This window comes from Talpa europaea (assembly GCF_964194135.1).
Source record: "Talpa europaea genome assembly, chromosome: 9".
Taxonomy (NCBI): domain Eukaryota; kingdom Metazoa; phylum Chordata; class Mammalia; order Eulipotyphla; family Talpidae; genus Talpa; species Talpa europaea.
In genome coordinates, this window is record NC_140076.1 from 78,314,067 (window position 1) to 78,576,675 (window position 262,609).

At 44.1% G+C, this 262,609-nt stretch overlaps 12 protein-coding genes and 1 pseudogene across 50 annotated transcripts; 9 read left to right on the forward strand and 4 right to left on the reverse strand.

Moving 5' to 3' along the window:
* Positions 1 to 20,696: 20,696 nt before the first annotated feature.
* On the reverse strand, positions 20,697 to 23,063 carry HAX1 (HCLS1 associated protein X-1; the record flags this gene model as incomplete). 3 transcript variants are annotated; one of them, XM_084244340.1, is made up of 7 exons in its annotated part: positions 20,697 to 20,782; positions 20,931 to 21,021; positions 21,151 to 21,257; positions 21,385 to 21,436; positions 21,873 to 22,084; positions 22,202 to 22,320; positions 23,011 to 23,063. In XM_084244340.1, the coding sequence occupies 7 exons, from the start codon at positions 23,061 to 23,063 to the stop codon at positions 20,697 to 20,699; spliced, it is 720 nt and encodes a 239-aa protein (XP_084100466.1). The 3 variants fall into 3 exon arrangements, with proteins under 3 accessions (XP_084100466.1, XP_084100465.1, XP_084100464.1); XM_084244339.1 differs by having other exon boundaries at positions 20,697 to 20,776; positions 22,202 to 22,461; XM_084244338.1 differs by having other exon boundaries at positions 22,202 to 22,461.
* A 1,256-nt stretch (positions 23,064 to 24,319) lies between these two features.
* Positions 24,320 to 64,989, reverse strand: UBAP2L (ubiquitin associated protein 2 like; the record flags this gene model as incomplete). Of its 19 annotated transcripts, XM_084243223.1 has the most annotated exons (28): positions 24,320 to 24,358; positions 25,870 to 25,920; positions 26,330 to 26,527; positions 27,454 to 27,521; positions 32,210 to 32,315; positions 32,752 to 32,969; positions 33,694 to 33,775; positions 35,617 to 35,670; positions 36,246 to 36,334; positions 36,425 to 36,620; positions 38,826 to 38,898; positions 39,228 to 39,402; positions 39,842 to 39,896; positions 40,579 to 40,768; positions 42,096 to 42,268; positions 42,431 to 42,708; positions 43,342 to 43,540; positions 46,755 to 46,926; positions 50,709 to 50,800; positions 52,339 to 52,391; positions 54,756 to 54,815; positions 56,579 to 56,691; positions 57,190 to 57,235; positions 57,639 to 57,734; positions 58,172 to 58,340; positions 62,917 to 63,027; positions 63,580 to 63,657; positions 64,900 to 64,989. In XM_084243223.1, 28 exons carry the CDS (start codon positions 64,987 to 64,989, stop codon positions 24,320 to 24,322), a joined length of 3,324 nt encoding a protein of 1,107 aa, XP_084099349.1. The 19 variants fall into 19 exon arrangements, with proteins under 19 accessions (XP_084099349.1, XP_084099339.1, XP_084099338.1 ...); XM_084243213.1 differs by lacking the exon at positions 54,756 to 54,815 and having other exon boundaries at positions 26,330 to 26,524; XM_084243212.1 differs by lacking the exon at positions 54,756 to 54,815.
* On the forward strand, positions 59,902 to 60,721 carry LOC311177072 (small ribosomal subunit protein eS25-like; annotated as a pseudogene). The gene has a single exon. The product of its transcript is annotated as a small ribosomal subunit protein eS25-like (transcript).
* Positions 64,990 to 69,550: 4,561 nt separating the features above from the next.
* LOC311176976 (protein C1orf43 homolog) lies at positions 69,551 to 78,539 on the forward strand (the record flags this gene model as incomplete). 5 transcript variants are annotated; one of them, XM_084242654.1, is made up of 7 exons in its annotated part: positions 69,551 to 69,616; positions 69,998 to 70,099; positions 74,860 to 74,977; positions 75,191 to 75,244; positions 75,855 to 76,021; positions 76,105 to 76,163; positions 78,344 to 78,539. In XM_084242654.1, the coding sequence occupies 7 exons, from the start codon at positions 69,551 to 69,553 to the stop codon at positions 78,537 to 78,539; spliced, it is 762 nt and encodes a 253-aa protein (XP_084098780.1). The 5 variants fall into 5 exon arrangements, with proteins under 5 accessions (XP_084098780.1, XP_084098781.1, XP_084098782.1 ...); XM_084242658.1 differs by having other exon boundaries at positions 69,572 to 69,616; positions 75,176 to 75,244; XM_084242655.1 differs by lacking the exon at positions 75,191 to 75,244.
* A 443-nt stretch (positions 78,540 to 78,982) lies between these two features.
* CFAP141 (cilia and flagella associated protein 141) lies at positions 78,983 to 83,562 on the forward strand (the record flags this gene model as incomplete). The annotated part of the gene is made up of 3 exons (XM_084242411.1): positions 78,983 to 78,990; positions 82,481 to 82,610; positions 83,461 to 83,562. 3 exons carry the CDS (start codon positions 78,983 to 78,985, stop codon positions 83,560 to 83,562), a joined length of 240 nt encoding a protein of 79 aa, XP_084098537.1.
* Positions 83,563 to 90,165: 6,603 nt separating this feature from the next.
* TPM3 (tropomyosin 3) lies at positions 90,166 to 117,085 on the forward strand (the record flags this gene model as incomplete). Of its 12 annotated transcripts, none has more annotated exons than XM_084243234.1 (9): positions 90,166 to 90,282; positions 90,860 to 90,985; positions 101,951 to 102,084; positions 104,161 to 104,278; positions 104,383 to 104,453; positions 105,106 to 105,181; positions 106,494 to 106,556; positions 106,738 to 106,807; positions 117,003 to 117,085. In XM_084243234.1, the coding sequence occupies 9 exons, from the start codon at positions 90,166 to 90,168 to the stop codon at positions 117,083 to 117,085; spliced, it is 858 nt and encodes a 285-aa protein (XP_084099360.1). The 12 variants fall into 12 exon arrangements, with proteins under 12 accessions (XP_084099360.1, XP_084099362.1, XP_084099363.1 ...); XM_084243236.1 differs by lacking the exon at positions 105,106 to 105,181 and adding an exon at positions 105,736 to 105,811; XM_084243237.1 differs by lacking the exons at positions 105,106 to 105,181; positions 117,003 to 117,085 and adding exons at positions 105,736 to 105,811; positions 115,798 to 115,877.
* A 2,431-nt stretch (positions 117,086 to 119,516) lies between these two features.
* On the forward strand, positions 119,517 to 215,389 carry NUP210L (nucleoporin 210 like; the record flags this gene model as incomplete). The annotated part of the gene is made up of 40 exons (XM_084241995.1): positions 119,517 to 119,653; positions 122,225 to 122,361; positions 128,130 to 128,261; positions 129,359 to 129,452; positions 129,968 to 130,118; positions 131,396 to 131,528; positions 132,811 to 132,969; positions 138,660 to 138,728; positions 139,653 to 139,759; positions 140,444 to 140,584; positions 147,451 to 147,588; positions 148,055 to 148,210; positions 153,577 to 153,775; positions 157,105 to 157,250; positions 162,597 to 162,818; positions 164,433 to 164,606; positions 166,994 to 167,186; positions 175,419 to 175,507; positions 175,703 to 175,807; positions 176,399 to 176,500; positions 177,765 to 177,893; positions 178,841 to 178,968; positions 179,897 to 180,029; positions 181,548 to 181,610; positions 181,976 to 182,155; positions 182,489 to 182,569; positions 182,657 to 182,788; positions 188,135 to 188,293; positions 189,072 to 189,163; positions 191,090 to 191,264; positions 191,693 to 191,868; positions 192,134 to 192,351; positions 194,364 to 194,500; positions 199,054 to 199,180; positions 202,029 to 202,178; positions 205,402 to 205,652; positions 207,024 to 207,228; positions 214,508 to 214,612; positions 215,133 to 215,207; positions 215,289 to 215,389. Exons 3-40 carry the CDS (start codon positions 128,237 to 128,239, stop codon positions 215,387 to 215,389), a joined length of 5,220 nt encoding a protein of 1,739 aa, XP_084098121.1. The 5' UTR covers positions 119,517 to 119,653; positions 122,225 to 122,361; positions 128,130 to 128,236.
* Positions 215,390 to 215,804: 415 nt separating this feature from the next.
* Positions 215,805 to 217,287, reverse strand: RPS27 (ribosomal protein S27). Of its 2 annotated transcripts, none has more exons than XM_084244341.1 (4): positions 217,256 to 217,287; positions 216,832 to 216,940; positions 216,186 to 216,296; positions 215,805 to 215,889 (listed from the first exon to the last, which is right to left on the reverse strand). In XM_084244341.1, the coding sequence occupies exons 1-4, from the start codon at positions 217,259 to 217,261 to the stop codon at positions 215,861 to 215,863; spliced, it is 255 nt and encodes an 84-aa protein (XP_084100467.1). In that variant the 5' UTR covers positions 217,262 to 217,287; the 3' UTR covers positions 215,805 to 215,860. The 2 variants fall into 2 exon arrangements, with proteins under 2 accessions (XP_084100467.1, XP_084100468.1); XM_084244342.1 differs by lacking the exon at positions 217,256 to 217,287 and adding an exon at positions 217,020 to 217,114.
* Positions 217,288 to 222,610: 5,323 nt separating this feature from the next.
* RAB13 (RAB13, member RAS oncogene family) lies at positions 222,611 to 226,975 on the forward strand (the record flags this gene model as incomplete). The annotated part of the gene is made up of 8 exons (XM_084243070.1): positions 222,611 to 222,734; positions 224,263 to 224,323; positions 225,772 to 225,832; positions 226,054 to 226,131; positions 226,241 to 226,330; positions 226,453 to 226,518; positions 226,623 to 226,676; positions 226,898 to 226,975. 8 exons carry the CDS (start codon positions 222,611 to 222,613, stop codon positions 226,973 to 226,975), a joined length of 612 nt encoding a protein of 203 aa, XP_084099196.1.
* A 4,865-nt stretch (positions 226,976 to 231,840) lies between these two features.
* Positions 231,841 to 233,647, forward strand: JTB (jumping translocation breakpoint; the record flags this gene model as incomplete). The annotated part of the gene is made up of 5 exons (XM_084243946.1): positions 231,841 to 231,923; positions 232,098 to 232,135; positions 232,337 to 232,419; positions 232,837 to 232,916; positions 233,308 to 233,647. The coding sequence occupies 5 exons, from the start codon at positions 231,841 to 231,843 to the stop codon at positions 233,462 to 233,464; spliced, it is 441 nt and encodes a 146-aa protein (XP_084100072.1). The 3' UTR covers positions 233,465 to 233,647.
* Positions 233,648 to 233,984: 337 nt separating this feature from the next.
* On the reverse strand, positions 233,985 to 238,885 carry CREB3L4 (cAMP responsive element binding protein 3 like 4; the record flags this gene model as incomplete). The annotated part of the gene is made up of 9 exons (XM_084244343.1): positions 238,599 to 238,885; positions 238,114 to 238,360; positions 237,857 to 237,978; positions 235,200 to 235,292; positions 234,964 to 235,070; positions 234,785 to 234,853; positions 234,600 to 234,684; positions 234,329 to 234,425; positions 233,985 to 234,178 (listed from the first exon to the last, which is right to left on the reverse strand). Exons 1-9 carry the CDS (start codon positions 238,848 to 238,850, stop codon positions 233,985 to 233,987), a joined length of 1,266 nt encoding a protein of 421 aa, XP_084100469.1. The 5' UTR covers positions 238,851 to 238,885.
* A 7,274-nt stretch (positions 238,886 to 246,159) lies between these two features.
* SLC39A1 (solute carrier family 39 member 1) lies at positions 246,160 to 249,291 on the forward strand (the record flags this gene model as incomplete). 2 transcript variants are annotated; one of them, XM_084242944.1, is made up of 4 exons in its annotated part: positions 246,160 to 246,281; positions 247,029 to 247,247; positions 247,420 to 247,550; positions 248,635 to 249,291. In XM_084242944.1, 3 exons carry the CDS (start codon positions 247,061 to 247,063, stop codon positions 249,289 to 249,291), a joined length of 975 nt encoding a protein of 324 aa, XP_084099070.1. The 2 variants fall into 2 exon arrangements, with proteins under 2 accessions (XP_084099070.1, XP_084099071.1); XM_084242945.1 differs by lacking the exons at positions 246,160 to 246,281; positions 247,420 to 247,550 and having other exon boundaries at positions 247,061 to 247,247; positions 248,635 to 248,798.
* A 1,585-nt stretch (positions 249,292 to 250,876) lies between these two features.
* Positions 250,877 to 259,788, forward strand: CRTC2 (CREB regulated transcription coactivator 2; the record flags this gene model as incomplete). Its single annotated transcript, XM_084243071.1, has 14 exons — positions 250,877 to 251,029; positions 253,663 to 253,764; positions 253,841 to 253,989; positions 254,501 to 254,554; positions 255,095 to 255,163; positions 255,283 to 255,386; positions 255,487 to 255,516; positions 255,686 to 255,750; positions 255,840 to 255,889; positions 256,019 to 256,263; positions 256,619 to 257,019; positions 258,516 to 258,785; positions 259,259 to 259,445; positions 259,574 to 259,788. 14 exons carry the CDS (start codon positions 250,877 to 250,879, stop codon positions 259,786 to 259,788), a joined length of 2,094 nt encoding a protein of 697 aa, XP_084099197.1.
* Positions 259,789 to 262,609: the final 2,821 nt, after the last annotated feature.

Consider the following 262,609-nt stretch of genomic DNA (forward strand, 5'->3'; position numbering starts at 1 on the left):
ACCCCCCCACACACACACCTCTGGCCTGCACTCCAGCTCTTGTATGCATAAATAAATCTTAAAAAAAAAAAAATACCTGTGAGATCTCACCCCTTTCCTGTCCTCTTCCTTCTGCTCCACCACTCCCTGTCTTTTGTGCTGTTGTGTAAAGGAAAACCATAGAGATGGATCAGGTTTTCCTTTAGCTGCTCCTTGTGTCCTGAGAACTTGGCCTCCAAAATAAGATAGAGCGGGGCCTCCCTGGTGGCTCAAGGGGTTAATGCTATCTGCAGCCACTGCAGCAAGAGTTCAATCCCTGGCCAGGGAGCTACCCACATGCCGCAGCGGTCCTCTCCTGGCTCACCCACTGCTCCACTCAGCAGTGTATTTCTGTCAGTCTGCCTGTTCTGTTCCCCACTCTGTCTCTGGTGAATCCTCTCACCTCCATACCTCTGGCCTTATCCCAGTTCTTATATGCATAAAAATAAATAAATATTTAAAAAAAATAAGAAGATAGAGCAGAAATGTGGGTAAAATTTTGTCGCTTTAGGAACAATTTCACAATCTTTGTAGAGGGTGGGGGGAGGAAGAATGACTTTAACGGACTGAACCACTCCAATAAAATGCAAACTTCAGGCTTCCCTGGTGGCGCAGGGGTTAAAGTCTCAGTGCTATCAAGCTATTGCCAGCCACTGAGGCGTGAGTTCCATCCCAGACCAGGGAGCTAACCCACATATGTCACGGCAGGGAGAGGGGCACCCCAGACCCTGCAAACCTGCCTGCTCTAAATAGGTTCTGCCATCTGCAGCATCAACACAAAACATGAGACTTTAATGAAAAGGAACTTTAATGCAATTAGGAAACAACACAGGAAAGGCAAAAAATAGTTTCTAAATCAAGCACCCAAAGTTACCCGTCCCCTCGTGGGTAAAAGTCCACCCAAACGGGATTGGCCCAGAACAAGGCCCGAAAGCCTGCCGCAAGTCTAAAGCACCTTTCCAGTGGGGACCCACAGAAAAGAGTCAGAAACAACCAGACAAGTTTGGGAGGAAAAGAGTAAAATCAAAACCAATGTAAAAGCTGCCACTGTCACCTCCCCACGGGTCTCTCACCCACATCTGTGTCACCCAGTCGACGACCAAAAGGCAAGCTCAGTTTCTTCACGTCACTCTGCTCCATGTGCCTCTTGCGGTCTCCTTCTGGCTCTCCATCCTACTTCCTTTGTCAGTCCCTTCTCCAGATTCTTTTCTTCTCTTTAGCTCCACCCTCCATTGGGTGGGGCAGGGAACCTGGAACTTCTTTTTTCCTGGGGACCACCCTGTTATAAATCTAGCCTTCCCATATTAAGAGCTAAGTTTGGCTCAGGACTACTTAAAATTGTAAATGCCTTAGAAATCTTTGTCACTTTGGTTAAATGGTTAATTATTTTCTCATAATGATCTGGAATCCTATTTAGTCAAGTGTTTTAAAACTTTTCATACTTATTTTTTTTTAAATATTTATTTATTTATTTATACAAGCACTGGGTACAGTCAGAAGTGCGGGAGGGTGAGAGAATTCACCAGAGCCAGAGCGGGGAGCAGAGCAGGCAGAAGGACTGAAGCACACTGCTGAGGGGAGCAGCGGGTGGCAGGAGAGGTCTGTGCGCCATGCGGGACCCTCCTCCGGTGGCCGGGGAGCAGCCGGGGATTGAACCGGCGCCGCAGAGGCTGAGGGCAGCCTTGCAACCCAGCGCTCAACCGCTGCGCCACCGGGGAGGCCTCATACTTCTTTAAAAAAAAAACTTTTGATACTTCTGATAAAGTTGCCAAAATCAAATTCCAAATGAAGTCATTTTTGATCAAGTTACTCTAATATTTTTATTTTCCAGAGAGCCCTTGGAGTAACATCTCATAAGATTTGTTCTGTTTTTATAAAAGAGGAAATTATAGGGCCTCCCCGGTGGCGCAGCGGTTGAGCGCTGGGTTGCGAAGCTGCCCGCGGCCTCTGCAGCGCCGGTTCGATCCCTGGCTGCTCCCCGGCCACGGGAGGAGGGTCCCACATGGCGCGCAGACCTCTCCTGCGGCCCGCTGCTCCCCTCAGCAGTGTACTTCGGTCCTTCTGCCTGCTCTGCTCCCCGCTCTGGCTCTGGTGAATTCTCTCACCCTCCCGCGCTTCTGACTGTACCCAGTGCATGTATAAACCAAACAAACAAATAATAAATAAATAAATAAATAAGACATGCCTCTAGAAAATTAAAAAAAAAAAAAAGAGGAAATTATAAACTCAAAGTTTATTTGGTTTGTTGAAGTGCATGGGAAATATTGCCAAATAAGATGTAATAGTAAACTCTTCTTTATATTTTTGTGAATATGTATATTACATTCCAAAACTATGTGAAATTCCTAAAAGTCTGATATATTCTTTTTTTTTTAATTTTATAGAGGCATGTTTATTTATATTTATTTATTTGTTTGTTTGTTTTGTCTATACATGCACTGGGCACAGTCAGAAGCACGGGAGGGCGAGAGAATTCACCAGAGCCAGAGCGGGGAGCAGAGCAGGCAGAAGGACCGAAGTACACTGCTGAGGGGAGCAGCGGGCCGCAGGAGAGGTCTGCGCGCCATGTGGGACCCTGCTCCGGTGGCTGGGGAGCAGCCGGGGATCAAACCGGCGCCGCAGAGGCCGCGGGCAGCTTCGCAACCCAGCGCTCAACCGCTGCGCCACTGGGGAGGCCCAAAGTCTGATATATTCTATATAATGTTGTTATTGTAATACTGGTTATGTTTTAAAATATTGCATTATATAAAATCAAGCAAATTTCCTTGTAAGAAATGTTCATCAGAACTCATCAATTAAAGATCTATAACTGAAAAGAAAAACTAAAAAGAAGACACAAGGTCAAGAACCTAACACACACAAGGAGGTAGGGATAGAAGGGATTAGCATAATCCATTAACCCAGTTATCAGAAACCAAGACCCTTAGGCATCAGTGCCCAGATCAGGACGTGCAACACCCAGAAACTATCAGACTGCTATAGGGAGTGTCAATGGCACAAACCATCCACCCACAAAGATAAGCCTCTCCCTGAAGATGATAAAACCAAACACAGCCCTCACAATGGGGCAGCACTCTGCCCACCTGTGACTATGCAAGTGCTTCCTTTCACCAACTCTCTCCCCCTGCAGGGCAGCAGCCTTCCTGCCTGCCCGCGAGCTGTACCATGTAGGGACTTCTCACTGACCTCCCTCAGCGGAGGCAGCTCTCCTCAAGGCCGCCCGCCTGCAACCATGCAGGCCTCTCTCAGCAAACCTGTCCCTTTCCCTAATAAACCTGCTCTTTAAATATAACTAACGTCTCTGCTTAAAGAGAAACCCACCTGGGAAACTCGCCGCGTGCCGCTGAAATGGGAGTTCTGGTGAAACCTTTCCCAGAGTGAACCCAAGGACCCTGGCACTCTACAAAACTACATCATAACCATTTAAAAGTCTTTTCTAATTTATAGAAGTTGCTGTTTACTTTTGCAAAAATGTTTCATCTTCAAAGAGATTCATGGGAGAGTTGCCAACAAGTGTTCTAGAATACAGGTTTTTGATAATTTTAGAATTATAGAACTGAACTGGGTAAGAATTTCCAGAGCTTGTTGCAGGGCAGCCCTGATATAAAACGGGTTGCCTGGCTGTGGGTCCTCACCTGCACGCTTAAAAGGGACTTATTAATACTCTACTGCAGGCACACACAAAAAGTTAATAAAAGGTTTATTCACAAGGGAAGGGGAAATGAGGAAATGTACAACTCAGGGAGAAAAGTGGGAGATAAAGTCTTAAATGTGTCCTACCTGTTCCGCCGACCTGGAACCCCAAATGGTACTCTGAGATCTGGCCGCGAACCACGAGTGGTGAAGCCAAGAGGTGAGCAAGCAAGAGAGCGACCCCAAGGCCCACGTGTCTGGTTTTTATACCAAACCTGGCTGCTTAACTCCACCCTCAGTTCCCAGCAATCTTCCCTTGGTGGTGATGGGATTTGTCTTTCCCAATGTCTTGATGGCTTTGGACTGGAGTGGGGGTGGAGTCCACAAAGCCTGTATGGAATTAGCTCAGGACATCTTTTTCCCCTAACAAGCTCATGGAATAATTGAGTAAATAGAGCAAACTTAATTACATGGAGTGAATGAACTGATAAAGGTCATAATTTTTATTTTATTTTTTAAGATTTCTTTTTATGTATTTATGCATGCAAGAACTGGAGTGTAGGCCAGAGGTGGGGGGAGGGTGGGAGGTAAAGGGGTATTTGTGAGGTGGAATGTCTGGGGAGCAGAACAGGCAGACTGACTGAAATATACTGCTGAGGGGAGCAGCAGGCCAGACAGGAGAGGTCTGCTGCACCATGTGGGTTAGCTCCCTGACTGCCACAGTGGCTCTGAGACATTACTCCCTGTGCCACCTAGAATTTTTATTTTAAACATTGTTGAAATTGAATTGTTTTCTTTCTTTGGGTTACAAATTACCTTCTAACTTTAATTCATGATTCTTAAAACATCAAGTATGCAAAAATGTAGCAAAAGGGAGAACACAATGATGTTAAATACAATTTTGAAGTAGAAAATGACCTTTGGAACTGACAAAGAACATTCTAATCTTTTTCAGGAAATTATTTCTGTATGTGTATATATAAGTGTATATACATAAATATGCTCTTCTAATGTACAAACATATGTGTGTTGCATACATTTTAAATATATTGACAAAATAAATCAAACTGGGATTTGGAAAAAATGAGATCTATTGACAAAAAATTAATCAAATTGAGATTTGGAAAAAATGAAGTTGGATTTTAAAAGATAAGCAAATATGGGTACATTTCATTCTGTACAAAGTGTTGATTTCAACAGATCCATTAAAACAGAGCGTATTTGAGAAAAATCATTGCAAAAGTAATAGTCATTCAATCCAAATTAACATTAGACACACAATTTACAGCATTTTATTATTTTGGTTTTTTAAAAAAGATTTATTTTTAAATCTGGGGTTCAGGCCAGATGTGTGTGAGGGGTGGGTGAGAGGTCTCACTAGATACAGTGGGAAACAGAATAGACAAATTTACTGAAATACACTGCTAGAAGAGCAGCAGGCGAGACAGGAGAGGTCTGTCATATGGGTAGCTCCCTGACCAGGGATCAAACACTGTGCTGAAGTGGCTGCCTCAGCCTCATAGTGCTGAGACTTAACTCTTTACACAAATCACCAGGGAGGCCCCTTTGTAAGCATTCTTACGGTCATGGCAACAAGGCTGTTTTTTCTATAAGGCAACTGTAATATTGGTTATATTACCAAGACTAAATTAGAATGTCATATCTGAGGCCCTCCCTGGTGGCAAAAGGGGTTAAGCACCGCACTATGAAGCAATCCACAGCCTCTGCAGTACGAGTTCAATCCCAGGCCAGCCAGGGAGCAACCCACAAGGCGCAGCAGACCTCTCCTGTCTCACCTGCTGCTCCCCTCAGCAGTGTCTTTCAGTCAGCCTGTTCTGTTCCCCACTCTGTCTCTGGTGAATCCTCTCACCCCACCCCCACATCTCTGGCCTGTGCCCCAGCTCTTGAATGCATAAATAAAAATGCTTTTAAAAAAATAGAATGTCGGGCCTCCCCGGTGGCGCAGTGGTTGAGCGCTGGGTTGTGAAGCTGCCCGCGGCCTCCGCGGCGCCGGTTCGATCCCTGGCTGCTCCCCGGCCACTGGAGGAGGGTCCCACATGGCGCGGAGACCTCTACTGCCACCCGCTGCTCCCCTCAGCAGTGTACTTCGGTCCTTCTGTCTGCTCTGCTCCCCACTCTAGCTCTGGTGAATTCTCTCACCCTCCCACGCTTCTGACTGTACCCAGTGCATGTATAAACAAAAAACAAACAAACAAATAAATAAATAAAGCATGCCTCTATAAAAAAATTAAAAAATAAATAAAAATAGAATGTCATATCTGAGAAGGGCACTTACCCAAACTATAGGTATTAAAGGTAAAAACTGATAAGTAGCGGAATAGGTTTGAAAAGAGCCTAGGGCCTCCCTGGTGGCACCAGGGGTTTAGACGCAACCTGTGAAGCTTTCTGCAACCACTGCAGCACAAGTTCCATCCCCCGGCTGGCCAGGGAGCAACCCACATGGTGCAGCAGACCTCTCCTGTCTCGCCCGCTGCTCCCCTCAGCAGTGTCTTTCAGTCAGTCTGCCTGTTCTGTTCCCCACTCTATCTCTGGAGAATCCTCTCACCAACCCCCCCCCCCCACACACACACACCTCTGGCCTGTACCCCAGCTCTTGTATGCATAAATAAATCTTTAAAAATAAATAAATAAATAAAAGAGCCTATAATGTTAATCACTATCCTTGCTGTACTTAATGCAAATAACAGGTCAAATTTATTGACACTAAACTTATTTTGCCAGGAAAAAAAAAAAAACTGTCTGCACCTTTTGTTGATATTAGATTGTAGTGTTGTTAATTGTATTATTTTCTATCTGTAAACTAAATTGGATATTAAATTTTTCTAGCTTTCTTAGTGCAATTGGATCATTGATTATACCTATTTTAATATATGATCTGAAATTCAGCATTGGGCTACATCGTTAAATCTACACCACAGAGGGCCTCCCCGGTGGCGCAGCGGTTGAGCGCTGGGCTGCGAAGCTGACTGCGGCCTCTGCGGCGCCAGTTCGATCCCCTGCTGCTCCCCGGCCACCGGAGCAGGGTCCCACATGGCACGCAGACCTCTCCTGCCGCCCGCTGCTCCCCTCAGCAGTGTACTTCGGTCCCTCTGCCTGCTCTTCTCCCCGCTCTGGCTCTTGTGAATTCTCTCACCCTCCCACGCTTCTGACTGTACCCAGTGCATGTATAAACAAAAACAAATAAACAAAACAAACAAATAAATAAATAAAAACATGCCGCTATAAAAAAAAAAAATCTACACCACAGAATAAAATGTAAAAGTGATTGCAAGCTTAGCAAAGGGTGTCCATTACTTGTGGGTGTCAATCCCAATGAAACTACAGTTTTGAAAGAATAATTTTTTCTTGAGTAGGCACTACATTAAATGAATACATGGATCAGAAAAATATCTAAATGCTTAGGAGATATTGCTATGTTGCTAAAGCAATAACCTCCCAAGAAAAATCTTTGGATTCCCTTGTATGAGTTGAACTAGATAATAGAATTGTGCTTGATTATATCCTATGTGGGTCTGCTACTCCTAGGCAGCCTATTTGGCCGCCATTTTGTCACCTAATCAAGGTCAAAATGGCCCAGCCAGTTGGGGGGGGTGGCCAGAGGACCAATGCATAACATGTGCATCAGGAGGTATGTCCAGACCACCCAGGGGGCTGAGGAACGATGCATAACACATAATCCCAATTTATACATCACAAGGTATGACCGGGAATGCCCGGGGGGCGAGGACCAATTTCTGACAAGGGACTCCAGAAGCTAATCAGTGGAGCGCCTTGTTGATAAGATTAGAACCATGGCTGGGGATTAGGGTGTATCATCAAGTAGATTAGAAGTGCCTGGAGGGCAGACTCACAATCCCTAATCTTCTACACCCTTCTCCTTTCTTTAATCTCCTTACAACCAATTAAGTGTGTGAATAAAAGGGCCAGGATCTTGCTCTTCAGCAGCATCCTGCATTGTGCAGCCTACTCCATGACTCCCATGTCAGTGTGGTGTTGTCCAACGCAAAAATCCTAGCTGAACAAGGTGGGATAAATAGCTGTTATAAATAGCTCTATACTTGGGTAGATACCACTGGAGAATTAGAGAAAGAATCAGACAAAATCCAGGCACAGACCAAATGATTACCTGCAATGCCCACTGATAGACCATGATTATCTTTTTAGCTGGATGCCCTTGGGTTTTGCCTCCTAATTCAGGTCTATCCTCTAATTTGGATTTCACATTTAAATATTACAAGAATTTTTGTTATGGGTCTCCCTGGTGGCGCAGCAGGTTGAGCGCAGTGCTGTGAAGCTGTCCACAGCCTCTGCAGAGCTGGTTTGATTCCCAGCCAGCCAGGGAGATGCCCACATGGTGGGGCAGACCTCTCCTGTCTCACCCGCTGCTCCCCTCAGCAGTGTGTTTTGGTCTGCCTGCCTGTTCTGTTCCCTGTTCTGTCTCTGGGGAATCCTCTCACCCTCCCGCACATCTGGCCTGTACCCCAGTTCTTGTATAAATAAATAAATCTTTTTTTTAAAAAAAAAAGAATTTTTGTTATTGTAAAACCTTGTCAACTTTCATTGGTGAATGTTATAAGAGCACTACTTGGGTGGCGCAGGGATTAAAGTCTCAGACTATCAGGCTATGGCCACCCACTGCAGCACGAGTTCGATCCCCAGCCAGGGAGCTAACCCACATGTCACAGCAGACCTCTCCTGTTTCGCCCACTGCTCCCCTCAGCAGTGTATTTCAGTAGATCCACCTGTTCTGCTCCCCACTCTGTCTCTGGTGAATCCTCTCACCACCGCAGCCCCTGCACCTCTGGTCTACACCCCAGTTCTTGTATGCATAAAGACTTCCAAATAAGTTGTTTCCCCTTCTACTTAGCACATTGCTTTCCAGGAATAAGCCTTCCTGAAAATGAAGGAACAAAAATTGAACATGTGAAGAAACAATCCAAAGACTGATCTGTTGTAATTTTTAATGGTTGATCAACAAAGATTTCCAATAAATACTCTGATCAAAAGGGGTAAATGTGAAAGGCAGGGAGGGTAAAGATGAGCTGTTATTACTGGAGTCATTTTAAAATAAGGCCAGAAAAACCACTTAATGTCATCTTTAAGCTGTGCCAGATCCTTGGAACAGACCAAAGTGCCAACATTCCAAAAAGTTAGCAAGAACAAGAAAATGCTGTTTGAAAGGACTTTTCCCTGCTTTTACTTTGTGACCGCCTCCACCTGAACATTTTACTTTGTGATTCCTTCACCTGAGCATTACCTCATCATCCATTTTCTCATCCTTCCTTACCTTGTAAAGAATCCCTCAACCTCTGTCATTCCTTGGAACTTATTTTGGATTTCTTTTTTTTTTTTTAAGGTTTATTTATTTATGCATACAAGAACTGGGCTACAGGCCAGAGGAGTGGGATGTTAGAGGATTCACCAGAGACAGAATGGGGAACAGAACAGACTGATTGACTGAAATACACTGCTGAGGGGAGCAGCGGGTGAGACAAGAGAGGTCTGCTGCGCCATGTGGGTTAGCTCCCTGGCTGGGGATCGAACTCTTGCTGCTGCAGTGGCTGCAGATAGCTTCATAGTGCTATGCTTAACCCCTTGCGCCACCTGGGAGGACCGTTATTTTGGATTTCTAACACAAACCTGTGCTCCCTGAATTGCCATCTTTGATCCTAAATAAACAAAATTTGCCTTTTAATGACCTCTGAATTTTTATTTTATTTTTTAAAGATTTATTTATTTATGCATACAAGAGCTGGGGTACAGGCCAGAGATGTGGGGGAGTGAGAGGATTCACCAGAGACAGAGTGGGGAACAGAACAGGCAGGCTGACTGAAATACACTGTTGAGGGAAGCAGCGGGCGAGACAGGAGAGGTCTGCTGCGCCATGTGGGTTTCTCCCCGGCCGGGATTGAACTCATGCTGCAGAGGCTGTGGATTGCTTCATATTGCAGTGCTTAACCCCTTGCGCCACCAGGGAGGCCCCCTCCTGAATTTTTAAATTATTTTAATAAATATGGAAGGTGAAGTCTATCCCCAAACTGTTTGAATCCTTGGAAAACTCAATGGGTACCCAGAGACACTGGAGTGAAGGCCAGCAACTGTGGGAATAAACCCCACATACTGAATCTTTGTACTTCACTGGGTCTCACACTGACTAGAGAATGTTCTATCTTTGCGTCTGCTGACATGGCTCCAGATGAGGACTTCAAATTCTTTCTAAGCCCCAACCCTCCATTCTGGGTGGTTGTCATTCCTATTCTGCATAACAGGTAGTCACATCTTTCTTCTTCATATCTCAACCTCCAAATAGATTCATTCAACTATAAATATAGTTCTAAACACTAGAAAAACAGCTTTAGTGGGCCTCCCCGGTGGCGTAGCGGTTGAGCGCTGGGTTGCGAAGCTGCCCGCGGCCTCGGCGGCGCCGGCCTCGGCTTCGATCCCCGGCTGCTCCCCGGCCACCGGAGGAGGGTCCCACATGGTGCGCAGACCTCTCCTACCGCCCGCTGCTCCCCTCAGCAGTGTACTTCGGTCCTTCTGCCTGTTCTGCTCCCCGCTCTGGCTCTGGTGAATTCTCTCACCCTCCCGCGCTTCTGACTGTACCCAGTGCATGTATAAACAAAACAAGCAAGCAAATAAATAAATAAATAAATAAATAAAAACATGCCTCTATAAAAAAAAAAAAAAAAACGATTAAAAAAAAAAAAAAAAGAAAAACAGCTTTAGGCAAAGTATAGTCCCAGGCTTCCTAGAGCTTATGTTCTAATAGGTGAAAAAAGATTTTACAAATATTTAAATACTGTTCTTAGCGTGAGACAGAAAAGGGGAAATGATCCCTTCCTCCTATTTTGTTTTTTTTTTTTAAGCTGGCAAGTAACCAAATTAACAACAGACAGATTGACAAGAGAAATATATTTTAAAGTTTAATGGTAATAATAATAGAATAGCAATAACTATAATAATATAAACTTCCTGTACCCATGAGAACCAGTAAAAGACTAACTCACCAAAATGACTGCCACCTCCTTAAATAATGTCTGCTGTTAAAAAACAAAATTCACAAATTTAGAGATCTAATTGACTATTAAAAATGCTTGAACCGGGCCTCCCCGGTGGCGCAGCGGTTGAGCGCTGGGTTGCGAAGCTGCCCGCGGCTTCTGCAGCGCCGGTTCCATCCACGGCTGCTCCCTGGCCACCAGAGGAGGGTCCCACATGGCGTGCAGACCTCTCCTGCCGCCCGCTGCTCCCCTCAGCAGTGTACTTCGGTCCTTCTGCCTGCTCTGCTTCCCGCTCTGACTCTGGTGAATTCTCTCACCCTCCCAAGCTTCTGACTGTACCCAGTGCTTGTATAAACAAAACAAACAAACAAAACAAACAAATAAATAAATAAAACATGCCTCTATAAAAAAAAAAAAAATGCATGAACCTGGCAGCATCTCAGCTAGATACTGTAAGGGTTACACAAAATGCAGGGTATAGGGCCTCCCTGGTGGCACAAGGGGTTAGGGCGCAACCTATGAAGCTGTCCACAGCCTCTGCAGCACAAGTTTGATCCCTGGCCGGCCAGGGAGCAACCCACATGGTGCAGCAGACCTCTCCTGTCTCGCCCGCTGCTCCCCTCAGCAGTGTACTTCAGTCAGTCTGCCTGTTCTGCTCCCCACTCTGGCTCTGGTGAATCCTCTCACCACCCCCCCAGCTCTGGCCTGTACCCCAGCTCTTGTATGCATAAAATAAATAAATCTTGCATGCATAAAATAAACCTTTTTTAAAAATGCAGAAAGAGAATGGCACAAGGTTAGTAGCAAAGGAAAATTATTTTGGTAAAACTATTTTCCCTCAGATGGAGCTGGAGGGGGGGTGTCTTATCATGCAGATGACCTCTCCAGTGCTGATTAGGAAGATCCTGATTGGTATAGAATCACACTTATGGGAGAGATTGAAACTGCAATGAGTTTGCAGTTAAACAGGATGGGGGTCAGCATGAAGGTTTCCATTTTAGACCTATTCTTTCAATTTGTTAACAAGCTAAAGCCAAAGGATATTGGGGGTGGGAGAGAGATCATCTATGGGAGCTTACCAGGAGAGGCACAGTAAACAAGGGTATAACTTTTTTTTTTAAAGATTTTATTTTATTTATTTATTTATACAAGCACTGGGTACAGTCAGAAGCGCAGGAAGGTGAGAGAATTCACCAGAGCCAGAGCGGGGAGCAGAACAGGCAGACTGACAAAGTACACTGCTGAGGGGAGCAGCGGCAGCAGCAGGAGAGGTCTGCGCACCATGTGGGACCCTCCCCGGCGGCGGCCGGGGATCGAACCGGCGCTGAGGAGGCTGTGGGCAGCTTCACAGCCCAGCGCTCAACCGCTGCACCACTGGGGAGGCCCACAAAGGTGTAACTGTTATGCAGAATAAGTTGTTATATTTATACCATCTATACGAGTTAAACTGGTTTCAGAGAAACAGCCTTACAAATAGCTATTTTCCTTTACACTATGTCTCTTATAAAAGGGCAACCTCCCCTCAGTTTTCAAAGTTTTTCCTATCTCTGCTTATTGTAAAAATAACCAGTTCAAAAGAATCGTTATATTTTGGGGTGGTAAATTTTGTCCTCCTATAATAGTTTATGAGAATCTTGAGAGTTGGGCCAAGTCATCTCATGGACCCTAGCAAAGTCTTAGGCATATCTGTGAGCATTAATACTTCTTTACTGTTTTTATTATTTTTATTTATTTTTTAAAGATTTATTTATTTATGCATACAAGAACTGGGGTACAGGCCAGAGGTGTGGGGGTAAGAGGGTTCATCAGAGACAGAGTGGGGAGCAGAACGGGCAGATCCACTGAAATACACTGCTGAGGGGAGCAGCGGGCAAGACAGGAGAGGTATGTTGGGCCATGTGGATTAGCTCCCTGGCTGGGGATCAAACTCATGCCACAGTGGCTGGCCATAGCTTGATAGCGCTGAGATTTTGACACCTGCACCCACCAGAGAGGCCTTACTGGGTTTTTTTTAGTGGATACTACTGGTGATTCACCCAGATCCCCTCCTCTGGGCCACTGCACTCAGTTCCAAGCTACTGGGAATATCAGCTGCTGATAGTACATGTCTGCCTTTGCCATAGCAATGCCATTGGAGCAGACACTCCCTCACACCAGGTAATGTGCCCTTCTATGGAGCCTCATGTCAATGATTGGTTGATGTGGGATACAAAGACCTGGCATCTTTGCCTAAATTTGGACCCCCTGCAATTCCAGCTACTGAGGTCCCCCATAAGATCAGGTGAAGCCTTTATTTGATGTCAGTTTCTCCCTCTGTCTAATCTTGTTTTTCTCACTTCCTCATGATGGAAGCTTAGAGTAGAAAAATTCAAATGGCAGGTCTCACAAGGGCAAAACCAGAGGTGGAGGTAGGGATGAGTAACCAGTTGTGAAACTGGGTATGGATGTTTCCAAGAATCTGAGGTAGGGGCAGAAAGGATTATAGAAAAGCAACCCAACCAGACCCCAAAGCAATGAAATTCCACAGGGTAATAAATCCCCCCCTCAAAAAACAATATGTTAGGGGGAAAGGATGTCCTGAGCAAACTCCATGCAGGCTTTGTGGACTCCACCCCTCAGGTCCTCCATCAAGACACTGGGAACTACAAATCCCATGATCACCAAAAGGAAGGTTGTGAGGACCTGAGGGTGAAGTTAAGCAACTAGGCTCTCGGTTTGGGTATTTAACTGGCCATGTGGCGGTGGCGGCGGATTCCAGGTCAGCGAAACAGGTAGGATGCATTTACGAACTTACCTCCCTCTTTTTCTCCCTGAGTTATTCACTTCCCCTTCCCTTGTAAATAAACCTTTTGTGTGTGTCTGCAGTTTAGCATTAATAAATCCCTTTAAGTGCAGGTGAGGACCCACAGTCAGGCAACCCCATTTTATATCGGGGTTTGCCCTGTAACACCTACAGCCCCTTTCCTATGGTTCCCTGCCAGAAGGTGTTTTAGTCTTGTGGCAAGCTTTCAGTCTTCAGCAACACCATTTTGGGCCAACCCTGTTTGGCTGGGCACTTACCCATGAAGGGATGGGTAACTTTAAGTGTTTTATTAAGAGACTAATTCTTTCTTCTCTCTTTGTGCACACTCTTCTATTTAAAGTTCTTTCACACTAAGAGTATGCTTTGTCTTTATGTGGTGGGTGGCAGGAACCATTTAGAGTGAGCCAAGTTTGAGAGTATGGGCATGCCCCTGGGTCTGCACACAGGCAAAAAAAAAAACAAAAAACAAAAATCAATATGCACTAGTGCAATATCTCTGGCATTTGAGAAGTGTGAGGGAAATGGAAACTACAAGTTCTGCAGGATTGATCACCAAACCAAGACACACTGTGAAGCAATCAGGCCTCCTCAACATTTGAGGAAACCCTCATCTCTTGCACCAAGCAGATGTCAAAGTGGAAGTATAGTTCAGCTCTTAATTGTATGAGTGTGGAGGCAGGATGGCCACAGAGCAGGTTTTCTATGATCTGGCAGATTTGGAGCCCTCAGTGGGTTTCTCAGGCTTTTATTGAGCTTTACTTGTATTAGGGCAACCAGGTACATGGCAGGCAGGGGTGCCTGGGGGCCAGGAGGCCAGCAGGTCCCCAGGTCCCAGGCAAGTCTTCAGCTGGGCTTCTCTCACTTGTGGGTTTCTTTCTCCCCTTCTCTCTCCTGCCTCTTCTGCTTCTCTTGGTGACTACCTCAATACTCCTCCCATGACCCCCAGAGGTAAACAAGATAGTTTGCAACAATGTAACAACTATAGGTATCCCATCAGGCAGGCCCATCCTAATGAAGGGAGGCAGAAAAGCCTGAAAACCATTTACCCTACAGTGAGTAACAGAGCTTTAGAGAAGCCTGAGTTCTCAGTCCCAGTAGGTCTCCTATACAAAGGTGAAAGTTCAAAGGGAAAATAGGGTGGGATCCTCACATTTGGGATAGGGGTATCTGGATAGATCCCACTGAGAATCTTGAAACCCCAGATTTCTCTAGACCCTCTCAGCCTGCAGAATTGGCCCAGGCCTGGCTTGCATAAAGACTCTGCAAAGATTTCAAAGGAGGCAGGTACCTTACAAGACTGAACTTACCCCTGTAAGGTAAATGGTGTTCAAGCTTTTCTGCCCTCCCACCAATAGGATGGCCCTGCCTGATGGGGCACCTGTAGTTGTTACATTGTTGCAAGCTGACTTGTTTACTTCTGTGGGCCATGGAAGGAGTATTGAGATAGTCACCAAGAGAAGCAGTGGCAGGAGAGAGAAGGGAAGAGAAATCCCCAGAGAAGCCAGAAGTGAAGACCTGCAGGGGGCCTGGATGGCCTCCTGGTGCCCCCCCCCCCCTCCAACCTGCCTGCCATGTACCTGGTTGCTGCACTACATGTAAAGCTCAATAAAAGCCTGAGAAAGCCACCAAGGGCTCCAGGACTCCTCCTTTACCCAGGTCCCAGATCGGCTAGAATCATAGAAACCTGCTCTGTGACCATCCTACTACTAAACCCCTAAAGGATCTATTCTCTTATTACTTTCCTGGAAATAGGACTGATAACAAGAAACAAATTCTAGCAGTCCCAAAGAGAATATCTGGCCTGCTAAGAAAAGACAGAGATACACACTGAAGGAGCTCTGGGCTCTGGCTAATGCACATGCAGAATGTGGTGGCATTATACATGGAACTAGATTCTGAGAGTGCCAGATAAAGGGAAATGGAACATGAAGTTAGATATGGATGCATTTATTGATATAGGAGCACTCTCCTGTGATACAAGATTTAACATTCGGGCAAGCTTCCTGGGATATGGGTTGCATACACTTCTAGACTGGCTCTAGGTCATTTGGAGTGAATGATGGCCTATGCTAAGAAAACTGAAATTGTCAAAAGTGGTCATTCACATTATGACTGTTAATGAAAAACATCTTTTGAGGGCTTTTTGGACAAAGAATCTGAATTAACATTGATAGCTGACAAACCAATGGCTTCTGCTTAGAGTAGGAAGAGATGAGATCAAGTTAATAATTGGAATACTGGCCTAGGTCTGGTTCATAATGTATTCACTGAGACTGGATTCTCCCATTGGTGACTACAGCAATACCCCAACATATAATTTATTCATCTTTTTTTAAACATTTATTTATTTATACAAGCACTGGGCACAGTCAGAATCGCGGGAGGGTGAGAGAATTCACCAGAGTCAGAGCAGAGAGCAGAGCAGGCAGAAGAACCAAAGTACACTGCTGAGGGGAGTAGCGGGGGGCAGGAGAGGTCTGCACACCATGTGGGACCCTCCTCCTATGGCCAAGGAGCTGCTGGGGATCAAACTGGTGCTGCAGAGGCTGCGGGCAGCTTCGCAACCCAGTGCTCAACTGCTGCGCCACTGGGGAGGCCCCCCAACATATAATTTAAATGGGCATCTTTGAAGTTGTAGAATATTCACATTGGTGTCGTGATCCATGGAGTAAGTCATGAAAGCCAACCAGAAGCCTGAAACTGGCCCACACCAATACAGTAAATAAAAAACAGTACCATATCCGGGCCTCCCCGGTGGCACAGCGGTTGAGCGCTGCCTTGCAAAGCTGCCCACAGCCTCCACAGCGCCGGTTCGATCCCCGGCTGCCGAGCGAGGGTCCCACATGGTGCGCAGACCTCTCCTGCCACCCACTGCTCCCCTCAGCAGTGTACTTTGGTCCTTCTGCCCGTTCTGCTCCCTGATCTGGCTCTGGTGAATTCTCTCATCCTCCCGTGCTTCTGACTGTACCCAGTGCTTGTATAAATAAATAAATAAATAAATGTTTAAAACGAAAAACAAAAAAACAGTACCATATCCAAGGGAAAATGGAAGCAGTTAGCACCATCCTCAAAGATTTAAAGAAAAACTGGAGAGGTGACCCCTGCCATACCACCAGTTTGGCTCCTACAAAAACTAGAGACATTATGGCAACTGACAGTTGTCTATCATGCTCTTAACCAAATAATAATCCCAATTGCAGTTTCTGTGTTTTCTATGATAAATTTGTAGAGCAATTTAATATAACCTCTGGATGGAGGTATGTAACCACTCATTTGGTAATTATGTTATTTTCCATCCCAGTCAGACCAGAAAGGAGGATCAGAAGCAGTAAGCATCCACCTGGGAAGAATAACAATATAGGGGCCTCCCTGGTGGTGCAATGGGTTGAGTCTAGCACTGTGAAGCTGTCCACAGCCTCTGCAGCGCAGGGTCGATTCCTAGCAGGCCAGGGAGACACCCACATGATGCAGCAGACCTCTCCTGCCTTGCCTGTATTATTTTCAGTCTATCTGACTGTTCTGGTCCCCACTGTGTCTCTGGTGAACCTTCTCATTCTCCCACGCCTCTGGCCTGTACCCCAGTTCTTGTATAAATTAAAAATAAATAAACAAATAAAAAGAATAACAATAAACTCTGGTGGCCTTGCTCCAGGACTGTGTTACCTTTCTGGCCCTATTTCATAATATAATCTGAAGGGACCTTGATTATCTGGACATTCTGAAGAACACTATATTGGTCACATCATGATCAGAGAAGCAAGAAGAGGCAAGTGGCCCTGGAAAGCTGCAAGTGGCCCCTGGAAAGCTACAAGCTTTCAGAGCAGAGAAAAAGTGCTTCAGAGAGTTAAGAAACTGCCACATTGGTGAAGCTTTTAGCAATCAAGTGGCCTGGGACACATCTGGGACACGCTAGGAAAACTTCTCTAAGTAAAGGATCAATTATCAATTGCATCTTACTTCTTCCACTACTAACAAAGGAGTGTAATACCACTCTTCTTAGATTTCACACTTCAGACTACAACTCTGATCAGCTGACATAAACGCTGTCAACTCTGAGTGAGACCAAAAGCAAAAAAAGCCTTTGCAGCCATATAACCTAGCAGACTCTATGAGCCTAGAGTATCACTGATAGGAAAAGATGCTGATCTGGCAAATTCTAATAGGAGGATAATAAGGTAGACTCCTAGGGCTCTGGAGTAAAGCCATGCCATCTGTAGTAGAGGAATACATACCATTTGAAAAGCACCTTTTGGGTTCTTATGGGCTCCATAGAGACCATGCATCTGACTATAGGACATCAAGTGACCAAGTGCCCAGAACTGCCATTAGGAAGGGTGTGTCCAAGAACAGGGAGCTGCATTGTAAAATGGAAGTGGCATCTTTAGGATCAGGTAAGAGAAGGGTCAGAGTTATAAGTAAGCTGAAAGCAAATGACCCAGACTTCTGTAATATTTAGCATGCACTGGCATCTCTCCTTCAGTTGACATCTATGACCCTCATGGGGATTCTCTTAGTCCATTCAAGCTGCTATGACAAAATACCATAGACTGGGTGGTTTATAAACAACTAGAATTTGGTTCTCACAGCTTTGTAAGCTGGGAAGTCCAAGTTCAAGGTGCTGGCAGATTCAGTGTCTAGTAAGGGCCTACTTCATGGTTCAAAGACAGTTGCCTCACTGTGTCTTCATATGACAGAAGAGGCAAGGGAGCTTTCTGGGACCACTTTTATAAGGGAATTCATCTGAATGGGACTCAAAAGTCCCACTCCAAATACCATGATACTGGGGACTAGGTTTCAATTTATGAATTTTGAGGGGCACACAAACATTCATTCTATGGCAGAGAATACTTTGGTGGTGAATCAGCGATGGAAAAAGCCTAAACTTTGTTCATAGATTAATTGGAATGGTGTATAGCTGAAAGCCAAAAATTGCTATTGCAGCAAAGTGAAGGGAAGTCTTCTCAGTGGACAGAGATTTGGACAGTAAATTTGGTCATATACTTTGTGTGGAGAGAAGGTGTGTCAGGGGTGGCTTGGTTGATTAGTCAGAGATTTGAAAGTAGGAGTGGAAAAAGATAGGATCAAGAAGGTCTGAGGATGTGATGTGGATGGACCTATGGGTGTAATCTCCCAATAGTAGTAGTTAGTATAAATATGATGCTAAAACCCACCACAAAGCATCCATCACAGAGGAGGCAGTGACCAACCAAGTAGACAGAATGATTCAGCCAGTCTGTCATCAGCCAACCTTGTTCTGAACAATGGATACGCTGAATGGAGTAAATGACAATAGTGATAGAGGCTATGCATGGGTCAACAGCATGTGCTTCTCCACACCACAGCTGAACAATCTTCTGCTGCTGCTAATGCCCAACAAACACTAAGCCCCTGCTATGATGCTATCACTTGAGGAGAATGAGCACCATTTAGGTGTGATTGGGGACACTAGATTTTATCACCTTTGACTGAGATTGACACCTATCCTGAGTATAGGATTGCCTTTCCTGCCCTTAGGGTCTCAGCTAGTCTTACTCTCCAGTGATTTATAGAGTACTAGATCCATGGAGATGGAATCTATATTACATTACTCTAGACTAAGAAGACTACATTACAGTAAAGGGGGTGTGGCAATGGGCACATGACCAAGGGATCAGCTGGTCTTATCTGCCCCACTCAGAGGCAACAAGTGTGAAACACCAGTTCAATGGCCTCTTTAAGGACATAAATGAAGTGCTGGCTTCAAGTTGAAACTCTGGAAGACTAATGCATCGTCCTCCAGAACATGATGTATGTATTCTAAATCAATGGCCACTGCAATGTTGTTGTGTCTCCAACAGGCAGATTACATGGATTTGGGAATTAATTACATGAATCAATTTTTCGGATTGCTTCACAGTGCAGTGCTTAACCCTTTGCGTCACCAGGGAGGCCCCCCCAAAATAAATAAATCTTTAAAAAAAAAAATTAAAGTTACCTGTTCTGAATTTCATATCAAAAAAAAAAAAATGGGCCTCCCCGGTGGCGCAGCGGTTGAGTGCTGGGTTGCGAAGCTGCGCGCGGCCTCTGCGGCGCCGGTTCGATCCCCGGCTGCTCCCCGGCCACCAGAGGAGGGTCCCACATGGCGCGCAGACCTCTCCTGCCGCCCGCTGCTCCCCTCAGCGGTGTACTTCGGTCCTTCTGCCTGCTCTGCTCCCCGCTCTGGCTCTGGTGAATTCTCTCACCCTCCCTTCCGCACTTCTGACTGTACCCAGTGCATGTATAAACAAAAAAAACAAACAAACAAACCAGCAAACAAATAAAATAAAGCATGCCTCTATAAAAAAAAAAAAAAAATAAATAAAAAAAAAATAAAAAAAAAAAATAAAAAAATGATAGATCTAGTAATGTTTGTGTTAGTTAGGGCTCCATGGTGGCACAAGGGTTAAGATGCAACCTGTGAAGCAATCCACAGCCATTGCAGCATGAGTTCGATCCCCACCCAGGGAGCTACCTACATGGCGCAGCAGACCTCTCCTGACTCGCCCACTGCTCCCCTCAGCAGTGTACTTCGGTCAATCTGCCTGTTCTGTTACCCACTCGGTCTCTGGTGAATCCTCTCACCGCCCCCTCACCTCTGGCCTGTATCCCAGTTCTTGTATGCATAAATAAATAAATCTTTAAAAAAAAGTTTGTGTTATATTTTCTCTACCATATACAAAAACATAGTAAAGGAAAAAATATTTGCTCATGTATTTCAAATTATTTCATGAACTATCCAACACCGTGCTTCTACTCCTAGAGAAGCAGCAATCCTCTACACTTACATTTATACTTTTCTTGGGGGGCAAGGGGGAAGAATCTGATGCATCCTCTTCTAAAGTTTTCCCTGGAATTATCTCTAGTTATTGCCAATAGAAAATCATTTTCTACTAGCACATGACGCCTACTTATCAAATCAGGCTTTCAAAGTGGAGCATAAACTAAGAAATGAGAAGACTGTGAGCACAGACTAGGAAGTCCTGGATGGTTTCAGAAAATAGGACAGTCTTGATAAAACCAAGACCGAGGAACTATCATAAATAGAGGTTTTATTGGTCAGTTCAGGCGAGTGACATACTGACATACTCCCCCATTCGCTCTTCCACACACCCAAGGTCTTGAGGTGGTAGGAGAGGGTAAGATTACTGATAGAGAGCAAAGGATGGGGGTGGAAAAAACCTGAAGGCCTCTGAGGGTTAACAAGGCTACCGGGACCGGAACCAACGCCCTAGGAATAAGTCCAGGATGGAAAAGGCATCGTCCATGGTTGGAGGTGTTGGTAATTCTGGATCTAAGAAAAATGATATACATAGTCAAGTTAAATAAAAATGACTGGGCAAAGAGAAAAAAGAGGTATTATATTAAAGGCTAAAAAGTAAGGGTTTCTCTTCCCCAAAGAGTTAAGAGATGGACCCCTTTGATTTATACTCTTTACTTACCATTTCTAGGATTGCCATCCGCATCTTGACGGGTCACTGTGGTCTGTGTCCTGCCTGCACTGTCCACTACAGTCCGGCGCTCCTCCACTGTCTACAAAGACAGTGGACACCATTATATGCCTAGCATCACTAAAGGCAAATTCACTGGTTTCTTTCCTAGATCCCTTTTTCCAGAGCATCCTCTGGCCACAGTTCCCTTTACCCCTTTCTCCCAACTCACCCCATCTGGCTTAGTGATCTTGGTCACAGAGACACTCTTGAAATACGATTTGGGTTGGGGCTGCAGAACTGGGCCAAGGCCCTCCTGGGAAACCTGGGTATCAAGATCTGGAAAGGCAGAGAGAGGAAAAAAGAAAAGGGACAAGGTGCGACAAGAAGAAACTCCACCAGGGAGGGAAGAACAGAGGGAACTTGAGGAAAACAGCTGTTAAATGTTCTCTCCCTTCAGACTCACCATTGTCCTCTCTGGGTCTAGAATGGGGGTTCATGGGCCATATATCATCCAACTGCAGAAGAAGCCACAGTAGGTGAAGTGATACCTTTCAATCTGAAACTTAAGGGGTCACAGAACCCAAACTATTGCTACATTCTATAACTTCCTTTTCCCAAGAGAGAAATCCCATTCAAAATAGCGTCCTCCCCCTCCTTCCTGGTTTCTACCAAAAGCCTTCCTGAACTGGTAATTTTTTATTGTCCCAAATAATTCCTCTTTATCTAAGAAGCATATCGATCAATCAATCAATGATCTTTTTCCTTTTTTTAAATAACAGAACTTCCGTTTCACCCTACAGAACATACAAGTTAATACAGAAAACATAAACAAATGGAGATCCTAGGCTTCTAACACAAGTCTGTTCCAGTCTAACAAGGATTCCAGTCAGTGCACTGTATAGTTGCCTCCCACAGGCTCACACTTTGGGCCCAAATGAGGCAAGCACTCACCCTTTGAAAAGGTCTCTGGGAGCCCCAGTTTGGTGCTGGTTTTGGGGATTCAGTTCTTGAATCACTCTCCAAGACCCCCCTAAAGATCCTGGGCTGGTGACTATCTGGATATTTAAGCATTGAGTCGCGAAGTGTCTGTCCCTCCTGCTGTCTCTCATAAGCTGTCTCTGTTTCAGAATCTGGAAGTTGTGCAGAAAAGTGGCAAGTGAATTCTGCAGGCGGATCAATTTCTCACATTCCCCACTTCCCCAACAACTCTCTGCAGGTTCCTTATTTCATCCACCAACCCACTAGAAATTATAAATTCTCTGTCAAGGGTAGTCACACACCAGAAGGGCGGGAAGGCAAAGTCCAGGCCCCCATCTCGCTGAAGATGTTACTGAAATCCCGGACTAGGTCATCAAAGCCGAAGTTATCATGGAAACGCATCCCTCCTCCTGGGCCGAAGCTGAAGCTGAAGTCAAATTCCTCGGGGGGCTGAGAACCCTCAAACCTTGGGCTTCCAGGGCCCCAGGTAGCTCCTTCTTCCTCTTCCTCATCATCCTCATCTTCATCCCGAGTCATCCCTCCAAAAAAGGGATCTCTGTGTCTAGAGGTGGAGGCAGATTGGCCACCAAAATTTCAGCACATTTAAACCATAAAATCAACTCAGGGAGACTAAAATGAGACAAGAGTAGGGGGTCTGGGAAGCTGACGTGAGGATTACGAGACTGGTCATCAAATCAAAACAACTCACAGTTCTTTGGGGGTTTTCGCTGTTTTCAGACTTTATCAGTCTCACCTCAAGGCTCCCCTCAACCCGACCACCACCCGCGGCTTTTCTTGTGCCTCTGGGTCCCTCCCCTCTCTCCCAAGATCTTGCTAGCTCGCACATTGTCCTCTTCTCCCGAGCCCCATTGTCTTCCCCACCCAGGCCCCTGTTGCATCACCCAAGATTGGAGAAAGGCTTAAGCTGCTGTTTCTCCTCTTAACGACCACCCTGGTTACTGTGGCGGGGTGAATGTTCAATATAGTGACTTCTGTCCTCTCCACGGGAGTTGGAGCGGGGAATAGGGTGTTTTTCCAGAATATATAGGATGTTAGGGGTTAAGGTCTCCTCAGAAGATCCCACGCTGGCCCAACCCGGACCCATTCTCACCTCCGAGGTCCAGAAAAGCCGAAAAAGCCCCGGAAAAGGTCAAAGAGGCTCATACCCGTATGGGACTGGAACCTCTGACCCCCAACCGAGGCTCATTCACAGCTGGGGGCAGCCTGCGCTACGCTGTCGGGCTGAGCCTGCGTCAGACCTCGCTGCCGGAAAGCAAGCCTGCGGTCTCGACACTGTCGCAAAACGGCCGTAAACAGGACGTCGAGGGGGCGGGCCAGACGGTCCTCCCAATTTTGAAAAGCTCTTTACACCTGTTTGCTGTGAGGGGTTTGGGCGTACCGAATTACCATTTTCCAGCGACCATCTTCTTCCTTCCCGCCAACCAGCCCGGTCCAAAAACATTTCGAGGGCTTGACTGGATAGTAGCGGACAAGGCCGCCAGAGGGCAGCCCACCCACATTTACGAAGTGTCCCGGCGCTCCCTCATCGCCTGCCCACGGCACTCTCGTACGGGTCTTGCTTGCAGTTGAAACCCCCTCGTTAGCTTCAATTGACCCAAGTTGGCTTCTGTGAGCGGGATGGACCCTCTAGGATTAGTATCAAATACTCAAACATCAAGCCACATCTAATAGTGAACACCCCAGAACTGAGTAAAGACACAGGACGCACGGACTTTTTAACTCCCTCTCTCCAGCTACCAAGGAGTTGGTCAAATTCCTTTAATTCTTCTTACGTAACCGGGAGGCTTTATAAGACAGCAAGGGATATCTAATGACGTCTTAGGGAGGAAGAAAAACTTTGGGGCTACAAAGTACTGCGGCTTTCTCATCATTGACTCTTAAAGCTTCTATTTCCAGTATCCCCTCCGACTTCCCACACCCCGCCTTGATTTAGATACCTATTCAAGAGATTGGATCTAGCTATGTGGATTGAAAGCATTCACTATGCAAATACTATAGCCTACTCCTGGGAGAAACGGGCCCTAAGCTTAGATTTTACCAATCCACAATGCACATTGTAGTCACTTTTCCCAGTTCATTTACATCTAAACTACATCTGGAGTCTACAAAGCCATTTCTTTCAGTTCCTTAAGTTTTCTCCCTTTCCACTATCAATACCCATCCACTATCCCACTCCCTTCACTGCCGGATATCGGCTGCAGATGTGGCAGTTTCTGGAGGAAATGACGATCTGTGATGGTTCTTTCCAGACACCAGGCTGTGAAATTCTTAGGGAAGGGAATCCGCTCAAGGGCAAGCTACTACCACATTAAGGTCAGGAGTTCTTATAGGGCGAAGATTTCATTTTATTCCACTGCCTTCGGGGCCTGCTAGGGGAGGCCCAGTTGGTACAGTAATACTTATTCACCAAGCTGGTCACCGACGAGATTGAGGATATCCTAGACGGAGCAAGAATGGGCAGAGGCTGAATGTAGAGGTTTTCTTTTTATATATACAAGACACATTAATCCATTAAATTTGAGGACACAGTACAAAAAAAAAAAAAAAAAAAACTTCAACTAATTCATCTGACAATGCTGTTCATATTCATGACGCCATTTTTTGTTGTTGTTTTGTTTCCTAATAATAAAGGAGGAGACTTAGGGCTGTTGGGCTGATATATATTTAGGGGTCCCCCCTCCCACCTCCCCATACACCACCAGGGTGAACAGGAGAAGAAAGGGCAGGGCCCACAGCAAAGTTTCATAATCTTGTATGCAAGGAGGGAGGAGGAGAGGAAAGGAAGAAAAAAAAAAAAGAGAAAATACAAATCCTATAATACATACAACAGAGTGGGGATGGTATGGGAATGGGACAGACATGAAGCTGAGGCATAGGGTGGGCCGCTGGGGGTGGGGGGCAGCGGAACCCCCCCACATTCCTTTCTCTCTTTGATGCTGTTTCCATAGTTGCCAGGCTGAGAAGCCCTCTCAGAAGATGGGACCAGGAGAAGAGGGCCAGGGTCTCAGTTGGCCCCCCAACTGTAGCTGTTGTACGCAGACTTGTTGGTCTGGGGCTTCTGCGGGATGGAGCTGGTCTGGCTACGTTGCCCGCTGCCCGTCTGCAGGGGAATGGGAGGATGATGGGGAGGAAAAAGGTGTCTAGTTAGTGGGACAAATTTGTGACATCTTCAGGTGGAGATGTGGAAATTGTCCTGCTCTCCAAATTCCCCTTGCTTGGAAACTACTCTGAAGCTTACTACTCAACCACTGAAAATTTGGCTTATATAGGGCTAGATAGAGCCCCTCTGACAATTAAGCAAGCACTTTCAACTTTTAAATAGGGGAAGGAGGAAGAGGGTAACATACCTTTAAAGACAAGATAGTGAATCAGCTCTACTCATTTTCAATTCCACCCTCTTCCCCCCACTCCCACCCCCACCCCCGTCCCTGCTCTGAGAAAAGGCCATGCTGAAGAATCACGGCTTCTGGGAGAGGACTGATCACAAGGTGACTTCACCTTCATTGCCCCCTGTGAATGCCACAACTGGAAAGCTGCCTTAGAGACCAAGTCTTTACTCTAGGTTCCCTGGCCACCTATGATTTGGAGAGGTCACTTGGTTCCCCACCTCTATCTACCACACATCGCATCTGGGAGCCTTCAGAAACTTGTCTATTTTCAGGCAAAGTAGGAGAGACAGTCTGAGGCCCCAGACACTGCTGCAAAAATCCTTTCCATTCCAGTAACCAAATGTTTTCCAGAGTTGGAGAAAGGTAGAAAGAAAAAGAGGGTATTGAGGAGGGGAGGATAAGAGAGGAATGGGAGGCCAGAGAGCTCAGTAAGGCATTTGTGTTTGTGTATCCCGATTGTGACTGTGCAGTATTTTCTCTTCAATTTCCCTGAGGCTGTGATGGAGAAATGGGAACTGAAAGGGAGTGGGTTCAAGCATAACATTATTCAGTTTCATTACCTGCTCCTCCTGCTGGCGCTGGCAACAGAGAATCATCTGCAAATATGGTAGCTGAGGCAGAACCAGGATATATGGAAAATAAAGGGACAAACTTTGACAATAGAATTCCACCATTAGAAGGGAACGCTATAATGTCAGGGAAGGGGGGGAGGCTGGGAGAGGCAAGAGGGGTGGTGTGACCCAGGTCTGGTGGGATTAAGGACAACTGTGCTATAGGAGGTGGAGGAGAAAGGCATCAAAGGAATTGGGTGAAAAAGGTTTCAATCTGGCCCCTTTTCTGACATCTCCTTTGCCATCCACTTGTGTTATGTGCGCTGGTGTATGTGCTGTGTGCCCATGACTGGCGCTGGGGAAGACTGGGTGAAGGTGGTAGTGAGGAAGGATAAGAAAATGAAAGGGGGGCAGTTTTAAGGTATAGAAAGCAAAAGGAAGGGAAAGAAGAGAAGGGGAAGGCTATTACCTGGCCATCCTGCTGCAGGTGATGGTGAAGGATCTGGGAGTGCGGCTGCTGATGAGGGGTCAGAATGTGCATAAAGGGGGCAGGTGGGTAGGCAGCAGCTGTGGCCGGATTGATGGGCCCCCCACTTCCTAGGGCTGAAGGCAAGTTGAAGGAGGCAGCAGGAGTACCGGAATGAAAACCTTGTTTCTCAAAGGACTGCTAAGCAGTAGGATGGAGGAGAAAGAGTAAAAGACATCAGCAAACTAATCACTGGAATTTCTGAGCCCAAGCTCCCCACCCACGAAAAGGCACAGTGTTGCAGAACACTGCAACTGAAGTCAGATGTTCAGGTCTTAGTCTCAGCTCTGTCTTTTAACTGCTGTGTGATCATGGAAAAACTGTTCAATCTCTCAGCCTGTTTTCTCATACACAAGAGGAATGCTACTGACCTCTCAGTTGTAAGCACCAAGTGAGAGGATGCATGAGAAGGCACTTTGTAAAATCTACTTATCATACATGTACAAAGTGAAATCTGCTGACTACTCGACTCTCCCACCCCTGTTGCTGGGTAGAAATTAGAACTCTTCAGATATTTCAAAAGAAATGCACACACACTGAGGTATTTTGAGTGTTGAAGCCTTGAGTGTTGAAGCCTCCACCAGAACTACTAATACCTTACATCATAACTTTTAATATCTAATGGTGGTGAGAGAGAGAAGCAACACAACACAAAATCTGTAGATAATGCAAATGCCTCACTTCAGTTACTGGTTTCCTTTCCTAGTCTTTGTTGTAGGTATAGTTAAAAAAGAATGGAATGAACTAGTTTCTCCTGGTTCTATATTCACTTTCTTGGAAAGTTATGAAAACGCTGAGAATGGGGAAGGGCCAGGACAGCTGCATAGTAAGTTATGACACAAGGCAACAATTTGCCATACCTCACCTTTCTAAAACATTTCTTATTTTTTCCTCAGAGGGTTAAATTTAAATTGCTCAAGCAATGAAGCCTGGAGACCATTCATTTTCTAGTAGGATGGATTCCTGACCTCTCAGGATTATTCTTGTTCACTGAATTCCTGTCATTACAACTACACCTCCTCTATGTCCATCTCTTTTTCCACTTCTATCCAGAACCAGGAACCTACCTGGGTTTTGGAGTACACAGAACCCGAGATATCTGGCACGCCCGTGTTACTGGAGGTGACTGATACACCTGGGGGAGGAGGAAACAGACAGGAGGATTAGCTCAGCTAGCTGCCTGGCCCGTATCCCTAGGTGGGGATGTGTGCAGCCTTTCTAGCTCTAGCACTGCAAGGGAATTTTGGCTCGTTTTTCCAGCTTTAGGTCAGTCCTGAGGGATAAGAGCTCATGACGCAAAGGCCCCCTAGGGTTCTCTTGTCCTTTCAAGAGTTATGTGTGAGTTATGTGTGAGAAAATGAAATTTTTTTTTTTTGGGGGGGGAGGAAGCTGCAGGGGATAAGGGATGGAGCCAAACATCACTAACATAGTTTTCAAAACACTTCTACACCAAAACCCAACAAGAATGTATTAATTTTTTAATGTTCATTTCAAATTAATTCACCCAAACTCCACTCAGTCTTGTGTCTCAAGATGGGTAGTCTGGTTCTTTCTGTTCACGAAGAGAAACATTTGGACGCAAAATCCATGCCTCCACAGCACAAGGTTAAGTACGAGAATGGAAGCACACTTCCATTCTCACTCTCAGCCCACTCAGTCCAGCTTCTCCAGAGTCTTGGAGCGTCTTGGTTATTTATTTTATGTATTATACATAATTATGAAGAGCTATGTATAATATACATTACATATCTAATATATACTCTATCCATCTATCTCTATCTATCTATCTAATCAGTAGAACACAAAAATAGGTAAAGGTAGAATGCCGTCATTCAACCAGATGTCAACTTCAGCTTCTCCATCAAAATATCTAATCCCCACGCCAAAAACTTGCGTGTTCCTATTGAAAAACTCCCTACTACAACTTTAAAGAAACAAGAGGAATACAATCTCTCGTTTTATTTGTACTCCTTGAGCTGAAACACTCTACCTTCTGGAATAAGTGGTAGTGGGTCAAGGAGAAAGGAAAAAGCCATTAGGTAAACTGATCCAGCATCATACTAGAGAAATTTTGTGCAAGGATTTGAGAAGTGACTAAAATTTAGTTAGGAATTTCAAGTATGCTTTTAAAAGATGTATTAGCTTTCATGAAGATAAAATCAAACTTCAAAGAACTTTGCATTTCAGCCTATATGGGCGGATTCTTCTTCTCTCCTGTTAGGAACACACTGATGGAAGTTTTTTAGAAACACTAAAATGAACAAATCACAAATGAAGAATTTTCCATGTACCCACAATTCAACAGTAATCCCCTTTCAAACTCCAGAACCCAAATATTCCCAAAGCCGAGGACAAAGGCAGCCTTCAAAAGTTAAGCTCAACTTGGAGAGCTACTTTAGAATCTTCCCAACAGAAGTGGCATCTTAACCTAGAAATCCTTCCCATATCACAAGTCTAGATAGTCCAGGGAGGAGCAAACACCAACAAGGAAAAAGTACAGAACTACAGAAACTGAGGATGAGAAAACATTTTCCCAACTCAAAAGTATCACTGCTCTCCATGTTACAGGTACTGAAGCAAAAGAAGGGAAATTACAGGAATTAACCAGGTATTTCAAACCCTTCTCTTTTCAAACCCCAGGTGTCCACCTGGCAAATGGATGCTACTAGGCTTAACGTAAAAAAAAAAAAACAAAAAAAAACCCCAAAAAACAGGGAGTTCACTTATGAAAAAGGCTAGGCTGAGGTTTGTCTGGAAGGTTTAAGAGTAAAGTGAAATGGAACAGACATGATAATGTAAATTTTTGGAGGGTGATCAAGAAACAATGATTGATATTGACTGCAAAGGCTCAAACAGCTTCCTGATAACTCCTTAGTCACCATCCCTCACAGGATGGGAGAAATTGCTAACTGGATTCTCAAGCTGGGTGGTAGGGGGGAATTTAGTTCCAATGCGCCCCCTACTTGGTCTCATTCTTTCCAGAGGCTGGGCTAACTAAAAGCCAGCTTGGAATCCAGAGGCATTAACTTGCATATTGGCTGCATATTGACTGAAATGCAGGATTGAAAGAGAATACATGTAGTAGCTGTAATAGCCTCAGTGTAAACACTACCAACCTTAGAAAATAATGTGTATAGGTTTCCCTACCTACCCTACACCAGTTACTATAAAGCTCCTCTTTTTGCTTCCCTTCCAACTGTCAAACCCCTACCTATACCCAGCTTTCAAGGAGTGATGATCACACACTGATTCAACATGGAGCATAGGGTGGAAAAACAAGAACCAATCTCTCTCAGCATGGCATCCCCCTGGGAAGGCTCATCATACTAACAGGACAAAATTACTCCAGAGGGCTGTGATCAAATACAAGGAAAGTGGAATACCTGGAGTTTCCAACTGACCAAAGTCCAGGTTCTCACTGTGCAAGTAAACTTTGTAGAAAAATGGCTGCCAGTGTACTAGTTGTACTGAGTGGGGATTAAGAATTTCCAGTCAAGGAACCATCTAACCAAACCTATCCCACACATCCTTAGCTACACCCACAAGTCCAAAACGGCTAATAATGCACAATTCCTGAAAAGTCACGGAAGGATTAAGGACAATGTTCCAGGATAGCAGTTTCCTCAGGCTGGCTCATCAACTAGCTATTCACTAAAGACTTTATCAGATCCCAATTAGCCACTTAGCTATGGGGAACCAGATGTGGGGACTAAACCTGTGAAGATACTTCCCTAACAAAAGCTCTGAATACCGTCTCTTTGGCCTTTCAACATGACATGACACGCTATACACTTTTTTGGTCTTTTATCCTCTGCTTTATGTCAGAGGCAAGGGAAGAGCTAAATGGAAGAGTAAAGAGCTATAATAAGCATGGCCAATCACGGATTTTCTGAAATAGCTTTCTTTACCAACTAATCAACAGGCTGGAAACTGAGGCTGTTTTCCCTCCCCACTTTAATAAAATTACCATACCAAGAAGTTAAAAAAAGTTCTTTGGCTATGCTGGGGGTTTGATTGAAAAGACCACCCTCCACCCTTAGCACAAGATTGGCTCCTAGTATCCAGAAAGACATGCACGGAAAGAACGCCAGAGTTAGCTAAAGAAATACCACAGTTTATTGAAGACTACAAATATTTTTGTTACAAGTTGAAACTACATGCCTTCCAGAAATCAAAAGCAACAGCAGGTGTGTGCATTGATGCTTCGGAGGTGCTGCACCGCTTGAACTCGAAATGGGTAAGACAGGGTCAGACACATGGGGGAGAGGGAACTGGGAAGAGGGCAAGTTCAAAAGCCCAGAAGGTATCCACCAACTCATTTCCCCAGGCCACGCAGGGCATGGCCTCAGCTCAGCAGGCTCTCCTCAGTGGTCTGGTTTCTGAAACAAGACTTCAGTGCAAATTTATACACACACACAAAACACAGCCCCCAGCCTTGGGCCAAATTAGCTCTCTGCCGTCCAGAAATGCTTGTAAGGGGGTGGATATTTTCTTCCTAAAAGGAATCAAATACATAAAAATAAATGAATTTAGAGGTTGATGAGGAATGAGGTGATAAGAGCCCTCTGTGGGGTTGGGAACTGGGGGTTCTCAAAGGGTTGCTACAGCAAGTTTCTGAAATCTTAAGGGAGATAAGCAGCTAGGATTTCCAGAATCAGGTATGCCATTCTCTTACATTATCAGTCACCTACCTCTTGAAGTTCTCGAACCTAGTCAGCTAAGATTAAGTCTAATTTTCTCAAAATGGGTTGACTTCATTTCAGAAAGTGTATAATCCTCCCCACAGCAGCAGGGTGAACCTTGCTCAGAGAGGGGTAGCCACAGGAGTCTAGTTATTAAATCTCAATGGGGCATCTTAGGATTTCTTTAACTTAAGTCTTATCCCACTGAAGTCATACAACACAGTGCTAAGCTCCACCTGACTGTTAGTTTCCAAACCTACTGCCCTCTGTGCTAAGCTCAGTTCCCCAATTATTGAAAACCCTGAGCAATTTACCCACCTGGAGCCCACATAAGGGTGAAGAACACAGATGCAGCTCCATCCAAAATCACCATGAAACTATAACTGAGCTGAGTTGAAGGACAACCCTTAACCCCAACCCCAGTAATCCCAATAATCTCTCTTCTTCATCTACAAGTCACTGAAAAAAAGCAGATGGAATTGCTTCCTTCAAATACTCCTTCATACGTCCTATCTTCCAAAAGTGGAGGGTAGGTGGCAGGCATGAGGGTAGAGAATTCTTACATTTCCCTCCCTGCCATCAGATGTGCAAACGGATATTGCTAAAAGATCAGTCATACAAATAAAGGTCCCACTCTCTCAGCCCAACTTTCATTCTGTTGTCTACCCCTTTTTCTCCTTAAGTCTTCTAGTTAGGGATTAAAAAGGGCCATATGAGAAAAGTACTACTACAAAGAGTTTAAGTCAAACCTACTATAGTATGCTAAGAACCTACTTAACCTTTCTAGTGTATAAACAGATGCCCTCTGTACTATTAGTGCCACACATTATTAACATTTGCCTCTGCAGATAGCTTAGCAAAATCTCAAGGGACTTTCTTTCCACCCAAAGTTAAGCCAGTAAACATATTCTAACAGCCAACCTGTGTCAGTGGGTACTCCCATCAGTGGTAAGTATTCTGATATAAAGTTTTTGTTGGTGCTGCTCAGACATATATCCAAGTCAGTCAATTAACAATCATACATGAAGCAGCAACACACCCTCACCAACTCCATTTTCTCAAGTACCAAGTCTTCCTCCCTGAAATTCATTTAATAACATCCCACAGAAACCACTGATAACCAGTGTCAAGGCAAGCTTACCAGTGTTGTATCCATGAGACCCATATCCACTCGGCTGTTGGAAAGGGGTAGCCGATGCATTCACACTGACATTCACACCATGCTGCTTGGAAGAGGTAGGAGCCACCTGAAGAGCAAAAAAGTCAGAACTGCAGCAAAATGGCAGGAAAGTACCTTTTGCCTCATCCTTCCTACTCTGGGGACCAGGCATTCAGATGGCTATGTCCTCTGACCACTGTGTGCTTAGTGAAATGGGTTCCCTACATAAGTTCCTAAAATTTACCAGTGAGGTCAAGAAATGGTAGTTTGGAGGAAGGGTAAAGGGCAGTGGTAGTGGGAATGACAGTGTGAGAGAAATAAAGCTCTATGGTATCACATTTTCCCTTTAGTTCATTCTCAAAACATGTAATTTCTATCTAATACTACCAATTTCAGGCCCACACCCTCTAAACTGTAAGTGGAAGCTGTTCTTCCTCATCCACTATTAAAGACAGAGCCTCGGAAGCAATTAACAAGAGTTCAGGGCTAGGATTTTCATCCTAAGGAAAGACCAAGGTACTCACAGGGAACACAGCAGGCCCATACTGGAAGGTGCTAGGGAGGCCCGGAACCCCTGTGTAGTATGGCAGGCTGGTGTAACTGTAGCCAGGAGGCAGCGCCGGGTTCAGGAATGTCTGCTGCGTGGTGTGGTGAGTCTGCGTCTGGTTCTGTTGGGGCTGGGCCAAGGTTGTGGCCGGGGCTGGGGAGGAGGCATCCCCACGGCCAAACTTTGTGAGGTCACCTGTGACAGGAGAAGCTAAATGTACCTGTCTCTTTCACGTTCCACACCGAAGTAGAATTACCTCTTCTGGTTTCACATGATTACAGAAGATTCCATTCAAAAACTGTTAAATTTTTGTGTTTCATATCTCTGTGGCTCCATCTATCACTGCTCGGCACACTCTTTAGCACAGTGTCAGTCCAGGACTGATGCTGAATGACCGTGCAAAGAAGTGGCACAGAACAAAGTTACCGTGTGATTTCTCTGCCCACTCATGTTCTTTCATCTTCCCTCTCCCCTCCCCACAATGCAGAACACTCCATGCTGGATTTGAAAAACAGTGTTAGGTCAACAACAGTAAGGCAACCAAAAACATGGGGCCTGTGGCCTCATGTGGCAATGAGACTTCCACTATGAATAGGATAGAGGAGTGGAGATGAGCAGAGAAAAAGGCCAGTTCAACCACCGTACTTCTTGGAAAAAGTTGGAGGATGGCTGAGAAAACCAAGATATCACCTATAATCATGGGGAGACAGCAGAAAGAGAACAGGAAAAGACCACCTCATTAGCAGATTCCCAATCTACCAACCCTGCTTCATCACAACCATTCCATACTTCTGCCAAAGATCTGACTGAAAACAGTCCAACAATGCCACTAATCATGTTTCTACCACCAATCCCAAAACAATTCAGGTCAGTCCTTTATTCAGACTGACCCTTTATTTAGCCCCATTCTCAGTCCTACCAGAATAGGGGTTGCTGGCCAGGCTACCATCCCTCCCAGTCAGCGGAGTGGTAGGTGTGGGAAATGGGATGCTGTAGTAATCCTAGAAGAGAAATGAAAGAACAGAGACTTGATGCCACTCATTCCCCATCAAGAATAACTCCAAAGGGTAAGAAGAAGAGTGTTGGAGTACTGCAATATATCCAGCCACTAATTAAGCAGGGTAGAGCATGCATGAACTCCAAATTACTCTTGCATACACTGTCCCCCCTGTCTGGCCATGAGTACAGTCAGACAAGGTCTACGGGTATGCCCACTGGGAAACACATCAAGCCCATCAGAGGCAACAGTATCCTCAACCCACTGTATCTTATTCCTAAAAGACTATTATTACTATAGGTCTTTCTTTCTGGAATTCAAAGTGTTTTAGACATATAGCAAAGCATTGCATGAGCTTCAGAGTAATCTACTGAGCTACAGATTAGGTTAAAATTGGTTTTTGAGCCTCCTGGTGGCGCAGCAGTTGAGCACTGGGCAGCGAGGCTGCCCGCAGCCTCTGCAGCGCCGGTTCAATCCTGGGCCGCCAGTGAGGGTCCCAAATAGCGCACAGATCTCTCCTGCCATGCCCACTGCTCCCCTCAGCAGTGTACTTCATCAGTCTGCCTGTTCTGCTCCCCACTCTGGCTCTGGTGAATTCTCTCACCCTCCTGACTGAATTCTCCACCTTCCGACTCTACCCAGTGCTTGTATAAATAAATAAATAAATCTTAAAAAAAAAAATTGGTTTTGATGTTTTTTGTTTGGTTTTTGCATAGAAGAACGGAGGCGTAGGCCAGAGGTGCTGGGGTAAGAGGGTGGGGGGGGGGGGGGAAGAATATTCACCAGAGTCAGAGAGGGGAGAACAGGCAGATTTACTATTGAAATACACTGCTAAGGGGAGTAGCAGGTGAGAAAGGAGAGGTCTGCTGCGCCATACGTGGGTTACCTTCCTGGCCAGGGATTGAACTCAGGCCGTAGAGATAACAGTACTGAGACTTAACCCCCAATGTTCAAATGCTGATTTTAAAAAATAAAGTGACTTTCTTTCAGGACTATTCCCTCATCATCTTTTTTTTTTAAGATTTATTTATTTAGGGCCTCCCTGGTGGTGCAGCGGTTGAGCGCTGGGTTGCGAAGCTGCCTGCGGCCTATTCAGCGCCGGTTCGATCCCCGGCTGCTCCCCGGCCACCGGAGGAGGGTCCCATATGGCGTGCAGACCTCTCCTGCCGCCCGCTGCTCCCCTCAGCAGTGTACTTCCGTCTTTCTGCCTGCTCTGCTCCCCGCTCTGGCTCTGGTGAATTCTCTCACCCTCCCGCGCTTCTGACTGTACCCAGTGCTTGCATAAATAAATAAATAAATAAATAAATCTTAAAAAAAAAAAAACAAAAACAAAAACAAAACCTTCAGGAATATGCTGTCTATGAGTCGAGGAAAGCAATCTCTTTTTAAAAAAAAAAAAAGATTTATTTATTTATGCATACACGAACTGGGGATACAGGCCCGAGGTGCCGGGGGTAGGCGGTGGTGGTGGTGAGAGGATTCATCAGAGATAGAGTGGGGAGCAAAACAGGCAGATCTCCTGAAATACATTGCTGAGGGTAGCAGCGGTTGAGTCAGGAGAGGTCTGCTGCACCATGTGGGTAGCTCCCTGGCTGGCTGGCTGGGGGATCGAACTCATGCTGCAGAGGCTGTGGACAGCTTCATAGTGTTGCATTTAACCCCTTGCGCCACCAGGGAGGTCCAGCCATGCCCCATATTCTAATATATCTAAAAGCAAAGTATGTATATGGAGGTATGGGTTGGTGAAGAGCTAAGCCTGTTACTTGTCAACTGAACATTTGAAATAATTCCCCCAACACTAATTTTAAGATTGTGCTTTTCCAAAGCTCTACATCACATACTCACCAATGGAAATCTTGTCTGAAGCATCTGTAAGTCATCATAACCATATACTTGCGGCTGAAAGAGACAAACATGTGACAGTATTAATGGGGTCTACTCATGATGATAGTAACAAACCAAGAAGCTAACACACAAGATAAAGCAACAGAACATTCATCCATCCTTGCTCTTAAAAAAAAAAAAAAAAACACAGAATGTAGATTATTTCCTTCAGTTTTTTCTAAAGAGAAAGAAGTGAAGTACAAAGGGATTAAATGATTCATGAAAGGTCTTGAAGCTTACCTTCAAGCCTTCAAGTAGTACTGATTGAACTCAACCAGCCTGCCCTTCTGGGGAGCAGTAGGGTAGACAAAGGTCATATACGAGAACAGCCTGCTTTCCTGTCTAGTCCATCTGTCTTTGTCTCTTACAGGCTTCAAACAAGCTTGAAATTTGTCTCCTTCACAAAGTCACATTGTACTCTTACTTTCTCTAATGTCTGGGTACTAAAGTAGCGTTGCTTAAAAAAAAAAAAGTGTAAAGTGCTAGTGGGTATTTTCTGTCCACTTACTCTGTATTTTAACTACAGTCTTCCACCTGAAGAAAGGAGTATAAAGAGTAGCCACACCACTTTCACTTTATGTATCACTTACCGGGTAGGCATGTAACAGCCCTGGAGCCATAATATATGGATTAGGCAACAATGGCGGGACCCCAGGAGGGAGGTTGGGAGGAGCTTTTCCTAAAAGAAAAATTACATTTTTGTCCAGTCACACAATTATTTCTTTCCTTCATCCCAAAAGAATGCCATCAACTTTCTAGGCAAGGTTACCTGAAGTCGTAGCAACTGAGCTTCGAGTAGAGGCTGTGACAGTGGAGTTACTGCCTAGGCTGAGGCCCAGGTTACTGCCACTATTCAGACTGGAGGAGACACTGACCACTGGGGGAGGTGCAGAGACTGTGCTGGATGTGGTTGAGAAAGTGCTGGAGGAAGAATGGAGATTCGCCTCACTCTCCACGCTTGTGTGCTTCAATTAGGGGGAGCAGTAGAAAACATGAGGAAATAGTGATTAGCTTACCAGAGCAGAAAAGATACACAATCCCATTGGTTGTTCATATCATCAAGTCAACCTCCTAATTACAAAGGCAAGTCAGGGTACCAAGGGGCCTCCCTGGTAGTGCAAGCGGTTGAGTGCAGCGCTATGAAGCTGTCTGCAGCCTCTGCAGTGCTGATTCGATCCCTGCCAGCAGCGGAGCAACCCACATAGAGCATCAGACCTCTCCTGTCTCACCCACTGCTCCCCTCAGCAGTGTATTTCAGTCAGTCTGCCTGTTCTGTGCCTCGCTCTGTCTCTGGTGAATCTTCTCACCCTCCCACACATCTGGCCTGTACCATGGTTCTTGTATAAATAAATCAATCTTAAAAAAAAAAAAAAGAAAGAAAAAAGACAGGGTACCAAGGTGCCATCTGCTAAATTACTAAGTGTTCTCCAACTACACATTTCCAACAGTATGTAATCTGGCAAGGATGGTAATAAGACCCACATACATCATTACTCTGTTCATAAAGAGAACACATGGGGACAAATTCCCTCAAAACCAACACTTATTGGCCAGTAAAGAAAGAGCTCATTTAGATTTGAAAAATAGGTCTTTCTACCTACATTCTTCTTTACCAGCTCAGCACCCCCACCCCCCAAAAAAAATCAAAACCACAATTCAGGGCCCTCCCAGTGGTGCAGAAGTAGGGGTCTTGGGCCTCCCCGGTGGCGCAGCGGTTGAGTGCTGGATTGCAAAGCTGCCTGCAGCCTCTGCAGCGCCAGTAAGATCCCGGGCTGCTCCCTGGCCACCGGAGGAGTGTCCCACATGGCGCGCAGACCTCTCCTGCCGCCCGCTGCTCCCCTCAGCAGTGTACTTCTGTCCCTCTGCCTGCTCTGCTCCCTGCTCTGGCTCTGGTGAATTCTCTCACCCTCCCGGGATTCTGACTGTACCCAGTGCTTGTATGTATGTATGTATATATAAATAAATAAATAATCTTTTTAAAAAAAAGTTGGGGTCTCAGTACAATCGAGCTCTCATCAGCCGCTACATGAGTTTGATCCCCCACCAGGGAGTTGGCCCACATGGCACAGCAGACCAATCCTGTCTCGCCCATTGCCTCCCTCAACAGTGTATTTCAACAGATCTGTCTGTTCTGCTCCCCACTCACTCTGTCTCTGGTGAATCCTCTCATCACTCCCGCCCGCACTTCTGGCCTACACCCCAGTTCTTGTATGCATAATAAATAAATTTTTCAAAAAATTTTTTTTAATTCATGGGGTATATTTAAGGAAAGATAGACTCCAAATAAAAACTTAGTCCGCATTATTTTCTCCTAGGCTTCTGGCAAACTAAATGCATTTATCCAGAATGGATCCTGTTTAAGTTGTCTTTCTCACAAACCCAGCTAATTCCACAAATAAGTTGTTATAATTTCACAACAATAAAATTCATTGACCAAAAGTTCTCATCTTATCTCTACTTTCATAAGGATACTGGCACTTGCACTGAATATTTTAAAGATTCATATTCAGCATACCCCAGACCAAGGAATAAGAATGTTTATACCAGCTAGAAAGATTTTGTTCTTATGGAATTTACCATAGCATACAATTAAAACAATCTTCAGCAGGAGACAAAAATAAAAGGACCACATAAAGATTCAGGAAAGTTACTAGCAAGAATTTGAGAAATGGCCCACAAATCTACATTTCTGGATTCTTACACCTTTCTCGGCTTTCCAATACCCTTTTACTCATTTCTTGCAACCTCACACCAATTTTTCATTTCTTTTAAAGATGTATTTTATTTATGGCATATAAGTACTGCAGTGTAAGCCAGAGGTGCGGGGGTCGGGGGGGGGGGGCGCTAGTTTGTGTGTGAAAGGATTCACCAGAAACAGTGTGGGGAGTAGAACAGGTGCATCTACTGAAATACACTGCTGAAGCGAGCAGCAGGTAAGACAGGAGAGGTCTGTTGCACCATGTGGGTTAGCTCCCTGGCTGGAGATCAAACTCAGGCCATCTGAGTGGGCCACTGGTGACAGTGCTGAGACTTAACCCCTAGTACACCAGAGAGGCCCCAATTATCATTTCTTAAATAATTTTCAAGAAACCCCTCATGGGAGAACCTTATGGCTGTGTAGCTGTAAGAGAAATAAAACTGTACTTCCTCTTTCACAGCATCAAACTTACCAGAAGAGTGGATGTCGACGTGCGCCCAGAAGATGTTGATGATGAAAGGGTATTCTGCTGAGTAGATAACGTGCTGTCAGGAAAAAAAGAGGTTGCCCTCAGTCACTCAATGCTATAGTTACCAGACCTAAAGCTTCAGGAAAGAACACAAGCAAGGAGATAAGGCAATGGAATCAAGGCGATCATACGGAAAGCACAACAACATGGGTGGGAAGGGGGAAACAGGGAGTAGCTAAACCAAGAATGAATGTTGAAAAAGGCATATAAACCTACTCTGTCTCCCCCCTCTTTGAGGTCATTCACTTAGTTAATGCGGTCTCTTCAGGCAAAGAGAGTAAGACAGAACCAGAAAGCTGCTATTGCTACTTAATGACCCCAAGCTCCACCCCCACCACAAATCACCTGCTATGTTGTGTGGTGGTAGTATTTGGAATCTCCTCATTGTGGCTCAAGCCACCCAAAGAGGATGAGTGCTGATTGGTTGTTGTCAGTAAGGAAGCTGCAGATACCGTTTCACTGAGAGGGGGGATGCTAGAAGTGGAAGGTGAGTCAGATTTCACTGCAGAGCCTGTAGCACCTGGAAATAAAGAAAGGAATTCATCCCATTAGAGGAAAGGCAGTGTTTACAAAAAGCAGAAGAGGAGACAAGTCTTAGGCTGCCCCCAAAACTAGGATGTGTGTAATTTAATAATGGAGCATTTGTGTTTGGGTAGAATCATTTTTTTCACATTCCAAACATTCACAGCACTGATCTTATTTGTCCAGTTAAGGGAACTAAGGGGATTGTCATAGCTTTAAAATGGAGAATCTGAAATTCATGATAGTTCTACTTAGCTGTTTAATCTAAAACTATCATGAATTTCAGATTCTCCATTTTAAAGCTAAGTAGAACCAAGTCAAGACTATAACCAGAAGTTTTGATCATTGAACCAGGGCTCTTTTCACTACAATCTAAAGAAATGCAAAAATGCTCAAAGGTGAGAGAACAAATGAGAGGAAAAAGCCTGAATACTCACCTTCAACAGATTGCGTGGTCTGTAACTGCGTGGCCTGCACAGAACTGAAGCCATTCTGGTACACAAGGAGTAAGAAAACTCAAGTGAACATGCCATGTTAGTACTATCTGAGCTTAATTTCAGTCAGCAAACTTTCTGAGAGACTGCAGTTAACCAAAGGGTTAACATAATACAGATTATTCAAATAACCAAAAAACAAAAATTAAAAATAAAAACTAGCTATATGCCACTTGCACAACCAAAGGCAACACCCAAACTGAAGAAGCCCCAAACCCAAAACAGATATAGAAAAGGCCCAAGTCCAAATCCAGTGATATTTGAGGTAGTATGTGGCAGTAAGACAGTTCAGCCAAAACATTGTGTTGGCTCCATCTGACAGTCACTCCACATCACCTTTGGCATATGCTGTTCCCCTCACCAAGTCAAGGCATAGCAAGGTGAGGTCTACTGATATACAGGCAGAAGTCTAAGCAATCAGATTTTCCAAGAAGAGATGACGGGTACTTGAGACTGATTCTACTAGAGACAATCTTTAAATGCAAAGACAATGGCTTTCCGGCTGAGCTTCCAGACAGATGAAAACAACTCTCAAAATTTCATCAATCACAAAAATGTATTTTTCCAATTTTTCATTAGCACTTCTGAGGCTTCCTAGCACCATTTGTCAAGACCTAAAACACTAATTTAAGGGGTTCGTCGGCAATGAATGAATGCCCAGGACCTCATGAAGCTACTACCTTTGCCTGAGTCAGGTCCTTTTGGGGTGATGAAGAGATGGAGCTGGGGTACCGCCGAGTCTGTGTGGATCTCTGTTCATATAGAGGGCCCTGAGCATTATTTTGGGAGGTATAGGTTGTCGACTGAATTGGGCCGCTCTGATAACCGGATTCCTGACTCTGGTTAGATGAAATTGTGGATGAAGATTCACTGTAGGGAATGGAGAAGGAAAATCTCAGAGAAACAAAACAGAGCAGAGCCACTGATACTAATGCAATCATGGATAGCTACAACTAGAGTAAGCTGATTACAACCAGAAAGAAGTTTTCCAGTAACAAGTTAAAAAAAACTGCCAAGTTTTTCCAGACAACAGAAAGAATTTCCATATCCCCTAGAACCAGGGTCATGAATTTAAAATGGAGCTTAAAAACTTTTAAAGTAAGAAAAAAAAAAGTTCCCCTACATTCTGCTGTGTAAGAAAAAAAGAGGCTAAAGGTCAATACAACGGATGTACTACTTTGGCTCCTTTAATACATCATAATATAAACCCTAAGCAAGGGAGGAGTCACTTTTTGCTTACAATTCTTTTAAGAAATGTTCCAAGAACTCTCAAAACCCTACTAGATTTAAAGTTACTTACTGGCAGAACTCTTCTGAGAGGGACTTTTAAATACTCACATGCATTAGTGGTAATTATAATTCAATAAAGCTAGGCAAAGATCAGCCATCTGTATTTTTAAATTCTAAGGATTAAGAAAAAGTCTAATCCCTGAAATTCCTCCAGGATTTTATACTATTTAAAACGGCCTTCCTGGGCCTCCCTGGTGGCGCAAAGGGTTAAGCACCACACTATGAAGCAATCCACAGCTTCTGCAGCACAAGTTCGATCCCCGGCCAGCCAGGGAGAAACCCATATGGCGCAGCAGACCTCTCCTGTCTCACCCACTGCTACCCTCAGCAGTGTATTTCAGTCAATCTGCCTGTTCTGTTCCCTGCTCTGTCTCTGGTGGATCCTCTCACCCCCTGCATCTCTGGCCTGTGCCCCAGCTCTTGTATGCATAAATAAATAAATCTTAAAAAAAAAAAAAAAAAGGCCTTCCTGATAAATCTAGAGGAGGAGGAAAAGCTTCTACTGGAAAGGATCCTGTTAATTTGTGTAATTTATTAATGCTACTTCCTTTCCTATGGGTTCAAACTTATAATCTTCATAGGCATAAGCTCTACACTAAAGGGCTAAAAAGAGTGTCAAAATCAACTTTTAGCTGCAGCAGACTCCAAGGTACATCAGGGGTGTGGAATACATCACCAAAAACTGTGCTTGGATATCCTAGAAGTACTCAAGGGGTATTATTTCTATTTGGTTCATATTTATACATAATCCTAGTAACAATGTTTTAAAGGACTCAACAAAATGCTGTAAATGGTTACTTTTCCCTTACTTAGAGGTTTGGCTCTCCAGAGTTCCAAGAATCAGCAAGAGACAGAAAAAGTGGTTAAGGCCTAATTAAAGAAGTCTTATGACAGATGTTTCCTCTACCTGGCCGTGCTGGTATAGAGGCTACTTGGAGCCTGGCTTGAAGAGGCGCTCGTGGTGGGGGTGGACTCATAATCAGAAAGGACAGGCTCTGACCCAAACTGCAATGCCCCAAACTGCAGGTTTAGCCCTGAGATATCTGCTGAGCCAGGCATCTCCACAGCCAGAGCAGGAATCTATTGTAAAGAAAACAGTGGTTTATTGTAATCTTAAAGACTTAAAAAATGCTTGCTTCAAACATTTCAACTGTCCAAACCATATCCCTATAACCTCAATCATCAAATCCTATACCCCATCCTCCTTGCCCTAAAGGTAATAATATCTTGCAGTTCAAGTACCTTAGAAGTCAAGGAGGCTTTCTTCTTCTGCTGTTTCAGTTTTTGCTGAGCCGGCTGAGGGCTGGAGGATTGGTTGTCTGAAGACCCAGGAGACATTTGTGGAGCCGAGGTGGATTTGCTTGGCAGAGGAGAAGATGGGGGTGGAGGTGCAGCTGTGGAAGTAGCCACTGAAGATGGCTTCTCCTGAAGGAACACTTCCATCATGGTTGAAGATGGGGTGAAAGCCTGGCGTTTTGTAAAAGGACTGTGCACTGCTGAATCATTTGAGTTCTTCAAATCTGCAAGAGGAAACCATATGCATGAGGCCAGAAGTGCTAGTGAACCTAAAGAAAATGCTATTATCCTGCTCTAGAGTTATGAAGTAGGCCCTCAGGAATCAAAACCTCATATAGATTATAGACATTAGATGATAATTTCATTTCTGTGACAATCTTCAGGATCATATTTGTTCTCATGTAGAGTCTAATCAAATCAATGCTATTATTACGCTGCCTGTTCTAAGAAAGGAATCTAAAAACTTTCCATTTTTAGAGTATGTGGTCCTAAAAGGCCAAGTAGACATGGATCCTTCCGGGGCAATGTGTTCTTCTGAAACACCAAAGCTAAACCTAGGAAGACTCCAAAATATCCCATCAACAGAAAAATGCAACTATATATGAGTGTGTGTGTGTGTATATATATATACACATATATACACACACATATATAAATTTGATGGAAAAAAATTTATAGCTTCAACTTTTTATTATTTGCCAGCTTTCTGAACTCTGCCTATCGAAGGGCAGTCAATTTATCAATTAGTTGCCCTTCTCAAAAAAGGACACATCCTCCACCCGCTACTACTTCTGCTAGCCTCTTGACTGTAATGCTCTGATGCTTAAAGAATGCAAGTAACTTTCCATCTTTCTCACCATACTGCACCAACGACGGGGACTGCGTGTTGGAGCCCATGTCCCAAGAGGAGGTGGTGGCGGTTCCAGACTGAGAATGCTGAGCTGCCAACTGAGCCAGGGCCTGAGCAGTCTTGAATTGCTCCAAGAACTGGGAGCCAGTGGTGCTGCTGCCTTTAGCTTCACCAACATCACCAAATCCTTTCCCTAACATGCTCACCTGTAGATCAATACAGAGATTAGAGTAATCTACAGCCACAACCCTGTTCAGAAACATACTACACAGAATGAAAGCCCGTACAGTTCAGACAAATAAAGAATGTCACTAAGCTAAGTATACGGCAGGTCCATTATAGTACACACTATGAAGTCAGACTGTCTAGATTCAAATCCTATGCATTTGTAGAAAAATTAATTGTAATTTCTCTGTAATTCATTTACCTCATTGAAAAGGAAAGTAATACTTCACGAAGTTTAGAAAAATTAAACATAATGTATACAAAGAATTTCAATATATGCATGATACAGTAAGCACACAAAATTTCAGTCATTTAAATTTATACCATCACTACCTTCCCTTCCTTCCCTGGGATATAGCGCTAATGACTAGGTAATTCCCTGTATAGAAGTTTTAAATCAACAAATACGCAACTACTAAATTAACATGAAGATAACATGAAATTTCACTTTCACTTTAGCCATTTAATGTCACTTTCTCTAAACAGCTCAAAAGAAATGAAAATAACTAACTGGAGCCTCTACTCAATGCTGCTAGTAACTAGCAGAGAAAAAGAAGTTAAACACACAACTTTTAGACCAAACAATGAGTCAATATGATTTCACAGTTTTCTCAGTGTAAAACTTAGTTTTTAGAGGATCTCCCCCAGTACCCAATACCAAGTAAAAACTGCCTGCCCAATGCAGATGAACCATGTAGCCCTAACTATTCCAAAAATTTCCAACAAGATTTAACCTGGTTTTCCAGAGGTTTATTTGACAATATCATCCTCACATCCATCTAGAGTGTTTTCTTATTAAAAATCAGTTTGTTCAAATTAACATAAATTGATCAGCATACTGATCAATATAAGCAATGAGAATGCACAGAATTTACTAAACTGTAACAGGTGACAAACATTAAATAAAATGTTAAAATTAAGTGCAAGTATGCTGAAAACAAATTTCATATCAGAATTTGAATCTGGTTGTAAATATTCAGAATTTCAGACATTAAGAGAGACACAGGAGAGCCTCCCTGGTGGTATAGGGGTTAAAGTCTCAGCGCTATCAAGCTACTACCAGCCACTGCAGCCTGAGTTCGATCCCCAATCCCTAGCCAGGGAGCTGGCGCAGACCTCTCTTGTCTTGTCCGCTGCTCCCCTCTGCAGTGTATTTAGTAGATCTGCCTGTTCTGCTCCCCAACTCTGTCTTTGGTGAATCCTCTTACCTCCCCCAGTCCCCCATACCTCTGGCCTACACCTCAGTTCTTGTATACATAAACAAATAAAATCTTAAAAAAAAAAAAAAAAAAAAGACACAGGGCATCTAATAAGTACATTATCCAATATTAGGGGTTGGTAGTTATTTCCTGGTATTTGTTACACCTTCTTACAATCTTTGTCCCACTTTATTTCTTCTTTTTTATGTCAACATTCCACTCCATTTCCCTTCCCCCCCACCTTTTCTTACCTGTCACCTTTCATATATGGCAGAATATCAACCACCAAATTATAATTAACACAAAAAACCACTTTAACGGTTAAAAACTGACAAGAGTTCTGGATTAGAGATTAGCTCAGTAGTTTTCTAGTTAAAATAATTACAAGGAAAGGTCCTCCCTGGTGGCGCAGGAGGTTAAGCACAGCACTGTAAAACTGTCTGCAACCTCTGCAGCACGAGTTCAATTCCCGGCCAGCCAGGGAGCTACCCACATGGTGCAGCAGACCTCTCCTGTCTCGCCCGCTGCACCCCTCAGCAGTGTACTTCGTCATTCTGCCTGTTCTGCTCTCCTCTCTGGCTCTGGTGAATTCTCTCACCCTCCCTTGCTTCTGACTGTACCCCGTGCTTGTATAAATAAATAAATAATCTTAAAAAAAATAAAATAAAATAAAATTACTAGGAAAAATAAAATTGAATGCACACACAGCCTTAAAATTATAACATACCCTCCATCAAAAATTGACAAAACAGGGCCTCCCCGGTGGCGCAGCGGTTGAACGCTGGGTTGCGAAGCTGCCCGTGGCCTCTGCGGCGCCGGTTCAATCCCCGGCTGCTCCCCGGCCACGGGAGGAGGGTCCCACATGGCGCGCAGACCTCTCCTGCCGCCCGCTGCTCCCCTCAGCAGTGTACTTCGGTCCTTCTGCCTGCTCTGCTCCCTGCTCTGGCTCTGGTGAATTCTCTCGCCCTCCCACGCTTCTGACTGTACCCAGTGCATGTATAAACAAACCATCAAACAAACAAACAAATAAATAAATAAAACATGCCTCTATAAAAAATAAACAAATTTTTAAAAAATTGACAAAAAAAGTTTTTTTAAAAAAGCAATTCTTAGGATGTACTGACTATAAGAAAATGGGTCCTTGCATCATCTTCACTTAGTCTAAATAATTTCTTTTGAATAATTAATGGGCCTCCCTGGTGGTACAAGGGATTACGTCTCAGCACTGTGAAGCTATCCACAGCCACTGAAGCAGGAGTTCAACCCCCGGCCAGGGAGCTGACCCACATGTTGCAACAGACCTCTCCTGTCTTGCCTGCTGCTCCCCATAGAAGTGTATTTCAGTAGATTGGCCTTTTCTGCTCCCCACTCTGTCTCTGGTGAATCCTCTCACCCCCCACACCTCTGGCCTATACCCCAGCTCTAATTTTTTTAATGTTCTGAACCAAGTCACATGACTTATATGCCCTAAGTTATTAATAAATTATATCACTACTTACACCTCAGTTATATAGTCCTTATCTGATTTCTTATTTGTCTTCCTAAAGTCTTATAAGATAGGCACAGTGAACAAACTTACCCCTATTCTTAACGCTTAAAGAGAAAAAAAGAAAGAGGTAGGAAGCGTGCTGATTCAGGAAGTCCCCAAGTGTTTGGAAGCCTAGTCAAGAAATGGCTGGTTTCAATAAACATATATGGCAATTTTGCTTCAAAATTTGTTGATGGTATTGATTTTTCCTCTTCAAGCGTGATAGCAAACAACTGTTTGAACAATGGATATTCAATAAATGGTTAACTCATTTTTATAAGCTAGTTCTAAGTCCTCTCTTAGAACTATCCCCTATCTAACTCAATTTCTCTACACTGAAGTTGCATAATAGGACAGTTGTTTTATCCTGCTACAAACTTTTCACTGTCACTAGAAGGAATTACTTTATGTATGTGTGCTAGAGTCACCAGGCAAGTTTGAGTAGGATACACCATGTTTCCCACTTACCATATTATGATGAGAAAATGTGTTCCCTGAAGCAGGCTGTGACATAGTACTCTGCTTCGAGTTACTGAACACCAGAGGCTGGGCAAGAGAAGGAGCCTGAGATGGATCCATATTAGAGGAATCATTCTCAATTGAAGATGGTGTCTTCCCCAACAGAACAGCAAGGTCAATTCTAGTGAAGAAATGCAAGATCTTAATGAATAATGCTAGTATTCTGAACCAACATCTGACTCAGACTATGGTTAGATCAAAAAGAAGTTACTCCCCCAGAAACGCAAAGCCCTAAAATACTTGATTTACCAAAGTGATAAATAAGAGTCACCATATTATCTATAGTCATATTCCAACAATGTTGTCAATCTTAACGAAGGTAAAAATTTTGGTGAAATGAGGGCCTCCCTGGTGGCAAAAGGGGTTAAGTCTCAGCACTATGCAGCTATCTGCAGGCAGAGGCTGACCCACATGGGGAAGAAGACCTCTACTGTCTCGCCTGCTGCTCCCCTCAGCAGTGTACCAGTCCGTCTGCCTGTTCTGTTCCCCTCTGTGGCTCTGATGAATCCTCTCACCCCCTGCACCTTTGGCCTTATATCCCACTTCTTGTATACATAAATAAATCTTGAAAGAAAACAGAACAGATATCTAAGCTGTATACTTGAAAACTGGCATCTCAAATGGCTTTGGAACAAAGGATCTGGGAAAGTTTTCCCAAAGCTTTATAAACTCCAAGTTACCTGTGGCACCTAAATAAATAAATAAATAAATGTTCACAAAAAATATGTAGACACAAAAATAGGCACATGGATCAATGGAATAGAATAGAAAGCCCAAAAATAAGTCCACACACATATCAGTACCTAATTGTGAAAGCAGCCACCACCAAACTATGGGGAAAAAGAGAGCCTCTTTTAATAAATGGTGCTTGGAAACCTGGAAGGCCACACATGAAAAAATAAAGTTGGATCACTCTCTAACTCCTTACACGAAAATAAATTCCAAATGGATTAAAGATTTAGATATAGGGGCCGCCCCTGGTGGCGCAGGCGGTTGAACGCAGGGTTGTGAAGCTGTCTGCAGCTTCTGCAGCACTGGGTTTGATCCTGGCTGGCTGGCGAGAGTCCCACATGGCACGGCAGACCTCTCCTTTCTCACTCGACCTCTCCTGTCTCGCCTGCTGCTCCCCTCAGCAGTGTATTTCGTCAGTCTGCCTGTTCTGTACCCTACTCTGTCTCTGGTGAATCCTCTCACCCTCCCATGCATCTGACCTGTACCCCAGTTCTTGCATAAATAAATAAATAAATCTTTTTAAAAAGGCAGATAAAACAATAACAAAAAATATACAAAACAATGGCAGGATATCCTATGACATCAACAATTAAGATGTTTTTGGAGGGGCCTCCCCGGTGGCGCAGCGGTTGAGCGCTGGGTTGCGAGGCTGCCCGCAGCCTCTGCGGCACCAGTTCGATCCCTGGCTGCTCCCCGGCCACCGGAGGAGGGTCCCACATGGTGTGCAGACCTCTCCTGCCACCCGCTGCTCCCCTCAGCAGTGTACTTCGGTCCTTCTGCCTGCTCTGCTCCCCGCTCTGGCTCTGGTGAATTCTCTCGCCCTCCCGCGCTTCTGACTGTACCCAGTGCATGTATTAAAAAAAAAAAAAAAAAAAAAAAAAAAGAAAGCAAGCAAACAAACAAATAAATAGGTAAATAAAACATGCCTCTATTTAAAAAAAAAAAAAAAGATTTTTTGGAGACTTAAGGAAAATAAAAGCAAAAATAAACAACTGGCCTTACCTCAAGATAAAAAGCTTTTACATAGAAAAAACACAAGATAAAATAGTCACACACTATATAGCCATCAAGGGGTTACTATCCAAGATAAAAACCCATTTAGTAAGTGGTCAGTATATATGAACAGACAATTCACCAAAAAGGCTACCTCGTATGCCAACAGACACATGAAAAATGTTCATCACCACTCTTTCACTTCCACTGAAAGCTGTTAAAGAAACAATGATACTATCTGACACCTGTGAGAATACCAAATATTAAGAAGACCCCCTACAAGAAGATGAGGAGAAAGAGGAACCCCATCAAACTGTTGACAAGAATGTAACCTGGTCCAACCATTATGAAAAGTAAACCAGATTTACCTTAAAAAACTAAAAATGGAAATACCGTATGACCCAGCAATCCCACTCTTGGGCATCCAGCCAAAGAACATGAAACCATTAATCAAAAAACTATATGCCCTACAATGTTTACTGCAACACAATTTACAACAACTAGGACATGGAAACAATGTACATGCTCAATGACAGAGGACTGGATCAAAAAGATGTGATATATCCGTGCTATGTGATATCACTTGAAAAAGACAAAATGCTGCCATTTACAGCAAAATAGAAGGAAAGAGTTCGAAGGAATTATGTGTAGTAAAGCAAGTGAAAATTAGAAAGACTAATACTGGACTCTTGCATAGTGGATAATTTAAAGAAGTAAAATACAAAAACTGGCAGACATTAATAAATAACATGAGGGCTCTGAGATTAAGGAGGAGACAGGAGGGAAGAAAGGATTAAGGTGATTTAAGGGATGGTGTTGGGGGGCAGGTAGAAATAAATATACAAGGAGCCCTCTTTAACCATGGTTTATGCTAATGAGGTTATTCAGGATGGGGTCAGTAACCCAAAACACACTGTGTTGAGAAACACTAAGAGCTAGAACTTTCAGCCCCACCAATCTATCTACTTCTAGGGAAAGAGGGGAGCTGGAGACTAAGCTCAACAATAAATGATTTAATCAGCCATGCCTACATTATGGAGCTTTGACAAAAACTTTTCAACAATGAGATTCAGTTTCCAAGTTGATGAAACATCCATGTGTTAGACAGGTAACATGTCCAGAGAGAATATAGAAGCTCTATCACTCACCCCACTAACTTTTATAAAAAGATTCAGATAATCCTGTCCGAATTTTTTATACATCCATCACTTACATATGGCTGTTTCTGAGTGCCAATCACAATAAACCAGTAATATCAATTTTTTGAGTTCTGTGAATAGTTCTAGCAAACTACTGAACCTGGAGAGAGGAGAGTTATGAGAACTCCCGAATTTGTAGTCACCTGGTCAGAAGTGTGTCAGGCCAGGGCACCTATTTAGAGGTGACTGATAAAGTAGGGTCAGTCTTGTGGAACGAAGCTATCAACATAAGTGTGCACTAACTCTGGCTACTCAGTGTCAGAACTGCATTGAATTGTTCGACACCTAGTTGGGCGTCAGAGAACTGCCAAATTGGTGTGGAAAAAAATGACACATATGCCATGTCAGGGGGGAAAAAAAAAACACAATACGTCTGGTAATGACATCTCTAATATCCCATTCCTATCACACTTCTCTTTTGGACCTTCTGAGTTGTTAACAGTTGTATATCCAAGTCTAGAAACTTTCAGGGAACAAAAATATTCCCTTATGAGTGTATCTGCCTCCATTAACCCCAATACCAAGGTTCAAATTCTAATAAGTTCATCCCAATGATCCAAAGAATAAAAAGGATCACTGATTGGTTCTGCAGATAAAGCAAGCCAATAAACTGTTAAACAGTTCTGCAAACTCAAAAATAATTGAAGACACTTCCACTTGTGAATTTTCTTTGCCTGACTTAACATAACTTCTGTTGTGTTACATTTCAGTTAATGCCAGTGATGCCAACAGGCTAACCTATGTAATTAAAGGGTTACTTAGGGGAGAATCAGCTTTTAAATGGTAATATCTGAACTTCCATTCAGTAGATTAACTCTTACCAACTCATAAATTTATCAATTAACTAAAAAAGAAAGCAAATGTGATTTGGTTACCAATTATTACCAACATTATAGAAGTCTGTAAAGCCCTAGTGCTACTCATCCTAATAACTATCTCAGTAGAACTCTTTGGAAAAATATACTGAATTTTACCACACACTTGCCTCTGACCAGCAGTGATTGTCACATTCTCTGCAGGCAGAGGCACTGAAGACACATTAGAGGCAGTGAAGATCTTGGTCTCAGAAAGCTGGAAAACAGAAGAATTAGTCACTCCTGGTGTTAGGTAAGTTACAGTCAGAAAGCTGGCACAGGTAAGGGTAATTCAACATCAAGAAAAAGGGAAAATTCTTAGAAGAGAGATCTACCCTGAGAACCCATGAATGAGTGAGACCTTCAAACCCTATTATATGCTTATGGTTTTCTCAAGAGATAGAATCAAGGAACCAGTAATATACAGTGGAGTCACATCATATGCACACTGAACTTGGGAAAGCTAATGTATAAGCTGGACAGAAAAATAGAGAAAACCCCTTTATATTTTCCCATTTTAGTTTCTAACTCCAACTCCCTCCCTCCCAAGTCATACTTTATCTTCAATAAGTTAATTCTTGGCTTTTGAGCAGAAAAAGGCCAAGGCACTGGTGAGTTAAGATCTTTTCATGGATAATTTAAACTATTTGCAACTTCTGCTTCATAGTGACCGTATTACACGAGTCTCTCTAAGACACCAAAATGAAATAAAGCAATTATAGGGAATAACTCTTCCTACTATTCGAAAATTTGATTTTGTTTTGTTTTTTGTGTGTGTGTCTTAGGGAATCCACTCCTCTCACCCCCCCCCCCAATATATCATTCTCTGAAAGTTGCTTAAGCAGAATGCTAAATCTTTGAAAATATTCATAAGGCAGTCCAGCACAACTACAATAGAAAATAATCCCCCTCGGATGCTGATACATGTGTAATTTAAAATATTCAGGCCTGGCAACCACATCAATTTGAAGTATCACCGCCTCCTACCATAAAAGCGATCTTGTCTGAATATATACAAGTATAGAAAAGTAGATTTTAAAAATGTTAAAATGGGAGTTCCTTCATGAACCATAATTCACAGCATAAGCTTGGGGAGACCAGAAATCAACATATTTCTTTTACTCAGGTACTACTCCACTGAATTCACAGAGCTTGTTTAAGTGCCACCTATCTACAATGTTCCCAAGTTGAGTCAAGCTGGAAGACAGCCAATTCTACAATAATTTCCATTACAATTACAAAAGTTGGGCTGTGAATAAATATAAGGGTTCTAGAGCCAACCAGATTTTAAACTTGCGGATTTGGTACTCTAACTTCTACTTTATACCCACCTCCAAGCCAATTACAGGACCACACACCAATACTCAATGTGAATCAAATAACAGAATTGCTCTGAGTAAATAAAGTCATGTTCCATCAGCAGCTGTTACTCAATGCACTACCTGTCTAGTTCCATTTCTGGTGCCCTACCCAACCACCAGCTCTTTCCTGGAATAAATCCGACAATCAGATATTGAACTTACACAAGTGCACTTGCCCTTTCCATAGTCTGGTTCCACAGAGTCCTGTTCATGCCCAGTCTCCTTCATATAACATATGTGAAATGTTCTGGCTCAGAACACTATTTTGGATGTAAAAGTTTTGGGTCAGAATCTTAAGGGTGAATTTTGAAGGGTAGAAACATATCCATTTTCTATCCCTAAACACCACTTAGGGATAGAAAGCACTAATGAGGAATGACCTAGGAATACCTACATCTTCATTCCAATCTTCAGTTCCCCACTCCTCTGTTGCAGTCCTCCATGCACCTGGGAATAAAGGAAAACTAGTAAAGCAATTATAAGTTCCAGCAATAGCATGTGCAGAAAACACTTACGTATTAACACTTTGGCAGCCAAAAGTATGACCAGAATTTAGAAATCAGAAGAGATTCTTGGTATTCAGAGCAAGGAAAAAATTACTTAGAAAGGGCTACCTCAGAGCACCAGGGTTTTAATAAGATTATAATTTCACAGAAATTTTGTTTTTGTTACACAGCTCTAATAGCAATGAGCAAGAGTAAGAAAACTCAAGAGTAAGACCCCAACAGACCAAATATGCCAGGCAGTTTCTTTAATGCCCTCAGCCCTCAGATTTAGTAGCCAATTAAGTAAGATAGCAACAGTCAATTCAAACATGCAAACTACACCTACTTATCTGGTATAAGACAACATGGCAGGTAGTCTGAAGAAAGATGGCAGTGATAATATGAACACAAAAGATTGCTACACGATAGTGAAAAGGCAATGAAGGAAGAAAAGGCTTGAAATGCAAACTGAGGGCACTGACGACTGCTACTGAAACTAAATTTAAAAACGCACACTCACGGGCTTCCCTGGTGGTGCAAGGGGTTAAGCACCACACTATGAAGCAATCCACAGCCTCTGCAGCACAAGTTCGATCCCCAGCTGGCCAGGGAGCAACCCACATGACACAGCAGACCTTTCCTGACTTGCCCGCTGCTCCCTTCAGCAGTGTACTTCGGTCAATCTGCCTGTTCTGTTCCCCAATGTGTCTCTGGTGAATCCTCTCACCCCCCATACCTCTGGCCTGTACCCCAGCTCTTGTATGCATAAATAAATAAATCTTTAAAAAAAAAAAAGCATACTCAACAGAAGCCAAATTTATAATCTTACTGATTTAACTATAAAGGAAACCCTATGGATTTGCTCTTTTCAGAAGATACTGAATGAGACTTAAGAATCAAAAACAGGGCCTCCCTGGTGGCCTAGGGGTTAAGTCTCAGCACCACCACCACAAAAGCCCACTGAAATGGCCTGAGTTCAACCCCCGGCCAGGGAGCTAACCTACATGGCACAGCAGACCTCTCCTGTCTCGCCCACTGCTCCCCTCAGCAGTGTATTTCAGTAGATCCGCCTATTCTGGTCCCCATTCTGTCTGTGGTGAATCCTCTCACCCCCTGCACCTCTTGCCCACACCCCAGTTCTTCTACACAAAAATAAAAAAACTCCTGGGGGGGAGGGGGGGCAAGTGGAAAAAAAGAAAAGAATCAAATACACACATTATTGTCCTAATCCTAGTCATACAGAATCTTAAGTCTGACTGCCAAGGTCACGGCAGACAGTGGAGGTGTGCACTCTCCTCATGCTGTTAATAATGAAATTAAGATAGTTTGTACAGGACAGATCCACAGGCAATAAAACCACCTTCAACATTCCCCTTATTTTGTTTCATGTACACAGATATCCTCAGAAAGGAAAACTGTTTTGTAAAGGAATTTGGGTAAGTTTCTATGAGACCAAATAAAAATTAAGAACCTATCTGTGGAATGGGTAAGAACACCCTTTTTCTTCTTCTCCAGAACAACAGTACATGCTGAATAATTCAAAGCATTCTCTCCAAATGGAGACAGCTTCTCACTTCTCACAAGAATGAAAATCTAGCATTCACAGATTTTGTTACTAAAGAGAAATATTCATACTCCCTACAAAACCTATCCGTAACTCTTTTAAATACTAAAAGCTTGTTTTCTAGAGAAAAATGTATTCATTGTAATGACTTTCCCAGGACTATGTTTAACTGCACCAGGAAAATTTCAAACCACTTAATAAATTTTCTCCAAATCACACTAAAGTCCAATCTCAATCTAGACATGTTATAAATTACATTCCTTCCTCCCTCTCTGGGTTAAATTACCACTCTTCCTCCCCTTTGACATCCATTCCACTCTGGCTAAATGAAACCCAAAATCTGGGTTAACACATACACACAATCCCAGAGTAGGAAGGACCTAAGAAGTTATCTAGTCTAACCCCTCATGATGCAGGACTTTTTTTTCTGCATTCTTGGCAAATGCATCTGGGATGAAAGAAGATACCTACTTGAAACTTCCCTATAGAAGCTGTATGATCGTGACTGAAAAGACTATACTGAGGAAGCATTAAGGAACATAAAGAGTAGAAATGATCTAACAAGCAGGTTAGAATTTCTATTCCAGCAGCATTGTAAATGTTAAATATTGAGTGAACAAATTTTTGAAGGAAAATGGGCATAGAATATGAGAGAAAAGGCAGAAAGAGAAAAAGACAGAAAAATGACATATCCACAGATATTTCAGTCCATAAAAATCTATAAAAATATCCGGGGCAGTTAGGCGCCTGGATGTATCATACCAGGAGCAGTCTCAAATTTTCGGGGATAATTTGACCCCTCAACCCCAATGAAATCAAGTCCTGAAACAAAAAAGAAAAGAAAAGAAAAAACAACCAGTGAAATTTTGCTTGTAAATGAGAATGCTTGCCCCCAATACATAAGTCCCACTGTACCTGTGGATATTTTAAGGGTAGGTTTAAATTTATTTTTAAATCAAAACAGGGAATTTGAAGCTTTCTATCATGAAAACACAAAAAGAGATCATGCACGAAGTTAAGTTCATATTGTGAAATTAACAGTGATGGGAATGTATGAAGCTACACCCAGTGCTAACAAGATGACAGCAGCAACACATAATTTCACTCAGCCACAAATCAGATCTCTGATTCTAGCCACCTAAATCTGCTTTTCTCTTTTCAGCAGAAATAAATACAAACTTTACCCCTTTCATTCCATTTTCCAACCAGATCCCTGTTGAAAATAGCAAGCAAGACTTGCAATCTAGGGCTGGAAATCCATGCCTGCCTGATTTCCTATCGGTATCTAAAACAAATCCCTGAACTTTTTTTCTTTTTGGCCAGTGGTTAAAATAAAAAAATCAAATACCCAAAAACAAACTAAAAATGAAAAACACTGTTTTGTTACTCAAACTGCTCCCACTGCTTCTACAAAGTCACCAAGAGATGAAGGACAGTTCTAATGTCTCCAAAATAAAATAAATTAAAATATAAAAGGAGATTTCATAGCCAAATGGTCAGGGAATTTAAAAAGACATCTAGCCAATGTCTCAACAGTAGCCTCAACCAAAGGAAAAAATCTATATTCAAATGAGTTTAGAAGATAGCTTGGGGAACAAAAAGCAAGCAACATTCAAGACTGGAGGTGTGACATCTTGAGGGCAGTAGAGGAGAAGCCATGTCAAAGATCCTCCTAAAGACAGACCTAAAGATCACTTATCTTTGAAAGGGGGCAAGGCAAATTTAAATGAATCAGAAGTCAAAGAGCCTATTTTACCTTCTATTATTAAATCATTCCCTCCTCCCACTGTCCCCATCTTTATAAGAAGTCTCAGGCTCTCCATGTACTTGGCTCAGCCAGAAGGAAATAACTGATCTCATAACGAAAAAGTATTCTGAAGTCCAGGGGGTGCTCAATATTTAAAGCAATAGAAGTATCTTTACTCCAGAACACATTTTGATGTATCCCATAAGCTAACGATCCTTACACCCCCTACACAAGCACAAAGTCAATTAACAAAGCAATCTTATTCAAATCTCGTTATATTCTACCACATCCAGAAGATGCCAACAAAGAGAAAGGAAAGTCTTGAGATCTCTCAAAAATGAAGACAAGATACACCTTGGTACCAGAAAACAAACTGACAGTGGACTTTAATTCTGGGTCCTATTCATCTCTACAAATAGTGATCTGACTAATTCTATGTATCTTTGCAAAAGGCAAAGCTAGCTACCCTAAAAGGAACATTAGGAAATTGGAGCTTATGGTAGTCAAACAGCACAACGGAAAAAGTTTTTAAAATCAAACAATTCTCAGTTCAAATACAAGCAAATTTCATCATCTCTCTTTCAGCCTTAATTTGTCATATGGAAAATGATGATAAAAATCTGTTTCACAAAACAGCAAGAATACCAGGTGCAATAGCATGTATAATGTACCCAAAGGCATACAGTAAATAAATTCAGAGTAATTCAATTGACATCCCTTTCTCACCCTATTTCTATACCCCAAAACTACTCCACTTTTTTGAGATGACTATATAATCTACAAAAAAATTCTCCTTAGGTTCCCAGAGACAAGAAACAAAATAATAAAAGTCACTCACTCGTCCCATCATCTGGTTCGAAGTGGCCAGTGTTGTTCCACGTATTGCCACTACTATTGCCATAGTTATCATCAGTATTGGCTGGCTCTGCATAATCAGCTGGGTTAAAAGTTCTGGGGGAGTGGAAAAAAAGCTGAAAGAGTCTCTGACTTCTAAGCAGCACCAACAAAAATTAACTCAAAGAGGAGGGCAATCAGAATCCTGACTATCTCTTTCCTTAGACAGATCAAACTTGGCTCTACATCCTATAATCCTACACGGTGTATACACCTTTACTAAATTTCATGGTGTAATCTCAATTTATAGCTACTATCCCTTGAGTTAGGACACCAATAACCATAATAAATTCCACATGGAAGACTGTGGGAAAATAGCACGTACATGCCCTGAAATGAAGCTGTGAGAGTAATTTAAGGGGCGAAACTTATCTCTGTAAAAATAAGCCCTAAGTCTACACATTTTTCTAATTAAATAGTCTAAAAATCTTTGTGATCAAATTTTTGCTTATGGCGTCATATTATCCTCAGGGTATTAACCACTTAAAAATCTTATGGTGACCCTTTGGAGGAGAAAAAGTCTTGTGTCTCACGAAGATTCACCATGAAACTTACCCCATTCCTTGAGCTGAAAACCTTCCTCCCCGCCTACCAGAGCCACCTAAAGGAAGAAAAAAAAGAGGTAAGTGTTTTCACAGTTGATATACTACCACCTTACCAACTGCAGTAACTTTGAAATAGTAAGTGATCAATATTATCAGATACTTTTTCACTATGCGAAGCATCAGTTAACATAACAGCATAGGACAATCATTACTATCAATAGATCATCCCATTGATGATCAAACAGCTGGATTCTCAAGCAAACACAGTAATATAAATAATGACTAGAGGAAATAACATCTGCCTTCTTTCCCACCCCCTATTCAGCAGTCTCCCAAGTATTCACATGTCATGACACTTCAACAATTAACGTACCAGACTCCATGTGGAAATGTTTATTAAGTAGACCCCTACAGAGCTAATAAGGGTACCAATATCCAATCCCCCAATAAGCCAATCACCTCTGCCTCGGCCTCGACCTCTTCTCCCTCTTTCTGTGCCTCTTCCAGAAGGCCCTCCACTCTTGGTGCCATCTAATCCATTTTCCTGACCCCGAACTGAAATTAAAAACACAGAAACATAGATGGCCAGAGCAGTCAGCAGAACAATAAACTATATACATATAGACATATACACATATAATTATATATATATACATATATATGTATATATATGATGAGGAGGAGGCAAAAACAAAGAGAAAATAAGCTGGAGGGACGGGACATGATGGTTATTTGGAGAAGGGGATGAACCACAACAGAGAACGCAAGTCAAATAACTTTGTAAGTGACTACAATTTCATGCCAAATTAATGACTATTACTAGAAAAGGTTACATGCAAGAGATGCCAAGGTCTCAGAACAGATAATGGCAAGAAAAATCAAAAGGATGATATAACAGTAACTAGGTCCATCCTAGTAGTGCCCTGATACATCCCCCCCAAAGTCTAGACATTACTGACCCACAGTTGGTTTTGTTAAAGCCCCATGCATACACTCTCGTCCACGGCTGGCACCTCTCCCCCGTCTTGGTGGACCACCACGTCGCCGGCTATAGTCTCTGTCCCGGTCTCGATTTTCTTTGCCTTCCTCGTTGGATTCCGTCTGGCCACCATCCTTCTGTCCTGAGACTCCCTTCTTCTTCCCAACCATTTCCCAGGAATGCTAAAGAAAAGAAAAACAGTCATGTCTACTCGATATGGATTACATTAGGAAATCAGAGGTAAAAACTCAAACAACCATTAACCTTTCTGCCCTCAGCATCCACATCTAGGACACTCACTGGTTTACTTCTGTTGAAATATAAACCAACTCTAAATCACTGCAAAACTGAGGTCTTTTGTATAGGGTAGGTGCTTATGCTAATGGATTGCAGAGATCAACTCTAAAAGGATCACCAAGATCTCTATTCAATCTGGCCACTCTGCATATTAGTCCAGTTAGCTTCTGGTTCCTATCTTGCAACTATGTTTCTTGGACTGAAAACTACTTCCTTTGCACCCAGGGACTCCTAACCTTTTAGATCCTTACTTATATCAAATAAAGCAAGAAAGAAAACTTAAAAGTTTCTAAGAGTTAACTATGAAATCCAAATTAATTTGCAGCATTCAATTCTTGAGCATAATTTCCAATAAAGCAATCCAGAATTTAGGAGGAAAACAATCATACTTAACTTCCCTCCCCACACACCAAATTCCTTTATTTATAAGACAAAGCAACAGTCAGGAAGGCACAGCCCTGGTCCTAAGACATACTGATTACAGGAAGCCTTCGAATCTAGGTTTTATCCACTGTGTTCTCTTTTTCCATAATTGATATAATCCAATACAACTGCACCCAAAGCAGACAATCTATGATAATTTCTAAATTGCGGTAAGGAAAATAAACACTTTTGGAAAACAGCCTCACTCCTTGGGAAAATGAATTTTGTAAATTAAAAATTTTAAATACACACTTGATTACATTTTTTACAGATACGTACAAATAAAAATTCCAGCGCAAAAAGCAAGAGTACCCTATCCTAGCTACTATCTAACACAAAGAACAATGGCTGCTCAGCAGCAGTTATTTGATATTTAATAACTTTCAAAGAATACAGATGAAGTGTAATATAAAATTACCACTGATTTTCTCATGATGGATAATATTATGGTCACATAAAAGAGTATCCTTCTTTTAGGGAAGCATGGTGGAGAATTTAGAGAATAAACTACTGGGGCCTCCCCGGTGGTGCAGCGGTAGAGCGCTGGGTTGCGAAGCTGCCCGCGGCCTCTGCAGCGCCGGTTCAATCCCCAGCTGCTCCCCGGCCACCGGAGGAGGGTCCCACATGGCGCAGACCTCTCCTGCCGCCCGCTGCTCCCCTCAGCAGTGTACTTCGGTCCTTCTGCCTGCTCTGCTCCCTGATCTGGCTCTGGTGAATTCTCTCACCCTCCTGCGCTTCTGACTGTACCCAGTGCATGTATAAACAAAACAAACAAACAAACAAATAAATAAATAAATAAAACATGCCTCTATTTAAAAATAAAAATAGAGAATAAACTACTATAATGCTTACAAGTTTCTTCCAAATAATTCCAAATGTCCACCATGGATGAATAAATAAATGTGGTATAGACATGTTAAGGAATATTTATTATTCTCCCATAAAAAGGAATGAGATTCTGACACATCTTCCTTTTTGACATTGTAGTGAGAGTGTTATGATTGCTGTTCTCCAGGCTTTGCGATGGCACCCAAAGATGATAAGAAGAAAGACACCCGAAAGTCAGCCAAGAAAGACAAAGATCCAATGAATAAATCTGGAAGCAAGGTCAGTAAGGACTAGTCCAAAGGTGAAGTTCTAGACAAGCTCAATAATCTAGCTTGTTTGACAAAGTCACATGTGACAAACTCTCTAAGAAGTTCCCAACTGTAAGCCCATAACCCCAGCTGTTATGTCTAAGAGGCCAAAGATTCATGGTTCCTTAACCAAGGTGACCCTTCAGTAGCTCCTTAGTAAAGACTTATCAACACAGAGAACAAGTAATTTACACCAGAAACACCAAGGGTGGAAATGCCCCAGCTGCTGGTGAAGATGCATGAACAGGACCCATTAACTGCACATTTTGAAAAAAAAAGAAAAAAGAAAAAACTTTATTAAAAAAAAAGAAAAAAACCTGGGCCTCCCTGGTGGCACAAGGTGTTAAGCTGCAGCACTATGAAGCTATCCACAGCCACTGCATCATGGCACGAGTTCGATACCCGGCCAGTCAGGGAGCTACCCACATGGCGCAGCAGACCTCTCCTGTCTTGCCTGCTGCTCCCCTCAGCAGTATATTTCAGTCAATCTGCCTATTCTGTTCCCCACTATGTCTCTTGGTGAATCCGCTCACCACCCCTCATTCCCCACACCTCTGGCCTGTATGCACCCCAGTTCCTGAATGCATAAATAAATCTTTTTTAAAAAAATAAATCCATCAACTCGAAAAAACATCATTTAAAAATAAAAAATAAATCTGACACTTGCCACAAAATGGACAAACCTGAAAACATGCTGAGTCAAGTCAAATCAGACACAAAAGATGGACGAATACTGTATAACTCTACTCATTAGCTCATAAGAAAGGCAAATGCACAGAAACAGAAAATAAAGTAGCTTGACAGGCTGGGAAGAAGAGATGGAGAGTTACTGTTTAAAGGGCAATTTGTGTTTGGGAAATGAAAAAGTTCTGAAGATAGAGTGGTAATGACTATAACAATGTTGATGTATATAATGCTACTGGACTGTAATTTTAAAAGTGGTAAACTTTGTTAAATATACTTTACCAATTTTAAAAAGGTTTTAAGTTCAAGAAAGGGTAAATTTTATATTAAAAAGTTCTCTAAATATTCTAAACAGCGTACAACAAATAGTTTGATAATTTTTTTTAAAGATTATATTTTCACCTAGAACTCAGCAACCCTCATTGCCTATTCTTAGAACCTCACTGTATCCAGTACGCTACTCTACGCTCAGAGTTTAATTCGTAAGTTATAGTATAACCTTACAACCCAATCTGAATCAGGAACCCTAAAAACCAGACTCAAAAGAACTTTATTTAAACTTTTTGATAATCTGTCTCAAAACCTGGCAAGTTTCAGAAACCTGACATAGTCATCCTCCTCTATGGTATATACCAGATGGGTTCTACTAAGATCTTGGGCCTCCCCTGGTGGCGCAGCGGTTGAGCATTGGGCTGCAAAGCTGCCCGCAACCTCTGCAGCGCCGGTTCGTTCCCCAGCTGCTGGTGAGGGTCCCACCAAAAAAAAAAAAAAAAGAATTACTAAGATCTTGCCAAAGGCACTATCAGTTTTTTTTATATGGACTTCACCCACCTAAATACATCCAACATCTCTGGCAAGTGACTTTGCTTCCCACTGGTTTCACTAGTGGCTGATCTATCTGTGCATAAGTCTACATCCATCCTCCCATTTATCTATCTTCCTTTTTGATACTGTAGGTCACACTGGTAGCACTAGATGACAGAAGGTGAAACAAATGTGATTGTACAAAAAAAAAAATTGTACATATAAATAAAGCATGGTAGTCCCACTTCACCCCACCCCAAAACATCTTGAGACAATCACTCTATATAGTAAAGTGAAAATGAACCAAAGATCCTGCATCTGATTGTACAGCCACAGAATTTTCAAATAAGGTCAATGATATAAATTTTAATCTTTAACCACACTTTTGAAGAAAAAAATTGTACAAATTCAAATGCAACTTTAAAAAGTTTTCCATTAATACTTCCCATGCTCTCAAGGAAACTGACAAACCTCCAACATCTAGCTAAAGTGACAACATGACACCAGTAAACCAATCTAAGGATGAATGCTAGTATCAATCCCAACCAAAGATCCTCAGCATAAGGCCAAGTAAAAGAAAATATTTCTAAGTGACACACTGCTCATGAAGAAATGCTCTAGTAAGGGCTGCAAGAACATTCCAAAGATTATAAGGCAGAATTCCCATTCTTAAGGGACTTAAAATTTGGTAAGATAGCACAAATGCAGAAATAAGTGGAAATGAGAAGGGTAAAAGCAACTACTCCACATTCCAGGGCAAGTGGTCCTCAAAAATATGTCCTATCATCTCTCAGGATGGTCAACAGACAGTAAATAAAGTTTAACTGCTGGGACCTCCTTGGTGGCGCAAGGGGTTAAGCACTGCACTAGGAAGCAATCCACAGCCTCTGCAGCACGAATTCAATCCCCGGCTGGCCAGGGAGCAACCCACATGGCAAAGCAGACCTCTCCTGTCTCGCCCGCTACTCCCCTCAGCAGTGTATTTCAGTAGTCTGCCTGTTCTGCTCCCCACTGTCTCTGGTGAATCCTCTCACCCCCCCACACCTCTGGCCTGTACCCCAGCTCTTATATGCATAAAAATTAATAAATCTTAAAAAATAAAAATACACTTGAAACAAAATGATTAAACTAAAAGTAAATAGCATCTCTAATCGAGACTAACCCAGTAAGTTACTAATGCAATATGAATAATTTATTCCAGACCAACTAGAGGAGACTGATTTTATCTGTTTTCTCCTATTTATTGTATGTACAGTTTAAGTATTTACAACCAACAGCAAACAATCTTCAAGCTTGCTCTATTTAGAAAGCTAAGTATTCAGCTTTAAGTTGCATTATTGCTAAAAGTAATTGCTACTTTTAGAATATTACTAATTTCTCAACCAGGGACCCACTTTCTAGAATACTTTATTACCGTATCTGGGTTTCCTTCCAGCAGTACATTGATGGCTCTGTTGACATCTCCATTGCAGTCATGCAAAGCAATGACACATTCATCCTGGTTCTTTCCTGTAATATCAATCAACTGAAAGAGAAAAATCAGCAAACATCAAGACAAACTTGCACTCCCCTAAAAGGAAAAACTAAGTAAAGAATTTAAAAAGAGAGGAGACATTAGCTGAGTCTCAAAGCACCAGGCTTAAAAAGCAAAATATGTAGAATTGTGGTATTCTAATTCCAAAAGCAAAATATTAGGGATGGGAGTCCAAAGTATTTACAAAGCTATCAAACAATTAACCAACTAATAGAGACTCAAACCCAGAACACACAGAAACTTCAGCATACCAAGAATTTCCATTATTTTCTACATGCCATAACTCAAAGTGGCTATAAAGTGGAATCAACAAAAGCATTTCAGAGGTTAAAAAACCAAACGAGGTTAAAATTAAGATAAAACCTCATTGAACAAGATATCGATCAAACAGTATAATAAATGAAATAGTAAAAGCACTTATTTATTGCCTTAAACTACCATTATTAATTCTTCACCTATAGTAGAAAATATTCTGTTATTTAAATAGGCTTTACCCCTGGCATCTTTTACCATAGCTTATAGCAAATTAAGTGATACACTCACTTGTTTCACCTTTTCCTCAAAGTCAGCATCATTATGGTCCGAAATCATCTGTGCAAGTCGAATTTGTTCTGCAGTGGCCTAGAAATTGAAAGAAGATCAAGAAGGCATGATCAAGAGGCAACAGTTTAAGAGAAATAAGAAGCACTATGTAGTCAATATCCACTCCACCACCCACCCCAATTTCCTTCTCCTTTTTACAAATGACCAACTAATAAAGAACTAACACCATTCAAGATGCTTCAATCAGCAAAATGATCAAAACAACAACAACCAAAAAAAAAAAAAAACCACAGTGAAAGCGGAGATTTTTCACCAATGTTCAGTTAAAGAGGTTTTCATCTTGGGATCACAGCACCACTTTGAAACATCTGCGCCTTAATTCACATTAACGTTCTTTACAAAGTCATGTGTTGTTCCTGCTTCTGCAATAGCCAATATCATCCTCTCATTCCAGGGCTGAGAACACCATAAGGTTTAGTCTGAGAATAGACTGAGCATATATGCATATACAGTGCATGTTCAGAAGATTATCAGGAATTTTACTATCCCAACTGAAATTAAGTAGTAAAATATTATGAGAAATACATTTGGGAATACAAGTAAAAGAAAAATGGGTAAGACGAAAACTCTAGCCTTACAAATTCAATTTATGTGACCATAATCACACGTAAGTTAATTCTCTCACAGTAGTTACCAAACACCACCAACCAGTTATAGAAAACAGATCACATCTAAATCAAACTTTCAAAACAAACATCAACAACAAAAAATATAAATCTCAGTACTCAGGAAATTAATAAGTACTCCTTTAAACTGAGCAACACTCTAGGGTGTCTCATTTGTTAATTTTAAAGTAATACAATGAAGATGCTCGCGCATCACAGAGGAAGGGAAAAATCTTATTAGGTGGGCCTCGCTGAGACCAGAAAGGAAGAAAAAGTTAAGGGAAAAGAAGAGCAAAGAAAAGGGGAAAGGTAGCAAGACAAAGGTTGGCTAATGAGACGTCAAGGTGGAAAGATCTAGGAAAGAAATGCATTGCTGAAAGAGGCCCAGATGAAAGGGAAGTGCCCTCTGATAAATACAAACCAGAGGACCCATTTTTTTCCTAAACCTCAAAGTGCAGTATTAAACAACAGAAAGTAAGCATACTGCAATAAAGCATGTCATTGTTATAAAGCTCCAACTAAGTACAAGAACTAGAAAAACCAGAATGAAGAACCCAAATTGATAATCCAAAGCATAGAATGATGCTGCATTGGATGGAAACTAGTTATCAACCAGCAAAGCTACCCATGGATCCACATCCCTTGGGTTCTTTACCTGTGGCCGCTGCTTGTGCTGTGTCTGATTTTGGTTTTGAGGTTGTTCCCAGTTTCCCCGGGCTCGGTTAGTGCCCACCGATGTCATCATTTACAGTATATACAAATAACAGTATTTACAAGGTAGAATACTGAAAGTTAAAAAAAAAAGTTTAGATTGTTAACTGTGGGCAAAATGTTTCCAACCTCTTTCATCAGCACCTTCACTTTCATTTCTTCAAAAGAACAAACCATGAAGATTAGCCTATTCTTGAGACTTAGTTTGATAAATTCCTGAGAGATATCTGGCTGTTAATCCACTTTCAATTAACAAAAAAATGTATAAATGTGTTGTTTTTAAGTTACAAGCAGACTTTCATTACTATTTCTCTGTAAATATAAGCTTTATGAATTTCTGCAACCTTGATAGTAAGTAAAACAATGTTAATAACCAAAACATTTTTGTAAGTGAAAATATCTTAAAATTCCTTTAACAGAAGGAAAAATAGGTAAAGCCTAGATGCAATAAGCCTTCCAGATGCTTATTAGTCTGAGTCAAATAAAAACAACTTAAAATACTGTTCTACTTATGAAAACACCCTTACCTGCCTTAAAAACATTTTATATAACTTGCATGTGACCTCCACCTTTTGGAAAGGGACAAGCTCAAGTCTAGCCTCTTTCTCCCTAGTTTGTATTTCCAGCATGCTGTGGGGGCAGCATGTTCCTGTGGCCTTCAGCAAGACATGTATTAGCCCCAGTGAGTTTGCCCAGAATTTCAGTTCCCTGAATAATAATTCCAACACACTGCTTTTTGGCTGCTTCTGTCAGCCTCCTAGTCCACAGTTTCAAGAAACCAGAATTGCAATTACCCTCAACCACTCACCTTAATATACAGAGTCCCAAACCAAAAGCATTTAGCACAAAGTTTTATTTGGAAGGGCTTCTGGGAAATCATTTTAAACTTGAGATATTATTACTGGCAAGATGACTTTGTTGAGTCTTTAAAGAGACAAAGACGACACAGGGCCTTCCCAAAACCAGAACAGTTTTTGTTATAACTCTTCTAACAAGCAAGAATTCTACAGAATTTAATTTCCCTTCATTCATATTTTCTTTTATGATGCAATCTCAGCTGCTGCATTTAGTAAACAAAGAAAACATTCATATGATGGAGTGCTCAAAATAAGAGATTAGTTTGCATTGCTTCATTCCCTTCCAAAGAAGATAAGTTTATACCTTTCTGCTCTATATTTAATTTTTTTTTTTTTCCCATCAGTGACACTTTATGCAAGGTAAGTCTAGATTACCCAGAAACATTGCTGGATTTGAAGGAGAGATAGGATGGGCTTCTAAACAAATATGCAAGGATTGACTATTAGATAAGTTATTTTCACCTGTTTCTTGGGTCACAAAGAAAGCTGACTTCCCTGGGGATAAATCCTTTATCAAGTTGGGCAATAGGTTACAAAGGCCTTTATTTTTTAATGTCATCGTTAAAAATTAAGATTTCTACATCCTCTATCACCAAGAACGGTTTTAAGGCAACTTCAGTGCTAATTTTTAACCATTACCTCTTCCCCCTACACACACAGGTTGTAAATATTTCAAGCTAGTAGAGGGCTGTTAGCTACACAGTAGTTTATTTTCCCAGGCTAGCTTTACAGTCAAATTTCAACACTTAATTTACAAAAACAAAAGTGTTGTTTAACCAAATACCCTGGGGTTCAAATCAACAAGAAAATAACTACAGGAAAATTATGCTCAATAATTGGTTCTAGGATGAAGTTTCTAATATGGGAGTGATCATTCTAACTTACAAATATTGGCTCTCTAGTCTATATGCGATTTCAATTCATGTGCATGATACACTGCAGATGTAAATTGCATGACTAGTTATATGTGTGACCACATATACTGTACCAGTCAACATAAATATATTTTAAAAAGCATCTGAAAACCACATTGTTCAGAAGAGAAAAAAAATCTTCACGATCATTCTTGCTTAACTTCCATTTGTCTCCTGCAAGTGCTTTGAAATATGTGACTAAGAACATTTTACCACCTAGAGAGTAACACTACCAAGCAACAGGTCTAAAGTAAGTGAACTGGGATGGATCACTAGGGGACACAAAATTAGCAGCCTTTTAGTAACAAGTAGAAACACATATCCAGAGTTATCACAGTGGAGATGAGAAATCTTAAGTACTCTTACTTAGAAAATAAAAACATTCAAAAGAAAATAGGTGAGAAGTATTGGAGACCAAGGAATGGTGTGGGAATAGATACAGGTTTCAACACAAGACTGCCCTTAACGGTATCTTGAACACCAGCTACTTAAAAAAATAGCCAGAGAAATTTTACAGAAAAAAATAAATAACAAGTATTTATTGAATATCTACTGTGTGTCCAGTACTTTAGGAAATACAAAAACAATGACTTAGTGCTGCCCTCAGGGAGCTTACAATCTAATTAATTGGCGAAACAATTCAGAAACTGAGGTTGGACTTGGGTGAGTAAAGCTTGCTACCTCTAACAGGGCAAGGAATTTCCCTAGACACTGTGTGAAAATAACCCCTTCATCCTCCCCATTCCCACATCAACTTGAATCTAATTTGTAAAAGAGTACTTCCCAGTTAGGACACATTTTGCAAGGAGGGCTATAAAAATCAAAAAACAGTACATCGTTAGGCCTTTCATCATTAGTTTACACGCCTGCAACACTTCCCATTCATGACTGAAATAATCACTGTGATAGTCTAATCTTTAAGGACAATGGTGCAGTTTTACAACCCATACACAGCCAAAATGTTTTAGTTCTCCAGTAAAGCTGATAGTCATTGACCCTCACCACCTCCCAGCAAGTCACATCAGATATCCCCAAAGCAGAATATGGGTGGTGGAAGGTGAGGGAGGAGACAAAAAAGGATACTCCCTCTAATATTCAGGGAGGGTCAAAAGCCAAAAGGAAAATAGAATAACAACAAAACGCCTGTTACTGTGGAGGTTTTCTTTTCACAACATCCTACACCAGAGGTGGCTACATTTCAAGAACGGTGGAAAAGAAGCAGTCTGTTTGTGACATCAGTTTGCAAAACAATTTAGGGACTGTCTCGACAAGGTGCAGGGTCTAGAGCATTTTGGGATTCCTGCCCCATTATGAGAGGAGTGAACAAACACCCCAGTGCTCTCGTGACGACCCTCAGGCGGAATACACCCTATAGGGGTCTCCATGTCCAGCTTCCCAAATAACATAATTGAGATTCCCAAAACTACTATCTGGACAAGAAGGTAAAGTCAGATACAAAAAACATATTTTAAGAGCCGGGGCGGTAAGAAAGGAGGAAGGGTAATAAGAGGAGCTGACAAAGAGGCTGGAAACGGAGAGGGGACGCAAGCCCACGCGTGGAGGATGGGAGGCTCGCCCCACTCAGCGCCACATCGGAGCTCACCGGGCCAATCGCCTCCTTACCTCCCACCCGGAACAAATTAATCCTCCGCACTCCAAACTGAGGGCCACATGGGGGAGTTCGGGGCAGCTCCACCCCATCGCCCTCCTTCTCCCCTCCACCTCCACCCCCAAGCCAGGCCGGATCCGGATCAGAGGAGGCCCGCAGAGGATCGTAAAGGGAGGAGGCCCCTCGTCTTCTCCACAGGCACCCGCCAGGGGAGAGAGTGGGCCCTACCTCAGGCGGGGCCCAGGCCTCACCCGCTCGCGCTCTTTCTCGCTCTCCCCCCCTTCAGGCTCCAGCCGCATGGCCCCCCCCTCCGACTGGCCCAAGCCCCGCCCCGGCCACGCTCCCAAATCGAGGCCCCGGCTCTGGCGCGGCCCACTAGGCCGCGAACCCAACCATAAACAAAACCTCCAGCGGCCGACTCGGTGGAGGGGGAGGGGGGGAGCCAGGGCTCGCACGAACAGGACGGGGGTGTACAGTAGGGGAACACACGGTGCGGGGGGGCCCACCGAGGGAGGGGGATACGGCGGAGGTAGGGGAGAAAGGAGGGAGGGTAAAAGGGGGATCGCGGATTTAAAGGGGCCGCGGACAATACCCGGCCCCGCCGCGTTGCCGCTGCCGCCACCGCCGCCGCCAACGCCGCTGCGCTCCCAACTTTACCTCAGTCTCCTCCACACTGACACCCCGGGCCGCGCCGCCCCTATCACGTGATATAAGGTTCCCTCCTCCCCACCCCCTCCCTCCTTTTCCCTCTCGCGCTCGCTCTCGCGCCTTCCCCCTCCCACTTGCCTTCCTGCGTTCCCCAGCACGTGACGCGAAAAGGAACGCGCACGCAAACGTGCGCGCGCCGCCGCGCCACGAGACACCTCATTCCAGCTCCGCGGGTCCGCCCGCCTCCTCCTCAGCGGCCCCGCCTCCACCACGTGACACACGATGGCCTCCGCTTCCTCTTACTGGCGTAAGTTCCGCGTCTCCGCGCTCTACGTTATAGCTGCCCAGGGTCACGTGCTGGGGGTAGCGGGACGGCGTCGTTCTTCTTTCTAGGACCCACCCCCCCCGTCCGCCATGTTTTCAGGCCGGGTCTACCTTGGTCTTTCCCCGTAAGGAAATGGCCGAGGAGCTTCAGGGAACCCAGGCGCCGTTGCGTCGGCGGAGCCCGGGCTGACGGGATAGGGCAGCGGGGCAAACCGGAGCAGTTCTGCGCGGGGTGGGGAGGCCATGGCGTCCAGCAGTAACTGGCTGTCCGGGGTGAATGTCGTGCTGGTGATGGCCTACGGGAGCCTGGTGAGGAGATCCCCTTCCCCTTTCCTGCTGTCGCCTCTGACCCAGTAGAGACCCTCTTGGGCCGTTCCCTGTCTTTTCTCTCCACCCACTCACCTGCGCTTTTTCTGGGCTTTGACTCCTACCCAGGAGTACTTGGGAGCCTAAGTCACAGACTTGGACCGCCCCGCCCCTGGCCGAGAACCCTCCCTCTAAACGCCGGAGCACCGACCACCCCTACGCCTTCCCGCAACAGGCATTTTTATATCCACCGCATCTGTTAGACTCCTGCTTTGCCTCAAGCGATACCCCAAAGCATCAAGAAAGCCCGAATCTGGGAATTTGAAAGCATGCTTAAAAAAAAAAAAAAGGTCATTAAAGATTCTTTTCATATCTCTTGGACAGGTGTTTGTACTGCTATTTATTTTTGTGAAGAGGCAAATCATGCGCTTTGCAATGAAATCTCGAAGGGGACCTCATGTCCCTGTGGGACACAATGCCCCCAAGGTAGGTCCTTAAGGTTTTCCAGATCTTCAGGACCCAGAATGAGCTGCTCTGTACCTTTAGAGATGACATTAATTACCGTGTTTCCTTGTTGAGTTACCCACGTGCTTAGTAGATTGAGCAACCTTTGTCAGTTTGGGTCTTGGCTTACCTGCAATCGCATACGAGTAAACATAACAGAGGAACTTGGTGTTTTGCATCGGTAGAATGAAGGATTTGGGTTAAAATGCCTCAATCTTTGGTGTGGTGTTTCCCGCCTCAGTTTTAAATTACCCAGTGTTTTTTCTTTGTAACATTTGTTTTAGGATGGGATGAGGGTGGTTAAAATTAGCCCCAAATAAATGAGAAGGGTTGTTTTTGTAGACTTTCAATTTTATGAGACCCTATAAATCATCTAGTCCCATAATTCATGCTGCAAATTGAAACCTAAGAAAAAGATGTACAGAAAGTGAATCAGTCAATAGTCCCTATTTTATTTCTCTATGCATACAAGAGAGCATACATAGACCAGAGGTGCGGGGAGTTGGTGGGGTGAGAGTATTCACTAGAGACAGAGTGAGGAGCAAAACAGACAGATCCACTGAAATACACTGCTGAGGGGAGCAGCAGGTAAGACAGGAGAGGGCTGCTGTGCCATGTGGGTCAAGTTCCTGGCCAGGGTTGGAACTCAGAGTGACTGGCAGTAGCGCTGAGACTTTAACCCTTGGGTCACCAGGGGGGCCTTATCTATATATTCTCTTTCAATAATTTGTTGTCTTCCTTTATATGACTTTAAATATCTATTGATGAAATTTTATTTCTACCCCAAGCCTCTTTCTTGAGCTTTTTATGTCCAACTCCCTACCTAATATTCCCACTTAGATTTCTATAGGCATCTTAAATCAGATGTCCAAATCTGAGCTCTTAATACCCTTCTGCTACCATCCTGCTTCTCTTTTTACTTCGCTGTAAACTGCCCTACCCAGCCTCCTTTTGTATGACTCTTCCCACAAATCACTAACATCCTTCTACAGTGGTTGAATTTTCTACCTATACATGTGCTATTACGGTACCTAGAATGATCATCCTCTGGCCTACTGGCTAGATCATTTGTTTTTTTAGATCTTAACGTCAATATCATTACCCCCAAAGAGGAGTGCTTACTACCATTTTTAAAGTAGGTACTTTGTTTTTTTCACGGTACCCTGAGTTTTTGTAGATGGCGTTTTACTGTGAATTTCCCTTACTGTTTACTTGTCTGTTTACTAGCTCTCTCTACCACTTGACTGTAATAAGCTTGCAGATGCATGACACCATGCAGGCACCATCAGTTTTGTTCACCACTATGAAGCCAGGACCTATATATATATAAAAAAATAGGGACCCAATGATTCCTTGTTGCATGAAAAACAGGTTAGTTGGAGAGCTGGTAATACTCTCAATTCCTAAACCAATTTTTTTCATTAACCAATGCTATTAACTCTCCAGTATTTGCTGATGTATTGGAAAACCTCAAGGAGGAGATAATAGCCTAAAACCTTAACAGTGCTCCTTCCACATACCCTCACTTCTCCAGATGCCTGCTGCTTCCCTTAAAGGAGGGATATAGGGTTAGCTCCTTTTTTTTTTTAAATAAATTTTATTTTTCTATTCCCCATACAATTACAACCCCCTTATTTTGACCCCAATCCCTTCCCATCCCCCACCCCCCATAGAGTGTCTCTGGTTCATAGTTGTTTGTTGATTTTGATTTTCACTTTGTTATAGTTATTCATTTTCCTGGTCCCTTATTTAAGTTTTCTAGATTCCTGCTATGAGGGAGACCATCCAGTATTTTACTTTTTCTTTCTGGCTTATTTCGCTGAGCATGATCCCTTCCAGCGCTATCCATGTTGCTGCAAATTGCATGTGTTTATCTTTTTTGAATGCTGAGTAATATTCCATGGTGAATATGTATAGGGTTAGCTTCTTGTACATCATGAACCAGTCAAAATTTGGACTTTTTGGAAACTTACCCACCCTCAACCCCCATGAGATCAGGATTTCTTTGGCTTTAAAAAAAAATCATCTAGGGCCTCCCTGGTGGTGCAAGGGGTTCAGACACAACCTATGAAGTAGTCCAAAGCCTCTGCAGCATGAGTTCGATCCCTGGCCGGCCAGGGAGCAACCCACATGACGCAGCAGAACTCTCCTGGCTGGCCCACTGCTGCCCTCAGCAATGTACTTCGGTCAATCTGCTTGTTCTGTTCCCCATTCTGTCTCTGGTGAATCCTCTTGCCTCCCACACCTCTGGCCTGTACCCCAGCTCTTGTATGCATAAATAAATAAATTTAAAAAAAAAAATTTTTAAGAATCATCTAAATTCTCATTTATTGCTGGTAGAAGTATAATTTAGTAAAGTCACTGTGGAAAATAGCTGGGTGTTATCTAGTAAGGTTGCACATGTATCTAACCCACAGCCCAGCAATCCCTCTCCTATCATAGGAAATTAATTTTTAGTCATGTGTACTAGGAGACATGTACAAGAATATACATAGCATTGCTTGTAATAGTTTAAAAAAGAAACAATCCAAATGTTCAAATGTCTCAAATGTTCTCATAAGAGTGGATATATGTATTTGATATGAAAAGTGAAAATGAACAAGATAAATATATATGAACACAAATGACTTCAAAATATTTCTGAATGAAAAAAGTAAGCCACCAAATTGAATGACTCCAGAAAGCTATTGAATGAAAAAAAAAAGCCAGAAAGCCATTTGCAAAAGACTGTCTACCATATGAGTCCATTAAATGAAATTCTAAAATAAGCAGAACTATATTGATAGAAAGCACATCATTGTCGCTGGGGCAAGGATGGGGGGAGATTGCCTACAATGGCATATGAAGAGCTTTTCAGAATAATGGAAATGCTCCGTGTCTTGATTGGATTGGTGGCTGAGTGGGCATATTCATTTGTCAAAACTAGTTGATCTACTCACTTAAAAATGGATGAATTTTGGGCCTCCCCTGGTGGCGCAGTGGTTGAGCGCTGGGCTGCGAAGCTGCCTGCAGCCTCTGCAGGGCCGGTTCTATCCCCGGCTGCTCCCCGGCCACCGGAGGAGGGTCCCACATGGCACGCAGACCTCTCCTGCGGCCCGCTGCTCCCCTCAGCAGTGTACTTCATCAGTCTGCCTGTTCTGTTCCCCGCTCTGGCTCTGGTGAATTCTCTCACCCTCCCGCGCTTCTGACTATACCCAGTGCATGTATAAATAAATAAATAAATCTTTAAAAAAAAAAAAATGGATGAATTTTATTGTATTTAAATTCAGCCTCAATTTACTTAAAATTTTAGAAGACAGGTTGCAGAGGAATTCAAACACTATTTTTCTGTTTGTTTAAACTTCAAAATCAGGCAAAGCCAAATATCTTCCTTAGAGTGACACATGATAAAACAGAAAAAGTAAGAAGATTATTGACAAATTAAGATAGGGCTGCATTCATTCAGAGTTGGGCACACAAGACTTCAAAGTCATAGTGATATTCCAGTGTATAAGCTGTACAGCTAACAGGTGTACATTGTAATGATTTTTATAAATACTTAAAGTATACATGTGTTATGTGTATTTTGTCTATGATATATTTCACAATGGAAGTTTCTTAAAAAGTTACAAGAAAAAAATTGCTAGAAATCTGGCAACCCTGTTAAGAGAGGGGAATTTGAAACTTAGTAACGGTTACCTCTGGATAAGTGAGAGGTGATGTCTTTAGTACTTTTCTGAATTGTATGTCATGAATGTGAATAACCTCCTTCAAAAATTAAATATGCCTGGGCCCCCCTGGTGGTGCAGGGGTTAAAGTCTCAGTGCTATCAAGTTATCACCAGCCACTGCAGCATGAGTTTGATCCCCTGCTAGGGACCTAACCCACATGGCACAGCAGACCTTTCCTGTGTCGCCTACTGCTCCCCTTAGCAGTGTATTTCAGTAGATCTGCCTGTTCTGCTCCCCACTCTGTCTCTGGTGAACCCTCTCACCCCCCCCCCGACCTCTGGCCTACATCCTAATTCTTGTATGCATAGATAAATATATTTTTTTTTTAAGATTTATTTATCTATGTATACAAGAGCTGGGGCACAAGCTAGAGATGCTGGGGGTGAGAGGATTCACCAGAGACAGAGTGGGGAACAGAACAGGCAGACTGACTGAAACACACTGCTGAGGGGAGCAGCGGGTGCAAAAGAAGTCTGCTGCACCATGTGGGTTGCAACCTGGCCGGCCAGGAATTGAACTTTTACTGCAGAGACTGCAGATTGCTTCATAGTGCAGTGCTTAACCCCTTGCACCACCAGAAAGGCCCAGATAAATAAATCTTTTTTTTTTAAAAATTGTAAACATGCCCTAGAAGAAAGCTTTTGGAAGTTCCACATTCCTTTAGGTTACAATAGTCCCCAAACTATTGTAACCACATACAGACCTTACAGATTTTTAGCATCGATAATGACTTCAGTTGCTATAATTTTTTCCTAGCCCAGGAAGTTCTTTTTAATAAAACAAGATTTTCTAAAGCCAATTGATAGAAATAATGTAGATGCTGTAGGAATTCTGGCAGGTTAAAAGGTTTTAGCTGAGAGAGGTTCTTAGAAATCCCAACACTGTAAGTTATTGAGTCTTATCTGGAAATTTTATTAGTCAAATAAATATTTTATTCTGTTCATTGTAGTTGTTCGCTTGCTGTGCCCCATTTACAGATTGAAGGGGAACGGGTATAGGGTAAATTATTGTTTATTTTCTTTATATGAACAGGACTTGAAAGAGGAGATTGATATCCGACTATCCAGAGTTCAAGATATCAAGTATGAACCTCAGCTTCTTGCAGATGATGATACAAGACTACTACAACTGGAAACCCAAGGAAATCAGAGTATGTGGCAGGCTCTTAGAGGATACTTCAGTGAGGAATCCCACAAGTTAAAAATTCCTTTTGCTCTCAGACTTGTCAACATAGCTGCTAGCAAAACCAACAGCATTGTGTTTCCTGTGTAGCTGGCTAGTATGTCACATATGGGGAGGCAGTTTATTAACTTGCTGGACAATCTTTGAGTGTTATGCCTAAGAACAGTCTCTTTCTCAACAGATTGCTACAACTATCTCTACAGGATGAAAGCTCTAGATGCCATCCGTGCTTCTGGTAAGGGCTACTAAGCAGGATCCATGCAGGGTTCTGAATGCTCACTTGGGGAAGAGAAGGAAGAACCCACTTTATATGTGTTAGTCTTTGTCCTTTCTGAACATCCCTGACTAGTAAGAATTTTCTAGTTTTAAGAGTTGTGGGTTACTCTTACTGAAGTCAGTGATGTAGACAACTTATTCTCCAGAGAGTCTGGATTTGTATATTGTTCTCTTTAAGCTTATAGTTTCATGAACTAAACGGTGGTAATGTGCTTGTTAATCCAAAAAAAACAGGCAGCATCTGCTTTTTCATGACGCTAAAGAGAATTGGTTCTTAAATTTTTTCCCATTCTATAACCATTTACATATATGTTCTGTTTCTACCAAAATAATGGTTTATATCTGAAAGCCATAATAGTTAAGCAGAAGGGTAAATGGGATGATGGCACTATTATGTATGGTTGGTGTAGCTTACAGTTGTGTTGCCACCACCAAATGACCATTCAGACACAGCTCTGTACCTCTGGTCTCTTCCATGCTATTAGAGTTTCCCTCCATTTCACTCATTGGAAATTAACTGGAAAGCTTAAAGACTGGGAGAAGGGTATCTTTTGCTATTATCTCCTCAGAGATCCCATTTCATGCTGAAGGCCGGCATCCCCGTTCCTTAATGGGCAAGAATTTCCGCTCCTATTTGCTAGATCTTCGAAACACTAGTACTCCTTTCAAGGGTGTGCGCAAGGCCCTCATTGATACCCTGCTGGATGGCTATGAGACAGCTCGCTATGGGACTGGGGTAAGCTGAATGACAGGTTTTTCCTTCAAGGATCTAATGGAACACTTTACACTGAGTTAGCTTCACTCTTCCTTTTTCCTCAGGTTTTCGGCCAGAATGAGTACCTGCGCTATCAGGAGGCCCTGAGTGAACTGGCCACAGTGTGAGTTTGGAGGGGACCATGTCAAAGGGGTTGGTTGGAAAATACAGTAGTGCTGTTCCTTTCCCATAGTAAGATGACCTTCATAAAACAATAACAAAATCCATAAGAATTGTCAGGTCCTGGGCCTCCCTGGTGTGCAGGGGTTAAAGTCTCAGCGCTTTCAAGCTATCACCTGCCACTGCAGTATGAGTTCCATCCCTGGCCAGGGAGCTAACCCACATGGTGCAGCAGACCTCTCCTGTTTCGCCTGCTGCTCCCCTCAGCTGTATATTTCACTAGCTCTGCCTGTTCTGCTCCCCACTTTGTCTCTGGTGAATTCTCTTACCCCCTCACACCTCTGGCCTATACCCCAGTTCTTGTTTGCATAAATTAAAAAAAAAAGAAGACTTGTCAGGTCCCAGGCTATTAGAACTGCCTCTTGCTCACATTAGAAAGAAGTTGCTATTCTACAAGCTAATAAGAGAACCTTCTATTTTTGTGCACTTTTTCTTGTTATCTATTTTTTGTTCCAGCTCAGTAGAATGTCAGAATTAGTGTAACCTATTACACCAATAAAAGGCATGTTTTTTCAGCTCACTGAGATCTCATCACTTCAGAGTTCTAGTGTCCTCCTTTTGTGTTTGATTTGATAAAAGTAAGAATTACTAGCCACCCATTTGTATTACCACTTTAAAGCATTGATAACTAACTCTGAAGCAAAATTGTCACTGAAGAATCAGCTGTCTGTTATAGAAGATAATTGTTTTGTCTGAAAATGTTTTAAATAAGTACTAATATAATAGTTAAGTTGTTTATGCTTATGTTAAAATGAAAGGGTGGCAAAGGAAAACCAATCTAGACTAAAAAGTTAGCAGCCATTGAAAGAATACATCTGTTTTCTGTTGCTAATCATTGTTTCTCAATACATAAGGGCCATGCCTGGTCTGTCTTCTCTCTGTCCCTAAAAATAAAGTACTTTTTACTTACTACTACAGATAAAAGGTGCTAGTAAAAAAAACTTAGCGTGGTAATGAAAATAAAAATAGGATGGAAAAGGTTATTTGGAAGTCAGGCAGGAAGCCTGCTCAAAATTCAGTTTCTTTGAAAGACAAAATACTATATAATTCCACTTCTATGAGGTACCTATAATTGTCGATTCATAGAGAATTCAAGTGGAACTTTGGCTGCCAGGGACTGGAGAGAATGGAAACTAGGGAATTGTCTGATAAGGTGTTTTGCAAGATGAAAAGAAATCTGGAGATTGGTTGCACAACAATATGAATGTAACACTAAATTGTATACATATAGAAATAGTTATGATGGGCCACATAATGTATATATTACCACAAATTTTTTAAGATTTATTTATTTATGCATACAAGAACTGGGTACAGGCCAGAGGTCCGGGGAATGAAGGGTGAGAGGATTCACCAGAGACAGAGTGGGGAGCAGAACAGGTGGATTGGCTGAAATACACTGCTGAGGGGAGCAGCGGGTGAGACAGAGAGAGGTCTGTTGCACCATGTGGGTCGCCTTCCCGGTGAGGGCTGCAGTAGTTATGGGTAGTTTCATAGTGCTGACACTTAACTCCATGCGCCACCAGGGAAGCCCCATATTACCACAATTTTTTAAAAATTCAGCTTCTTTAGTTTCTAAAAAGTGTCAGTGTATATAATAAAAAGAAAATAGACTCTGATATCTGACAAACTTAGGTTTGACTCTCAGCTCTTTGTCACTAGCTAGCTTTGAGACCTAGGCAAGTTACTTATTGGACCCTCCATTTCCTAACTTGCAAACAGGGATGATAACACCATGTAGGGATGTTGGTATAGCACCAACTTTAATGTCCTAACATGGTAAGTGTTCACTAGCACTTTATTATTTTCTGGTATCCCATTTTGAAGTCACTTTCTTTGGACTGGGAGTACATTAGCAGCACACGCACATTAGGTGAATCAGCAGGGTTTAAAATTTTCTTTAAGCATAGTGAGATGAAGAACCCGTTAAGCCAAAGACAGAGACTCGTGGGAAAATTGGTTTCTCTGCTATTTCTAAACTACCAGATAGGATTTTAGTAACTAGTTTATAAGATAAGATGGAGACTGTGGTTACAGCTGCATTTATGGGATGGATAAGCCCTGAATTGAACTCTTCCATTACTCCTCATTCTGTCCACGACCTGCCTTCTCTTTGTTCCTCAGGGTCAAAGCACGAAGTGGGAGCTCTCAGCGACAACACCAGTCAGCAGCCAAAGACCTAACCCAGTCTCCTGAAGTCTCTCCAACAACCATTCAGGTGACATACCTCCCCTCCAGTCAGAAGAGTAAACGTGCCAAGCACTTCCTTGAATTGAAGAGCTTTAAGGACAACTATAACACATTGGAGAGTACTCTGTGATGAAGCTGAAGGACTCTTGCTGTTGATAGAGCCAGACAGATAACAGTGTGCTTGCTGGGCAATCCCAGGTCATCTGGCCCAGACACCCAGACTGGATCAGCTGAAGCTCTGTGTCCAGAGCTCTTAGAGAATAGTTCTCCAACCCTTTCTTATGGCCAGTCTCAAAACCTCGGTTATGACTTTATTTTCCCCTGGTAGCAGTTTTTTCTGGAATTAAATTCAGGTGTTTTTCTTACTGTTCTGTCAATTATATTGTCATAATTGTTCTTTTATTTAATGATTTCACTTGATTTTGATCATAATTCAACTGCCCTTTTCTGATCTGTCAATATAAGTAATCCCAAAGGTGAGAGTTGGGATAAGGGGGCTTGGTGTCTTCTGTACATACTGCTTTGTATCCAGTTGAATGGGAATTTAGGTTTGGGACAGAAACTGGTAGGACGATGAGGAGGTATGTGAGGCCCTGGTTGGAATGTGGAACAACTGACCCCAGTAAACCAGGTTGTTTTGAAACAGTAACACAATTTCTCTGATCTACAAGTTTCTGCCCTTCCACTTTTAATCCCCTACTGTTATGAATACATTGAAGAGGGAATATTTTGTATACCTGGCATAATCCCATCCCCCTTGTTTGTTGAGGATGCTGTGGGCCAGTGTGAAGGAACGGTCAAATCAATGTACTGGTCTGACTTTATAAATTATTTAATAAAATGAACAATGAAGAAATAAAGCTTATGACTCATCCTTTCACATTTGCCTTTTAATAAAAAAACAAAACATGATAAATGGTGTTTGCACTTGCCTAACATGGTAGATCATGAGAATTTTCCTCCAGAGAATTAGTAGAATTGTGGATACTCTGAACCTAGGACCGTACAGATACTTTTTGAGACTCTTAACAGAAGACAGTCTGAAATTGGGAGTGTGGTCCTTGCTCATAGACTTGCCTATGTCCTGAATAGAAGACTGGAGAGCCAGGATTCCCTTCCGGTCTCCAGGGCAACAGGCCAAGTGACCAATCAACTCCTAGACCTATGGTCATTGTTGGAAGCGTAAATGTTGCTATGACTACTAAAGCCTCAGTGACTGAACTAAACAGAAAGGAGAGCCTGCTCAATCTCTGAGAGTCATATCAAGCAAGTCTGTAGACATGTCTGTGGAAAAGATGTCAAAAGATGAAGAGGTATGCAGATTTGGAAGGAGGCAGCTGGGTTGGAGGAATTTCCCATGATGAGGTTTCCAGATCAATTTACCAGAGTAAACTGTTCCCTGAGAGAGGCCCTCGATGTAACAGGATATTAACAGAAATGAGAGACTGTCTGGCACATAGGTATTCAAATACTTGTTCCATACCAACCCTTGCGTGTTTCTGATTAATCTTAAAAGGAGTAGAGCTTTCTCCCCACAGCCTCTAGGAAATTACTTACTCAAAAGAGAAAGACCTCTGTATCTTGCACTAGCACTGGCTACTGGGATAAGGAATTGAAGATCAAGGGAGATCAACAGAGCTCCCTTTTCTTGCAGGGATTACAAAGGACCCTGGGACTTAAGAAGATGATTGACAGGTAATCTCTGCTCCTATCTGCATCCCTGACCCTTCACCATGGCCTTTTCACCCTCTGTCCTGGAGCCACTTCTCAACTCTGCTGTGTCTTGTTAGGAGCTCATTAGGAAAGAAAATGTGAAGAAGGGGCAAGAAACAGAGACCAGCCCAGTGCGTGCTAGGTCAGGCTACGTATACAGTGGTTTTCATTGGCTCTTGCTTCCTATTCTCTGAGAGGAAATTGGAGCTAGTTTTTTGTCGCTTTCCTTTTTAGAATTCAAGCATTTGTTGCCTAGCATTGTACTAATCATGTGGTAAGTGTACAATAAACATTTATTGAATGAATGAGAAGACTCAAGCAATTTTACTTTGTATCTCCTTCACCTGGGAAGCTTGTTAAAACATACTCAGATTTTAAGCCAGAAGATTCTGACTAGAGTGTTCTGGGACTGGGTAAGTAATGTCTTTATTTTAAAGTTTCACAGGTTGTCCAGAGCTAACAAGGATATGAGATAACAAGAATGCATAGAATTTTGGTAGGAGTCAAGCAATATTGGGATACAGCATTTTTACAAAGGCAACTTGATGAAGTCTATAAATATTTAAAATTTATATATCCTTTGAACAGGCTACTCTACCTCTAGGCATTTACCTTACATAATATACCTTCAAAAGCACTAGAATATACGAGAATGTTCATGATAGTATTGTTTACAAAATTTCAAAAGCTAGAAACAACTCAGCTGGTTAAATGATGGATGATACAGAAATACTAGGTAACCTTTAAACAGAACAAAGCAAATCTCTCTGTGCTTATATGAACCATCCAAGTTGGTGATACTGCTGATGTAAATGAATGGTTTCATATTAAAAGTATATATACATGTAGGGGCCTCCCCGGTGGCGCAGCAGTTGAGCGCGGGGTTGCGAAGCTGCCCGCAGCTTCTGCAGCGCTGTTTCGATCCCCGGCTGCTCCCTGGCCACCGGAGGAGGGTCCCACATGGCGCGCAGACCTCTCCTGCCGCCCACTGCTCCCCTCAGCAGTGTACTTCAGTCCTTCTGCCTGCTCTGCTCCCCGCTCTGGCTCGGTGAATTCTCTCACCCTCCCACGCTTCTGACTGTACCCAGTGCTTGTATAAATAAATAAATAAATCTAAAAAAAAAAGTATATATACATGTATATGTATATACTTACTGATATATGATAGGAAAAATTTCCTGGAAAGACACAAAAATTATAACTGTGGTGACAGAGGGAGAAAGAAGAATGAAGCTTTCATTTTTTTTTCTTATTTATCTTTTTAAAGATTTGTTTATGCATATAAGAGCTGGGGTACAGGTCAGAGGTGCAGGGGGTGAGAGGATTCACCAGAGACAGAATGGGGAACAGAACAGGCAGACTGACTGAAACACACTGCTGAGGGGAGCAGCGGGCGCAACAGGAGAGGTCTGCTGCCCCATGTGGGCTGCTTCCCAGCCGGCCAGGAATCGAACCCATGCTGCAGAGGCTGTGGATCGCCTCATAGTGCTGTGCTTAAACCTGTGTGCCACCTGGGAGGCCCAGCTTTCACTTTTTTTAAGATTTATTTTTATTTATTTATGTAAACATGAACTGGGGTGGAGGCCAGAGGTGCAGGGATTGAAAGGATTCCCCAAGACAGAGTGGGGAGCAGAGCAGGTGGATTTACTGAAACACGCTGCTGAGAGCAGAAGTGGGCGGAAACAGGAGAGGTCAGCTGTGCCATATGTGGGTTAACTCCCTGGGCGGGGATTGAACTCATGCTGCAGTGGCTGGTGATAGCTTGATGGCACTGAGACTTTAACCCCTGCGCCACCAGGGAGGCCCCTGAAGCTTTCACTTTTAGCTCAATACATTTCTATATGGATATAATTTTCTAGTCATGTAAAAAATTTGTTTTTCATGAAAGGTCAACACAGGTTATCTGAGCACAGGATACTGATGTAATCATATGCATGTATAGATATATACACACACATATCATTTCATGTATCAAAATGTAGTGAATGATTCTGGAATGTGTTTAGCCAGGATTAAGAATCACTGATACTATGGAAGGGATTCATCCTTAGACTAGGTTTGATACCTAAGTCTGCCACCAAGAGTGACCTGGGACAACTCACCTAAACTTTCCATTTCTTTGTATGATGTAAAAATTAGCATTTATGACACATGGTTTTATGATGATTAAATGACATATTTAATAGATACTAGGTTCTAAATTAATTTGTTACCCTTCAAAGACTTTGTAGTCTGACACTGTCATAAAGGTTTTAGTGATGAAACAGCATCACTGATGGGGTGATGCTTGGTAAACTTTGTCTCTTTGTCTCTTCTCCTAACCAACCCATTCAACCCTTATCTCTATACCTGGGGCAGGTGGCAAATTTTACATACTCGGTGTCTGTGGCAGATGATGTTAAACCAGAGGAGAAACCTATATGCCATCCTAAGGATGCAGCATACCATGAAACAAGAGGTGGCACTGGCCAACAAACAACTCCTGCTGGTGAGTTCTAGCAAGGGCAATCTGATGTCTCCACCATGCCTGTGCCCGAGCCCCTGGCATTCCCAGGCTCTTAGTCTCTGCCATTACTCACCTATCTCACATGCCTCTGAGGTTTTTACCATCACACCAAAGCAACAGCTCCTTTTTTTTTTTTTAAGATTTATTTATGCATAGAAGAACTGGGGTGTAGGCCAGAGGTGTGAGAGGTTTCACCAGAGACAGAGTGGGGAGCAGAACAGGCAGATCTACTGAAACACACTGCTGAAGGGAACAGTGGGCAAGACAGGAGAGGTCTTCTGTGCCATGTGGGTTAGCTTCCTGGTCCCAGGATGGAACTCCAGCCATACAGCATGGTAGCACTAGCAAGAGTTCTTTAACTCCAAATGCTGATGCTGTTTTTCATTAAGTGATTCTTTGCATCCAGAAGCACATGGCATATTTCAACATTGTAAAATGTGTTCTAGTTCTTGCACCTCTTGGTAAAACTCAAAACTGCCTCTTAGTGCACCTCTTGGTAAAACTCAAAACTGCCTCTTAGTGCACTGCCTCTCAGAACTTCTCTCCCTGGCATCCCCAATTGCTGTCACATCACCACCATTGTATCCCAAGTGCCTAGCAGAGTTCCTAGTCTATATGTTTTCAGCAAATTTTCATTTACTGACCATCATGGGGAAAAGCCATGTAGGCGTCCTATCCAATAGTTCAGCTTCTAAACTATTAGCCATGGTTCAGCTAAATCCAGGTCCAAGAGAAAGAGTGATGGGAAAGCATCCAGGGAGAGATAGGGGGTGTGGGTGGTAAGGACCAAACAGTGGGCAAACATCATACTGTATACTGCCCTCCCCACCAGGTTCGTCAGGCTGCCCTGCACCAGCTGTTTGAAAAGGAGAATCGGCAGTACCAGAAAGAATTGCATCAGATGGGCAAAGCTTTTTATGTGGAGAGACTCTGATGGCCTCTGGAATACTGTCCTTCCATTCTCACCATGCCTGCTAAACTAGTCTTCTTGAACCTCTACCACCTCGAACTTCCTTCCCCAAAGACACCTAAACCTAGGTTTCTGCCCAGCACTAAAGAACATGCTCCCACTTGCCGCTTTTTTATATCTGTTCTTGGTGCTTTTGGGAAACAATCTATGCAACAATAGTAAAAGCAAGAGTGACGCCTTGTGGTCAGAATGAGATACGCCGTGGATGTATTGGGAGAGCAGGGGGTGTGGTGGAGAGGTGATTAATGTGAGAGTAGAGAACCCTGGTTTGGTTTAACAAATGAATAAAGCTAGCTCATAAAAGTTCAAACTTACACCACGGGCTCATCCTTTCAGCCCCAAATCTTGATTTGTTTGGAAAGTTCTTTTTCGCAGCTGCCATAATCTTAACGTAGTTTAAGATATCATAATCTTAACATAACTGGATGTTGCTCACCACCTCTCAGAACTCACTTCCACTGATCTTTTCCGTATACTTGCACAAGTAGCTCTGAATGTGACTATTAATGCAGAGGCACTGTGGTGTTTGAGTATCAGGAGGCGTGGATTTTACATTTTGAAAGTGCCAGTTACTGTGAAACCATGGACAAGTCTCTTTCCTCTAGAGGCTAAATTCCCTCCTCTGCAAAATGAATGTTCCAAACTCAAACATCAAGTTGATTTTAGAGCAGGTGGAATTTATGGGGGATTGAAAAAATTCCAACTTTTGTTCAACCTAAAGGCATTCAAAAATCTGAAAAATACTGATAGGCATTTCTGATATGCAGAAAATCTTGTAAGATCCACTTTACCTGCACATGACTTCCCAAGCAAGAGAGACATCCATTTTGCAGCCAGTAACAGTTGCAAGAACACAACATCACCCTCTGGTGTAATCACCATTATACATTCTTTTTCCTGTTCTCTCACCTTACCATCTGCAACCTCACTGATCTTTTCCTGCCCTCAGTTCCATGTGGCTGTATCTCCACTGCAAAATTCATACCCTTTCTTCCCCCATCCCAAGTCTGTCGCCATCCAGCCTTCAATATACATTTTTCATCTCAGGAGTCACACCTGCTTCTTCCTGCTCTCCCTACATATATACCCCTGGTGAGGACTATGGAGAGGCAAAGAATATAAAAAGAAGAGCACAGGTTCTGGACTCCGGCATGGGTTCAAAGCCGATCTTCACTTCTTCTTTTTTTTTTTAAGATTTCTTTATTTATGCATATAAGAGCTGGTATACAGGCCAGAGGTGCTGAGGGGTGAGAGGATTCACGAGAGACAGAGTGGGGAACAGAACAGACAAACTGACTGAAATACACTGCTAAGGGGAGTAGCAGGCAAGACAGGAGAGGTCTGCACCATGCAGGAACCTCCCTGGCTGGGGATTGAACTCCTGCTGCAGAGGTTGCGGATAGCTTCACAGTGCTGTGCTTAACCCCTTGCGCCACCAGCGAGGCCCTTCACTTCTTAATTAGTGTGTAAGTCACTTTTCTAGGCCTCAATTTCCTCTTCTAGGGGAAAATAGTATCCATCTCATAGGATCATGAAGGATAAAATAGGATAACGTATGTAGAGAACAAGCTTAGTATTTCACACACAGTTGGGTATCCCCCCCTTTTCTTTCTCAGGACGGTTCCCTGTGACCCAGAACTTTCACAGGTCCCTTATTTGTCCCCTTCATCAGTCCCCTTATGCAGCTCAAATGTCATTCTCTCTCCTATATCCGTTCATCTGCACCCTATATCCAGCCATCTAGTTCCCATCATTCCTGCTCCCCAAGCCCGCTAATCTCCAGTCAATAAGCGTTTATGAGTTTTTACACCAAATAAGACATGAAGTTTATAAGCTGGTGGGGAGGCCAATACTGAACAAATGATGACAGGGAAGATGGAGAATTTTATAGGAGACAGAGTCCCACATACACCGCCTGATTTGATCCACAAATCTGAGGCTGACCCTCACCATCCTCTTGCCTATCCCCTGCCCTCTGTTTCCCATCTCACTTTCACTTCATCATCTTCCCTCCTATTGGTTGCCCAGGCCCCTGTAGAGTAAGTGCTTTTCAGGCTTTTCTGCCCTCAGCCGTTAGGATTGCCCTGCCTGATGCTGCACCTGCATTGTTACATTGTTATAATTACATTATTTACTTCTGTGGGCCATGGCTGGGTATAGAGATACTCGCCAGGAGAAACAGGGGAAAGAGAGGCAGGAGGGAGAAAGGGAGAAAGAATACCAGAGAAGCCCAGAGTGAAGACTTGCCTGGGGCTTGGAGACCTAAAGGCCTCCTGGCCCCCGGGCACCCCTGCCTGCCATGTACCTGGTTGCTGCACTACATGTAAAAGCTCAATAAAAGCCTGAGAAAGCCACCGAGGGCTCTAGAAACTTTACCTGGCCTGCTTGGAATCATGGAAAACCTGCACTATGTCCGTCCTGGCACTACATCCCCTCTGCTGCTTATGTAGGGGCAGGAGAGTCTGGTGTTAAAATAGGCTTTTTTTTTTTACATGGCAGATCTGGGTTTGAATACTGGCTCTGTCACTTACTGATTGTGTGGCCTTGCGCAAGTTACTTTAAATTTCTAGTCCCTTAGACATAAACTGGAGATAAAACCTACCTCATTGGATTGCTGTGGGGTTAAATACAGCACTGAGGATTGAGGTGGCATATAATAGCATATAAATGGTAACCCGTAATGATGAAGGCCTGTCTTATGATACAGATTTTTTTTATTTACTCTTTATTATTTGACTGTCCCCCACCCCCAACCATACTTCCTCACCAACCTCTTTTTTTCTACTCTCCTCTGTTCGTTTGGTCCCACAGAGCACCCCAACCCCTCTGCCTTGATCCCTGACCTTGGCCTTTCTCCTCAGGGCTTATCATTGCCAGGCTGGCTTGAGTATTGGCAGGCTGGTCCCCTACAGAGCTCTCTCCTCTGAATCTCTCTGCCTACTCTGTCAGCTCTCATTACATCAACTGAGTAGTTCACGCCATCCTATCCATCTAGCCCTTTTCTGTCTGTGGCTGGTGTCTCCCAGCTCCTCTGGTTCGGAAAGGCTCAGTCTTGTTTGAAATGAGTGCATACAAGGTGATTCCAAGAAGGTTAAAAACTTTAGAGGCCATTGGATGCTTCTTTCTATTTAGTTATGCCATCTAGTCAAAGCCTCCTCTTAACATAGCTGCTCCTCCCCTACATCAATATTCCCCTCTGGGGCCTCCCTGGTGGCACAGGCGGTTGAGAGCAGCGCTGTGAATCTGTCTGCAGTCTCTTCAGTGCGGGTTCAATCCCGACCGGCCTCAGAGCAACCCACATGGCAAGCAGACCTCTCCTGTCTCACCCGCTGCTCCCCTCAGCAGTGTATTTCAGTACATCTGCCTGTTCTGTTCCCCACTCTGTCTCTGGTGAATCCTCTCACCCTCCCACGCATCTGACCTGTACCCCTGCTCTTGTATAAATAAAATAAATCTTTAAAAAAGTATATATTCCCCTCTGCCTAAAGCCCCAAGCACCAAAGTTCTTTCAATTCCAGCCTCTGGTTGTGCAGTGTAGTAAAGGTTCCCAAAGAAGGGAACTAGAACTTGGGCGTAAGGGTAAGATGGAAGGTCATGAAAGTGAAAATCACACACAAACCCCCACTGAGAATCACAAAGGAACGAGGACATGAGACACAGCACGGATGACTACCTTGGGGCTCCTGTGCCCATTTGTTAATCTTCCCCTGGAAGGCAAGAGCCACACATAGGAATTGATTGGAACTTGGGACAAGCTATCGATCGAAATCAAGGGCACCCATGGTATATGTTTTGGGGGAGGGGAAGAGAAGTCCAGACTAATGGGAACAAAGACAAATGGAACAGGCCTAGGGGCTGAAACTAAGCTTTCTCCTCCTTCCTCCACACTTCCCCCCAAGCCCCCCACCCTCCAGTGCAGCTATAACCTGGGATCCTCTCTGTCACAGTAGTGAAGCATCTGCCTGCCTCATGACATTCAACAGACCTGATTCCCTTCAGAACAAAACTCCCCCAGAAAAGAACCAAGCTGGATCCCTGTGAGGGAAGAACCTGAGAGAAGCTAGCCTAGAAGAGGAGAGTCCTAAGGACTGCAGGCTGCTTCCTGGCAGAGGGCATTTCTTCCTTCACCCTTGATCTCTCTCCTAAGGTCTCCAGTCAAGGGAGATCATAAGACTTCTCTAGAGGCCAGGCTGGAGCCTGCCAGTGAGACATGTTGCTCTTCTCTTCTGGAGCTCCAAGGGTGACTTTAAGAAGAATGCCTGGAGGACACAGGTTCGTGAGAAGATAGTGGGTGGTGGGAAGAAGGGGCCAAGATTTTGGAAATTTCTCATGGCTACTTATCTGTAGTACTACAAGCAGCACGGGTCCAGAATGGTGTCCACTGAAAGGCCCTCACCAGTCCTGTAGGGTGATCTGGAAATGTCAGGAGTTCTGCTGGAAAGGTAAAGCAGCACGTACAAGCCCCCCAGCCCCACACCCAGAAACCCTTGGGGCCCTGTGGAAGGGCATTGGAAAACAGGTGGCAGAGCTACAGAGGAGCCGCTGACACTGCTGATCCCCTAGACGCTGTGGCCGTGACATCAGGGGCACAAGCTTGGGGTGGGAGCTTTGTGAAGGTGCCCGGATATGGAATCCTACCAGATATTCTTCCTGATTTAGGTCAACGTGATCCGGCAAAGGCCAGGCACTGGTAGGAAAGTTGCCCTCTAAGGAGACGGCACGAAGGGCAGATGAGCGAGAGCCAGCTGCCTAGAGAAGGTGAAGAACAGGGATCAGTGCCCTTCTCCAGGGAGGCGACCCTCCATCTAGCCATGCTCTATGCTTGGTGTCTCTATCCTGTCCTTTCTTTGCAGTGAGGAGGAAGGCTCCACCACCAAGCTCTCCTGCTTGCTTCTGTGTGATATGTTTGATATTGGGTTGTTTAATTAGGAACCAACTAAATGTCAAACATATTCTCATGGCAGCAAGCAATTTGGCATCACAATCTCCTTCCTCGACCTCTGCGGTTCCTGTCTTTTTCAATGAACCTCTTCTCATCAGGACCCCAGGGGAAGACCAGTGACAGCAACCTCATGGAATTCCGTCTTAAATTGGAGGGCTAGCCAGAGAGCTGAAATTTGAATATCAAATCTTCCTATATCTTCTCCTCATACTAGAAGGGGTCTATCTCTGGCCTCTGTCCTTTTATTTTCTCCTCTTTATTCAATTCACCCCCACTCACCTCCCCCCTCCTCCCCCTTCCCCCCACCCCATTATCAACTGTTTCCTATTCCTGGGATTCTCTTGTTCCCTAGTCCCACAGTAGGGAATCTTTGTTTTCTCTACTTTCCTTCAGGAATCAGCTGATGGTCTGTCTGCTCTGACTGATTGGACAGTCTCAAGAGTAGACTCCACTTTTGCCCTCCACCCTGGCTGGTGTCTTGGCATTCCATTAACACTACCCATCTATCCTTGACATAATGCCTAACTAGAACCATTTATATTATTCTTTGATATCTCTGGTCACCTTGAACAGTGCCTCTCTCTCCTCTGGCATATTTTCAGATCATGTGGTGCCAGTGTACTGGGATCAGTTGCCACCTGTCAGTAACAAAGTTCCAAATAGAAGAATGAACACAGCCTGGAACGAAGTCAGGGAGAATAGAGCCGGTGATGATGATGATGATGAGTGTGTGAAGAGAACATGGGGTGCAGGTCAGGGGTAAGAAGGGAACAGAGGGTGAGGAGAAGAGCAAAGAGCAGCACAGACCTTAGTCTGTGTGGGTATAAAAATTTTATTTAAAGATCATGCTGGGGAAAGAGAGGGCACGATCCCATGTGGATTATTTCAACATTCCCCTGCTTTAATCCCCCATCCTACTTGAAACTATGGGATGGCTTTCCAAACCCCAACCTTAATCTCTGAGTGCATCCTTGTGGGCTCTTGAGGGGTGAGGGAATGATATCTCCCTGCCAATTAAAGACTCTCAAAATAGCACAGTAATTTGATCTGGGGATCGGGGGAATTGTCGGGGATCATGAGTGACCTCCCCTCTTCACTGTTGCTCAGGTTAGGAATCTAAAAGTAAAACTCAACCAGTGGAGTTGATCAGAATCCAACACAGTCTGGGTGGGAGTAAGGAAGAAGTTTAAGGGCAACTAGGATCCTCTGGGTGAAAGCGACTATTCTAGAAATGCCAAAGTAGCCTTCTCTGTTACAGTTTGCCCCCCTCCCCTCTTTTAAAACACCCATAGAGAGCTGCCCAGAGCAAGTGGAAAGTTTCAGGGTCAGAGAGAGCAAGTCCCATCCTCCACTTTCCATTGTCTAAAATCAGCCTCAGCTGTTCCCAAACTTTTCTTTGCTAGTGATGTCAGTCCATCAAAGTGTCTCATCCTGTGATCCCCAGGAGAACAATGATGGGGTGGAAGGAGCTGGAAAGACCATATTAGGAACAAGAGGTGGAGCCACGATCAGCGATAAAGGGTCAAGTCTGGAGAACCCCTGGCCACCCAGTCAGCCCCTCTTTTTTGTGCCCTAGTCTCCAATTCTCCATTGCTCACAGGTGAGTTCACCAACAGCCACTGCTGATGATGGAGGCCATTAAGAAAAAGATGCAGATGCTGAAGTTGGACAAGGAGAATGCTCTGGATCGGGCAGAGCAAGCAGAAGCTGAGCAGAAGCAGGCAGAAGAAAGAAGTAAACAGGTAAGGACTGGCATTGATCTCCCTCACTTGCTGGTGAACAAGAGATGGCAGAGAGTTTTCATGGGAAAGGCAGTAACCCCTGGTGCCAGCCTGTTCTTTTGAGTAGGAGGGACTCCTCTTCTTCCCCAGCTTCACTGGATTGTCTAGGATATCTGGTCAAACTTGGGAAAGTCAGTGGCTCCCTCTGAACCACAGTGTGTCTGTTGGATTTAAGTAGGAGTAGATGATATTTTGGAAGAATCCCCTAATTCCCAAAGGAAAAGGTGGGAGGTTAGTGTGGAACATCTCTTTTCCCATAAGTGGAGTCACAGGCATCTAAATCTTAAAATATTTACCATCACAGCATCTTGGAAGAAAACCTAAAATGACTTGGTCATGATCTGGTCAGAGATCACAGGATTACAAGCCAAAGCCATAGCATAACTCCTGGGGCAGTTGCTGAAGTGTGTCTCAGTGAGAGTTGGTAACACAGAGGCTGGGCTCAGGGGTTTGTCAGAGCTCAAGAGCCCAGGGCCAGGGTCTGAGTCTGCACTGTTGTGTATGTATGCCATGTATATGACTCTTGCGGCTCCTGTAGCTGGAGGATGAGCTGGCAGCCATGCAGAAGAAACTGAAAGGGACGGAGGATGAACTGGACAAGTATTCTGAAGCTTTGAAGGATGCCCAGGAGAAGCTGGAACTGGCAGAGAAGAAGGCAGCTGATGTGAGTACTAGAAATGGGGTATGGAGTGGGCTTAATTGAAACATATAAATCTTCATGTTAATATAATTAAATTCTAAATGCATTTGGACTTATGTATGCTTGTGGGTTCACAGACCAACGTACATAGATAATTGCATACATATTCTTTCCTAAAGTATGTAGAAGTCTCATTTTTGTCCCACTCGCAGCATAGGAACTTAATTATCTTTCCCAGGAGCTAGACAAAGGGAAGGGACTCCTAGTCCAGTCTGCTATCACTTATCCCACCTCCTCCCCCATGCCACATTCCTAGTTTGACATGCAAATATGTGTATTAGTAGGGAATCTCTCATCTCTCATCTGCTCTGCAAAGCCAACTCAGATTTCACAATGGAACAAAACACGTCACATTGATCCTGTCCTGTGTGGGATTATCTATTTCGGCCAATGTGGGTACAGCCTTTATGCCAGGGAGATGCCACAGGAAGCACTGCTCACAGGGTAGCAAAGAGGACCTTAGAGTGATGTAATGTAACAGAAATAAGAAGGACTCTTAGGAGGTAAAGTTATTACCACTGGACCTTACTCTGTGACCTTGATTAAATTACTCAGAAAATTCAGGGCCTGAATTTTCTCATACAAGAATTAAATAAATTCTCTTTTCCATTTCATGTTATTCTGTAAACAACTACTTGCCTTCATCTTCAACCTTGAAGTTTACTGCAAAGATTAATGAAAGACAAAGGAAAGGCTTCTGGAGGAAAAAGTACCATAGAACTCCTACAGTAATAAAAGAATGTCCCAGTATTGATGAAAATGCAGTCAATTCTCAGTACTGAGTTAGCAGGAAAATATGAACATGTGTTTTTTTAAATCACATTTCGTTTTGCAAAATAGCTAGAGAGCAGGGTGGACCATTCACAAATGTTTTTGGATCCTCACGTTTGGTCTTTCCTCTCTCCTCTTTGGCTTCCTGTCACTTTCAGTGGCCCCAGGAAGAGATGAGAACTGTTGAATACATCATCAAGCTAGAGGTTCAAGGCTCTTTAACATTATGTATATTCATAGTTTCCAAAAGTTTAGGCCACTGTAAATTATTCATTCTCTCTTCCTGGAAAACTGCAAAAACAAATCAAAACCCACAGATGACCTCCCTCTGTCCCCCACGGGGCTTTGGAAAAGTGCTTGATGATCTGTTGGAGTTGCCTAACCTAGTCTCCCAGTATAGATAGATAAATCTCTATGGTTCCTACAAACATGCAAGGGGGTAGAAGTTTTCACAAACTGGTACAAGGTCAGCTTAATAACTCTCTGGGAAAACGTCCCTAGACTGAAACAGCTAGTGTGTGGGCTTGAGGAAGCGTTTCCAGGAGCAACAAAAGAACAAACAAGTCTAACCTGAGATCTCAGGAGGCAGAGGGTGACATTGAAGCTCTAAGGCAATATACCAATATCATCAGAAAGACAAAGGAATTTCCTGGGGATGAATTCTGTGTGCTATAATCACACACACACACACACACACACACACACACACACACACACACACACACCCCATCCCCAACCTAGACATAGTCATTTATATATGAATCCAGCAAAACCGATTTAAATATGTAAAGTGTAGGTAAGATAAACTAACTCAACTTATCATCGCCTTGTAAGTTTCTGATCAAGGCAGTAAATAAGTACCCACAGAAACATGTAGGAAAACAAGCTATGGGCAGGAAGCCTGCTAGCACGGGTTAATATGGAAGCAGGAAGACAGGTTTCTTTTCTCAAATCAGCAAACTACCACCTATGGGGTAAATCCTGCCACAGCCTGGTTTTGTACAAAGCTTTACTGGAACATTGCCATGCCCATTCATTTACATATTGTCTACTTGCTCTCTCTACCACCCTAATGGCCGGAAAAGCCAGAAATACTTATTATGTGGCACTTTACAGAAAATGATTGCTGGCTCCCTATCTCAAATGGTCAAACAAGGAAAGTGAGGCATTTATTGGAATTGGGGGGAATGCCCAGAATAGGGAAGGAGGCAGCAACAAGGTTTAAAGCAGAGAGCAAGGGTCAGGGTCATCAGCCATATTACATCTTTGAGGGGGAGGGTGCTCTGTTCCAATACAAAGGAAGCTCATGACTGTGCTTCTGCCCTTGGGATTCATAAGCAAGTAAAAGGGAGCATATTGCTTTTATGTAGATTTGAGGGGAAGAGAGGAAGGAGGTAGTCAGTAACTGTGTGTTTACACAGGGAGTTCAGGTTATCTGAGATGGCTTTCTGGAAAGCATAGGATTTGCTAGGAAGGCTTAAACAAAGAAAGGACAGGGTGTGGCAAGATCAGTCCAAACTTTTTTTTTCCTGCCTTGTGTTTCTCTAAGCTTCCCCCTCCCCTTTTTTCAATTGTGGCAAAATATACATAACATAAATTTTGCCTTTTTAATCACTTTTAAGTATATAGTTCAGTGACAGCAAGGGCATTCATACTGATATAAAACCATGTTGAAGGTCCTTTCAATTAGAGATGAAATCAGAAGCTGTTTAGGGAAAAACAAGGGTAAGAGGACTGCAGTGGTTAGGACATCATCATAACACCCCTCCCTTTTTTTTTTAAAGATTTATTTATGCATACAAGAGCTGGGCTACAGGTCAGAGGTGTTGGGGGTGGTGAGAGGATTCACCAGAGACAGAGTGGGGAACAGAACAGGCAGACTGACTGCAGTACACTGCTGAGGGAAGCAGCAGGCAAAACAGGAGAGGTCTGCTGCGCCATGTGGGTTGCTCCCTGGCTGGCTGGGGATGGAAATCGTGCTACAGAGGCTGCAGCCAGCTTCATAGGTTGCGTCTTAACCACTTGCGCCACCAGGGAGGCCCATAACACCCCTTTTTTTAAATGATAGGAGGTGGGAGGGATGGGAAAGGAGGCAGGAATGGACATATACATACACCTGTTGATATGTTGTATTTTTTGGTCACCAGGAAAATAGCACCCCTTGGTGCCCATCCACCATGCTTTTAGAGACTACCAGGAGTCAATCCACCTATTTCTCTGGATCAAGGGAAGATTATCTGTTCAACTCTACTAGCCTCAGGAATGCAGTGGTGCTCTCAACACCCCTTTGGTTTGTCTAAGATGAGATCTTCTGGCCTTTGCTAGGCAAAAGGCAGATGCCATAGTGCCCCCTACTGATCAGCACCTGAAGAAAAAAGCCTCATTTCTGCTTCCACATTCTCTGATCAGACTTCTCTAAAGAGCTGGGAAAATTCTTAGGCCATCTTGATAGAGTTTACTGATAGATTTTTTTTTTAAGATTTATTTTTACTTATTTATGCATACACGAACTGGAGTGTAGGCCAGAGGTGTGGGAAGTGAGAGGATTACCGGGGGGTGGGGGTGGGGGCAGAACAGGTGGATCTACTGAAATACACTGCTGAGGGGAGCAGTGGGTGAGACCGGAGAGGTCTGCTGCACCATGTGGGTTAGCTCCCTGGCCAGGGATCAACCTTGTGCTGTAGTGATAGCTTGATAGTGCTGCTACTTTAACCCCTGCACCACCAGGGAGGCCTCTACTGATAAGATTTTACTGAGGTTCAGAACCTGGGGTGGAGAGGAGGAGGGAAATCAAAGTGTATAGGTAACTCTACCAAGAAAATTACTTAGTCTGCCTGAGCTGTTTGTTTGTTTGTTTGTTTTGTCTATATAGTCTTATTGTTCAGTATTTCCAAAAGGAGATAGGAAGGCAGAGCCTCTGAAGGAGTGTCCTCAAAACCAGGAAATGAAAGTGGGCCTCCCTGGTGGTGCAGTATGAAACTTCCAGCAGCCACTGCAGCATGAGTTTGATCCCCAGCCAGGAAGATGACCCACATCTCCTGTCTGTCCAGCTGCCCGCTTCAGCAGTGTATTTCAGTAGATCTGCCTGTTCTGCTCCCCACTCTGCCTCTGTTGAATCCTCTCAACCCCCCCGCCCCCACACTTCTGGCCTACACCTAAAGTCTTGTATGCATAAGTAAGTAAATTTAAAAAAAAAGAAAAAGAAAAAAACAGAAAATGAGAGCTGCACCTAGCTTATCCACCAATACTTTCAGGGACTAGGAGTATCAATTCTAAGCTCTGTTTTACAAACTGCACGGGAGGAGAGGTTTATTACTATTACTTATGGGAAGGTGGGAGGAATACAAAAAAATAAGAGGGGAAATAATAAAATTCTCATCTCTTTACGGTTCGTGCTTCTAAAATTTCCATATGGCAATGCTTGCCTGTGTAGTTTCTAACTTATAAATAGTTTTATGGGGTTATCTGGAAGTAGAAGAGGCAGTGAAATTTGTGAATGTTGTAACACAGAATGGAAGCTCAATTCTTTGGTACAGCTTTCCAGGCAGTGGTATCTTGCCGTTGGATAAAGGACTTGGTAACGGTGGTCTATAAGAGGATTTCTTCCTGATAAAATAGGGGCATAAGACACGCTCCTCACCTATCAAAGGAATTGTAAGTGGTGATCAATCCAGAATCATTCAAAGCTTGGTGGGACTACAGGTTGGTAAGTAGTCTACTTACTCAAAAGCTAACAGGGGAAAAGACCAGTATTCTAAATAGAACACTTAAGTTCACAACTGATTCCAAACAGAATGAGAACTTTGCCAACCGGTCTCTTACACTCCCATAATCCCTTTTATTTGCTTTCAAGAGACCTGAGAGAGCCTACCTGAGCCATCTTTGAAAGGAGACTGCAGGGGGTGGCGGAGTCTTGAAAATATGAGACCCAGAAAGTCTAGAATTTTCTTAGCACCTAGTTTTAGAGCCTATGTGGGGTGGGTGGCGATAAAGGCGGGAGAGGTTTGTAGGATGTTTTATATTGTGGAGAGGCTACAGACTGCCTAGCCGCCAAGTTGCGGTTCAGTATTGGGGTGGGGGGCGGTGGGGAGGCAACTCTGGGGGTGTAAGAGCAGCACAGCGCTGCCCTTGGTTGTAGGCCAACCATTGTGGGCAGCGCGCTTGGTAGGAGTGGCTAGACTACCACGTGCCTTCCGGTTGCCATGGTAGCTCTCCTTCCCAACCCCGCCCCCCTTTGCTGGCCCCAGGGAAAGGCCGGGAGCGGTGGCCCTGGGTGACCGGCAGGTGCGCCCCTCGCTCCCGCCGCGGGTTTCCCTCCGGTACGCTGCCTTCCCGCCTGCCAGACTGGGAGCGCACTGGGGTAGCGTCACATCCGGGCGAGTGGGAGGCTAAGTTCCGGTATTTCAGGGCGTAGTAGGCGGAAGTAGGGGCGAGAAGCGGCTGCTCCGCCGAGCGAAGGAGGCAGGCACCGAAGTGCAAGCAGGAGCTGGGTGGGAACCATGGCCGGGATCACCACCATCGAGGCGGTGAAACGCAAGATCCAGGTTCTGCAGCAGCAGGCTGACGATGCAGAGGAGAGGGCCGAGCGCCTCCAGCGGGAAGTGGAGGGAGAAAGGCGGGCTCGGGAACAGGTACTGAGGCGTGTGAGGGAGGGGCAGGCGCTGAAGCAGCTGGCATTGCGGTCTGAGTCCACCCCCCCTTTTTTATTTTTTTTTTGCGGTAGAGCACAGCCCTCCAGGACCCGCGTCTCGGAGATTAAGTTGAAAACCAGAGCATGCGTGGGATTTAGCTTCAGTCGGACTTTCAGCCGGCGAGGGGGAGACTGAGTGCTAGGGCGATCGGAGCAACTGGGTGGGCGGGCGAGCAGGTTTGACCTTTGAAGGAATTGAGCCTCACGGGCCCTGGGTGTGGTTTTCCTGCTCTTTTTTTTTTTTCCCAGCTCATTCATTCAGTCCCTCCGAGCCGGGCGCGGCCAGAGGAGGGGCTCAGCGGCCTCCCTCCCCCACTTCCCCCTGAAAGGGGGAGGGGGGCTTTGCCCCAGTTTGAGGTTTCCGGTCCTAGTGTGAGAGTAGGTGGGTGCTTCTCTGGTCTGAGAAGTGCCTTGCCGAACTTAACTGTGAAAGGGTGGGGTTGGGGGGGTGGGAACCGCCGGAAAGCCCCCGGCTGGCCTGCTGGCAGCTTTTCCGTTCACTCCTCCTGCTCAGGAAATGAGGCAGCAGTCTGCTGAGAGGAAGCGTGGTGCCCTCCCTGGAGGAGGTTGAGGCCACAGCAGCCCCTCCCATCCTCCGGCCTGGGGCCCTTTCCTCTTACCCGGAGACCGTGCAACTGCTAAACCTGCTCACTCCATCTAGGAGCAGCGGGAAGGGAGGAGATTGTACCTCACTTCCTTTGTTAGTGCAAATGTTGGAGCCAACACAACTTGCCTGACCCTACGTGTGATGATCTCGAACTTCTGCCAGAATCACGCCATATTACTGAAGAATGATCAATGCAAATCGAACCAGTCATCAATTCTTACTCCAGGTGGAACCGATAAGCGAGTGCATGTGGTTGACCTAGGCAACTTGGTGGTTGATGGACATAATAATGCGTTCCCAGTAGAGCACTAGTGATGTTTGTTACTGTGCTACTTTCTCAGTTATCCACCAGTGTCTTTTTTTTTAAAGTTAAATAAATATTCGTTCAGCTGAAAGCTGGAACATAAATGTTGAAGAGATGAATGGTGACTCTGGAACCCACGTACTGTTCAGAAGTGGGGGACTAGTTTTAGTAAGCCCTAATATTTTCCAAGCCTAGGGTGCAGCCTAGTGGGTGGAGCTGATCTACTGAGTTGAGGCTTTGGTTTTGGAGGATCTTGAGGCTGGAGAGGAAAGTAACTTACTAAAATTTGAAGAGCTAATGAAAGAACTCTTGTGGTTCATTGGTATTCCTTCTTTCCCTTAGTAATTTCTTCCCTTCATATTGGCTGCTTCTCAGGGGGGTGACTATGAATGAATATTGGGGAGAGACGACAAGGAAGGGGTAGCAGGGTAGACCTCCAGGTTAATACTTAAGATTGCTAGGATACTGTTTTTATAACTGGGCATGGAAATACTGGAGTTGTCTTCCTCAGTCACCTTTCTCTGTTTTTCCCTCTGTTCATTATGCCACTAACTGCTAATTATCAATTATAGTGAGGTTGATCTGCTGGGTGATTGCTTATGACTGGTGACACTTTCTCATTTCCTTTGTTCTGAAGACAAGATCCCCTTAAAGGGGAAGACAGAGTGGATGAAGAAACTAACCTTGTATTAAACTGCAGTCTTAGGCTTAACATTTAAATAATGGCACCGTAGGAGTAGTTCTAGGGTAAATGATGGCCCATTCTCCACCTCCACCCCCTGCCCAAATTCCTCAGGATTTGGTCATTTTCCTGGTGGGAAAATTTGGCTCCTTTCCTCCCACCCCACCCTTAATGATTCTTCAGTGGTAAGTAGCATTGTGAACAAACTTAAGATGTTTAAGCTGCTCGCTCTCTCAGAGCCTACCAATTTGCTTACTGAACTGAGGTCTAGTGAGGAAGTGCTCTGGGGGAAGTAGAGTGATAGTTAAATATTGATGAAACCACTATCTTTCTACTCCTAAGCTTGAGGAAGCCTGATCTTTTGACTTTCTGCTCTGCTCTAATGAACTTTGAACCGGTCCAGAGAAGATACCGTGGGAAAGGGGGAGGGGGTGATTAGGCCACCTGCTATCCTCTTTGGGCTTTCAGGAATGTGAGTTTTGCCGGCGCCTCCCTCTGGAGCCGGAAGCTCAGCACTCCCTGACGGTATCTCACTTCGTGGGGTTGTCACTTCTTTATTTTTCTGTTTGCTTAGTGTGAACATCCATCCCTTGTGAACCTGGATGAGTCCAAAGTTTTAAACATCGGGTTCTGGGGCCCCTTTATTTTTCTCTCTTCAGCCGTTGGCAGTGTAGCACCTTGTTGAAACCACTTTCGATTTTGAGTTCCCTTTGCATTTCTTGCTAGACTTAAGGAGACTGACATTTAAATGCAGTCTTTCTCAGTTGTTGATGGTGGCGGTAAAAATACATTAAGTCTGTCATTTTGACCATTTTTAAGTGTACAGTTCACCCAACCTATTTAGGGAGTGGGCTTTGAGCAGCACTTTCGATTCTGGCACTTTCCCAAAATCCTACTCTCTGGAGGGGATTAAAAATGTTTGAATAGTGTGTGTGGCTCTCTCCTATTTTGGGGGGTCTGGTGGGCCCATTTTTCTCTTATTTTTTCAAGAAAAATCTCACTGTGTGATCTTCCATGTAACCCTTTCTTTGGTTTAGAATTGCTTTCTGGTTGATTACCTTTTTCTTCCCCTCATACTAGAGCTTGCACCCGCAGGGGAGAGGCACTTAGCACTTTGCTCTGAGTGCCTCCTTTGGGCTCCACCTTTGTTTACTCTGGGGCTGATATTTCTACTCCCTTTCTTCCCCTTGTGAAAATTTAAAGTCCCCAAGGACACCAGTATCTCTTTGAGTAGATACATTTGTGAACACAGTGACTGGGGAAGTCCTTTACTAGCAGGGCTCAAGATGAACTTTTCTACTACTCTTTTCCTTTGAGTTTCATCTGTGGCTTTTGTCTAAAAAGAGAAACCCAGAGTGGCAGAATGCCAGGTTTAGGCTAATACCTTTCTGCCTTTGTCCCTGAATTGCCTGTGTCTGAGCACCCGGTCCCTGTCAGTTTCTTGCCTTAAGGGGTCTAGTAGGCTTGTGGGGAACATCCTCCTATGTGGAGGATGGTAGCTTTTAAACCACACATTTCCTAGCTGAAGCAGTTGTCGGCCATCTTCTAATGTGATGGAATTGCTGCTGCATTCCTTCCCTCCTGTCTTGGGAATCTTTGCTTCCTGGTCAGTGAAGGAAGGACCTTAGAGAGTGTCCTCCAAGCTGCTCAGAGGTAGGTAGACTGGAAGATCAGAACCACATGCTAAACCTCAGATGATTAGAAAAACATAAAGCATAATGTTTCCCATTATTTCCCATATTTCTTTCTTTTTCTGCTTTGCAGAAGTTAGTCGCACTCTAAGGCTTGATATGATTTAATTGACTCAAAGGCCAGGCATTGTGGTTCTGGCATAGGTTCTGGCTAGAGGCAAAAGTCAGGTGTCTTCCCTTATTCCTTTAAACCAGTACTAACATCTTGATTCTGCAGACTTTTGTTTAATTGTAAAGAGAACTAACCCTCTGTGGGAGTAGAAAAAAGAGAACAGCAACTGACCTCCTCCCCACCCCCACCTTCACCCCAGTCCCCCAAGCTCTTGCTGGGACTCCCATCATTGGGTTCTGCTTTTGATACAGACCTGCTGGCTGTGCGCATGCCCTTGTGAGGGCACGAAGATGTGTGTTCTCCTCCCTTTTCAGTCTTGCTAGGAATTCTATTGTAAATGCCGACTTAACTGCCCGAGCCAGCTGGTTGTCATGGAAACTGCACACCCCCGCCCCCATAGCTTGTTATCTTCTACTTCATTTGGGTAACTACTGGTGAGCTGGATGGGGACTTAGATTTCATGAGCTTCCTCCAGTCTGGTTCCATTCTTTTTTTTTTTTTTTTTTTTAGTTCTAGGCATCTGGGGTGAGGGATGTAAATCTTTGTACTGGCAGTGTGTCACAGTTCTTGTCTGACAGCCTAACTTGTTCTCATAATCTTGACCCATCAGCCTTTTTGAGCTGGAGGCAAAATGTGTGTTGTCCTGTGAACGCCTGCTTTTCCAGAAAAGACAATCAGAAAATACTTGCCTTTATAGTGTTTGAGTAGTGTAGTTAGAAACACAAATGGCTTCTTAGCTTAAGGTAGACTTCTCGATTTTCTTTTGCTGTGGTTTAGTGGTTACATAGTTCTAGTCCCTTGAACCTCCCTTGTTTGTATTTGGGAGTTTTGTGCTGATAACCTGATTCTTAAAAGGAGCTTTTTGGACTGTAGCCCTCCCTGTAGGGACTGGTGGCCCAGATTATTTCTATAGCTGCCCCCACCCTTGACTGCCAGGAGGAAATCAGGGTAATAGAATTCAAGTACGATCTGAATCTGGGCTGGAGAAGAAAGATCATGTTTACCAAGCGCTTGGATAAGCATCTGAACTGGGTGGTGTGCAGGGCAGATTAAATTCTTGTATGCTGTGGCAGTCAGTGGACCTGCCACCAGTAAAGGTGTGGGGGAAGGTAGGCTTTGCTGCCATTAGAATTCACCCATTTGTGGGCTGCCTCTGTCTTTCATTTTTTCCTATTCCATGCCTAGGAGGAGGCATGGGTTTGCTTGGACTGTAGCCTGTGCTCATTGTGCAGAGGAGGCCAGGGAGAGGATTGTCATAAGCTGTCCTGCAGGGTGAAGTTAAGGGGATGACTAGAGGAATAGAAAGGACTCACAATTCAGAAAGTTGGAGGGATGGTGGAAGGCATGAAAGAAACATTCCCTTCTGATCCTTGCTTTTCTGTAATGTCATCAAAGCAGATAATTTTAGCTAGAAGCTCCTTGTTGTCAACTTTTAAAAGGTAGGGGTGGGGGAGAAGTTGAAGGAATGGGATCGGGCAGGCATCCCAGTGTTCTGTTCTTTTTTTTTCTGGTCTGGAAAATATTATTCCCTTGGCTAGTCTTCATGGTGGATTAGGAGAAGGTGAACAGAGGGTTATCCGTTTAAGTCCAACACCAAAGTAATAACTAGTTCAGTATTCTCTCTTTGAGAAACCTTGCTTATTTTTCCATTTTATGAGACACGTATAAGAAGGTTGCTGAAGATTTGAGACACCTTTAAGTTAGAGCTCAAGCAGAAGAAACCCTTCACTGGCTGCCTTTTTTGATCCCAGTGTGTTCAGGAATTTGAACTGAATCCAGAATGTGGGTGGTACTAACTGACACTGGACTGGGCAAGGAACGGAGTTTTAAAACACTCTTCCTGTGGAACATATGGGAGTTTGTTGATGGGAAAGGGAGGAGATATATATAGACACAAATTTAAATATAACTTGTCTGTTAGATCTTATGTGCATCTTTGCTAAGACAGGTTCTTCCCTGCTAGAAATTTTTTTCCTTTATAGTCATAAACCCTTCATGGTAGTCAACCCCAGTGTTGGAATTCTCTTCACTATGCCTCTACTTCTTTTTTCCATTCTTTCATTCAAATGCAGGCTGAAGCTGAGGTGGCCTCTTTGAACCGTAGGATCCAGCTGGTTGAAGAGGAGCTGGACCGTGCTCAGGAGCGCCTGGCCACTGCCCTGCAAAAGTTGGAGGAAGCTGAAAAAGCTGCTGATGAGAGTGAGAGGTGTGTAGAGGGGCCTGATAGTGTGAATTTCGAAAGTTCATACTGGTTCTAATCTAGATTTCCTTTTATAGATCTGTTTTTGTTGTTTTTTTTTTTTTTAAATAGTAACCTATATTCTAGAATACCTATTTTCTCTCCTGCTCTGTGTAGTTTCTCCCCTTGAAGATAGTGTAAGGGTAACTTGGACCCTGTGACTCTTTCGTAATTGGTGTTTTTCTATAAAGAGATCTGTTGATCTTTAAATGGGATCATAGTATAACCTCCACTTTGTGGATCATAAGCTCATAGGCTGTTTTTTATTCCTTTTTTTTTTTTTTTAAAGATTTATTTATTTATGTATACAGGAACTGGGGTATAGGCCAGAGGTGCGGGGGGTGAGAAGATTCATCAGGGACAGAGTGGGGAAAAGAACAGGCAGACTGACTGAAGCACACTGCTGAGGGGAGCAGCGGGCGAGACAGGAAAGGTCTGCTGCGCCATGTGGGCAGCTCCCTGGCCGGCCAGGGATCAAACTTGTGCTGCAAAGGCTGTGGGTTGCTTCATAGTGCTGTGCTTGACCCCTTGTGCCACCAAGGAGACCCAAAATCATAAGCTATTTTGTGAGATTAGTTCTTCTAAAGTAATGATTCTCAAAATCATGTCTCAGTCCATCAGGACCAGGGAACTTGATAGAAATTCAAATTCTCAGTTCTTTTTTTTTTAAAGATTTATTTATTTATTTATACAAGCACTGGGTACAGTCAGAAGCAAGGGAGGGTGAGAGAATTCACCAGAGTCAGAGCGGAGAGCAGAACAGGCAGACTGATGAAGTACACTGCTGAGGGGAGCAGCGGGTGGCAGGAGAGGTCTGCACACCATGTGGGACCCTCGCCTGGCGGCTGAGAATCGAACCGGTGCTGCAGAGGCCGCGGGCAGCTTTGCAACCCAGTGCTCAACCGCTGCGCCACCGGGGAGGCCCTCAAATTCTCAGTTCTTACCCTGATCTGTGAGTCAGAAGCTCTGGAGGTGGAGCTCAGCTGTCAGTATTTTTAATAAGCTCTTTCAACCCTGGCTGCTCTATCAGAATCATAGGAGCGATATATGTAGGGTCATAGGGGAGTTTCAAAATATCAGAATGCTTAGCTCCCTCCCCATTTCAATCAGAATCCATCGTAGAGGGACCTGGTTTCTCTGATAATTTTAATGTATGGCCAGGGTTTAGAGCTGCGGTCCTTGAGCCAAATTACAACTCATCTTTGAAAAGAGCTGATTGGTTTCCTGTCACATGTGAGTTAAGCTAGAGCAGAGGCATGGGATGACATGCATGGGATCAAATGAAGGCTTTTCAGAATTGAAAAATGCCCTGCCAAAAGTACTTGAACATAGTGCAGCTATAGAGATGACTAAGACAGCTAGTATACACTAAAGTGAGGAGAACTAGTTGCAGAATGGTATAATGGTCCTTTGGGGCAGGGATGAGTATATTTGCATTTTATCTTTATAAAACATTTCTGGAAGGATTATGAAGTCAGAAAATCTCTGAACAGGACTAGAAGTAGGAAGACTTTAAATTTAGGCCCATAGACTGTACATGTAAATACTTCATTTTTTAATAAATGCATATTAATTTTTTAAAATGATTTATTTATGCATACAAGAACTGGGGTGTAAGCCAGAAGTGCGAGGAGGTTAAGAGGATTCACCAGAAAGTATGGGGAGCAGAACAGGTAGATTTACTGAAACACACTGCTGAGAGGAACAGTGGATGAGACAGGAGAAGTCTGCTGCACCATGTGGGTCAGCTCCCTGGCCGGCCAGGGATCGAACTCATGCTGTAGTGGCTAGCGATAGCCTATAGTGCTATCTTTAACCCCTGTGCCACCAGAGAGGCCCCAATGTGAGCGTTAATTTTTATGAGAAAAACTTATTTTTGAGAAAGAAATTTAAAATAAACTAAAGGAGATGGTGTTGGGGAAATTGTTTTTGAGCAGCAAGTTGAGAGGAATGGATTTTAAAACCTTCAATTTTGGGTCCCTTTGAATGTAGCTGATGACAAACCCAGGGTGTCGGGGCTACATTTGTCCTTGTTTCTAACAGAGGTATGAAGGTTATTGAAAACCGAGCCTTAAAAGATGAAGAAAAGATGGAACTCCAGGAAATCCAACTCAAAGAAGCTAAACACATTGCAGAAGAGGCAGATAGGAAGTACGAAGAGGTAAGGCACTTTTTATCCATCCCTCTTCAGTGACTTCTGAAGACACTCATGAGTGGGAATGGCTTCTCCTCTGCCTCACCGAGCTATAACTGGGTCTTCTGTAGGTGGCTCGTAAGTTGGTGATTATTGAGGGAGACTTGGAACGCACAGAGGAACGAGCTGAGCTGGCAGAGTCGTGAGTATCTTGCTCCCCAACTCTTATCATACCATTTTGTCCCTTCCCCTTTGGCTTGGGCACGAATGTGAGTAAACTAGCAAATTGCTTCAACCTTGTTACACAAGGCCTAAAGAGTAGGAGTCACCTGTTGCACTTTTCTAGGACTTAAGAATGGTTTTGGGCTTTTTTTTTACTGTCTGGACTGATGATGGGGATACATAAGACTTATTTCTTGTTTGGGAAGGTTTACAAATTGAGGGGAAGCAGAGATTAACTGAAGGTGGGCAGTCAGCTCGACAGCCCTGTGGCATGCTTCTACGTGGGTTTGTGGCTCCTTGAGGCACTCAAGTGGCTGTCCTGACTTAAGATCTGTCTCTTTTTCTTACTTTGCTAATTTACTGGGATATTAGGGTGAGGCTAGACACGAACTGCTCCCCTGTTGGCACCTTCTGGGCCTTGTATAACAAAGTCAGTGCTGATGCATAGTTATTTGTACTCCCCTGGTGTTCCCTTTTCCCAGACATGACATACCATGATCATGGTGGTGTTTTCTTCCCATTTTTTGAATTTTTTTTTCCATTTTGCTGCTTGTTTTCTTGCTGTGTTCCTTTTTGACCTTTCTCCCTCCCCACAACCTGGCTTGTGCCATCCCCGTGACTATCACTAACAGCCGTTGCCGAGAGATGGATGAGCAGATCAGACTGATGGACCAGAACCTGAAGTGTCTGAGTGCTGCTGAAGAAAAGGTACTAACCATTGAACCCACAGAGAGGTTATATGTATGGTGTGGTGTGGTTTGGTTTGGTTTTTGTTTTGCAGCTGCCTCCCCTCCACTGGTTGATGTGTTGAGTGCTTTCTCATCTCCTCATGGAATGCTCCATTTCTTTTCCACTTACTTGGCATCTTTCATCTCTTTTTTTCTAGTTGCCTCACTGCTTTTCCACAGGCTCTCCTCCCTTTGGGTGATTTGGGGGACTATTTGGGTTGGGCATCTGTTCCCACCTCCACTCCAGGTAGCAGTTATAACTTGTTCCTGGTAGTGATTTCTCTCAAGCATTTTCTTAGTACTATCCAAACATGCTTAGTCCTAGCCCAGCAGGGCCCAGCTCCTGATATGTCCTAAGGTAGCGGGAGGAGGGTTGATGCTTGCTCAGATGACCTGGGAACTTCTCTTTTCCCCAGTATACCTTTCAACTCTTTCTACATATAGGTTCAATTCATGTCTGTGTGTCTCTCTCCCTTTTTTTTTTATTCTCCTCTTCTACCCTTTCCTCTTCTGCGGTATTTAAAATGTTCACAGTAAGTGTTCTGAGCTGGAGGAGGAGCTGAAGAATGTCACCAACAACCTCAAGTCTCTTGAGGCTCAGGCGGAGAAGGTAGGGGGCTGGTTAGTGAAAGTGACAGGCTTTGGGGCCTGGGCCCAGCCCTGCCCCTGATGAGAGACTGGAGGCACCCATTCTTTACATAATCCAGTGAGAACGGTGCACTTCCTACCCATCTACCCTCTATCCAGATTCTGGGGCTAATGCTAATTCCTGTGCACTTTGATTGCTTTAGTTAAAATAATTTCATGGTCTCAGATGCCTGTTCTGCTCTCTTTAGGCTGATAATGCTGCACTGCACAACAATAATCATGGGACCTTTTGGGGTTTTCTAGCAGACAGATAGTGTCAAATCTGAGACCTAACTGGCAATCAAGACATAGTTTCTCTTACCACTATGTGGGAATCTGTACCATGTGACCTTGGGATGTCACCACATCTACACATTGAGCTAGAAAAAGGAGCAAAACCTCCCTGGGTTGAACTAAATATGACCAAAACAAAGGTCCATTTTAAAAATTAAAAGTCCTGGAGGGTTCTAATTTGAGGGTATCATGGCTCTGAGGACATTGCTTTGTAGATTTGATGCATCTTTTGTCCAGAAATGGGCCTTGTTTTTTCTCATGGACCATTCAGCACATTAAATCCAAGAGAATATTCAGTGTAATATAGGGAGGGGGGTACTGTCTGTGTGGGTAATTTCTGTTCTGAAACTTTTATTCTACCTCTCTTACAGTACTCTCAAAAAGAAGACAAATATGAGGAAGAAATAAAGATTCTTACTGATAAACTGAAGGAGGTAAGCTGAGGGATTATAGGAAAGGACACAAAACATTCAGAGTTAGGTATAAGGAACTAATAAGAATTGAGTTGGCTAGCTTTGGTTTTGAAAGATGTAGAATTAGACGGTAGAAGCAGTTACATACTTCTCTACGGGTTTTGTTCTTCCTTGGGGCTAACTGATTTCATATCTCTCCCAGGCAGAGACCCGTGCTGAGTTTGCTGAGAGATCGGTAGCTAAGCTGGAAAAGACAATTGATGATTTGGAAGGTATGGATCCTGGGGTGGGGATTAAAATAAAGAATATAGAGGAAGTCCTTGCCCATTGGATGCTAACCTCTCTCCCTGTATATGAAAGGGGTTTGGTAGTGACTTGGCATGCAGCCTGTGCCCTGTCCTATGCCATAGCTATGTAAAGTGGGTTAAACTCTAGATTTAGATTTACTTTACATTTGATTTTTTCCTTTAATAAGGCTTTGCCTAATGTTCTGGAATTTGCGCCCTTTCTTTGGAGGATACTGATAGTGGTTGCATTTACTTCCGGTTTAGTAGTCTTAAGTTCTTAGTCTCTGGGTAGAAATGGTAGCCATACTATCAGAAGGCGACAGAATACGTCATCATCCCACGGCTACTTTTGGCAACCCTGTTTACCCTTCTGTTAGTGGAGCCCCTCTCAAGAGATGCAGCTGTAGAATAACCATGTCTCAGAGTTACTCAACTCATGCTTTCTAAATACTTCCTGTCCCCACAGTTTGGCAATTGCATTCACCCTAAAAAGGGAAAGTGCACTTGCTGTGAGAACTCTGAGGTGTGCTCCTTTGGTATTCTCTGGGTAGCAGGAAATTCTTAATGTGGGAGAGGTTGGGGAGACAACTTGAAGAGCAAAAGGGTCAAGAATCCTGGTCTTGCTTGCTAGATAGAAAAGAAGTGCTTGAATATTAATGTGTACTTTTCTCATTTTTCTATTTTTATTAAATTAAGTGTTGTCATCGCTAGAAATTGGGTTAACTGGGTGGAAGCGGTATCTTCTTGAATGTCTTGATACTAGGAATTTCTGTCCAGAGTCTCAACCCTTGCTACGATCGATTAGCGGTATCAAGAAGTTATGGGAAACAGTGGACCTGAAAATGGCCAGGCATGACAGTATAGATGTTCTCCTAACTGGTTATTAGACCCACGATCACACTTTTCTTAATTTCTAATGATTCCCTCTCTTCATCTGCTTCTGATACCTTTCACTCTACCCCCTCATTCCTCCCCGTGGTTCCTGTTCCTGTCCAGATGAGCTCTATGCCCAGAAACTGAAGTACAAGGCCATTAGCGAGGAGCTGGACCACGCCCTCAATGACATGACCTCTATGTAACTATCTGACAGCAGAGCGGGGCTGGGACCTTGGCTTGTGGGTGGGTGGGGGTACAGGCTGTGCATAGTGTGCTTTGGTTTTGTCCTCTGGAAACTAGACTCTGCGCCCTTATCTTTAAAGCATTGGTGCTGGTTACTTGTTGGCAAAAGCTGAGTTTTAAATTTTTTTTTATTCACAGTCCCTTCATTACAACACCATGATTTTTCTATTTATTTCTCAAATTGAGCTCAGAAGGGACAGTGCTGAAGATAGAATTGTGTCATAATATAGCTAAGGAAATAAGGCCCAGAGAGCCAGTGACTTGGGCCTTGACTTTGATAACAAAACTCAGGCATGCTGAGTGTGGTTTGTGCCCTGATACAGAAGTTCAGGGCAGACACCCATGATTGGAAATACCAAATTCACCTTGAAATTGAGTTGAGTCCCAGAGCAAGCCAGGTTGTAAAAAGCACCAAAGAGTCGTTGGGGATTTCATCTGTTTGCTGTGGCCTGATCCTTGAAGCTAATCTGCCATTGTTTCTTTTCCACTAACCCTGAAAAGAAGCCAAATGACTCAGGCTGTAGTGTCTGGCTCTCTTATATCATTTCTACTGCCACTCTTCCCTTTTTCTCTTCCCCGTCTCTCAAAATACTCTCTAGATTGATGCTAGTTCTTCTCACCTAGCGTCTCCTTACTTTTTCATACAGATAACTGTCACCGTTTCAGCTCTGTTCTGGATCAGCTCCCTTTCCTTGGGGAACCCAACGTCCCACTTGCTCTGGATTCCATTTGGGTCGCCTTGGCTGGTCCCCAATACATTACGATGGGGGGGGACACAAAGCAACTTATGTATTCTCTTCCACCCCCACTCCCCTAATTAAAATGAAGCTACTGGAAGCCTCATGCCACCCTGCATTTGTGTCATTGGCAAAGCTGCTATTGCTAAGCAGGAGCCTTGGGGGTGTGATGTAGCAATGGTAAGACTTTCCTCTGATTTATATAATCAAAGCCACTTTTGTGTGTGTCCATTTTTTCTTGACATTTATACTATTTGAGTCCATTAATATGGACTAGTGGGGTGGCAGCTCTAGTTTTACCACTCAAGCTGAACAAGATCATCTAAGTCCTTTACTTCCAGGTTCTTAAACCATCTCAGCTGGAATGTTGCCATCTCTTCATCAAACTCACCTCCTTTGATATAGTGTGGTTGAGAGACCAGTGAAGTGCCACTCAATGCATATTTTCTACCTTCTTACCAGTGGTTCAAGTGGTGTATCCTCAGAACACCTGGCGGACCCACTAAAAATCAACTAATTACATCATCCCAAGTCACAGGAAAACTATATTCAGTAGTTGTGTGTTTTCTTCTTTAAGCCTCTCTTACATATTTGAGGGTTATTACTATTTTATTTGTCTGCTGTTATTTGCTAGTGGAATATAAGACAAGTGATAAATGATTATGGGAAAGCTGAAACAACCAGTCATGCATATTTCAAATATGTGTGTAAGGTCGTGATAATGTATTACATACATGAATATGGTAAATTTCTGCTGGTGAAATTGTTCCCAGTTTGTGTTATGGAATTAAGTATCAATGTTTTAGAAAGTACTATTACAATTTACACAGCAGACAGGGTTCAGACTGCATAGTGTACCTATCAGTTGTACTTATCTAAGCATCTGTGTGTTACAGTACTTATTACTCCAGTTTCTCAGCAGAATATATATTTGAAACTGGTTTTTCTTTTAAACAGATACAAATAAGTAAAATTTTTTCCTAATTTAAACTTTAGGTCTCATTGAATTCAGATTTTTTTTCAGTTCATACTATTTTTTCCTGATATATAGCCTTTGAGATTAAGATAAGGTGTCCTTTATTTAGCTGACACTTACTGGTGTCTTGTAGGCACAGGGTAATTAGGTGGGGGCAGAAATAAAGATGGAGGCACCATCCCTACTATGGGGTTGCTCAATTAGTAGAAGAGAGGCATGTATAGAAAACTAAAAATGATGTGTGGTAAGTGTAACAAATAATAAAGTGTGGGATTTAGAGGGGGCAGGAGACTGATTCCACCAGGGATGATTAAGAGTCTCATGGCAGGAGGCACATAATAGATACTTAATAAACATGTTAAAGCTTGCCTCTTTGTTTTTACTGTTTTCTAAAAGATTGAATTCTCAACAGAGTTCTCTTGGGGAGTAGTGGATATTAAACATTTCAGTCAAAGAGAAATGAAAAGCAGCAGCAGAGATAGAGTTGGGAAGGGTGCGGTAAAAGTGGTTTTAGATAGAATAGGTGTTGTAGGTAATGAGGATGCCACTGGAGATTTTGGACAAGGATATGTTTCTGGTCTGAGTAGCATATAGGAAGAGTTAATTTGGTACAGGAGCGTTTTGTGCAAGTGATCCATTAAGATGATGATTAGTCCAAATTTCAATCACTGACATCACTTGTAATGATTTTTGCCCATGTTCATATACTGCCTACACCATTGTTTTCAAATTTATTCTTGTTTTCAAATTTGTTTTATTACTTTACCAATTCTAATCTGAAAGCAAAGATTGATAATGCAGTGTTTTTGTTTCTTTTTTTTTTTTTAAGATTTATTTATGCATACAAGAAGTGGGGTACAGGCCAGAGGTGCAGGGGGTGAGAGGATTCACCAGAGACAGAGTGGGGAACAGAACAGGCAGATGGACTGAAATACATTGCTGAGGGGAGCAGTGGGTGAGTCAGGAGAGGTCTGCTGCGCCATGTGGGTAACTCACTGGCCGGGGATCAAACTCATGCTGCAGTGGCTGCGGATAGCATTGTAGGTTGTGTCTTAAATCCTTGCACCACCAGGGAGGCCCTAATGCAGTGTTTTATTCGACCGTACATTAAAATACAGTTAATAAAATTTTTTTTAAAAGCATTTGCAGTTTTACTTTTTTTTTTAATTTAATTTTATTTATACAAGCACTGGGTACAGTCAGAAGTGCAGGAGGGTGAGAGAATTCACCAGATACAGAGCAGGGAGCATAACAGACAGAAGGACCGAAGTACACTGCTGGGGGGAGCAGCGGATGGCAGGAGAGGTCTGTGCGCCATGTGGGACCCTCGCCCGGTGGCTGGGGATAGAACTGGCACTGCAGGGGCTGTGGACAGCTTCGCAACCCAGCACTCAACCGCTGCACCACTGGGGAGGCCCAATAAAATTTTTAACGTTCACAAATATATGCTACCTTAAGTAAAACATAGCACTGGTAGTGACTATACCATATTTTAAAAATACTGGGTTAGGCTATTTCAATATCCCAGAAAATAATTTAAACTAGAGTACTAGTTGTGTTTGCAAAAATGGGCATTTTGAAGCGCCTGGTCACTAAAAGTGAGGAGAAAAAATCAAGGGTGACTGGTTTTGAAAAAATCAAAATGGTTGTGTTAAAGATGTGGGAAAGTCATGTTGTCCTGGTTTGGGAAGACAGAGGAAGGTAGAGAAGAATAGAAGTTTCAACAACTGGCAAGTATCCCAGTGAAAATAAAATTATAGGACTTAATGGGGAGAAAGGATATAAGAGGAATTTGGGAACCTATAAGGTGGCAGGTCTGGTGGCGCAGCGGGTTGAGCGCCGTGCTGTGAAGCTACCCGCGCCCTCTGCAGCGCGAGTTCAATTCCCAGCTGGACAGGGAGAAACCCTCATGGCACAGCAGACCTCTCCTGCCTCGCCTGCTGCTCCCCTCATCAATGTCTTTGGTCCCTCTGCCTGTTCTGCTCCCCACTCTGTCTCTGGTGAATTCTCTCACCCTCCTGTTCCTCTGACCTGTATCCGAGTTCTTGTATAAATAAATCTTTTAAAAAAAAAAAAAAAAAAGGGTGGCAGGTAGTTTAGGCGGTGGAAGTGAATTAGAACCCTCAGAGACAACTGCAAATGTAAAAAGACAGGAAATCTGTGTAGAGGAGGAAGCCAAATGGGAAATGAGCTGATTGGAGGGATAGGAGGACAAAGAGTAGCTTCCATACTTTGAAAAGGTCAGGACTAGATGATTTCTGGTGGTTCTCAACTTTGGTAGACAGACTGGGAAGGAAGACAACTGCAGATGGAGTGATGTTGCTGATACCATAGGCATTTCAAGGAGAGGAGCTATATTTTAAGAAGGAGCATAAGAGTGAATTGACAGAAAGAAAAAGGCAGTAAACACAGTCTAGATCAGTAATGAAAAATTGAACTTTTGACAGTGATGTCTAATACGGTAAATATAGTAGCCTCTTCACCACATACGGCTACTGAACACTCAAAAATCATGGCTAGTGTGACAGAGGAGCTAATGTTTTATTACTTTTATGTCCTTTTTTTTATGTAACATTGGTTTATAATGTAGGTTTCAGGTATTTAGCCTTGTAAATCAACATCGTGTTCATCACCAGTTGAACTCCTTTACCTAATTTGCCACACTCTCCCCCCACTGTATCTAAATTCAGTTAGCCAAATGTGGCAACCACATTGATATTGATAGTACATTGATAGTACAGCCAAATGTGGCAACTACATTGGATAGTACAGCTCAAGATTTTTAACATTTGAACAGAAGGAGTTGACTTTGGCATAGAGAATAGCTCTTGGAAAGGAATGAAGTGAGAGAGAATGGGAAGAAATTAGGAGACAAGTGAGGTGTTATATGTTTCTGGTGGCTCCTGTTGAACCTCATGGGCATGACTTGTCAGTCCATAGAGAAACCAGCAAAACAGGATAGCTGATCCAGAAATGCGAAATGCTGTTTGCTCTATTTTACTCTTTGATTTAATGTTTTGTATCTTGGTAGCCATCCTATGTTACCTCAGCCTAGACCAGCTCTGAGAATGGGATCAAGCGTAGATGCTATTTTCAGTGCAAAGTGCTTGACCTCCTAACGCTCCTCTTAATTTCTAAGAAAGAACCACAGGCTGATGTGTTAGTCAGTTCTTCCCTTCCTTGTTACTATTGGGGTGAGGAACAAAATGTGACTGGGCCCAAGTTAACTGATAGACCCCTAGTTAACTGACCATTTCTATTGGACGGCCTTATCTTACTTAGTCCCACCCAGTCTCTTTATGTGATATTGGTTGAATACTCCCCATTGTTTTTATAAGGGGGGGGGGGAGGAGTTATGAAAACAAGCAAAAATCTGTTCTCCATATTTCTTGAACTTTGCTCCTTTAAGGTTGATTAACTAACTTCTCTCTATGCCAGGTACTCCCTCCACTCCCCCTTTCCTGTTTAAAGAATGAAATTGACCTAATTCAAACCAGTGAAGCCTAAGGATGTCTAGCATCCATGGAATTGTTCCCTAGTTGGACACAAGCTAGAGGAACATCAGACCTACTGGATTCCTGGCTTATCTTTTTTCTTTTGCTGTTAGAGAACTGAGAAGTTCAGTAAGCTGCTATCTGTTCCTGAATTTTTAGTCACCAGAGATAATAGAGGGAGAAAGCTTACTAAGTTCAAGGTCAGGGAACAAACTGGTATTTATCTTTGTGACATCATAGAATTCTTAGGGAACTTGTATGTTCGGTGTTTAACCAGACAATAAAAATGCTCTCACTTCTTTTCCATCCCTTCATTTTTTCCCTAAATGGGATAAAACTCTCATTGACTAGTATGTTTTGAGGGATAAGATCTTAAGATAGGGGTGGAAGTCACACTAATTTGGCTATGGATGCTACAGAAGAGTCAGGCTGCATATGTAATCTTTTTTTTCAAAGATTTATTTATTCATTCATACAAGAACTGGGGTACAAGCCAGAGGTGTGGGGAGATGAGAGGATTCACCAGAGACAGAGTGGGAAGCAGAACAAGCAGATCTACTGAAATACACTGAGGGGAGCAGTGGGCGAGACAGGAAAGGTCTGCTGCGCCATGTGGGTAGCTCCCTGGCCAGGGATTGAACTGGTGCTGCAGAGCTGCGGATAGCTTTATAGGTTGCATCTTAACCCCTTGTGCTACAAGGGAGGGGCCCTGCATATGTAATCTTTATGTAATATAACAACATGGAAAATTTAATAAATTTAAACCTCTGCTGTTTGTTGTGTGCCTCAATGAATAAAACAGACCCAACTAGAGGCCTTGCGGAGCTTATCACAGTTAAAAAAGTATTTCCAAATAGTGGATTTTTATCGTTTAGGCTAGGTTAATTCTGAGATGTTTTCTACCCAATAAATGTCTGTAGGACCCATTACTGTTACAATTAAAACCTGCCCCATACATCCAAATATCCCTTGAGGGGAGTGGAAGGACAATATCACTCTTACTGAGAACCACTTGATTAATGGGCAGTGCAATTTTTAAAGTTCACAAATTCTGCCCCTTAAATGCAATTTTTTTTAAAGATTTGTTTATGCATACAAGAGCTGGGGTAGAGGCTAGAGGTGTGGGGCATGAGAGGATTCACCAGAGACAGTGGGGAACAGAACAGGCAGATCTACTGAACTATATTTCTGAGGGGAGCAGTTGGCAAGACAGGAAAGGTCTGCTGTGCCATGTGGTTTGCTCCCTGGCCAGCCGGGGATCGAACCTGTGTGGCAGAGGCTGCGTCTTAACCCCTTGCGCCACCAGGGAGGCCCACAATTATTTTTTATTCCCTCCCAAGGTCTTTTTATTCATATATTTTGTTTTGATAGTATACATAAAGTAGCAAGTTTTAAGACCATACTGATCCCTAGCTTCAATGTGGAACTGGGGAACCTTAGCCCAGAAGGCAAGGTACCTGAGCAATGCTCACAGTTAGCCCACAAGTGAACGTGATTTTAAGGCAGAAACAAAACATACATTGAGATCCTAGGGCCATTTTGAAACAGACTATAAAACAGGAAGAAACTTGTAAACTTTAGAGGCTGAGACTTGGAAGAAGTTTGACCTCCCTATCTCCAAATTTTCATTATCCTTTTGCTGGTCACATGATTTGTGTTCTCCATACCCTTTTTTAAGGTGTCCTTCAAATAGAAAATCCAGATAAGACCAGGGGATTTAGGCACTTAACTGCTATCTGGAATGCTTTTGGTTATAATAAAGAACAGTAGCTTAAGTATGAGATTAATTTTTCTCACATAATAAAAGTCTAGATGAGCAAGGCCTGGTATAGCTAGGGGTTCTGTGGTTTCCTTGGCCTTTTCTCTTAAGGTTGAAACATGCAGCCTTAGTTATCACATCTGTGTTCAGGAAGTCCCCTGCAGACTGGCCCCTACATCTCATTGGCCAGAAGTGGATCACATGGTCACACCTAGTTGTAAGGGAGGCTGGAAAAGCAGATCATCTTGATGGACTTATACCAATAATTTACCTTCTCTGGAGCTGGACACACTATTGGTTCTAAGGGGGTTTGGGGTTCTTTTAGAAAAGGGGAAGTTGGGTTTTGCTTGGATAGACCACTATGATGGGTTACTCAACACTTAACAAGAAGAAACATTGGAAAGTACAGAAGAATTGATTAGGTTAGACATATTTAGCACACTCTACCATTCATGATACTGTTGGTGGATGCTTTTACAGAAGAATGTTGACCTGTTTACTTTGTTTTCTTTCAAGCCCAGATTTTGTAAATGTATTTCTTTTGCGCCTACTGTATTCCTTCCTTTGCTCTGTTTACTTATCTAAGTTTCTCAACCCAGGGAATCAACACTGTGGAGATGTTTTTTTTCTCTCAAAATGTTGTCTTACCAATTTGTCAGTCTAAGTTTTTTATTTTACTCCTCTATTGGTCTTTCCACCAACTGACTGATTCAATGCGCTCTGTCCAAATCCTCCTCCCACCCATCCTGCCTTACAGATGCATGTTATGTATACCAGCTAGTTGAAAGTCTCAAAATTTACTTCTGGTATTCTACTAACCTTCCCTTTTTCTCTTTCTCCTCCTCTTTTTCCTTTCCTTTTTTTCCCCCTCCTGTCCGTTGCTGCTGCAGAGCGTCTCTACAGCCAACTTGAGCGAAACCGCCTGCTTTCTAATGAGCTGAAGCTAACGCTGCATGATCTATGTGACTGATGGGCAGGGCTCACTGATGCCCATTAAACCGAGCTTACTGCTCACACCACTGACCTGGACCCCAGCAAAAAGCTGATTTTTTGAAATAATGTTATTATTTTGCCCAAAGCAGACTGCTTTTTAATCAGGGCAATTAGTATATTACTGACTTCCTACTGGTGCTGTGAAGTTGGAATAGTTAATACTTCATTTCTCTCCCTTTTTAAGAGATTATCAGTGATCAAGGGAGGGGCCTGAGATTATGATGAGAAAACTTGGGAGTTATCTATTTCTACCCTTTTTCCCTTTTTTTGCTTGTGCACTGACTCTAGGATATGTTCCCTTGCATGAGTGTTTTCTAACAATAAAAGGACTGACTGGACAAGATGTTGTAACTGCTTCATCTGCAGGCCCAGGGATGGGGGCTTCTGATGGGTGGTAAAAACGGAAGAGAAAGAACCGGGTGTGGGATTTAAATAGATATGTTGCCATTACCCTCTTGTCTGAGTTGAAGATTTTTCCCACCTCTCTGGAGCAGTCAAAGTGGTTTGCTTGCTGGCAGATTAGATTCTCCTTAATGGTCAGCCACTGGTTTTCTTCCTGACATTTTCCCTCCTGCTGCTTTTTCTTGGTTTTATATGTTTAATTACAACTAATTGTGTCATAGGCTCCATGGGGACAATAGCCCTGCAACAATCTCAGTGAAGGTTATATTTGCAAGTTTCTCTTCGGTGTTGTATTCTTGGCTCTTGGCTTTGTTTTCTTCAGAGAGTCTTTGACTTAGCTATGGGGGTTCTTTTACTTATCCCACCAGTTATTCCTTTCCCTTCTAATTTTTGGGGCATGCCTATGGCTCCTGGGATTCTCTGTTATTCTTTTCAAATTGAGAAATTTGAAAGCTTTGATTGGGGGTGGGAAGGAGAAGAAATGACTGCTAAAAGTCTCCAGCTCCCTCCCCCAGAAGTACCTGCAACTTCAGTAGGCAAGCCAGAGGCCCTGCGAAACTGAGCGATGCAATAGCTCACTTCTGTGGCTTGACAAGGCAGCTGCTCTGTTAGTCTGCAGCTTCCCTGCAATGGGAGCAGATTGGGTAGACCTTGACATTTACTTCTAGCTTTTGTAACTTTTCTCCTTTACCCCCATTAGATAAACTGAAATGCACCAAAGAGGAGCACCTCTGTACACAAAGGATGCTGGACCAGACTCTGCTTGACCTGAATGAGATGTAGAGCACCCCACTCCTGCCCTGCCGCTGCTCCTCCCTCTGACCCCGACTCCGCCTGAGGCCAGCCTGCCCGAAGCTGACCTTTGAAACTGAGGGCTGATTTTTAACTGGAAGGCTGCTTTCTCCCCTACCACTTTTGCCGCCCCTACCACTCCCACCCCTGTATTTTTTCCACCAAACTGTCTCTGCCTCTCTCCAGAGATTCCAGTTGGGCTAGAGGCTAAGCACCTTTGGGAACAACATTTAAGGGAATGTGAGCACAATGCAAAAGTATCTTTAAACAGCAGTGGTGTGATGTACGCATTTTGTAATTAACTTTTTTTTGTTGTTATTGATGTAGCAACCATTTGTAGAACATTCCAAATAATTCCACAGTTCTGAAACAGCATCTAATTCCTTTCTTACTTTTTGGAAGATAAATTTTCAGCTTACTGCATATTGTCCTCTACATAGAGGAGGGAAAGAATTATGGGCCTGTCTTACTGAGAGCCAAACAGAGCCCAGAGAAAGACTCCACTATGGGAAACCTTGTTTTGTACAAAGTACTGATCAAACCAAATGGTCATTCCAGTAGGAGTTAGCCAAAAAAAAAAAAAAATTCTGTTCAGGTTTTCAGCTTTAAGATATCTTTGGCCAACTTCATTTTGGTTTTTTGATTTTGTAAGTTGGGTTTTTTTTGTTTATTTGTTTGTTTTTCGGGGTTGGGGCGGAGTTTTCTTTAGAAGTGACCAAACAACTTAAGATGGTGAGACTTCTGAGACCAAATCCTTGTCCCTTCTCTTTACCCCTTCCCAGTTGCTCACAGGACAGATCATGTGCTCCTTATGTTAAAGTGACCACTTACATGCTTCCCTGCTGCCTTGAGAGAAAGAAAATAAAATTATGTTTTTGCCATGATTTAGCCATATGAAACTCATCTCATACCCTTTTTTGGGGTCTGAAGCTGCTGTCTCTTAAAGTGCCACCTCATTGTGCTTCATATATTAGTGTTGGAGAAACCTTAAATAGCTTATGTACAAAACTTTTTATATTATTTTGAAACTTTGCTTCTTGGGGTTGGGGCACATTGGCCACCCTATCTGGCTGTGAGAATGACCTACAGTCAGTGGACTGGCTTTGTGCTGATTTAAAATTTTCTTTCCTTACCTGTTTAGTGAGGTTTCTGTGAGGTCTGTTAGGTGTGCATCCTGCAGCTTATTGGCTTGATTGTACTTTCCTTTGGTGTGGTCTCTTTGGGAGCCGATTGATTGGGAGAAAAAGAAAGCAGTTGTGCAACAGTTTTGATACTGAAAATTGACATGTGTCTTTTTGAAATAAAGAACCAGTTCCTCCAACCCTCAGACCAATTTGAGTTCATTTACTAATCCAAATGTGATTTCTCCACAGGCACTGTGAGGTTGGGTTAAAAACCAGAAGTTTCTGGTGGCAGCAAACAGGACTTAAGTAGAGCACATGCTTTGGAAGCAAATCAAAACTGGGTTCAAAATCAGCTCTGAAATTTCCAGTTGTATGTCTTGATACGTCATTTAATTTCATTGCTATAAGATAAAACTAGTATTTATTGTCACGGTAAATGAAAATTAGAAATAATACTTATGTCCCAGGCCTTTTATAGGTAACATTAGCATTTTTAGTATGAGCTACACGTTTTCCTTTACAGCTGTGTCAATTCTTTCTTATAAGTCATGGATTTTTATTTGGGTCTATGCTCCTTAAATAATTTTAACAATATGTAATACTGATCACATATATCTATACTGTGTGGGTCAGTAAGCTCTCCTGAGAGCCTTTCAGCTGATAACCTGTTGGCTATTTGGAGAAAATTAATTTGACAAGAGGCGCATGCTCTTGAGTATTTTCATACAGACTGTGTAGATCGCTTTCAAAGCTGCCTTTGAGACACCAGTGCCTGGCATTTTCTGCACTCTGGCCTTGAGAGTGGACCATGAATCTGACTTCCTAGAAAAATGGCACAACTCTTGACAAAGTACGCCTGTATATATTAGAGACTGAAAATCTTCCATTTATAGACAGACCAATACTGACTGGAAATTGGAAAATTTTTTTCTCTTTTGGCTAGGAATCAAGCAAGGTAGGTAACAGGAGAAATTAGCTGGGAGAAATGTTTTCAGACTTCCTGCTTGTCCCTTAGTAGTAAAAAGATATGCCATCCAAAATTTAATTTAATAAAGTAGCCCTTTAAGTGGGCAACTGGCTTTGTGCATAAAGTTTCCATAATGCTGGCTTGCTGGCGCACTTCATTAGAAGAGTTCCCACAATTCCCCGTCAGCAGGCTGCCCACGTGTCTGCGTCACGCGTGTGGATTGGCTGCTGTTGGAGGCTGAGGGCGCCGCTACAAGCCCTTCGTCGCCATGACTGGCCTTGGGGCACCAGGACCCCGAGGCTTCGCGCTGATATTCGGCCCACTTCTACACGGCCTCCTGTTTCTGCTTCTCGTTTTGCTTGGGACGCGGGCCAACAAACTTAATGTGCCACAGGTGTTGCTACCCTTCAGCCGCGAGCCAGGCCGGGTGCCCTTCCTCCTAGAGGCGCAGCGGGGCTGCTACACTTGGTGAGGGGTGTGGGGGTCACGAGGATGTGCATCCCCCATCACCCAGTAATGATGGAAGGTGTTCACTCAGTGCTGTTTGGTCCCTGGGGCGCAAAGGGGTTCTTCCTCCGGAAGTGGGCAGACCTTCCCGGTATGGCCTGCGTTTCTCTTGGGGGATAGCATCAGATTGTGTGAGGGGTTTTATATGCTAAATTCTCAGGATAGGATACTTACCATTTCATGGGGGGAGGGGGCAGTTTAGTCACTGAGAGGGTCAGGGCACAGGGAAGAGTTGTGTGGCAGACCTCTGGTATTAATGGCTGCCTCATATGCGGGACTTTGGCTGTAAACAACTAGAGGGGAGGGAGTTCTCAAGGCCTGAGGAGATTTTGTTATGAGCAGAGAGGCTTGGGATCCCCACTAAGGTGAGATCTTCACAGTGGGGAGATCCCAAAATGCAACTGATGTGTACTTAACTAAGCACTTTGTGTGTATTAATTCATTCAGTTTTTATAGTCTTGTGAAGTAAGTACTATTAGTCTAGTTTTACAAATGAGGGAACTGACAGACTCAGAGACCATGAAGTATAAACTATAAGAAGATCCCTTTTGGGTGGAGGTGTGGCCTGCCTGTAATACGTTTCGCCTTTTAATATAAAGGCACACTCTTGAAGTGTGAGGATAAGCAGTACTCAACTCTGAGGAAGTGACTTTCTTTTTTCTTTTTTTTTTTAAAGATTGATTTATTGGGCCTCCCCTAGTGGCGCAGCGGTTGAGCGCTGGGCTGTTTGATCTCCGGGCTGTTTGATCTCCTGCGGCCTGCGAGGGTCCCACATGGTACGACAGACCTCTCCTGTCTCGCCTGCAACTCCCCTCAGCAGTGTATTTCGTCAGTCTGCCTGTTCTGTTCCCCGCTCTGGCTCTGGTGAGTTTTCTCACGTCCCATGCTTCTGACTGTACCCAGTGCTTATATAAATAAATAAATCTTTTAAAAAAGAAAGATTTATTTATTTATACAAGAACCAGGGTAGAGGCCAGATGTGCGGGGGGTGAGAGGATTCACCAGAGACAGAGTTGGGAATGGAACAGCAGACTGAAATACACTGCTGAGGGGAGCAGCTGGCGAGAGAGGAGAGGTCTGCCTTGCCATGTGGGTATCTCTGCAGCCAGCCGGGATGGAACCTACAGCTTCACAGCGCTGCAGAGGCTGCAGACGACTTCACAGCGCTGTGCTTAACTGCCTGCACCACCAGGGAGGCCCCCCCTTTTTTAATATTTATGCATACAAGAACTGGGGTACATACCAGAGGTGTGGTGGGTGAGAGGATTCACCACAGACAGAGTCGGGTACAGAACAGGCAGACAACTGAACTATACTGCTGAGAGGAGCAGCAGGCAAGACAGGAGAGGTCTGCTGTGCCATGTGGGTCAGCTCCCTGATGGGCTGGGGATCAAACTCGTGCTGCAAAGGCTGTGGATAGCTTCACAGTGCTGTGCTTAACCCCTTGAGCCACCAGGGAGGTCTCGAATGACTTTTTTTCCCCAAAGATATCTTTATTTATGTATGCAAGAACTGGGGTACAGGCCAGAGGTGTGGGGGGCTGGTGAGAGAGTCACCAGAGATAGAGTGGGGAATAGAACAGGCATATTGACTGAAATACACTGCTGAGGGGAGCAGCGGGTGAGACAGGAGAGGTCTGCTGCGCCATGTGGGTCGCCTCCCTAGCTGGGAATTGAACTCATGTTGCAGTGGCTGCTGTTAGCTTCCTAGGTTGCATCTTAACCCCTTGCCCCATCAGGGAGGCCCCCAAATGACTTTCTAACCAAGGTTAAAAACATCATTTCCTGGTGCAAGAGAATCTCACATAGGTTGTATGGTTACCTAAGGTGTGAGAGCACCTAAGTAAAGTAGGCTTAAGGGTATGAGAGGGTTCATCCTAAATACAATAGATTTCCCTTTACCGTCGTCTCAGAGAGAAGCACTGAGATTTGTTCAGAGGGTAAGAAGTTCATCTCCGGTTTACGAACAGGGAATCCAGCTCATAAGATGATCCCGTATGTTTCCTGACTGAGAGAAGTATGCAAGGTTTCTTTGTAACATAAAAGCCATTTCTTCTACCCACCAAAATATATTAATTATAAAAATCATTTAGAATTTTACAAATTAATGATTTTTTGGGGGGAGGTATATTTGAGTTGGATTCACATCTCATAATTTAGACAATTTTTTCCGTCTGAGATATCAGCAACCCAGTTTCTAGGCTTGGAAGGACTTCCTCAAAATATGAGAAAATCAGAACTCTACTTGGAAATACATTAGTCCTATTTTTACAAACTGCAGGAGGAATGTAACAATTTTAAATACTGAGAAATGTAATATTTCTGTAATTGCACAAAGGATCACTGGGAAAAGGTTTTCGGCTAAGTCTCTTCCACTTAAATCTTGTGCCCCTAAGCAAGGTTTCTATTTTCAAGTGTCATTTAAATATACCTGGTGTATTAACATGGAAAAACTGTAAGAATCTGTACTCCACCACAAGTTAATTTTAACTCATGTTCTTATTTCACGCTCTTAAGTATTTTATTCTGGCAGGCATACCACCCATCATGATGCAGTAACTGTTGAGCCTTTATATGAAAACGGCACCTTATGTTCCCAAAAAGCTGTACTTATTGCTAAATCTACCCAACCGATACGCCTCAGCAGTATTATTCTTGCTCGAGAAATAGGTATGTTGAAAGAAAACACACCGTGTTCCTCTAAAGTAGAATAATCTGATATCTTGCATGGGTGGTTAACACAGTGTTGGCTTCAGATAATAAGCAGGGATTCCTGTGATGTAAACCGTAATTGTAATGTCCAGAATGACTTAGAGATATATATACATACACACACACACATATATATATCCATCCAACATGTAGATAACACAGGAGCGAAAGAAAACTTTAGTTGTTTGATCCAGTGAACAAAGGAAGGGGCCATTTACTGTAACACCTAAGCACTAGCTTAGGTGTTAAGGTCCGAGGTTGGTCTTAAGTGAGGCAAAAAAGCAGTATAAAGACTAGTACTTCTCAAAATGTGGTCTGTGAACCTCTATCATCAGCATCACCTGGGAGCTTGTTAGAAAATGTAAATTCTCAGGCTCCCCTCTTAGATCTTCTGTATCAGAATGTTTGGGGTGGGCCTAGGGATCTTTGTTTTAACAAGATCTTGTGTGATTCTCATTCATACTGACGTATGAGTAGCTCTACACTAGTCTATTTTATTTATTTTATTATTTTTTTTTAAACAATATTTGCTTCCCCCCACCCCCTCAGGTTGAGTCCCCATGGAATTTCTTTCCCCAAGGCACCCGTGCACCATTTCCAGAGTCCCCTGTACTCCTCCCTCCATCCCTGTGATCCCTCTCTCTCCTCCTCCCCTGCAGTATGTCTCTGATTTATAATTGTCTGTTTTTGCTTTGTTTACACTAGTCTATTTTAAAACGAAGCAGCTCAAGAAAAGCTGTTTCTATCCAGCATCAGACTAGGGCTCTCTTCATATCTTGAGCTTCTGGCTCTTTTTTTTTTAAGCTTTATTTTTTATTTATACAATAGCTGGGGTACAGGCCAGAGGCGCAGGAGGGTGAGAAGATTCACCAGAGACAGGTTGCAGAACCGGCAGAAGCACTGCTCAGGGGAGCAGCGGGCGACACAGGAGAGGTTTGCTTCGCCATGTGGGAATCTCCCTGGCTGGCCGGGAATCGAACCCTCGATGCAGAGGCTGCAGACAGCTTCATAGCGCTGTGCTCAACCCACTGCACCACTGGGGAGGCCCAAGTTCTGGCTCTTCATTGCCAAACTGATAGGCCAGCGATATCTGTATGGCTTTTCAATAATTTAATAAATGATATATCTGTAATATGTTATTAAAGAGAAGTCCAAGATGTTTGATATACCATATATCATATAATTGAAAATGACATCTATTGTATAGCTATTTTTTATGTACCACTACTATTTTACGTATCACTAAGAAAGAAAACCATTGCCAGTTAAATTAAACTATGCTTTCTTCACTTAGAATTTTTACTGTATACCTACTGAAAGAACTGACTTAGATGGTTATTTTTATTTTTTATTATTTTATTTATTTATTCATTCATTCATTATTTATTTATTAAGATTTATTTATTTTTATACAACAGCTGGGGTACAGGCCAGAGGCGCGGGAGGGTGAGAGGATTCACCAGAGACAGAGTGGGGAGCAGAACAGGCAGACTGACGAAATACACTGCTGAGGGGAGCAGCAGGCGCAACAGGAGAGGTTTGCTGCGCCATGTGGGACTCTCCCTGGCTGGCCAGGAATTGAACCTGCACTGCAGAGGCTGTGGACAGCTTCACAGCACTGCGCTCAATGCTCTGTGCCACCGGGGAGGCCCTGGTTATTTTTATTATATATTATTCTCTTGCATAATAAAAATGAAAATATAAGTAAAACAAATGGGTGAAGATATTCCTAAATCAACCTTACCATTTCTGCCTCATCCGAATCACTTTTTGACTGGAAATCACCAATGTCTGTTTATGCTGCAACATCTTCTGCCATGGAGGTGGTTAGTGGTGCAGTGTTTCTTAAATGAATTAATTAAAAACAAAACATCTAGGGCCTCCCTGGTGGCGCAGCGGTTGAGCGCTGGGTTGCGAAGCTGCCCGCAGCCTCTGCAGCGCCGGTTCGATCCCCGGCTGCTCCCCGGCCACCGGAGGAGGGTCCCACATGGCGCGCAGACCTCTCCTGCCGCCCGCTGTTCCCCTCAGCAGTGTACTTCGGTCCTTCTGCCTGGTCTGCTCCCTGCTCTGGCTCTGGTGAATTCTCTCACCCTCCTGCGTTTCTGACTGTACCCAGTGCTTGTATAAATAAAATATAAATAAATAAATAAATCTTAAAAAAAAAAAATCTAAAAGCTGCCTGAATTGGGCTCTTAGGTTGGCATTGCAGTTGTATAGAGTTGATCTAAAATATATATATATATATATATATATATATATAGAGAGAGAGAGAGAGAGAGAGAGAGAGAGTTGATCTGTTTACCAACTTTCCCACCTCCTCTCCTTAAGCATTTGGCTCATAGGGGATAAGAGAATGCTCCATTAGTGTTCACCAGATTTTTTCCCAACTGTGAATACCCATTCTACAAATTTTTATGCTGGCCCTTTTAATGTTCTCCTATATAAAGCCAATGACAACTCTGTCATGACTGTTGCCTAACTAACAGCAATTGAAAGGTATCATCAGTTATTATCATCATTTATAAGAGAAAATCCCAATTTCAGCAATTTTAAAATGTCAAAGAATGAGCATGTGAGAATCAATGAAATATGTAGGAATTTTCAAAAGGGAGAATCTTTTTTTTTTTTTTAAGGGGGACTCTCTAAGGACCATGTCTTGCAGGGTAGTTATAATGGATAGAGAGAATAGTAAGGTTACAAGTGACACATTGCCTTAGTCACATAGGCTATTTTCAATATGCTTACAATTCATTCTGATATCAAAAAATCATTCACACAAGTGCTAGGAAAAAAATGTTAAATCTGGCTCTCAGCTTAATTTCATCTGACTTGTAAATATTTCAAAATTAAGTATGTTTTAAATTCCCAATTTTGCTGTTGGTACAGTTCTGTGTATAGATGATAGAGATTCCCAATGATAAATGCCTGTCTTGGTGTCCTACCAGGTGCGTGCTCATCTGTGTGGGAACAGGCACTCTAAAAATCAGAGGGGAGGAGACATTTTGAAAACAAAGTGTATGCCGAAGGAGAATTGTTTGTCTGAAAAATATTTATTTGTCTGACAAATATTTGTTGAATTGCCTACTCACTATAAGACATCTGTAAAAGTAAAAAGATTTAAGCATTCCATGATGTTAAAGTGCATACTTTTGCTTATGATGTTTTTTGTGATAGTATAGTGGCTATGAAAGTGATGATAGATAAAGGTGAGAGATGAGGTGGGGCATGTTTTGTTTGCTAAGAGTACTACCTTTTGATTTTTGTTTTGACTAGATATTGCCTCCATTTGGTAAAATATTGAAAGAACATAAAATGTTATATAATGAAAAATTAATCTTTCTCTAATTTAATCTCTCCAAGTGGCAACTACTTTTCTGTATCCTTCCAGAGGTAGTCTATGAATATACCTTTAAAAAAAAAAGTATTTTTTTATTTTATGTACAAAAAACTAGCTTTGTTTCTGCTCTAGGTAGGTGTCTTGGATGACCAATTCAAGGAAGTTCACTTAGTTCAACTTAATGAAGCCTCTGTCCTTCTCACACTGGTGGAACTTATTCAGACTGTGCCAGTTTGAGCAGAGATGGCAAGTGGCAAACCTGGCAGATTTTTTAAAGGTTTATTTTTATTTATTTATGCATAGAAAAACTGGGGTGTAGGCCAGAGGTGCTGGGGGTGAGAGGATTCACCAGAGACAGAGTGGGCAGCAGAACAGGCACATCTACTAAAATACATTGCTGAGGGGAGCAGTGGGCAAGACAGGAGAGGCCTGCTGCACCATGTGGGTTGTTCCCTGGCCTGGATCAAACTCATGCCTGCAGTGGCTGGCGATTGCTTGATGGCACAGAGACTTTAACCCCTATGCCACCAGGGAGGCTTTATTTGTTCCCTGACATGTTAAACAAGACATTGGTCAGGTATTTTGTAGACTATTGCTCAGTTTGAGTTTGGTATTTTCAAATGATTATACTGGTTTACAGATTTTCGTTTTTTGTCTCTGGCTCTGCATCTCTTGGTTCTTTCAATCCTAGCTTCATCCTTTCCCGCTTCTGCCCCCTTCCTTTCTTTATCTCCATGAGCCAATTTTCCTCCTCTCTATCTCATTCATTTTACTTTTCCTTATTGCTTTGCTCCTGTATGGGCCGGAAGTATACCCGAGGGAATATGGACCTGTAAATTAAGATATTCATTACATTATTAAATAAAATTACTTGTTTTTATTTTTAAAAGGAGGTACATTAAATATTTGCTACTATTCCAAATCACTGTAAATTTACTTATGAATCCTCCAAGGGAATTTTTTTTTTTGGTCAGTAGTCCAGTACTGAATATCTTTGTACTATGAAAGTAGTCAGATGGGTAGAATTGTGTGCACAAGGCTTTTCGTGTTTTTTATGTGAGATTACAGTTGCTTCTGTTTTGCCATTGCCCTGCACATTTCTCCACAGAAGAAAGAGATTTAATTTCCTATTTTTTACTGCTAGATTGTTCAGTGCCTAATTATCGAGAGTCTATTATCTAAGCTCACCCTTATTTCCTTTGACATCTTTGTAATACTTCCTTAATGATATATTCTACCAGCAAATCTTGTGAGATTTGCTCGTGCTCTTCAATTCTTTTATTTTTTTAAAGATTTATTTATTTATGCATACAAGAACTGGGGTACAGGCCAGAGGTGTGGGGGGTGAAAGGATTCACCAAAGACACAGTGGGGAACGGAACAGCAGACTGACTGAAATACACTGCTGAGGGGAGCAGCGGGTGAGACAGGAGAGGTCTGCCACGCCATGTGGCTAGCTCCCTGGCTGGCCATTGAACTCATGCTGCAGATTCTGCGGATAGCTTCACAGTGCTGTCCTTAACCCCTTGTGCCACTAGGGAGGCCCTGTGATGTTCAATTCTTTTAACTTTAGACTCTGTTCTCCAGTTAAATATTAATCAAGTAGAAGATTAATTGGATTTTTGAATATTTATTTTTAGGTAATTTTAGATTTACAGAAGAGATTAAAAAGTTTAAATAGAGTTCTCATATATCCTTCACCCATTTCCCCCTAATGTTCCATTGTTGTCCTTTTTCTGCTCTAAGATTTAATCCAAGACTCAACATTACTAAACAAAGTTGTCGTGTTTCCTTTGTCTCCCCTAATCTGTCTCAATTCCTCAATTTTTCTTTGTTTTTCACGAACCTGACATTTTAAACAAGAGATTGGCCAGGTATTTTGTAGACTATCGGTCAGTTTGAGTTTGGTGTTTTCTAATGATTGTGCTGGTTTCAGATATTTCAGAAAGAAAACCACATTAGTAAGAGCCCTTCTCACTGCTTAATGTCATGGAGTATGTGATAGCAACATGATTTATCTCTCATGATATTTATCTTGGTCACTTGATTAAGGTAGTGTCTGTCAGATTTTTCCACTGTAAAGTTACAAATTTTCTCTTTCCATATACCATTAACTAAAAATGTTCAGCCCATATTCAAAAGAAAATAAATTAAGCTTCACCTCCTGGAGGAAGGAGTGTCAAAATATTAAAATAAATATTTGGGAGAGATATTTTGATATGTTTAGTGTCACTTAATATAAAGAGAAGCTCTTTTGTTTTTCTACTGTTTTCTTCGACAGATTGAAAGCAACTGTTACATTTTTCCCCATATGAAGTTTATGAATGTTTGTGATCTAATAGATTTTTGACCTGTTGAATTAAATTCTCAGTTTTTGGGTTCATTGTAGTGACTGACCATGAACTGCGCTGTGATGTTAAGGTTGATGTGATAGACAGCATTGAAATTGTATCTCGAACCAGGGAACTCTATGTAGATGATTCACCATTGGAGCTGATGGTGAGGGCATTGGATGCTGAAGGTAAAGAACTTCAGAGGACTTAACAAAATTAACTAAAATAAAGTGATGCTCCTTTGTGGTTAGCACTTGGAAAAACAACTTGAGAGATAAAATAGATTGTCAATAATACTTACTTTCTTATATGAAGACTGACTTGAGAAATTAATAATTCTGAATATGGTTCAGTGTATTAACTACATAGCTTAATAAAATTTTCTTGCTGTATTTTTTTAAAGATTTATTTATTTATGCATACAAGAGCTGGGGTACAGGCCATAGATGCGGGGGTGAGAGAATTCACCAGAGACAGAGTGGGGAACAGAACAGGCAGACTGACTGAAATACACTGCTGAGGGGAGCAGCAGGCAAGACAGGAGAGGTCTGCTGTGCCATGTGGGTTTCTCCTTGGCCAGCTGGGGATCGAACTCGTGCTGCAGAGGCTGCAGATAGCTCCATAGTGCAGTGCTTAACCCCTTGTGCCACCAGGGAGGCCCTCTTGCTGTATTTTATTGTTGGTTATCTCAGAAATTTTTTTAACTATCTTAAGTTCTCCAGCTTTTCTGATGGTACCTAGATGAACAATTAATAACTTTTTTTGGAATTTGCTACTAGTTTTGTTTCAATCAACCCGCTTTCTGTAGGCCAGGAGAGTAAAATGTTAAGCCTGTGGAAGTTTTGTTTTTTTTTTTTAAATCTATTTTTTAAAATTTATTTATGCATACAAGAACTGGAGTGTAGGCCAGGGTGGGGGGAGGGGTGAAAGGATTCCTAGAGACAGAGTGGGGAGCAGAACAGGCGGATTGACTGAAATACACTGCTGAGGGGAGTAGGGGCAAGACAAGAGAGGTCTGCCGTGCCATGTGGGTTATCTCCCTGGCTGGGGATCAAATTCATGCTACAGTGGCTGCTGATAGCTTCATAGTGCTGAGACTTAACCCCTTGTGCCACCAGGAAGGCCCCTGCTTTTTTAATTTTAATTCATTAATGATAGTGCTTATATTTGTTAGTGAAAGAGGCCTAAAAATAATTTTCTAATTAAGTTTCCCTTTCTTGTTAAAGATATCTGAATATTTTCAAATATGTGATTCTGTCTTGTCTGCTTTTGGTTTGTTCTACAGGAAATACTTTTAGTAGTTTGGCAGGTATGATATTTGAATGGAGAATTGCCCAAGATAACGAGTCAGCAAGAGAAGAACTCTCTAACAAAATTAGGTAACCTTGAAATCAAACATTAACCATCTGATATTTGAATGAGACATCTGCCACTGGACAGCCACTATTTGTGTGGGTTTTGGTAATGCTGCTATCTAAACTATTTTGGAACAGATAAGTTTACCAATGATGTAGATGACATGATAAAATGATATATGATACAGATGTAGGTACCTTTATGATAACTTAATTTGCGTCACTTCAGAAGAATTCATGAACACAGGACTGTATAATTATTTGAACCAGGCAGTTTCATTTTTCAGGTTACCTGCATATATTGAAATAGTGTGATAATTGTATGAAATTTCATCTTCAGTACCAAGAAATATCTCTAGTTAAATCCAAGTCTTAGTTCCATAACTGTTTTAACCAGAGGTACATTCCTTTATCTCTATCTATTTCTTGTGGAAAACAAATTTTAAAACTTTGAAGATAGTATGTCTAAAGTCTCTCAGGCCTTTTTAGAAGAAGATGAATTTTTTCTAGTAGAAAAAAATCTTATTTTATATCTTTAGGATTCTGAAATACTCTGAAGCAGAGTATTCTCCTCCAGTGTATATAGCTGAGATGGAAGAAAAAGAGAAACAAGGAGATATGATTTTGGTGTCTGGGATTAGAACCGGTGCTGCTGTTGTAAAAGTTCGAATTTATGAACCATTCTATAAGGTAAAAGGTTTGTGTTATAAACTTTCATTTAATAGCGTTGCCTGCAAAAAAATGCATTTTCTCATGTTCACCTATAGAAGTCCTCCAATCTGATATGATTTGTGCTAATAGTTGATCATTTAATTGAATAAGTCATCTGAAGTAGGTCAATTAAAAAAATGTCTTCCTTAAACATGTTATTACTTAATTACAATTACAGATACAACTGACATTTTCTTTGAAAACAATTGTATTTTATTCCCCAGTCTTTTGATGTAGGTCCAAGATCTTTTTTTAACAATGAACATACTCATTAGAAATATACATGCTCTTCCTTGCATAAATTACATTTCTACTCTTTTTTTGACTCTCATTTTAAATTTACTTTACAGTTATGAGAAAAAGTCAACGTATTTCAACCAATTTGAATACAGAATTCTACCTTTTGCAAGGGCTTTTCCCCCAGTCCTTTACATTTCTCACCTACACTTAATTTGACAGCACATTTTAGCAGCTTGTCTAACTTCTTCTCCAATAAAAAAAAAAAGTTTAGAAACAGCTCTTTTCACATTAATTTTTTTAATATTTTATTTTATATAATTCTTATATCATTTTTCATTTTTGCACAATGTATGCATTTTCATTTTAGTTATATTCCCCATACAATTGCACCCCCCCTTACTATGACCCTAATCCTTCCTCTCCCCGCCCTACCCCCTCATAGTGTGTTTCTGGCTTATAGTTGCTTGTTGATTTTGATTTTTTCTTTATTATAGTTAGTCTTTTCCTTGGTCCCTTTTTTTAGGTTTTCTAAATTCCTGCTATGAGTGTCTTTTCACATTAATTTTTAAAGTAATTATGATTACAAGTGGGGCTGGCATAGTAGGTCTTTTGGTAAGCATTTAATTCGTGACAGTAGCACAAATGTGTGGATATCAAACTACTGACCTTTTATTGGGTAAGAATATATTCACAGGAGATAGAGAATAACTGCATTGGAGGTTAAAATAATTTCTGTGGCATAAAATCTTTTCTCATTTCATACTTGCTTTTTTTATTTATCTACCTCATAAAAATTTGTTATTTTTTATTCTTAGAGTGACTTAGAAAGTTACTTACTGTCTTAGAATGTTAATATCATAAGATTAATGATCACTTTTTAAGGCAAACAGAAAGCAATTTTTTTTATCTTTATGAAATATCTCAAAAGGAACTTAAAAGAAGTAACCTTTTATTAAGGGAGATGGCCTTGAGAAATTTACCCATTGAAATTTTGGTTTTTTTCTTTCCTTTTTTAGAAAGTGGCAGCAGCATTGATACGTTTGCTTGTTTTGGAAAATATATTTCTTATACCATCCCATGATATTTATCTCTTAGTAGGAGCATATATTAAGTATCGAGTTGCAAAAATGGTTCAGGGAAGAATGACAGGTAAGACAATTTATCTTTTCCTAAAATTCACGTTTCCAAAATCCTTTCTGCCGACCATGTGGAGAAGCAACTCCATATTATATCTGTAGAATACTTGTGTTTTTAGATTTTGTGATAAACTATTCCTTAATTGCTATATTTGAGCTAATACTGAATAGAGATAGTCCCAGTATCTTGAACATGCTAATGCATAGTTCACTGCCCATAGAAATCTGAATCCTCTGTTAAAACAACAACCAAAAATTTACGAGTTTTTGTTGGGCAAGTGAAGAAATTTTACCAGAAGGGAGTTGAAGGATATTGCAGTTATCTTTGCAAAGTCATTTCTTTTCTTTTCTTTTTTTATGTTTTATTTATTTGTTTGTTTGTTTGTTTATACATGCACTGGGTACAGTCAGAAGTGCAGGAGGGTGAGAGAATTCACCAGAGCCAGAGCAGGGAGCAGAGCAGGCAGAAGGACCGAAGTACACTGCTGAGGGGAGCAGCGGGCGGCAGGAGAGGTCTGCGCGCCATGTGGGACCCTCCTCGAGTGGCCGGGGAGCAGCCGGGGATCGAACCAGAGCCGCAGAGGCCGCAGGCAGCTTCGCAACCCAGCGCTCAACCGCTGCGCCACCAGGGAGGCCCGCAAAGTCATTTCTTGAGAAACTCAATTCATTAACTGAAAACTTAATACTCTGTTGACCCCTGAAGTCCCATTGCGTTTATAAAGTGTGCATTGGCTCTGTTAACATTGGTCTTTTCCTTACCCAGTGAAGATCCCTGCTGCTATTCTCAGTTTACTACTTTTTAAGAATATAAATGATAGGAGCCTCCCTGGTGGCGCAAGGGGTTAAGCCGCAACCTATGAAGCTATCTCAGCCACTGCAGCATGAGTTTGATCCCCAGGCAGGGAGCTACCCACATGGTGCAGAAGACCTCTTCTATCTCGCCTGCTGCTCCCCTCAGCAGTGTATTTTAGTCAGTCTGCCTGTTCTGTTCCCCACTCTGTCTCTGGTGAATTCTCTAACTCCCCCCACACCCCTGGCCTGTACCCCAGTTCTTATAGGCATAAATAAATAAATCTTAAAAAAAAAGAATATAAGTGATATCAGCAACAAACTTATGTAGTATTCCTCCCCCACCAAATGCCTACATGTAGAAATTCATCATAGTGGGAAAGACATTAGAAACAGATCATACTCTTATTTAGGTCTCCTGATTATCCTCTTAAAATCCAACAATACACCATTGTCTGTTGGAATGTTTACTCTCATTTTATTTATGTATCTTTCCTGTCTTACAGAGGCGGAATTTCCCCTGAAACATTATACACTGGAATTACAAGACCACAGAGTTATACATAATGTGACTTTTTCTGGGAAAGTGGCTTTACTAGATGAGAAAACAGCCGTGGTGACTGCTGTTCAACTGGGCCAAACTAATCTTGTCTTTGTCCATAAAAGTATCCTTTGCTCAAGTTTTAGCTGCTAGTCTCTGTTTCCCTGAACATACTAGACGAACCTTGGTAAAATAATTTGTTAAGAGTGATTATAATACAACTATACTCATTTTTTGTAGGTTTTTATTTTTTACAAGGCTCTATAAACTATTATTTTCATAATTCCTAACATAGGGTAGGTAAAATGTAGTTGAAACTTGGAATCTGTTGACTTCGGTGCTCATTTACAACCTCAGTGAAATTATAATTAGGAGATGGGAAAATAGAGTTTGAGGAAACTGTGAATTTTATTTTTTTTAATTAATGAAGTACCATTGTTTTACATCTTTGTTAATATTTTAACAGTATAGGATTTCTTCCCTTAGGTGTGGTCATTGTAACTCTGCCATTACCAACACACCCATAGCCTCTGCCATCATCCATCAGATGTTCTCATTCCTCCCCTTCTATCTCTCTCTCCTTTTCCCATCCTGGATGTTTCTGGTCTATGATCAGTTTTCAAGGATTGGTTTCATAGTCTGTGTTTGTTTGACCCTTTGATTGGTTTCTCTATACTCCACATATAAGTGACACCATCCGGTATTTGTCTTTCTTCTTATGTGTGAATTTTATTAAATTTGTTCTTTCCTTTTTAAAAAAAAAAAGATTTATTTATTTATTGATACAAGCACTGGGTACAGTCAGAAGCGTGGGAGGTGAGAGAATTCACCAGAGCCAGAGCGGGAACAGAATAGGCAGACTGATGAAATACACTGCTGAGGGGAGCAGTGGGCGTGGCAGGAGAGGTCTGTCGTGCCATGTGGGACCCTTGCCTGCAGCCAGGGATCAAACCGATGCAGCAGAGACTGCGGGCAGCTTTGCAGTGCAGCGCTCAACTGCTGCGCCACCAGGAGAGGCCCTGTTCTTTCCTATTTTGACATGAATAACTGAGAAAGGATGGTATTACCTACAGTAGATGATTAATATTTGTTAACTTGAGTTTTAAGACTTATTAAACCTGCTCTGTAAAGATTGAACAGAGATGCAAAGGACTCCATTATAGTTTATGAAAGCAAAGTGGAATGGAGTTTTTAATTCTCAAAATTGAAATATGTGGATTCCATTTCTGTGTTTGATTTAGAAGTATTTTCTATGTTTAACTATTTGAATCTGAAACAAATTAACTAATTCAGCAAATATTATATTCTTACTATATGCTGACATTGTTTTAAGCACTGGGGATAGAGACTGCTATTTTACTGAGAGTAGTTAGGGACTTCTCTCTGATAAGGAAATGTTGGAGCAATGAGGCATGCAGATATTTATTCTTTCCAGGAAGAGGAAATAGCAGTTGCAAAGGTTCTATAGCAGGAGCATGTTTGCTATTTTTAAGACAAGCAAGGAAGACACTAAGGCTGAAGTGTAGAAAGTTGGGGAAATAGGAGAGGTAGTAGTAGAGTAGGGTAGGGAATAAATTATATAGGACCTAGGGCCTCCCCGGTGGCGCAGCGGTTGAGCGCTGGGTTGCGAAGCTGCCCGCGGCCTCTGCGGCGCCGGTTCTATCCCCGGCTGCTCCCCTGCCACCGGAGGAGGGTCCCACATGGTGCGCAGACCTCTCCTGCCGCCCGCTGCTCCCCTCAGCAGTGTACTTCGGTCCTTCTGCCTGCTCTGCTCCCCGCTCTGGCTCTGGTGAATTCTCTCACCCTCCCGTGCTTCTGACTGTACCCAGTGCATGTATAAAAACAACAAAAAACAAACAAACAAACAAATAAATAAAAACATGCCTCTATAAATAAAAAAAAAAATTTAAAAAAAAATAAATAAATTATATAGGACCTAGTTGGCTTACTAGGACCTAGTTGTCTTACTCTGAGTAAGAAACTACTAGGCTTAAAAGGTACAGTATTTCAGGGCCTCCCTGGTGGTGCAGGTGGTTGAGAACAACGCTGTGAAGCTGTCCGTGGCCTCTGCAGTGCTGGTTCTATCCCCCCTGGCTGCGGAGCAACCCACATGGCGCGGCATACCTCTCCTGTCTCGTCTGCTGCTCCCCTCAGCAGTGTGTTTCGGTCACGCCCGGAAACTGTTCCCCGCTCTGTCTTTGGTGAATCCTTTCACCCTCCTGCATATCTGGCCTGTACCCTGGTTCTTGAATAAATAAATCTTAAAAAAAAAAAAAAAAGTAGTAGTAAAACTAAGAGAGTAGTTTCATGGTAACCAAGTTAGGAATTTATAAAGAGAATCTTGAGGTGAAATAGGCGTAGATGAAGACTATGATAAAGATAAAACTTGAAAGGTTATAGTAACTAGGAATATTTTTTATAATGTTATTAGAGGATAAAGATTCAGTATGAAGATAGGCAATTAGAAGTTATCAGTTTACTGCTAGGCGATAGTTGAAGCTGCTGTTGTAGATAAAAGCACCTAGGGAGAGTATATAAAATAAGAGGAGAAGAAAACAAAAGTGTAATACCAGATTCTAAGGTATATATGGAAGATGAGGAACTCTACGGGAGTCCCAGAAAGAAGGTTTAAAAAATAATAATGAAACCAGGAGGAAGGAATTTCTTGGTAACCAAGTGAGGAATTTGCAAAGAGAATGTTTCTCAGTTGAAATGGGCAGAGATAAAGACCAAAAGCCTGTAGTAACTGGAAGTCCTGGATCCTTTAATCAATAAAAACAGGTTGGTTTTGAAAACAGGTAGAAGTCTGAGAAAGATGTAAGGAAGACTCTTTTTAACATAGGAGAAACTTGAACATGTCTATAAGTTAAACAGAGAGAGATGACAGAGATAAGGGGAAAAAGAAGGCCCTTTGGTGGAGCAAGTTATTTGGAGGGCAAGAGAAAATCAGATTCTGAACAGGTGGAAGGATTAGATAGAAGAAGATACTTATTCTGATAATGGAGGAATGAATTGTTTTAGAGACCTTTTGAGATCTGTTTTCCCATCTGTAAAATGAAGGGAATGTTGTATTTCTGAATTTCCTTCTCTTTTATATTATGAATGTTATATTAGAGTATATGTCAGATCCAAATCTATATTGGCACAGAGTTGCCTATACAGTCTTTTAAAAATAGATAAAAATAACCTTAAATTATATGTCAATTGATTATATATATGCAATGTTTTATATATATGCATACAAATATATATAAAATAAATGTCTCATTTAGAGGAGTCTGTAGCAGCTTTAATCCCTTAAGATTTAATATTATTTTACTTCCAATATCTCTAGAGATAACATAGTGATAAATTGTAGCCTAGACCATGGCTTCTAATTAGTATATTTTGAAATAATGAGTGTTTCCTGTTTGGTCATGTCAGTTAAATATTTCTCAGAGCAGGAATTATTTATTCTTAGCTTTTGGATGTGGTATGTTTTTCAGAGGGAAATGTATTCCTAATTAGATTCTATGTAGATCAATAGCAGACTAAATTTGTATTTCTATTAAAATTTAACTGAAGGGAGAGAAAAAGAAATGACAAAAAGGCAGAAAAAAACAAAAAGCAAAGAAAAGCCAAGAAACAACAAAATAACTGAAGGGGATAGTGGGTTGTGTGATGAATAAGTGACCTCAATGCATCTTTGTGGCAAAAAGTTTAGTATTAGGGCCTCCCTGGTAGCACAGGGGATTAAGATGCAACCTATGAAGCTGTCCGCAGACCGTACAGCACAAGTTCAATCCCCTGCCGGAGAGGGAGCAAACTAAATGGCACAAAGATCTTTCCTAACTCACCCACTGCTCCCCCCAGCAGTGTACTTTGGTCAATCTACCTGTTCTGCTCCCTACTCTGTCTCTGGTGGATCCACTTAACCCCTACACCTCTGGCCTGTACCCCAGCTCTTTTGTAAATAAATAAATCTTAAAAAAAAATAGTATTAAGGATGTACTGAAGATCATAGACGATCAACTAGTGATTTTTAGAATTGTCTGCAGAGCCCATAGCAGGTTGCTGTGCTGGATGGCAAGTTGTACCCCTGCCTGTATCTCCATTACCACTGTTCATTCCTTCAGCCAGAGAGATGCCATTTTTCCCTGCTTTCCTTTTTGGGGTCCTATGTAAGGATTTATTTGGAGAACACGAAATGAATACAGCTATATCTTATTTTGTTGTGCTTTGCTTTATTGCACTTTTCAGGTAATGTTTTTTTACAAAGCTCTCTACCAGCAAAAAGACTGTAATTCCCTGAAAGCTTAGATTGTGGTTAGCATTTTTTAGCAATAAAGTATTTCTTAATTAAGGTATGTGCATTGTTTTTTTTTGTTTTTCTTTGTTTTGTTTTTGCTTAGCCACAATGCTATTGTACACTTAATGAACTACAGACTAGTGTGAACATAACTTTTTTTTGTCTTTGCTTCTCTTTTTTTTATTTATTTTTTTTAAAGACACAATTTCATCTATTTTATTTTTTATTTATTTATTTTTTTTAATAGAGGCATGTTTTATTTGTTTGTTTGTTTGTTTATACAAGCACTGGGTACAGTCAGAAGCGTGGGAGGGTGAGAGAATTCACCAGAGCCAGATGGGGAGCAGAGCAGGCAGGAGGACCGAAGTACACTGCTGAGGGGAGCAGCGGGCGGCAGGAGAGGTCTGCGCGCCATGTGGGACCCTCCTCCGGTGGCCGGGGAGCAGCCGGGGATCGAACCGGCGCCGCAGAGGCCGCGGGCAGCTTCGCAACCCAGCGCTCAACCGCTGCGCCACCGGGGAGGCCCTGCTTCTCTTTTTTTTTTAATTTAAATTTTATTTTTTATATTCCCTATACAATTACAACCCCCTTATTCTGACCCCAAGCCCTCCTTTCCCCGCCCCCCACCTGCCATAGAGTGTCTCTGGTTCATAGTTTTTTGTTGATTTTGATGTTTTCTTTCTTATAGTTATTCTTTTTCCTGGTCCCTTAAAGTTTTCTAGATTCCTGCTATGAGTGAGACCATCCGGTATTTTTATTTTTCTTTCTGGCTTATTTTGCTGAGCATGATCCCTTCCAGCTCCATCCATGTTGCTGCAAATTGCATGTGTTTATCTTTTTTGAATGCTGAGTAATATTCCATGGTGTATATGTACCACATCTTCTTCATCTTCTTGATCCAGTCATCTATTTGTGGGCATTTGTGTTGTTTCCAAAGCTTAGCTATTGTAAATAGTGCTGCTATAAACATAGAGGTGCAGGTGCTCTTTGGAATTGATGTGTCCTTTCTGTGTCCTTTGGGTAAATACCTAGGAGTGGAATTGCTGGATCATATGGAAGCCCTATGTTTAGTAGGTCCAGAAATCTCCACACAGCTCTCCATAGTGGTTGGACCAGTTTGCACTCCCACCAACAATGCAGGAGAGTTCCTTTTTCTCGAACATAACTTTTATATGCACTGGGAAGTAAAAAAAGAATCGTGTGACTCGTTTTATTGCGGTACTCTCCTTATTGAAATGGTCTAGAGCTGAAAAAACAATATCTCTGAGGTGTGCTTACATTAAAATCACAGAGCATGATCTTTTTTCTCTCTTCCATTGTCCTCAAATTTGAAGTTCAAGAATACCCAAGTATAATGACTGAGTCCCTCAGACTTTTCTCAGAAGTATACATGGTTAAATTTTTGCTTTCCAAATGATAATAAAAAATAGAACTTTTGTTGTGGATTTTTTTTTTATCCTTTGGCAGTTCATATTTCTGTTTTCATCCAACTTTAGCTCATATGATTTCCTTAAGCAAAAATTAAGATGTTCATATGCGATTTGTGTCTGGACTACCCAATTGCACCATATATGTCGTAGAACCTGGATATTTAGGTATTTTCAGATACTAACTTTCAGAAAGCTGAATAGCTGAAAATCCACATCAGTAAAATGAGAGCATTAAAAATTGGAACACTTCTTTAATCATTTTGTGACTTAGCTAACTTACTTACTCTAACATATTTTAACATAACTCTTACTCCAACATATTTTCTCCCACTGTTCTGATTAAATGCTCTCTTCAAGAGTGAAGTATCTTGAAACAGATTGTGAAAAAATTTGGAAGATCCATAATACAATTTTGGATTTGGAAATGAGATTTTATGCAAGAAAAAAAGAACCCTAATGTTCTTAGGCCATATAGAGATGATCCCTGATTCTTTCTTAGTGTGTATAAAACAAGAAGTCTGGGCCTCCCTGGTGGTGCAGGGGTTAAAGTCTCAGCACCATCAAGCTATCACCAGCCACTGCAGCATGAGTTCAATCCCCAGCCAGGGAGCTAACCCACATGGCACAGCAGACCTCTCCTGTCTCTCCCACTACTCCCCTCAGCAGTGTATTTCAGTAGATGCACCTGTTCTGCTCCCTACTCTGTCTCTGGTGAATCCTCTCACCCCCTGCACCTCTGGCCTACATCCCAGTTCTTGTATGCATCAATAAATAAAAATAAATATTAAAAAAAAATGAGTCTGACTGACAGAAGCAAATATATTGCCTGAAACATTAGAAATTAGCAAAAATTGTGGTTTGTTTTTGTATCTAGATATATATCAGAGAATTTCTTTATACCCATGATAAGTAAATGAAGCTAGGATCTTGGAAACCCAAATTCTTATACAACTAAAGAATCTACTTTGGTAACCTCTCTATTAGCAATTTTTGCTCCTTGAATAGTTTCATTAAAGTTTATATTTTTAAATTCATGATAGAAAAACGTTGGCCTATTTATTTTATTTTTATTTCTTGATTTGTGTATAGGATTCACAGTCCAACCTGGAGACCGATGGAGTCTGGAAGTTGGACAGGTATATAGCTCTACAGTGGAAGTGTTTGATAAAAGTGGCACAAAGGTCTATATTTCAGATGTGAGTCTTTCTTTTGTATTTTTCTAGCCCCTTGTATGAATAACTCCTTGAGTGGGTCATCTTTCTAGCTGGGAAGCCTTCTTTATTTTGCTTCCAAATTTTATTTTTGGAAATACAAGTCACTATTTTTTTAATTTTAAATAGTTATCCTTGAGGAATGCTAACCCAGATATAGAAGATATAATTCGGTCAGAATTATAGAATTGAGTTGAAGAGAGCACCAGTGTTAACACTTTGGAAGGGATCCTCATTCTCCAGCTTTACTTCAGAGATGGTTACCACAGTTTTGTAGTGGTGAGAGTAGTTGCATGAATATCAGGCATGAAGTGTACTGCTTTCCAACATCCATCCCCCCCACCAGAGATGTTAATGTATGGAATGATACAAATTACACTAAAATTTGCATAAGTTATTTCTGATTACTTGTCACTAATGGAACTTTCAAAAACTAGTACCATGTAAAAACACATCTTTCCAACTTAGAATTTTCATGCAGGAGAGCAAAGATTTTGTTTTTAGTTTTTAATTCTTTATCCTCAGGAGACATAGCTGTTTTTTGTGTTTTTTTTGTTTTTGTTTTTTTGTTTTTTGCTTTGTTTTGTTTTTATGCTTTGGGATTAAGATGTCTTTTGCGGGGGAAAAAACATCTCTTCAGAATTGTGTTGCTGTTGGACTGATTTTCAGAACCTCAGGATTATGTGCCAGTTTCCACAGGAGTACTTCGAAGAGCAACAAACTACTCTGAATGGATCTTACCATATAGTAAAAACTCTAAAAGATGGTGTTATGGTGATAAATGCATCCCTGATTTCCATCATTTCCCAGGTAGGAATTAAATCTTTTGAATCTTTTTTATATTATTTTTTTATTTTTAAACAATATTTGCTTCCTCCCACCCCCTCAGATTGAGTCCCCATAGAATTTCCTTCCCCAAGGCACCCGTGCACCATTACTACAGTCCCCTGTACTCCTCTCTCCCTCCCTCTGATCCCTCTCCCTCCTCCTCCCCTGCAGTGTGTCTCTGATTTATAATTATCGGTTTTTGCTTTGTTGTGTTATATACTGTTATTATTTTTTTTGCACTGATGTCTTATTTGGTTCCCCTGTATTCCAGCTATAAGTGAAACCATCCGATATATTTTTTTTCTCATTCTGGCTTGTTTCACTGAGCATAATTCCTTCTAGTTCCATCCACGTTGCTGCGAATGGCATGAGTTTATCTTTTTTTTTTTTTAATATTTTTTTTTATAGAGGCATGTTTTCTTTCTTTCTTTATTTGTGTGTTTGTTTTGTTTATACATGCACTGGGTACAGTCAGAAGTGCGGGAGGGTGAGAGAATTCACCAGAGCCAGAGCGGGGAGCAGAGCAGGCAGAAGGACCGAGGTACACTGCTGAGGGAAGCAGCGGGCGGCAGGAGAGGTCTGCGCGCCATGCGGGACCCTCCTCCGGTGGCTGGGAAGCAGCCGGGGATCGAACCGGCGCCGCAGAGGCTGCGGGCAGCTTCGCAACCCAGCGCTCAACCGCTGCGCCACCGGGGAGGCCCGAGTTTATCTTTTTTGATTGCTGAATAATATTCCATTGTGTATATGTACCACATCTTCTTGATCCAGTCATCTATTTTTGGGCATTTGTGTTGTTTCCACATTTTACCTATTGTAAATAGTGCTACAATAAACAGAGGTGTACAGGTGTTCTTTTGAATCAATGTTTTTGTGTCCTTTGGGTAGATCCCTAGTAGTGGAATTGAAAATCTTTTGAATATTAAGAATAGTAATGAAGGAGCCTCCCCGGTGGCGCAGCGGTTGAGCGCTGGGTTGTGAAGCTGCCTGCAGCTTCTGCAACGCCGGTTCGATCCCCGGCCACCAGGTGAGGGTCCCACATGGCGCACAGACCTCTCCTGCCACCCGCTGCTCTCCTCAGCAGTGTATTTCTTCTCTGCCTGTTCTGTTCCCCGCTCTGGCTCTGGTGAGTTCTCTCACCCTCCCGTGCTTCTTACTGTACCCAGTGCTTGTATAAATAAATAAAATAAAAACTTAGAAAAAAAGAATAGTAATGAGGGTTGACTAATTTGTTGATTTGTATCTAGATCTATGGCATATCCCACATTTATCTTTTTTTTAAAGATTTATTTTTTTATGCGTACAAGAACTGGGATATAGGCCAGAGATGTGGGGGGTGAGAGGATTCACCAGAGACAGAGTGGGGAGCAGAACAGTTGGATTGACTGAAATACACTGCTGAGGGGAGCAGCGGGCAAGTCAGGAGAGGTCTGCTGCACCATGTGGGTATCTCCCTGGCCAGGGATCAAACTCGTGCTGCAGTGTCTGTGGACAGCTTCATAGGTTGTGTCTTAACCCCTTGTGCCACCAGGGAGGCCTGCCCACACTTATCTTTCACCAGAAAAAAATTGTACACTCAGTAGTTCATACCTATCCACATTTTCTATTCTAATCTTTGTTATTACACATACTGCATTTATGGTCATTGTGGAATTCCTTTAAATAATTATTTTATTTGCACAGTTCCAAAAGGTTAGTAACTACTTTTGTAAAAAGCCATGCTCCAACATTGGCCTTCTGCATTATTTCCAGTACTTTACTATTGTAAATGGCATAGTTAAATATCTTTATACAATTTTTTTCCTTTGGTTAATTTCCATATGATATAGTACCAGAAATGGAGTTACTAGTTATAGGAATAAGGAATGAATCTGTTTCTAATGCCTCTAAAATATCTGATTCTAAATTATCTGATTTTTTTTTAAAGATTTATTTATTTATACAAGAGCTGGGGTACAGGCCAGAGGTGCAGGAGGGTGAGAGGATTCACCAGAGACAGAGCAGGGAATACAACAGGCAGAATAGAGGGGAGCAGCGGGCACAACAGGAAAGGTCTGCTACGCCATGTGGGTATCTCCCTGGCCTGCCGGGAATTGAACCCGTGCTGCAGAGGCTGTGGACAGCTTCACAGTGCTGTGCTCAACCACTGCGCCACCGGGGATTTTTAATGGTCTGTCTGATTTTTAATGGTCTGTCGAATGTGTTCCCTTTTCCCAAACCTCCTTTTTCTCCAGTGGTCCTTTTATGCAGTTTCTTCCTCCCTCCCTCCCTCCTTCCCTCCCTCTCTCCCTCCCTTCCTTCCTTCCTTCCTTCTTTTCTCATACAAGAACTGGGATGTAGGCCAGAGTTGGGGGGGGGGGGTGACGGGGGAGAGGATTCACCAGAGACAGAACAGGCAGACTGAAATACACTGCTGAGGGGAGCAGCGGACGAGACATGAGAGGTCTGCCTCACCATGTGTGTTGCTCCCTGGCCGGCCAGGGATCGAACTCATGCTGCTGAGGCTGTGGATTGCTTCATAGAGCAGTGCTTTAAACCCTTGTGCCACCAGAGAGGCCTTCTTTTTTTTTTTTTTTTAAGATTTATTTATTTATGCATACAAGTCAGAGATGCCGGGGTTGAGAGGATTCACCAGAGTCAGAGTAGGGAACAGAACAGGCAGACTGACTGAAATACACTGCTGAGGGGAGCAGTGGATGAAACAGGAAAGGTCTGCCTCACCATGTGGGTTCCTCCGTGGCCAGCTGGGGATCGAACTCATGCTGCAGAGGCTGTGGATTGCTTCACAGTGCGTTGCCTAACCCCTTGCGCCACCAGGGAGGCCCCCTTTTATGCAGTTTCTTAAGACAAAATTCTGGGCCTCCCTAATGGCACAGGGGTTAAAGGAACAGCTGTATGAAGCTATCTGCAGCCACTGTAGCACCTCAGTTCTTTTTTTTTTAAGATTTATTTATGCATACGAGAACTGGGGTACAGGCCAAAGTTGTGGAGGGTGAGAGGATTCAGCAGAGACAGAGTGGGAAGCGTAATAGGCAGACTAACTGAAACACACTGCTGAGGGGAGCAGTGGACGATTCAGGAGAGGTCTGCTGCACCATGTGTGTCACCTCCCTGGCTGGGGATTGAACTTGTGCTGCAGTGGCTGCAGTTAGCTTCATAGTGCTATGTCTTAACCTCTTGTGCCACCAGGGAGATGCCTGTACCCCAGTTCTTGTATGCATAAATAAATAAATCTTTAAAAAAATTTAACGTAGAATCTACTCTATTAGCAAAATTTTAAGTATACAGTATTGTTAACTATGGTCTTTATGCTATACAGTAAAACTCCAGAAGTTATTCATCTTGCCTAACTGAAACTTTGTACCCTTTGCTTGACTTCTCATACCTGCTACCCCTAACTCCTGATAATCACTGTTCTACTCTCTGGTTCGATGAAATTAATTATTTTTGATTCCTCATAAAGTGAGATCATTCAGTATTTGTCCTGTGTACCCATACTCCATTACCTCTGCCTAGTTCCAAAACATTTTCATCATCCCCCAAAGACACTTGATACCCATCAAGTACTCACTCTCACTGTTCCCTCTGCCCAGCCTTTAGTAACCATTAATCTGGTTTCCATCTCTATAGATTTACCTAGTCTGGATATTTTATAAAATAATACAGTATGTGGTTTCCTGTGTCTGGCTGTTTCCTCTTAGCATAATGTTTTCAATGTTCATGCATATTGTAGCACCATCGGAAATTCATTTTTTATAGCTGAATAATATTTCATTGTATATGTATACAATGCATTTGTTTATCTTTTTATCTGCTGATATACATTTAGTTTTTTTCCATTGTTTAGCAAATGTGAATCGTGCTACTATGAATATTCATATATAAGTTTTTGTATGAACCTATGTTTTTAATTCTCTTACGAATTGAAATATGTAAACATGGAATTGCTGAGTTATATGATGATTATGTTTGACATTTTGAAGACCTACCAAACTGTGTTCAAAGTGGCTGAACATTTCTTCACATCCTTGCCAACACTGGTTCTTTCCTGTTTTCTTTAATATTTTTTTTTTTGCTGTGGACAATCTAATGGGTAGAAAGTATATCTCACTGGAATTTTCATTTGCCTTTCCCTAATGAATAATGATAATGACCATTTTTTTTATGTGCCTGTTAAGCATGTATGTATTTTCCTTGGGGAAATGTCTGTTCAAATTTTTTTGTTTTTTAGTTGGGTTGATTGTCTTTTTGTTGTTGAGTTGTAAGCGTTCTTTATATAATCTGGATACTAGACTCATAGATGATTTGAAAATGTTTTCTTTCATACTGTAGGCTGTCTTTTCACTCTCTTGATATAGTCCTTTCATCAACAACTGTTTTAATGTTGCTACAGTTCAATTTATCTATTTTGCCTTTGATGTTGATTGTGCTTTTTTGTGTCTTATCTAAGAATTCACTACCAAATCCATGCCCATGAAAATTTATTCCTATGTTTATGTCTGGAAGTTTTATAGCTTTACCTCTTACATTTAGATCTTTGATCCACTTTGAATTAATGTTTGTATATGATGTGAGCTAAGAATCCAACTATTTTTTTGCAAGTAAATATCCAGTTATTCCAGCCATTTGTTGAAGAGACTTTTCAACCATTGAATAGTATTGGCACTCTTGTAAAAATCAATTGACCATAGATATAGGTCTGTTTCTGGACTCTCAATTCTATTCCATTGGTCTGTATGCCTGTCCTTTTGCCAGTATTACACTTTTTTGGTCATGTAGCTTTGTATAATGTTTCGAAATTAGGAAAGGTGAGTCCTCTAACTTTTTTTTTTTTTTTTTTGTGGGACCCTCGCCTGCGGCTGGGGAACGAACTGGCGCTGCAGAGGCTGCAGGCAGCCTCGCAGCCCAGCGCTCAACAGCTGCACCACCAGGAGAGGCCCTAATTTTTTTTTTTTAAGATTTCTTTTATTTATTTATGCATACAAGAGCTGAGGTGTAGGCCAGAGGTGTGGGGAGTGAGAAGATTCACCAGAGACAGGGTAGGGAACAGAACAGGCAGGCTGACTAAAATACACTGCTGAGGGGAGCAGCAGACTAGACAGGAGAGGTCTGCTGCGCCATGTGGGTAGTTCCCAGGCTGGTCGGGGATCGAACTTGTGCTGCAGTGTCTGCGGACAGCTTCATAGGTTGTGTCTTAATCCCTTGTGCCACCAGGGAGGTCCACCTTTCATTCCAATTTTTATGATTTCTAGTTCTTTTTATTTTGCACTGCTTAGATTGAAGTTTTTTTTATATTCCTAGTTTGTTGAGAATTGTTATCATGAAACGGTGCTAAATTTGGTCAATGCCATTCTCCTTCTATTGATATGAATACATATTTGCTTTTTTAGTCTCTTAATATTCTTGGAATAAGCTTCACTTCCTTCTCATGATTTGTTGTCTTCTGGTACATTGCTGGATTTAATTTGCTGAAATTTATTTATTTAGAAATTTATTTATAAATGTATAATGCTGGATATTGTTTGCTAAAACAAAAACACACAAAAAGAAAAAAAGAAAATTGTGTTAATGCTTTTTACATATGTTCTTTTTTTTTTAAAGATTTATTTATTTATGCATATAAGAACTGGGATACAGGCAAGAGGTGCAGGGGGTGAGAGGACTGACCAGAGACAGAGTGGGGAGCAGAACAGGCAGACCGACTGAAACACACTTTTGAGGGGAGTAGTGGGTGAGACAGGGGAGGTCTGCTGCGACATGTGGGTAGCTCCCTGGCCAGCCAGGATTGAACTCTGCTGCAAAGGCTGCAGATAGCTTCACAGTGCTTTGCTTAACCCCTTGCACCACCAGGGAGGCCCTTTTACATATGTTCTTGAAGGCATGTAGCTTTTATCCCCATCTACTTTTTTTTTTTTAAAGAGGCATCTATGTTTATTTATTTATTTGTTTGTTTGTTTATACATGCACTGGGTACAGTCAGAAGCATGGGAGGGTGAGAGAATTCACCAGAGCCAGAGCAGGGAGCAGAACAGGCAGAAGGACCAAAGTACACTGCTGAGGGGAGCAGCGGGCGGCAGGAGAGGTCTGCGCGCCATGTGGGACCCTCCTCCGGTGGCCCGGGAGCAGCCGGGGGTTGAACCGGCGCAGCAGAGGCCGCGGGCAGCTTCGCAACCCAGCGTTCAACCGCTGCGCCACCGGGGAGGCCCCCCCATCTACTTTTTAAAAAAGATTTTTAGGGGCCTATCCCCGGCCAGGGAGGTGACCCAAATGGCACAGCAGATCTCTCCTGTCTTTCCTGCTGCTCCCCTTAGTAGTGTATTTCAGTCAGTCCACCTGTTCTCCCCACTCTGTCTCTGCTGAATCCTCTCAACCACGCTCCCCTTCCCCCCACCCGCCCCACACCTCTGGCCTATTTATTATCTTTTAAAAAAGGATTTTTAAATTTTTATTTATTTATATATGCAAGAATTAGTGTGTAGGCCAGAAGTGCAGGGAAAGAGACAGAGTGGGGAGAAAAACAGGTGGATCTACTGTAATACACAACTGAGGGGAGCGGCAGGCAAGACAGGAGATGTCTGTTGTGCCATATGTGGGTTAGCAACCTGGCGGGGGATCGAACTCAGGCCTTCTTAGTGGGCCATCATGGTGGTAGCACTGAGACTTAACCTCTAGGCCACCAGGGAGGACCCTTCTATTTTTTTATAATACTGTTTTTGTTGGGCTTTGATCTTAGGATAATAGTGGCTGAGTAATTCATTAGCACACGGTTCTGTTCATGCTTTGAATATGAATGTGTATGGTAAGAACAGTTCTTACAAAATCTGTTTTGTTCCTTTTCCCCTGCTTAATAGGATAAAAGTATTAAGCCTATAAAATGTCCAATCATACATCAGCAAGAAGTGAAGATTTATTTTCCCATCAAGCTTACCCCCAACTTTCTGGCATTTCCTCATCATTCTATTGGAATGTTATATCGTTACAAAGTACAGGTATAGTACCCTATAATATAAGAATTCAGAGATAAGCCAGATTCTCTGGTTGCTTAATTTATTGAAATTTGGTTAATGTTAAATTTTATTTCCCCATAATGTTAACAGTATAACAGTTTTTTATGACAGCCAGATCATGTTATTGAATACCATTATCTATAACAAAACTTGATGTATTCTTTTCCCTATATGCTGTCTCTTGTGAGTTTTATAAAATTTTGTCAAGTTCCCTTGTGCTGTTTTTTTGACATTTTATGATACTACCATTATATAACCTCCCCTTAGTATCTCTCTTGCCCATATAGCTACTTTATTAAAACATCAGTTTCTTAATGTGCACAGAAAGAACTAATTGTATAGTTTTATTATTTCCTAAACTTTATTTCAGCTGTCAGAGTTTACATTTTCACTTAAATTTCATTTTTCCTCCCAGAGCAATTAAATATAAGGTTGTATTTTTTCACAGGTAGAAGGTGGCAGTGGCAACTTTACCTGGACCTCTTCTAATGAAACAGTGGCCATGGTAACTATTAAAGGAGTGGTGACTGCAGGTCATATCTGGGGGAACAGTACTGTTTTGGCCCGAGATGTACAAAATCCCTTTCGATTTGGAGAAATTAAGGTAAACAACTTTCAAAGAACCTTCTGAATTATTCTTTACCCCGACCCACACATTGAAATACTGATATCTAAATTCAAGTATAGTAGCACATCAAATATTTTTTCAGGGCCTCCCCGGTGGCGCAGCGCTCGGTTGCGAAGCTGCCCGCAGCCTCTGCGGCTCTGGTTCGATCCCCGGCTGCTCCCCGGCCACTCGAGGAGAGTCCCACATGGCGCGCAGACCTCTCCTGCCGCCCGCTGCTCCCCTCAGCAGTGTACTTAGGTCCTTCTGCCTGGTCTGCTCCCCGCTCTGGCTCTGGTGAATTCTCTCACCCTCCCGCGCTTCTGACTGTACCCAGTGCTTGTATAAATAAATAAACAAATCTTTTAAAAAAAAAATCACTTAAAAAAAAAAAAGCATTTTTTTCAGGTCTCCCTGGTGGCCTACGGGTTAAATCTCAGTGCTATGACCTCTGCAGACTGAGTTCAATCCCTGGTCAGGGAGCTAACCCACTTATGGCACAGCAGACCTCTCCTGTCTCACCCACTGCTCCCCTTAGCAGTGTATTTCAGTAAATCCATCTGTACTGCTCCCCACTCTGTATCTGATGAATCATCTGACCACCTCCACCTCTGGCCTACACCATAGTTCTATGCAAAAATCAATCAATCAAATTAAATATGTGTGTGTGTGTGTGTGTGTGTATAAAGAATTTTTTCCTACTTCTAGTTGGCTATTTAAAAATGATGTTCTGGGCCTCCCCTGGTGGCACAGGCGGTTGAGCACCGTGCTGTGAAGATGTCCGCAGTCTCTGCAGCGCTGGTTTGATCCCAGCCGGCCGGCTAGGGTCCCACATGGCGTGGCAGACCTCTCCTGTCTCGCCTGCTGCTCCCCTCAGCAGTGTATTTTGTCAGTCTGCCTGTTCTGTTCCCCTTTCTGTCTATGGTGAATCCTCTCACTCTCCCACACATCTGGCCTGTACCCCGGTTCTTGTATAAATGAATAAATAAATCTTTAAAAAAATACATAAAAATTAAAATTATGTTCGGGGGACCTCCCTGGTGTCGCAAGGGGTTAAGTCACAACCTATGAAGCTGTCTGCAGCCACTGCAGCACAAGTTCAATCCCCCGGCCAGCCAGGGAGCAACCCACATGGTGCAGCAGACCTCTCCTGACTCGCCTGCTGCTCTCCTCAGCAGTGTATTTCAGTCAGTCTACCTGTTCTGTTCCCCACTCTGTCTCTGGTGAATCCTCTCACACATACCCCCCAAACCTCTAGCCTGTACTCCAGCTCTTGTGCACATAAATAAATAAATCTTAAAAAATAAAAAATAAAAATGATGTGCAAATTAAATCTGGAAGTATATATTTCTTAAATATTCCAGAACCTAGGTTGACTATTGCTTCACTTTATAGAGAATAACTTAATGTCTATGTTTGTTTCATTGTTTCTAACATGGGATAATGATAGTATTTACCTCAAAGGTTATTGTCAGGATTAAATGAAATATTTAATGCATTGCTTAGAATATAATGAATACTTAATGTTATCTATTTTTATTATTCACTTTGTTATATCATATGTGTGACCTTCATAGTAATGTTCTTTCTGGTTTCATATTTTATCAATCTTGTTTGTAAAGGATTGAAGACATTTTTTACTGTTTTAAAAATCATTTTCCTATTTGTTCCCACTTGTAATATGCTAGTGCGTATTATATTCTAGGACATTCAAAGAAAGATAGCATATCACCCCTACTTTAGAGATTCTAAAGTCTACATAAATACTTTATATATCTAGTCTATTTAGATATATTCATTTGAAAAATTAAATAACATTTTAAGGAAATGGTATGTGAGGTAACTAAAAGTGATAAATAATTGAGAGCTACTTGAATTGTATAGTAAAATTTCTGTTAGTTTATAAAAGGAAAATCCTTGAGACTATCATGAAGAGGTGGGAACTTGAACATGACTTTGAAACATAGTATCAAACTAAGGTCTAAGGGTCAAAATCACAGCCTGTTGCCTTTTGGAAAATAAAGTTTTATCTGAATACAGCCATTCTAATTTATTTGCATATTATCTATAGCTGTTTTAAAGTCACAACTAGAATTGGCTAGCTGCCACAGAAACATATGAACTCCTGATGCCTAAAATATTTGCTATATGACTCTTTACATAAAACATTTGCTGACCCTTTCTGTAGACAATGATGAGCCAACACAGGGTTATATGACATCAGTAATATGGTAAAGTCTGTGTTTGGAAAGATATCTAATTTTATAGTCAGAGAATAACAACTATAATACTTATAAAAACAGGAATGAAAGATAGTGGTAATATATACTAGTAGATTAGACTAGGTTGAAGGGAGAAAGTGAAGACATAGTGGTCACCTTAACCTGAATTAGTGAAATCAGTGAAAGAGAAGGGGACAAATTCAGGGTTATTTTAGATGTAGTCTTAATAACAGTCAATGCCCAGTGGAGTGGGGAAAAGTAAAAGGTTTAAAAATACAGATGTCCCTAACTCTTGTAGCTGGGTGAATAGAAAACCCAAAAAGAAAAAAAAAAGAGGAAGATGATGAGTTCGGTTTTTGATACATTTAATGTGTTCACCCGTAGAGCATCTAGAGGACTGTGTATAGAAATAGGGGTCTGAAGTTCAAGTAAAAGATTAGGACTGAAGTTAAAAAATTGGAGTTGGGCCTCCCCTGGTGGCGCAGCAGTTGAGCGCTGGGTTGCGAGGCTGCCTGCAGCCTCTGCAGCGCCAGTTCAATCGCCGGCCACCAGCGAGGGTCCCACACACACAAAAAAAAATTGGAGTTATCAGCATATGTTGGTCTGTTGGTCATTGAAGCTTGGAAAGTGAGTAAGATTTCCCAGGGAAAGCGTATAAAGTCCAAAGAGAAGATGGACCTTGTGGGATATGTGTTCTTTAAGGGACATAGGCAGGGGAAGTGGAACTAGCAAAAGAAACAGAAAATGACAAGAAAAACTCTCTTAGTCCTTTAGAGCTACTACTATAAATGCCATAGACTAGGTGGCTTATTAATAGCAGAAATATGTTCCTCACAGTTTTGGAGGCTGAGAGGTCCAAAATTAAGGCACCAACAGATTTAGTGTCAGGTGAAGGAATCTTCCTGATTCATAGAAATCTGTGTTTTTGCTGTAACCTTACATGGCAGAAAGGGTGGGGAACTCTGTAGTGTCTCTTTTATACGGACACTATTCAAAAAAAAAAGAAGAAAATATAGAAGGGAACTATTCATATTCATGAGAGTTCTATTCTTATGATCTAATTACCTCTCAAAATCCTCACCTCCTAATGCCATCACTTTGGGGATTAGGATTTCAACACATGACTTGAAATATCACTCTTAGGGCCTCCTGAGTGGCGCAACGGGTTAAGCACCACACCATGAAGAAACAGCAGCCTCTGCAGCAGAAGTTCGATCCCTGGCCGACCAGGGAGCAACCCACATGGCAAAGCAAAACTCTCCTATCTCTCCCACTGCTCCCCTCAGCAGTGTATTTCAGTAGATGCACCTGTTCTGCTCCCTACTCTGTCTCTGGTGAATCCTCTCATTCCCACCCCTCATCTCTGGCCTGTACCCCCCGCTTTTGTATGCATAAATAAATAAATCTTTAAAAAATTTTTTTTTATAGAGGCATGCTTTTATTTGTTTGTTTGTTTGTTTGTTTTTTTGTTTATACATGCACTGGGTACAGTCAGAAGCACGGGAGGGTGGGAGAATTCACCAGAGCCAGAGCGGGGAGCAGAGCAGGCAGAAGGGCCGAAGTACACTGCTGAGGGGAGCAGCGGGCAGCAGGAGAGGTCTGCGCGCCATGTGGGACCCTCCTCCGGTGGCCGGGGAGCAGTCGGGGATCGAACCGGCGCCGCAGAGGCCGCGGGCAGCTTCGCAACCCAGCGCTCAACCGCTGCGCCACCGGGGAGGCCCTAAAAAAAAAATTTTTTTAAAGAAATATCACTCTTAGATTACAAAAATATCAGGGCCTCCCTGGTGGCGCAGGGGTTAAGACAGCGCTATCAAGGTATCGCCAGCCACTGCAGCACCAGTTCAATCTCTGGCCGGCCAGGGAGCAACCCACATGGCGCAGTGGACCTCTCCTGCCTTGTCCACTGCACCCCTCAGCAGTATATTTCAATAGGTCTGTCTGTTCTGCTCCCTACTCTCTCTGGTGAATCCTCTCACCCCCTGCACCTCTTGTCTACACCCCAGTTTTTGTATGCATAAATAAATAAATCTTTAAAAAATATATCATTCTTACCTTAACAAAAATAGGTTGTAGTTTGCCAGATACCTGCTATATTGGGGTTTTGTTTTTTTTTTTTTTAATCTAAAGATTTATTTATTTATACAAGCACTGGGTACAGTCAGAAGTGCGGGAGGGTGAGAGAATTTACCAGAGCCAGAAACAGAATAGCCAGAGTGACGAAATACACTGCTAAGGGGAGCAGCGGGCGTGGCAGGAGAGGTCTGTCACGCCATGTGGGACCCTCGCCGGTGGCAGGGGATCAAACCGGCGCTGCAGAGGCTGTGGGCAGCTTCGCAGCCCAGCACTCAACCGCTGCACCACCAGGCGAGGCCCTGCTATATTGTTTTAGATGCTTTAGTGAAATCAATTAAGGGATGAACTGAGTGACATATTTAACACCTGTCATACACACTCAGACACACACACAGTATAGGGTATATGTTTTTGTATAAAAAGCGACAAGTAGGGCCTCCCTGCTGGCTCAGCGGTTGAGCGCTGGGTTGCGAAGCTGCCCGCAGCCTCTGCAGCACCGGTTCGATCCCCGGCCACCGGTGAGGGTCCCACATGGCGTGCAGACCTCTCTGCCTGTTCTACTCTCTGCTCTAGCTCTGGTGAATTCTCTCATCCTCCCGCACCTCTGACTGTACCTAGTGCTTGTATAAATAAATGAATGAATGAATGACTAAATCTTAAAAAAAAAGTGACAAGTATGTTCATGTATATATATGCCTTTAAATATTTAAGGAATGTATTCTTTTATTTTTTTAAAGATTTATTTATTTATACAATCACTGGGTACAGTCAGAAGCGCGGGAGGGTGAGAGAATTCACCAGAGCCAGAGCGGGGTGGGGGGTCAGAACAGGCAGAGGACCGAAGTACACTGCTGAGGGGAGCAGCAGGCGGCAGGAGAGGTCTGCGCCGTGTGGTACCCTCCTCCGGTGGCCGGGAAGCAGCCGGAAATCGAACCAGCGCTGCAGAGGCTGTGGGCAGCTTTGCAGCCCAGCGCTCAACCGCTGCGCCACCAGGGGAGGCCCAAGGAATGTATTCTTCCAAGACTTACCAAACATAACTTCTTGAAAGGTGATTTTTTTCTCCCCTTCCAGATATATGTCCTGAAACTGAACAAAATGGAACTGTTACCATTTCATGCTGATGTGGAGATTGGCCAGATTATAGAAGTCCCCATTGCAATGTATCACATAAGTAAGGAGACCAAAGAGTCTGTACAATTCACAGACTGTTCTCATTTATCTTTGGCTCTGAATATGGATAAGCAAGGAGTCTTTACTCGTTTCAAAGAAGGTAATAGTATGTTGTTAATTTTGTCCTTTCTTTGCCTTTGAATTAAATGTACAATCTTTGATTCAGAAACTACAAATTTTGGTCTAAATTAACATATTTCTTTTTTTTAAATTGAGGAATGATTAACATATAACATTGTTAGTTTCAAGTGTACAACATAATGATCCAACATTTGTATATATTGCAAAATGATTACCTTTCTTTAAAATTCTTTTCTTTATTCTGTGCTCTTGTAGTCAACTTGCCTTGTAGTAGGTGTTGTGAAATAGAAACAAAGGCAAAGAAATTGAATAATATGTACAGGGTTAATTTTGGGCAGACAGTATCAGTTTTCAACTCCTAAGAAGGTCTTCTGTTTCCAGTTCTAAGTTCTTCCTCTCTTTAATATATGTATCCCATACCTCTTTCTAAGAGGACTATAATTCTGTTTAACATACATATTCGGTATATTCATTCAAAAAGAGAAAACGTATTTTTCTAAAAAAAATAATATGAATATGTTCTCCATAAAGACCAATATAACTTTCTGTGTTGAACTTCATATTATCCTGATCACCATTGTTTTTTCATCAGTAATAATGGCAGTAGTAGTATCTCACATTTACTTAGTATTTAGTATTTAGATTCTGTTACTTAGTATTTACTATTTAGATTCTGTTCTGAATACTTTTTGGATAATAACTCATTTAGTTTTCATAGTTGCCATCAACTTGGACATCTCCCTTGTTCTTGCTAATTGTATTATATAGTATCACTCACATCTCTCTTCTCTGTTCTCAGAGTGACTCTCCTAATTCTTAGATTCTCATTATCTCTCACCTAGAATAGAAGAGTGGCCTCCTGCCTGTTATTGTCTTTAAATCATCACTACCAGATGGATCTTCATAAAGTTCAACTTTGGTATTACTTTTCCTGCTCAAAAAATTAATGAGGCTTCTCATTGCCAGTGTAGTAGTCCAAATTATGCATACTAGAGAGGGCATTCCAGGCCCTCTATGATATAACCCAACCTACATTTTATAACTTCTTTGTTTTCATATTTGACTCTATCTAAATCAACTGCACTGCCTCCCTGGTGGCACAAGGGATTAATTTTCAGCACTATGAAGCTATTGGCAGCCACTGCAGCACGAGTTCAATCCCTGGCACGAGCTGACCCACACGGCACAGCAGACCTCTCCTGTCTCACCCCATGTTCCCCTCAGCAGTGTATTTCAGTCAATCTGCCTGTTCTGCTCCCCACTCTGTCTCTAGTGAACCCTCTGACCCCCTGTACCTCTGTCCTACATCCCAGCTTTTGTACACATAAATAAATAAAATAAATCTTAAAAAAAAAACACCACCAAATTCTATAGTTTAAATTTGAGGCCACGGGGCCTCCCTGGTGGTGCAGGCAGTTGAGTGCAGCGCTGTGAAGCTGTCCGCTGCTTCTGCAGTGCCAGTTTGATCCCTGCCAACCTCGGAGCAACTCACATGGTGAGCAGTCCTTTCCAGTCTCGCCTGCTGCTCCCCTCAGGAGTGTATTTCAGTCAGTCTGCCTGTTCTGTTCCCTACTCTGTCTCTGGTGAATCCTCCTACCCTCCCACGCACCTGAACTGTACTCCAGCTCTTGTATAAATAAAATAAAACTTTAAAACATAAATAAACAAACAAACAAACAAATAAATAAATAAATAAATTTGAGGCCACTGTCCTGCCCACCTGTGACTATGCAGGTGCCTCTCTTTTTCTTTCTCCTTGTCTAATAAATGGGCACTTTTAAAATGTAAAAAAATAGGACTTCCCTGGTGGCGCAAGGGGTTAAGCACTGCACAGTGAAGCAATCTGCAGCCACTGCAGCACAAGTTCGATCCCTGGCTGGCCAGGGAGCAACCCACATGATGCAGTAGACCTCTCCTGTCTCGCCTGAAACCTCTGGCCTACACCCCAGCTCTTGTATGCATAGATAAATAAATCTTTTTTAAATATGTAAAAAAATTAAAATTTAAAAATTTCCCATATATTGGGCCTCACTGGTGGCACATGGGGTTAGAAACAGCACTGTGAAGCTATCTGCAGCCTCTGCAGCATGAGTTCGATCCCCAACCAGGGAGCTACCCACATGGTGCAGCAGACCTCTCTTGTCTCGCCCACTGCTCCCCTCAGCAATGTATTTCAGCCAGTCTGCCTGTTCAGTTCCCCACTAGGTCTCTTGTGAATCCTCTCACCCCGCACCTCTGGCCTGTACCCCAGTTCTTGTATGCATAAATAAATAAATCTTTTAGGGCCTCCCCGGTGGCGCAGCGGTTGAGCGCTGGGTTGCGAAGCTGCCCGCGGCCTCTGCGGCGCCGGTTCGATCCCCGGCTGCTCCCCGGCCACCAGAGGAGGGTCCCACATGTCGCGCAGACCTCTCCTGCCTCCCGCTGCTCCCCTCAGCAGTGTGCTTCGGTCCTTCTGCCTGCTCTGCTCCCCGCTCTGGCTCTGGTGAATTCTCTCAACCTCCCGCGCTTCTGACTGTACTCAGTGCATGTATAAACAACACAAACAAACAATAAATAAATAAAACATGCCTCTATAAAAAAATAAATAAATAAATAAATAAATAAATAAATCTTTTTAAAATTTCCCATATATCTCCTCCTTATATTCATTTGTGTCTCATTTATATTTCTACTCTGTGCATTCAGCTTGAGATACTCTCCTCTACATATCTGAACCTGTGATCTTTTCAGCTAGAGGTAATTTTTCTGTTTTCTAAGCTTATATGTTGCTTATTGTTTTCTTTTTTTCTTTCTTTTTTTCTTTCTTTCTTTATTTATTTACACAAGCACCGGGTACAGTCAGAAGCGCGGGAGGGTGAGAGAATTCACCAGAGCAGGGAGCAGAACAGGCAGACTGATAAAGTACACAGCTGAGGGGAGCAGCGGGTGTGGCAGGAGAGATCTGCATGCCATGTGGGACCCCCACCAGCGGCCGGGGATCGAACTGGCACTGCAGAATCTACAGGCAGCTTCGCAGCGCCACCGGGGAGGCCCCGATGCTTATTGTTTTCTACCAATATTTAAATTTATGTAAATGTTCACTTGTACCTTTAAACTGTTTATGTCCTGAAGTCAGGATCTATGCTTATATTTGTAGCCTCACAGTATATGGAACTATGTCTTACATGTTATTAGAAAGAACATGTTTTCATATCAACTTGATATAAACTGTTATTGGGGCCTAATAGTAGTATGTAAGATCAAAGTAGTTTTTATAATATACTGATATTCTTATATTTTTATAGATTGATGTTATTGAGAACTAACTGCTTGTTTTCCCTATTAAAAACACGTTTTTTTTATTTACAGGTATTCAAAGACCTGGACCAATGCACTGTTCTAGTGCACATATAGCAGCCAAATCTCTGGGCCATACTCTGGTAACAGTGAGTGTGATTGAATATGAAGAGTACTTGGAGAGCAGTGCCACGTTTGCTGCCTATGAACCCCTAAAGGTGAAATATTTCATGGAAAGGAACTGGCATAACTTTTTTTTAAAAGATTCATCTATTTATGCATACAAGAACTGGGGTACAGGCCAAGGTGTGAGAAGATTCACGAGAGACAGAGCAGGGAACAGAACAGGCAGATTGACTGAAATACACTGCTGAGGGGAGCAGTGGGTGAGACAAGAAAGGTCTGCGCCGTGTGGGTAGATCTCCAGCTGGCCAGGGATCAACCCCATGCTGCAGTGGCTGTGGACAGCTTCATAGGCTGCATCCCAACCCCCTGCGCCACCAGGGAGACCCAGAACTGGCATAACTTTTCATGAACTCCACTTAGCTCCACTTAAGGGCTTCCTAAATATTTATGGTCACTATTAAATATTAGTGATATTTGTGTTCTCTTTACTTATCACTCTTTCATTTTTAGATCTATAATTGTCTTGTCAAACCTGAACATCAGGGAATTTATCCCCTCATGCTTCTGCCACAGGAATGTCTTTGAGTTTTTATTAGCAAATTTTACATATCCCCCTTTCTTCTTTTTTAATTAGGTATAAACTATATATAAGGTACATAAATCTTAAGGTACACTAACCTTTTTTAAAGATTTATTTATGCATACTGGAACTGGTTTACAGGCTGGAGGTGCGGGGTTGAGAGGATTCACCAGAGACAGAGTGGGGAACTGAACAGGCAGACTGAGACTGACTGAAATACACTGCTGAGGGGAGCAGCAGGCAAGACAGGAGAGGTCTGCCACGCTATGTGGGGAGCATCCTAGCTGGCCAAGGATGGAACTAGTGCTGCAGAGACTGCCGATAGCTTTACAGCGCTGTACTTAAACCTTACGCCACCAGGGGGGCCCTTAAGGTACACTAATCTTAAGATACTATTTGAATTTTTATATATGCCTATATCTGTAAACATTGCCTTGTGAAAAGAATATAAAATATTGGTATTGGTAAACTCTTTTTTGAAAAACTCTGAATGAAAAATTTCTATTTTAGAGAAGGCACACAATCATCTTTTACCCTTTATACCCATGGATTTTCAGTACAGCAGTCATTTTTTTTGTGATGTAGAGGGGCACTAAGGATTGATCTATTATGGTTGGGACATTATGAAGGTGATGGTTAAAAATAAAAGTAAAGAACCTGGGGGCACTGCTACTGCCTGCCTCTCAGTTCACCTTCAGCCCAGACCCCACTCTCTAATCTGTCTCTGTGCTGAGTTTGCTGCTGAGGGACACTAGAACCAGTTCTACCAGCCCCGGAACCTACTCCTGGCCTCCATGGGGGAAGTGAGGAGGCTAACAGAACTCTTACAGTGAAACCCTAGGAGAAGTTTGGCCCCCAACCTGGCCCCCCAGGGTGCAATCAGCCTTCAAGAAGAACTAGTGATATCATCATCACCTACCTGGTAATATTAGCAGCCTGCTGCCAAGTGGATCTGCCCCAAGCAGTCCTCATCGAAATGGACATCAACCGGCAATGCTGCCCAGAGTGTCTACCATATGGCTCCACCCACAAGTATACAGACTTGCCCTAGGAGATCTTACCTCCAAGACAAGGCTGTGGGATCTACAGACCTTTCCTGTGAATCCACGGCCAAGCTTCAACCTAGAATACGGGCACAGAACCTGAACTCAGCATGGTATCTGAGACACAAAGGGTGGCCCAACTATGAAAGCTCTTTCTAGTCCTTTCCTAACTGATCATGAGTCTGGGAGCCCCATTTCTGAGGTCTGAGACCCAAGGGTCTCCAGAAAACAGCCTCCTGGTATTTTTTTCTCTCGATAAAATGGTTTTGGTTAGCCAGAAAGAGAGAATACACATGTATGCCCGGTACGCTTTCTACATACTTGTTTCTTTCGGGAACTAAAACTGATGTCTACAAACTCTTGATGATAGAGTCTGACAAATCTTGACTCCATGCCTCTTGGGATAAGGAGGCACCCATTGGGGTCTCCCTGGTGGCGCAAGGGGATAAGCACAGCACTGTGAAGTTATCCGCAGCATCTACAGCATGAGTTCAATCCCCTGGCTGGCCAAGGAGCTAACCCACATGGCCAGATGTCTCCTGTCTCTTCCTCTGCTCCCCTCCAGTGTATTTCAGTCAGTCTGCCTGTTCTGCTCCCCATGCTGTCTCTGGTGAATCCTCTCACCTCCCACACCCCAGTTCTTGTATGCATAAATAATCTTAAAAAAAATAAATAAAGAGGGCCTCCCTGGTGGCGCAGTGGTTGAGCGCTGGGTTGTGAAGCTGCCCACAGCCTCTGCAGCGCCGGTTTGATCCCCAGCTGCTCTCTGGCCACCTGAGGAGGGTCCCGCATGGCGCACAGACCTCTCCTGCCGCCTGCTGCTCCCCTCAGCAGTGTACTTCGGTCCTTCTGTCTGCTCTGCTCCCCACTCTGAATCTGGTGAATTCTCTCACCCTCCCGTGCTTCTGACTGTACCCAGTGCTTGTATTTATTAATTAATTAATTAATTAAATCTTTTAAAAAATAAAATAAAATAAAGAGGCACCCATAGTGAAAAAGTTAACACTAATGAAGAAAGAAAACTATGTTTTTAAATTTTAAAATATTAAATATTCGTTAAAATTTGCATTTTAAATTGGCCTCCTTGTACATTGTGTAGCATAAGTATTCAATATATCTGATTAGAGCATATTTCATTAATTCTTGAAGTGGGTGAATCATCGTATTTGCCTAATTAAGTGAAAGTTACTTAACTGTGGTTGTCATTTCATTGGACTTTTTCTCCTGTTGTTATCCTTGGCCTTATCTTTGGCCTTATTTCATATTTATTGAGTATCCACAAATTAGAACTCCCTGAATAAAACTGTCCTGAAAAGTAGTTAGATGATGATCTTTTTCTGCCAATTACTTTGTTAATACAGCTTTGCATTTATCTGCTGAGAAAAAAGGGGTTCTACCTTTGTTAGCGATATTATATTTCAATAAATGATACAGTTCTCACTTTGACTTTTATGTATTAGTCCACTTCTGCTTATTCGACTAGTTTTGGATTGTATATCTAGTAAAAAGGAGTGATTTTTGTTTGCTTTCTAAGGAAAGATTCTGAGTAGTTTCATTTCTTCTCCTAGAGGCTTGTATGGTAGTCTGTGTTCTGCCTTTTGATAACATTCATTATATCCTTTACCTGCTTTATTTTTTTTTTTATTTTTAAGATTGATTTATGCATTCGAGAGCTGGGGTGTAGGCCAGAGGTGCTGGGGGTAAGAGGATTCACCAGAGACAGAGTGGGGAGCAGAACAGGCAAATCTACTGAAATACACTGCTGAGGGGAGCAATAGATGACACAGGAAAGGTCTGCTGCGGCTTGTGGTTCAGCTCCCTGGCCAGGGATAGAACTCATGCTGCAATGGCTGCAGATTGCTTCATAGTGCTGAGACTTAACCCCTGCACCACCAGGGAGACCATCTTTACCTACTTTAAATCTTCCTTTCCCGACTCTGAAGCAAGATCCTATTTAACTTTCTGTTACTATAACATCAGTGGTCCATCAATAAATATTTGTTGAATTGAACTCTGTGTATATTACTTAAAAGAATACTGCTTTTAGACAAAGGAATGTTTCATTTAATTTTTTAAATTTTTAAATTTTTTTAAAGATTTATTTATTTATGCATATAGGAACTGGGGTACAGGCCAGAGGTGTGGAGGGTAAGAGGATTCACCAGACACAGGGTGGGGAACAGAGCAGGCAAATTGACTGAATTACACTGCTGAGGGGAGCAGTTGGCAAGACAGGAGAGGTCTGCTGCGACATGTGGGTTGCTCCCTGGCCAGGGATCAAACTCGTACTGCAGTGGTTGCGGATAGCTTCATAGGTTGCCTCTTAACCCCTTGTGCCACCAGGGAGGCCTGGAATGTTTGATTTTAATAGAACTAAACAATAAAAATGATTGGCTAGTTCAAGAAAGAAATTCTAAAGCTTAGTATTCTTACATTTTGGAATGATTTCTTCAACTCTGTACTTCCTTTGGTGACTTATGCAGATACTGTGTATCATACACAAATAACCTACACCCTAAGAATACTTCATACCCCTAAAACCAGTTTCCTCATCTATAAATGGGATACAATTCCTCTGTATATTGGAGTAAATAATACCTGTCTCGACTACCGTTTAGGCGAGAGTTCTTTGAGAAAGAGGATGAAGTGTATAGCTGTACTATTTTTATATAGTAAGGGCAGATGTTCTCTGATACTTTAGTAAAATATCCTGTAAAATATTTATGTTGGGCCTCCCTGGTGGCACAAGGGGTTAAGACACAACATATGAAGCTGTCCACAACCACTGCAGCGCGAGTTCAATCCCTGGCCAGGGACCAACCTACATGGTATAGCAGACCTTCCCTGACTCACTCACTGCTCCCCTCAGCAGTGTATGTCAGTCAATCCACCTATTCTGTTCCCCACTCTGTCTCTGGTGAATCCTCTCATCCTCCCACCTCTGGCCTGTACCCCAGTTCTTGTATGCATAAATACATAAATAAATCTTTTTTAAAAATAAAATATTTATGTGTGGGGCCTCCCTGGTGGTGCAGGGGTTAAAGATAGCGCTATCAAGCTATCACCAGCCACAGCAGCACGATTTCAATCCCAGGGATTTCAATCCCACGATTTCAATGCCAGCCAGGGAGCAACCCACATGGCACAGCAGACCTCTCTGGCCTCTCCAGCTGCTCCCCTCAGCAGTGTATTTAAGGGAGCTGCCTGTTCTGCTCCCCACTCTGTCTCTGGTGAATTCTCTCATCCTCCCCTGCACGTCTGGCCTACACCCCAGTTCTTGTATGTATAAATAAATAAAAGTAAACCTTTAAAAATATATTTGTGCCATAATTTATTTGATACCTTTTATGTGAACATGACACTAAATCATACTGAGAAAAATAAATTGTTCTTTCAAAATTTGATCATAAGATACACTCCACAGAAGTTTTCATAAATAAGAGCATAACAAGAATTATTTGATTTGTACATCTGAAGAATTTGACATATTTAAATGGCATTAGGAAATGTACAAGCATACAAATGAGTGGTAGAGATAAATACTATGAGAACTTAGAGGACACAGACATGGTTGTGGTCTGGAATGATTAATCATAAATTAATTAGGTATAGCATGCTTTAGTTTGAATGATAGGTGGGATCTAAAATATTGATAGTACAGAGGTTGAGAAGCATTTGAAGTGAGAGATATGATGCACATGTCTCTTAGTGTGGGAATTAAGTCTAATGTCATTTTCAGCACAGATAATCAATTTTTCACTTTGGAAAATGTTTTCATTCCCTAGCTAATCTGGGATTTATTTATGTGTCATCAGGCACTGAACCCTGTGGAAGTGGCATTGGTGACCTGGAAGTCTGTGAAGGAAATGGTATTTGAAGGGGGGCCTCGTCCATGGATCTTGGAGCCCTCACGATTCTTTTTGGAATTGAGCATGGAGAAGACAGAGAAAATTGAAATAACACAAGTTCGGCTGCCAGCAAAGAGAAAACAGAACCAGTACATTTACAGGGTCCTGTGCCTGGATTTAGGGGAACAAGTAGGAAAATAATATTTTATGAACATTTCTCTGGCAATAATACTCAAAATCTTTTGTAGTTCCAGCTGTTTCTTCTTTGATTCCAGTTGATTTAATTTAGGGACAAGATAGGAAAATTCTACTTATTGATTAAAGTATTTTTTAAAACTTACTGTCCTTTAAATATACTCAAAAGTTTCAGTTTACTCCTCTGAGAATTCTAACAGTTCACTAACTGGTTCAACATGTTTTTGTAGTAATGAACTTATTTTACACTATTTTCAATTACTTTATCACAATAATTCATTTTATTTTTGCTTAAACTAGAGGATATCTGGTTTCTCAACTCCAAATAACTCAAGGAAGGGAAATTTATTTATTTATTTATTTTTAAAGATTTATTTATTTATGCATACAAGAGCTGGGATACAGGTCAGAGATGCAAGGGAGTGAGAAGATTCACCAGAGACAGAGTGGGGAACAGAACAGGCAGGCAGACTGAAATACACTGCTCAGGCGAGTCAGGAGAGGTCTGCCATGCCATGTGGGTTGCTCCCTGGCTGGCCGGGGATTAAACTCGTGCTGCAGAGGCTGCGGATAGCTTCATAGTGTGTTGCTTAACCCCTTGCACCACCAGGGAGGCCCAAGGAAGGGAAGTTTAAAGCATCATCCATGGTTTGCAGTTTTGAAAAACCAGCTAGATCTGTTCTGATAAGAGTAAGTATATTACTCTTTATCAGTTGAATTACTTTTGACTATTTTTAGAGGTAGTGATGGATCTATCACTAGCAATGCACTGCTTCTATCAAAACCAGAACAAAGGTTAGCATTTTGACTAGGATTGAGAATTTAATACATGGTCATAAGCAGAGACCAGCCAACTAGCCTACAAGGAATCAATGTACACTTTAAACTTCACATGAACTGTGCTACAATCAATTGAGCTTTTAAAAAAATCTCTAGTGACCTTTATTGTCTTATGACTAAATAGTGGAAATTTCAGGCCTGATTATCTCCTTTTAAAACTCCCTAACTTCTTTTTATTTCCAGTCTGTTATTCATTAGTACTTCCACCAGTCATGAATTGATCTAAATTTTTCACTTTTTATCAACATATAACAAAAGATTTGGTGGAGAAAAAGACTGAAGTAATGTTCCCTTTGTTTTCAAATTTCCATTGTTTCCCTTGTTTCTCCTAGAACACGTAATTAAGAACATAATGCTTTTAAGGGATTTGTCTGATAATGTTCGTGGATACGCTATATCAAAATTTGAATAATAGTCGCACATTTCTTTTTTCTTTCTTTTTTTTTTTTATTTATACAAGCACTGGGTACAGTCAGAAGTGCATGAGGGTGAGAGAATTCACCAGAGCCAGAGCGGGGAGCAGAACAGGCAGACCGACGAAGTACACCACTGAGGGGAGCAGCGGGCAGGGCAGGAAAGGTCTTCTTGCCATGTGGGACCCTCCCCGGTGGCCGGGGATGGAACTGGCACTGCAGAGGCTGCGGGCAGCTTCACAGCCCAGCGCTTAACCGCTGTGCCACCAGGGAGGCACAATAGTCACACATTTAGATTGATAAACTGACATCAAGTGTCGGCCCATAATTACCCTGCTTTGATGTTTCCTTAAAGGTCCTGACATTCCGAATTGGAAATCACCCAGGTGTTCTGAACCCTAGTCCAGCTGTAGAGGTTATGCAGGTACACTTCATATGTGCTCACCCTGCCAGCATATCGGTAACTCCAGTATACAAGGTGCCAACCGATGCCCACCCATGTCCCCTGCCACAGCACAACAAACAACTAGTAAGTATAGTATTTGCAACTAACTTGACATTTGTCTTCTGTGCTTTAGAGATAAATAGTCTGAAGTATAGTTTTTGTTTTGTTAAAATTAAGGAAGCTGTTTTGTTGTTTCTCCAATAAGGACTCAGAAGAGGTGATTAAACTAACTTATAATTGAATACATTTGATGGCTTAGTGACTTTACTTACTGTGCTTAGGTACATAGTCAGCTTGTAATTATGGCAGTAGACAATTGAGATCTCTCTAAATAACTTCCAAATGGTTTTGCTAATCTACGCCACCAAATCTTTCATTACCTTTATCATTAAGTAATAAAATGTACCTCTTCTCTAAAACCACAAAGAATAATAAGCAACTCAGTTACAATTATAAGGATACAAATCAGGGCTATTATTTTTATTGAAAACTTGACATTTTATATAACAATATAGCAACTCTAAAATCAGGCCCTTCCCTTAGATTTTGTAGTTGTTACTATTTTTCTGTTATTAAAGTGGTAGCTGTTTGTTTAGTGAATTCTGATCTAGTCCTGTAATGTCTGTATTCCTCTGTGGTCAGTAACATCTCTGTTTGTGTGTCTTTGTGATCAGTTAATGATTGGGTATAGAGTTCCTTAAACTCATATTATTTTTAATGGGATAAAGTAAAATTGTACATAAATTCATAACAACTGAAATTTTTTTTTTTAAATTTTCTAGAGGCATGTCTTATTTATTTATTTATTATTTGTTTGTTTGTTTGGTTTATACATGCACTGGGTACAGTCAGAAGCGCGGGAGGGTGAGAGAATTCACCAGAGCCAGAGCAGGGAGCAGAGCAGGCAGAAGGACCGAAGTACACTGCTGAGGGGAGCAGCGGGCGGCAGGAGAGGTCTGCGCGCCATATGGGACCCTCCTCCAGTGGCCGGGGAGCAGCCGGGGATCTAACCGGCGCCGCAGAGGCTGCGGGCAGCTTCGCAACCCAGCGCTCAACCGCTGCGCCACCGGGGAGGCCCAACAACTGAAATTTTTATGATGTTCAGTCATCCTGGTCAACCTGTCCAAGAACATACATGTAATCAAGATCAAATCTAGATCAGAAATTAAAAAATAAACATAAAAGATATTTTGGGGAAATTAAAATATTAACTGTATCTTAGATGACATAGATTAATATTATATTCATACATATGATAATATTGTTTTTGTTAAAATGTTTTCATTCTTTTTTTTTAAAAGATTTATTTCTGTTTATTTATGCATATAAGAACTGGGGTATAGGCCAGAGGTGCAGGGGATGAGAGGATTCACCAGAGGCAGAGTGGGAGAAGAACAGGCTTATCTACTGAAATACACTGTGGAGGGGAGTAGCGGTTGAGACAGGAGAGGTCTGCTGAGCCATGTGGGTTAGCTTCCTGGCAGGGAATCGAACTCATGCTGCAGTGGCTGCTGATAGCTTGATAGTGCTGAGACTTAACCCCTTGCACCACCAGTGAGCCCCAAAATGCTTTCCTTTTTTTTTTTAAAGGATTTTTAAAAAGATTTATTTATTTATGAGTATAAGAACAGGGTTGCAGGCCAGAGGTGTGGCAGAGGCGGGTGGTTTGAGAGGATTCACCAGAGACAGAGTGGGGAGCAGAGCAGGCAGATTTACTGAAATACACTGTTGAGGGAAGCAACAGGCAAGGCAGGAGAGGTCTGCTATGCCATGTGGGTCACCTCTGTGGCCAGGAATCAAACTCGTGCTGCAGTAGCTACGGGTAGCTTCATAGTGCTGACACTTAACCCCTTGCACCACCAGGGAGGCCCCCAGAATGTTTTCTTTTTTCTTTTTTTTTAAAGATTTATTTTTATTTATTTATACAAGCACTGGGTACAGTCAGAAGTGCGGGAGGGTGAGAGAATTCACCAGAGCCAGAGCGTGGAGCAGAGCAGGCAGAAGGACTGAAGCACACTGCTGAGGGGAGCAGCGGGCGGCAGGAGAGGTCTGCGCGCCATGTGGGACCCTCCTCCAGTGGCCGGGGATCGAACCGGCGCTGCAGAGGCTGCGGGCAGCTTCACAACCCAGCGCTCAACTGCTGCGCCACCGGGGAGGCCCCCCCAGAATGTTTTCATTTTTAGTCAATGCATGCTGAAATATTTAGGGATAATGTGCCATGATAGCTACATCATATGGGGGAAAAATGACACATGCATGCACATGCACACACACGTCAAGGGTAGAAAAGTATAGGGAGAAATAGAAAAAGCAAATGGCAAATCCAGAGGAAGTATGCATAGGTAGTCACTGTACTAATCTTGCAGTATATCTGTAGACTGGGAAAAATCATGATCCCTAACTTCAGGAATATCCCTTAAAAAATTGAGGTTTTTTTCCTTTTCCTTCCTTTTCTTTTTACTTTAATGCAGATTCCTGTATCAAGCCTAAGGGACACAGTCCTGGAACTGGCAGTGTTTGATCAACACAGAAGAAAGTTTGATAATTTCAGTTCACTAATGCTGGAATGGAAATCTTCAAATGAAACACTAGCTTATTTTGAAGATTGTAATTCAGTGGAGATGGTAGCAAAGGAAGATGGAGGCGGGCAGACCCGGCTACATGGTAATATGAATATTTATGAATCCTTTCTGCTAAATGGCTCTGTACTAAGTATTTCATTATGGGTGAGAGTTAATCTTAGGTTTTATCATAAAATCTAGATTTATATCACATTTCATCTTTGCCCTATGTGTTTTTTAACTTTTTAAAAAGATATATTTTTATTTATTTATGCATACAAGAACTGGGGTATAGATTACGGGCCTCCCTGGTGGTACAAAGGGGTGAGTCTCAGCACTATGAAGCTATCTGCAGCCACTGTGGCATGAGTTCAATCCCCAGCCAGGGAGCTAATCCATATGGCACAGCACACCTCTCCTGTCTTGCCCACTGTTCCCCTCAGCAGTTTATTTCAGTCAGTCTGCCTGTTCTGCTCCCCGCTCTGGCTCTGGTGAATCCTCTCACCCTCCCGTGCTTCTGACTGTACCCAGTGCTTGTATAAATAAATAAATCTTAAAAAAAAAAAAGGGTGACTTTAAATAAATAAATAAATAATTCTTTTTTAAAAAAAATAAAATAAATCTTTTTTTTGAGATTTATTTATTTACACATAGAAGAACTGGGGTATAGGCCAGAGGTGTGGGGATGAGAGGATTCATCAGAGACAGACTGGGGAACAGAACAGGCAAATTGACTGAAATATACTGCTGAGGGGAGCAATGGGTGAGATAGGAGAGGTCTGCCGCGCCATGTGGGTATCCCCTTGGCTGGGGATCCAACTCCTGCCACAGTGACTGGTGATAGCTTGATAGCACTGAGACTTTAACCCCTGTGCCACCAGGGAGGCCCCTTTGTGTTTTCTGGAAATATTAATGTACATGTCTTTGTTTACAAAGCTAGGGTCTGGGCCAAATATTTCTCTAAGAAATAAATTAATTTTAAAATGTAGTGATTGCCTTTTATTTACCTAGTATGGAAGTAATATTAGCAATTTTTAAGATTTATTTTTATTTATTTATGTATACAAGAACAGGGGTGTAAGATAGAGGTGTGGCAGGTGAAAGGATTCACCAGAGGTGCAGGTGTAAGAGGATTCACCAGAGACAGCGTGGGGACCAAAACAAGCAAATTAACTGAAATACACTGCTGAGGGGAGCAGTGGGCAAGGCAGGAGAGGTCTGCCGTGCCATGTGGGTTGCTTCCTGGCCGGCCAGGGATCAAATTCGTGCTTCAGAAGGTGCGGATTGCTTTGTAGTGCAGTGCTTAACCCCTTGCACCACCAGGGAGGCCCTAAATAAAATAAATCTTAATGCAGGGCCTCTCTGGTGGTCTAGGGGTGAAGTCTCAGCGCTATCACTGCTAAGGTCTGAGTTCGATCCCCAAGCAGGGACCTAACTCACATATGGCACAATACTTCTATGCAAAAATTAAAAACACCTAATGCAATTGTAATGTTTAAAGTCGGGCTTCCCCAAATATACTGTAAGTCCATGAGGATAAAGGCTATGACTGTCCCATTCATGCTATATATTCAAGTACATAGCAGAGGACATTACATGAAGCAGACACTCAAAAAATATTTGCTAATGGGCCTCTCTGATGGTGCAGGGGTTAAAGTCTCTCAGGGTTTAAAGTCTCTGCCTGTTTTGTGCCCCACTCTGTCTCTGGTGAATCCTCTCACCACCCCTGCATCTCTGGCCTGTACCCCAGCTCTTGTATGCATAAATAAATCTTTAAAAAAAAGATTTATTTTATTTATTTATACATACTAGAGCTGGGGTATAGACCAGAGGTGAGGGGTGGAGGTGGGGGAAAGGATTCACCAGAGACAGAGTGGGGAGCAGAACAGGAGTATCTCTTGAAATACACTGCTGAGGGCCTTCCTGGTAGCCCAAGGAGTTAAGCACAGCACTATGAAGCTATCCACAGCCTCTGCAGCACAAAAAGCCCTCACGTCTAATTGCTTACCAGCCCCCTGCTTTTATCACATTTACTTATGTACCATTCAGTAAAGTAAGTCACCTGTTCTAAACCAGAGTCAAGGTAAACAAGGACTAATGAAGGACATGTATACCAGCAAGAATGATGGTCATTTTTATAACTTTTTTTTTGAAGATTTATTTATTTATTTATGCAAGCACTGGGTACAGTCAGAAGCGCGGGAGGGTGAGAGAATTCACCAGAGCCAGAGCGGGGAGCAGAGCAGGCAGAAGGACCGAAGTACACTGCTGAGGGGAGCAGCGGGCGGCAGGAGAGGTCTGCGCGCCATGTGGGACCCTCCTCCAGTGGCCGGGGAGCAGCGGGGATCAAACCAGCACTGCAAAGGCTGCGGGCAGCTTCGCAACCCAGCGCTCAACCGCTGCGCCACCGGGAGGCCCCATTTTTATAACTTTGTACCACAAGTCAATCCCACAGATGAAGAAAAAGTGGTACAAAGTTTAACTTTTAGCTTTCTGGTGTGAACATTTGGATTGAGGGTATAACCATTCAGTGCAATAAAAAACATTAGAGCAGAAGAAATAGGATTTAACCTCTTCTTTACCTATAAGGAGCTCACATTCAGAACACATTTAAGAGCTTAAAGAACATGATACCATAATACTAATGTTTATAATATTGTAATAGTATGATACAGTTAGTGTAAAAAGTAGTGGAAGAGAAACACATGCTCCTGTAATCTGAAACAAACAATAACAAATGCCATCCATGTTACTGTCTATTTTGGGGTTTCATCCCTCTCTCACTAACTCCATCATCTTTATCCTGAATGACCACAGTAACCTCCAAGCTAATCTCACTAATCTAAAGATTTATTTGTTTATGCATGCAAGAACTGGGGTGTAAGCCAGAGGTGTGGGGGTGGGGTGGTGAGAGAATTCACCAGAGACAGAGTTGGGAGCAGAACAGGCAGATGCACTGAAATACACTGCTGAGGGGAGTAGTAGGTGAGGCAGGAAAGGTCTACTGAACCATGTGGGAAGCTCCCTGGCCTATCCGCAGGGGATTGAACTCCTGCTGCAGTGTTTGGCCATAGCTTGATCGCACTGTCTTTAACCCCTGCGCCACCTGAATCACTCTTAAAATTCTTTTTAGGGCTATGATTTGCAATAAACATAGGGGTGCAGGTATCCTTTTGAATTAATGTTTTTGTGTCCTTTGGGCAGATTCCTAGGAGTGGAATTGCGGGGTCATTTTTAATAGTTTGAGGAACCTCCACACAGCTTTTCATAGTGGTTGGACCAGTTTGCATTCCCACCAGCAGTGTAGGAGAGTTTCTTTCTCTCCACATCCTCACCAACATTTGTTGTTTCCTGTTTTTCTAAAATGTGCCATTTTCTCAGTGGTGTAAGGTAGTTTGTCATTGTGGTTTTGATTTGCATTTCCCTGATTCAAGTGATGGTGAACATTTTTTCATATACCTGTTGGCCATTTGCATTTCCTCTTTGGAGAAGTGACTTTTTAGCTCTTCTGCCCAATTTTTGGACTGAATTGTTTACTTTGTTTTTGTTGAGTCTCTTCAGCTCTTTGTAGATCTTTGTGATAAGGGGTGTGCAAAAATTTTCTCCTAAGCAGCAGAATTTTCTCTTGTAATCCTCATAGCAAACATGAGACTGATATTTTCCCCATTTTGTAAGTTTACTAATTAATCAAACACTTAATGAGTTCTTACTGTATTCTGGGAACACTTTTAGGCCCTGAACAGTAAATAGATATAGCAGCAAACTCTCTGATATCAAAGCCTATACTCTTTTTCTTTCTTTTTTTTATTTTTTACATCATTGTTAACTTTTTATTATTTTTTTTTATTTTTTTTTACTTTTTATTATTTAAATATTTTATTTTATATAATTCTTACATCTTTTTTCATCTTTGCACAATGTATATATTTTCATTTTGGTTATATTCCCCATACAATTGCACCCCTCCCCTTATTTTGACTCTAGTCCTTCCATTCACCACCTCTCCCTCCCCTCCACCCTGTAGTGTCTCTGGTTTATAGTTGCTTGTTGATTTTGATTTTTACTTTGCATTGATTAGTCTTTTTCCTGGTCTCTTATTTAGGTTTTCTAAATTCCTGCTATGAGTGAGACCATCGGTATTTTTCTTTTTCTTTCTGACTTATTTCGCTGAGCATGATCCCTTCTAGCTCCATCCATGTTTCTGCAAACTGCATGTGTTTATCTTTTTTGAATGCTGAGTAATATTCCATGGTGTATATGTACCACATCTTCTTGATCCAGTCATCTATTTTTGGGCATTTGGGTTGCTTCCATAGCTTAACTATTGTAAATAGTGCTGCTATAAACATAGGGGTACAGGTGCCCTTTGGAATTACTATTTTTGTGTCATTTGGGTAAATACCTAGGAGTGGAATTGCTGGATCCTATGGAAGCTCTATGTTTAGTAGGTCCAGAAATCTCCACACAGCTCTCCATAGTGGTTGGACCAGTTTGCTCTCCCACCAGCAGTGCAGGAGAGTTCCTTTTTCTCCACAACCTCGCCAACACTTGTTGTTGCTAGTTTTTTTAATATGTGCCATTCTCACTGGTGTAAGATGGTATCTCATGGTAGTTTTGATTTGCATTTCCCTGATTACAAGTGATGTTGAACATTTTTCATATGCCTGTTGGCCATTTGCATTTCCTCTTCAGAGAAGTTTCTTTTTAGCTCTTCTGCCCATTTTTTGACTAGATTGTTTTCTCTTTTTTCTTTTTTTTTTTTAAAGATTTATTTATTTATTTATACAAGCACTGGGTACAGTCAGGAGCACGGGAGGGTGCAACCCAGCGCTCAACCGCTGCGCCACCGGGGAGGCCCTGGATTGTTTTCTTTGTTGTTGTTGAGTCTCATCATTTCTTTGCAGATTTTTGTGATCAGACCTTTATCATTAGTGTTGTGTGCAAAAATGTTCTTCCAGTTGGTGGGGTTTCTCTTTGTTTTTGTTATTGTCTATTTTGCTGTGCAGAAGCTCTTTAATTTGATGTAGTCCCAGCTGTTTATCTTTGCCTTCACTGTCACTGCTTTGGGTGATGTGTCTGTAAAGATGTCTTTGAGGTGCATGTCATGTAGTGTTTCGCCTATATTTTCTTCTGTGTATTTTATGGTTTCAGGTCTTATGTCTAGTTCTTTAATCCATTTTGAGTTGGTTTTTGTGCATGGTGTGAGGTAGTGGTCAAGCTTCATTCTTTTGCATGTAGCGACCCAGTTTTCCCAGCACCATTTATTGAGCAAACTTTCTTTGCTCCAGTGCATATTCTTTGCTCCTTTGTCAAAGATTAGTTGACCATAAATCTGTGAGTTTATTTCTGGATTTTCTATTTGATTCCATTGGTCTGTGTGTCTGTTCTTGTTCCAATACCATGCAGTTTTGATGATTATGGCTTTGTAGTATAGTTTGAAGTCTGGGAGTGTGATGCCTCCATTTCCTTCTTTTTTTTTTTTTTCAGAAGAACTTTGGCTATTTGGGGTTTTTGGTGATTCCATATGAATTTCATCAATGATTGTTCTATTTCTTGGAAGAATGTCATTGAAATTTTTATTGGAATAGCATTGAATCTGTATATTGCTTTTGGTGGGATGGCCATTTTGATTATGTTAATTCTTCCAATCCATGAGCAGGGGATGTCTTTCCATTTCTCAAAGCCTATACTCTTAATCACCATCTATACTTCACTATATTGTCTACAGAGACTCCCTGTGTCTTTCAGGATAAACTCATATGTTGCAGGGCCTCCCTGGTGGCTCAGAGGTTACAGTCTCAGTGCTATCAAGCTATCACCAGCCACTGCAGTATGAGTTTGATCCCAGGCCAGGGACCTAACCCGCATATGGCATAGCACACCTCTCCTGTCTCACCCACTGCTCCTCTCAACAGTGTATTTCAGTAGATCTGCCTGTTCTACTCCCCACTCTGTCTCTGGTGAATCTTCTCACACATACTCCCCTTCCTGGCACCTCTCACCTATACCCCAGTTCTTGTATGCATAAATAAATTTTAAAAAATATCTGCCCAGGGCCTCCCCGGTGGCGCAGCGGTTGAGCGCTGGGTTGCAAAGCTGCCTGCGGCCTCTGCGGCGCCAGTTCGATCCCTGGCTGCTCCCCGGCCACCGGAGGAGGGTCCCACATGGCTCGCGGACCTCTCCTGCCGCCCGCTGCTCCCCTCAGCAGCGTACTTCGGTCCTTCTGCCTGCTCTGCTCCCCGCTCTGGCTCTGGTGAATTCTCTCGCCCTCCCGCGCTTCTGACTGTACCCAGTGCATGTATAAACAAACAAACAAATAAATAAATAAATAAAACATGCCTCTATAAAAATAAATAAATAAAAAAAATAAAAATATCTGCCCACTTCTTTGATTTCATCCTTTATTACTACTTTTACATACCCTGCATTTTTTCTCACAGTCAACAACTTTAAATCCTAGACTACAGATTGTCATACCTTTTTCCATTGCATGCTCTGTTTTCTTGCATCTTCCCTCTACTTTACTGTTGTAGGAGTGATCTGTCCCTCTTTATTTCCAATCTCTAAGCTTTTAAATACTTTCTGCTCCTAAATACTCTGCATTGCATATATGTGCTCTGTATATACATCTATAATAGCACTTACCACACTATGTTGAAGTGGATAGATTATCTATTAAACCATATTTTCTTTGAAGGCAAGAATTTTGTTGTTTTCTTTGTCATCTCTGTATCCTAATTACCTGACATAGTCCCTAGCATATAGTTGGCCCTCAATAAATCTTTGTTGAATGAGTCAGTTAATGAATGGATGTAGATTCATGAGAAAATGCTTCACAGATTTAGGTATGATCATCAAATAATAAGGATAAAATAAGAATTGATTTAATGTGGCAGATTCATGTTAGTTAAAGAAAAGAAAGAACAAGTTAGTGAAAGCAGGGTCAGACTTCAGATACTGGTTTAGAAGTTCAAATTGCTCTAATAAGGGATAGTTAACCATTTAAAATTTTTGAGAGGCCTCCCTGGTGGCCTAGGTGTTAAGTCTCAGTGCTGGAACTGCTGTGGCCTGATTTCAATCCCCAGGCAGGGAGCTAACCCACATATGAGTTATCAGCAGACCTTTCCTATCTCACCTGCTGCTCCCCTCAGCAGTGTATTTCAATAAATCTGCCTGTTCTGCTCCCTACTCTGTCTTTAGTGAATCCTCTCACCCCCCACACACACACCTCTGGCCTACACTCCAGCTCTTCTATGCAAAAATAAATAAATAAAATCTTTTAAATAAATAAAATGGGGGCCTCCCTGGTGGCATGGGCGGTTGAGCGCAGTGATGTGAAGCTGTCCGCAGCCTCTGCAGTGACAGTTCGATCCCCGCCGGCCTCGGAGCAACCCACAGGGCGAGCAGACCTCTCCTGTCTCACCTGCTGCTCCCTTCAGCTGTGTATTTCGTCAGTCTGCCTGTTCTGTTCCCCACTCTGTCTCTGGTGAATCCTCTTACCCTCCGGCGCATCTGGCCTGTACCGTAGTTCTTGTAAAAATAAATTAATCTTTAAAATGAATGAATGAATGAATGAATGAATGAATAAATAAATAAATAAAATGTTTGAGTAAGGGACTGACATGACATTTACATATACAGAACACTTTAGAAAAAGTGAAATGTCCCAAAGGGCTATCTGTTACTTCTCACTCCCATTTAAGATCAAACAAAAATTTCCCTGTGCACTCTTGCCATTCTAGTTTTGGATTCAGGGCCTCCTTGGTGGCTCAAGGGGTTAAGACACAACCTATGAAGTTGTTCGCAGCCTCTGCAGCACGAGTTCAATTCCCGGCCCCCGCAGGCCAGGGAGCAACACACAAGGTGCAGCAGACCTCTTCTGACTCGCCTGCCACTCTCCTTAGTAGTGTACTTCAGTCAGTCTGCCTGTTCTGTTCCCGATTCTGTCTCTGGTGAATCCTCTCAACACCCCCCGCCCCAACACACACACACCTCTGGCCTATACTCCAGCTGTATATGCATAAATAAATAAATCTTTAAAAAAATAATTTTGGATTTACTGACCAATAGAACCAAAAAATAATTAGATTTTGTCTGGCACAATTCTTCATTTAATAAGGGAACTGAAAAATAAAGTGGTTACCCATTTTATTTCTGCATATAGTGGCAGAATCAGCACAAAAACCCAGTTTTCTGTTTCTTGTGTATTTTCCCATTCAGTGATTTTTCCTCCATAATTACACACCATAAGGAAAAAATGAGGACAAAATTTGGTTTTCTGGAGACATTTTTGTATTCTGTGTTTCTCACAGGGTATTTTTGTACCTGTCTCTAGGTCATCAAACCCTTAAAGTACATCAGATAAAAGGGACTGTACTTATTGGAGTCAATTTTGTGGGCTATTCTGAGAAGAAAAGTCCAAAGGTAAGTGTAGATTGTTACATAAGAAATTAAACTAACTGAAATTTCTTTAAAAATCACTCATATCTGATTTAAATATGACTATACACCTCTATGATTCTGCTGTTTCTGCCACTTGAAGGGTAGTGGAATTTTTCTCTCACTAAGCTGAAAAATTAAAATTTATAGTCACCTTTGTGGTTCTTTCCATATTTCTAGGAACTTTCTAACTTGCCCAGATCTGCAGCTGTGGAGCTGCTCCTGGTAGATGATGTAACTATAATACCTGAGAATGCCACCATTTATAACCACCCTGATGTGAAGGTAGAGGCTGTATGGGTCTGCTTAAATAGAATCATATAAAAGGGGGAGAATATTGGGTCATTAGAATTAATAGTATAACAGTTTAAAAGCTTCACTTATGTGTTGAAAATTACTGCTGTACATATATAATGCATATATAATAATTATCTACAGTGACCTTAGTAGTTATGCTTTAATAATCATATTTTATCACTGGTCTATTGACCTAAGTCTTTTTTTTTAAGATTTATTTTATTTATTTATATATAGAAGAGCTGGGGTGTAGGCCAGAGGTGTGTGTGGGGTGGGGGGAAAGGGTGAGAGGATTTACCAGAGACAGTGGGGAGCAGAACAGGCAGATTGACTGAAATACACTGCTGAGGGGAGCAGCAGGCAAGACAGGAGAGGTCTGCTGTACAATGTGGGTCAGCTCCCTGGCCAGGGATCAAATTCATACTGCAGTGACAGCTGATAACTTCATAGTGCTGCAACTTACCCCCTTGCACCACCAGGGTAGGTCAGTTATTTGCTCTTAGGTAGGTCAAAGTTATTTTCTTTGAATTATTTATAAACCAAAGGGAATGAAATATTCTTTGTTCAATTTTTATATAGGAAATATTTCACCTTGTGGAAGGATCTGGTTATTTTTTAGTCAACAGTAGTGAGCAGGATATTGTCATCATCACTTACATGGAAGCAGAGAGCTCTGTCCAGGTGAGTTCTAGAGATATTCTCAGATTGATGTCTCAAGTCAAAGGTCATTCTTTTTTTTTTTTAAGATTTATTTATTTATGCATACAAGAACTGGGGTTCAGACCACAGGTGTGGGGTGGCGGTAAGAGGATTCACCAGAGACAGAGTGGGGAACAGAACAGGCAGATTGAATGAAATACACTGCTGAGGGGAGCAATGGGTGAGCCAGGAGAGTTCTGCTGCGCCAAGTGGGTATCTCCTGGCCGGGGATCGAACTCATGCTGCAGTGACTGCAGATTGCTTAATAGGTTGCATCTTAACCCCTTCCACCAGGGAGGCCCTCAAAGGTCATTCTTAGGAGAATAATGGGAAATATTCCATTATGTCTCAAACTTATTACAAAAATAATATTTGCTTCTTTTAATTAATTTAACATAAATACATTATTTAATCAAAAATGAGAGTTTTTTCCTGCAACTAGTTACAATACTGAGCAATTTTTGCTTCTGGCCAAACTGAAATAGCTCAGGAGATATCCATTTATAACATTTCCATTAGTAAAAGTCCCTGTTCTGTAAATCTCAAAGCATAGAGCTGTGTGGATAGTTAGATGTACTACTGACTTTATAACATGAGTATAAGGTATGTTCAGCTGGGAGATAACAGGTCAAAATAATAAGTTGGCTCCATAATCAGTATGTCAAGGGATTTGCTTTTGTTTGACTTCTAGTAATAAAGATAATACCTTACATTAAAATATGTATATATTCCTTTCTAAGAGCTCAAAGGAATGTAGCTAACATTCATCATAATCTTTGTTTTAAAAAGGAGAGACCAAGGTACCATGTGCAGGCAAAAGATAGACATATTAAAAAAAAATGCTGCTGTACAAGAATTGTAATACAGTAAGAAAAAATAAAGTATCATGCTCCCAGTGCTTTCTCCCCCTGCTGAATGCAGAATAAATAACTTGATTTTCTTTATGAAAGATTTTTTTCAATGATTTTCTTCCATTGTTTATGATTAAGAAGCTGGATATGCATCTTGGATTCTGCTTGAATTCATCAGCTTAAACTCTGCTCTTTATCAGTTAATCTTTGTTAAGTGTACATATTTTATCATTAACTGAAACATCATGTTAAATGTATATATTGAACTATGCCTGAAGCATATAATGTGATCTCTTAGAGTTCCAATTACAAAGGAAGTAAGTTGTATTTTCTGCTTCAGGTGAAAATAGTTGCTTGTTTACTCCTTTACCCAATAACCATTGTCTTCCTTCTAGTTAGTTCCAGTACATCCTGGATTCATCACCTTGGAGGTCTATGATCTATGCTTGGCCTTCTTGGGTCCAGCAGTGGCCTATCTCAGGGTGTCAGACATACAAGAACTGGAGCTTGATCTGATTGATAAGGTGAGAGATGTTTGCTTTTTAAAAAAAAAAGATTTGTTTATTTATGCATACAAGAAATGGGGTACAGGCCAGGCTAGAGGTGTGGGGGGTTAGAGGATTCACCACAGACAGAGAGGGGGACCATACAAGCAGATTGACTGAAATACACTGCTGAAGGGAGAAGCAGGCAAGTCAGGAGAGGTCTGCTGCGCCATGTGGGTATCTCCCTGGCCGGGGATCAAACTCGTGCTGCAGTGGCTGCAAATAGCTTCATAGGTTGTGTCTTAACCCCTTGCGCCACCAGGGAGGCCCCATAGATGTTTGCTTTATCTCATAAATGAAGCAGGCTTAATTCTCACTCTCTAATATAGTCTAATATAGCCTCATTCTCACTCTCTAATATCTCTGCTCACCTACTGTGCGTATATTCCAGAAACTTTAGTAATGTTAATGGAAATACCTGCCCTTCAAGAGAAGCTTTCCAACATTAAAGTTGATGAAGATAAAGAGTATTACAGAACAGGGCCTCCCCGGTGGCGCAGTGGTTGAGCGCTGGGTTGCAAAGCTGCCCGCGGCCTCTGCAGCGCCGGTTCAATCCCGGCTGCTCCCCGGCCATCGGAGGAGGGTCCCACATGGCGCACAGACCTCTCCTGCCTCCCACTGCTCCCCTCATCCGTGTACTTCGGTCTTTCTGCCTGCTCTGCTCCCTGCTCTGGCTCTGGTGAATTCTCTCACCCTCCTGGCTTCTGACTGTACCCAGTGCTTGTATAAATAAACAAATAAAAAAAAGAGTATTAAAGAACAACTTAAAATACATACATATAGATTAGGTTTATTTGATCAAAGACTGCTTGGGAACATTTAGCATGAACAAAAAAATTTGTCACCCTTGAAGAGCTAACCTGTCCTTGATGAATGCGACACCCCTACTAAATTACCTTTGTTTGTTTTTTTTTTCAAACTGCTAGGTTGAAATAGGTAAAAGTGTATTAGTAACTGTGAGGGTTCTTGGCTCTTCCAAACGTCCATTCCAAAATAAATACTTCAGAAACATGGAGCTCGAACTGCAGTTGGCTTCTCGCATTGTCACCCTGACGTGAGTACTATTTTGATTCTTCTTTCTCCCTGTATATGCTTAATATCATGAGAATCTCCCTCCTGGTAGCCTGATCAGCTCTACCTCAGATTATTTCAGATTTTCTTCTTTCCTTTTTTGTCATGGTAGCTTTCAGTATACTCTTTTCCCATACTTAGCTCTCTGTAAAATAACCTGCAAAATATCCTTAGCTGTCTTGTTTGGGGGCTAGCCTCATGTGTCTAACTAATATTTCTATTTATGAAGCTTCTCCTTGAATAATATACTATGGGCATGCTGCAGATTAGAGGACCTCCAAAGTCTTTTTTAGATACAAAAAGAAAAATACAGGAATTCCAAGGCAGTTTATTTAGTATTTGCAATTTATCCGGTCTTATGTTTATATCACCCTACTCCTTTGGAGCCTTAAAACAAATTTTTGCTCTTCAGAAGTTTCCTACCATTGCTATGAACTTTGTTTGTATTGAGTCTGGAAATTTATTTTCCGTTCCCTCTAAATAAAGTTAAAATGAGTTGAAAATGTCAAGCATCTTAAAAATATGCATAACTGGTCACTCTTAAAACTAAATCACCCTGGGCCTCCCCGGTGGCGCAGCGGTTGAGCGCTGGGTTGCGAGGCTGCCCGCAGCCTCTGCAGTGCCGGTTCGATCCCTGGCTGCTCCCCGGCTCGGGGTCCCCCATGGCGCACAGACCTCTCCTGCCACCCGCTGCTCCCCTCAGCAGTGTTCGGTCCTTCTGCCTGCTCTGCTCCCCACTCTGGCTCTGGTGAATTCTCTCACCCTCCCGTGCTTCTGACTGTACCCAGTGCTTGTATGTATGTATATATAAATAAATAAATAAATAAATAAATAAATAAATAAATAAATAAATCTTAAAAAAAAAAAAAAAAGCTAAATTACCCTAACCTAAAAACACATGGATCTTGCAGGCTCATGGAGGAACAGGATGAGTACTCTGAAAATTATATCCTTCGAGGTGTGACTATTGGACAAACCACACTTGTGGCCATCGCCAGGGACAAAATGGGGAGAAAATTCACATCAGCTCCTCGGCAAATTGAAGTAAGGAAATAATCTCATGCAAAATTCATACTTCATCATATTACTTAGCATTATTTATCTCTCCTGCTGAGTTTGCACAAGTTGAAAATCATATGATTGATGGGCCTCCCCGGTGGCGCAGCGGTTGAGCGCTGGGTTGCGAAGCTGCCCGCGGTCTCTGCGGCGCCAGTTCGATCCCCGGCTGCTCCCCGGCCACCGGAAGAGGGTCCCACATGGTGCGCAGACCTCTCCTGCCGCCCGCTGCTCCCCTCAGCAGTGTACTTCAGTCCTTCTGCCTGCTCTGCTCCCCGCTCTGGCTCTGGTGAATTCTCTCACCCTCCCGCGCTTCTGACTGTACCCAGTGCATGTATAAACAAAAAACCACACAAACGAACAAATAAATAAATAAATAAATAAAACATGCCTCTATTTAAAAAAAAAAAAAAGAAAAGAAAATCATATGATTGAAAAAATGATAGTTGTTTCTTAAAACAATATGTAATTTATTCTTAGGTTTTGTTTTTCTGCATAAAAGTAATATACTTATTACAGAAAATTTGGAAAGCACACATACAGAAAAGAAAATTGCAGAATGGAAATCAACAATGATTCCACTCCTTCGAGGCAACCATTGTTAAGATTTCAGTGTACAAGGAGGGAAGGGCAGGGAAAGGAAGGACTAGAGTCAAAATAAAGGGGGGGGGTACAATTGTATGGGGAATATAACCAAAATGAAAATGCATACATTGTGTAAAGATGAAAAAAAGACGTAAGAATTATATAAAATAAAAATATTTAAATAAATTTGAAAAAAAGAGTTCAGTGTACAGTTAACCATTAAACAACACAGGAGTTAAGGGTGCTGATTCTCACACAGTTGAAAATCCTCATATAACTTCTGACTCCCCCTAAATTTAGGCCTTCTCTTGACCAAAATCCTTAATGATAACATAAACAAACTGTTGGGACTCCCTGGTGGCTTTGGGGTTTGAATTCAATCCCTGGCCAGGGAGCTAACCCACATTTGGGGCAGTAGACCTCTCCTGTCTTGCCTGATGCTCCCCTCAACAGTGTATTTCGCTGGATCCGCCTGTTCTACTCCCCACTCTGTCTCTGGTGAATCCTTTCATTCCCCTGTACCTCCTGCCTTCACCCCAGTCCTTGTATGCATAAATAAATAAATAATTTTTAAAAAAAGATTTACTTATTGGGCTTCCCTGGTAGCGCGGGGGGAAAGACGCAACCTATGAAGCTATCTGCAGCCACTGCAGCACGAGTTCAATCCCCAGCCAGGGAGCAAACCCACGTGGTGCAGCAGACATCTCCTGACTCCCCACTGCTCCCCTCAGCAGTGTATTTCTGTCGACCTGCCTGTTCTGTTCCCCACTCTGTCTCTGGTGAATCTTCTCACCCACCGCACCTCTGGCCTGTACCCCATTTCTTGTATGCATAAATAAATAAATCTTTAAAAATAAAGATTTACTTATTATAAAATTGACTCTAGTTAGTCACCATTATCCTTTTGTTTTTTTCCTTCAGGTGTTTCCTCCATTCAGACTTATTCCAGAGAAAATGACACTGATTCCTGCTAACATGATGCAGGTGATCTTAAAAATAGAAAATAAGATTTATCATTTCACCTCATCTCACCTCTGCCCCATGCCACCTCCACACTCCTGTCCCTTCCTGTTTGCCTCTTCTTTTCTACTCCTGACCAACTACAACAGGATTTGATTAAGAAGAAAATCAGTATTTTCCCTGTTCCATGATAAACATGGTACAAACTATGTTTGAGATCTCTAGGATCATTTGTAGTACTTCCATTTCTCCTGCACTGAGTGATATGAGACATGCTGGTTGGGAAGTGGGAGGAAATGAAGAAGTCAAGTTACTTGGACAAAGTGTTGGGAAAAGAAATGTGACTTCTCCCCATGCTCCAGGCATTCAATGGTGCATTTAAATTTCAGGTGATGTCTGAAGGTGGCCCTCAGCCCCAATCTATTATTCACTTCTCCATAAGTAACCAGACTGTGGCTGTTATTAATAGAAGGGGTCAAGTTACAGGGAAGGTGGTTGGTACAGCTGTGATCCATGGCACCATCCAGACAGTAAATGAAGATACTGGCAAAGTCATTGTGTTTTCCCAGGTATTCATTCTTTCTTATGCTCTGCATCTACTCTTCCATCTGGAATCATGTTGGTGAGGGTAGTAGTGGTGAGGAGGTTGTCAGCAGCCTCACCTGGCATTCCCTTAACCAATGTGGGAAATATGTAATCTTTAATGAAAAACTCACAGGGCATTTGGCATTGTTATGACTTACACTCTCTATTCTATAAAATTGTTTAAGGAACAAAAACAAATGTATTGGTGGCATGCATTTTTTAATTCCCCAAACAACAAACTAGTTATCATAAGCATCTGTGTCCACCCTACAGACACTCCCTCTTAGCCTAAGTTTGTTCTCCACTCTGTTGAGCAGGATGAAGTACACATTGAAGTTGTCCAGCTAAGGGCTGTTAGGATCCTGGCAGCTGCTACTCGACTCATCACAGCTACTGAGGTGAGTATGATGGCTCTGTTCCAAACCAATTATTCTGTAATGCCAGCTGGGCCAGATCTATAGAACAAAACCACTTTTTCTTTTCAGATGCCAATTTATGTCATGGGAGTAACCAGTACACAGACCCCTTTCTCCTTTAGCAATGCCAACCCTGGGCTCACATTCCATTGGTCCATAAGTAAAAGGGATGTATTGGATGTAGTGCCCAGGCATTCAGAGGTATGAATTTTATGTTTATCATATTATCTTTGGGATCTTGATGTTATATTTATTTTATTTTGTCGTAAGTTTTAGACTGACTTTTCTAAACTATACAATATTGCTTATCTCCTTTTTCTATTGATCTGTGAAAGCTGGAAACCTCAAATCATATGAAGAATCCAAATTTGAGTACTCAGATAATGCTATATAATTTTGCTGGATAGAGCTCTTAAAAGCAGTATTTCCCTTAATACTGTATTTGTTGTTGTGTAATGTTGTATTTGTGATCACATGACTATGTTCCATGAGTAACACATTATGAATATAAAGTACACAGGTTAAATGTGTAATCTAGGGGGCCTCCCTGGTGGCACAGGGGGTTAAGTCTCAGCGCTATAAAGCTATCAGCAACTACCGCGGCACAAGTTGGATCCCTAGCCAGGGAGTTGGCCCACATGGCAAGCAGACCTCTCCTGTCTCATCCACTGCTCCCCTCAGCAGTGTATTTCAGTAAATCAGCCTATTCTGCTCCCCACTCTGTCTCTGGTAAACCCTCTCACACACACAAACACACACACACACACACACACCCGCACTTCTGGCCTATACCTCAGCTCTTGCATGCATTAAAAAAATAAAATAAATCTAAAAAATATTAAATATGTAATAAAATCTTTCAACATGTTCAGACACAATTATATTAATAATGATGTTTGTGCTGCATGGCATGTAGTTGATATTAACACTAAGAAAGATGGATGCTTAACAGATTTCTGAGTCCGTGCTACTGGGAGCTGGGAAAGAACTGGAATCCCACTGGAGACAATTGGGGTGTCATGGGGCTGGTGTGAGCCACTACTGGCAGCTGATTCTGGACTACATGCCTTTATCAATGGCAAATTTAAGGACAGTTAATTAAACCACTTTTACATGGTTCCTCTTGATGGTACCACTCCTCCCAATTCAATGCCTGCTGCATGAGGCTAAAGTCCTCAGGATAGATGTTGAGGAAACATTTATTTTTATTTATTTATACATACAAGAACTGGGATATAGGCCAGAGGTGCGGGGGAAGGAGGAGCGGTGAGAGGATTCACCACAGACGGAGTGGGGAGCAGAACAGGCAGATGTACTGAAATGTAATGCTGAGGGGAGCGGCGGGTAAGTTCAGTAAGTTACAATTTAGTGCCTGCAAGAACAAACAATTAGAGGGGCCTCCCTGGTGGTGTAAGTAAAGCACAGCACTGTGAAGCTATCCCAACCTGCAGCACAAGTTTGATCCCAGGCCGGCCAGGGAGCTACCCACATGGTGCAGCAGACCTCTCCTGACTCGCCTGCTGCTCCCCTCAGCAATGTGTTTCAGTCAATCCACCTGTTCTGTTCCCCACTCTGTCTCTTTTAAATCCTCTCTGGACTGTACCCCAGTTCTTGTATGCATAAATAAATTTTTTTTAAGATTTATTTATTTATTTTATACAAGCACTGGGTACAGTCAGAAGTGCGGGAGGGTGAGAGAATTCACCAGAGCCAGAGCGGGAGCAGAACAGGCAGAACGACGAAACACACTATTGAGGGGAGCAGCGGGCGGCAGGAGAGGTCTGCGCGCCATGTGGGACCCTCCCGGTGGCTAGGGATCGAACCGGTGCTGCAGAGGCTGCGGGCAGCTTCACAGCCCAGCGCTCAACCTCTGCGCCACCAGGGGAGGCCCAGCATAAATACATCTTTAAAAAAAAAAAAAAGAACAATTAGAGTTAGACTGTTGGAAAGAACAGAGGGATTATAGGAACTAGAATTAGTAGAAGAGAAGAGAAGTCAAATTAAAGTCTAGAAGAGAAGTCAAATTAAAAAATGAAAGTATGTATTTGTAGTCTTTGTAAAAAAAAAATGCTAGCCTGTAATCTAGGGAAACGGTAGTGATTGTCTCTTCTATCAATCCTGGGTTACCCAAAGCCAGGAGTTGAGGAGAGTGGAACTGTACTTAGTTTGGTAGAATTCTACACAGGGATTTGCCTTTTTTTTTTTTTCTTTTTCTCAAATCACAAATGGGGATTGTGTGAAAGGAAGGACGGCCAATGCCTCAGCATCTATTCTGCTTCTACCTTCTAACAATTTCTTCTCTAAACGTCATTCATCTCTCTAGCAGAAGAAATGATTGAGGGCCACACTAAGATTGTTTTCTGCCTGAAACCCCACAAAGGCAAAAGGTATGATAAAATGGGCAATAGAGGGCCTCCCTGGTGGCACAAGGGGTTAAGACGCAATCGTATGAAGCTATCCACAGCCACTGCAGCATGAGTTTGATCCTTGACCAGGGAGCAACCCACATGGTGCAGCAGACCTCTCCTGTCTCTCCTGCTGCTCCCCTCAGCAGTGTATTTCAGTAGGTCTGCCTGTTTTGCTCCCCACTCTTTCTGGTGAATCCTCTCACCCCCCACACCTCTGTCCTGTACCCCAGTTCTTATGTGAATATATAAATTTTTTTTTAAATGGGCAATAGATTGTCTTCAATGCCCCACAAAGTAGATTTCCTGCCCTGTAGTGTCATCATTTAAAGATTCATTTGTATCAAACAACTATGAACCACACTTTTTTTGGTATAGACTTTCTTCCAGACAACTGATTGAGACCTACACAAAGAATATGGGAATTTTTATGTAGGGAATGAAGAAAAGGTGACTTGGAACGTGGGTTTCTGTGAGTCAAGAGATCTGAAGGAAAGTCTTGCAAGCCTTGGACAACAAGGAGGCAGGGTTAATAGGACATAAAATGAGTACCAAAAATATAGGCAGATACCTGCTTCAATATTTGCTTAGTTTAGTCCTGCCTTCTCTATCACCAGAAATCTATCAAGGTCTAATCCTCCTTATCCAGTCAAGACTAGAATGGTAAGTGAAGCAAGTGGGACAGGCACTAGTTTTAGCATAGTACTAAAATAGAAGTTTCTTTTTTTGTCCTCTGCCTTCCTGGTTACCACTGTGAACTCCAGGAGTAGGTTGTCTCACCTCTCTCACAGTTCAGCTTCTATTGTCTGAATCCATTTTATTTTATTTATTTATTTATTTTTAATAATAAATTTTATTTTTATATTCCCCATACAATTGCAACCCCCTTATTTTGACCCCAATCCCTCCCCTCCCGCCCCCACCCCCCACCCCCCATAGAGTGTCTCTGGTTCATAGATTTTTGTTGATTTTGATTTTCACTTTCTTATAGTTATTCATTTTCCTGGTCCTTATTTAAGTTTTCTAGATTCCTGCTATGAGTGAGACCATCCGGTATTTTTATTTTTCTTTCTGGCTTATTTCGCTGAGCATGATCCCTTCCAGCGCCATCCATGTTGCTGCAAATTGCATGTGTTTATCTTTTTTGAATGCTGAGTAATATTCCATGGTGTGTATGTACCACATCTTCTTGATCCAGTCATCTATTTTTGGGCATTTGGGCTGTTTCCAAAGCTTAGCTATTGTAAATAGTGCTGCTATAAACATAGGGGTGCAGGTGCTCTTTGGAATTGATGTTTCTGTGTCCTTCGGTAAATACCTAGGAGTGGAATTGCTGGATCATATGGAAGCTCTATGTTTGGTAGGTCCAGAAATCTCCACACAGCTCTCCATAGTGGTTGGACCAGTTTGCACTCCCACCAGCAGTGCAGGAGAGTTCCTTTCTCTCCACATCCTCGCCAACATTTGTTGTTGCTAGTTTTTTTAATATGTGCCATTCTCATTGGTGTAAGATGGTATCTCATGGTAGTTTTGATTTGCATTTCCCTGATTACAAGTGATGTTGAACATTTTTTCATATGCCTGTTGGCCATTTACATTTCCTCTTCAGAGAAGTTTCTTTTTAGCAATTCTGCCCATTTTTTGACTGGATTATTTTCTTTGTTGTTGTTGAGTTTCATCAGCTCTTTGCAGATTTTTGTGATCTGTCTGAATCCATTTTAAACAACTGTTCCTTCGTTTCCGTTTTTCTCCTATCAATGAATTCACTTCAATATAACGTGAGAATTCTACACATGCTTTCCAAAAGTAGTTGATTGCTCTTAACAGAGTTTTATTTATTTTGCTGGGAAAAAAATAACTATGAAAATAAACTCTGGTACTCTAGTTCTTTTAGGTAGCTATTTCCAAAATGCCTTTTCCTTATTGTTACAACAAAGAAGGGGGGGTATGTTTATTCATGAATATTTCATTCTTTTTTGCATTCACTTTAATTAATTGAGGTAACATAGGTTTACAACACTGTTTATGATTTAAGGGAATAGGCTCACACCTCATTAGATGTATGTTACCAACCCAGCCCCACCATCCGGGCACCCAGTAGTCATTCACCATAGAGAATTGTACCCCCTCCCCCCTTTCTTTTTTTTTTAAGATTTATTTTATTTATTTATGCATACAAGAGCTAGGGTGCACACCAGAGGTTCAGGGGGTGAGCGGATTCACCAGAGACAGAGTGGGGAGACACTGCTGAGGGAAGGAGTGGGCGAGACAGGAGAGGTCTGCTGTGCCATATGGGTTATCTCCCGGCTGGGGATTGAATTCATGCCACAGTGGCTGGCACTATAGCTTGATAGCTTGATACCATTAAGACTTTAACCCCTGTGCCACCAGGGAGGCCCCTCTCCCATCTTTTTCCTGACACCTACCCTCCTCCCCATCTAGTAGCCTCAATTCTGCAGTTATATTTCTAAGAGATTTTTTATTTATATTGTCAGTTGCTTTGGATCTTTTGGGGTTTGTTTTTCTACATTCTACATGAGTGAAATCATTCAGTATTTTTCTTTCTCCTGATTTATTTCACTTAGCAGTCCTACCCATGTTGTTGCAAATGGCAAGAGTTCATCTTTTTTTTTTTTTACAGCTGAGTAGTATTCCATTGTGTGTGTATACCGCATCTTCTTAATCCACTGCTCTGTTGATGGGCATTTTGGTTGTATCAATATCTTGGCTATTGTAAATACCGCTGCAATCAAAGTAGAAGTGTATGTATCCCTTCCAATTGGTGATTTGTATTCTTTGGGTAGATACCAAAGGAGTGGCATTGTTGAATCATCATGAATATTTCTTTTTTTTTTTAAAGATTTATTTATTTATTTATACAAGCACTGGGAACAGTGAGAAGCGCAGGAGGGTGAGAGAATTAACCAGAGCCAGAGCAGAGAGTAGAACAAGCAGACTGACGAAGTACATTACCAAGGGGAGCAGCGGGTGGCAGGAGAGGTCTGAGCGCCATGTGGGACGCTCCCGGCATCCGGGGATCGAACCCGTGCTACAGAGGCTGCGGGCAGTTTTGCAACCCAGCGCTCAACTGCTGCACCACCGGGGAGGCCAATCTTGAATATTTCTTAATCTCATTGTCTAGGTTTTTCTACAGCTTCCAGCGGAAAATAACTTTGCCATGGTTGTCCACACAAAAGCAGCTGGTCGAACTAGTATCAGAGTCACTGTTTGCTGTATGAACAGTTCCTCTGGGCAGTTTGAGGAGAATGTTTTAGAACTGTCTGATGAAGTTCAGATCCTGGTAAGTCCCAAATCTTAATTTTACTTTCTTGTATCAAGGAGAAAAGTTACATTCTCTTATCATCACTGAAGAGCTTAGTTTGGATAGAGATAGAGAAATTACTAGAGATCCTTGGAACAGGTTTATAATTTCTAGATCTTTTTTCATTGCTGCTAATTGCCGTAGAAGCATTCACTTAGAAACTCTAGAACTTGCACTCCCTCAACTCTCCACACAGTAGACACAGGATGTGAACCCCACAATAACTAAAGAGAGAATAATTTCTGAGCCATTCTAACAGCCGTCTTAGTTATGAATGAATGTATTAGAATGAAATCTAATCTTAATTTTTGGTAATATATAAAAGTGTGAATAGACTTTACAGATGTTCTCAGGCTAAAAGCTAAAAAGCCCTTTCATTTTTAGAACTGAAAAGATAAATGACCAGTTGTGTAGGGCATCACTGAATTTGTGACTGATTTTTGTTTTTCTCTTTTTCTCCTTTATTTTTGCTTTGATTCTCTGATTCAGTGCAGGGTTCAGGAAAGAAGACCTTACCGAGAGATGGAAGACCTAAATAGTGTCCCTTGTTAATTGTCCCTTATAGACAGAGCAGGACTAATACTAGGTTATATATTATAAATACATTTAAGTGCTTGGTTCATTTTGGAAAGAAATACTGTAGAGCATCGGACCAAATTGAAATTAGGCAGACTATTGATTTGTAGTTGTCCAGGTATGAACAAGGCCATCATTTGTCTTTTCAAAAAAAATGAGAAACATTATTTTCTCATAATAGGTATTTGAAAAACTCCAACTTTTCTATCCAGAGTGCCAACCTGAGCAAATTTTGATGCCTATGAATTCTCAGCTCAAACTCCATACCAACAGGTAAGGAGAATGGAGAAAGGCAAGTAAGGTTCTAACTTTATCTCAATAAAACATTGCACATGGAAAGAACTATTGCCTTTTTCTAGCCCACAAATAATTTCTTTTTTAGTTGAGGTGAAATTCACATAACACAAAGTTAACCATTTTAAAGTGTACAATTCAGGGCCTCCCTGATGGCTCAGGGGTTAAAGTCTCAGCACTATCAAGCTATTGCCAGGTCACTGTGGCATGAATTTGATCCCTGGCCAGGGAGCTAACCCACATGGTGCAACAAACCTCTCTTGCCATGCCCGCTGCTCCCCTCAGCAGTGTATTTCAGTCAATCTGCCTGTTCTGCTCCCCACTCTGTCTCTGGTGAATCCTCTCACCACCACCCCTGCCCCTCTCGGCTACACCCCAATTCTTGTATGCATAAATAAATAAAAAATAAAAATCTTTTTTTATTATTTTTAATGCTAATATTTGGTATTTTATTTCTAATTTTAATGGAAAATTTTTTTTAAATAATAAATTTTATTTTTATATTCCCCATACAATTGCAACCCCCCCATTCTGACCCCAATCCCTCCCTTCCCACCCCCCACCCCCCAAAAAGTGTCTCTGGTTCATAGTTTTTTGTTGATTTTGATTTTCACTTTCTTATAGTTATTCATTTTCCTGGTCTCTTATTTAAGTTTTCTAGATTCCTGCTATGAGTGAGACCATCCGATATTTTTCTTTTTCTTTTTGGCTTATTTCACTGAGCATGATCCCTTCCAGCGCCATCCATGTTGCTGCAAATTGCATGTGTTTATCTTTTTTGAATGCTGAGTAATATTCCATGGTGTATATGTACCACATCTTCTTGATCCAGTCATCTATTTTTGGGCATTTGGGCTGTTTCCAAAGCTTAGCTATTGTAAATAGTGCTGCTATAAACATAGGGGTGCAGGTGCTCTTTGGAATTGATGTTTCTGTGTCCTTTGGGTAAATACCTAGGAGTGGAATTGCTGGATCATATGGAAGCTCTATGTTTGGTAGGTCCAGAAATCTCCACACAGCTCTCCATAGTGGTTGGACCAGTCTGCACTCCCACCAACAGTGCAGAAGAGTTCCTTTTTCTCCACAACCTCACCAACATTTGTTGTTGCTAGTTTTTTTAATATGTGCCATTCTCACTGCTGTAAGATGGTATCTCATGGTAGTTTTGATTTGCATTTCCCTGATTGCAAGTGATGTTGAACAAAAAATCTTTTTAAAATAAAGTGTACAGGGCCTCCCCGGTGGCGCAGCGGTTGAGCGCTGGGTTGCGAAGCTGCCCGTGGCCGGTTCGATCCCCGGCTGCTCCCCGGCCACCGGAGGAGGGTCCCACATGGCGCGCAGACCTCTCCTGCCGCCCACTGCTCCCCTCAGCAGTGTACTTCGGTCCTTCTGCCTGCTCTGCTCCCCGCTCTGGCTCTGGTGAATTCTCTCACCCTCCCGCGCTTCTGGCTGTACCCAGTGCATGTATAAACAAAACAAACAAACAAACCAGCAAACAAATAAATAAAGCATGCCTCTATAAAAAAATAAAAATAAAATAAAATAAAATAAAATAAAGTGTACAGGGCCTCCCCGGTGGCGCAGCGGTTGAGCGCTGGGTTGCGAAGCTGCCCGCCGCCTCTGCAACGCCGGTTCGATCCCTGGCTGCTCCCCTGCCACCGGAGGAGGGTCCCATATGGCGCACAGACCTCTCCTGCCGCCCGCTGCTCCCCTCAGCAGTGTACTTCGGTCCTTCTGCCCACTCTGCTCCCCGCTCTGGCTCTGGTGAATTCTCTCACCCTCCCACGCTTCTGACTGTACCCAGTGCTTGTATAAATAAATAAATAAATCTTTAAAAATAAATATAAAAAATTAAAAAAAAGAAAGAGCCTTCAAGAGATACCACTTGCTCCATTTGTTCCCTAGGGAAGGGACCGCCTTTGTGAGTTCCCGAGTTCTCAAGTGTTTCCCTAATTCATCCGTCATTGAGGAGGATGGCGAAGGGCTCCTGAAAGCTGGTTCCATTGCAGGTACTGCTGTGTTGGAAGTCACTTCTGTTGAACCTTTTGGAGTCAACCAAACAACCATAACTGGGGTTCAGGTGAGTTTAGACACTCAAAAAAGTAAAAGTAATACCATTTTTATATCATTGATTAAAAATCTCAGGATACAGGGCCTCCCCGGTGGCCCAGTGGTTGAGCGCTGGGTTGCGAAGCTGCCCGCAGCCTCTGCAGCGCCGGTTCGATCCCCGGCTGCTCCCTGGCCACGGGAGGAGGGTCCCGCATGGCGCACAGACCTCTCCTGCCGCCCCCACTGCTCCCCTCAGCAGTGTACTTCAGTCCTTCTGCCTGCTGTGCTCCCCGCTCTGGCTCTGGTGAATTCTCTCACTCTCCGGCGCTTCTGACTGTACCCAGTGCTTGTATAAATAAATAAATAAATCTTTAAAAATAAATAAATAAATCTCAGGATACAGTCTTAACTTCTTGCCAACATCTCCTTCTCTGTACCAGTAGGTTTTGTCTCCCACAGGTGGCGCCAGTGACTTACCTGCGAGTTAGCAGCCAACCCAAGCTATACACAGCCCAAGGAAGGACTCTGTCTGCCTTTCCCTTGGGCATGGCTCTCACCTTCACTGTTCAGTTTTATAATAACATCGGAGAGAAGTTTCATACACACAATACGCAGCTTTATTTGGCTCTGAACAGGTATGGAAGTGAAAGTAGTGTTGACACTGTGGTACTTTTGCAGATTAGGCTATAGTCACTCCAATAAATTCCTCACATGTTCTGTACTTGGAATCTGATCTTTATGAGGGTAACAGACCCTTACCCCTACTTTCTTACTTTCTATTGTTCAACTTCTGAAATTTTGAGCTGTAGAATATAAAATACTGTGGCGGGGTCTATCCCAGACTTGTTTCCTAATTATTGTCTCTTTTCAGAGATTTCTTTCTTTCATGTCTACTTTCAGAGATGACCTGCTGCTAATTGGACCAGGGAGTAGGAACTGTACTTACTTGGCCCAAGCTGTGAACATAGGGGTGACACTTGTGGGGCTCTGGGATCGGAGACATCCAGGCATGGCAGATTATATTCCTGTTGCTGTAGAGCATGCCATTGAGCCAGATACCAAGCTTACATTTGTTGGAGATGTCATCTGCTTCAGTACTCACCTCCTCAACCAAAATGGTCTGGATACCTTCTTTCTTAACCTCACAACTAACAGAATTAAAGATTTATTTATTTATGCATATAAGAGCTGGGGTGCAGGCCAGACATGCAGGGGGGTGAGAGGATTCACCAGAGGCAGATTGGGGAACAAAACAGGCAGATGGACTGAAATACGCTGCTGAGGGAAGCAACAGGCAAGACAGGAAAGGTCTGCTGCGCCATGTGGGTTGCTTCTTGGCTAGGGATCTAACTCATGCTGCAGAGGCTACAGATTGCTTCATAGTGCGGTGCTTAACCCCCTGCGCCACCAGGAAGGCCCACAACTAACAGAATTAGAATGCAACTCACCCTTACAGGACTTTTTCCCAAATTCTACAAAATCTGAGGGAAAAAAACCTTTGGTTTTATTAATTTTGTTAACTGATAATTCTATTTGATGCTCATCCTCTCAATAGTAGCAAATTAGGAGTCAGTAATATTCATCAAGTATCTATTGGATAAAGAGTTCTCTGTATTGTATTATGTGCAGTATAGGGTACTATGCCTTGTCCTCCATTATTCCCAGCTTCTGAAGGATAGTAAATGCTAAGATGAAGAACAGTGGCCCTCCCTGGTGGCACAGGGGTTAAAGTCTCAGTGCTATTGAGCTATCACCAGCCACTGCAGCATGAGTTCAATCCCCAACTAGGTAGCTAACCCACATGGTGCAGCGGACCTCTCCTGACTCCCCCACTGCTCCCCTCAGCAGTGTATTTCAGTAGATCTGCTTTTTCTGCTCCCTACTCTGCCTCTGGTGAATCCTCTCACCACTACCCCACACCTCTATTCTGGTATGTATAAATAAATAAAAAATAAAGAACAGTAAAGGTTGAAATAAAAGGAAGGAAAGTGCATTAAGGCTTTTGTTTAAAAACTGTGTGTGTACACTGTTTCATGAGACACATTTGAAGCCCTAACTCCTAAATATATCACTGATACTGGTTTGGCCTTGTACTGGGCTAACCTATCCTCTTGATCAGCAAAGAATTTCTGTTGTAAGAAGTATTACTGAGGTAAAGAAAACCAATCTAGAGACTGCGTGTTCTTTGAGCTTAAAGATAGCAAATTCCAAAGTGGTATATATGGCCTAGGTATGTGCATCTAAATAATCCATCTAATACCAACCAGGGTGGTATGTGGCCTTTGTTTTGAAGCCTTTTCTGGAAATTATGGATAAAATTATGGATAAAATTATGATTAAAGTGATGTAACATTAGACCTGGCTTTATGTATTTTTGAACTTGATACAAAGAGAGCTCTATTCAGCGAATGTCACATCCTCCAAACTTTAACAACTGAATTGCAAGCATTTACTACTCACTAGATAATCCAGTACCAATGAGTTAACCCTGCTTTAAAGTTGACAATCAGAGTTACAATCCCATGTTGTCACTCTCATCAATGAAGCAAAGGCTTTTTATTGTCTTTTGTTAGATTTTGTTAGATACTACCCCTCCGTTTTCCATTCTGGAATTTTTTGGACATCCTGAACCCATATCCTGTGGATAAAAATGCAAAAGGGCCACATGCCAAGATCAGTAATCTAACCTAACCATAGCATTACTCTGCCACTTTGAGACTGAAACCAAAGTAAATAAATCCACTCTCCCACCAGTTGTCACTTTCTTGCTGTCTTCCTACTAGTATCACTCAGTAGCTCAAAGCAGACCCATCCTTAGGAAGGTCTAAGTTTAATCATTATCTCTATGTGTATTTTTTTTCTTTTTCCTTTGGAGAACAGTTATTATTTCTTCAAATAAGTATCTCCTTTTACGATTCTGAAGGTCAGTAGTTCTTATTTTATTTTGCTGGCATGATATGTGAAGGGGAACCTGACATTCAGAAAACGTTATCCTCAAAGCTGGGAGTTCCTCCTAGGAAGAGATACCTGTATGGCTGAAAGGTCTACAAATTTGGATTCTGAATAAGGTTAGAGACCATCAACTTAAATCACAGCTTGCAGCCAAGTGCTTTCTTTTGCCTTTCTATAGGTGAACCTGGGCTATGGATGATTTCCTCTGACAATATTCTACAAATAGACACTGCCACTGGGGTAGGAGTGGCCAGGAGTCCAGGAATAGCAACAATCTTTCATGACATCCCAGGAGTGGTGAAAACATATCGAGAGGTAAATCTAATGATAATCAGGGCTGAAGAGACTAGGGTGATAATTCCCATATACGGGTATCTCCATATAGAAAACTCATCCTAGGAAAAGAAAGTTACTCATATTAGATACAAAGCCAGCCAATAAATTTCATCAGAACATAAAGGTAAACAGTCATTAGGATTCATAACTAGAAATGTAGTCTGATTTATGTTTAAAATATCACTGTGGGACCTCCCTGGTGGTGCAGGGGTTAAAGGCACTGCACTATCAAGCTATCACCAGGGACTGCAACATGAGTTCAATACCCTGCCAGGGAGCTACCCACATGGTGCAGCAGACCTCTCCTGTCTTGCCCACTGCTCCCCTCAGCAGTGTATTTCAGTAGATCTGCCTGTTTTGCACCCTACTCTGTCTCTGGTGAATCCTCTCAGCCCCACACACACTTCCTGCCTATACCCCAGTTCTTGTATGCATAAATAAGTAAATATTTTAAAAAATAAATAGGGCCTCCCCTGGTGGCACAGGTGGTTGAGCTCAGCGCTGTGAAGCTGTCTGCAGCCTCTGTAGCACCAGTTCGATCCTGGCCAGCCGGCGAGGTTCCCACATGGAGCGGCAGACCTCTCCTGTCTCGCCCGCTGCTCCCCTCAGCAGTGTATTTCATCAGTCTGCCTGTTCTGTTCCCTGCTCTGTCTCTGGTGAATCCTCTCACCCTCCCATGCATCTGGCCTGTACCCCAGTTCTTGTGTAAATAAATAAATCTTAAAAAAATAATAATAATAAATAAATAAATAAATAAAATATCACTGTGGTTACTGATTGGTACTAAACCATAGGGACAAGGGTAAAAGCTGAGAGTCCAGTTGGAAAGCTATTATTTGTTGTTATTGTTTTTTAATAATAGTGATAGTTTATTCTTTTTTTTTAGATTTATTTTATTTATTTATGCATATAAGAACTGGGGTATAGGCCAGAGGTGCAGAAGATGAAAGGATTCACCAGAGACAGAGTAGGGAGCAGAAGAGGCAGATCTACTGAAATACACTGCTGACGGGAACAACGGGTGAGAAGAAGAGGTCTGCTGTGCCATGGGGGTAGAGCTCCCTGGCCGGGGATCAAATCGTGCTGTAGTGGCTGGTGATAGCTTGATAGTGCTGAGACTTTAATGTCTGCACCTTCCAGAAGGCTCCCTGGAAGGCTATTATTGCAATAATCCAGATGAGATATGAGTAGCCTACCTTGTTAGATAGAAGGCAAAGAAAAGTTAATGAGATTCTAAATATATTTTATAAGTAATAGAATTCCCTGACAAATTTTATGTGCATATGAGAGAATTAAGAATGAATTGAGGGGGCCTTCCTGGTGGCGCAGGGGTTAAAGACAGCACTATCAAGCTATCACCAGCTACTGCAGCATGATTTCGATCCCCAGCCGGCCTGGAAGAACCCATATGGTGCAGCAGACCTCTCCTGTCTCACCCGCTGCTCCCCTCAGCAGTGTATTTCAGTCAATCTGCCTGTTCTGCTCCCCAGTCTGTCTCTGGTGTCCTCTCACCCTTCCCCAGAACCTCTGGCCTGTACCTCAGTTCTTGTATGCATAAATCAATAAATCTTAAAAAAATGAATTGAGGTTTTTGATTGAATAACTAAAAGAACAGAGCTGTCACCAGCTGAAATGGGGAAGACTATAGGTCGAACAGTTTTGGAGAGAAGATAAATGTCTAGTTGATACACTGAGGTAGCTTGATATAAAAGTCTAGGATTTATTGGAATAGGGGTGATATTTATAGACATTGGATTACCAAGAGAATGAGCGTAAATTGAGAAAAGGCGTAAAGACTGAGCTCTAGGGCACTCCCATATTAAGAACTCTGAGAAAGGGGAACCAACAAGATAAACAACCAGTGAAAGGGGAGTAGAATCTAGAAATGCTGTTGTCTTAGAAATCAAGTGAAAACAGTATTTCAAGGAAGGGGTGATCGACCATGTCAAATGCTACTGACAGATTAGGTAAATTGAAAATTGTAAAATGGGCTACCCTGGTGGTGCAAGGGGTTAAGTCTCAGCACTATGAAGCAAACCACAGCCACTGTAGCACAAGTTCAATCCCTGGCCAGAGAGGTGACCCACACAGCTCAGCAGACCTCTCCTGTCTCACCTGCTGCTCCCCTCAGCAGTGTATTTCAGTCTATCCTCCTGTTCTGTTCCCCACTCTCTCTCCGGTGAATCCTCTGGCCTGTACCCCAGTTCTTGTATGCATAAATAAATAAATCTTCTGAAAAAAATAAATAAAAATAAATTAAAGATATTTGGGGGAAGAAGTTCATCATCTCTCATTGTAATATTAAGCACTTACCTTATATACAAAGTCATGGTGCAGAATGTACAGATAAATTTGGGTTCTAAGCTGAAGAAGTTGGAGTCTAGATGAGGGATTTTAGTAAGTATAAAAATACCTACAGGGCCTCCCTGGTGGTGCAAGGGGTTAAGCATAGCACTGTGAAGCTATCCGTAGCCTCTGCAGCACCAGTTCAGCTAGGGAGCTACCCACATGGCAGCAGACCTCTCCTGTCTTGCCAGCTGCTCCCTTCAGCAGTGTATTTCTGTCAGTCTGCCTGTTCTGTTCCCCACTATGTCTCTGGTGAATCCTCTCACATACACCCCCACGCCTCTGGCCTGTACCTCAGTGCTTGTATGCATAAATAAATAAATCTTTTAAGGGCCTCCCCTGGTGGTGCAGCGGTTGAGCGCTGGGCTGCGAAGCTGCCCGCAGCCTCTGCAGTGCTGGTTCAATCCCCGGCCGCAGGCAAGCGTTCCACATGGCACACAGACCTCTCCTGCCGTGCCTGCTGCTCCCCTCAGCAGTGTATTCCGTCAGCCTGCCTGTTCTATCCCCTGCTCTGGCTCTGGTGAATTCTCTCACCTTCCCGCCCTTCTGACTGTACCCAGTGCTTGTATAAATAAAAAAATGAATATTTAAAAAAAATGCCAACAACATAAAGAACATTACAAGTTGGAGGCCTCCCTGGTGGTGCAAAGGGTTGAAACGCAGCACTATGAAGCTATCCGCAGCCAATGCAGCATAAGTTCGATCCCCCGCCAGGTAGGTGACCCACATGGCGCTGCAGGCCTCTCCTGTTTAGCCCACTGTTCCTCTCAGCAGTGTATTTCAGTCAGTCTGCCTGTTCTGCTCCCCATTCTGTCTCTGGTGAATCCCCTTTTTTTTTTTTTTTTTTAAAATAGAGGCATGTTTTATTTATTTATTTTATCTGTTTGTTTGTTTTTGTTTATACATGCACTGGGCACAGTCAGAAGCGCGGGAGGGCGAGAGAATTCACCAGAGCCAGAGCAGGGAGAAGAGCAGGCAGAAGGACCGAAGTACACTGCTGAGGGGAGCAGCGGGCGGCAGGAGAGGTCTGCGCGCCATGTGGGACCCTCCTCCGGTGGCCGGGGAGCAGCCGGGGATCCAACCGGCGCCGCAGAGGCCGCGGGCAGCTTCGCAACCCAGCGCTCAACCGCTGCGCCATCGGGGAGGCCCTCTGGTGAATCCTCTTGCCCATCCCCTCCATCTCTGGCTTGCACCCCAACTCTTATGTACATAAATAAATAAATCTGGGGCCTCCCTGGTGGCACAAGGGGTTAAGATGCAGCCTATGAAGCTATCCGCAGCCACTGAAGCACAAGTTCGATCCCCGGCCAGGGAGCAACCCACATGGCGCAGCAGACCTCTCCTGACACGCCCACTGCTCCCGTCATTTGTGTCTTTCAGTCAATCTGCCTGTTCTGTTCCCCAATCTGCCTCTGGTGAATCCTCTCACACATACCCCACACACACCTCTGGCCTGTACCCCAGTTCTTGTATGCATAAATAATAAATCTTTTTTTTAAAAAAAGAACATTACAAGTATATTAAAAGAAACAAAGTACTTTGAAGTTTTAGAAAAGGCTGGGATTATATGCAACTAAAGAGAGAACTTTTCTAGAGAAAGTTGGAATTGTCTTCAAAGGCGTTTTAATAGGGAGTCACACAAAAGGAAGATATGTCAGAAGAACAGATATGTCAGATATGTCAGAAGAACTATGGACAAAAGACCTCCATTTAGAAAAAATGTTACTTTCTTCTCAAAGGTGAACAAACATTGTGATTTTCTTTTTTTCTTTTTTTTTTTTAAAGATTTATTTATTTATTTACACAAGCACTGGGTACAGTCAGAAGCGCAGGAGGGTGAGAGAATTCACCAGAGCCAGAGCGGGGAACAGAACAGGCAGACTGACGAAATACACTGCTGAGGGGAGCAGCGGGAGCAGCAGGAGAGGTCTGTCATGCCATGTGGGACTCTCGCTGGTGGCCAGGGATCAAACCGGCGCTGCAGAGGCTGCGGGCAGCTTCACAGCCCAGTGCTCAACCGCTGCACCACCAGGGGAGGCCCAACATTGTGATTTTCAAATGTGATCATTAGAAGGGCAATTTGCAACATTTGTATGAAACAGATGTTTAAGTTCTGAGGGCTATAAGGGGAGGTAACCAGATTCTCCATAAATTTAGGTACAGATTTTCCTTTGGTTTGCTGACAGGTGGCAGTCAATGCATCATCAAGATTAACACTTAGTTATGACCTCAAGACTCATCTCACCAATACCCTAAATTCAACTGTGTTCAAGCTCTTCATCACCACTGGCAGAAATGGTGCCAATCTTAAAGGTCAGAAATCTCTGCATAGATTTAGGCGATTTTTCCCTTATTTCACATCTCCCTCAATTCATTTATTTCTTTGGGCTATTAGTCCAAGTTTCCTTTTATTTTGAAAGTGACCTCACCTAAAAAATAATTTGTTGAATTTCAGAACTTCACAACTTTTGTATTTTCAGACTTCAGAAATTATGCCTGGGTTAAACTTCTGGTTTTTTGTTTTGTTTTGTTTTTAAAGAATTATTTATTTATTTATACAAGCACTGGGTACAGTCAGAAGTGCGGAAGGGTAAGAGAATTCACCAGAGCCAGAGCGGGGAGCAGAACAGGGAGAAGGACCAAAGTACACTGCTGAGGGGAGCAGTGGGCGACAGGAGAGGTCTGCGCGCCATGTGGGACCCTCACTGGTGGCCGGGGATCGAACCGCCGCTATAGAGACTGCGGGCAGCTTCGCAGCCCATGCCTCAACCGCTGTGCCACCAGGGAAGGCCCTGGGTTAAACTTCTGAAATAGGCTCAATCTGATCAACCAATAGGTTCAGTAGGTACAGCCTATTAATAATAAACTCATTATTGTCTTTCTTTTTTTTTTTTTTAAGATTTTTTTTTTTTAATAGAGGCATGTTTTATTTATTTATTTATTTGTTTGTTTGTTTATACATGCACTGGGTACAGTCAGAAGCGCGGGAGAGTGAGAGAATTCACTAGAGGCAGAGCGGGGAGCAGAGCAGGCAGAAGGACCGAAGGACACTGCTGAGGGGAGCAGCGGGCGGCAGGAGAGGTCTGCGCGCCATGTGGGACCCTCCTCTGGTGGCCGGGGAGCAGCCGGGGATCGAACCTGCGTCGCAGAGGCCGCGGGCAGCTTTGCAACCCAGCGCTCAACCGCTGCACCACCGGGGAGGCCCTCATTATTGTCTTTCTAATTATAACTGAGAACAGGAGGTACCCAAGACCAGGGATTTTAAACATGGATGTTTTTCAAGGTTACTTCAGGTAATTTTTTTTTTTTTAATACAGATTCATAGGCTTCATCCACCGGTTTAAACGAGGCCTAGGTGACACCTAATATGTTATTTGCTTTGGGAGTTATTTGTTTTGTATTGGGCTATGATTTACTGTGAAAAGGAGGAGAGGGGAAAGAAAACTAAAATACAGGGCCTCCCTGGTGGCATAGGGGTTAAAGTCTCAGTACTATCAAGCTATCACAGCCATTGCAGTATGAGTTCAATCCCCAGCCAGGGAGCTAACCCACATGGTGCAGCAGACCTCTCCTGTCTTGCCTACTGCTCCTCTCTGCAGTGTATTTCAGTCAATCTGCCTATTCTGTTCCCCACTCTGTTTCTTTATTTTTATTTATAAAAATAAATCTTTAAAAAAAATAAAATACATGAAGCCACTAAGAGATTCCAAGTGTTTTGTTAGCAAATTTTACATTGTTTAACAATCTATATAGTAATCTTATGTGGTAATTATCACTTAAAGAGGAGAATACTGGGCCTGTCCAGTGGCACAGCAGTTGAGCGCTGGATTGTGAAGCTGCCTGAAGCCTCTGCGGCGCCGGTTCGATCCCCGACTGCTCCCCGGGCCACTGGAGGAGGGTCCCACATGGCGCGCAGACCTCATCTGCCGCCCGCTGCTCCCCTCAGCAGTGTACTTCGGTCCTTCTGCCTGTTCTGCTCCCCGCTCTGGCTCTGGTGAATTCTCTCACCCTCCCGCGCTTCTGACTGTACCCAGTGCTTGTATAAATAAATAAATAAATCTTTTTAAAAAAAAAAAAAAAAAGAGAATACTGAGTCTAAGAGCAAATAAGTTATTTTATAAGCTAACAGTGGCAGAGGTGGTAGATATCCTCCCACCCCCGCCCCGCCAAAGTCCATTTATATTCTTTCATTCCTTTTTTCTTTAAAGAACGTGTTCCCAATGTTTTTTCTTGACCAAGAGAATACTGAAAACCAAGCAGAGTAATACAGAATACAATTATTGTCTATAAAACTTAAAATAATTTTAACTCTAGTCTTTGCTTTTAAATTTTTAAATAGTTAATTTTCTTTTCCCAGTATTTAATCTTCTAAATATAACATCAGTATGTTTAAGTAAGAATATTTGAGCTTTAAATTTTTCCAGGTTCTTTTATAAAATACTAAATTTTTCTTCAAAACATATTCACTCATTGTCTATCTTTTTTTTTTAAAAGCCTGCAAATTTCCCCCCCAGAATCTTTCTAAAATTCCAACTTGTGAGATCTCATGGAACAGTTCCTTTTATATTGTTGATAATGTCCAAAAGAGAATGGTTACTGGACTTCTTGCAACTGAGAAAGAGCTCCAGCAAATTGAGACCACTGAGAAACTGTGCAGGGGGAAATCTTGTTAACAGTACAGAGGTTCCTGTTTTTTCTAGAATGCTATCCACTTTCAGCTGATCCTGCTATGGCGCCAGTCCATTTCTTGCTGGCTATGTGGCTCCTGTTTTATTGCATCACTTCTAATGAAGTTCTAGAGATCTTTGGCTTGAATCATACTGCAATCAGAAAAGGAATCTTTCTAGACTACCTACTATCCATAGTGATGTCCGATATCCCTGTAATCTATCCTAGTTACACTAATGAATTGCAAAACCTTTGAACAGGACACCATTTACATTGATAATGGAAGTCCTACTGTAAGTATTCACAGACTATCAGAGGCAAGGGTGTTATACTATTCTTTTACCTTATAGTAGCAGAAGCCATCAGAGCTGGACAAAATCAAGCAGGACTGATTCTCTCCCTGCCCCCCAATACTAAACTGCCTCAATGTAGGTCTTCCCTTTTATAAATTCTTGCTAATAACAAAGTTATTTACTTCTTTTCTGCTTATTAGGATCTTGCACCCCAAGTCAGGCCTCAGCCATTACAACAATACTACTTCCGGAGACCCTCGTGCTGTGCCATGTACAGTTCAGCAACACTCTGCTAGATATTCCAGCAAGTAAAGTTTTTCATGTCCGTTCAAATTTCAGTACAGAGAAAGGTGGGTTCCATCAGTTGAATCTGGTGTCCCCATTTTTTTTTCATATTTGTACAATTGTCACTTTCTTATTGGATTATATTTATACTTTCCAATTTCATCTGTTATGTAACTATGGAATCATTCTCAACATTTTTTAAAAAATTGGGCTTCCCCTGGTGGCGCAGCGGTTGAGCGCTGGGCTGCGAAGCTGCCCGCAGCCTCTGCAGCGCTGGCTCAATCCCCGGCTGCCCCACTGGCTTGATCCCCCCCTTGGCTGATCCCCTGCTGCCCCGCTGGCTTGGGTCCCACATGGCGCACAGACCTCTCCTGCCGCGCCCACTGCTCCCCTCAGCACTGTACTTCGGTCCTTCTGCCTGTTTTGCTCCTGGCTCTGGCTCTGGTGAATTCTCTCACCCTCCTGCCCTTCTGACTGTACCCAGTGCTTGTATAAATAAATAAATAAATCTTTTAAAACAAATTTATTTATTTATGCATACAAGAACTGTTGTATAGGCCAGAGGTGCGGGAGGTGGGAGGATCCACAAGACAGAGTGGGAAGCAGAACAGGCAGATCTACTGAAATACACTGCTGAGGGGAGCAGCAGGCGAGACAGGAGAGGTCTGCTGCGCCATGTGGAATAGCTCCCTGGCCAGCCGGCCGTGGTAGGTGGTTGATGTGCTGTGGTAGGTGGCTGACGATAGCTTGATAGCACTGTCTTTAACCCCTGTACCACCAGGGAGGCCCCCCATTCTCAACATTTTTATGTAAGTCCATTCAATAAACTTTTAAAACCTCTTTAATGCAATAATTCATTTATGATTTACTACTTTCTTCATTAGTTTCTGTTATTTCTATGAGGGCATGGATTATGTCTCACTCATCTTTTTTTTTTTTTTTTCCACCACCAGCAAGCAGTAACATTTAAATATTTGTTGTTGATTAAAGGATGTTCCAAGCAAAATAGTATTAACAAGCCAGAAATTGAAATAGGCATGATGTTGGTATAACTATATATATTAACTGATCTAAATCAAGTAGATTCACATCAAATGTAAGACATAAATAGAATAGTATGACATCATGGGAGAGCTTCTACCCCAAGGCCAAGTAGTTTCAGTGGTAATGATAATGAACATCCACTAAAGGAAGGTTTATTTTGCAAACTACAGAACACCAAAATGAAAGCCTGGTACCAGGACAGGCACTGGAGGTATGAAGAGGAGTAAGAAAGGGCTTTTAACTCTTACTAGTACGGCACACAAGGTGGGTTAGTTTCAGAAAAAGATAGACAAGGGACACTGGGGCACTAGGAAAAAAGGAGTATCTACACAGACCTAGGGATTTTAACAGGGGAAATGGCCTTTAGATGTGTACAGATGAGCTAGGTGTAGAGAGAATAGGACATTCCAGGCAACACAGAGTCATGAAGTTTTCAAAAATAATATAAAAGCAGGGCCCTCCCTGGTGGTGCAGGGGTTAAAGTCTCAGCACTATCAAGCTATCTCCAGCCAAAGGGGCATAAGTTCAATCCCCAGCCAGGAGCTGTCCCACATGTTGCAGTAGACCTCTTCTGTCTCCCCTGCTGCTCCTCTCAGCAGTGTATTTTGGTAGATCTACCTGTTCTGCTCCCAACTCTGTTTCTGGTGAATTCTCGTAACCCCCACACCCCCCACACCACTGGCCTACACCCTAGTTCATGTATGCATAAATAAATCTTTTTAAAAATACTAACAATTAAAAAAAGATGAAAGCAGTTTTTTTTTTAAATATTTATTTATGCATACAAGAACTGGGGTACAGGCCAGAGGTGCAGGGGGTAAGAGGATTCGCCAGAGTCAGAATGAGGAACAGAACAGGCAGATCTACCGAAATGCACTGCTGAGGGGAGCAGCAGGCAAGACAGGAGAGGTCTGCTGTGCCATGTGAGTTTCTCCAAGGCCGGGGATCTAACTCATGCTGTAGTGGATGGTGATAGCTTGATAGCGCTGTCTTTAACCCCTGCACCACCAGGGAGGCCCATAAGATGGAAGCAGTTTTAAAGTATCTACTATCAGTACATAGATTGGAAAAGGAAGAAAAATGGGAGGCATGAACACAAATGAAGGAGCCATTGAAATAATCCAAGCATGAATAAATAACAATCTAGGGCCTCCCTAGTGGCGCAGGCAGTTGAGCACAGTGCTGTTAAGCTGTCTGCAGCTTCTGCAGTACAGGTTCGATCCCAGCTGGCCGCGGAGATACCCACATGGCGCAGCAGACCTCTCCTGCCTTGCCTACTGCTCCCCTGGGCAGTGTATTTCAGTCAGTCTGCCTGTTCTTTTCCCTGCTCTGTTTCTGGTGAATCCTCTCTCTCACCCTTCCGCACATCTGGCCTGTACCTCAGTTCTTGTATGCATGAATAAATAAATCTTTTAAAAAATGACAATCTAGACCTGAGTAAGAAAGAAATATTAACAAAAATAGGCAGATATTAGGCCTCCCTGGTGGTGCAAGGGGTGAAGCACCACACTATGAAGCAATCCACAGCCTCTGCATCATGAGTTCGATCCCTGGCCGGCGAGGGAGAAACGAGGTAGACCTCTCCTGTCTCACCCGCTGCTCCCCTCAAGCAGTGTATTTCAGTCAGTCTGCCTGTTCTGTTCCCCAGAACAGGTGAATCCTCTCAACCACTCCCCCACCCCGCATCTCTGGACTGTACCACAGCTCTTGTATGCATAAATAAATAAATCTTAAAAAAAAAAAAGAGAGAGAGAGAGATCAAGAGATAGCAGGATTTGGGAAATGATTGGCTATAAAAATGAAGGAAAGGATGTGAAAAGACACATGAGGTGTGAAGGTGGATGACTAGAAAAGCAATACGTTCAACAGAAATAAAGCCAGTAAGAGGTGGTTTGAGAAGTGATTAAACCATGTACAAAGCTTGCATTTCACCCTTTCCTGATCAACTCGATTTCATTCTCATTCTGTATTCCCTTAATTCCAGTTTGTATTCTATTAAAAGTCCCTACCATGTTGACTTACCAGTAACAGTATTCTTAAAGCAACAAGTAGTTGTGGGTTCACTGAGGCTGTTGTTGCTTTAGCGTCCTCCCCACCTTGTGGCCAAGTATGCTACTTATGAATATTCAGAACTGAGTTCACATTCTCCTTAATTTGAACGTCATCGTTTTCCTTCCTGTCCTAATTCAACAGGCTCAATCGAGCCTCTCAACCTTTCTCCTCAGTTTTTTCTCTTTTCTTCAGGGGTTTATGTCTGCCTAATCAAGGTTCGACCCCAGTCGGAGGAGCTGCTGCAAGCCCTAAGCATGGCTGACACCTCAGTGTATGGGTGGGCTACACTCATCAGTGAACGTAGCAAGAATGGAATGCAAAGAATCCTCATTCCTTTCATCCCGGCCTTTTACATCAACCAGTCAGAATTGGTTCTCAGCCACAAACAAGACTTGGGAGAGATAAGAATACTGGGAGTGGACAGAGTTCTTGAGAAGCTAGAGGTATGTTAAGAACTGAACCAAAACACAGAACCAGAGATCAGAGTGTTGAAAAGATTTTTTATTCCCAGTCTAAGGGTAAAGACAACAGTTATTAAATGGCCTGATAAAATTCTTATAACAGAATGAAGATAATCTGCCCCCTTCACAATACCATTGCGGGGGTGCCCCTCACCCACCCCCCCACCCACCCCCAAGAGTGCAAGGAATCCATAATGGAGTTTTATCTAGTGGATAAGACCAAGCTATCTTAAAACAATTTTTAGAAGTGTAGTTTAAAACTATTTTGAAGGGCCTCCCCGGTGGCGCAGAGGTTGAGCGCTGGGTTGCGAAGCTGCCCGCAGCCTCTGCGGCGCCGGTTCGATCCCCGGCTGCTCCCTGGCCACGGGAGGAGGGTCCCACATGGCGCGCAGACCTCTCCTGCCGCCCGCTGTTCCCCTCAGCAGTGTACTTCGGTCCTTCTGCCTGCTCTGCTCCCCGCTCTGACTCTGGTGAATTCTCTCACCCTCCCGCGCTTCTGACTGTACCCAGTGCTTGCATGAATGAATGCATGCATAAATAAATAAACAAACAAACAAACAAATAAATAAAAATCTTAAATAAATAAATCATTAAAAAAAATAAAACTATTTTGAAGACTATTTTATTCTCACAGATCATTTTGTTCCCTCATCCTTCAGCACATCCAGGAGTGAACAAGTAAATGTCAAGATAGCAAACTATAAATCCAGGTGTCACTGTATGTTTAAGAAGGAATTTTTTTTTCTAAATATTTGGGCCTCCCTGGTGGCGCAGTGAGTAGCGCACGGTGCTGTGAAGCTGTCCGGAATCTCTGCAGCACCAGTTCGATTCCTGGCCTGCTGGGAAGTATACCCACATGGCGGAGCAGATCTCTCCTGTCTCGCTTACTGCTCCCCTAAGCTTACTGCTCCCCTCGGTCTGTCTGCCTGTTCTGTTCCCCACTCTGTCTCTGGTGAATCCTCTCACCCTCCCTCATCTCTGCCTGTATCCCAGTCCTTATATAAAAATAAATAAATCTTTAAAAAATTATTTATTTATGCATACAAGAACTGGGGCACAGGCCACAGGTGTGGGGGTGGGGTGGGGTGAGAAGATTCACCAGAGACAGAGTGGGGAACAGAACAGGCAGATTGACCAAAGTACACTGCTGAGGGGAGCAGCAGGCGAGTCAGGAGAGGTCTGCTGTGCCATGTGGGTAGCTCCCTGGGCGGGGATCGAACTCGTGCCACAGTGGCTGCCGATAGCTTTGTAGGTTGTGTCTCAAACCTTGCGCACAAGGGAGGCCCTAAGATGGAATCTTTTGATACAAAACTGACTTCTTTCAAACAAGTGCCATTTTATCTTTCTTCCAAGGTATTTCCCAGTTCTCCAGTTGTAGTGGTTTTTGGCCAAAGACACTCTTCCATCACACCTGGCCTAGTCATCTACCCTGTAAAAGTAGTCAACTTCACTTCCCTCCAGCAGATGGCATCACCTGTTTTCATCAATATTTCCTGTGTGCTGACCAGCCAAAATGAAGCTGTGCAAGTGAGAGCTATGATGGTTAAATCTGATGCAGGTGAGCATTGGGAGCATATTTTAATGTAGGAGGAAAAAAGTGTATTGCTCACGAATTAATAGGAAGCATTCAACCACTTTATCAAAATGCTGAAACTAGCTAGGCACAGGTCTTTATTTTTCAAACCCACCCAAAAACAATCTTTAAATAGTTTTCTCATCACTTGTTAGATTATACTTAGTTGCATCAGTTTAACATGTTTTGTCAGCCTCCTAAGTATACTACATACCCTTATTTTAAGCCTCTTATAAAAAGAGGTGGCGTTTTATAAGCCATTTATAAGAATGGCTCTTATAAAAAGAGCCATTCCCCGGTGGCGCAGTGGGTTGAGCGCAGCGCTGTGAAGCTGTCTGCAGCCTCTGCAGCACAGGTTTGATTCCCAGCCAGCCAGGGAGATACCCACATGGCGCAGCAGACCTCTCCTGTTGTGCCTGCTGCTCTCCTCAGCAGTATTTTCGGTCATTCTGCCTGTTCTGCTCCCTGCTCTATCTCTGGTGAATTCTCTCACCCTTCCGTGCCTCTGGCCTCTGCCCTAATTCTTGTATAAATAAATATTAAAGAAAAAAAAAGTTCCGTATCCTATTTAGCAGATCTCTTGGTGTCAGGCAATAAGCAAATGGTAATAGCCCTAGCACCAAGATTTAGCATCCAAAAAATCCTAATTCTAGCCATTACCCAGTTTAGAAATTATACCTAGTTGGAATGGGAAGTTATGCAAAGAGTGGGAAGTAGAACAGGCAGATCTACTGAAATACACTGCTGAGGGGAGCAGCGGCAAAACAGGAGAGGTCTGCTGTGCCTTGTGGGCTAGCTCCCTGGTCAGGAACCAAACTCACACCTCAGGCCCTGCAGCAGGCCTTCGGATATGATAGCACCGAGACTTAACCCCTAGGCCACCAGGGAAACCCATGCACCTTTCTTTCCTTTCCTTTTCTTGCTGAGGGGAGCAACAGGTGAGACAGGAGAGGTCTGCTGTGCCATGTGGATTGCTCCCTGGCCAGCCAGGAATCGAATTCATGCTGCAGAGGCTGCGGATTGCTTTATAGTGCGGTGCTTAACCCCTTGCACCACCAGAGAGGCCCTTTAAAGATTTATTTATTTATGCATACAAGAATGGGGGTACAGGGCCTCCCCTGGTGGTGCAGTGGTTGAGTGCTGGGCTGCGAAGCTGCCCGCAGCCTCTGCAGCACCGGTTTGATCCCCCGCCGCCGGCTAGGGTCCCACATGGCTTCGCAGACCTCTCCTGCCACGCCTGCTGCTCCCCTCAGCAGTGTATTTTGTTGGTCTGCCTGCTCTGCTCCCCGCTCTGGCTCTGGTGAATTCTCTCACCCTCCCGCGCTTCTGACTGTACCCAGTGCTTGTATAAATAAATAAATCTTTAAAAAAAAAAAAAAGAACTGGGGTACAGACCAGAGATGTGGGGGGTAAGAGGATTCACCAGAGACAGAGCGGGGAGAACAGGCAGAACTGCTGAAATACACTGCTGAGGGGAGCAGCAGGCAAGACAGGAGAGGTCTGCTGCACCATGTGGGTTAGCTCCTTCTCCGGCCAGCTGGGGATCAAACTCTGCAGTGCTGCAGAGGCTGCAAATAGCTTCATAGTGCTGTGACTTAATCCCTTGTGCCACCAGGGAGGCCTGCATCTTTATTTTTAACTTACCTCTAACTGAAGTTGTATTTCCACTACTTATATTTCCACTAAATTGTATTTCCACCAAGTATGAATGTAAGCAACAGCATCAGCAACATGTGACAATTTCCAACAGAATTCAGGTATCTTCATTTTTCTTTTATTTAAAGATTTATTTATTTATTTATGCAAGCACCGGGTACAGTCAAAAGCTCGGGAGGGTGAGAGAATTCACCAGAGCCAGAGCAGGGAACAGAACAGGTAGACTGACGAAATACACTGCTGAGGGGAGCAGTGGGCAGCAGGAGAGATCTGCACGCCATGTGGGACCCTTGCCCGGCGGCCAGGGATCAAACCGGCGCTGCAGAGGATGCGGGCAGCTTCACATCCCAGCGCTCAACTCCTGCACCACTGGGGAGCCCTCTTTTTTCTTTTTTTAAACATTTATTTATTTATTTATTTATTTATTTATTTATTTATTTATTTATTTATTTATTTATTTATACAAGCGCTGGGTACAGTCAGAAGCATGGGAAGGGGAGAGAATTCACCAGAGCCAGAGCAGGGAGCAGAACAGGCAGACGGATGAAGTATACTGCTGAAGGGAGCAGCGGGCCGCAGGAGAGGTCTGCGTGCCATGTGGGACCCTCGCCTGGTGGCCGGGGATCCAACCAGCACTGCAGAGGCTGCGGGTAACTTCGCAACCCAGCGCTCAACCGCTGTGCCACTGGGGAGGCCCTATCTTCATTTTTCAATTGTCAGATCTCAAACATTTTTTAAGATTTATTTTATTTATTTATGCATACAAGAGCTGGAGCATAGGCCAGAGGTGTGGGGGGTGAAAGGATTTACCAGAGACAGAGTAGGGAGCAGAACAGGTGGATTGACTGAACTACACTGCTGAGGGTAGCAGCAGGCAAGACAGTAGAGGTCTGCTGAGCCATGTGGGCCAGCTCCCTGGCCGGAAATCAAATTCCTGCTGCAATGGCTGTTGATAGCTCCCTAGTGCTGAGACTCAACTCCCTGTGCCACCTGGGAGGCCCAGATCTCAAAAAATTTCACTCCCAAAATTAGTTACCAGACCTCAGGCTGAATATTTTGTTACTTAAGCACAAATTACTGTATTATGAATAAGGCTTTTTAACATTTTGTTAACTATGTAACTGTCAAAAATTAATCTTATTTTGGCTTTGATATAACTGGCTTCCTTCATTCCTTTTTGCATTTAAAAACATTGAGGGGACCTCCGCTAGTGGCGCAGGCGGTTGAGCACAGTGCTGTGAAGCTGTCCGCAGCCTCTGCAGCACCGGTTGGATCCTGGCCGGTCGGGGAGAATCCCACATGGCACAACAGACCTCTCCTGTTGCACCCACTGCTCCCCTCAGCAGTGTATTTCAGTCAGTCTGCCTGTTCTGTTCCCCACTGTCTCCTGTGAATCCTCTCACTCTCCCACGCATCTGGCCTGTACCCTGGTTCTTATATAAATAAATCTTTCTAAAAACATTGAGGGCCTCCCCGGTGGCGCAGCGGTTGAGCGCTGGGTTGCGAAGCTGCCTGCAGCCTCTGCAGCGCCGGTTTGATCCCCGGCTGCTCCCCAGCCACCGGAGGAGGGTCCCACATGGTGCGCAGACCTCTCCTGCCGCCCGCTGCTCCCCTCAGCAGTGTACTTCGGTCCTTCTGCCTGCTCTGCTCCCCGCTCTGGCTCTGGTGAATTCTCTCACCCTCCCGTGCTTCTGACTGTACCCAGTGCATGTATAAACAAAAACAAACAAATGAATAAATAAATAAATAAAACATGCCTCTATTAAAAAAAAAATTTAAAAAAAAAATTAAATTATTAAAAAAAAAAAAAAAAAAAACATTGAAAGCTCCCTGTTGGCGCAGCACTATCAAGTTATCGCCAACCATTGCGCCAGGATGCCAGTTCAATGCCTGGCCAGCGAGCTAACCCACACAGCGCAGCAGACCTCTCTTGTCTTACTCGCTGCTCTCCTCAGCAGTGTATTTCTGTAGATCCACCTGTTCTGTTCCCGACTGTCTCTGGTGTATCCTCTCACTCTGGCCTACACCCCAGTTCTTGTATGCATAAATAAAAATATTCTGCTGAGATTGAGGAGGGAGGAAACGCTGAGGTGAAATCAATAGGCACTACCAGATTGCCAAAAGCACAAAAGATAGTTAAAAACCCCTGCATTTCAGCATTTTTATATACTTTTTTTTATAGAGGCATGTTTTTATTTATTTATTTGTTTGTTTGTTTGTTCATTTATACATGCACTGGGTACAGTCAGAAGCGCGGGAGGGCGAGAGAATTCACCAGAGCCAGAGCGGGGAGCAGAGCAGGCAGAAGGACCGAAGTACACTGCTGAGGGGAGCAGCGGGCAGCAGGAGAGGTCTGCGCGCCATGGGGGACCCTCCTCTGGAGGCCGGGGAGCAGCCGGGGATCGAACCGGCACCGCAGAGGCCGCGGGCAGCTTCGCAACCCTGCGCTCAACCGCTGCGCCACCGGGGAGGCCCTCAGCATTTTTTTTTTAATAGAGGCATGTTTTATTTATTTATTTATTTGTTTGTTTGTTTGTTTATGCATGCACTGGGTACAGTCAGAAGCGCGGGAGGGCGAGAGAATTCACCAGAGCCAGAGCGGGGAGCAGAGCAGGCAGAAGGACCGAAGTACACTGCTGAGGGGAGTAGCGGGCGGCAGGAGAGGTCTGCGCGCCATGTGGGACCCTCCTCCGGTGGCCGGGGAGCAGCCGGGGATCAAACCGGCGCCGCAGAGGCCGCGGGCAGCTTTGCAACCCAGCGCTCAACCGCTGCGCCACCGGGGAGGCCCCATTTCAGCATTTCATGAAGCTAAGGAGGACCAATGTGAATATTAAATATGGGTAGGTGGGCCTTCCTGGTGGCATAAGGGGTTAAGTCTCAGCACTATGGTGCAGTCCACAACTACTGCAGCATGAGTTCAATCCCCAGCAAGGGAGGGAGCTGACCCACATGGCACCGCAGACATCTCCTGTCCTAGCGGTTGCTCCCCTCAGCATTGTATTTTAGTTGATCTGCCTGTTCTGTTCCCTATTCTGTCTCTGGTGAATCCTGTCCCTCGCCCTGCCCCCACCTCCCACTCCGCACCTCAGCCTTGTATGCACCTCACACCTTTTCTTGTGTGCATAAATAAATCTTTAAAAAATAAACATGGGGGCCTCCCCTGGTGGCACAGGTGGTTGAGCGCCGTACTGTGAAGCTGTCCACAGCTTCTACAGCACCGGTTTGATCCCGGCCAGCTGGCGAGTGCCCCACATGGCTCAGCAGACCTCTCCTGTCGCGCCCACTGATCCCCTCAGCAGTGTATTTCGTCAGTCTGCCTGTTCTGTTCCCCGCTCCGTCTCTGGTGAATCCTCTCACCTTCCCGCACATCTGGCCTGTACGCCAGTTCTTGAATTAAAAAAAAAAAAAAAAAATCTAAAAAAAAAAAAAAACCTAAAAAACATGGGTAGGAGTGGTTAAATATATCCAAAACCAATGTCCAATTCACACAAGAGAATGCGTACCTACTGCAGAAGGCACTTCTTAAAAAAAAAAAAAGATTTATTTATGCATACAGGAACTGAGTATTGGCCAGAGGTGCAGGGAGGTGAGAGGATTCACCAGAGACAGAGTGGGAAACAGAACATTTAGATTGACTGAAAGACACTGCTGAGGGGAGCAGTGGATGACACAGGAGAGGTCTGCTGCACCATGTGGGTTAGCATCCAGGGCAGGGATCAAACTCTGCTGCAGTGGCTGAGGACAGCTTTACAGTGCTGAGACTAAACCCCTTGTGCCATCAGGGAGGCCCAGAAAGCAGACTTTTGAAATGGGGCCCAACTGCAAAGACAGGAATGAGTTCTGTTTGCCAGAACAAAGGGCTGCTAACCTGAATACTGTCCCCAAGTTTTACTTAGACTCTTATAAACAATTAAAAGCCAAACACTGTCAACAATGTATCTTGATCAAGACTTGATCAGGGATTAGTGTATCTTGTGTTTAGTCTATTCACTGCAAGTAACCTCAGATTCTTCTTTAGAGGGAAGCAGTTTGTAAAGAGTATGAAGTTGTGGGGACAATGTATGGTAAAAGTAAAGACCAGTTTGCTCAAAGATAGAGGGTCTATACCAGGTAGGCAGATCAAAACAAGGTATGAGGGCCAGGTGACAATATATGGGGAAAGCCTGTAAGTGCAGACATTTTGATGGGGCAGGGAATTCATGTCTACACACTGAATAATTTGAAATAAGCGAAGTCTGAAATTAGTTACAAATGAGAATACTCCCTTGAAATGAGCTCTTGAGTAAAAAGACAATCAGGTGGGGCCTTCCCGGTAGCACAGGGGTTAAGCCTCAATGCTATCAAGCAATGGCCAGCCACCAAGGCATGAGTTCAATCCCCAGCCAGGGAGCAGCAGACCTCTTCTCTAACCCTCTGCTTCCCTCAGCAGTGTATTTTAGTAGATCCACCTGTTCTGCTTCCTAGTCTGTCTCCGGTGAATCCTGTCACACACACCCCCACCTCTGGGCTAATTTTTTTTTTAAAGATTCATATGCATAAAAGAACTGAGGTACAGGACAGAGGTGTGGAGGGTGAAAGGATTCACCAGAGACAGAGTGGGGAGCAGAACAGGCAGATTGACTGAAATACACTGCTGAAGGGAACAGCAGGCAAGAAAGGAAAGGTCTGCTGCGCCATGTGGATTAGCTCCCTGGCTAGAGATCAAACTTGTGCTGCAGTAGCTGCAGACTGCTTCACAGTGCTGACGCTTAACCTCTTGCTTCACCAGGGAGGCCCCTACACCCCAGTTCTTGTATGCACAAATGAAAAGATAATAAGGTATTTCTGGATTTAAAGTCATTGAGGATGCGAAGAAATGTTTCAGAAGTTTAATCACCATAGTATCACGTGGTGACACAATGTCATATGGTGATGGAAGCATGTCACCTGGAGTACACAAGAAAGGTTAAGACATCTTAAATTAAATAGCCTTTTATAAGTTGAGGGAGAGAAATAAGAGATTCAAGGGCCTCCCTGGTGGCACAAGGGGGGTAAGCACCGTACTATGAAGCAATCCATAGCCTCTGCAGTGGCTACATGGCGAGGCAGACTTCTGACTCACCCGCTGCTCCCCTCAACAGTGTATTCCAGTCTGCCTGTTCTGTTCCCCACTATCTCTGGCCTATACCCCAGCTCTTGTATGCATAAATAAATCTTTAAAAAAAAAAAAAAGAGGGCCTCCCCAGTGGCTCAGCGGTTGAGCGCTGGGTTGCAAAGCTGCACGCAGCCTCTGCAGCGCTGGTTTGATCCCAGGCCACCGGAGGAGGGTCCCACATGGTGCGCAGACCTCTCCTGCCACCCGCTGCTCCCCTCAGCAGTGTACTTCAGTCTGCCAGCTCTGCTCCCCGCTCTGGCTCTGGTGAATTCTCTCACCCTCCCACGCTTCTGACTGTACCTAGTGCTTGTATAAATAAATAAATCTTTAAAAAAAAAAAAACAAAACTAAATAAAGAAAAAAAATAAGAGGCTCAAGAACTGGAGATAATTTATTACTTTGGCAATAGGATGTAGCATCTGCCCTGGAAGTGTTACCAAGCAATCATCTTGTTATGTTCTGGCCAATGCATAGATCAGTGTGAAGATTCAGGTGTCTTCCAGAAGTTCATGGGTTCTTACCAGGTCCTCCTCTTTACCCTCTTTGCGATGTTGGCATCAACAGCTTTCATCTTTCTAGGTAAGGAGTCTTTATATTCAGCACCGTAGACTTTTGACTTGCAAACTGCCTTCATTTTATTTCACAAACTAAATGAGGATGAAAATTAGCCATTTATCACATCTAATTTATAACAGTTTATAAACTGATACAGCCTCCTTAAACCTAGTGGATTAAAATTCCTGCCCAACTTAACTACCAAGAATAAACCAATGTGGAAAAATATCCCACAGAAATGGGAATCAGTTCTAACCCTTGAGATAATGGCTAATTTTGCTCAAATATAGAACTATAGATGACTCAATAATATACTAGCACCACTGTTGTCTCCATCTCCATTTCCTCATCTTTTACCCAGAAGTTACTGAAACAAAATTTCCTGTAATCGTTTAACTATGAAGGTTTTTAAAAACTTGAACCACTACTATTTTTCTACAGCAATACTGAGATCTTATCCTGAAGTTAACTTTGCCCCTCATGGCCCACCTCCAATGAAAACATAACTGCCTTTCTAGTGATAACTTCCTTATTTTCCCTGCAGCATACAATGCCTTCCTCAACAAGATACAGACAGTTCCAGTTATTTATGTACCAACTCCAGTACCACCACAACCAGGTAAAAATCAGTATCCTCATCTTTGACAAGCTCAGATATGCATGCTTTATTTACTTGTCACATCCACCTTCCCTCTTCTAGGTTCATATTATACCTCCAAACGATATCCTCCTCTCATGAGTCCACAACCCCCACCAGCTCAGAGTCGGCTACAACACTGGCTATGGAGTATAAGGCACTAATCTCTTGGACAAGTCCCCTTAACTAAAAGGAATTGAAAATTCCTAGCCCTAGACCAGTGCCTAGAAGCATTTTCTACACTCATAACCTCCAAATAAGGTTTCTTAGAAGTACAAATAAAAGATCCCAAACTTCTGTGTATTAAAGTGTTGTGTTGTATTGTGTTTCTTTAAAAGACCAATTAATTCTAAGAACGCATAAAAGTAAAAATCTCATTTATGTAGTGTCCCAGGCTTTTAAAAAAAAAAATCCCAAAGATCAATCAATGAGTCTAAATGGATATAATGCCCCAAATGGACAAGTACTTGGCCACTTACTTGCCCTCATCAAATGACTCTAGTAGTCCACTCCTTCTGGCTGCACCTGAACACTTGAGGTAGGAACTTCCTAGCAGTAAAACAAGACAATAAACAGGATGTATCCAAAACTTGTTTATTAGGATGGTTTCTCATTCATCTTGATTCAGGGTGCTTTTAGTGCTGCTTCCGTCTGAAGGAGCATCCTGGAAGAAAAAAGTTGAGGTTAACTGACAGCACCCTATTTACTCACTCCCACTAAACGAGATGCTTCATTGATGAAACACCCATCCCAAAGCTATACCTTCACTGTACTCAACCCCTTTAGCTACTTAAGAGTCTTATCTCCTTCAGCTATCAGCCACCCATCCCTGCATTAGAACATAGTGCTTTAAGAGAAGTGCTTTCAAGTAATACTTTGAGAAGACAGGAGGATGTGAAACAGGATCCCCTTCTTTGTAAAACTCAAAGCCCAAAATCACACCTTGAAACAATTATTTACCTTCTGTAAGCCTTGCTTTTCCTCCTGTAGGCTGGCAGAGGACAGTGGAGCAGCCAACACACAATACTACCGTTTGTGCATGGCTAAAGACGGTGGTGATTTTATAGCATCCTGGAAAAAAATATCAAAAAACAAGATGTTATTTTCCATGCCTTTTTTCAACTGCATGCTAACGTGTACTAACTGTTAACACATTCACATTCGATGTAAACTCTTGAAATTTACAGTCCTGAATTTAATTACCTGGTTCTTGGTGTACATTAAAGTGACTGAGAAACAATCCGGACTATCTGCCCCCCCCACCCCCAAAGGGTTTCTCGGTAACCAGTGACCACAATCCTAGAGCTCCTAAGGGGAGTGGCGTGTAACCAATAATTAAAGATCAAAAAATAGAAACTGGGAAAAGGCCAGTTTTCAAGTGCATAAACGACCAAAACAGATGCCCGACTTATCATTTTAAGTGTTTCCTAAAACAAATGAATGTTCAAGTTATTATTGCGTTTTGATGGGCAATCACCCTGGGTCATTCCTAGAATGCAAAATTTTGTCCATTTCACACATTCGAATTCTAAAATACACATCACAGAACAACTTTTTCAATTCTTGGGTCCAGCGCTTTCCCCACTATTGCAAGCCATGTCCTCACCTGGGCATTTCACATCCATGAAATAGGAATTGGGGCTCTGCACCAGGCGCTTCTTCTTGTGTTTCCTCTTCTCCTCTTCTGGAGAGGGATGAAGGAGATCCTTTGCGAGCTAAGCGAGGCAGAAATGCAGATTTAGAAACCAAAGGCGAAAATGAGTCAATCTAAAACAAGACCCCATTGCCACACACCGGGGAGAGCTCGCCCCTCGCCGCCCCTGGTGTCTGCGCAGCTGGGCCGCCATCTTATCTCCGCTCCGCTCCCGTCTATGCAGGGGGGCCCCGCGGGCCTCAGCGCACCCTGTAGTTAATGTCCTAGGAAGTGCGGAGGGAAAATGAAGACCCTCTGCGATCCGAGACCAGCCTGTGAGGGGGGCGTGCGGGCAGAAGAGCGAGATCTCCGCCGAAACCTGGACCAAGGAACTCACAGGCATGTTCTCGTGGGGAGGTCGTCACCGCCGGAAAGGAGCGAAAGCGGAAATCCTGCTCCATATATACATCATGCAACAGGAAGTGACGTCTGGGACTTCTGCCGCCATCTTGAGAAGGTCCACTAAGGCTATATGGATGGTGGGGCTGCCATTTTTAGAAGGTCCCTAAATGTTAGTGATGCTGATGTGTCGCCATGTTGGGAACTTGCTGTATTAGCAAAGTCTGTGTTTGGTGTCTACCAACGGATAAATGGACACTTAAAATTTCGGGCTACGCGTTGACAACTGAAGCCTAATAAGCAGAAAGTTCTGAGGGAAACACCAGTGAGCCCAAGTCCCATGTTCAGGACTTTTAAATTTCTTTACTATTTTTCACTTGGTTTAATTTGCCCTTTTGTAACAAATCAGAAATGTAAACATAAGAAAAAGAAAGTCCTGAGCCTCCCCTGGTGGCGCAGCGGTTGAACGCTGGGCTGCGAAGGTGCCCGCAGCCTCTGCAGTGCCGGTTTGATCCCGGCGGTTCGGTCCCGGGCGCCGGGGAGGGTCCCACATGGCGCGCAGACCTCTCCTGCCGCCCGCTGCTCCCCTCAGCAGTGTATCGTTGGTCTGCCTGTTCTGTTCCCTGCTCTGGCTCTGGTGAATCCTCTCACCCTCCTGCGCTTCTGACTGTACCCAGTGCATGTATAAATAAATAAACCTTAAAAAAAAAAAAGAAAGAAAGAAAGAAAGAAAGCCCTATTTCCTCCACCCCCAGGCTTCCCTAGGGCTAACCATTTGTAAACGCTTTTGCAGCTACCCTTCTGCCCACCTGTGCCTGTGCAGGTACCTCTCTTCACTGACCTCCTTTGCAAAGCAGCAGAGGCAGCGCTCCTCCTAAGGCTGCCCTCCTGTAACTGAGTAGGTCTCAACTTTAGCAAACCTGTCCTGTTCAGGGACAGCTCTTTCTGGCCATTTGGGTCCAGGCAAATGTTCTTTACTCTTCTCTCTCTTTTTATAACAAATGTGCCCTATTGGATATTACAATCAACCACTGTTATAGTTCCTACTATGTGAACTTTCCTGACTGCTTTACAACTCTATAAGGTTATATTGTTATTATACACATTTTTGTTACAGACAGGAAAGTGATTGTTACATGGCAGAAGGGAGACTTAGACAACAGATTCTTTTTTTTTTTTAATTTTTTTATATATATTTTTAAGATTAATTTTTATTTATTTATTTATTTATTTATTTATTTATACAAGCACTGGGTACAGTCAGAAGCGCGGGAGGGTGAGAGAATTCACCAGAGCCAGAGCGGGGAGCAGAGCAGGCAGAAGGACCGAAGTACACTGCTGAGGGGAGCAGCGGGCGGCAGGAGAGGTCTGCGCGCCATGCGGGACCCTCCTCCCGTGGCCAGGGAGCAGCCGGGGATCGAACCGGCGCCGCAGAGGCTGCGGGCAGCTTCGCAACCCAGCGCTCAACCGCTGCGCCAGCGGGGAGGCCCGACAACAGATTCTTGTTAGCCCCGGTGTCTAATTAAGTTTCCCTTCTGCCAATAACTTGATGAACAGAGAACTTAAATAAATTGTCCCAAGTACTACTAAGGTTTTTTGTTTGTTTGTTTGTCTTTTTAAAGAGGCATGTATTTTTATTTATTTGTTTGTTTGTTTTGTTTATTTGTTTATACATGCACTGGGTACAGTCTGAAGCGCTGGAGGGTAAGAGAATTCACCAGAGCCAGAGCAGCGATCAGAGCAGGCAGAAGAACCGAAGTACACTGCTGAGGGGAGCAGTGGGCTGCAGGAGAGGTCTGAGCCATGTGGGACCCTCCTCCGGGACCGGGGAGCAGCCTGGGATCGAAGCGGTGCTGCAGAGGCTGCGGACAGCTTCGCAACCCAGTGCTCAACCGCTGCGCCACCGGGGAGGCCCACTACTAAGGTGTTTTCCAAAAAAAGACTGCCAATTGTTGGGGGCTCCCTGGTGGCTCACGGGGTTAAGACTCAGCACTATGAAGCTATATCTGCAACCACTGCAGCATGGGGTCAACCCCCAGCCAGGGAGATACCCACATGGCGCAACAGACCTCTCCTGTCTCACCTGCTACTCCCCTCAGCAGTGTATTTCAGTCAATCTGCCTGTTCTGTTCCCCACTCTGTCTCTGGTGGATCCTCTCACACACCACCACCCCCAGCATCTCTGGCCTGTACCCCAGTTTTTGTATGCATAAATAAATAAATCTTAAAAAAAAAAGACTGCCCATTTACATTCCCATATTGTTTCCCCACATTTTCAGCAGGACTGCCTATCCAAGATTCTAATCTTGGCAGCATTAATAATGTTGACAGGTAACGAGGGAAAATGAAGATGAAAGCATCATCTACAATAATGACCAAAGGCTTAGAATGTCCATTCTTTATGAAGGAGGAATGAGGATAGCCCAAATAGCATCTGGAGATCTGGCTAACTGCAAAGGAAAGGGGTGGGGCAAGACATGTGAGTCCAGTAAGGAATGTGCTGGCAGAAGTTTAACAACTGACTCTCTGGAGAAAGCCCTGACTTGTCTGTGCTGATGTCCAGGGAGTAAATGCTCTCACGATGGCAGATTTCAAACTACCAAAGTGATATCTTTTGTCATGGAGGTTTTTTTTTTTTTTGGAAGATTTATTTATTTATGCTTACAAGAACTGGGGTACAGGCCAGAGGTGTGGGGGGTGAGAGGATTCACCAGAGAGAGTGGGGAGCAGAACAGGCAGAACTGAAATACACTGCTGAGGGGAGCAGAAGGTAAGACAGGAGAGGTCTGCTGTTCCATGTGGGTAGCTCCCTGGCTGACCGGAGATTGAACTTGCCTCTGTGGATAGCTTCACAGTGCTGTGCTCAACCCCTGTGTCACCAGGAAGGCCCCATGGAGTTCTCATGAGATGTGTATAATCTGTTCTCATAGTCAATAAAAACTGGTTCCAGCACACCACTGATAGACCAGAAAAATCTGAGGAGGTGAGTCTGGGGAGAAAGCATCCTAGGCTGATAGGAGAGCTCTGGAATACAAAATCCAAGGCCAAAAGGAGCCTTCCATAATTGTTGCCAAAGCTCTGAGAGCTTAGGAGAGACTTCTATGGAGATGAGGTTCCAGATACAGCAGGCATACAATTGCATAAGTACTGTTTAGAAAAGTGAGCAAGAGTAATATATTGTGGGGCATGAAAAGTCCAGATTCAGGCAAAATAAGATGAAAAAGTAACTGATGAATTTTTATCAGTACGATCCATGAAAATTGAAGAATAAAGGACTGGTGAGAAAGAGTGAAAGGAAAATAGAGAAAACTCAGTTCACAATACACCATAAAGACATAATGGGGGCCTCCCTGGTGGTGCAAGGGGTTAAGTCTCAGCACTGTGAAGCTATCACCAGCTACTGCAGCACTGAGTTCTTTCCCTGGCCAGGGAGCTACCCACATGGCGCAGCAGACCTCTCCTATCTTACCTGCTACTCCCCTCAGCAGTGTATTTCAGTAAATCCTGTTCTGCTCCCCATTCTGTCTCTGGTGAATCCTCTCACCCCCACCACGCACACACACTTCTGGCCTACACTGGAGCTCTTGTATGCATAAATAAGTAAATCTCTTGGGCCTCCCCGGTGGCGCAGCGGTTGAGCGCTGGGTTGCGAAGCTGCCCGCGGCCTCTGCGGCGCCGGTTCGATCCCCGGCTGCTCCCCGGCTACCGGAGGAGGGTCCCACATGGCGCGCAGACCTCTCCTGCCGCCCGCTGCTCCCCTCAGCAGTGTACTTCGGTGCTTCTGCCTGCTCTGCTCCCCGCTCTGGCTCTGGTGAATTCTCTCACCCTCCCGCGCTTCTGACTGTACCCAGTGCAAGTATAAACAAAACAAACAAACAGACCAGCAAACAAATAAATAAAGCATGCCTCTATACAAAAAAAAAAAAAAAAAAAAAAAAAAAGTAAATCTTAAAAAAAAAAAAAAAGACATAAGGGAGGGTGAGACAATGAACAAAAGGGGATTACCGAGTTATGTTTGAGATGAGACAAACGTGGGCATAGAGGGTGATAGAGATAAGAGGAAAAATAGCTGCTGCCTTCTCACAACCAGTATACTATCTTTGTACAAGGATCGTGTTGACCTACTGTTAGAAAAGCAGGTGTTTTGAATAACTTTTCCAAAGGCAAAGATAAATTTGTTTCTTTATAGCTTATGTTCTCCATACTTCAGCTTCCTGGTTGCTAAGGCTACACATTCACAGCAGGTTCAGTGGCAGGAGTCTCCAGGCAAAGTAGTTTATTAGAGATGTCACACACAGGGTCCTGGAAGGAAAGTTGTTCCAACAGAATCTCCGGCAGCTAGGTAGGAAAAGGCAGGTTGGGTCCTCCCTGGTGGTACAAGGGGTTTAGTCTCAGCACTATGAAGCTATTGGCAGCCACTGTAGAAAGAGTTCCATCCCCAGCCAGGGAGCTGACCTACAAGGCGCAGCAGACCTCTCCTGTCTGGCAGCTACTCCCCTCAGCTGTATATTTCAGTAGATCCTCCTGTTCTGCTCCCCACTCTGGTGAGTCTTCTCAACCCCCCCCCCCACCCTCTGGCCTACACCCCAGCTCTTGTGTGCATAAATAAATAAAAAAAAATCTTAAAAAAAAGAAAAAGGGAGTGAGAACTGGGAGAGTGAGAACTGGGTAGGGTGGGGCTAATTGGGTAGTATAATTAACTTCCCCTAGGGTCCACCAGAGGGCAGACTGACTCAAAAAAATAATTTCCTACTCCAGGGCATCCCGCTTTTTTCAAAAGTTGAGATTCTAAAACTAAGGACTCGGAATACTAACACCAGAATTCTAAGACCGCCTCCAAAGGGCTCTGTCTTCTTTGAATAAACCCTCCAAAAATCAGCTGTTAATTTTTGTCAACTCCTAGTGCCATCCCCGCCTTCACCTGTATTCCCTGGAACCTTCCCCTTCCCCTAATTCCCTACCACTCCTTTCCCCCGGTCCTGCTGGTTAAACCTCTGTTTCTTTCGCTCCAGCCTCTCCGGTCTCGGACTGCAAGAGTGAGGTCAAGAGAGGCGAACGAGAGTAAGCAAAAAGTTGTGGGAATTGGCGAGGGAGACAGGCCAGCCTCGGCTGGGAAGGGAAAACCCGGAGCAGCGAAGCCTGGGCTGGCTCCTCGCCGGGCCCCAGCGGTGGGCGGGCGGGGGGTGGGGCCCGGGGCAGTGCCGCCTCCGCTCATTCCCGGAGCTTGGGCGGAGAGGGAGGAAAAGTTCTTCCTGGCCTAGGCTCCGGGCCGCGCTCATCTGCCAACCCTCCAATCCCGCCTGCCGGTGTCCGGCGCCTCCCCACCCCTCCCCCGGCTCCCCCAGTGTCCGCCATGGCCAAAGCCTACGACCACCTCTTCAAGTTGCTGCTGATCGGGGACTCGGGGGTGGGCAAGACTTGTCTGATCATTCGCTTTGCAGAGGACAACTTCAACAGCACTTACATCTCCACCATCGGTGAGCCCACTGGCCATATCCCAGACCCGACTCCCCCATGCTCTCAACCTCAGGTTTATGGTTTACTAATGACCCCACTTTTCAGTCCCCCTAGAGTGAGACTTCTAAACTCCAGCCTCCACCTCTGTCTCAGACCCATCCCCCACCCATGTGTCTGGATGGTACCCAAACTAACCTCTCGGAGGCCGCCAGGTGACTGGTTTTGCCAGCCCCTCATTTTTTTGTTACCAACCATCTCCTCTCCAAATGCACATGAACCCTTCTCTAGTTCCCTCTCTGCTCCTGTTCCCCCACCCCCAATCACCTAGAACTTTAGATCCACTCTCCACATTTCCTGTGTTCCTTGATCCCAAACAGCTCTCTTGCACTTCTGCTAGCCTCTTTCTGTCCAAGTGAGTTCCAGACTCCCCCATTGCATCTTCTCCTTACCATCTACTTCCCAGTCTCCCTGCTCAGTCAACTTAATAGGAATTTGGGGAGGGTGGAACAGAGTGCCTGGATGTGCTGGAATGTAGCCCAAGGACTGTGATCATGATTATGCAGTCAGCCTGGTGCGGAAGATGTGAGTGAGGGGACTTTTGGGGTCTCTGAGTCAGCCTGGTGACTCAGCCTTCTCTCTGGGGTTCTCAAGAGGCTTGGGGGAGGTGCCCAAGTTTCCTCTAAGAACATTCCCCACCCCACCCCCACCCCCATCTTTCTAATCTTGTCTGGCCTGGGGAATAAGACAAGAAAAGCCTCAAGACAATTCTGATAGGGAAGGGGAAGGAAAAATTACCCTCTTTCCTGGTGCAGTCTCAGGAGGACACTTGTTTAGCTTTAGATTTTCTTGGTTCCAAGCCTGGCTCTCTAATTCACATAGGCATCAGCTATGTTTTTCTTCATTCTTTACCCTATGGGGTCAGGAGGGTGGGTGGGGTACTGAGTAAAGAGGGTGCTAAAGAAACAGAAGGGAAAAGGAACCTGAAGGTAATATTTAGGGAGAGACAAGCTAACTTGAGCTGTTAACTGGCATGGTGAGTGAACCCAAGAGTTGCCTTTTAGGGCTTAAGCCTTCCCATAGAATTTTCAGCACCTTCTCTTCCCCCAAATCTATAAAATCTAAGTAAAAACAAAGTGCTGGCTATACAAATACGGCTTTGGGAAATTTCTCCTAGGTTTTTGTTGTTTTTTTTCCCCAAAGATTTCTTTATTTATGCATACCAGAGCTGAGGTACAGGCCAGAGGTGCAGGGGTGAGAGGATTCACTGGAGACAGAGTGGGAAACAGAACAGGCAGACTGAAATATACTGCAGAGTGGAGCAGCGGGTGATTCAGGAGAGGTCTGCTGCGCCATGTGTGTAGCTCCCTGGCCCGGGATCAAACTCATGTTGCAGTTGGCGCCACCAGGGAGGCCCCAATTTCTCCTAGTTTCATACTTCCAACAAGATTACTTCCCCAGTGCCTTTCTACCACACACTTTTACACACATACACACACGCACCCCCACACACACAGGTTTCAACCTCAATATGTACCTTTCCACCCCTAGGAATTGATTTCAAGATCCGCACTGTGGATATAGAGGGGAAAAAGATCAAACTGCAAGTCTGGTGAGTGAATCCTTCAGGCCTCTTAATAGGACTTCCTTGTTAACTTTCCATAACCCTCTTCCTTCTATTTTGCTTCATTTCTCTCCATTTCCCCATTGCTCCTTCCAGCACTGAATTAATTTTTTTTTTTTAAAGATTTATTTATGCATACAAGAACTGCAGTACTGGCCAGAGGTGAGGGGCATGAGAGGATTCACCAGAGACAGAGTGGGGAACAGAACAGGCAGATTGACCTGAGTACACTGCTGAGGGGAGCAGCAGGCAAGACAGGAGAGGTCTGCTGTGCCATGTGGGTAGCTCCCTGGCTGGGGATGGAACTCGTGCTGCAGTGCCTGTGGATAGCTTTATAGTACTGCATCTTAACCCCTTGCACCACCAGGGAGGCCCTGAATTCATTTCTCACTTCACTCAGATGTCCTTCCATCTCTTCCTGCTCTCAACTATTTTTAGCTCTTTTGTAACTGCCTCTCCTAGTTCCAAAGCAGTCTTTGAACTTGATTAAAAATGCCTTTTGAGCTATTGTGTAATGTAAAAATAGGCTCTGAGAACTTACATGGCAATAGCTGAATTCACACTTGACTCTAAGATTAGTGTTCTCTCTAAATTATGGGGAGCCCAGAAAACCAAGTGGAAAGATTTGACCTGTAATAGGAAGCTGGAAACTGATTTAAGTGGTCCAAGACTCAGCAGAGGCATTATGATGCCATCAGTAAGAGCAGACCATGGTTCGAATTCTGGTTCTGTTATCTGCCATGTGAATTTCACTAGTTATTAGCCTCTCCAGATCTATTTCTTCATTGGTAAAATAGTGATAACAAAACATATCTCACAAGAATAGAGTGAAAATTAGATAAAATAACACACATATAAAATGATACATGGTGCTTGGCATGAAGGACCATTAAATTAGTAAACAAGGGCCTCCCCGGTGGCGCAGCCGTTGAGCACTGGGTTGCAAAGCTGCCCGCAGCCTCTGCGGCAGCGGTTCGATCCCTGGCTGCTCCCTGGCCACTGGAGGAGGGTCCCACATGGCGCGCAGACCTCTCCTGCCGCCCGCTGCTCCCCTCAGCAGTGTACTTCGGTCCTTCTGCCTGCTCTGCTCCCTGCTCTGGCTCTGGTGAATTCTCTCACCCTCCCGTGCTTCTGACTGTACCCAGTGCATGTATAAAAACAAAAACAAACAAACAAACAAACAAACAAACAAATAAATAAATAAATAAAACATGCCTCTATTAAAAAAAGAAAATTAGTAAACAAGAGAGGTTTCTACCTTATTTCAATATCAGCCCCAGGATCTGTCACCCCTTCCCCCCTTTACTGTTCCCTGATTCTATTCCTTAGAGCCCCACCCTGTTGCAAAAGCTAAATTCTTGGGGGTGGGGGAAGGGATTCTCTCTTTGGAGAAACCTCCCCGCTATCCCACCCCATGAAATATTCCACATCTTCAGGGACACTGCTGGCCAAGAGCGATTCAAGACGATAACTACCGCCTATTACCGCGGAGCCATGGTATGAGGTGTGGGTCTGGGCAAAGGATGAGGGCATGAGGTAATGGAATGTATGAGTACAGAGGCGCAGGGTTGGGGGTGTGCACTGAGTAGGTTCCAGAGGCCTCACGTGGCCTACTGATTAGACCTGGGATAGAACTTGCAGGAGTGCTGAGAGAGCAGTGGGAAGCCTAAACAGGGAATGGGGTCCAAGACTTCATTGTGAGCTCTGCCACCTTCCAGGGCATTATCCTAGTATATGACATCACAGACGAGAAATCCTTCGAAAATATTCAGAACTGGATGAAGAGCATCAAAGAGGTGAGGGCTCTTACACAGAGATGGGGGACTGGGTATAACCTGGAAGATGAAGGGGGTTGTGAGTATGAGCAGCACCCAACTTTTACTTGTCTTACCCTTTTGCTCCCAGAATGCCTCGGCTGGGGTGGAGCGCCTCTTGCTGGGGAACAAGTGTGACATGGAGGCCAAAAGGAAGGTACAGAAGGAGCAGGCTGATAAGGTAAGGGCCAGGCTGGGCAATATTCTAGAACTGGGCTGGGAGGGCCAAGATGGGGTCATATTGGGAAGGACATGGCTATTATTGTCCTTTGTGCAACTCTCTTCCCACATCACCCCCTACAGTTGGCTCGGGAACATGGAATCCGGTTTTTTGAGACAAGTGCCAAATCCAGTATGAATGTGGATGAGGTGAGACAAACCTCACCCACCCCACTGTCCAAAGAGATGGAGTATTGAAAGATAGACTCATCTTCCCCTGCAGTCTGTCCTGACCATTCTCCTTACTCTGGTAGGCCTTTAGTTCCCTGGCCCGGGACATCTTGCTCAAGTCAGGAGGCCGGAGATCGGTGAGTCAGTTCTGCTGGGGAGAGAGAAAGAGAGAGAGAGAGAGAGAGAGAGAGAGAGAGAGAGAGAGAGTGTGTGTGTGTGTGTGTGTGTGTGTGTGTTGGGACTGAGGAGGGAAGCAGTGCTGAGACTTCCCCAGAGGGTAAGTCCCCTTCAACCAGTTCATAGGCTTATTCTCCAGCCAGTCATTCCCATCCTGACCTCTGTGCCCTTCTCCCTCTAGGGAAACAGCAACAAGCTCCCCAGCACTGAGTTGAAAACTTGTGACAAGAAGAACACCAGCAAGTGCTCCCTGGTCTGAGGACTTCTTTCTGCCTCCCTATCCATGGAGGTTAAACCTGAGGGAGGCAGGGCTGAGGGCCTGGGCAGGTAGTCTTGGAGAGATAAAGATGGACACATGATGGAAGAACGGGGAGAAAATAGAGAAGAAAAAGGGAAGGCACGGAAAGGAGGTATAAGAGAGGAAAGGAGAGGCAAGAAGGGCAAGAACTGAGGAAGTGAAAGAAGGTGAGAGGGAGGTAGGAAGAGAGGGAGGAAAAGGGAGAAGAGATGGCCCTGGACCTCAGGCCTTCCCTGGGTTTCCAGGACAAGCAAAATGTAAATAAATAATTGACTTATTCTGTTACTGGATCAAGTTTTAGGGTCCTGTGAGAGGCTGGCTCAGCACCACCCTCTGAATGTTTGGTCCTGTACTGTTACTCTGCATGGTCTTTCCTGGTATTAAAGGCCACCATTTGCACAACTGTCCCTGGTTTGGGTAATTTTCATCATTGTTAGAATTGCTCTCTACTCAAAAACCTAACTCCTGCCTGAGGCAATTGGCCTGCCTGAATTGAAATGGATTCCTCTGACACCAAGACTAGTTCTGCAAGTATCCCTTCCCCTCTGTTTGAGGAGGAAAACAGCAAGGAGCAGAGGTGGGGCAACCTGAGGGTTTGGACATTATGGGGCTTCAAAGACCTTCCTAGGCAAAGCCTTCTCACGAGAGGAGGAAGACTGAGAGGAGGAGGACTCATTCTTGGGCTTCCCCAGGGGACTGACTGACCTAGCCTTAAGGAAATAAAGCGCAGGTGTTGTTTATCCAGTGATTTCTACAAGCTTCTTTGATTCTGCCAGCAATTCCTTTAGGTGGGCATTGTTATCTGCTTTTATATATAAGGAAAATGGGACACAAAAGAGGTTCATGTATTCATAAATATATATTGAGCACCTACTATATGCCATGCAAAATGATAAGTTAACAAATCTTATAAGTAGTACAAGTAGTACTTACAAGAAGGACATCAAATTTTTTATAAAACAGCTCCTAGCTGAGCTTCCCTGGTTGCGCAAGGGGTTAAGCACTGCACTATGAAGCAATCCACAGCCTCTGTAGCACGAGTTCGATCCCTGGCCAGCCAGAGAGCAACCCACATGGCAAAGCAGACCTCTCCTGACTTGCCCGCTGCTCAGTCTGCCTGTTCTGCTCCCTACTGTCTCTGGTGAATTCTCTCACCCCAACCTGCACCTCTGGCCCATACCCCAGTTCTTGTATGCATAAATAAATAAGCCTTTAAAAAAAAAAAGAGATTATATTCATGTGGGCTTCCCTGATGGTGCAGGGGTAAAAGTCTTGGCACTATCAAGCTGTGGCCAGCCACTGCAGTGAGTTCCATCCTGGGCTAGAGAGCTGACCCACATGGCGCAGCAGACGTCTGTCTCGCCTGCTCCCCTCAGCGGTGTATTTCAGTAGGCCACCTTTTCTTTTCCCCACTCTCTCTGGTGAATCCTCTTACTCTCCCGCACCTCTGGCCTATGCCCCACTTCTTGTATGCATAAATAAATAAAAATAAATCCTTAAAAAAAGAAAGTGTATTCATGGACATCAAGTCCAAGACATTTAAGGAGTCCTCAAGTCTGCAGTGTGAAGGTGGATGGCACAATCTTGGAGTCAGCAGTAAAATCTTTTTCGTGCTACTTCTGGGTAAAAAGATAAACACGGGGGAAAAGTCTGTGTGCTGAGAGAACTTGCAAAATAATTTGATAAATGTATAAAGTATGAAAACTTTCAGAGGGCAATGATCCTTATCTCTGACTTATATTTGAGCTTCATAGTCAACTGCCCAGTTGGTTTAATTTGTTCAAGAGACAAGGGATGACTTGCGTTTTGTGAATCCCAGGAAAAAAGACTGACTGACAGCAGCATATTCCAGATATTTTATTTTATTTTTTTATTATTATTTTTTAAAGATTTATTTCTTTATTTATACAAGAACCGGGATACAGGCCTGATGCGTGGGATGGGGAGAGGATTCACCAGAGACAGAGTGGGGAACAGAACAGGCAGACTGACTGAAATACACTGCTGAGGGGAGCAGCGGGCATGACAGGAGAGGTCTGCCGCGCCATGTGGGACCCTCACCGGATGGCCGGGATTGAACCAGCACTGCAGAGGCTGTGGACAGCTTCACAGCGTGGTGCTCAACTGTGCCACCAGGGGAGGCCCTATTTTATTTTATTTTTAAAAAAGATTTATTTATTTTTAAGATTATTTATGCATACAAGAACTGGGGTACAGGCCAGAGGTTTGGGGGTTAAGAGGATTCACCTGAGACAGAGTGGGGAACGGAACAGGCAGACTGAAATACACTGCTGAGGGGAGCAGCGGGCGAGACAGGAGAGGTCTGCTGCGCCATATGGTTATCTCCCTGGCCAGCTGGGATTCAAATCCGCACTGCAGAGGCTGCAGACAGCTTTATAGCGCTGTGCTCAACCTGCTGCACCACTGAGAGGCCCCATATTCCAGGTATATTAAAATCTAGTTTCAGCATAGAGATCTGGTTCAGTTGCTTGGTATGGCTAGTGGAAGTGAGATGTTACAAGATCTGACAGCTTGTCATGGCACATGATAGGATTTGGAAAGAATTATTGAATACCAGATTTCAGCCAAATGTTATAAACTATTGGAGCATACAACTATTGACACATACATAAAACTATTGACACACACAAATGATAACTTAAAGGAATAAAAAGTCAAAAACAAAATTAAAGTTCAGCCCTCACTGGGTTTTCTTTTTTAGATCTTCCATTTTGATCTTCATCTTTCTGAATTCTGATGCTTTCTGCTCTTGAGAAGTCAGCTTTAAGTCTGATGGGACAGAATTTATGTGACATAGGATCAGATGGATTGTTAGTCACAAAATAGTGCTCTAACCCTTGGGGCTATGGGGAAGTTGGGGGAGAAATTGCGGTCTCTAGGCTAGAAAGACTTGTTGGGTGAGGAAAATATGGAGCAGAGTTAAGGAAAAAGTACAGAGACAAGCCTTTTTTTTTGAGATGTGGGGCCCATTATATTACATGAAGTTTATTTTAAGGACCACCTATCTGCTGAATGTCTGAGAAACTTAGCTCAAATGGTTCAGTTGTCAGTTGGGTTGCATACATACACAGAGTTAGGAAAGCAAATTCCAGCAGAATTAGGATAATGGCTAACACATTACCAGACAGCTAAAAGATGAACCTAGAGAGGAAATCGTCACTGCAATTCTGGATATAGATCAAGGTTTAACTCCACAGGGAGGGAAGGCAGGCATAAATCTTTGCCCTGAGAGTTGAAAATCTCAGTTCTCCCACTCACTAGCTAGGTGATCTTGGACAAGTCACTTACACACTGAGCTTACTCATAAACGGTTATAATACCAATCCTGATTCCTCAGGGTTAATGAGGAGAGCAAAATGAGCAGATAGAGAGAAACATGCAGTCATATTAGGAGAGAATAAAGTATTTTCATACACATTTACATATCACCAAAAAAAAAAAAAAAACCAAATGAACCTAGAAGACGCACATTAGCATTTATCATTTTAAAGATTTATTTATTTTTGTATAGAAGAACTGGGGTGTAGGCCAGAGGTGCGTGCATGTGTGAGTGTGTTTGAGAGTGAGAGAGAGGATTCACCAGAGACAGAGCGGGGAGCAGAACAGGCAGATGTACTGGAATACACTGCTGGGGGGAGCAGCGGATGAGACAGGAGAGGTCTGCTGTTCTATACATGGGTTCCCTCCCTGGCGGGGGGATCCGGGATCGAACCCAAGCCAGAGGTGATAGCACTGAGACTTAACCCCCAGGTCACCAGAGAGGACTTAACTCAGCATTTCCATTTTACATAGAACACTAAGAGCCAAATACTGTCCTAAAGTCACGTAGCTAATAAAACACCTTGCACCTAGTCTAAAATTTCTTGGGACAACAAACCTCATGCTCTTCTCATTGTGCTAATGTACGTGAGCTGAGAACTGTTCTGAGGATTACTTCAGTAATTAACACGAATGGTGGCATTCATCTGTGTAGAGCAGAGCGGGAGGCCAGAAACTGTGAGGATTTCACATTCACAGTGGGCCCGGGTATCGCTCCTGGACAGCGAACCCTGCCTCCCGCCCAGACCATCCCAGCAGGAAGGACGGGGATTGTGTCAGAAAGGCTGAAGCTTAAAGGTAAAACCCAGGGTTTTAAGAAGGGAGCAAAGTCCTGGGAGGGTGACGTGTTGTTCCTTTCTACGTCTCGCAAGTCTTCTGGCCCACAAGGGGCCAAAGGCGGCAGCCCAGGGAGAAACGAAGCGAAAGTCAAAGCGCCTTGCTGGCGCCATTTCCTCCGCTCCACCAGAAGACTGCGAAGACCACGATGCACCGCTGCGCAGAGCCAATGGGCCGCCTCTCTCCGCACAGGCGCGCTGAGGGGCAGCTCCCAGCGGGCTGGGCGAGGCGCGCAACCCAGGAAGACTACAAGACCCAGCAGGCGGCCAATCGCCGCCAGCCCCGCGCCGACCGGCCAGCACTGGGAAGGCCGGCCCGCGCCCAGAATCCTCCGCGGGGCAAGATGGCCGCGCCGGGAGCAGAAGCCGAGGTGAGGGGCTGGGCCCTACGCCCCCTAGGCTTTTCCCGAGCACCCTGCGGGGCCGAAAGAGGGAACTCACGGCCCTATCTAGCAAATGCGTTTTGACTTTTCTCGCCGAGGCCATGGGCTGACCCAGCAGAGCCCTTCCATGACAGGCAGCCCCAGCATTTCGCAGCTCTGACTTCGAACTTCCTGGAGGGCTGCGGAGTAAGCGCAGCCTCTGCGCTCCGTCGGGGGCACGAGGCCAAACAGGTCCCTCTGTCCCGACAGGTGCGACACTGAACACTCCATGCCTGCGGGCGCGGGGAGGCGTGGCCTCCCCCCGGGCCGCCACCTCTGCTGGTTGCTCTGCGCTTTCACCTTAAAGCTCTGGTAAGGAGGGGATAAGCGAAGGAGAAAAGAGGGGAAGGGTGGAGCGGGTGGTCCCGCCCTCCCGGGTTGAGGGAAACCCAGTCCCTGGACCGCGGAGGTGGGTGAGTTACTTCCCAATTTTCTGGCTTCTGACTTTTGCCACTTTCCCTCCCCTCCGCCCCTCACCTGCTGCAGCCAGGCAGAGGCTCCCGTGCGGGAGGAGAAGCTGTCAGGTGGGTGATGATCTGGGAACCCGATGCCCCCATAGTTTTCTTTTGCTTTTACTTCTTCCCACATACCAATAATACAGGTGAAAAAGGGCGGCACCTTGTGGAATGAGGGCATTCTGCTGTGCTGGGAAGTTGGATGGCAGAACCTTTGGGAGAAATATTTTCTGAATGATATCTGGGACTAACGTTTCTTTCTCCTTTTAGTGAGCACCTCAAATTTGCCATGTTGGCTGGCAGAGGAGTTTGTGGTAGCAGAAGAATGTGCTCCGTGTTCTAGTTTTCAGGCTGTGAGTATCTGTTTTCTCCCATCTAATCAGTCCTTAAGTCTTATTAAGTGCCCGTGTAGTCTTTTCCTCTTTTCCCTTGAAATCTCAGTATTTGTCCAAATGTGAACTTGTCTTCCACCTGAAAATGTACCCTTTCCTTTCCATCATCAGCTAATAACCATATTCTTTTCATTTTTAATCCAGTAGGCTCCGGAATTTATCCCTGCCTTTCAGAAATTACTGCCTCTTAAGAGTTCTATTGTATTCCTAATCATGCAACCACTGCCTCCACCATCTGCATCAGAGAACTCTTCATTAATTTTCTGTTGACTACCAGCTTCTGATCCAAAGCTCTTGGACACCTGCCCCTTTTGAGTGGCAGCCTTTCTGCTTCTCCTGCTACCCCTAACATGCGCTTTGGTCCTTTTCTTCTGGCAGAAAACTACCCCTGCGTGTGGATCTACAGGGTATGTGGAGAAAATCACATGCAGTTCATCTAAGAGGAATGAGTTCAAAAGGCAAGTGCAATTTCTATTCTTGAAGCCTAGCTGCCCCCTTTGCTCTTAGGACTTTCGGTAGATAGTTCTACATCTTCTTGGCCTGGAGTTAAATAGCAGTTTGGAAAGAGTAGAGGATTTATAACCAAATCCTAGTAGAACCCTTTAGTACTGTATTACTGATCATATTTTCTTATCAGAACTGGTCAATACCCGCTCTGCTTATTTCACCAGAAAATAAGTGATGTATGTGAGTGGGATTTATGTAGTATGAGCATATTATACTGCATAATGGGCTGTATAATGAGGGTTGACATGTTTCCTCTTTTCCCTTCAATATATCTTGGTTAGGCTGAAACAGGGAGAAGCTGTCTGGCTTCCCTGGAAAATAACTGTTTATTTCTGTCTTCAGCTGCCGCTCAGCTCTGATGGAACAACATTTATTCTGGAAATTTGAAGGGGCTGTCGTGAGTGTGGCCTTGGTTTTTGCTTGCCTTGTCATCATTCGTCAGCGACAGCTGGACAGAAAGGCTCTGGAAAAGGTCCGGAAGCAAATCGAATCCATATAGCTACCTTCTGCCTTTTTATATGGATCTTAAGAGACTGTACCTCAGATAAAGTAGAATGGACTAACTTATGCCTCTGGTTCTTTGGGACCTTGTAGAGGCACTCCCTCTCTCCCATCTTCCTCACTGAGATCATTGATAAGCAGAATAAAAGGAGTAAAATAACTGCCTTCCTTACTGTAATTTACAAGATATCAGTTTACCAAGTATCTTCTCCCTCATCTACTTATTTAAAACTTCTGAGACATAATAATGCCAGTAAAGAAGTTTATTTCTCGGCCCAAACTTCTGTTTCCCCTCAACCCTATTACTAAAGAAGAAATAAAATCACAGAGACATAACAAAAATATCTGAGGTGCCCCCTAACATAAGCAGACTTGCCTCTTGGTACATCTAGGGCATCCTGAAGTGATTTCAGACCCCGGAGGCCTAAGAACCCTGAGTAGGAGTCCCGGGGGAAGCAGAACCATGCGGGAGCCCTGGATTCTTTGTTAGTGGGAAGTGGGCCAGGAAGTATTCCAGTTCACATCTCATCTGCATGCAGCACCGTTCTGACATACCCATTAGGCGCTGTGCTGCCATCCATCTTCTCAAGCAGTGTCCTTGTTGAACCATTTGTACCCCTAGCCCCAGAGCCCCCCCCCAATCTGGACTCTATGATTGGAGTTTCCAGATTTTCTGTCATGTCCTTGTGAGTCAGAATATTTCTGGAAATCACTGTGGGGTAAAGAAAAAAGGGTAGTAGTAAAGTGCTTTCCTGGGTCAGGGATCTTAGGACAGGACCTCCCACCCACCTCCTGGCTACCTGGGGAATACACCCCCCAATTTGCTCATTCGGGTGGAGACCCCTCTGCCCTTGCCTCTCACCTCCATGAGGCTGGTAATCCTCAGGCCCAACATCTGGTAGACCTTGAAAAGGGCTAAAACTGGGCAAGACAATGAGAACCAAGGAAAAAAGAAGGATCTAGGACAAAACAAGACATTTGGGCTGTGAGACAGTAAAGACATGGAGCAAAGGGTACAATGAATAGAGGGCAGTTGGGGTCATCAGGGATGGAAAGACATGTATGATGGGAGTGGGGATAACAGGATAGAAGTGTGACACAAAGTGGGGGAAACAGGGAGTAGACTGATGTACCAGAACACAAGTGCTGGTCTGGGCAGCCTTGTTGGAGGTGTGAGCAATAAGCATCTGTAGCTGTCGGAGCTGAGTCACCAGGGAGCTGGGAATGAAAAGTGACATCTCCTGGGAATCAGGACCCAAGAAAGGTGCCCACTTGCGCTGCACCCTTCTTCCACTGTACACACCGTACTTTCACTCACATGTTGTGCCTCTCCAGCTCCTGGACTTTTTTCTGTAGTTCCTGGTTCTGTGCAGAACAGGCAGCCACCCTAGTAAGTGTGGAAAAGTCCATTCTTGTGAGTCCCTGAGCTGACCTGCCTGGGTAAAGTAGGGAGCGAGACTTGGACCACGGGAAGGCAGAAATATGATTCCAACAGACCTGCTCTCCAGTCCATCAATGTACTCTTTCTTCCGCCGCCGACTGTCCTGAGCAGATTGTTTGTTGCGGATTTTCCTCCTGACCTTCTTGAGCACCTTCTCCTCTGCCTGGAAGCCCAGCGTTTGTCAGTCTTGGGCTTAACCTTCCCCAACACCACTGCCCCCTGCCCCATCCTGGCTCCTCAGATGCCATGGTGGGGTTGCTGAGTTGGGATACCCTTTGGAGAAGCATGTTACCTTGGTGAGGGGCAGGTGAGAGGGCAGGGAAACCCCTTCCTGCCCCAGCAGACGCTTCTCCTCCTCTGTCAGGAACAAGGTTTGATATGGCAGCTGGTGAGGGGCAGGAGATGAGATGAAAGTGGGGAGGAGTCATCCCATTCCCAGCACTCAGGCCACTCCCCCTACATGCCTTCTAGAGAATGTTTCCCATCTGCACTGAATAACTAACCAAGAGATGAGATGAGGACAGGGACCTTAATTCAGGCAGGCTCAGGATCAAGCTAAAATTACCTCTAGGGGCTGAGAAGGGAGAGGGGAGATAGTTTTGTCATTTGCTTTGCCCACAGATTTTCGACCTATGCACTCTGAGCAAGGTAAGAAGACAGAATCTAGTCCACATCTCCCCAAACTTACGGGAATTTGAAAAGGACATGGAGGAACTAAAGCAGGCTTTGCTTAATCATACAGCAAGCAAATGACTCACTTTTAGCCATTAACCTCTATTGTAAGAATGCGTTACTCCGTCACCTGTCAACCATGGGGGGCTCTGATGTAGCAACCCAGTCTTCCCTGGAGTCGGAGCCCCATTTTTTTAAAAATTTATTTATTTTTATAGAAGAATTGGGGTACAGGTCAGAGATGCAGGGGGTGAGAGGATTCACCAGAGACAGAGCAGGGAACAGAACAGGCAGACTGACAGGTACACTGCTGAGGGGAGCTGCAGGCGAGACAGGAGAGGTCTGTCCCACCATGTAGGTTTCTCCCTGGCTGGCTGGGAATCGAACTCATGCTTCAGAGACTGAGGATTGCTTCATAGGTTGCATCTTAACCCCTGCGCCACCAGGGAGGCCCTGGAGCCCCATTTTTTAGACCTTAGCTCTGTCCTCTCACAAAGAATTCCCCATGGACAACTAGACTGAACACTTTTTTTTTTTTTTTTTAAAGATTTATCTATTTATGTATACAAGAACTGGGGCACATGCCAGAGGTATAGGGAGGTGGGGGAGAGGATTCACCAGAGACAGAGTGGGGAGCAGAATAGGCAGACTGACTGAAATACACTGCTGAGGGGAGCAGTGGGCGAGCCAGGAGAAGTCTGCTGTGCCATGTGGGTAGCTCCCTGGCCAGGGATCGAACTCGTGCTGCAATGGCTGCAGATAGCCTCATAGGCTGCGTCCTAACCCCTTGCGCCACCAGGGAGGCCCAAGACTGAACACTTTTCATAACAAAGCATGAAGGGAGAGTGTAGATGGCTTTTGGTTAACCTGAACCCATCAACTGAGTAACTTAACCTTTCTTCTTTTTTTTTTTTGGATTTTATTTTTGCGTAGAAGAAAGAACTGAGGTGTAAACCAGAGGTGCAGAGGGGGGTGTGGGGATTCGCCAGAGACACAGTGGGGAGCAGAACAAACGGATATACTGAAATTCACTGCTGAGTGGAACAGTGGGCCTCATTCTCAAAGAGTTTGATTCGGTGGATTAGTGGCACATATCTCTAATAGTCCATCAATTACAGGAGCAATAAGGGAACATCAGGAAAATTCAGAAATAGAGGAAGTGGAAATGGTTCAGCTAAAAGCCACAGATCACCAAGAGACAAAAGCAAATTTCTCTTAGGTCAGAGTAAAGCAGAAATCTTTCAAAAAGGATTAGTTAGAAAGGTTAAGTTGGGCCTACCTGGGGCCTAGGGGTTAAGTCTCAGTGCTACCACTGTGATGGCCTGAGTTGGATCCCTGGCCAGGGAGCTAACCCACATGGTGCAGCAGACCTCTCCTGTCTCACCCACTGCTCCCCTTAGCAGAGTATTTCAGTCAATCTGCCTGCTTTGCTCCCCACTCTGTCTCTGATGAATCCTCTTACCCCCTGCACCTCTGGCCTATACCCCAGTTCTTCTATGCAGAAATAAATAAATGTTAAACACACACACACACACACACTCCCCAGAACTTCGGATGCATACCAAATTTAAAGCATCAGACTCTTTAAGGTCTCTCAGCCCAAATTCTCAGGTGTTTTGGCTTGGCTTCTGGTCTCAGCTTTGATGACAGATTTGCAGGGAGGCTAGAACCTGCTCCCTACCTTTAATACCCAGGAGTTCCAGGATAAAGGTGGTAACCTGAACAACCCCACAGACATACTCTCCTTCCCCCCGCCCCCCTTTTGCCATCCTGCAGGAACTAGCCTAGCCATGGGAATGGCTCTGATGCAGTACTCCCCTACACTCTCTAACCTTGGGTTGTGGATGCCTGATGGACAGTTGTATCAGTGGAAACACAGTTGCAGTTGCTTGTCCTCTTACACCCTGTACCCAGTAACCAGTGGACTCCCAGTTGCCTATCTCACCCCCATGTGCTCATCCAAGGCTGAGAATAGCACTGGCTGAACAAATAAGGCTCACAAGTTTCTGGCTTCCTCAAGAGCCTTATCTCTGGAATCCTTCACCCCACCTTCTCCTTAATGAGTCATCACCACCTTACCCCACATGGACTTCTGCCTCCCTTATCCTTTCCTGTCTTAAAGTTGCCCATGTCTCCCTGGTCTTCAGGCCTTATGCCACCAAAATTGGGGCAAAGAAAGTTTAGCATCAAATTCCCCTTCCCTCATCCCCTCTCCCCCCTCTCTGTAGATACATGTGTGTATTAGGAAATATAGGATGGACTGACCCCAAAACTCACCAGGGTTGCAGGAGGCACTGGGGCTACAGTGCTTGCTCTGGGCAGGATATGGGCATGAGCATCAAGGGGCAGCTCGCTGATCATGCAGGCATCAGGGACCATAAATGGTGGACGCCACTGATCTGAGGGAGATAGAAGGTGGGGGTACTCCCTGATGGCAGCAGGTCCTGGGTATTGATGTAAGCGGAAATCCCAATATCCCAGGACAAGGACTGGAATGGAAAAGCCATTGTCCCCTTCCCACAAAGAACACTGACCTAGCTGGATGGAGATGAGCCCTACAGTTGGTCCAGCTTCCCCCTGTATCCTCTCCAGGGCACCTGCCTCATAGACAACCTCATAGAGGGCAGGAGGACTAGGTGCCTTGGGGGGAAGAGGACTATCTGGATGGCCAGGCTCCTCAGAGATTCCACTTTCTCTGTCAGGAGATGCTTCTAAGCAGTACACTTCATTGGGATCAATGAAAATCTTCGGAAAATCTTCAGGCTCACTCTCTTGAAGGCCCTACAGAAAAAAGTGTGTGTGTGCAGGGAGAATTTTGGAGGTCCTACCTAACCTCAAACCTAGATCATTTGTGCTTCAGTTTGGGTCTCTTTTGCCTTAGGTGTAGAGATAGTTGAGCTTATGTCTATTTGGGGGGTTCAGTCTCTAGAACCTTTCTCCAAGTGGAGGCTGAAGCATTCTGGGGCTTCCTGTCATAAGAGTTCTGAGTCTCAATCCACCCCCCACTTCCATTCATCACACTCACATGGCCCCCATTGGATTCCCAGCCTTGTAGCCCCTGTTCTTGTAGTATAGACCCTGTGGCCTCTGGAGGTGCACAGTGGAGTCCGAGTTCCAGGGAGGGCCCTGTTGAGAAGTCTTCCTCTGCGGGCTCCAGCCACACGTCCAGCAGGTCAGGGGCTCCAAAATCCATCCTTCTTCTGGGGGGGCAATGTGGGGAGAAGGGGATGGGCAGTTGCTGATATCCCTTCCCATCCCCCTGCCTCCACATAAACAGCTTCTGGTTTCCTCTTATTCCCCCTTTCATTCTCCCCCTCCTCACCTATGCAGCCCCCTCACCTGTCGCCAGGTATTTCGCCTCCGTTCTTACCTCTGGTTCAGATAAACGGACCCCCTTGGGTACCTGTTCCGAAGAGCCCAGTCCTGCCAAGCCACTCTGGTCCTATGACCCACTGCACCTTTTTTTTTCCTCCAGGATCTAGCATCCTGGACCTGCCCAGCCAAGCCCCGCCCCCAGTCTTACGCAAGAAAAGTAGTTGCACCCCGCGGGAAGCCTCCCCGCGGGGGACGCTGTCTCTGGGAGCTCGAGGCATGTGGGCTGTGTCCACAAAGCGGACTTAATGAAAACATAGGTAGCCTCGCCCTTTCTGCCTCAGTTTCTTCTAACAGCAGTAAATCTTCCTGAAGGTTTGGTAAACTCCTCAGGAAAAGACATAGCTGTGACGGCAGCACAAGACACTCGAGCGCCGGCCATGAGCCTTACAAGACAGGGACCAGGGCAGAATTGAAAACAAAGGAATTCAGTCAACAGGATTGCCCAAGATTTACGGCAAATCCCCTCCCCCACCCAATGGCGTTAAGCGCTCGAGGTAGGCTTCTCTATAACTGGCCAAAGTAGGTCGTCAGTACGGGAGCTAGACCAATGGGACTGGAGTACTCATTGGTCGGGCAGGGATTGGGTTCCGCTGGATCAAAGGGAGGGCAAGAACCAGAAAATAAATTGTAGAGAGGTTGGAGAAAAGTTTTGAGAATGGAGGTAGGGGCCGTCTGGATTGTTTTTGATTGCACGTGACTCCTAAACCCGGGTTATTGACTAGGTAGGGAGTAAATAACTGTTGACCTCAGTGACAAGAGTTTTGACTCAGCGGGCGGAAAGTCCTGTCATCGCAGGTTACAAATTCCGTCTTAGGCTGCTGATAAATAACAGCAGTTATACGCACACAATGCAGGACTCTGTTGCGGTGGAATGAGGTACAAAGGTCTGGGAATCTACAAAAGGATAAATCATTATGGTTTGTTTTGGGTCTCATGTTTGCATATAATTACCAACAACAGTATGTATCCTTTATTTGTTTGTGTGTGTTTAAGATTTATTTATTTATGCATTCAAGAACTGGGGTACAGGCCAGAGGTGCGTGGGAGTGGGGGTGGGGGAAGAGAGGGCTGGTGGTGGTGGTGAGCGGATTCACCAGAGACAGAGTGGGGAGCAGAACAGGCAGACCTACTGAAATACACTGCTGAGGGGAACAGGGGGCGAGACAGGAGAGGTCTGCTGTGCCATGTGGGTCACTTCCCTGGCAGGGGATAGAACTCATGCTACCGTGGCCTGGAACAGCTTCATAGTGCTGCATCTTAACCCCTTGCACTACCAGGGAGGCCCCTATGTGTCCTTTATTTGTCTGGCTTGTTAAGAGTTTTCATAAACACTTCTCATATATATGTAAAAGATTTATGTTATTTATTTATACATACAAGATCTGGGGTGCAGACCAGAGGTGTGGGGTGGAGGGGTGTGGGGCTGTGGCGAGAGGATTCGCCAGAGAGAGAGTGCGGGGAGCAAAGCAGGCAGACAGGGGAGGTGTGCTGAGCCTTGTGAGTTAGCTCCCTGGCCTGGCATCTAACTTATTTTATTTTATTTTTTTTTTCCTGGTATCTAACTTATAATGCAGTGACTGGGGATAGCTTGATAGGGCTGAGATTTTAACCCCTGAACCACCGGGGAGGCCCTGTTTTCTCATTTAATCCACAACAGCTCTAAGGTTGATAGGGCAAATAATATCCTAATTTAACCTATGAGGAGACAGAAATCCTTGACTAGAAGGCAGTGATAATAAAACCCAGGAGTTTTTGCTTTGGTCTGGTGACTGATGGCTCTGGAATTCATTTCAAGTAAAATAATAGAACTCAGTTGATAGACTTATTGGTTTTGTTTGCCTGCCTCCCCCGGCAGTACTTCAGGTAAAGGATAGTTGAGAAAATTTGGGGGGAGAGGGAGTAGATCCAGAATTCAAAATATTCTTGCAAAAACATGAATGGGCTGAGAGTAAAGACAGGAACAGGATCCAGTATTTATTATTACATGGTCAGGTGTCAGGCATTTCCATGTACTGATGTAATTCTTGTTGCAACCCATAGCTGGCAGAAAGAAGTAACTTTTCAAGATTAGTCTTACGTAGCTGAACCAAGATTTGGATGGCTAAACCCATATTCCTCAGGGTATACTAAACTGTCTTGCTTGGGATTTCTCAAATTTCCCGTGTCTTTCCTGCTAATCTCCTCCATTGGCTCAAATAGTGAAGACCAAGCAGCCTTCTTAGATTGATGCAGAATCTATGGAAAGAGCTTTCCTTGCTTAGAGCTTTCCTAGAGCAGTAACAGTTCCAAAGGGCTTCCTGTAGACTGCATGTACAGAAATGATTAAGTGGAAACTACAGTCAGCTTCCGTTAATGTTAAAAGTGGAAGAACCTCTGGCACTATCTGCTGGTCTAACTTCCCTCTTTTCCCTGACTTACCTAGTGCCTGAGAAAATGACATGTCTAAGATCACAAATCAAATTAAGGTAGAACAGGGACTAGAACCCAGGTGTCTTCACTCCCAGTTCATGATTGCTTTTTTTTTTAAAAGATTTATTTATTGGGGCCTCCCTGGTGGCGCAGGGGTTAAAGACCCGCACTATCGAGCTATTGTCAGGGAGTGAAATCCCAGCCTGCCAGGGAGCTGACCTGCCAGGGACTACCCACATGGCACAGCACAGCTCTCCTGTCTCATCTGCTGCTCCCCTCAGCAGTGTATTTCAGTAGATCTGCCAGTTCTGTTCCCCACTCTCTCTGGTGAATCCTCTCACCCCCTCCATCTCTGGCCTGTACGCCAGCTCTTGTATGCATAAATAAATCTTTATAGGCCAGAGGCGCAGGAGGGTGAGAGGATTCACCAGAGAGAGTGGGGAGCAGAACAGGCAGACTTACTGAAATACACTCTGAGGGGAGCAGCAGGCGAGACAAGAGAGGTCTGTTGTACTATGTAGGTGGCTCCCTGGCTGGTGGGTGATTGCACTCGCTACCAATAGCTTAATAGTGCTGCAGTGGCTGCCAATATCTTGATAGTGCTGTGTCTTAACCCTTTGTGCCACCAGGGAGACCCCCCTCATAATTGCTTTTTTTTTCCTTAAAGATTTATTTTTTAATCTATACAATAGCTGGGGTACAGGCCAGAGGTGTGGGAGGGTGAGAGGATTCACCAGAGACAGAATAGGGAGCAGAACAGGCAGACGGACCAAAAGCACTGCTGAGGGGAGCAGCGAGCAAGAAAGGAGAGGTCTGCCGTGCCATGTGGGAATCTCCCTGGCCAGCCAGGAATCGAACCCGCACTGCAGAGGCTGCGGACAGCTTCGCAGCGTTGTGCTCAACCTGCTGCGTCACTGGGGAGGCCCTCATGATTGCTTTTTTTTTTTTTTAATAGAGGCATGTTTTTCTTTATTTGTTTGCTTGTTTGTTTGTTTTTGTTTATACAAGCACTGGGTACAGTCAGAAGCGCGGGAGGGTGAGAGAATTCACCAGAGCCAGAGCGGGGAGCAGAGCAGGCAGAAGGACCGAAGTACACTGCTGAGGGGAGCAGCGGGCGGCAGGAGAGGTCTGCGCGCCATGTGGGACCCTCCTCCGGTGGCCGGGGAGCAGCCGGGGATTGAACCGGCGCCGCAGAGGCCGCGGGCAGCTTCGCAACCCAGCGCTCTACCACTGCGCCACCGGGGAGGCCCTCATGATTGCTTTTTAATGTAACTAATTATCAATCATCTTAAAAGTGTAATTTACCACAGAAAAACTATACCATGTATGTCCTCCTTGAGTAACCTGAAGTTGCCTCATAAATAATTTTTATCTTTTAAGTAAGAACTTGGGACAGCAATAAATATTATTTTTTAAATTTTATATATTTATGCATACAAGAACTAGGCTCCAGGCCAGAGGTGTGGAGGGTGAGAGAATTCACCAGAGACATAATGAGGAGCAGAACGGCAGATTGACTGGAAACACTGCTGAGGGGAGCAGCAGGCGAGGCAGGAGGTGTCTCCCTCACCATGTGGGTATCCTCCTGGCCGGGGATCGAACTCGTGCTGCAGTGGCTGCGGGTAGCTTCATAGGTTGCATCTTAACCCCTTGTGCCACCAGGGAGGCTCTGGTTTTTTTTTTTATTATTATTAATTTCGTTTTTACATAATTGTTCATTTTTAAACAATATTTGCTTCCCCCCACCCCCTCAGGTGTAGTCCCCATAGAGTTTCCTTCACCAATGCTCCCATGCACCATCACCTCAGTCCCTGAGCTCCTCCCTCCCCCATCCTCTCCTGCCTCCTCCCCTGCAGGATGTCTCTGATTTATAATTGTCTGTTTTTGTTTTGTTGTGTTTTGTACTGTTATTTTTTTTTACACTGATGTCTTATTTGGTTCCCCTATATTCCTGCTGTAAGTGAAACCATCTGATATTTTTCTTTTTCCTTCTAGCTTATTTCACTGAGCATAATTCCTTCTAGCTCTATCCATGTTGCTGCGAATGGCATGATTTTATCTTTTTTGATTGCTGAATAATAATCCCTTGCATATATATGCCACATCTCCTTGATCCAGTCATCTATTTTTGGGCATCTGAGTTGTTTCCAGGTTTTACCTATTGTAAATAGTGCTGCAATAAACACGGGGGTACAGGTGGTCTTTTTTTTTAAGATTTATTTATTGATTTATACAAGCACTGGGTACAGTCAGAAGCGCGGGAGGGTGAGAGAATTCACCAGAGCCTGAGCGGGGAGCAGAGCAGGCAGAGAAGGACCGAAGTACACTGCTGAGGGGAGCAGCGGGCGGCAGGAGAGGTCTGCGTGCCATACGGGACCCTCCTCCGGTGACCGGGGAGCAGCCGGGGATCGAACCGGCGCTGCAGAGGCTGCGGGCAGCTTCGCAACCCAGTGCTCAACCGCTGCGCCACCAGGGAGGCCCACAGGTGGTCTTTTGAATCAATGTTTTTGTGTCCTTTGTGTAGATACCTAGGAGTGGAATTGCTGGGTCATGTGGTAGCTCCATTTTTAGTAGACTGAGGAATCTCCAGACAGCTTTCAACAGTGGTTGGACCAGTTTGCACTCCCACCAGCAATGTAGGAGTGTCCCTTTTTCATCCTTTCACATCCTCTCCAACATTGCCAACATTTGTTGTTGATTGGTTTTTTGATATGTGTAAGGTGGTATCTCAATGTGGCAATAACTATTATGAAATGATGGGATACCAATACTGTATTCACTGATATCCTACCTTAGAGTCCTGATTCCGTTTTCCTATTTCCCCTCCCTCAAGAAGTCCTCACATTCCCTTAAAGAAGTTGCTGGCCTCCATTTCCAGAGTCTTATCAGAATTATCACTCTGCTGCCTTTAGGCAATGAGGTCTTTTCACTTTTGCTAAAAAGAAAAGGCCAAACCCCCTTCATTACTTTCCTCTTTTGTACCCTCTCCTCCCATGAAGCTAGAAGATTCTGGTAGCAAGCTAAGCAACAGTGAAGGTCTGTATTGAAAATACCTTGGTGCATTCAAGGAACAGAATGCACTAGCATTCTGGTCACAAGGGTTGAGGGAGTTAGGGAGTTGGAGAGTTGGAAAGGAGCCTTTTTTTTTTTTTTTAAGATTTATTTACACATACAAGAACTGGGGCACAGGCCAGAGGGGTGTGTGTGTGTGTGTGTGTGTGTGTGTGTGTGTGACAGAGAGAGAGAGAGAGAGAGAGAGAGAGAGAGAGAGAGAAAGGATTCACCAGAGACAGAGTGAGGAGCATAACAGGCAGATGTACTGAAATATACTGCAGATAGGAGCAGTGGGAGAGACAGATCTGGTGCGCCATGTGGGCAGCTCCTTGGTCAGCCTGCAGAGGCTGCAGATAGCTTCACAATGCTGTGCTTAACCCCTTGCGCCACCAGGGAGGGCCTGGAAATGAGTTTGGAAGGGACCTTGATCAGAAGCCTTGGGGCATGGTAAGGAGGGTCAGTTGGAGAGTGTTGAGAGAACTGTTCACTGAGTGGGCTTTCAGTACCCCCTGAGTTGGGTCCCATCCTTCCTGTACCCACTGTGAGTGGGCAGAGAGCTGCACAACAATTCAGGGCATTGGGGGTCATGGGATAATTTTTTTTTTAAAAAAAGATTTATTGGGCCTCCCCGGTGGCGCAGCGGTTGAGCGCTGGGTTGCGAAGCTGCCCGCAGCCTCTGCGGCGCCGGTTCGATCCCCGGCTGCTCCCCGGCCACGGGAGGAGGGTCCCACATGGCGCGCAGACCTCTCCTGCCGCCCGCTGCTCCCCTCAGCAGTGTACTTCGGTCCTTCTGCCTGCTCTGCTCCCCGCTCTGGCTCTGGTGAATTCTCTCACCCTCCCGTGCTTCTGACTGTACCCAGTGCATGTATAAACAAAACAAAGAAAGAAAGAAAGAAAGAAAGAAAGAAAGAAAGAAAGAAAGAAAGAAAGAAAGAAAAACATGCCTCTATAAAAAAAAAAAAAAAAGATTTATTTATTTATGCATACATGAGCTGGGGTGGAGGCCAGAGGTGGGGGGAGGAGAAATGTGAGAGGATTCACCAGAGGCAGTGGGGCGCAGAACAGGCGGAATGACTGAAATACACTGCTGAGGGGAGTAGCAGGCCAGAGCGGGCTGTGCCATGTGGGTAAGCTGGGTGTGTGTAGTGGGGGGTGTCCAACTCGTGCTGCAGTGACTGCCCATAGCTTTGTAGTGCCAAGACTTAACCCCTCATGCACCAGGGAGGCCCAAGAAGGGATGATTTTCAACAGTTGCCCTCTCTTTGCTACTCCTTTTCAATTCTGCCAGATCTTTTTCTTTCTCTTGTCTCAGTGCTGGTGAGGGAAGTCAAGCAAGTCAGTCCTAGCAAGGGAATGCCTTACGTTTGGCTCCAAGATGCACGGATTGGTCTTAAGATTTCTGGTTAGAGAAGTATGTTCCCTCCCCCCCACCCCACCGCCCCAGGGATGTGGGGCGGACTATTTGGGAATGCAGGGGTGAGGGGGCTGTACAGGGAAACACGAGCCTCGCCCAGAGCATTTCTAGCTTCCTCTTTAAAAAAATCTCCACATGATCAAAACCTTTGCTGTTCGGCCACCTGCAGGCCATCAGGCTTTCACAGCAGCGTCCAGAGCCCGCACCCGCTACGCTCTTCCCCGGCTCTCGAAGCTCTTCCCCGGCTCTCCGCGAGCCCCGCCTCCACCAGTCTCCTATTGCTCCAGGTTTACGTCACTCTTAATGGGGCCCCGCCCCCCGGCGCTGTCATTGGCTGTCGGGAGCCTGTACGCGGCGGCGGCAGGGAAGGGAGGGAGGCTGGGGAGGGGGCGGGAATTCCCGCCTGGCGGCCGGAACCGAGCGGATGCCATGTAGTAAGACCCGGGCGAGGTGAGTGCGGGTCCCCGGGAGCGGGATCCGGCTTGGCCGCCCGGCCTCCTGGGGCCTAGGGGGGCGGGGCCCTGGCTCGCACTTTTCCCTTCGGCTTCCCTGCTGCCGGCGGCCTCGGACCCCGCCTCCGTAGCCTGGACTGCCAGACGCCGCCCTCGGTTGTTGTGTCTGCGTGTCCCCGGACCCCAGACCCTTAGGTCTCTGCCTTTTGGGCCCTCGGCCTCGAAGTTCCAGCCGGGGGCCGGAAGCGGCTCTCTGCTTTGGGGGGATGGTTCTAGGGAAACGGAGCGGAGGGTAATCCAGCATCCAAACTCGCCTTGTTCAGGGTGGTCCCGAAGCGGCCCGGGACGCCTCTCCACTACTCCAAATCGCCCTTCCCTTCATCCATACTTTCCCGGGGGCGGCCTCTGTTTTCGTTAGATTACCTCTAATTGGCCTCTGTTTTCTTTAGATTACCTCCACTCCCTAGTTCTCTGGGAGCTCCAGGTGAAAGGGTAATGAGATCCACACAGTCCTCATTACTCTTTCACTTTGCCGAGTAACTGAAGAAGTAACTTAATGTGGAAGGGATCAGGACTGAGGGGAAAGAGGACTGTTCTTAGTACCGGAGCAGATGAGTCACCCTGGGTTGGGGAAGGTCAGAAAGTGTCCGGAGTGAGGGAATTGCACTTCTGCTGATCGCTCTTCTCCTTTCTTTGGCCCCATCTTTGCTCACATGACTATTCCCACACTTCTCTGTCTCCTTAGGTCTGAGAACCATTGGAACTACCACAGCCACCATGGGGCCCTGGGGAGAGGCAGAGCTCCTAGTGTGGCACCCAGAGGCAGTAGCCTCAGAGCCCCCGCTGCCTGTGGGACTGGAGGTGAAATTGGGCGCTCTGGTGCTGCTGCTGGTGCTCACTCTTGTTTGCAGTCTAGTGCCCATCTGTGTGCTGCGTCGGCCTGGGGCCAACCCTGAGACCTCAGGTAAGCCTTTTTTTTTCCCTCCAGCCTTGGACATAAGGGATAGGGAAGGCTCTGGGTCTGAGGAGCGTGATCAAAGGAGGGAAGGCAAGAGTCACTGTTGCTTGGGTTGGGAAAATGGATCCTGCAAGGGTGTTAATTTGCTCTTTCTCACCTGTGCTCCACTCCTGCCCAGCCTCCCGCCAAAAAGCCCTGAGCCTAGTAAGCTGCTTCGCAGGGGGTGTCTTTCTGGCTACCTGTCTCTTGGACCTGCTGCCTGACTACCTGGCTGCCATAGATGAGGCCCTGGCAGCCCTGCATGTGACGGTGAGCACTGGCTGGCTGCAGGTGACCTTGTGATTGTGGGTGTGTTTAGTCACAATCCTTTAAAAGAGGTGGTTTGTATGGATCTGTTCCTGTGTCACTCCATATTGTGTGGAAGTTTCTTGGCATGTTACCTATGCATTGTGAATTTTATTTATAGGGAATATCTCTCTTTTTGGGCTCCCTTCCATTCACTGCATTCCCTATGTAACCCTGATACCCTTTGAGGCAGTGTAAGGAACATTATTACCATGTATGTAAGTTATTCCATGGGTTTCAAAGTTCCAGCCTCCAGAAAGCTAACAGTACCTCCCAAATCATCCTCTCACCACTTTCCTGAAGGGTTGGAGACAGTGGTCTGGTGTTAACAGCCCAAGGCGTAGCTAAGGAAGATCAAGGAATAGGAAAGTCACATAGGAAAAACTGAGAGAATTGGGTGGTAGTTTGAGGAAGGCCCCCTGGGTTCCTCCTCTATTTTCCTAAGACTGAGAAAGTAACTGGATGCAACCATTTGTGTCTCTGTGACTGAATGACCTGTGTGACTGTGTAAGCCTGAATGTCACTGCGATAGTATGTGGCTCTGTGTGTAGGCATTTGGGGAGATGAGTGAATGTGTGGCCCTTTGTTTATATGTTTATGCTTTGTGTATGTCTACATCATCAACTCTCAACTGGGGCAGCTTTACTTCCTCTCTCCAGGAAACATTTGGTAATGTTTTGAGGCATTTTTGTTGTTATAGCTCAGGGATGGAAAGCGTTGTGTTTTCTAACTAGCATCTAATGGGCAGAGGCTAGGAATGCTGCTAAATGTTCTACAGTGTACAAGACAGCCCCACAACAAGGAATCACGTAGCCAAAAATGTTAATAATGCTACAGTTGAGAAGCCTTGGTTTACATGTAACACTGTGGGTGACACCATAATCTGTGTGATTGTGTATCTTTCTGTGTCTGTGTCACCAAGTGACTGTATCTTTGTGTGACTGAGAGTGGCCATGTGTTTGTGTGGGGCCCCAAATTTGTGTATCTGGGACATCACTAGACTTTGCATTTGACTCTTCTCCCCCATTCTTGGCCTCTTTGCCCACAGCTCCAGTTCCCCTTACAAGAGTTCATCCTGGCCATGGGCTTCTTCCTAGTCCTGGTGATGGAGCAGATCACACTGGCTTACAAGGAGCAGTCGGGGCCACCACCTCGCGAGGAGACAAGGGCTCTGCTGGGAACATCGAATGGTGGGCCGCAGCACTGGCATGATGGGCCAGGGGTCCCACAGGCAAGCGGAGCCCCAGCAACGCCCTCAGCCTTGCGTGCCTGTGTACTAGTCTTCTCCCTTGCCCTTCACTCGGTTTTTGAGGGGCTGGCAGTGGGACTACAGCGAGACCGGGCCCGGGCCATGGAGCTGTGCCTGGCTTTGCTGCTCCACAAGGGTATCCTGGCAGTCAGCTTGTCCCTGCGGCTGTTGCAAAGCCGCCTGCGAGTACAGGTGGTGGCTGGCTGTGGGATTCTCTTCTCATGTATGACACCTCTGGGCATTGGGTTGGGTGCAGCTCTGGCAGAGTCGGCTGGGCCACTGCATCAGCTGGCCCAGTCTGTGCTGGAAGGCATGGCGGCTGGCACCTTTCTCTACATCACCTTCCTGGAAATTCTGCCCCAGGAGTTGGCCACTTCCGAGCAGAGGATACTCAAGGTCATTCTGCTCTTAGCAGGCTTTGCCCTACTCACTGGCCTGCTCTTCATCCAAATCTAGGGAACCTCAAAAAGGGAGGGGAAGGTTGGGTAACCTTGACCTTCCACCCCTCTCCCAGTGTGAGGGGAATAGGAAGGAGTGGGGTAGGGCAATATTGAGGACCAAAGAGCTCTCTGGGAGGTAGGGATGGAACCTTTGGGATTATCTGACCAATGAAAGGGAAGTGAGCAGACAAGAACCTGACCCTCAGGCCCAAGGGGCAAGGGATGATCAAGTCAGTAGACATGTTCAAGGCATATTAATATGGGACACTGACTACTAGAATTAGGGGTCAGACACTACATATAGGCACAAGGTTGTCACTTTGGGAGGCTGGAGGTGGGCACAAAGCTGCTGTGGGATACTGGTGTAGAGAGTGCATAGGCCTGGTGGCAGCAGTCCAGTTGGTTCTAGCCTGCTTCAGCCATCTGCCACTTGGAGTGGCCCCCTCCTGTTTTTCTTGGCTTCTATTCTCATATGTATCGCCGTCTTCCATTCTCCCAGGGGACTAGTGCCAAATGGGCTCTTCTTGCCAGTTTTGGTACTTTCTCTGGTTTCTTTGGTCCTGCTCACTTCTCGATTTTAAGTGCCAAATAAATCTCCCTCTTTTTCAAAGCACAGTGATGGCACTGAGCCCTGCCCTGCCCTGCCCTTCAGTGGAAGACGCCTGCTTGCTCTCTGTTTGGGTCCCACATCCTAGGGTGGGGCAAAGGCAAACATGTTTGCTGGGGTGGGACGGGGGAGAATTGGCATAGGCAAAGTCCCCTTCCACTGCTGCATCCTAGAAATAGGGAAAATGGACATGGTGCCCCATGTCCAAGTGATAAACACTGAGCTGCCAAAACTTTTTATACCAGAATTGCCCAAGGGGGAAGGGGAAGGTTCACTCCCCCAGGGTTATTTTTGGGGAGGGAGGGCTGTATATAGGGCCATATTCTCTAGAATCTATTTTACTAACTGACCTGTTTTAGGATATGTTATCCAAATAAAAGATGTTTCTACACATCTGTACCTTCTCTGATTTGTCTGTCTTGGGGAAGGGGTGGGCATGTGGCCAGCCTGAGAGAGCCTGAGTCCCACATGTTCACAGCTGTTTTAATGTCCCTGGTCTCCCTGTTTTCATTCGGGCCCTTCAGGTCCCCTACTTCCCTGAGGATGACCACATTTTTCCTCTTTTGTCTCTTCCTTCTTCCCTCCCTGTCTCCTCCCCTTCCTTTTCCTCCCCGTTTCCTTTCTTTTCTCCTAATCCCTCTCCCCTTCCCGTTCGTAGGCTTGGGCTCAATTTAGAACTACTTCTCCCAGCATGCCCCGCGCAGGGAGGTTCCCGGAGGGAGGAGAAAAGTTCTCAGTTCCCGGAGTCAACAGGGCTCCTGGGAAATGGTGTCCGTTTCCTCCCCTTGTTGCTTGAGTGGGGGTGTGGAGTAGTTACGTAAACAAACTACAATTCCCGGCGGTCCCCGCGCGCAACAGGTCAGGGCTAGGCTGGGGCCGGGCTCCCGGTGCTCGCTGAGGCGGCGGCGGCTACGGCTGGGAGAGCCGGGCCGGAGCCCGCGGCAGAGGCCGTGGCTAGTACTGAGAGGGCGGCGGGGAGGGACGCGGGAGGAAGATGGCGACGTCGGGGGCGAACGGGCCCGGCTCGGCCACAGCCTCAGCTTCCAATCCGCGCAAGTTCAGTGAGAAGATCGCGCTGCAGAAGCAGCGTCAGGCCGAGGAGACGGCGGCCTTCGAGGAGGTGATGATGGACATCGGCTCCACCCGGGTGAGGGGCCGCGCCGGGTGCGGGAGAGTAACCGAGCAGTTACGGAGCGGGAACGGAGAGGCGGGGCGGGGGCGGGAGCCGCAATGAGGGAGGCGGAACGCGGCTGGGGCTGCGGGCGCCGCCGTCTGGGAGGCGCGCGGATTGAGGGCCGAGGGGCAGGAAGGCGGATTTGCTGGGGGGTGGGGGTGGGGGCGGAATAATCCACAAGATTGGGAGTTTGGGGACGGCCGGGAGCCTGGGGAAGCGGGAGTGGGTGAAGAGAGGGGCCCCTGAAGCCCCGCGGAGGTGGGAGGTGGGTGGCCCTTGGGCATCCGTGATTGGGTCCTCTCGGCGTCTACTAAAGCATCCCCGGTGTTGGGTGTAGGTTGCGGGGCATGAGCTGCTGGCTCTTATCCGACTCCTCTGAGTTGGTGGTCTCCAGCGTGTTCCCTCTGCCCGGTTGTGCCACTCTCGGTATTTTAGTACCTCCGGGAAAGGGCCCCTTGAGTGGTTTAAGCAGCCGCGCTGGGTATAGTGGGGCAGGAAGTCCCCTCCTGCGTCCCGTCCCTTTGCTTCCTTTTTCAAATACTTCTTGTGGTTTCCTGACGTGAATGAAGGTGAGGTCCATTGCTCACAGACTCCTGCTTGATGTTCTGCCCCGGTTAGTTTGGAGGAGAGGTAGGGCTTTGACACTGGAAAGCGGGTAACCAGTTGGCTATAGCTTATGTGGAACTCCGTGGTTTGCTGAGATTTCTAAAGAGATGGCTGCTGCCTGGGCCAGTTATGGAGTTCCTTGGAGAGTTTCATGTGTAGGTATGCGCAGGGAATAGTCATTCCTAGGACGTTTCAGAAAGACGACTCCTTGGCAGAGTTGCCTCTGAAGAAAGACCTCTTAGGGCTTGGTTTCTTACTTCCCAGGGCAAGATGTCAGACTGAGCAAAGGGTGGGCGTTTGCCTAGCTGGAATGCAGTCCTAATTTAGGGACACATTATTCTCAAAACAGCAGGTGAGGCAACGACAGTGAGCCCTCATGGCAGGGAGCTAGAAGGAATTTAAGGGATGATGGTGGAACATAAATACCACACTTCAAAGCTCTTACAACTGGTGTGTGATTGCATCTATCTGTGGCTGTGACTCTGGTTGTATTTTTGTGTCTTTCTCTGTTAAAGACTCTGTTAGTCGTTTTTGAGTGGTGGTTGGTTTTTTTTTTTTTTTTTTTTTTTTCCCTTTTGAGTCTCTAGAGATCATGTGCCCTAGTTTGTAGGAGTCAGGAAAGAAAGGTAGGGAAGCAAATCGTGTGTGTGTTCACACATATACACACACACCCACACATATAATCATAATCCATTGTAACTGCATTGAGGATCATGGTGTAACAGTTGATTCCTTCCCTTTAGGAGGTTTTGATCATGGTAGAGGCAGAGGCAGGAAGGTGGGTGAGAGACTGATCTCTAGCAGACAGCTTGAGGCCCTGCCCTTGGACTCTGACTCCAGATCAGGCAAGGTGGCATCTTAGAACTTGTATGTGCAAACAAAGAAAGACTGTGAGAAAGTCAAAGCTGGGGTGTCTATCTTTGCGGTGCCTTGATTTGTCAAAAAGCCCCTTCTAGCCTCTTCTACCTCACAGTCAGCATAGTATACCCACTAAACTCACGGGATTGACTGCCTGGAACAAAATGTCAATTCTAATGTTGTCTGCGCACAATAGTGTGACCCCAGTAGCTTTCAGAATTTACCCGCATTAGCTGCTCTGCGTGTTTATTTGAATGGAGGCACTGACTGGACTTCAGAAATCTTCACTCACCTCTCACAATAGGGACATGAGAGCCCTATGTATACAGACTGGAAGGTGTGTCTCACGCCAGTGCCAGGTATCCCCAAAGTGTAGGGATGAGGCCAGGGAGATGGCTCTAGCCTGGGCTAGGGTAAACTACTGTTTCCATCCCCGTTCTCCCGGCTTCCCTACCATGTCAGGGGCCTTAGGTCCGAAAAGGTCCTTTAGTAGAAGAGTGTTTCTTGGTTTTGACACTGTTTGCCAGCTAGGAGAGCCATCATGCCTTAGATGTTCTAGGTCTAGAGGCACAGGCTCTGTGCAGCCTTCCTGGAACTCGGCTAATGGCAGAGCCCAGAAGCCTGTGCCCTTTAGAAAGGCAAGGAAAGAGACTGGCAGCCATGGCTTTATGACATCCACCTGTGACCCTCCCTTCCAATTAGTTCTGGACACATCTGGAAGGGAAAGCAGAGGTGCCTAATAGACACTCTTCCCCAGGAGTTAACCCATGTGACTAGCTTGGGGGCTCCTGGCAGCCCTTCAGGGACTGTTTAGATTGATGCCAACTGGGACAGGCCCTGAGCAGACTGTCAGGCTCTGCCTGGCAGAGTATGCCAGGCATTAATACTATCATTGATGAGGTTAGCCTGCAGAAAAGCTAGGCAGATTGTTTGCACCAGGTCTCGGTGGACCTTTCCCCTAACACTGGCTTTTTCCTGACAGATCTGGCTTGCTTGCTCTCTTTCTTTTCTTCTGGCAGATATCTCAAAAAAGAGCAGCAGTTGGAGCATTTCTTAGAGACAGGAATGGCAAGGGTGGTCAAAGAAACAGGAATAGAGCTCAGGGTCCTTCCTGACTTTTCCACTTGTGCTCCTTGTCTCAGTTACAGGCCCAAAAACTGCGACTGGCATATACACGGAGCTCCCACTACGGTGGCTCTCTGCCCAACGTTAACCAGATTGGCTGCGGCCTGGCTGAGTTCCAGGTGAGTGGACACCGGCTTGGGGAGTACAGGCTCTCGGGCAGCTTCCCCTGTTGACACCCCCTGTCTCCTTTGGCAGAGCCCTCTCCACTCACCTTTGGATTCATCTCGGAGCACTCGGCACCACGGGCTGGTAGAACGGGTGCAGCGAGACCCCCGGAGAATGGTGTCCCCACTCCGACGCTACCCCCGCCACATATCCTTCACAGGGGTTTGGGGAGTCCCAAGGTGGACTGGAATTCATCTTTCTCCAGGAGCTGTCCTTTTCCCTGCTTCCCTGACCATTTGGTCCACATTTCAGCACTGGTGCCTTTGACAAGGCGCTGCTGCTTCTGAGGCTGTGCCCTCCATTTCTGATTGGCTCTGATAGTCCTTACTTCAGCTTGCTTTCTTCTGCCATGGGTAGAGCTTCCCTAATATGTCTCCTACTCTTGGGAGTTTGGTTCCTTCCTCCTCACTTTTCTCCTCACACTTCTGTTCTTAGCTTTCAATCTCAGATGCCTCCACAGACCTGTCTTCCAAAGCCTTGCCTAGATGTTGTCTTATATTTTTCTAACTCCACTAGGCCTAATTCCCTTCTTCTTTTCCACTCCCTAACCCTATTGTTGCCCTGGTAGAGGAGGAAAAAGGGGTTTGTTTCGCAAAACAACTCATCTGCTATCTCTGTACTTCTCTCCTCCAGTCTCTATCCCATCCATCCCCTCCTATTATCCTTAACTGGTGCTGTTCACATTGACAGCTCTCCCTACAGCCCTGCCTACTTATCTCCTCCTCCGGAGTCCAGCTGGCGGAGGTCAGTGTACAGGGCTGGCGAGCTCTCCTGCTCGCTGTCTGCTGTGTCTCTAGAGTAGCTTGGGTTGGGGCTCAGCTGTCATTCAACATAACAGCAGGCCTGGAAGGGGTGGGGGCAGGTGGAATAGGTGGGTCAGAGTCCAGTTCTGGCCATGTTGACACGGTGACCAAGCTTCCCAGTCCCGACAAGATAGGACCAATGGTAACCGTGGCTAGCTAGGGTGTGTGTGTCAAGGGGAGGGGAAGAGGGCAGCGTGGCAGGTGAGAATGACTGCCTTCTGTCAAAAGTGGGTGCCAGATGGAGAATTCTGTCATCTTAGATTTCAGAATCTTTCCCCTTGTCCATCTCATACCCAGTATAGTTGCTGGGCTCCAAGATGCCCACTTAGCTTCTCTTGGTAGAGAGTACCAGAATGAAAGAGGCATGTTGCTGGGTGCCCATACGCTCTGTCTCCACTTTGGCTGTCCTGAATTTGCTAACCCCTGCACTTCTTGTTTATTTTCTTGCCTTCCTCTTCATGACTTTGTTTCTCCCTCCCAGGACGATGCCCTGGGGCAATTTCCCTGCAGAGAAGGGGCAGTTGTTCAGACTACCATCTGCGCTTAACAGGTGATGACCCTTGCCTTCTTTTAGCTTTATCTTCTATCTGTAGTTCCTGGGGCTTTGCTCCCTGCTTGGGGGCCTAGAAAGATAGTCACTGGTGTCAGCTCATCTCTTCCCCTCCATAGGACAAGCTCTGACTCTGCCCTTCATACAAGTGTGATGAACCCCAGCCCCCAGGACACTTACCCAGGCCCTGCACCTCCCAGTGTCCTGCCAGGCCGTCGTGGAGGTAAGTGCCCATGTCCCAGGGTAGGGAGTAGACAAGGGTGCTTTTGTTTGACGCGCTTAGGAAAGTGGCACTGCAACCAACTCCACCACATCCTTTGCAGGTTTTCTGGATGGCGAAATGGACTCCAAAGGTAGGTGCTCTTCACCATGTGTGGGTACAGAATGCCAAAGAATTTCTGGACTGGTGTTGAAGTTGTATGTAGGACTAGGAGCAGGACTCCATCTCACCTGCTTCTGTTTACTGTCCTACTTCACTGGCTCCTTCTCCAGCCCTCTCATCACCATTCTTTCTCTTTCAAGTCCCCCCTATTAAGCAGAACTTGCTAGATGACAAGCACTTGCTGAAACCATGGGATGCTAAGAAGGTAGGCTTGGCCCACTATCCCTCTTCTTTATGTGGGGTAGGTCTTCCAGGATCCTCACTAAGGACTGTCCTTCATTTTTTTTCTCTTAGCTGTCCTCATCCTCTTCCCGGCCACGGTCTTGTGAAGTCCCTGGAATTAAGTAAGTACCTTTGGGAAGCTGAGAAGGTGGGGAGGGAATAAAGAGAAATGTGGTGCACTGATTTCTGCTCTTCCCTGACCACACCTCCCTCCTCCCATTTACATCTTTCGTTTCCTTTCCATCCTCCAGCATCTTTCCATCTCCTGACCAGCCTGCCAATGTGCCTGTCCTCCCACCTGCCATGAATACGGGAGGCTCCCTACCTGATCTTACCAACCTGCACTTTCCCCCACCGCTGCCCACCCCCCTGGATCCTGAGGAGACAGCCTACCCCAGCTTGAGTGGGGGTAACAGTACCTCCAATTTGACCCACACCATGACCCACCTGGGCATCAGCGGGGGCCTGGGCCTGGGCCCGGGCTATGATGCACCAGGTGAGTGGCTCTCCTGGCCAGGCATCCATGGGGTGCTGCCTGTATGAACGGATAAAGGGGTGGGTGGCTTGAGCACCTGGGATCCTCCTGTGACTGCCCACTCCAACCCATCACCTGTCCCCTGCAAGGTCCCCTTACATCAGTTTTATGTCAGTAAGAACCGGTAGGTGTAGCTTTTTCTAAAAAGATAACAGCGGCTACAGGTGGGCAGTGTCAACCTCACTGTCAGAGATAGAGTAAGGAGGACATTGTGTTGCCACTTCCATAGTCCAGTCACTGCTACCCTTCTGGGCAGAGAGGGGCCCAATTCCCATCAGTAATGTTGGCATCTCTGGTTTTTTGTCTGTGCCTGCAGGACTTCATTCACCTCTCAGCCACCCATCCTTGCAGTCCTCCCTAAGCAATCCCAACCTCCAGGCTTCCCTGAGCAGTCCTCAGCCGCAGCTCCAGGGCTCCCACAGTCACCCCTCACTGCCCTCCTCCTCCTTGGCCCGCCATGCACTGCCTGCCACCTCCCTGGGTCACCCCTCACTCAGTGCCCCAGCCCTCTCTTCCTCCTCCTCCTCCGCTTCATCTCCTGTGCTGGGTGCACCCCCTTACCCAGCTTCAACCCCTGGGGCCTCCCCCCGCCACCGCCGTGTGCCCCTCAGCCCCCTGAGTTTGCCCGCGGGCCCAGCCGACGCCAGAAGGTCCCAACAGCAGCTGCCCAAACAGTTTTCGCCAACAATGTCACCCACCTTGTCTTCCATCACTCAGGTATGCATGGCTGGCCTCCCTACAGGTCTGTCTCCCCCTCCCCTTCTCTTCTCCTGCCACTGTCTCACTCTTCCACCCTTTCTCCCTCAAATCCTCTTATTTCCTGTACCCCTTGTCTCATCCATCTCTCCCACCCACGCCTCTGTCCTCTACGTGCCCTACCTTTTACCCGTCTTGTTTACTCTTTGCTTAAGAGAGCAAATCCTGGGGTTAAGCCTTCTAGGTTCCAATCCTGGCTCCACCTCTCACAAGCAGTCTCCTTGGAGGAGCTAGTTAGCTTCTTTGGGGCTTAGCATCTGTGAAATAAGGGTGATACGGTGGGGATCAAAGGAAACCCCACACATGAAGTGCTTAGTCCCATGTGTAGTTTAGACACATACTCCACAAGTGGGAACTTGCTCTTTCCCCTTTCTTTAGTATTTTTTTCCTCAGGTTTCCATTCTGTCATATTCCCTCTTTCTTTCATAGATTTCATAGTCTCAGTGACTCAGATTATGGAACCCTCATTTTTTTTTTTAAGATTTCATTTATTTTTACATGGAAGAACTGGGGTACAGGGCAGAGGTATGGGAGGTTGAGGGGATTCACCAGAGACAGAGACACAGTGGTGGACAGAGACACAGCAGAATAGGTGGACTGACTGAAATACACTGCTTGAGGGGAACGGGGGCGAGACAGGAGAGGTCTGCTGTGCATGTGGGTAGCTCCCTGACTGGGGATGGAACTCGTGCTGCAGTGTCTGCCAATAGCTTCATAGTGCTGAGACTTAACCCCTTGCACCACCAGGGAGACTGATGGATGAGGCAACAGGTCCTGAGGAGGAGTGATTTTCCCAAGTTTACACAGTTAGGAAGAGTTGGGAACAGAACTTTCTCCTGAAGCCTGAAGGTCTTAGCTCCCTCCCTCCCTGTCCTCTCCATTTTTGTTCTCCCTGCTCACCTTCTTTTTTCAACCTCATGTTCTTTTTTAACCTTTCCTTCTCCATTGCTACTCCCTGGAATGTGTGGTCTATGTTCCATCTCTATCCAGGCCCCTTTTTCTGTAGTGAAGAGTAAGGCCAGACCAGCAAGGTTTCACTCTTAGGACTTAGAGCAAACCTAACTTCCCCCTCTCCTTTCTTCCTTTTCCCTTCCTTTCTCTCCCTCTTCCTCTGGCCGCTTCAAGACTTTGGAGCAGCAGTTTTCAGGTTTACTGTTGTACTGTCACTCATTTGTGAGATGTGCCACAAGTGCTTAATTATTAATAAAAGCTATAGTATCAAGGATTCGGAATAGCTGTCTTCTGGAATGGATTAAAAAGTATCTCTACTTGGTCATTTTCATTCTGATACGCAATTTTGAGCAATAGCACCTAATCCCACGGATGACCATGGGAACCTTGTCAAGTTTGTGTGGAGGATGGTTGTAGCCTAAGAGAATGGGAAGCCCTGATAAAGAGTTCCTCTTAGGTGGCACACTGAGGGGTAAGCTTCCCCCTTTTTCCTTGCTTTTCTTCAGGGCGTCCCCCTGGACACCAGTAAATTGTCCACTGACCAGCGATTGCCTCCGTACCCATACAGCCCCCCAAGTCTGGTTCTACCCACCCAGCCACCAACCCCAAAGCCTCTCCAGCAGCCAGGGCTGCCCTCTCAGGCCTGCTTAGTGCAGCCCTCAGGTGGGCAGCCCCCGGGCAGGCAGCCGCACTATGGAGCATTGTACCCACCCAGCTCCAGTGGACACGGGCAACAGTCTTACCACCGGCCAATGAATGACTTCAGCCTGGGGAATGTGAGTACCTGGGTTCCTAGCTCAGAAGCAGGGGAGGAACTGGGGGTTGGTAAGAGGGCCTGACAGATACTGCTGAAGTGGGAGGAAAGATCTTCTTTCCACACAGGTAACAGCACTGGGGCTTCTCTGTTCCGCGTTCGACCCCCAACTCCTGCCCCTTTCCCTCAGCTATCTCCGTGCAGCTTGTACTTTGATGACTACTGCTTTGACCTGTTCTCTTCCTGGCACGCACATGCTCTGTCCCAGCAGGTACGGTGCCCACACCTACTTAGGGCCCCGTGCTTGCTTCTGTCGCTCTGCTTCCAGCCATCTCCCTTGTCTGCTTTTGTTTCTGGGGGGGTGGTGGTGGGGGTGTGTGAGAAGGAAGTGAAGATTGGTGGGCAGAGGGTATGAGTCAATAGGTCTTGGCAGGGGCAGGCAGGAACACCCTGTTCTGAAGCCCCCTTCCTCAGGGTCTGTCTGTGTGTCCGTAGTTGGAGCAGTTCAGCATGGAGAGCCCATCAACCAGCCTGGTGCTGGATCCCCCTGGCTTTTCTGAAGGACCTGGATTTTTAGGGGGTGAGGGGCCAGTGAGTGGCCCCCAGGACCCCCATGTCCTCAACCATCAGAACTTGACCCACTGTTCCCGCCATGGCTCAGGGCCAAATGTCATTCTCACAGGTGAGGTGATGGTGATGGGTGGGAGTAGAATGAGGGAAGGACACATTTGTTGGTGCAGCAGAAGTTTGAGGGGTTTTAGAAGAGTGTTCAGGACATGGAGACCTTACCCATCTCTTCTACCCACACAGGAGACTCCTCCCCAGGTTTCTCTAAGGAGATTGCAGCAGCCCTGGCAGGAGTGCCTGGTTTTGAGTTGTCAACAACTGGGTTGGGGCTGGGGCTAGAAGATGATCTGCGCATGGAGCCACTGGGCCTGGAAGGGCTCAACATGCTGAGCGACCCCTGTGCCCTGCTGCCTGACCCTGCTGTGGAGGATTCGTTCCGCAGTGACCGGCTACAGTGAGGGGACTTCATCACCATCCTTCTTGGCCCTGTCTCCCATCACTGTCCCTTTCCTCCCTTCTCCCTGGCCAGTAGAGACTCCAGACTCTGCCCCCAGATCCTCTTTCTAACTTGAATGAGGGATCCCAAGAATGAGAAAAGACCAAGGGGTTTGTCCAGGTGACCTCTGAATTCTGCACAAGGGATGGGCCTGGGGGAGCTCAAGGGAGGGTCTAAAGCACTTGTAACTTTGAACCGTCTGTCTGGAGGTCAGAGCCTGTTGGAAAGCAGGGGGTAGAGGGGAGCCCCGGAGGCAGGGCTTGTCCGGATGCCTTGGGGTGGGCAGTGCCAGCCCCTCCTCACCACTCTTCCCCTTGCAATGGAAGAGAGAGCCAGAGTGGATATTATTTTTTATTAAATATATTATATGTTAATAAAAAAATCATCAAACTTGCGTGGTTGGCTACTGTTTGGGCAGCAAATGGGGATCTAGGGAGTTCTTGGGCATAGGTTCTTTCATCTCTTATGCTTTTAGTACCTTTTCAGCACCACTGATTTGTGGAGCGGACCCCCCCAGGATTGGTACCTAGCATTGGACATGGAGGTCCGGGTTTGAATGTAGGCTCCGATGGCAGAAGGGAGACCCCTTATATATCCTCCCATCTGTCCAGGCCCTGCTGCAGCATCAGGGACAGGGCCTCTGACTGGCCAGGCAAGTTACTGCTTTTCCTCAATCCTGAGTCCTGGCAGAGAGTCAGGACTTGAAAGAGGCAGCAGCTGGCTGACCTCATAGGTCTGATGTTTCCTGTAGAATGACCCCAGGTTCCCTGGGAGTAGCTGGCCTCAGTGCTAAGGCTCCCAAAGAGAGTGGATTTAACAACTGCTGATGCCCTGTAGGTCTCAGGTTGGTTCTTTTTCCTTGTCCTTTAAGCCTAGAGGAACTAGAAGTTAGGCAAATGATACACAATCAGATTCCCCGTGTACCTAGGTCTCAGCAAAGTGCCGACGTCTCATTTCTGTCTTCTCACTAAGCATGAGTTCACCTCCCCCCTCGCTGTCTTCCCTAACCATGTTTTGAAGGTTTCCTCTTTCTGGTTTGGGGTGCTAGCCCTCTGATCATCTGAGCCTCTGCCATCTTCTGTCTTCCCCACCCAGAAGTCAAGAATAACAGCCCTCCTCAGTTGCCCCCACCTCTACCATGCTTCCACACCCTACAATCCCGGCCTGTTCTGTTCCTCTTTCCAAATCTCTTCTCATTTTCAAAAATGAGAACTGAGAGCTTCTAGCATAGGCCCAAAGGGAATGAGTTTGCCCTAAACCTGGAAGTGGGACAGCCACTGGGTCTCCTAGGACTTAAGGTTCTTCACCCAGGAACGCGAGCCACATATGACTGTAGGAACTGGGCCAGAGGGAGCGAGCCTAGGACTGCAGGGACCGCCTGGGGTGGGTGTCTTGTGGCATCTGTTGGATGGGGTTGGTGGGGTGGGGGTAAGCTGTCTGGGTGCAGGGGGCCCTCCCAGCCGCCAGGGGTCGCGCTGCAGGCGGCCGGGCGCTAGGCAGGCGCTGCTCGGGTCACGGCCGCCGGCCGGGGAAGGGGGGGTGGGGGTAGCGCGGCGCCCGCGGCCCCGAGAGGGGTGGGGGGGAGCAGGGAAAGCGGGGCGCGCGGAGAAGCACCCAGCCCCTAGAGCGGCGGGAGCCGGGAGGATCGCCGGGCCAGAGCCAGCGGGGCGGCAGCACAGTACCCGCGTGGCGCAGCGCGGCGGCAACGCCGGGATCGCCCATCTCCCTCCACCGCGCCCGGGTGCCCTAGGCCGCCTCTTCTTCCTTCACTCGCTGCTCGGTCGGGAGCGGCGCCCCAAGTCCCGGAGCGGCGCCTCAGCCCGGAGCTCCATGTCCGGGGCTGGGTAGCTCTGCCGCCAGCCGGCCCGCCCGCCCTCCGAGCCACCCGCCAGCGGGCCGGCCGGCCGGAGAGTCGCAGGGCCGGCAGGTAGGGGCTGGACCGGGCGGGGCGGCGGGCGGGGAAGGACAGCGCCGGCGGGGCGGGGGGATGTCCCCCCAGCTGTTCCCCGGTGCTGCACATCTGGTTCCGGTTCCTCTCTCCTGGGGAAGTGAAAGTGGAGGGGAGGGCACAGCCGGGAGTTAGTTCGCTATACCCCGCACCCTGCACCCCTCTTGCTCCCCTGGGTCCGGAGCCCCAGCACCCCTCCCTCCCGCCCGGATCACGCGACGGCTGGCACTGCTGCCGTCACGTCCCCGGCCGCCGGCGCCCCTCTCTGTTTTCCTGCTGCTTTCTCAGCCGCTTCCCTCTTGGCCCTTCCTTTGCCCGAACTTCCTGCCCCCTGGCTCGTGGGCATCGCGACCCGGAGTGGTGCCCTTGCCCCTGCCTTCCATCGGGAGAAAGGGCTGCTTACTGCAGGACTCTTCCCTAGCTCGTTAAGAGGAGACCGGTCTGCGCAGATCCTGCAGACTTGGGCCACCCACCCACCCACCCCTCAGCTCATCCCATCTAAAGACTCCTGCCTGCCGCCTGGGGCTTAGGGCTCCCATTCCCCTGCAGTGCACGAGGGACGGGGCTGTGTCCCAGAGCCAAATCAGGAGGCTGACGCTGACTCCTGGCATCACCTCCCAGACGTGGTGGCTATAATTAGGCGTAGTGGGGTGTGAGTGTGGCCAGAGGCCAGGTTACAGGAAGAGCCAGCCTTGCTGCCTGTCTCTAGGGAAGGGTGGAAGGTTAAGTAGGTCTACATCCTAGAGCTATAGAGCACCCCCTGCCTTGCACAAGGTCCTTTAGTCTAAAGTTCTTAGCAAGGTGCTGTTTGACACCTTCAGCTGTACACCCTTCC

Bases quoted from the DNA above. Each gene is read 5' to 3' on its own strand.
- RPS27 (XM_084244341.1), bottom strand. The intron at 216,297-216,831 runs GTGAGGACATGG...ATTTTTTTCCAG, and splicing joins CATGGATGTGAAATGCCCAG to GATGCTATAAAATCACCACC. The intron at 215,890-216,185 runs GTAAATAATTGT...TTTTTCTTCCAG, and splicing joins AAAAGCAAGGCTTACAGAAG to GATGCTCCTTCAGACGGAAG.